The sequence below is a fragment of the Arabidopsis lyrata genome, assembly GCF_000004255.2.
Source record: "Arabidopsis lyrata subsp. lyrata unplaced genomic scaffold ARALYscaffold_2, whole genome shotgun sequence".
NCBI lineage: Eukaryota > Viridiplantae > Streptophyta > Magnoliopsida > Brassicales > Brassicaceae > Arabidopsis > Arabidopsis lyrata.
The window spans coordinates 2,372,026-2,623,042 of record NW_003302554.1 but is presented as its reverse complement, the minus strand read 5'-3'; the positions used below and the strand labels follow the sequence as shown (position 1 = coordinate 2,623,042).

At 34.9% G+C, this 251,017-nt stretch overlaps 46 protein-coding genes and 2 pseudogenes across 58 annotated transcripts; 21 read left to right on the top strand and 27 right to left on the bottom strand.

Annotated features, from left to right (window-relative positions):
* Positions 1-16,510: 16,510 nt before the first annotated feature.
* LOC110230730 (katanin p80 WD40 repeat-containing subunit B1 homolog) lies at positions 16,511-23,957 on the top strand. Of its 3 annotated transcripts, none has more exons than XM_021034372.1 (19): positions 16,512-16,866; positions 17,244-17,374; positions 17,465-17,582; positions 17,795-18,021; positions 18,117-18,219; positions 18,362-18,432; positions 18,765-18,839; positions 18,936-19,079; positions 19,189-19,351; positions 19,852-20,298; positions 20,394-20,651; positions 20,988-21,044; positions 21,136-22,232; positions 22,411-22,524; positions 22,602-22,676; positions 22,766-22,878; positions 23,081-23,197; positions 23,296-23,364; positions 23,494-23,957. In XM_021034372.1, exons 1-19 carry the CDS (start codon positions 16,842-16,844, stop codon positions 23,552-23,554), a joined length of 3,465 nt encoding a protein of 1,154 aa, XP_020890031.1. In that variant the 5' UTR covers positions 16,512-16,841; the 3' UTR covers positions 23,555-23,957. The 3 variants fall into 3 exon arrangements, with proteins under 3 accessions (XP_020890032.1, XP_020890031.1, XP_020890030.1); XM_021034371.1 differs by having other exon boundaries at positions 19,846-20,298; XM_021034373.1 differs by lacking the exon at positions 20,988-21,044 and having other exon boundaries at positions 16,511-16,866; positions 19,846-20,298.
* A 2,287-nt stretch (positions 23,958-26,244) lies between these two features.
* On the top strand, positions 26,245-29,199 carry LOC9324163. Its single transcript, XM_002888054.2, has 5 exons — positions 26,245-26,969; positions 27,442-27,491; positions 27,597-27,674; positions 27,793-28,381; positions 28,468-29,199. The coding sequence occupies exons 1-5, from the start codon at positions 26,811-26,813 to the stop codon at positions 29,020-29,022; spliced, it is 1,431 nt and encodes a 476-aa protein (XP_002888100.1). The 5' UTR covers positions 26,245-26,810; the 3' UTR covers positions 29,023-29,199.
* A 380-nt stretch (positions 29,200-29,579) lies between these two features.
* LOC9324162 (jacalin-related lectin 14) lies at positions 29,580-32,032 on the top strand. The gene is made up of 5 exons (XM_002888053.2): positions 29,580-30,019; positions 30,129-30,563; positions 30,654-31,085; positions 31,171-31,620; positions 31,712-32,032. The coding sequence occupies exons 1-5, from the start codon at positions 29,822-29,824 to the stop codon at positions 31,961-31,963; spliced, it is 1,767 nt and encodes a 588-aa protein (XP_002888099.1). The 5' UTR covers positions 29,580-29,821; the 3' UTR covers positions 31,964-32,032.
* A 2,634-nt stretch (positions 32,033-34,666) lies between these two features.
* On the top strand, positions 34,667-38,210 carry LOC9324160 (jacalin-related lectin 14). The gene is given in 6 exon segments (XM_021034485.1): positions 34,667-34,888; positions 35,329-36,923; positions 36,925-37,016; positions 37,173-37,200; positions 37,202-37,519; positions 37,582-38,210. Coding segments are annotated over 5 exon segments (1,254 nt in total). The 5' UTR covers positions 34,667-34,888; positions 35,329-36,600; the 3' UTR covers positions 38,075-38,210.
* Positions 38,211-39,475: 1,265 nt separating this feature from the next.
* LOC9324159 lies at positions 39,476-43,211 on the top strand. 3 transcript variants are annotated; one of them, XM_021034422.1, is made up of 17 exons: positions 39,476-39,704; positions 40,270-40,405; positions 40,489-40,575; positions 40,662-40,763; positions 40,860-40,895; positions 40,972-41,082; positions 41,172-41,255; positions 41,351-41,469; positions 41,560-41,661; positions 41,750-41,866; positions 41,954-42,019; positions 42,117-42,183; positions 42,273-42,326; positions 42,432-42,527; positions 42,614-42,640; positions 42,731-42,766; positions 42,858-43,211. In XM_021034422.1, the coding sequence occupies exons 3-17, from the start codon at positions 40,504-40,506 to the stop codon at positions 43,044-43,046; spliced, it is 1,278 nt and encodes a 425-aa protein (XP_020890081.1). In that variant the 5' UTR covers positions 39,476-39,704; positions 40,270-40,405; positions 40,489-40,503; the 3' UTR covers positions 43,047-43,211. The 3 variants fall into 3 exon arrangements, with proteins under 3 accessions (XP_020890081.1, XP_020890083.1, XP_020890082.1); XM_021034424.1 differs by lacking the exon at positions 39,476-39,704 and adding an exon at positions 40,003-40,085; XM_021034423.1 differs by lacking the exon at positions 39,476-39,704 and adding an exon at positions 40,032-40,116.
* Positions 43,212-43,902: 691 nt separating this feature from the next.
* On the top strand, positions 43,903-47,156 carry LOC9322622 (secretory carrier-associated membrane protein 3). Its single transcript, XM_002888049.2, has 12 exons — positions 43,903-44,234; positions 44,614-44,730; positions 44,842-44,904; positions 45,234-45,267; positions 45,399-45,521; positions 45,660-45,722; positions 45,823-45,916; positions 46,016-46,061; positions 46,147-46,214; positions 46,485-46,533; positions 46,634-46,699; positions 46,818-47,156. Exons 1-12 carry the CDS (start codon positions 44,175-44,177, stop codon positions 46,902-46,904), a joined length of 870 nt encoding a protein of 289 aa, XP_002888095.1. The 5' UTR covers positions 43,903-44,174; the 3' UTR covers positions 46,905-47,156.
* A 542-nt stretch (positions 47,157-47,698) lies between these two features.
* On the bottom strand, positions 47,699-48,354 carry LOC9322621. Its single transcript, XM_002886509.2, has one exon. It carries the CDS (start codon positions 48,205-48,207, stop codon positions 47,764-47,766), a length of 444 nt encoding a protein of 147 aa, XP_002886555.1. The 5' UTR covers positions 48,208-48,354; the 3' UTR covers positions 47,699-47,763.
* Positions 48,355-55,603: 7,249 nt separating this feature from the next.
* On the bottom strand, positions 55,604-56,626 carry LOC110230865. The gene has a single exon (XM_021035063.1). It carries the CDS (start codon positions 56,624-56,626, stop codon positions 55,604-55,606), a length of 1,023 nt encoding a protein of 340 aa, XP_020890722.1.
* Positions 56,627-57,028: 402 nt separating this feature from the next.
* Positions 57,029-58,929, bottom strand: LOC9322619. 2 transcript variants are annotated; one of them, XM_021034439.1, is made up of 3 exons: positions 58,050-58,929; positions 57,944-58,019; positions 57,029-57,760 (listed from the first exon to the last, which is right to left on the bottom strand). In XM_021034439.1, exons 1-3 carry the CDS (start codon positions 58,626-58,628, stop codon positions 57,387-57,389), a joined length of 1,029 nt encoding a protein of 342 aa, XP_020890098.1. In that variant the 5' UTR covers positions 58,629-58,929; the 3' UTR covers positions 57,029-57,386. The 2 variants fall into 2 exon arrangements, with proteins under 2 accessions (XP_020890098.1, XP_002886553.1); XM_002886507.2 differs by having other exon boundaries at positions 57,944-58,925.
* A 4,624-nt stretch (positions 58,930-63,553) lies between these two features.
* On the bottom strand, positions 63,554-66,576 carry LOC9324158 (lysine histidine transporter-like 3). Its single transcript, XM_002886506.2, has 8 exons — positions 66,164-66,576; positions 65,873-66,015; positions 65,408-65,797; positions 64,554-64,947; positions 64,368-64,473; positions 64,186-64,277; positions 64,047-64,115; positions 63,554-63,954 (listed from the first exon to the last, which is right to left on the bottom strand). Exons 1-8 carry the CDS (start codon positions 66,215-66,217, stop codon positions 63,835-63,837), a joined length of 1,368 nt encoding a protein of 455 aa, XP_002886552.1. The 5' UTR covers positions 66,218-66,576; the 3' UTR covers positions 63,554-63,834.
* Positions 66,577-66,750: 174 nt separating this feature from the next.
* On the top strand, positions 66,751-68,716 carry LOC9324157 (phosphatidylinositol N-acetylglucosaminyltransferase subunit P). 4 transcript variants are annotated; one of them, XM_021034469.1, is made up of 4 exons: positions 66,751-67,093; positions 67,201-67,551; positions 67,679-67,837; positions 68,383-68,711. In XM_021034469.1, exons 2-3 carry the CDS (start codon positions 67,218-67,220, stop codon positions 67,810-67,812), a joined length of 468 nt encoding a protein of 155 aa, XP_020890128.1. In that variant the 5' UTR covers positions 66,751-67,093; positions 67,201-67,217; the 3' UTR covers positions 67,813-67,837; positions 68,383-68,711. The 4 variants fall into 4 exon arrangements, with proteins under 4 accessions (XP_020890128.1, XP_002888094.1, XP_020890126.1 ...); XM_002888048.2 differs by having other exon boundaries at positions 68,196-68,711; XM_021034468.1 differs by having other exon boundaries at positions 66,753-67,093; positions 68,491-68,716.
* Positions 68,717-68,722: 6 nt separating this feature from the next.
* LOC9324156 (syntaxin-124) lies at positions 68,723-70,003 on the top strand. Its single transcript, XM_002888047.2, has 2 exons — positions 68,723-69,387; positions 69,494-70,003. The coding sequence occupies exons 1-2, from the start codon at positions 68,909-68,911 to the stop codon at positions 69,924-69,926; spliced, it is 912 nt and encodes a 303-aa protein (XP_002888093.1). The 5' UTR covers positions 68,723-68,908; the 3' UTR covers positions 69,927-70,003.
* Positions 70,004-72,343: 2,340 nt separating this feature from the next.
* On the top strand, positions 72,344-77,687 carry LOC9324155 (FBD-associated F-box protein At1g61320). Of its 2 annotated transcripts, XR_002333905.1 has the most exons (4): positions 72,344-72,559; positions 72,633-72,851; positions 73,070-73,525; positions 77,022-77,104. XR_002333905.1 is itself a non-coding variant. In XM_002888046.2 (3 exons), exons 1-3 carry the CDS (start codon positions 75,606-75,608, stop codon positions 77,557-77,559), a joined length of 1,338 nt encoding a protein of 445 aa, XP_002888092.1. In that variant the 5' UTR covers positions 75,361-75,605; the 3' UTR covers positions 77,560-77,687. The 2 variants fall into 2 exon arrangements, 1 of the variants encoding a protein (XP_002888092.1); XM_002888046.2 differs by lacking the exons at positions 72,344-72,559; positions 72,633-72,851; positions 73,070-73,525 and adding exons at positions 75,361-76,478; positions 77,266-77,687 and having other exon boundaries at positions 77,022-77,192.
* Positions 77,688-78,995: 1,308 nt separating this feature from the next.
* LOC9324154 (putative FBD-associated F-box protein At1g61330) lies at positions 78,996-80,752 on the top strand. Its single transcript, XM_002888045.2, has 3 exons — positions 78,996-79,923; positions 80,095-80,259; positions 80,334-80,752. Exons 1-3 carry the CDS (start codon positions 79,054-79,056, stop codon positions 80,634-80,636), a joined length of 1,338 nt encoding a protein of 445 aa, XP_002888091.1. The 5' UTR covers positions 78,996-79,053; the 3' UTR covers positions 80,637-80,752.
* A 3,954-nt stretch (positions 80,753-84,706) lies between these two features.
* Positions 84,707-86,501, top strand: LOC9324153 (F-box protein At1g61340). The gene is made up of 4 exons (XM_021034463.1): positions 84,707-84,841; positions 84,961-85,237; positions 85,826-85,900; positions 85,994-86,501. The coding sequence occupies exons 2-4, from the start codon at positions 84,971-84,973 to the stop codon at positions 86,210-86,212; spliced, it is 561 nt and encodes a 186-aa protein (XP_020890122.1). The 5' UTR covers positions 84,707-84,841; positions 84,961-84,970; the 3' UTR covers positions 86,213-86,501.
* Positions 86,502-90,593: 4,092 nt separating this feature from the next.
* On the top strand, positions 90,594-92,818 carry LOC9322618 (vacuolar protein 8). The gene has a single exon (XM_002888043.2). It carries the CDS (start codon positions 90,934-90,936, stop codon positions 92,650-92,652), a length of 1,719 nt encoding a protein of 572 aa, XP_002888089.1. The 5' UTR covers positions 90,594-90,933; the 3' UTR covers positions 92,653-92,818.
* Positions 92,819-95,993: 3,175 nt separating this feature from the next.
* LOC9322617 (G-type lectin S-receptor-like serine/threonine-protein kinase At1g61360) lies at positions 95,994-100,081 on the bottom strand. 2 transcript variants are annotated; one of them, XM_021034382.1, is made up of 9 exons: positions 99,721-100,081; positions 99,571-99,609; positions 97,930-99,129; positions 97,699-97,809; positions 97,434-97,603; positions 97,134-97,344; positions 96,796-97,033; positions 96,551-96,701; positions 95,994-96,474 (listed from the first exon to the last, which is right to left on the bottom strand). In XM_021034382.1, the coding sequence occupies exons 3-9, from the start codon at positions 98,750-98,752 to the stop codon at positions 96,157-96,159; spliced, it is 2,022 nt and encodes a 673-aa protein (XP_020890041.1). In that variant the 5' UTR covers positions 98,753-99,129; positions 99,571-99,609; positions 99,721-100,081; the 3' UTR covers positions 95,994-96,156. The 2 variants fall into 2 exon arrangements, with proteins under 2 accessions (XP_020890041.1, XP_020890040.1); XM_021034381.1 differs by lacking the exons at positions 99,571-99,609; positions 99,721-100,081 and having other exon boundaries at positions 97,930-99,528.
* A 136-nt stretch (positions 100,082-100,217) lies between these two features.
* LOC9322616 (G-type lectin S-receptor-like serine/threonine-protein kinase At1g61370) lies at positions 100,218-104,289 on the bottom strand. The gene is made up of 7 exons (XM_002886504.2): positions 102,063-104,289; positions 101,840-101,950; positions 101,551-101,711; positions 101,256-101,466; positions 100,907-101,144; positions 100,668-100,818; positions 100,218-100,590 (listed from the first exon to the last, which is right to left on the bottom strand). The coding sequence occupies exons 1-7, from the start codon at positions 103,339-103,341 to the stop codon at positions 100,297-100,299; spliced, it is 2,445 nt and encodes an 814-aa protein (XP_002886550.1). The 5' UTR covers positions 103,342-104,289; the 3' UTR covers positions 100,218-100,296.
* A 119-nt stretch (positions 104,290-104,408) lies between these two features.
* On the bottom strand, positions 104,409-107,958 carry LOC9322615 (G-type lectin S-receptor-like serine/threonine-protein kinase SD1-29). The gene is made up of 7 exons (XM_021034387.1): positions 106,486-107,958; positions 106,246-106,356; positions 105,838-105,974; positions 105,530-105,740; positions 105,187-105,424; positions 104,943-105,093; positions 104,409-104,851 (listed from the first exon to the last, which is right to left on the bottom strand). Exons 1-7 carry the CDS (start codon positions 107,747-107,749, stop codon positions 104,552-104,554), a joined length of 2,412 nt encoding a protein of 803 aa, XP_020890046.1. The 5' UTR covers positions 107,750-107,958; the 3' UTR covers positions 104,409-104,551.
* Positions 107,959-108,601: 643 nt separating this feature from the next.
* Positions 108,602-113,800, bottom strand: LOC9322614 (G-type lectin S-receptor-like serine/threonine-protein kinase At1g61390). The gene is given in 8 exon segments (XM_021034482.1): positions 108,602-109,043; positions 110,647-110,788; positions 110,880-111,069; positions 111,072-111,116; positions 111,221-111,428; positions 111,519-111,688; positions 111,995-112,105; positions 112,225-113,800. Coding segments are annotated over 8 exon segments (2,526 nt in total). The 5' UTR covers positions 113,591-113,800; the 3' UTR covers positions 108,602-108,749.
* Positions 113,801-114,400: 600 nt separating this feature from the next.
* On the bottom strand, positions 114,401-118,428 carry LOC9324152 (G-type lectin S-receptor-like serine/threonine-protein kinase At1g61440). Of its 3 annotated transcripts, none has more exons than XM_021034391.1 (7): positions 116,481-118,428; positions 116,245-116,355; positions 115,849-116,000; positions 115,561-115,771; positions 115,234-115,471; positions 114,999-115,149; positions 114,401-114,907 (listed from the first exon to the last, which is right to left on the bottom strand). In XM_021034391.1, exons 1-7 carry the CDS (start codon positions 117,712-117,714, stop codon positions 114,620-114,622), a joined length of 2,385 nt encoding a protein of 794 aa, XP_020890050.1. In that variant the 5' UTR covers positions 117,715-118,428; the 3' UTR covers positions 114,401-114,619. The 3 variants fall into 3 exon arrangements, with proteins under 3 accessions (XP_020890050.1, XP_020890051.1, XP_020890052.1); XM_021034392.1 differs by having other exon boundaries at positions 115,849-115,988; XM_021034393.1 differs by having other exon boundaries at positions 115,234-115,495; positions 116,481-117,731.
* Positions 118,429-118,461: 33 nt separating this feature from the next.
* LOC9322613 lies at positions 118,462-119,551 on the top strand. Its single transcript, XM_021034465.1, has 4 exons — positions 118,462-118,745; positions 118,829-118,991; positions 119,080-119,173; positions 119,259-119,551. Exons 1-4 carry the CDS (start codon positions 118,686-118,688, stop codon positions 119,443-119,445), a joined length of 504 nt encoding a protein of 167 aa, XP_020890124.1. The 5' UTR covers positions 118,462-118,685; the 3' UTR covers positions 119,446-119,551.
* A 165-nt stretch (positions 119,552-119,716) lies between these two features.
* LOC9322612 (G-type lectin S-receptor-like serine/threonine-protein kinase At1g61420) lies at positions 119,717-123,010 on the bottom strand. Its single transcript, XM_021034385.1, has 7 exons — positions 121,632-123,010; positions 121,390-121,500; positions 121,101-121,270; positions 120,805-121,015; positions 120,469-120,706; positions 120,219-120,369; positions 119,717-120,129 (listed from the first exon to the last, which is right to left on the bottom strand). The coding sequence occupies exons 1-7, from the start codon at positions 122,884-122,886 to the stop codon at positions 119,836-119,838; spliced, it is 2,430 nt and encodes an 809-aa protein (XP_020890044.1). The 5' UTR covers positions 122,887-123,010; the 3' UTR covers positions 119,717-119,835.
* Positions 123,011-129,318: 6,308 nt separating this feature from the next.
* On the bottom strand, positions 129,319-140,079 carry LOC110230741 (annotated as a pseudogene).
* Positions 140,080-140,232: 153 nt separating this feature from the next.
* On the top strand, positions 140,233-141,126 carry LOC9322610. Its single transcript, XM_002888040.2, has 4 exons — positions 140,233-140,340; positions 140,424-140,586; positions 140,698-140,791; positions 140,877-141,126. The coding sequence occupies exons 1-4, from the start codon at positions 140,281-140,283 to the stop codon at positions 141,064-141,066; spliced, it is 507 nt and encodes a 168-aa protein (XP_002888086.1). The 5' UTR covers positions 140,233-140,280; the 3' UTR covers positions 141,067-141,126.
* Positions 141,127-141,151: 25 nt separating this feature from the next.
* Positions 141,152-155,954, bottom strand: LOC9322607. Its single transcript, XM_002886495.2, has 15 exons — positions 154,193-155,954; positions 153,958-154,068; positions 153,541-153,692; positions 153,263-153,473; positions 152,928-153,165; positions 152,676-152,826; positions 152,287-152,575; positions 152,093-152,154; positions 150,092-151,355; positions 149,850-149,960; positions 149,567-149,745; positions 149,278-149,488; positions 148,944-149,181; positions 148,704-148,854; positions 141,152-141,564 (listed from the first exon to the last, which is right to left on the bottom strand). Exons 1-15 carry the CDS (start codon positions 155,448-155,450, stop codon positions 141,271-141,273), a joined length of 4,920 nt encoding a protein of 1,639 aa, XP_002886541.2. The 5' UTR covers positions 155,451-155,954; the 3' UTR covers positions 141,152-141,270.
* Positions 143,266-147,097, bottom strand: LOC110230736 (G-type lectin S-receptor-like serine/threonine-protein kinase At1g61420). The gene is made up of 2 exons (XM_021034452.1): positions 143,503-147,097; positions 143,266-143,377 (listed from the first exon to the last, which is right to left on the bottom strand). The coding sequence occupies exons 1-2, from the start codon at positions 144,339-144,341 to the stop codon at positions 143,365-143,367; spliced, it is 852 nt and encodes a 283-aa protein (XP_020890111.1). The 5' UTR covers positions 144,342-147,097; the 3' UTR covers positions 143,266-143,364.
* A 734-nt stretch (positions 155,955-156,688) lies between the features above and the next one.
* LOC110230864 (G-type lectin S-receptor-like serine/threonine-protein kinase At1g61500) lies at positions 156,689-157,862 on the bottom strand. The gene is made up of 4 exons (XM_021035062.1): positions 157,853-157,862; positions 157,459-157,696; positions 157,232-157,382; positions 156,689-157,116 (listed from the first exon to the last, which is right to left on the bottom strand). The coding sequence occupies exons 1-4, from the start codon at positions 157,860-157,862 to the stop codon at positions 157,066-157,068; spliced, it is 450 nt and encodes a 149-aa protein (XP_020890721.1). The 3' UTR covers positions 156,689-157,065.
* LOC9322606 (G-type lectin S-receptor-like serine/threonine-protein kinase At1g61430) lies at positions 157,776-161,475 on the bottom strand. The gene is made up of 7 exons (XM_021034390.1): positions 159,822-161,475; positions 159,580-159,693; positions 159,151-159,302; positions 158,860-159,070; positions 158,537-158,774; positions 158,285-158,435; positions 157,776-158,185 (listed from the first exon to the last, which is right to left on the bottom strand). Exons 1-7 carry the CDS (start codon positions 161,056-161,058, stop codon positions 157,892-157,894), a joined length of 2,397 nt encoding a protein of 798 aa, XP_020890049.1. The 5' UTR covers positions 161,059-161,475; the 3' UTR covers positions 157,776-157,891.
* Positions 161,476-161,643: 168 nt separating this feature from the next.
* On the bottom strand, positions 161,644-165,915 carry LOC110230740 (annotated as a pseudogene).
* A 736-nt stretch (positions 165,916-166,651) lies between these two features.
* Positions 166,652-170,949, bottom strand: LOC9324148 (G-type lectin S-receptor-like serine/threonine-protein kinase At1g61500). Its single transcript, XM_021034388.1, is given in 8 exon segments — positions 166,652-167,071; positions 167,200-167,350; positions 167,433-167,670; positions 167,757-167,967; positions 168,051-168,202; positions 168,444-168,554; positions 168,655-168,904; positions 168,906-170,949. Coding segments are annotated over 8 exon segments (2,412 nt in total). The 5' UTR covers positions 169,911-170,949; the 3' UTR covers positions 166,652-166,777.
* A 671-nt stretch (positions 170,950-171,620) lies between these two features.
* Positions 171,621-173,023, top strand: LOC9322604 (photosystem I chlorophyll a/b-binding protein 3-1, chloroplastic). The gene is made up of 3 exons (XM_002888038.2): positions 171,621-172,011; positions 172,097-172,158; positions 172,245-173,023. The coding sequence occupies exons 1-3, from the start codon at positions 171,868-171,870 to the stop codon at positions 172,858-172,860; spliced, it is 822 nt and encodes a 273-aa protein (XP_002888084.1). The 5' UTR covers positions 171,621-171,867; the 3' UTR covers positions 172,861-173,023.
* A 9,365-nt stretch (positions 173,024-182,388) lies between these two features.
* On the top strand, positions 182,389-184,261 carry LOC9322603 (putative F-box/kelch-repeat protein At1g61540). The gene is given in 2 exon segments (XM_021034417.1): positions 182,389-183,325; positions 183,328-184,261. Coding segments are annotated over 2 exon segments (1,332 nt in total). The 3' UTR covers positions 183,723-184,261.
* Positions 183,922-185,621, top strand: LOC110230863 (F-box/kelch-repeat protein At4g39590-like). The gene is made up of 2 exons (XM_021035061.1): positions 183,922-183,931; positions 184,171-185,621. Exons 1-2 carry the CDS (start codon positions 183,922-183,924, stop codon positions 185,424-185,426), a joined length of 1,266 nt encoding a protein of 421 aa, XP_020890720.1. The 3' UTR covers positions 185,427-185,621.
* Positions 185,622-185,877: 256 nt separating this feature from the next.
* On the bottom strand, positions 185,878-189,555 carry LOC110230732 (G-type lectin S-receptor-like serine/threonine-protein kinase At1g61500). Its single transcript, XM_021034389.1, has 8 exons — positions 189,524-189,555; positions 187,882-189,402; positions 187,666-187,776; positions 187,277-187,428; positions 186,999-187,209; positions 186,665-186,902; positions 186,424-186,574; positions 185,878-186,328 (listed from the first exon to the last, which is right to left on the bottom strand). Exons 2-8 carry the CDS (start codon positions 189,119-189,121, stop codon positions 186,032-186,034), a joined length of 2,400 nt encoding a protein of 799 aa, XP_020890048.1. The 5' UTR covers positions 189,122-189,402; positions 189,524-189,555; the 3' UTR covers positions 185,878-186,031.
* A 105-nt stretch (positions 189,556-189,660) lies between these two features.
* On the bottom strand, positions 189,661-193,245 carry LOC9322601 (G-type lectin S-receptor-like serine/threonine-protein kinase At1g61550). The gene is given in 9 exon segments (XM_021034398.1): positions 189,661-190,059; positions 190,143-190,293; positions 190,381-190,618; positions 190,693-190,903; positions 190,986-191,149; positions 191,286-191,396; positions 191,503-192,103; positions 192,105-192,609; positions 192,739-193,245. Coding segments are annotated over 9 exon segments (2,283 nt in total). The 5' UTR covers positions 192,747-193,245; the 3' UTR covers positions 189,661-189,765.
* A 103-nt stretch (positions 193,246-193,348) lies between these two features.
* On the bottom strand, positions 193,349-202,946 carry LOC9322600 (MLO-like protein 6). Its single transcript, XM_002886488.2, has 15 exons — positions 202,623-202,946; positions 202,319-202,376; positions 201,953-202,215; positions 201,758-201,874; positions 201,604-201,664; positions 201,361-201,524; positions 201,156-201,250; positions 201,022-201,071; positions 200,881-200,921; positions 200,616-200,789; positions 200,490-200,525; positions 200,327-200,394; positions 200,186-200,246; positions 200,010-200,021; positions 193,349-194,113 (listed from the first exon to the last, which is right to left on the bottom strand). Exons 1-15 carry the CDS (start codon positions 202,743-202,745, stop codon positions 193,514-193,516), a joined length of 1,923 nt encoding a protein of 640 aa, XP_002886534.2. The 5' UTR covers positions 202,746-202,946; the 3' UTR covers positions 193,349-193,513.
* On the bottom strand, positions 194,120-199,423 carry LOC110230731 (G-type lectin S-receptor-like serine/threonine-protein kinase At1g61550). The gene is made up of 8 exons (XM_021034380.1): positions 197,169-199,423; positions 196,952-197,062; positions 196,402-196,571; positions 196,111-196,321; positions 195,777-196,014; positions 195,538-195,688; positions 194,508-195,420; positions 194,120-194,365 (listed from the first exon to the last, which is right to left on the bottom strand). The coding sequence occupies exons 1-7, from the start codon at positions 198,571-198,573 to the stop codon at positions 195,127-195,129; spliced, it is 2,580 nt and encodes an 859-aa protein (XP_020890039.1). The 5' UTR covers positions 198,574-199,423; the 3' UTR covers positions 194,120-194,365; positions 194,508-195,126.
* A 3,594-nt stretch (positions 202,947-206,540) lies between the features above and the next one.
* On the bottom strand, positions 206,541-207,045 carry LOC9322599 (protein RALF-like 8). The gene has a single exon (XM_002886487.2). It carries the CDS (start codon positions 206,925-206,927, stop codon positions 206,688-206,690), a length of 240 nt encoding a protein of 79 aa, XP_002886533.1. The 5' UTR covers positions 206,928-207,045; the 3' UTR covers positions 206,541-206,687.
* Positions 207,046-208,155: 1,110 nt separating this feature from the next.
* LOC9322597 (protein RALF-like 9) lies at positions 208,156-208,649 on the bottom strand. Its single transcript, XM_002886485.2, has one exon. The coding sequence runs from the start codon at positions 208,543-208,545 to the stop codon at positions 208,303-208,305; it is 243 nt and encodes an 80-aa protein (XP_002886531.1). The 5' UTR covers positions 208,546-208,649; the 3' UTR covers positions 208,156-208,302.
* Positions 208,650-209,857: 1,208 nt separating this feature from the next.
* Positions 209,858-210,483, bottom strand: LOC9322596 (protein RALF-like 9). Its single transcript, XM_002886484.2, has one exon. The coding sequence runs from the start codon at positions 210,343-210,345 to the stop codon at positions 210,100-210,102; it is 246 nt and encodes an 81-aa protein (XP_002886530.1). The 5' UTR covers positions 210,346-210,483; the 3' UTR covers positions 209,858-210,099.
* Positions 210,484-211,761: 1,278 nt separating this feature from the next.
* Positions 211,762-212,709, bottom strand: LOC9322595 (mitochondrial import inner membrane translocase subunit TIM13). Its single transcript, XM_002886483.2, has 2 exons — positions 212,544-212,709; positions 211,762-212,262 (listed from the first exon to the last, which is right to left on the bottom strand). The coding sequence occupies exons 1-2, from the start codon at positions 212,655-212,657 to the stop codon at positions 212,116-212,118; spliced, it is 261 nt and encodes an 86-aa protein (XP_002886529.1). The 5' UTR covers positions 212,658-212,709; the 3' UTR covers positions 211,762-212,115.
* Positions 212,710-213,246: 537 nt separating this feature from the next.
* LOC9322594 (60S ribosomal protein L3-2) lies at positions 213,247-215,959 on the bottom strand. Its single transcript, XM_021034430.1, has 6 exons — positions 215,894-215,959; positions 215,024-215,109; positions 214,679-214,789; positions 214,281-214,585; positions 213,785-214,194; positions 213,247-213,693 (listed from the first exon to the last, which is right to left on the bottom strand). Exons 2-6 carry the CDS (start codon positions 215,106-215,108, stop codon positions 213,432-213,434), a joined length of 1,173 nt encoding a protein of 390 aa, XP_020890089.1. The 5' UTR covers position 215,109; positions 215,894-215,959; the 3' UTR covers positions 213,247-213,431.
* Positions 215,960-216,496: 537 nt separating this feature from the next.
* Positions 216,497-219,112, bottom strand: LOC9324146 (probable serine/threonine-protein kinase PBL15). Its single transcript, XM_021034425.1, has 5 exons — positions 218,498-219,112; positions 217,873-218,008; positions 217,612-217,748; positions 217,389-217,512; positions 216,497-217,140 (listed from the first exon to the last, which is right to left on the bottom strand). Exons 1-5 carry the CDS (start codon positions 218,939-218,941, stop codon positions 216,707-216,709), a joined length of 1,275 nt encoding a protein of 424 aa, XP_020890084.1. The 5' UTR covers positions 218,942-219,112; the 3' UTR covers positions 216,497-216,706.
* Positions 219,113-225,169: 6,057 nt separating this feature from the next.
* On the top strand, positions 225,170-226,969 carry LOC9324144. Its single transcript, XM_002888035.2, has 2 exons — positions 225,170-225,751; positions 225,897-226,969. Exons 1-2 carry the CDS (start codon positions 225,429-225,431, stop codon positions 226,816-226,818), a joined length of 1,245 nt encoding a protein of 414 aa, XP_002888081.1. The 5' UTR covers positions 225,170-225,428; the 3' UTR covers positions 226,819-226,969.
* A 6,701-nt stretch (positions 226,970-233,670) lies between these two features.
* Positions 233,671-237,015, top strand: LOC9324143 (putative G-type lectin S-receptor-like serine/threonine-protein kinase At1g61610). The gene is made up of 7 exons (XM_002888034.2): positions 233,671-235,093; positions 235,201-235,311; positions 235,387-235,604; positions 235,697-235,907; positions 235,991-236,228; positions 236,314-236,461; positions 236,604-237,015. Exons 1-7 carry the CDS (start codon positions 233,791-233,793, stop codon positions 236,910-236,912), a joined length of 2,538 nt encoding a protein of 845 aa, XP_002888080.1. The 5' UTR covers positions 233,671-233,790; the 3' UTR covers positions 236,913-237,015.
* Positions 237,016-238,386: 1,371 nt separating this feature from the next.
* LOC9324142 (nitric oxide synthase-interacting protein homolog) lies at positions 238,387-240,684 on the top strand. Its single transcript, XM_021034449.1, has 2 exons — positions 238,387-238,779; positions 239,831-240,684. Exons 1-2 carry the CDS (start codon positions 238,541-238,543, stop codon positions 240,522-240,524), a joined length of 933 nt encoding a protein of 310 aa, XP_020890108.1. The 5' UTR covers positions 238,387-238,540; the 3' UTR covers positions 240,525-240,684.
* A 5,768-nt stretch (positions 240,685-246,452) lies between these two features.
* On the top strand, positions 246,453-249,476 carry LOC9322593 (equilibrative nucleotide transporter 7). Its single transcript, XM_002888031.2, has 10 exons — positions 246,453-246,918; positions 247,303-247,371; positions 247,484-247,588; positions 247,694-247,849; positions 247,946-248,089; positions 248,173-248,278; positions 248,384-248,556; positions 248,643-248,806; positions 248,901-249,159; positions 249,247-249,476. The coding sequence occupies exons 2-10, from the start codon at positions 247,336-247,338 to the stop codon at positions 249,355-249,357; spliced, it is 1,254 nt and encodes a 417-aa protein (XP_002888077.1). The 5' UTR covers positions 246,453-246,918; positions 247,303-247,335; the 3' UTR covers positions 249,358-249,476.
* Positions 249,477-251,017: the final 1,541 nt, after the last annotated feature.

Below are 251,017 nucleotides of genomic sequence, written 5' to 3'. Positions count from 1 at the left end.
TAAAATTTTGTTTTATATTTCAAAATTTATGAAAATATTATAACAAAACTAAATCTTTAAATTTGTATTTGATTTTCTTATGAAATTTCAAATTCAATATTAAAATCCTCCATTGATAAATCTTTTAAGGCATAGTATTTTGAATTAAAATGATACTAATTTCTTTTTTTTTGATATAGAATAGTCTATTAGGATTGGTTTATATAAAATTTTAGTTGGATATCAAATCTTAGTTTTTCAATTCTCATTGGTTAAAAATTTTTTAGAAATTAATTTCAAATTTTCGTCCATAATTAATAAGAGAGAGAAAATTAGTTTACTTTTTTGGAAATTAATAATTATTTTAAAGAATTTAACTATTTTGTATTTAAATATATTAATTTTGTGATTACTATTGTACCCTTAATGAAGTTATTTAAAAACACTAAAAATCAATGGCATCTTTTGTAATATTTTACCCTTTATAAGGTTGTTTAATATGTAGTGATTTCCAATTAATAATATAGATTATCTAAAACCTGCAAATACGGTGAGAGGCTATTAACTTGTCCCAACTCACCAAAAGATTTATTTTCGTATTCCAATGTTTTTATATAAATCAATAAGCCAAAGAAAAAAGGTTTCTTGAAATGCTTCTAGAGTTCTAGTCAATATATCATCTCATGGTTGTTAATCGGTAATGAAACCTATAAACCTTGCAAGATTTTAAAAAATTAAAACAAAGAGTCATTAAAAACATGAGCTAAATCATAGAGAATCAACGGATATCACTTCAAGAACCAAAATGAAATGAAAACAGAAAATGAGAAAAATCGTCCAAAATTTTGATAAATTTTCTTCAGTAAAGATAACATAATAAAGAAAAAAGTTATATATCCCACAACATTCAAATCACTATATTTTTTTCCGGCAAATAAAATCTTATATAATATGAGAAGGTTTTCTTCTAACTTTTCCTACCATTGCGACATTTGGCACTCTCTTTCTCTCTTTTGGTGACATGTGTCCTCCTTCAATGCATCAATGTTTGTTTTAATTTATTTAAAATCTTTAGTTTTGAAAGTTTGTGCCTACAATTTAATTCCAAAAAATATATTTCTCTTATCCTATTGGTACATTTGACATGTATTTAAATTGAAATTGTATCTAATTTATTTTACCAAAATTATTATCTACTTAAAATCACCACTTATCCTATTGGTACAATAGTACAATTTTAAAACTTCTCATAATATTTGTACATTTTTATATAATATGACAAGGTTTCTTCAAAACAAGCTATAAGAATGTGACATTTGGCGTTCTACTCTTTTGACACATGTCATTTTCAGTTTATTTTTTAATTTGAGTGCAATTAATCTGTTTATTTGATTTTTGAGAACAAAAACCAAAATAGTCCTTAAATCAAATTATAAAATAAAATCAAAATTATTTGATGATAAAATAATTTAAGGATACTTTTGAATAAAGAGATATTTTCCTACATTTTCTCTTTTTCACATAATTTTTAGTAAAAAATAAAGATCAAATTATTAGGCGATTAAATAGTTTAAGTATATGCGATAATATGTTATATTTTTAATTTAATTTTATTTCTTACATATAGCATATTTCCTGATTGTTATTTTATGTTGTATATCTTACTAATCTCATGAGAATTGAATTTTTTTATAAAAAGATAATGAATATATTAATAAAATTGACTTTATCTATATCTTATTAAACCACAAATGTAATACATTTAATTCTTTAATCATATACATTAATCCACCTTTTAATACTTAATAGTAACCTAAATCATATAAATTGTGTATTAACTTTTTTTCTCAATATAATATTTTAATATCTCCTCATTTCCTCCCTTTTCTATCTTACATAATATTTTAATATCTCCATAAAATACATTTCTAATCTTTTCTAATTTGTCTTTTTTTTCTTTTAATTTTTATAACACCAATTTATTCTCACATTTACAACTCCAAGTTGGAGTATTTATTTACAATTTTTATTACACAATACATTTAATGTATTTATATACTATAATATAATTTACAGGAATTATTAAATTTAATATGTCATCCCATATATTAATTTATAAATGTCTCAGTAAATGAAATTCTAACTTATGTAACAGTCAATGTAATTTTATTAAAGAAATATAGTAACATGCATTATATTAATGTATTGCTCCATGTGTTACGCCTTTTCTCAAAATAAATGTGAAGAGTTTTCTTCTCCAGTAACGCTTTTCATGTGGCTTCTAATACCGAAATATATTAGTTTTTTTTTTTGTTCTGGAATTAGTTACCCAAAGTAAAACCAACAAATGAATTTATTAAAACATATGTAACGTCAAACAACTCTAAATTGATGCATTTGGCTAACTAGATAACCACAATAACTCCAATTAATTCAAAACATTAAATCCAATTAATTCTTGTATATATTACCCACATGTGAAGCTAAAAAAACTCTTGTAGAGTTTTTGCTTTTTCTAGTCCGTTCTTTTATTTTTATTGACTTTTAATTGCTTTCTCTTTATTTCAGGCTATCATCCACATAATAAAAATATCTACAAAAGTTTTCTCATTTGGTGTTCAAGTTAATTAGGTTTGTGATTTCATATGGTGTTCAAGTTAGCTTCACCAACACCATTAGTTCTACATAAAAGTGTTCTACTTTTAAGTTCTATTTTTAATTGTTTCTCTATTTTTCAACTCACCAATAAGATTGATATACATACATTGAGAAAATTTATATCTATTATTATGGTCAGTTAAAGTGTAATTATAAATTTAAGTATTTAGATAAATGGCAATACATTATATTTATTAAAAAAATTTACTCTTATGATCTATATGTATTCATAAATTTGAAAACCATAAGTTTGTTAAAAAAAGTTATGATATAAATTGAAAAACCATTTATGTAATTATTCTCAACATCACTTATCAAAAAGTTAAGAGTTTGTTTTTTTTTTTTTAATACGTAAAGTTGTTTCAAGATGATTTTGTTCTTGAATACGTAAAACTAATGGGACCATGAGTCAAAAAAAAATCAAATAGTTTATGCCATTCTTTATTTCTTTTACATAATTACTCAACGTTTTAGAGGGATCGACGTTTGAGTTTCGTATATCTCGAGTAATTAGTTTTCTGATTTTTAATATTGTATAGCATTTGACTTGATTATGTTTTGAATTCAATTTTTTTTAGTTAATCATACAAATTAAGTAAGAAATAAAGATCATATGAAAAAATATAAAATTTGTATTTATTTTTATCAAAGTTTCCATAAAACAAACCCAATGAAATTCAATTCCACCAAAGGTTTTTTTGTTTTTTATCTATGCTCATGGGATTTTTGAAAAGAATTATGTTTGATAAGGGTAATTGCATAGAATATCATAATTAACTTATTCAGTTATCTAACATGTCATTAAAGTATTTAGGTAAACGACATTACATTATATTTATTAAAGTTTTGTTCTCTTATGACCTACATATATATAAATATATATATATATATAAATATATATATATATATATATATATATATATTAAAACTGAACTAAATTTTTCTAATATAAACTTTCAAAAATAAAATTTTTATTATATCACCTAAAATCATTTTCCTAAATCAAATATGATTATAATTAAGTGTAACATATATTTTTTTTTGTGCAAAGGCTGATTCAATTTAACTTATGTTTGGGCCAGGTTCATTACAAGAGAAACCAGAGACTCTTCTGCCAATGAATCAGCATCAGAGTTCAGCAAACGGGGAATGAAACTAAACGAAATAACATCAAAGGTATAAGATAAATTCAGGATATCGAAGAGAATCCCATGAAGCTCCGATTTTAAAGCTTTGACTAGCTGTGCTAAGTCAGAAGCGAGAAAGAGATGTGAAAAACCCAGATTAACATATATAAAATATGTTTTTGCTCATTTCGACCACCTTGCTATTTTATGAAATTTAATCATTATCACAAATTATTTAAATTTCTCTTTAATTTTTAACATATATAGATAAAACTAAGCAAAAAAATTAATAAATATGAATATGTTTTACCTTTGATCTCCTAATTTTATTATGGATTATATGGATATAATATGTAAATCTTATTGTCGAGGGAAAGTCATGAGATTGGGAAGATCCACCTTCTCATGAGATCCAAGGAGGGAAAACGGCCGATATCAACCCCAATTATCAACTCGAACCCACATAAATTTTAAATAACAAACATGAACTATGTAATCGTTAGCCAATTTTAACATATACCTGTTATTAAATAATGTAACAAACCTGAATTATTTAACCTTTAGCCAATTGAATAAAAGGAATGATTCAGAACAAAAAACAGATAATTATGACTTTACAATTCTAATCGACATTAACAAATACAAAAAAAAACTATGTTGAAATTGGATAACAGTTAGATAGTTTAGGTTTGTTTTTTAAAAATAGTCTGAGTTCGGGTTGATAAGTGCTGGGGTCAGAGTTTGAGTTGAAAAAAACTGCAGAAAAATAGTTGGAGTTGATTTTGGCTGTTTTCTCGATCCAAGGATCGTGAATCAACAAACAAGAGACTCTATGATGAGGTATGATATATATATTTCCAGAATAAAATATTTTATGTAAATTAAAAAAAATTAGTGGCGTATATTTATGTCATACCACCATGAATAAAAAAGAACAAAATTTATTTTTTAGCAATTCACAAAAGTACTTCGAAAAAGAACATAAAAGTTAATATTTTAAAAATTCTTTTCAAAAAACTATATTAATAATCGAACATATTACTTTAATACAAAATTTATTTTTTTATTCAGAATTAATATTAAATATGTAACCCACGCATCGCGTGGGCAGCTTTCTAGTATATTATATCACAAAGAGTTTACAAAATATATAATTATTTTCAATACAACCGTTGACGCAAATAAAGAAAATTGAAACAATTTCTATGTAGAAGTGGAGGATAACCAAACTATTTTTAAACTTATAGGCTAACAATCAAATCACTATAACATAACCATTTTAATCACATTTTACGTTATGATCCGGTTATTGGTTCTACTCTAGAATCTCCATCTGCACCAAGATATATATTATCTATTGGTCCAAGAAATTTAAAGAAATATGATTTGTTTATATGAAATGTCGTTGTAATGAAGTGACTCATAAACTAACAAAGTTTGATTGTTTGAATTCCAATTTTTATTGATGTAGCTAATCCACTACTTTGGCTTGAACAACAATTGTATTTGAATTATTCAAGCTCAATATAATTCCATTTCGCCAAAAAAAAACACACACACACATTTTACGTCAATATTACCATTTGCATTTTCATAATTATCATCATATATCTTCCTCTTTTAAACGTCAGTTATCATCCATTATACATCTATGGATTGCCAAAATATCTTCCTCAAGCTGCCTGATCCTCAAGTTTTCCACATCTCACAGTACTACCAAAAATTTTAATACCTTCACTTGAATGGGCAACAGAGCCAGAAAAGGTGCTGGACATCAAGAATTCAAAAAATGGAGGAGGAGCAGAAGTTTTGGTCCAATGGGTTGAATTACCAGCTCTTGAGTCAACTTGGGAACCTCTCACAACATTGGTACAGCAGTTTCCAAACTTTGACCTTGAGGACAAGGTCAGTCTTCTAAGGGGGAGTATTGATAGACTCAGGGTTCCACTGGCTTGTATGAGGAAAGCTAAGGCTAAAGAGAAGTTCTTGAGGAAATTGCTTAAAGGTGGCTAAGTATGGGAAAGACTCTGTTGGTAAGGGAGACTTCACTTTTATTCAATAATGCGTTTAGCAAAGTGATGTCGTTTGGTTTAAGGGTTTGTATTTAAAGGAAGTTTCCCGATTAGGGCTTCCATATCTGATATCAATACAAACAACAATAATTTCTCATTCTTCTTATCTAAATCCTCTCCGCCATTAACGGCGCAATACTTCTCTCCCTCATATTTGAGTCCTTGTTCTTGTGAGGTAAGTCGTGAGCTTACCAAGGTGGTACGTTGACGAATTCAGGCAGTATAGATCCAAACTTATCAGAGCATTCTTTATGATATCTGTCATCCTCGCTGGCTCATCACAGGCTAATACAGGCCATATCTTGAAATCACCAACGAACCCATTCTCTCGTAGAAAATGTAGGATGCTCTGAATGAAATCCCCCACGTTAGTTGCATCAGCTAACTTCACTGATTCATAGTCCCAAGGTACGATCCATGAGCGCTGTAACAAAAAATTAGATATGGTCAAACTCTTATCTTATGAAAACAAAAAGATCTAAAAGATTTAAACACGAACTTATATTATTAACTTCGACTCCGCGATTCATGAAAGCTTAAGAAATCGTTTTAAGAAATAGAAAGAGAGTGGAGTAGTTGCAAAACCGCCGCCGTCTATCTAGGGTTCTCGGTGGAGTTGCAAAATAGAAAGATGAAGATTTTATATCCTTTATTAAAAATGAAGGGAAAAAAAAAAAAAGAAACAAAAAGGCCGAATTTGTAACTCAAACACGTGCCTTTAAGGCTGTTATAACCACTGAAACCACTGAAACGAATTTATTTTGCACAATGGCTCTCAATATAACTAATACACTAGGTCCGGACCCGCACGTACGTGCGGGATTTTATATTATAAGATATGTGTTGTATAACATATAATCAATACATTTGTGTTAATGTAGTATGTAGTAAATGTTTTTTTTGTTGTTGTTTCTTGTGTTAATTAGTTAATAGAATAGATACAATAATATTAGAAACTTAAATTGAAGATGTTTTTCTGTATTTAAAATAAAATTTGGTACATAACTTTTTTTTTTGTTTGATTTGTTTTAAAGTTTGAATAGAAAGATTAGTAAGAATGTAGTAATTTGTGTTTGGTGAATTATTTAGAAAGTTGTAAAATTGGTGTGTTTTATTTTGTAAGATTGAATTTTGTTTATGCTTTTTATTGAATATATTTTTTTATCACATTATAAAATTATTTATTTAGTGAAACAAAATTATTGTTTGTAATTTTGATGCAATGGTAATTTATGTAAACGATTGACCCAAAAGCAAAACTTTATCATGGGCCATGAATGAATCATGAATCTATTCTATTTGGGCTGGAATTATTGTAGGCCCATTTAAAAATAGTCTTGAAATCGATCCACGGTTTCGTTTGTTTTTTATATTTAACTAGATTTTAACCTGCGGTGTGCCGCGGGATGATTTAGTTGGTGTTATTCACTGATGGATTTTAATAGAATTGAAATCCAACACTAATCCAGTGTTATTCAACTAATGATTATAAATCTAACGTTAAAATCTGGTGTTATTAGATCTTATACTTCATTAGATTTTATAAGTTTGGTGTTATTCAATGGTGGAGTTAAAATCAATTCTTTAAGGTTTGTAAAATCCAGTGTTATCCAAAACTAAAAGACTTGTAAAATCTTTGTATACTAAGTCATTTCAAATGAAACCTCTTTGGAGTTTCATGAGTAAATTATTAGAATCAAAATCCAAGATATACTGCAGAGATTTGAAATCCACACAAACAAATTCTTAAAACCAATATCAGAAAACAAATCTAAACCTTAAAGAATTGACTTTAATTCCACCATTGAATAACACCCCCTTATTTTTAAAGTTAGTATAAAAATATTTTACAAATTGTATCTTCTTATAAAATATTTATTTATATTATAGTTTACAATTGTTATTAAGTAACGGTATACCACGAGTCCACGAAACAATTGTTAATAAACTAAGGATTTAACCCGTATTAAAGCGGCATGTTAATGATATTTATAAATATTGATTCAAATTCATCCGCCATATAAACCCGTTCCAAAATATAACCTGTTCCGTAATTTCTTAACCCGTCCCGTGATTTGTTTTTATTTTAAAATTTAATGATTATTTATTATATATAAAAGTTTACAAATCATATCATTCTCTAAGTCATTTATATTTTAATAAACTGAAGATTTAATCTGTATTAAAGCGGCATGGTAATGATATTTTAAAATTTTATAAATATTGATTCAAACTCGTCCAACATATAACTTCGTTCTGAAATATAACCCGTCCTGTATAAAAGTTTAAATCGAAATCTTTTTTAAAATTTAACCAGAAATATAACCCGAAATATAACCCGAAATCGTTTTTAAAATTTAACGATTATTTATTATATATAAAAGTTTGCAAATTGTATCATTTTCTAAGATATTTATATTTTATAGTTTACAATTGTTATTAAGTAACATTATACCACTAGACAATTTTTGGTTTTATACAATCTTTTCTAAATGAGATTCATTTAATATGTCTAATATTGTTGGTATTAAAAAAAAATTAAAAATTTAATCCGTATTGAAGCGGCGGATTAATGCTATTTTAATCTTTTTATTATTGTTGATTCAAAAACCCGTCCCGCCAAACCCATCCGGCGAAAAAACTCATTTATTTTATAAATGTTGATCTTATATATGATATGATTTTGAATCATTGTCTAAATATTTAAATCGATGTAGAACGTTGAACACACATTTTCGTCAATTGGATAATATATGTCCGTTTTTAAAATTTCGAATCACAGTATATGCAGAAAAAAATTGATTTTTTTTTTACTTTATGTATTATATGATGATTCAAAACAGTTAAAAAGAAATCAAACAAAGATGATAGGAGAATCATAATTCTAAATCTTAATCAAATCTTCAAAATATCTAAATTATTAAATATGGAATATCCGGTGTATGAGTTGGGTTAAATATAACCCAACCCAACAAACTTTTTATGACCAAAGTTTGTAAACGGGTCGGGTATCCAAAATATCCGAGAACAATTTTACCCACCCGACTCAAAAGTGACTGCAAAAATACTAGTATAGATATATTGATTTTTGGACAGATAATTGTCGAAGGAACAATATTTGTCTTATCGCCGAAAATATAACGAAACCCTATAAATCAGAAGATTATTCGATCTATGAATCAACAACAAAAATTGCCGATAATTTCCCTATTACATCTCCGTTTATCAAATTTCCATTTCATATTCGGAATTCTACAAAGAGATAAGGTTTTTAAAGATTCTTCTTCAATCAATCTATTTCTAAAAATTTTCCATTCGATTTACAATCTTTGAAATTCTGTGTTTGAACATATATCTTGGACAATGACTGTGAATAACCTGAACTTGCATGAGTAAGTATTGTCAATTATATTTTTTGTTTAGATCCGCGTCCCTGTTAGATAACGTTTGTCCATTTTACCCCTTGTATATATTTTTTCTTTAGTCGTGGAATAAAAAAATTGTAATGGCAATCCTTTGTAATTATTTGCCCTTTATAAGGTTATATTTTAGTCAATGCTTCCCAATTAATAGAATAGATATACGCAACAATAGATAGGTGTTTTTTTCACAAAAGCATATACTGTATATTCGACTTTTAGTTCAACGTTGTTGGATTTTGAGATGCTTAGATACATTTTTATTTGGACTTTGTCTTTAATTTTTTTTTGGTGAGATTGGACTTTGTCTTTATGAACATACAGTTATGTTAAAGCAAATTTCCATGTTTGCTAGATTTCCATTATAAATTTACTTTTATTCAACATATATAGTTTGTGTTACTTACTTCATTCTAAGTTTCAAACAAATAGTAATTATATATAAATACATATTTCTCAAGTTTTTTTATATTTTCTATTCACAATTTGAATGAAAAAGATAAATTAAAATCCCTTAACAAATTATTATTATTATTATTATTAAAACTTTAACAAATAATAATAATAAATAAGCAAAACATAAGAATAATATAAGCAAAAAAAAAAATTGAAACCCTTAAGAATAAAATTTATAGTATTACGATATAATATCACAAACTATTTGCCATCGCAAATAGAAATTACTTTTTCACTACAAATCAGTAATGAACTTTTTTTGGTAAAAATGTGAGAAATTTTAAAAGTGAAATAAAATTATTCACAGATTGATTACATATTCGCATATTTATTTTCATATTTTCAATCTAACGATTGAGTTTTTGTATTTGACATTTCTGGTAATTGGTTTATAAGAGGTAGGTGATTAACGACTATTGACTATCAATAATATTACTAATAGTTGACTGAATTGGTTCATATATAATAATGCTCTATATTCAGGGGCGGAGGGAGTGTAGACTCATAGGGGTCAATTGACCCCGGTGAAATTTAAAAAAATAGTTGAATTTTTATATAAAATAAATTATTGACCCAATCAAATAAAAATATTGACCCCTATAAAAAAAATTATGCTACAAACCCAATAATTACACTGTACTTATAGATAATATTTAGCCTAATAAAATTTATTTTAAGTAAATATACTACAATTAAACCCATTAATATAAACTAATATAATATTTTAACATTTATTTTGAGCTAATCTAAAAACGTTTTACCTTCTTCGTCTTTCTTCTTTCTTTTTTGTGTTTTTATAATCAATCTTCGATCGTGTGATGGTGGAGACAAGAAAACATATTTCACATCTTTTAGTATATCGACTTATGAAGCTATCTTTTATGCATCTTTTAGAAAAATTTTTTTTTTGATCCCGATGAATAGATTTTCTGGCTCTGCCACTTTATATATCATTAGAGACATATAAGTAAAATTAAACATTGGTTTTACATTTAGTGCTCGTTCTATATTTTTTTTTGCGTTCAGTGCAATTGGCCGAAGGAAACATTGATGTGAGATTCTAATTTTAAAATACTTGTAAAAATTCTAAAGTTTTAAGAAAAATTTATTCATAGTTTCTTAAGTTTGTTTATACGTAACTTCTATAGTTTGTTTAATTGTATTTATAATTTCTTAAGGTTGAACCAAAACAAAGTTGTAACCAAAGAAAGGGGACATTTAACTAAATATATATTTTTTAGAAAAAACATTATATAGCCTTTGAAATTTAATTAGAAAAGACTTTATATAGCCTATAAGTGTGAGTGTGCTTGGATTATTATTGATCTTGAGTTCTCCGTTGACCTTTAATTGTAATTAAGAAAATGAAATTAAAAAAAAGGAGAAATTAGGAGTCAACTTTACCTAAAAGAAAAGTAAAACTTATAAGAAGACCAATACTCTGGTCAACCAAAGAGAGATGTGTTGATTGCGCTTTGTGATTTATAGCGTGTCAAATGATTGTATTTTTTGGGTTTAAATTACTTTCCCAAAAGACAATTACAAGTTATTAAGTACTTTTTTCAACAGTCACCAGTTTCACATCTTTTAGCCAAATAAAAAATCATTACATGTTTATAAGTTCATGAACCATACCAATACTGTTCCATATGTATGTTATAATATCTGTAGTATGTCTACAAATAAATGGTTCATAATATATATTGTGGGTTAGTGCACTGAAAAAAAAAACTTACATTGAAGATATCTTATTAATTATAATATGTAAATAATTCTCTAATTTTCTCAGTCCCATAAATTTTCAGTTTTACCCAAGTATATGTAGTTCTATTGGTGTACTATGAGAGTTTCTAAAGTAGAGTGCATCAAGATCACAAATTCAAATTTGGATATAGGAAAAATGACTTGTTTACATATTTTTGAGTTTGGCGTCCAAGAATTATGTGTCAAGCTTATAAAATTTTAGGGTAGTCCTAAAAGAGGATGAATTTTTAGCATAGTACATTTTTCTCCCAAAAATATGATTTTTTTTACCATCATCAATTCATCGTTTTTGAAAAATATCTAGGTGAGATATGTATAAAGATTTAATTTTTTGGGTATCTCATTGGATTCTCTAGTATATACTAGACATTACCTTATAAGAGTGTGACCATACTAGACATTACCTTATAAGAGTGTGATCCATATCAAATTTAGCGCCGTTGTCGAAATCCTTGGGAATCACCATTAAATCCCACATTTTCCTTGCTATACAGCATGAAGGATCTGACTTGGCTATTGTTTGCTCCAAATCTTGTGTCCCTACAATTTCAATATTCAGATGAAGTGGAAGAAATTATAAACAAAGAGAAAGCAACCAATCTTACAGCTATTTCACCATTTCAGAAACTAGAAAGCTTATATTTGGTTTATTTGCCTAAGCTGGAGAGTATCTACTGGAGTCCTCTCCCCTTTCCATTATTGAAGCACATAACTGCATATCGCTGTCCAAAGCTGAGAAAGCTTCCCATAAATGCTACAAGTGATTTTGCTAAATCATGAAGATCCTGTACTCAGGTTCTCTAATATGAATCCCCTAAACTTAGTCTGAAGATACTAAAACTGTGATCTAATTCTCTAAGCTATGTCTAGTGGTGGCTTTTTTTTTTTTTTTTTTTTGGGCAACATTGGGCAACAAAAAGAGCCAATTTCACTTCACAAGAGAGAGTCTTTGTTGGATTTCTCACTTTCACCACCTTAACTTTCAGTTTCTCTCTCTGTTTTAACAAAGACAGAGAACATCAATCTCTCTTAACTCTCTTGTTCTTGTTTTGTTTCACTTCATAAAACACAAACGTTTAGTAACTAAGAGAGAAGAGAGAACTCCTTTAATCTTCTACATTGATAATATTGGATCACAAGGATGATTCTTACACAACACACATAATACATACATATAGTGGTTTATCTCCACTTGCTACTCTAGACACACTTAGACTCTAGACCATACTTCTAGGCATTATCACCCTAAGACTATAACCAAACTTACAAGCAAGGTTAATCAACTAGTTTACACTTCTTACAACCATCAACCACTCTTTAGCTACTCTAGCTTAGCTTAGTTATAAGCACAACACATAATCTGGGCTCAACTCTACTGATGGACCATTCACTAACCAAAAACACACAATTACTAAGTGGGCTTCGCTCCAGCCCAATAGCTTCCTCTTTGACTTTCTCTTCTCTTATGTTGACTCTTCTTCTTCGACAACTTTGGCGCTTTGCTCTGTTCTTCTATTCTTCATCTTCTTCTTCTTCTCACTTGAAGCTTTTCTCTTTTGCAGATTTAATCAAAGGTTCAAATCCAACAGTCTTCCTTATTTTCAGAGTTTCCACATTCCTTTCTCCTGCAACGTATCATTAAAACAAGAAATCCAAAAACAAATTCAGACACTTAATTTCGCTCAGTCATTCTTCTGTCTCGAACCTCAGTCCATCTATTTTCTCCAAAGACAATTTGACGTAGCTGCGAGTCCACACATGATCAATCTTGTTGAGTATTTGTGGTGAACTCCATCTTCTTTCCTTCTCTCTTTTGTCAAGCCTGGTTCGTTTTCTTTGCTATCCCATTCCCTTAAAAGCATCAGAACAAGGATTTGAATATGCCTCATCTTGTCTCGGAGAAGTGATCTAGGCATCTTTATGAGCCAGCACGAAACCATCCAAAACCCAATTTAAGCTCTCTTAACATTCAAAACGATTCAAGGTAGATCCGTCTTAGTAGAACGTAGATTGTATCAAAGATTCACCACAAACCCTCCGCAAAATCCCTGAAAAATGGAACGTTTCTTTTCTATAACTCACCATAAGATTCACCACTCACCATAAGATTTATTTTCTTATTCCAATGTTTTTCTATAAATCAATAAGCCAAAGAAAAAATGTTTTTTGAAATGCTTATAGTCAGTATATCATCTCATTGTTGTTAATCGTAATGAAACCCACAAACCTTGCAAGATTTAAGAAAATTACAACAAAAGAGTCATTAAAATAGTGATCTAAATCATAGAGAATCAACGGAAATCACTTCAAGGACCATAATTATGTAGATAATAATGGACTAACAACATATGTAGAAAAAATGTACTAGAACGTCGAAACGTTGCACTTCTTCTGTTTTGTGAAGCATGTTGAGATTCTTTCTTTGTGTCATTGTATGGAGATATCTACCGGTCCAAGAACTGTAAAGAAATATGATTTTGATTGCTCGAGTAATTACCCGATACACTTAACCGCAAGTTAGTATATACGGGGTCGATCCACAACAACCAATGGTACACTAAAGATTTCCGAGACTCGTTCTTAGCTAAAGTGAAAGGTTGTTTTGTTTGAGTTTTCAGATTTTAAAATAAAATGCAAATAAATTAAACGATTTAACTATCAAGATTTAAAGACATTGGGCCATAGGGTATTTCAGAGATCAATAAATAATGGAAACATGAGACAAGGAATTCAACAATTAAGTACCGTTCTTGAACATGAACACATTTAGACTAATTCTCTTTCAAGACATTAATCACTAAATTTGACTATTCGATTACTAAACTTTCGCATGTAATTTCCTAGTCAAATTCGCATTATCAAACAAGTTCATTAAGTTCACAATGCGTCCTAACGTCAACTTTTGTTGGCTAAGCATACATTGCTCAATTCACATTGGTTCAGGCATTCTATCGAACACTTTTGATGCATAGAAAAACCTAGAATCTACGACAGGGTGATCAATCCTATTCTAGCATTAAGAACATGTGAATCAAAGAACCTAAGGAATAAGAACTCCTAATAACAATCAATCCATTAATCCATTGAATCTCCTAATTAGAACCCTAAAACCCAATTCGAGAACTACTCACACATAGCAACAGAAACAAGACAAATAGATGAAGAAGACATAATTGAATTGCAATGAAAATAAGAAATATGGTTTAGAAATCTTCTCCAAATTGTCAAAGAGGATGAATCTCTAGAATCCCAAGGTTGCTTACAAGAGAAAAGTCTCAGAAAAATTGCAGAAAGAAAACGTCCTGAGAAAATTAGGTCTCTGGGGTTTTTATACCCAATTACAGAAAATAGGAAATAAAACTGGTTAAGAAAAACCAAACTGGGCGTCTGGGGTTGGATCGATCGATCCGGTGGGTGAATCGATCGATCCCGAGTCACTGGAAACTGCTTCTCGTCCGTCAGAGGAATGGGATCGATCGATCACCTATGGATCGATCGATCTGGATCTTCTGGTCTCCAACTCCACAACTGCTTCAAATGCTCGGCAGAATGACCTGTCTTCACTAATTCGGGTATAACTCTTTAATGCACCGTTAGACTTCCTTCAAACCACTTGTAAACTCAAGCTAACATCTGCATCTATCTTGTATCAAAAATTCAGAAAGATCTAAAGGTGGGAAGTATTCCATCTGAGGCCAAACGTCTGATACTTATAAACGAAACCGCATCTCCAAAAATGTTTTTATATCCCAAAACAGTTCGTTTTTCTCCAAAGCAACCTAAAACCTGTAGAGACTTGAAAAAGAACTAAAAACTCTAAAAACACACTTTGACTCTATAAAACATATGATCTAAGAAAGAAAACAAAGACTCAAAACCGATAAAAACACAACATATATTTGTTTATATGAAATGTCGTTGTAATGAAGTGACTCATAAACTAATAAAGATTTTTGTTTGTTTTTTTTTTTTTAAACTAATAAAGTTTGATTGTTTAAATTCCAGTTTTTATATTGATGTAGCTAATCCGCTACTTTGGCTTGAACAACAATTGTATTTGAATTATTCAAGCTCAATATAATTCTATTTCGCCAAAAAAAACACACATTTTTACGTCAATATTACCATAATTATAATCATATCTCTTCCTCTATTTTTAACGCCGGTTATCATCCATCATACACAGTGGCGGATCTAGGAATTAATTTTATCCGGGGCAATAATATTAAATAAAAAAAACTATAATTTTATTAACATAAATGAATCTTCTAAGTAAGTTAAAGCATTTGATTAATTTTTTCAAGTTAACAAAAGTGATTTAAAGTTATTTTATCATTGAAATATGAGCTTATTTACAAAGAAAACAAAAATAAAATTAGAATTTGTATTGTGTTTGAATTATATAGACTTTAAATTATAATATTATACAACACAAAACCTTTGTATAAGAAGAAAAGAGAATAATTGGGGGCATTAAACAAGTATTTAACAGGGGCATAATTAAAAATTAAAAATTCCTGTAAATTACACCAACTTTGAAAAATTTACCCGTGGCAAGTGCCCCCTTAATCGTAACGTACGTCCGCCCATGATCATACATGATACATCTATGGATTGCCTTGCAAAAATACTTTTAGAAATATACGTTTTTGAAATTACTTTGATTTATTTCTAAGGTTGAAAATGTCTTCAACAAACAAACAAAACCAAAGAGATGATGACGTGTTGCCTGACATATCAAATAATATTTTCGACAAAATTAACTAACAAATTATATGATGGAGTTGGAGAAAAAAACTGTACCAATGGAAGTCAATTGGAAGCAAGGGCGTTTCCGTAATTTCCACTCGAATTCAATGCCCGGACAAAAGGGTGTTTTCGTCAGAACCAAGAAGAACGAACAACGAAGAAACTAGAGGTCCACTGTCCAAGAAAAATGCTTAATTATTTTAAATTAAAAAAAACGACCGACCGATTAATAAATAAATAAAAATGTGAAAATTCTCAGAGAAATAAAAACTTTCTTCGCTTTATCAAATTTTCTTTCTTCTTCTTCTTCTCTGTTTCTTTCTTATTTCTCTTCTTCGTGTCACTATTTGAATCTGATTTTGTCTCGTTTCTTTCAATCTTCTTCCCGAATCTGATTCTTTCTCACGTTTTTGGATTTCAAATCTCAACGGGAAGCGATCTCTTCTCATATTTCTCCCTTTGAATCTCCCAAAAATCTCGAGCTCTGTCGTCTAGTGACAATTCGGATTTGTAGCTCCGATTCATCGTTTTTAAATCGATTCAGGAAGCTACAGATTCGATTCCAGATTCAGATTTCTATTCTTCCTCACGGATTTGCTTGAAAATCGAGTAGAAAAATGGCGAAACGTGGATATAAGCTACGTATCCTTATATTGACGATTTTGTTTGATTGAACAAACTCTGAATTATTTAGCTCCATTCTGAGAAATTGTGACAGTTTCTTTATCACTGAATCGTTAGGGTTTATTTCATAAACAAACTTTGGTTTATTAGCTTCTTCTTCAATTTGGTCAAAATGTTTCTATTATTGTCTGCTTAATTAAACTGAGAGCAAATTGATAGAAAAAGACACTGCAATTAATATGTTTTTATCTTGAAATTTTTCTGGATATGATTTGAATCCATTGTTGTTGACCTGTTTTATGTTTTCCTGTCTGGTTGCTTCAAAAGGTTGTTCATTTTGTTGATGTGTTCTTGTCTCTTGTTTGTTTGTAACTTAACTTGATTATGAAACTCAGAGGAGTTTTTGGCTCATTCTGCAAATGTGAATTGCTTAAGTATTGGAAAGAAGACATCGCGGCTTTTTATAACTGGCGGTGATGATTATAAAGTCAACCTTTGGGCGATCGGCAAGCCTACTTCTTTAATGGTTTGTTTCGCATTTGCTTTCTTCAGTATGTGTTTTTGTTTCTGTGAATGTATTGGATAGAAGAATGATGCTATATCCTTTTATTGGCAGAGTCTATGTGGACATACTAGTGCAGTGGATTCAGTAGCTTTTGACTCCGCAGAAGTTTTGGTGTTAGCTGGAGCTTCTTCGGGTGTGATAAAGCTGTGGGATGTAGAAGAAGCAAAGAGTTAGTTTATTGATTTTCTGCTTTCTTTTAGAATATTTGTTGCTCCTTATATGCGGAGGTAGTCTTGTTTAATGGGAACATATTGGATACTATTTGAGTTATCGGCTATGTGGATTATGGGTCTGGTTATTTGAGCAGTGTACCAGACTATATCTATCGTTTAGTTTAGATTTATGAGGTCTAACATTTTCACTCTTGCTCTTGAAGTGTAGTGGTTCGAGCTTTTACTGGACATAGATCCAATTGTTCTGCTGTTGAATTTCATCCCTTTGGTGAATTTTTGGCATCTGGATCAAATGACGCGAATCTAAAGATCTGGGACATCAGAAAGAAGGGATGCATACAGACGTACAAGGGTCATACTCGTGGCATCAACACTATCAGGTTTACTCCCGATGGTCGTTGGGTAGTGTCCGGAGGACTTGACAATGTTGTAAAGGTAAGAATAGCTTTTTTAACAAATGAGTCTTGTGCATAATTTTTTTTCAACCTATGATCTTAGAACGATACTACTATATATGTTGTATTTAATAGGTATGGGATTTGACTGCTGGAAAGCTTTTACATGAATTTAAGTTTCATGAAGGACCTATCCGTTCGTTAGAATTCCACCCACTTGAGTTCCTTCTAGCCACAGGTTAGTCTGTGATTCTTTGTTTTTCAGGCATTTTAGGGGTAACTTGGTGGCATTTTCAATTGGTTGATTAACTACCGACATCTCTTCAATCAAAATTGTGTATTGAAGTCTTGTAATTTCACTTTCCCCTATTCATATTCAGGTTCTGCTGACAGGACTGTAAAGTTCTGGGATTTGGAAACGTTTGAGTTGATTGGATCTACCCGACCAGAGGTACTGCCTGTGGTGTCACTAGATACTGTTTTTCCAGGAGACTCTATCACAAGTGTTTTTACCTTTATTTCCCTTTAGCGTGATCACCTTGAAGGGTCATATTAAAAATCAGAAATCTGCTTACTCTCAGTCTTGCTCTGAAGAGTGTGTTAGTCTGTTAGAGAAATGCCAAGATAAAATTTAGTTCTTAAAAATATGGAGAAGTAAATATAAGTGAATGGAGTCCAGAATGCAGCATCTGATGAAATATGTTTGGGCGTTGAGCTGGCTTTGTAGCCTTGTCTTGGAAGATGTTATTCACATAATTTCTGGTGTTTTCCTTGTTTTCACAGGCTACTGGAGTTCGTTCAATCAAATTTCATCCGGATGGGCGAACCCTATTTTGTGGTTTGGATGATAGCTTAAAGGTTTTTATTTGTCTTTGTGATGAGCTTTACCATATTAAGGGTTCTCCAGAGTCAAAAACATTCATTGATATCATAAGCTGAATGCTCATAATTCAGGTTTATTCATGGGAACCTGTGGTTTGCCATGATGGTGTTGATATGGGATGGTCAACGCTTGGTGACTTATGCATCAGCGAAGGGAAGCTCCTGGGTTGTTCATACTACCAAAATTCCGTAGGGATTTGGGTCTCAGATATATCAGTATGTGCTATCGTGATTGTCCATACCTTTAAAAAGTTATGTGGAGCTGGTAATTGATTGTTTCGAAGGCTCATGTTTTTGTTCTTTCTTTTATCCTTAATTAAAACAGCAAATTGAGCCATATGGCATTGGATCTGCGGATAAAAAGGAATGCGTGGAGAAAATACTCAGTGCTCTGGACGATCAGTCCTCCGATAAAATAAGGAGTAGCCCAAGGCGCAGCTCATCTCCAGATTATGAAACGAAAGAGATAAAAAACATATACATCGACTGTGAGTGAATATTAATTTTGTTTCGATGTTTGTGGATTCATTTTTCTCCTTTCAAGTAGGATATGGCAGGGTTTTGGTTAGGTCCTAAGAAGTCCCTGGACGGTAGCTTACTAGTTATTGTCACCTGTATCTAGAAATTGAGTCAACACTTAACGATTAATTGCGATGGACTATTAATAGAGATCAATAACTCTGGTTTTCTTGTATTAGTGATAGGAAAGCTACCTTATCTTTAGGCCTGCTTTAATCATATATTTTCTGTACATGTGTTTTTGTTTATTACTAAATTTTGTAGCTATTGAAATTGAGACTGAAATGGTGGTCTTCTTTTCTGAATGAATTAAATATCGCTAGCCATAACCATTGTGACCTGGACTGTTATTTTTAGTCTTTAATGTCAGTTTCTGTACTGCAACAGTGTAATTTTCGTTTGCCTCTCACTTCTGTATGCTTATCGTTTATATTTGGTTTAATATTCTCTCTTCTCTTCAAAGCTACAGGTGGAAATTCGGCTGTTGCACATAAGTCAGGATCTCTAAGTACTACGAAAGTCAAAGCAACTTCTACTGGACAAGCAGGGGATAATAAGTCTTTAGTAGTGCATAGTGTTGTGCCACGGGATAGTGATATTGGGAAAGACTCTTCTGATTCGGGAAAGGAATCTATCACTTTCTCAAAAACAAAGCCAGGCATGCTGTTGAGACCGGCTCATGTAAGAAAGACGCCAACAAAGTTTGATGAAACAAAGAAGCAGTCAGTGGCTGTTCAATCTGGATATTTAAAGAAAAGTGGATTGGACGGTGAGACGGAGCTAGATACTGAGACGGCGTTTGATTCAGAAATGAGTGGTAGGAAACCATATGATGCCGACGATTCTATCATCAAGAGTATAACCAACAAGTTTGAACAAGCTTTATTACCAGAATCACCGACTGATGAAGCGAAATGTAGGTTCTCCCAGTTCATACTTTAGTTTCATCAGATTTGAGCTTTCAGATGATCTAATCCTATCCTTTTGGAAATCTTGCAATCTTTGACTCAGGTATGTCGCTGAAACCGCCTCGTGTACAGAGGTCACCAAGTACTAAGTACAATGATGCAAGCTGGGCGACATCTGTTGATTCTGAAGCTTTAGACAGTAAAAAGAGTGGGTTAGAGTCCTCAAGAGACATGGACTTGCCAACAGGGCATAAGGATGACAGAGGTAGTAACCTGTGTGAGGAAGATATCGATAACAAGAGCATTTCAAGTAGGTCAGAAAGAGTTCTATCACCAGAGAAACCTGGTGATGAACTAAAAAGTAAGTTCTTGATTCAAAATTGACTAATTAATGGGGATTTTGCTCCTAAAGTCAATGCTAAAACTAGTGAAACGTTATGTGTTTGGATTCCTTTTGCCTTTTTAAACTGTTAATTAAGGATTGATTTACTGAATTAGAGACAGTCTACAAGAAAAATCAATCTGAAAGAATGAGCCGGCAGAAGAGTAATAATAGCATTAGCTTGTAGGTTGCTACATCTAAATCTTTAGCTACGTTTAGGACTTCCTTTACAGTTCCCTTGTCCGTTGTGGTCAAGTTACTTGGTCTTCAGGCAACAATCATTTTATAATTGGTTATAAATATTATGTCATGTAGGCCTTGAATCCCCTGGAGGTAGGAAAGAATCAAACTCTGTGAAGGTTGTTAGAGGAGGTTAGCCATTCAAAGTTTGCTGTTGTTGTTTTTCTTTGGTAGCATATAAGTCATCTGGTTATTGATTCTTTAAAAACTACTATGTTTGCAGTAAAAGTTGTTTCGGGAAGGACACGGTCATTGGTTGAGAGGTTTGAAAGAGGGGAAAAAATTACTCCTTCTGAAGATAAAGCAGCCAGTGCAACAATAGTTCAGAGCACTAATGCTGTAGAGGAAGAGCCCCTGACAGCATCGGTACAAGCAGTTAGCACGACGCCTACCCAGGTAATGCCAGTTAAACTTGATCAGGCAACTAACTCGACGACAGTTGAAGCTCCTGTGTTATCAACACGACGAACTAGGAGTACTCCAGTCAGAGTAATGCCTGTGGTACTCGGCCGGGACACTAGCATGGCAACTGATACGCCTCCTGGAACATCAACCCGACCTTATAGGACTTCGGCTACTAATTTGACATCTGATGTATCTGGTGTAACATCAACACGACAAACTAGGATTTCTCCAGCCCCAGTCATGCCTATGATACTCAATCAGACAACAAAAATGAAATCTGATGAGCCTCCTGTAACATCAACACAACCTCATAGGCCTTCAGCCACTAATTTGACATCTGATGAGTCTCCTGTAACATCAACACGACCTGATAGGCCTTCAGCTACTAATCTGACATCTGATGAGTCTCCTGTAACATCAACACGACAAGCTAAGACTTCTCCAGCCCCAGTTATGCCTGTGATACTCAGTCAGCGTCAAACAACTAACATGAAATCTGATGAGCCTGTAATATCAACAAGACCACTTAGGACTTCTTCGGCGCGAGTAATGCCTGTGATACTCAATCAAGCATCTAACACGTATGATGAGCGTCCTTTATCATCTTCACGATCAGCTAGAACTTCTCCAGCCCGTGTACTGCCTATGCAACTCAATCAAGCAGATAATATGCCATCGTATGAGCCTCCAGTTGCATTAACACGATCAGCTAGGAACTCTCCCGCCCGTGTAATTCCTGTGAAACTCAATCAAGCAATTAGTGTAACATCTGATGCATCTCATATAAGATCCAAGCAAAGATTTAGCCCAACTCAAACGCTGGCAACACCTGCAGTACTTGATCAGGTGACTGATTTGACACTAGATAAGACATATATTACACAAACTCAACAAGCTTCTGATATCTTGACCCAGGTAAGCTTCAATGATAAGTTTCGGAAACTGATAGACATCGTACTTTCTCCAACTTTGATATGTAGCTAGTTGTATAATTGAATGTAGTAGTCGCTGATGCTATACATAAAATATGAAATTGCAAGGATTACAAAGTTGGAAGAGCTCTGAATACATTTGATTTGTTTGACTTTTGCAGAAGGAAGAACCTCAGATATCTGGGAGGGAGAATGATGGTGACATTTGGGAGACTTTAATGCAAACTCATAATGAGGTCTTAAACACTCTTCAATCAAGGTTGACAAAATTACAGGTAAATTTTGTTTTTCTCTTTGTGTTTTTTCTGGTTTTGAGGGTAAACTAAATGGTTGATTTATCACAAACATGCAGATTGTAAGACATTTTTGGGAACGTAGTGATATAAAAGGCGCGATCATGGCCTTGAGAAAGCTGTCAGATCACTCTGTAAGTACCCCAATAGATATACTTTTGCCTGTCTTTTTTTGTTTATGCTTAGATGTTTGGAAAAAGCTGACTCGCTTAAACTGGAACAGGTTCAAGCAGATGTGATCAGTATCCTAACAGACAAAACAGAAATTTTAACATTGGATCTGTTTTCTCAATTAGCACCCGTCCTTACAGGCTTATTGGGCAGCAGGACTGAGAGGTAAATTATCTTATTCTATATTCAACCTTCTTTGGTTTGCTTTTAGTTTTAAGATATAATAAAGTCGTCTCCAACATTTGGCTTGTGAATGAGGGAATGTCAAGAAAATCCATTTGTTAATTGCAGTCTCTGTTTGTTTGTTAAAGTTATGAGCTTTTCGAGTTAACAGAGGAAAGCAACATGTGATTTTAATTTTGTATAGGCCTGTAAATGTCTCCTTGGAAATGCTCTTGAAGCTTGTAGCAGTGTTTGGTACAGTTATTCAATCAACTGTTTCAGCACGACGAGTTGTTGGCGTTGATCTTCACGCAGAAGAAAGGTACTTATACTTTCGGCTCCTCTTATATCTTCATGCCACACCTTTTGTCACACTTAATTCTCTTTTCCCAGAAAGTTAAAACAAATTGAGAAATGCAGGTTACAGATCTGCCAAAGCTGTTCTGCGGAATTGCAAAAGGTTCACAAGATTCTTCCACTACTGACAAGGTAAAAGAACTTTTTTTACAGATATTGTTCTGAACCATTGCAAGCATGACAGCTCTGGTTGATCGGTATTTGCTTTCGGTTGTGTAATTGTTTTTCCCTTTTGTTTTTGCCCTCTTCCATTAACTACAGAAGAGGTGGTCTCATAGCAAGAAAGGCTCAAGAACTAAACCTAGTTCTTCAAACACCATAGCTTTAGGTTCAGCTTCAAGACCAATCGTAATCACTTGCGAACCGTAACCCCTCCCGCTGAGTTTTCCAATCTGTACATTTTCAAGAATCGTTTTCATGTTCCTCCTGGTGATTTTGTATTGAAGATTCGCTGAAAAGTCGCAGGTTCTTGTGGCGGGTTTTGAGATAGAATTGCGCCAAGAGAACACGAAAAATCACTCCGGGAAAAATTTGGTATATGGCTGTAAATCGATCCGTCTCTGGGATTAAAGTTGTATGTGCTTCAGATTCTTGATTCACTGAATCTCAAATGTTTAGCTGAAATGTCAATTACAATGTCTCTCTCTCTCCATGTGAATGTAATGTGCAATCCTAATGAGAAGACACCATCAGTATATGAAAATTCATTTTGGTCGCTCGACATATATCCGAGTTTTGGAATTGGTCATGTGTCATGTAGAGTTTAAGAATATAGACTTATCAAAGAGTGTTCATCTACCAAACGTGATAATGACATATTTCAGATAGTATAGTTACAGTCGATGTTATATGAATATTTGGTCTTCGTCTATCCCAAAATTAGGAAATAGATTAACGAATATACGAAGAAATTTCTTGTCTTTAATTAAATAATGGGGGATAAACAAAAGAAGTAGCTAATTTGGATACAAGTTAATATTTCTAAAAAATAGTTGAAAAACATATAATTATGATCAAAAGTTTTTTAATATATATTTAACTTTTCAAATCTTAAATCAAGTGATTACTATTGATCATGATATTAGTTTGGTTACTGAAACATCCAAATTAGGCCATAGATTAACGAATGGACGAAAATATTCGTTTGCTTTTGTACGATATTAAACACAAATAAAATCTATATATATAATAGGAGAGTCTTCTCTCCATCTAAGCTATCCACATCATCTACCACCTAAGCATGCATTTAATTAAAAATTAAAAATTTAATTTATTTAAAATGTTCATTCAATACATATTTATTTTTAGTTATTGTTATTTATGATTAAAAATATTTAAGTTAAATACAAATAAATTAATATTATAAGTAAAAAACAAAGAAATATAAATTTATACATAATAATATAATTTAGTCTTCTCTCCATCTAGGCTATCAACATCATCATTCACCTAAGCATGCATTTAATTAAAAATTGAAAATATAATTTATTTTAAATGCTCATTCAATACATATTTATTTTTAGTTATTGTTATTTATGATTAAAAATATTTAAGTTAAATACAAATGAATTAATATTATAAGTAAAAAACAAAGAAATAGAAACTTATACATAATAATAGAAATTGAATTTTAGCGAGAAAATGTTTAAGATTGATCATATTTAAAATTTTATAAACATTTCCGTTTTAAAATTGATATATTAAAAATCAATATGATGGATATTTCAGTTTTAAAATTGATATATTCAAAATCAATATGATGGTTATTGCAAAAATTGTATGAAAGTTGAAAAATCATACATTTATTAGCTTTCAAAAAACAAATATAGTAATGAATCATGAAATACTTAAAAATCAATATGTTGGGTAATTCTAAAATTCTATGAAAGTTGAAAAGGCATACATTTTTAGTTTTTTTTAAAAAAACTATATAGTGAATTAGTGATGAATTTTATGACATATTACTAATTGAAACAATAGTTGATTAGTTTGTAAACTACAGTAAACAAAATGTTAAAATATAGCTAAATAGTATCGTGTATAATAATTTAAAACAAAACTAAAATATAATTATGTATACTTTTAATATTTTAGCTTTTTATAAATATAATATAAAATTTTATATAAGTAAATGTATAAATGCATTTGATAGTAATACAAATATTATGCACTTATTAAAAATATAAAAGTTTATTTTAAAAATATCAAAAAGAGATAGAAAGAGCACAATTGCAACATTGAATTTAATAAGATAGAAACAAAAAAGTAAAAAGAAAAATAATAGTGACAAAATTAGTCTCAGAAAGCTAAATTCCTAAAGAAAAAGCAAATATATAAAATGAGATATATATATATATATATAAGTATATTTTTTTTTCTTTTTTTCTTCTAAATATAATAGATATAAATTAGAAAAAATAAACCACATTTAAAATATCACATTTGAGTTTCTAGAATTATAAAAAAAAAATGGTATTCATAAGAATTCATGCATTGAAAGAGAATATATATAATGAACGCTCATAGGATACTAAGTCAAATACAAAAAAAAACGTTTAATATATGTAGCATATTATAAATAGACGTGTATATCTATACAATTATCACTTATAACATTTATATTATATTTATATAACCGCTTTTTACCAATAGAATTACATATATATTTTAAATAGTATTCTAATATATTTTTTTATAATAATGTAATTTACAAAACTAGAAAAGATTGAATATATATTATTAAACCCACGCAACGCGTGGGTCTATTTCTAGTCAAATGGAATGATGTATTGAATTTTGTTATATTGATCAAGGGGGCATAAAGACTATTAATTTAATAATGTCCGCTATATAATTCAATAATTAAAATTAGTTTGGATTTTGGGTATTATAAAAACACTATTGTCTAAAAATAATTATTCCAACAAGTTGTGGTAATGACGAAAAAATCGAATAAATAAAGAAAAGATAGAAAAATTCTGTTTAAATTAAAATTACTTTATTTAGACAAAAATAAGAAACAAAGGCACACAAATCTAGTCTAAGTCTTCTTCTTTGTTCAAAAACAAACCAATCTTCTTCTTGTATTTGCCATTTGAACAAAACAAGAAAAAACAAATAAAACAAACCACAACCATCAATTTCCAATTTCTTCCATTTCACAAACGTCGAACAAATCCAGACCCTTCGTCAACTCTTTCTCTCCCACCTCAGATTTTTTTTTTTTTTTTTCCTTCTTACTAATTTTGAATTTTCATTTAATTTTTCTCCCCCATTTTCTTGTCGGAAAACAGCTTTTCGTGTAATTTACCTCCGACACCAACCCACTCGTAACGGCTTTTTCTGGTTTCTTGTCTTATCATACCAGATTACAATATATATATTTTTTTAGGTTCTTGGTTTGTTGTCTCCGTCTCTGTTTTTTTTCGTTTTTTTTTTTTGAGAATTGAGTGGTCGGAGAAAGAAAGGGAAGGTTAGGTGAAAGGAGCTAACGTGCGCTAGGGGTGCGTAGTTTAACTTTGAGTTTTTTTTTTTCAAAATCGAGGAGCGCGTAACGCACACGCGTGATTTATTTTTTGATGGTTATGGTGATGATAACGACGACGATGGAGAGTGATTGGGGAACATGGGAGGAGCTTCTTCTCGGCGGCGCTGTTCTCCGTCATGGAACCGGTGATTGGACCGTCGTTGCCGACGAACTCCGTTCTCATTCTCTACCTGAGATTTTCACACCTGAGGTTTGTTCTCTCTCTCTCAATCTCCTCATTTCTCTTTAATTTTAAAATTCATTTCTAAATTTTCGATTAGGTTAATGTGTTAGAATCAAAAATAAAATCAGATCAGGTCATTTTATGCGAAATTTGTTATGTTACTGTGAAATTGATTTTTCAAATTTAAAAAAAAAAAAAAAGAAGTTAAAGCTTGAGGCAAAACACAGTGTTGTTGTCGGTGGATTTAGAAGCATAGATTCATCACTTGTGTGTCAAGAAAGGTTTAGGGTCATGTAAAAAAAAATGAATTTTCTTGTTCTTAACTTAAGACAATTGTAGATACTCTTTATACTTCTTCTCGAATTGGAAACTTATTCACATTGAATAATGCAAGAAATTAGAAAATGTCTTGTGGTTTGTGTGATATTGCAGGGCTGAGTTAACTCAATTCAGATATTGTCTATCTTTTGAATCTGCTAATTCCTACTCTTATTTGCAGATATGCAAGGCCAAGTACAAGGACTTGCGAAAACGTTATTTGGGATGCAAGTAAAGACTTGTTTTTGCTTGTTCTTCAACACTTTTTCTTGTCGGATACATGACTTTTGTGAATTAAAATTTACCGTGTTTCTTCATATGTTTATGTTCTTGTAGAGCTTGGTTTGAAGAGCTTAAGAAGAAACGAGTAGCTGAGCTTAAGGCAGCTTTACTTAAATCCGATGACTCGATTGGGTTAGCATTTGTTTTTTTTATATTTCTTTCTAATGGCTTAAACGTTTTCATGTCTTGGAATCAAAGGAAGAACCAGATTTTGAATGTTCAATTCTGTGCAATGAAATACTGTTTTCAGGTCTTTGGAATCAAAGCTTCAGAGTCTGAAGTCAGAAAGTAACGATGAATGTCATCAAAACAATTATGATTCTAGCCGAACGTTATCACTTGAACCCTCCCCGAAATCCGAGGGCGGAGGAGAATGCACGAGCAAAGATACATCCAAAGACTTGTCATCAGTTGGTAGTTTCACACAGCAAGAGCAGACCACAACAAACTGGTCACCGGAAGCTAAGTCAGAAGCTCCAGTAGTAATAGAGCAAGAGAAGACGAAAAACCTATTACACAGCGACATTTTTGAGTCAGTGTATGGGGGTGGAGGACAAGTGCTTCTGAGTATGAGGAAGAAACGAGGCAAGAGAAAACGGAAAGATTGCAGTGTCAGTGTTGGTAAAGAAGTGATGGAAGTTAGCGCTGTGGAAGAAAGCGATTTGTTGGATACTTCTGCGGATATTGCTAGCATTTCTAGGAGTAAAGAAGCTGCTTCTACTAGCAGCAGTCAAAGCCGAGGTCATGGTTTGGCTATACCAAAGGAGCTTATGAAGATATACAACACTATCGTACAGAACGAATGTGCACTCGTCTTCCGTAGACGGCTTGATAGCCAGGTGATGATCATATATAATACTCCTTTAGTCTTCGCTTGAAACCACTTTTTCGCTTATCTCTTTCTTTACTTTTTTGTGCTAAACAGAAAAGGGGGAGATACAAGAAATTGGTACAGAGGCATATGGATTTAGACACTATACAATCAAGAATCAACGGTTGTTCGATATCTTCAGCGAAAGAGCTTTTTAGGGACTTTCTTTTGGTGGCGAACAATGCAGCTATTTTTTACTCTAAGAACACTCGTGAATACAAATCCGCGGTGAGCCTTAGAGACATTGTTACAAAGTCTCTAAGACACTATTTGACAGAAGATCATCATCCTCATCGCAGCAGCATTACTGCAAGCACAAAGGTTGTGGTTCTTCCTCAGAAATCTACATCTCCTTCTGTCAGAACGAGTCTGGCAGCTAAAAAACCAAGAACCGGGGCGCACCCTCTCAAAACGGTTGTGCATGATATGGCAAAGACTTCAAGCAGGGGTAACAAAAGGTCTGTTACGGATTTACCAGTTGCTGCTGTGAAATCCTCAGCAGCGGGTAAGAAGGGAACAGCGGTAGAGAGAAGAAAGGACGGTAGACAAGCAAATCGTGGACTCGAATCTCCTGCATTGATGGGGAGAAAGCGGAACCGGGTTAGATGATTTTTATGAAGGGTTTGTTTCATATGTTGTTTGTAGTTAGGCAGAGAAAGCTTATTTGATGTAGAAGTTCATATTTCGGTTAATCTAATCTGCAGGCATAGACAGTGATGAATCATGATCATTGGAAACACTAATTGTTGAAAAAATGTACATTAATCTCATTGTTAGTTTCTCTCATTGTCACCTTTTAACTTATTTACTAATCATAGAAAAAATCGATAGAAGGTTGTACAATCGCACATAGCGATGAGCCTAAATTTTGACAGGGCTAATCAAACATTTCACCAAAGTAAAGTGCTAACAAAGCATTTGGATATGCTAGATCTCCATCTTTGGATTGAAATCAGTAATTTTGATTCTCTAAAGGTTCCAAGAGAAATCAAGTTGTTTGACATCTTAGAGGTTTGTGAGACCATTTCTATATAATATTGCCCCTAGGAATCGGTATGTAAGAAATATGCACTTGGTCGTTGAAATATAGAGTTGTGACCCAGTTGTATATTATTTATAAAGACAAATTCATCCATAATTTATAAATACATCCCTTTATGCATAACCATGTTTAATTGTTCTCCGAAGTAATCTCCGATCATCAAAGTCTTCTTGTCCTCAGCAAACCAAGGTCATTGCGGAGTTCTTTATTGTTTTAGCTCTAGAATCTTATATATTATTCTGGTGCAATTTTTTTTTTTTATGTAAACATCATGAGCGTATGTTTAAGAACTTGTACAAATACAGCATGAAATGATGCAATTCAATTGCTTATTAACAAATACTCTTCCTCCATGTTTGAAGATTGATGACACAAAGATTGGAAGCTATAGGTAGCAAAAAAGGCTTCACATTCGATGATGGTTCTGACCATGACGGTGTTTCCAAGATTTTTGTTGGAGGTGGTCTTCAAGGAATTCTGTACATGGAGTTTGAATATGTAAACAGTGGACTGCTGAAATTTGGAACACTTGTTGGTCGTCGACATAGAGGTTTCATAGAGACGGTATGTCTTTGATGTATACTAAACTAAAATCCATTTACCCTGTTTTATATATGTGGATCGTATTAACTGATTTATAATCTTTGTTTTCAACTCTTTCTTTTTTTTTTAGTTTGAGATTAACCATCTCAACAATGAATATCTCGAATCTATAGAGGGCTTCTACGACCATGAATCTGGTTACATTCAAGGACTTCAATTTAAAACAAATTTTAGGATTTCAGAACTAATTGGATATGATAAGGGTAACAAGTTTACACTTGCAGTCGAGGGAAAGAATATCATTGGGTTCCATGGCCATATGAGGAATAGAAATATTATCTCCCTTGGAGCATATTTCACTTGGAATCATCCTACAAGATTCAAAGCAAAAGGTAGCAAGGGAGGCCATAAGTGGGATGATGGAGCTGACCATGATGGTATAGCAAAGATTCATGTACGAGGTGGTTTTGAAGGCGTTCAATATATCAAATTTGATTATGTCAATAGTGGAAAAGCCCAAGAAGGATCAATCCATGGTTTCTCGGGTAGCGGTTTCACGCAAACGGTACGCATACAATGAAATTCCAAACGTTTTGTTATTGACTAAATTTATAATCCTTTTATGTTCACCAATTCTTTCTTTTTATTTTTGCAGTTTGAGATCAACTATCTTTACAATGAACATCTAGTATATGTTGAGGGTTACTACGACGTTGCATCTGGTGTTATCCAATCACTTCAATTTAAAACTAACTTCAGGACTTCGGAGATGCTAGGATATGAAAAGGGTAAGAAGTTTTTACTTGGAGACAAGGGGAAAAAAATTGTTGGCTTTCATGGATATGCTGACAAGTATCTCTACTCTCTTGGAGCATATTTCACAACGGTTCCCATTAGCAAATCAGAATGTCGCGGTGGTACTGGAGGCATATCTTGGGATGATGGTGTTTTCGAGAGCATAAGAACGGTGTATGTTAGTTATAATACCACTAACATAAAGAGTATAACATTTCACTACCACAACCGCACAGTTGTAGAGCGACAACACGGGTGGCAAAGTATACAAGACGAAGGAGAAGAAGAAGAGGTTAAAAATCCCTTAAAAATTGAAATATATTCATGGACTATAAGTTCTTTATTAGTCTCTTATGAGAAGCATGATTCTATTGCAGTTTGAGCTCGACTATCCAAACGAACTGATCACTTATGTGGAGGGGACATTCAAAACCTTTGGGCCTAGCGATACGAGGGTTACGTCATTGATTTTGAAATCATCCGAAGGGAGAACCTCTCCAACATTTGGAAATGTGTCTGGTACCAAATTTGTGTTGGAGAACAAAGGATGTGCTGTCGTTGGGTTCCATGGACGACACAATGATCGTGATCTCGTTGCTATTGGGGCATATTTTAGTCAGATACCTCCTCCCACTGCAGAGAAACTACGACCACAAGGTGGTTATCAAGGAGGTTCATGGGACGATGGTGTTTACGATAATGTTAGAAAGATATATGTAGGAAAATGCGAAAATGGTATCGCATTCCTCAAGATTGTGTACGATAAGGATACTCGAATGGTTATTGGAGATGATCATGGAAACAAAACACCATTAGATATCAAAGAGGTGATTAACTATCACTTAGAGTTATTATTATTTTTTTTGGATTTGGGATTTATTAATTAGGTCTACATATTACATTAATATTATTTTACAGTTTGAGGTCGAATATCCAAGTGAATACATTACGGCCGTGGATGGTTGTTACGACAGAGTAATTGGAAGTGAAGTCGAAGTTATAACTATGCTTAGGTTTAAGACGAACAAACGAACATCTATACCCGTTGGATTTGAATCTACCTCAAGCTTTCTACTCTACAAAGCAGGCTGCAAAATTGTTGGATTTCATGGAAAAGCAAGTAACATGATTAATCAACTCGGGGTCCATGTTGTGCCCTTCACCGAGTGATCATCTTCTAGTCTCCATTGTTGTCATAAGTATGCAATCTCTCATGTAATAACAATCACCTTCATGAGAACTATTTATAAAAATTAACTTACTACTTTTATATTTGTAATATTATTTTTTGTTTGGATTTTTCTTAATTAGTGTTGTAGCAATCCAAAATCGAGAATGTCTAAAACAAGTTAAAACGAGAGTTTGCTTAAGTTACTAATTCTTTTTTGTCTACTTCTGGTGGCGAGTTTGGTATAGTTCTGTAATGAGAAATTGCATTGTATAACCATAAAAAAAATTATAATTAAATAAGTAACCATAAAAAAAACTTGCTATAATATACCTTGTATAAACTATATATTGACCATCTTAACCTTGCCATTTGTTTTCATTTCTCCATCTGCCATCTGTCTCTATTTTCCATCTGCCATTGACATTAAAACATTAAACAATATTCTTTTTTTTTTTTCTCTTTCAATTTCAAGCATAGTTGAGTTCTTTTTAAATTGATGCCATTTTTACTCCTCATATTTCTTTCCATTTCTTAATTTAGTGTCAATTTCATTTTTATGGTTTCAAAATTACAAAATAAATATTAGTATAAGAGAGGTCTCCGTTCAGTGAATTGAATTTGGATTTTAGAGAAGTGTTTCACAGAAAAAAGATATATGTTCATCATGTACTCCTTTCCTGAAGAAGTCAGTTTTGTTGGAATGATAAACGTAACAACTTTTACTCGGATTTCAATCGAAGAATCCAATAGACTCGCATTCTTTTCCGATGTTTTTCACCTACCCAAAACCGTTCATTCAAAGTCCGGTTAAAATCGTGACTACACTCTCGGTGGCTACAACGAGTTTACAACGAACTCATCGCCACTCCCACCTACCTATTCACCATGGTGCTTCCAAATCAACTAAATAACATGAATGTACTATACTATATTGTCGTTATGGAATTAGTTGTGTGATCAATAGAAATTTATACCCACTTTGGTGTTTCTCCGTCTTTATTTTGATTTGGTTTCTTGGATTTGTTCTTACAACTAACAAATTTAACGCTAAATATGTAACTAAGATGATCACAAACTATACGGTTTAAGTTGATACTATACTATTATTTTTGATACTATACTATTTTAATTATCTATAAACAAGTTTACAAGAAATTTTCCATCGTTCTATATAGAACATAAATCACTCTATTCTTTAATTTTACCGGTAGATAATTTATGTTGATTTTACATATTATATTCTTTATGATATATGTTTTTTTACGTACGTTTAATTTGACCGCTTGGATTTCCTATATTGTATTTTTAGGGTATATCGTTCTTCTTTGGCGTACATTTAACTCAACAATTTGAATCTTTTTTATTGTATCATTCAGAGTAAAGTGGTACTTATTTGACTTGCGTTTAAATTTATCTTTTGGGTTCCCTATATAGTATCTCTTAGGGTATAGTTTTTTTTTCGGCGTGTATTTAACACATATTTCTCAAAAAGTCGACATACATATTCTTTTAAAGATAATTATAAAAATATATTTTTTTGATTTTGTGTTTATTCATAAGTTTTAAATTTTTTCCTTCAATTGGTTTATTTGATTTTTAAATTTGTTTTTGATTTTTAGTATGTTTATATAGAATGTTTTATGTTTTATACTATTTTCTTTTGTGTGTTTTGCATAGAATGAAACGTTTGATTTATAACCACTTTTTTATATTGTAAAACATTTATATCAATTTTAAAAAATTCAAAACACGATAATTCAGAATTTTTTTATGTTTCTTTAAATATAATCTGGAGTTCGAATCAGTTTGTTTTAATGAAATTACAGCAAAACAAAACTGAAGAGGGGTAAGTAAATAATTTATCCATAAAAGAGAAGATACATTTTAGGTGGCTCCTAGTCTCTTTCCTGACAGCTTTTCACACCAAATGAGGGCATTTTCGTCCTAAACGAAACGAAATGGTTACTTGTTTTGTTTCTCACTTTAACCTGCTATATTCTTAATTTCTTTTGTCATTTTGGTTATACAGCTAATTCACCCTTGTTTCTATATTTATCACATCATCTCCAATGTTTCAAAAATAACACAAATTTAATATAAAATATATATTTTTAATTTTGGAAAATATTTAAAAGAATGTCAAATCGTCTAAAAATAAAACATAAACCTTCAATACAATCTAAACCCAAAATTTGAAATTATAAACTCTTAAAATATATTTTTAGTGTTTGTGGTATTTTTGAACTAAAATGTTAGTAGTGGTATTTTTGAAACAAAAAAAATGAATGATATTACTTTTAAAACAAAAACTTAGTTTAATAGTATTATAGGGTATTTCTCTTAACTTTATTATTTCACAAGTAATAAAATAATAATATAATAATTATGTCAACTTATGCTATCTGTGAAAGTTTGTGGAGGATGTGTTATAATTGTTCACAAAACTTGTTTTAGTGATTTTAAGAGTATTTGTCTAAATTAATGTAATGAAACAACATGAAAAAGGAATTTCATTCAAAAAAATGTAACAAAAAACTTCATACAAAAAAAAAATAATAATGTAACAAACAACATTTAAAAAAAAAAAAAAAAAAAAAAAAAAAAAAAAAAAAAAAAAACTTTACACAAATTACAAAAAAAAATACATCAACCTTTCTTGCCTTGTTAAAAAAAAGTGCAGAAAACAAAAATAAAATAAAATAAACACATCGTTGTTAACGCCGTTTAGTGTATTTAACTACGTCGTTGTTCATTGACACGATGAAAGCACTGCTTTCCTTTATAGGACTCGCGACGTTCCCCGATCCAGATCATACGACGAATGCATCTCCTTGGCTTCGTCGACAACAGTGAAACTTATGGCTTCTTCGATTTTGGGATCATCGACTCGCAGGGACTTAGTTCGTAACTCGAACATACACGAGGTATTTTTGATTAAATCTGTTTTTGAGTTTTTTTCCAGTTGGTTGATTTTGGAACATAGTGATATTGGAAAGTGATACTTGTTTTGTCTTTTTGGTTAATTGGAAAGTGATATTTCTTTGATTTATGGAACTGTGTTAATGTCACAACCTTATTTCTGATTGAATTACATTTTCAACAATATGTTTATGATTGGAGAGCTGAATTCGATGAGCATCTAGACACTGCGGAAAATGTTATTATTCTGAATCTGAAATTACATGTAATTGTAATTAGCATATTTTGTAAACTTGTATAACAAGAAATTTATCCAAATGTTGCTGAATAAGAAACTTGATCTTCTTCTCTGTTTCCTTCAAATGATTTTAGTCCCTTCAAATGACCTAAAGGTTGATTTTGTTTTTGAAAATGATTAACACAAGAATCCTTTCTTTGTATGAAGATTCAAATCAGTTCATGGTGACATAAACTATTGCAAAAAGAGAGACCACAAGCGGGATGATGGATCCGACCATGATGGTGTTGCAGAAACTTATGTACGAGGTAGTTATCCAGGGGTCGAAACACCATCATGGTCAGATCCGTCATCCCACTTATGTTTTTTTAGGTCAACAAGGATATTGGACAATCGAAAAGTGGAGCTCTATTTATGACGGTATGTTTATGTATCTCTTGGAAGTATATACTTAATCAAACTCCCTTTATTTGAATTTTATGTGGATATTGGCAGTTTGAGATTAACCATCTCAATAACAAACATCTTGAATGTGTTGAGGTTGATCACGATGATGCCACGTCCGGTTTCATTCAGGGACTTCAATTCAGAACCAACTTCATGGTTTTTGAACTAATTGGATATGATAAATGGTACCAAGTTTTCACTTGCATTCAAGGGACATATATCATTGGGTTTTTACTTTTATGGATATATGACTATGACATACACGATTAGAAGCTAAAGGTTGCGGGAGGCAAGCAGTGGGATAATGATCTGCAAGTGGAACTTCTTACTTTTATCATATCCCATCAGCTCGAAAGTCTTGATGTTAGTTTTGAATTGAAGTGCTTGAATTAGACCAGATGAATAGTCAGTAGTCACAACCCTCTACATATATGAGATCTTCAGGCGTTGAGAAGATTAATCTCAAAACTGTAACAGAAAAGTTGGTGGAAAATTAAGTCAATAATCGCCAACTTGAGAGACCATGCACTGATACATCTTTATGTTGTCGACTATTGATATAATCGACCTTAGTACTAGAAACAAATATAGGGATGATGGGTTTTTCGGCAGCATAAAAAAAGTGTACATTCGCTTTGATAACCACTTAACTACCGTGTATCAAATTTAATTCAACAACAGTAACACAGTGGGAAAACATATGCACAAGGTAATTCGTTCAGACTCTATATGTATGATTATCTAAACTAGTTCACAATGATCGAAATGTTGGAAGCGATAGGCATACTGGGAGGTGGTGACATCGGTATTCAGACCATCCATTTTGAATATGTCAAACTTAAAAGTGGAGAACTCTTTGGTGTTTGGGATAGTGGTTTCACACAAACGGTATGTCTTTGAAATATATTAAGCTATAGCGTACCAAAAGTTATGTTGCACTCGTACGGTGTCCCAGTTCGAAACATAAATAAAACTTCTTTTATCCGTTTTCGCTGTATCAATGTTACTTAACAATATTTGTTTTCTTTTCTAATGCAGATTGAGATTGACCATCTTAACAATGAGCATCTTGAATCTGTTGAGGGTTATTACAACAATACATCCTGTAACATTTGAGCACTTCAATTTAAAACCAATTTCAAGGTTTTTAAACTGATTGGATATGGCAAGGGTGCCAATTTTATACTTCCAGTCAAGGGAAAGATTATCATTTGGTTTCATGGGTATATAAGAAGCCGGACTTGTCCACTAGTAAACTCCCTTGAAGCATATTTCACATGGATTCCTGCTAGTAAATTAGAAGCAAAAGGCAGCAAGGGAGGCACACAATGGGATGATGGAGCAGACCATGAAGATTATAAGAGGTGGTTTTGAAGGCATTCAATACATCAAGTTCGATTATGTCAAGAGTGGACAACCTAAAATTGGCTCAGTCCACGGTCTCTCGGGTAGAGGTTTCTCGCAGGCGGTATGGTATGTATTGGAATTTCCCATGTTCTCATTATTGACTTGATTTCTAACCTCTTTTTTTCCACCATTTTCTTTTTCTTATTGTTTTCAGTTTGAGATTGACCATCTCAACAATGAACATTTGGTATCTGTAGAGGGTTACTACGACGACGAGTCTAGAGCCATTCAAAACTAACAGAAAGACTTCTGAGCTGCTGGGATATGAAAAGGATAAGAAGTTTTCACTTGCACACAAGGGAAGGAAAATCATTGGATTTCATGGATATGCTGAGAAGAACCTCATTTCTCTTGGAGCATATTCCACAACAGTTTCTGTTAGTAAATCGGTATGTCACGGTAGTAAATTAAACGAGTATTGGGATGATGGTGTTTTCGACGGCATAAGAAAGGTGTATGTTAGTTATTCTATCAATCGTGTAGCGTGTATCACGTTGGACTACATCAGTAATCACACAGTTGCGAAGCGTCAGCACGGGAAGAAGTAGAAGAGGTCAGATTCCTTAATAGCTTATACTCTTGTTCTTGATTGGTATCTAAAATAAGAAGTTTAATTCTACTGTAGTTTGAGCTAGACTATCCAAATGAATTTATCACATCTGTGGATGGTACTTTCAAATATTCTAGCATTAGGAAAGTGAACTGCGTTACGTCTTTGGTTTTCAAAACATCAAAAGGGAAAATCTCTCCGACATTTGGAAGCGTGACTGGGACTAAATTCGTGTTGGAGACCAAAGGTTGTGCTCTAGTTGGGTTCCATGGATGGACTTTTCTTCCTTATCTTACTGCTATTGGGGCATATTTTTCTCCTCTGCCTCTTCCTCCTACTGCGGAGAAACTAGAATCACAAGGTTATGACCGAGGAGCTTTTTGGGATGATGGTGTTTACGATGGTGTTAGAAAGATATATGTAGGACAACGTGAAAATGGTATAGCATTTCTACTCGAGAAAGAAGGCTACAAAATCGCTGGGTTCCATGGAAAAGCAAGTAGCATGATTCGTCAACTTGGGGTTCATGTCATGCCCATCATCCACTGATCATCTATTCATCTTCATATATCTTCGATGTTTCAGTTCTCCAATTTCTCATATAATAAGAATCACCGTATTAAAGCAGTATTTCAATTTAGTATAAACTAGATTTTAACCCGCGGTACACCGCAGAATGATTTAATTTTAAAGTTAGTATAAAAATATTTTGTAAATTGTATCTCTTTATAACATATTTATTTATATTATAGTTTACAATTGTTATTAAGTAACGGTATACTACGAGTCCACGAGATAATTATTAATAAACTGAGGATTTAACCAGTATTAAAGCGGTATATAAATATTGATTCAAATTCGTCCGCCATATAAATCATTTCCGAAATATAACCCGTTCCGTAATTTCTTAACCCGTCCTGTGATTTGTATTAAAAAAATAAGGATTAAATCCGTATTGAAGCGGCGGATTAATGATATTTTAATCTTTTTATTATTGTTGATTCAAAAACCCGTCCCGCTAAACCCATCCCGCCAAAAAACTCATTTATTTTATTAATGTTCTTATTTATGATATGATTCTGAATCATTGTCTAAATATTTTAATCGATGTAGAACGTTGAACACACATTTTCGTCAATTGGATAATATATGTCCGTTTTTAAAATTTCGAATCACAGTATATGCAGAAAAAAATTGATTTTTTTTTTACTTTATGTATTATATGATGATTCAAAACAGTTAAAAACAAATCAAACAAAGATGATAGGAGAATCATAATTATAAATCTTAATCAAATCTTCTAAAAATCTAAATTATTAAATATGGAATATCTAGTGTATGAGTTGGGTTAAATATAACCCGACCCAACAAATTTTTGTGAAGGAATTTTTAAAATGGGTCGGATATCCGATATACCCGAAAGCTTTTTTACCCACCCGTTACAAAAAGTGCTGCAATTATACTAGTATAGATGTTTGACAAAAAAAAAAAAAAATACTAGTATAGATAAGCCAAGGGTGGTTTACTCCGGTTTAGGATTTAGCATCTTTGAGTCAACAAACTTTGGACAAATCTGAAAAACAAAAGCCAATCGGAATCAGTTAGTGCCAATAAGTCATGTAATAAGTCATGTTCTAGTTGAACAACCCGAGAAGTAGTAAAAAAACTTTTTGGTGCTTTGGATTTGGAGTTGCTTTAAGCACAAACCACACACACTTATGTTCGTTTTGTTATTGAAAGTTGTTGTAAACTAAAATAATTGAGGAAACGCAAAACATGGAAAATACTTTTTAAATTTTCGTTATAAATAAATACACCACACATTACTAAAATTTTTTTTAAAAAAAATTCTTCTAATTCTCGTATTTGGTCGCAGAATCTAACTTAATAAACAATTAAGTAAATTATATTTTTTCACGAAGAGAGAGAGAGAGAGATAGAGTCAGCAGATGACACGAATCACTCCACCAAAGCTTCTTCTCTCTTTTTTGTTTTCTTCTGATTAAGCGTAGAACATTTGTTGTTGGGTTTGGTTTGGTTTCGATCGATTCTTGAAATTGGTTTTGGTAAAAATCTCACCTTTAAAAGTGTAAACACTTTACTTTCTCTCTAAACGTATCTTCTTGCTTCATTACAGTGACTCCTACAATCTTAAAGCTTCAGATTTCTTCTCTTTAAGGTTTGTGTCTGTTTTTAATCTTTCTTCTTACTCTGTTTCTTGTATGTTGTCTAATGTTTTAATTAAAGATCACATCTTTGAAATTTATTGCACCGCCATTAATTTTGTTGAACAGTTCGTGACCAGATTTCTTCCTAAATATAACCTTAAATGACTAATTTTTTGTTGTTGTTGTTAATTAATGTCGTAATTAACCAAAGCAACTTTTTTTGTTTTTAATTTCATCATTAGTATTAAGAGTTTATTTACTTTCCCTAGATCTGGAGAAGAAGAAAAAATCCAATAATAAAAACTCTTTGTTTCTATTCGTTTATTTATACAAATCCTTAGCCGTTTCGCTTTCAACAGTGGCCCAGATTGTGTTCGTCTGTCTCTGGGAGAGTGAGTTAAAACTCTGAAAGAAGCCATCTTTGTGTGTTTCTTTAAGCTTTTTTTTTTATCTTCTCATTATTGTAGAAAATATCTCATTTTTGTTTGAAAGATTTATTAGTTACATGCTAAAAAAGTTTCGATTTTTATTTGCTGTGTTAATGTGGAGCCTCTGAATTTTGTGTTTCTCGTGTAGATTTTTTCAAAAAGATACATTCTTGTTGCATGTGCGTAGATCAGCCTTGTATAGAACTGAGATTTTGGTGAAGCTTTTGAATTTGGTTTCTTTGTTCTCTGTTCTTGTGAAGGGAACACAAAGACGGTGGCTTTCGGTGAGTTTTTCTGATTGATGAAAACTTTGGAATGTCTTTTGTATGGAAATTGATGAATTTTGGTTTGTGTGTGGTTTTTGTAGCTCGGTTAATAGATTATGGAACATGATTTACCGTCTATTAAATCATGGAAGTCACTTGTTAAGAGAAGAAACAATGCTCAAGAAGGGGTAAGTATAGCTTTTTCCTCTGTATCTCAGCGCGATTTTCCGGGTTAAGCGGTTGATTTTGATGTGGGAATGCTTGGAATCTGCAGGGTAAATCGTCGTGGAAAATGAAACCGGTTGTGGTGCTCATGTGTACAGTACTTTTGATCTTTTGGTATAAGACTACAAATATTCAGTATGAACAGACAGAGGTATTATGGACAAGACATAGCTTTTATGTTTAGATATAACGATGTGATTATTGATATGTAACTCTCTTTTGTTTGGTATATGCATTCATTAATCAGATAGAAGAAACAGATTATCCATTTGAGATGGCAAAGGTAACATATTGAATCTCTTTGTTTCTAATGTTGATGCATTACCGGTCTTGAGTTGATGTGTGGGGATCTTGTTCAGGAATCTGAACCGGTCAGTGAAAAGTTGAAAGGCTTGCCTTTTGGTATCATGCAACCTAGATCAGATTTGGAGTTAAAGCCACTTTGGTCAAGTAGTAGTTTGAGGTCAAAGGTTAGATTTTTATGTAAGCTTTAGATAGAGGAATCAGATATATTTGTTGCTATAGGAATTTTCTGATGTCTTTTGTTCTCTTACAACAGAGCGGCGAATTGACCAACCGTAACTTGTTGGCAATGCCGGTAGGACTTAAGCAAAAGGATAATGTTGATGCTGTTGTAAAGAAGGTAAGGATGCTTTGTCCATGTCAGTGAATTACTGAAATTTTTGAGGGTTGGAGAAAAGTTTCTGTTTCTAATGTAAGTTTGTTCGTTGAATTCAGTTTCTTCCTGCAAATTTCACTGTCATTCTATTTCATTATGATGGAAACATGGATCAATGGTGGGATCTAGAGTGGAGCTCAAAAGCCATACACATTGTTGCACATAACCAGACAAAATGGTATAATGATTTTACCAATATAAAAATCTATGATGATCAACTATATACATGGCTTGTAACAATGGTTTGTAAAAAATTGATATTACTCAGGTGGTTCGCAAAACGTTTTCTCCATCCGGATATTGTCTCCATTTACGATTATGTTTTTCTTTGGGATGAAGATCTTGGAGTGGAGAATTTCAACCCGGAAAAGTAAAATTCCTTTTACCACTTAACTTGTGAATTTACAACCTATAAAGGTCAAATCTTGGAGTGCCTTTTCTAAACAGTCTCTCTGCAGGTACCTGAGGATAGTTAAAACAGCGGGACTGGAGATATCTCAACCGGCCTTGCACCCAAACTCAACCGAAGTTCACCATAGAATTACAGTCCGGTCTAGAACGAAAATATTTCATAGGTGAGTTCCTTGTGAACCACTTGTTAAGGAGTTCTATTAATAATTTGTGTCTTTTATTACTTACACAAGATGGTTACAAAACCGTAGGCGAGTTTACGATAGTAGAGGCAATATGAAGTGTTCAAATGCTAGTGAAGGGCCTCCATGCACCGGGTAAAATTTCTTAAGTAGCATAACAATTTAAGACTTCTCTTATATACCAAAACACAAAAATTAATGTCATTGTTTGTGTATTTTTCTGTTTTTCTAGATTTGTTGAAGGAATGGCTCCAGTGTTTTCGAGATCTGCGTGGTTTTGCACTTGGAATCTAATACAAGTAATTTTTCAAAATGAACGCTTATAAACAATATATCTGCTCTGCTTTAAATGAAATTGCATCCAACTTCTTGTTGTTGCGGTTTGCAGAATGATCTGGTTCATGGCTGGGGAATGGATATGAAACTTGGATACTGTGCTCAGGTAAAGTCTTTTTTCTCTTTTTCTTCTTTAAGACTTGCCAACATCATTAGCATTGTTACCCGATTGCATTCTCTAGATGAATCGGTTTTGAAAATGTCGTTATAGGGTGACCGTAGCAAGAAAGTAGGCATTGTCGACAGTGAATATATCTTCCATCAAGGCATTCAAACTCTAGGTGGAAGCGGTTATCCCGATAAGAAGGTAAGATCCTTCCTCTACTTCCCTTCATATCCTTCTTGTATATACCGAAAACCGATAAACGAATATTCTCTTCCTAATTTCCACAGAACTCAGCTCGCAGCAGAGTGAATCGGGTAAGCTACATGAACTATCCAAATCCTCATTTTTTTACTGTAAAATAAACAGAAATTTCACAACTTTGGTCACTTTTTTCTTCTGTACAGAGACGCGGTTCTGCCACATTTGATTCAAGAACAGAGGTGAGTTATTATTGCCCGATGATGAATCTGCTTTAGGAACTTTCTTTTGTCTCTAGAGCAGTAGTGTAATGTGTGTGTATTTTGTAAGCAGATACGGAGACAATCAACGTGGGAGCTTCAAGCTTTTAAAGAACGGTGGAACCAAGCAGTTGCAGAAGACAAGAATTGGGCCGACCGATCTTCATCGACCCGGAACCGAATTGGCAATAACCGGAGATTAAAAAGAAGTAGTGTGATTCCAAGTTTAGTGCAGAGGAAAGCTGAAGAGACTACAACATAAACAGATACAGTTTTAATCAGATTAAATATAGAGAAAGTTTTTTTCTTTTTGGTCTCATTGTTATATATAAGTTAATAGTTAATCATTTTACTCTCTTTGATTAGTGTAGTTTTCATGGTCTTCTTTCGATATGGTTCAATCTATGATTAAATTCCAATTATATGAGCCTGTTTTTCTGGTGCCCAAAAAAAAATGAGCATGGTTTTTTTGAAAAAAAGGGTTCATATTAAAAATGGGGTGTTTCTATAAAATTTAGGGATAAAGTTCAAATCAATTTTCTCAATAAACTCTCTTTTTGTTTGTAGATATAAAGTTAAGATAATATCCCATTAAAGGTTTGCCCAAAAAAAAAATCCCATTAAAGGTTCTCTCCATCATTTTCATATTTAACAAGGTTTAAAAACATAGATCTTGTTATGAATTAAAGTTTTCTATGAATCTTGTGAAAGGCATGGAAAACAAAATTTAACAGTTTTCTAATATTTCTAAATTTCTGATCAAACTTGAGCAAGACTTTTTTTTTCCATATTTTCTCTGTAAATAAGAAGATAATATTAATATTGAATTTTTTAAAAAAAATTGTGCCGTATGTGATGGGTTACTTTTCAAATGTTCTTAGAAGCAGACAAAGATTATTGACCAAAAAAAATAATAATAATAATAAAAAAAATAATAATAAAAAAAAAATAAAAATAAAAGATTATTGACCAAAGAAGACAATTTCAATTTCCTCCTCTGTGTGTACTCATTGGAAAATTCAAATTATTTGAAACTTGAGTCATTGAATACTTTTAACTAAAAAAAGGCTAATATTTAATTTGTGATACAGACATTAATGTAATGAATCTATTAATTTTACAACTAATAAAATTTAAATATTTTAGTGTAAAGTACTAAAGAAGATTAAGAATAAATCAGATCAGATAAATGGTAATTAACAATATAATAAAAAAAACAATTATTTACTAATAAGACACGCTTTTGTGTATATATGTCTTGTCTTCAACGTTCGGCTTAATCCTTGGTCCGTGCTCAAGATCTTAGATCGATTTCTAAAGTCTTCTTCTCCGTCTTCGTCTGCTGATAACTAGCTTCTTGAATCTTCTGAAGCTTTAATTTTTCATAGCCATGGCTAATCGTTATGATCCAAATCCTTTCGCTGAGGAAGAAGAAGTCAATCCTTTCGCTGTAAGCTTTTTGACTTTTTGATTTAACTCGTAAAAACTTGAGATTTGATCTTTCTGCGAATTGGGTTTTTTCGAATTTTGGTTGATTCATTGAATCTTGTTAATCTTTGGGTTTTACTTAGGGTTTGATTTTATTTCTACTCGCTTGTACTTGTGGCTTAGAATCTGAATATGGGTTTAAAGGAATTTAAAATTATGAGAGATTTGTAATTCAAGGGTTGATAAAGATTCTACCTTTATGTTCCTAACTTTCGGTTTGTTCTTGGGTTTGTGATGCTTTGTCATGAATCTTGAAGATGTTTCTCACTGAATTCTGAAGCAATGAATTTTGTTTTTGTTAACTGATTTGTAATGGTTGTGAATGTAATTACGTTGTGTAGAATCCTAGAGGTGTTCCGCCTGCGTCGAATTCGAGACTTTCGCCTTTACCTCCAGAGCCTGTTGGTTTCGATTATGGTCGAACCGTGGACATTCCTCTTGAGAGACCTGGTGGACAGGTTGGTTAGAGATAATGGATTTGATTTTTTATTATATGTTTTTGTGATTAGGTGGATCTTGGAGTTACTTATGATAGCTTTTTGCGTCTTGTTTGATTGTTGGGAATCTAGGATTTGAAGAAGAAAGAGAAGGAACTCCAAGCCAAAGAAGCTGAGCTAAAACGACGAGAGCAGGTATTGGCTGCTACCTATTAGTTTAAGTAAAGCATGGACTTATGCACTATTGAGCCGTCTCCTTCATTTGATAATTTTGTGATTTACCGGACACGGTGGTTCCTTCTATTTTTCGGAGTTGGATTGTTTCTTAGGTTTTGTCTATTTTTAAGCTCTATAAGTTAAAAGGACTGGAGACTTTTGACTCTTGTTTGTAGATTTGCAGTCTTTAGATAGTTCTTTGCAATGGTTCGATGTTTTCTTGGTTATATGTTTAAACCTTTTGAAATTCGTATTACCTAGCAATGGTGTTGTTATTCATTGAATGTTTTTTTTTTGGTTCTATGTAGGAACTCAAACGAAAAGAAGATGCTGCTGCACGAGGTACTACAATATACTCTTTTCAAGCACTTGTTTCCAAGCTGTCTCCTAGATGATTCTATGTATGTCTCAATTGACTGGTCCCTTTTCGTCCTTTATTAAAATCTTCCATTTTGCCATTTACTCTTATGCAGCTGGAATCGTTATCGAAGTGAAAAACTGGCCGCCTTTCTTCCCGCTTATCCACCATGACATTGCAAACGAAATTCCGGTTCATCTCCAAAGACTACAGTATGTTACCTTCGCAACGTATTTGGGTACGTATTTTGTTGTCCTAAGTTAACAATTTCCATATGATACAAATACTTACTCTCTCCTGCATTGCAAGCATGAGATTTATCCTCGTTACTTTTTATTCATTTATTTGACACATAGATGTAATTCATTTTTGCCAGGTTTGGTTCTTTGTCTTTTCTGGAATATCATCGCCGTTACTACAGCTTGGATCAAAGGAGAAGGTTTGTTTCTTAAGTCTATTTCAAAGTTTGCTCGTTCTCCTCTAGGAGACCTTAACTGCATATTTAACATGACTTAAGAGTTTGGTTTTATGTTGTGCAGGAGTGACGATATGGCTTCTTGCCTTAATTTACTTCATAGCTGGTGTTCCAGGAGGCTATGTGTTATGGTATCGGCCACTCTACCGTGCCTTCAGGTTCTTACATGATTTTAGGAGTTTTCTACTTTCAAATCCCGGCTTCTTAAAAATAATATTATGTTACTGATTCTATCACATTTTTGTTGAATGTTGCAGAACTGATAGTGCATTGAGCTTTGGATGGTTTTTCTTGTTCTATATGGTGAGCAACGATTAGCTTCTATGGATTTTTTTCACATGTATGCTCCGTATAAAAACTCAGTTCTGAAATCTTGTTCTTGCTGCAGCTCCACATTGCTTTCTGCGTCTTTGCTGCAGTTGCTCCACCTGTCGTCTTCAAAGGAAAATCTCTTGCGTAAGTTTCTTTTTCACCTAACGTCTACACAATTGAAGTTGATTTTGTCACTGTGTTTGGTAATTTGAGTGTTGAGAAATTCCATTTGAATTGATCAAAGCAAACAACCACAAGTTTTTTGTTCCAAATGATAACAACCATTCTAGTACCTGTTACTGGCATACTTCACTAAATAATAGTTGCATAAGTAGTTGCTATCAACTTATCCATTGTTTGGAAAATTCTCTAACCTTTTTTTTTTTGTAATCGATTTTTTTCGCTCTGTTACAGTGGGATCTTACCTGCAATAGATGTCTTAAGCGGTCAAGCAATTGTTGGGGTAAGCTCTCTCACCCTTTGACGATCTTCGAGGATCTTAAAAACAATTCTAAGATATTCTAACATATGGATCATTGATCTGATATTTGTTCTGTTTACAGATATTCTACTTCATTGGGTTTGCGTTTTTCTGCCTCGAATCAGTGGTTAGCATCTGGGTTATTCAGGTCTCTCTCTTCAATTCCCATCACTATATTATCAGTCTTTGAACTTGTATAGTGTTATAATCTGTAAATCATTTTCTTGAACATTTGATTTTGATATGGGTTTGTTTTGTTTGAGCAGCAAGTGTATATGTACTTCCGAGGCAGCGGGAAACAAGATCAAATGAGACGGGAAGCGGCAAGAGGAGCCTTGAGAGCCGCTGTTTGAGAGGTTTCGTTGTAACATTCTGGTTTGTGTATGCAATCTTTACTGTTTCTTTCTTTTTTCTGATTTTCTTAAGTCTCTCTCTCTCTCTCTCTCTCCCTCTCTGCTCTATAAGCACAAAAAAAATTATTCAATTTTTCCTTTGTACCTTTATGTCATGTAAATTTGTTTGTTCAAAAATCAGAGTTCAGATTCATACGTATTTCGAAACCATTCAAAATTGTTAGTTTTTTATAAGAACTCATCTTACATCCACACCATTATTTCCTTGTTTGCGTTTGTGTTCTTGTATTATAATATTTTTAACGGCTACTTTTATGTGTTTCAGTTTTCAAATATAATTTTTAAGAAAAATTCTTACATTTAGGAATATATTAGTTTGCATACATTGTCACAAAAACTTCTATATCAAATAGTCACCATCATATGCAAAGACAAATAATACATGCTTGTAAGTTGTAACCATTGATAACAAATTTATGTTGCTCCAATGGTTGAAAAATTCATCCGATTTTTTTTTCACAGCTATGTCAATCTTGGTTGGTAGGAAAAAAACGGTAAAACTTTTGTAACGAAAAATTAGAGCAATAAGCAATAACATGGTACACAACTCAATGTCTCAATTAGTGAGACCACTTTTGGTATAAATAATTTTTACCGTTTAGTAACCATACTAACTTACCGTTCTCTTTTGGCTTGGGTTGCTCCATTAGCAATATTTTGTATAATAAATTAACCATATGATATATCATTTATTATAAGATAAAATCAAAACACACCAAAATCAAGAAAACAAAAATAAAAATCAAAGACTATATGCTATTATATTATATAAATAAACATTTCCCACAACATTCACATTTCAACAATAAGCCACACACTTCTTACAATCAATGGTGCAACCACCACCTCCACCACTACCAATGTATACTTTGACGTTCCGGCTTAAAGACTTGAAACACTTCGCCGGACAAGTCAGCTCCTTCTTGTAACAATGACCTTTCTCTTTACACACCACCGATAGTCTCACCGCACGTCCTTTGTTATTTTCGCCGCTTAGTTCGCTGTAACTACCACCAGGACCGGAACCCGGTAAAATAAAACCGGTTGCCAGTTCAGTTGTAAGGCCAGGGTATCCTCCTGGTCCATAGCCCTTGTCATTCTTGTTAAAGTTACCTTTAGAGTTTTTCTTGAGCTGATCCGAGTAGGATCCGGTTGATGATGATTCTGGTCGGCTGGGGCGTGAGTAAGAGTGTGTTAGTGTGAGAAGCAAAATCGTGAAGAGGAGATTTAGTTTTGTAGTCATACTTTTTGGTGAGAGTTGGATTTGTTTTTTTGGATTCAGTGGTTCGTGAAGAAAAGAGAATCGTTTATTTATAGAGAAAAGGTTTTAGATATAGAAACTACGAAAAGCATTTAATTGATTTGGAGGAGAAGTTGGTGATAGTTGAAAGTAAAGTCACTTGCCAAGATATACGAACCTAAATTTTGTTTGATTTTTGAATAGCGGTGTATACTAGGGTTTATGGTTTGGTTTGGTTTCGGTTCGAATTTTTTTTTTTTTTCGTTTAATTTATAGAAAAAATATTAAACTAATTGTTGTTGTTCGGTTTGGTTTTTGTTTGGATTCATTCCATTTTAGTAAAACTCAAATCATTCTTAAGAATAGAAAATACTCAAGAATATGGTTCTAACCATGAGGTCGGCAATTTTAATAAGAGACGAGGATGGAGATTTCATGAACTATGAGTTAGTGAAACTACTAAAACACATACTCTTACTAGAGATTGTATATAAAATATGATTTAGATTACACATAAGACATGAAATGTTAGATATGCAGAGGACTAATACCATGTAAATTTTGGGCTAGTAGTGTTACCTAAGTTTTCTAAGGGTTATGTTACTTAGTTCTCCAGTTCGATTCTCATCTGAGAGGAACTATCGTACTGTCGTACTGTCGATAGGGTGATATATGGGTCTCGGTTTAGAGTTCCTCAAATAACAAGAACAAAAAAAAAATAACTAAAACTAAAAGTGAGGAAAACAAAATTAAGCTTGTGAAATTCTACTGTTGTTATAGCATTTATGCATATTTGTTAATGAATGAGGTTTGTGGTGTAAAACTATCTTCTTCTTTCTTTCTTTTTTGAGCACCAAGTGTAAAAACTATCTTAAATTCATTTCTCAATTTTATTATGTATTGTGTTCTTTATAAAATTGATTAATAGTATATCAGATGGTTAAGAAAATATGTGAAAGGAATGGATTTTAAATATTTTAAAAATCATAATGTGGAGATTCATGAATCAGAATTTAAAGATTAATAACAAGGCAAAAATAAATATATACTTTAAAAAGATGAAAATATAAACAAAAGATATAAAATGATTTTCAAAATAGAGAAGGAAAAACAGGGAAAAAAGAATAAATGACTCATGTCTCTATCTAAAAGTCATACTCTCTACTGGTCGGTCCTTTCTCATGATGGTCTAATTACAATTTGGCAGTACAAACCCAAAACTGACTTTATTGCAGACAAGAGATGTGCGACAGATAATTTTCCCACTTCACGTAGAAGAAGAGAAAGTGCCATTAAGTTCCTCAACTATCATCTACTTTTATTTTTCTTAAACAAACATTTTTATTTATTTATAAGTACTTGAATTTTAATTCCCACTAATCTTCCAAATTATAATTAAAACCATTTAATTTATGCTAGAATCTGACCAACTAGTTTTCCATGTTTAGTGGTTGGGTATTCTTGTGCATGCATATATGATACCTATATATAACATATTATCTCTTATCATTTTGTTTTTAAATATATTTTTATGATAGTTGAATTTTGTTTTCAACGATATACGAACTTCTTGGGGACCCTTTGTTCTGTGTTTGTTTTCTAAGAAAAGTCTATTTGAGAAAGAAAATTCAATCACAAGAAAACCCCACCCCACCTGTCTACTAAAGTGTATTTGGTTCACCCACCGTATTCCATGAAAATGATTTTTCATATGCACTTCTCATAATTTTCTTTAAATTATGGTCGTTAAAATGCTTGTATATTTATGTATTTAAGAAGACACTGTCTAAATTATAAACAAGTAGAAATTTTTGAATATTCATTGTATATTTGTTTTCGAAAAATGTTGAATAGATGTGACTAGAAATATATATTATACTACATAGTTGGTAGGAGAATCTTCATCATAATGCTAGAAGGAATTCACTGAGCAATACATCAAATTTTTTTTTTTTTTTTTAAGGCTCAAGCTTCGATATTAATTCTATTATTTTCTTATCCTCAATTTACCAAAAACAGTGTAATTAATAATTCTCCTAACATAGTTATCGATAGCAGAGCAAACAGCAAACACAAAAAGTAAATTATGTGATAAGAAGTGGTTTTTAACTTGTTTAATGGTTAAACTAAGGAATTGAAGTTCCACAATTTCATAGACAAATTGTAGCTTGCGTTTAGAAATGGGGAGCTGAGCTAATGTGGAATCCTTGTAGGGGTAGCAGCATGTAAGACCACTTCAGCAGGGGCACCAATATTAATAGCTACTTCAGCATTCACATTCACATTAACAACACCATCGACATGATCATCATGCAGGTAATCATTTGCCAAAGAAGCAACTCCATGAATACACAGTCCAAGAGACTTGGTTACAGCTCTTGCTTGCATCTCCTCGGATGAGTTGGGATTTTCTCTCATTGAGTAGAGAGAGAGCGATAGGATTTTTGTTATCGGAGAAACTCATAATCTCTTCAACAAGTAAAGAGATATCAGTTTGACGAAAGCCTCAAATGTTGCTAAAGCCATCTGAAATCTTGTTCTGGAGCAAAATGGTGTTCATGCCCGAATCTACTTTAGATTTATCTCTATGATTTGCAAAACATTGCTTTTAAAAATTTGTTTTTTTCTAAATATTATAAGTAAAATGTATTTTTTTACCATAAAAACAGAGTGAATTCTGATGATTCAACCCTGAAACACAAGCTAATACCTTGCTTATTGCTATGTCTCTTTTTATTGATCAGTTTATTTCCATTAATCTTTCTAGCTTGCTTAGCATCCTAATTGTCCTGAAAATGTCCAAAGCTTTGTAAATATTTTTTTTTGTTAATCAATAAATTTAACATTCAACAAAGCAAAAAAACTAAAAAAAGGGTGAATTCTTTTATATATATATATATATATATATTTATTTATGTATATATATATATATATATTGTCAATTGAGTTCTTTTATATTCAAACTAAAAGAATAATAGAAAGAAAAAACAGTTAAATGGATAACAATGAGTAAAAACAATCATCTCTCTAATCAATCATATGATAATCAGTTAAATGCTATTATATATTTTTCGGTACTTTCATTGTTTTCTAGAAATTCAAGAATCAAGCAAGTGAACAACCTTCTCTCGATCCAATGATAAGTTTTTTTTTGGTTAAAAGGTATCAGAAGATGCTAAGTTATAGGCTATCGTTTTCATTGGATCGAAAGATGAGTATTCACTTGTTTGATTCTTTGATTCCTAGAAATCTAAGAAAGAAACAACCAGTCTCGCATGTTCAGCTGAAGTTGAATACCGATGTATAGCTTTTGAGTTTGTGAGATAGTGAGATCACACCATCTTTTTTCATATTTGCACATTTCATTATCTTTTCGAAAATAAATTTTATATGAGAACATGATTACAATTCAAATACATTAAAGTTGATTTGTCATATTGTTCGGAAAAAGTTTGTCCCAAAAAGGTTTGCATCTTTAAAACACATTGTGTATATGTATATGGTAACAAGATGGGAGTTTCATCTCTTTTCACTCTAACTTGAAAGGTAATTATTTATATATATATCGATGTAGCTATAAAAAAAGTAGTTATGAAATTTAGTTAGATAGGTACTTTTTTTTTTTGATAGGAATGTTAATATCATATAAATGAAGTTTTGAGGTTTTACAAAAGAGCTTAACCTAAGGTTGTAACCTTGCCAAAAAAGAATAAAAAACAAGAGTTACAAAAACAAATTGTTGTGTGTCAAACAACAAACTATCTAATCCAAAACGGCATCAGGTTCCTGAATTGCTTCCGGTTCTGTCTAGCTGTGATTGTGTTGCGCAGCTCCTTCTCGATGGTTTTAAAAACTACAGCAGGTGAAGCAGAAATCTGGTTGTGAATCAGATTGTTTCGATACTTCCAGATGTGGTAAACAGCGGCTTGGCTCGCCAATTTCCGGAGAATCGAAGGAGAGGAATCAGTTCTCAGCCGTGTCCAAGAAATCAGCGATGGCCAAGTGTAGAAAATGCAGAGAGGCAAATGCAGATGAGACTGAATCAAGCGCCAAACCTGCTGGCTGAACTGGCAAGTCAGAAAAAGATGTTCAAGAGTCTCATCGAAGTTCGAGCATAGGCAGCAAGTAGGGGTCACTTGTAGCCCCCAAGACACCATCCTGCTTCGGGTTGGGAGTCTATTCAGCTGGGCCATCCACATTGTAAAAGCATGCCGTGGGGTGGCTCCTTTGAACCAGATGGAGGGAGCCCAATCCTTGATAGAACTTCTCGGCCTAATAGAATCCCAAGTAGTAGCAGCAGGGAAATGATTGTAGCTAATACCATGAATTACCCAGCAATAGTTGTCCTCACCATCAGTAGAAGCAGGCGGATTGACTGTTGACAACAGAGAATGGAGGTTTCTTTCTTGCGTTGAACGAACAGGTGGGAGATTCCATCCAAAAGCATCACAAGCAGCAGAGACAAGAGAGTGGGCATGCAAGTGCATCTCTCTCGGGCCATTCTCACCATACCAATTGATTAGTGGGCCAAGAGAGGACCAAGAGTCGAACCAGAAACTTGCTTTATTACCATTTCCCAAGTTGCATTGTATAAACGGCTCAGCGAGGTTTCTTAGGTTCAATAAAGATTTCCAATTCCAAGAGTCAGTTGCAGCCGCTTTAAGGGACCAGAGGCTTCTGCCTTTCAAATGGTGATGGTTGTGCCAGGCCACCCAAAGAGAGCCACTCCCCGAGAAGAGAAGCCAAACAAGCTTCAGGCAGAGCATGGAGTTCCAGAATCCCAGGCGCCTAAGACCAAGACCCCCTTCCAGTTTTGGAAAGCAAACATCAGCCCAAGCTACCTTTATCCCTTTTATTTTTTCGATAGAACCCGACCACAAGAATCTGGCACAAAGAGCCTCCATTTTGTTGATGCACGTCTTAGGGAGGATAAAACTGGATATCCAGAAGATGATTTGGCCATAGATCACAGATTTTATGAGCTGCAGACGACCTGCATAAGACAAAAAATAAGTTGCCCAGCTTTTGAACCTCTTTGTCAGCTTTTCAATGAGGGGAGAATACTCTGAAACTCTAAGTTTCCTGCTCATCAAAGGCAGTCCAAGGTATCTTATGGGCAGGGAACCAGTAGCGAATCCTAAGTGCGTGATTTCTTGGGATTCACTAGGTTCCAAGCCAGCAGTAAAGATTTGTGTCTTCTCGCAGTTCATAGTGAGACCAGACCAAGCAGCAAAAATATCCAGAGCTTCAGCAATCCCATATAGCGACGAAGACGAACCATCAAAGAAGATCATTACATCATCAGCAAACATCAAGTGCGTAATATCTAGTTCCATTGTCTTTGGATGATAATTAATAAAACCAGCCGCGAAACTAGAATGCAAGAGCCTACTGAAAACCTCCATAGCAAGCACAAAAAGATAAGGAGAGATAGGGTCTCCCTGTCTTAAACCTCTTGAGCTGGAAAAATAACCCGATGTATTTCCGTTGACAGAAACAGAAAAGTGAGGCATTGAGATACATTGGCTGATCCAATTAATGAAGCGGTCTGGGAAGTGCATCGCTTTCATTGTTGCAGTTATAAAATTCCACTTTACTGAGTCAAAAGCCTTCGCAAATCAACTTTGAGCATCCCTCTCGGACCTATGTTTTTTCCACTGTAACCATTCACCAACTCAGTGGCCAGGAGCACATTTTCAGCGAGCAATCTACCCGGGAGAAAAGCAGACTGGGCGGTGGAGATGATTGATGGGAGAAGGGCATGCAGCCTACCAGCAAGTAATTTTGAGATTACCTTGTACACTGTATTGCACAAAGAGATTGGTCTGAAGTCAGTAGTAGAGGATGCATTAGGAATTTTAGGGATAAGAATAATGGTGGTAGCGTTCCACTGCTTTAACAACTGGCCAGATCTAAAGAATTTAGAAACTGCATCAACAACTTCAGGTCCAACAATATGCCAGCAATTCTTGAAAAACTCAGCAAAGTACCCATCAGGACCTGAAACTTTATTGCGCGGGAGAGAAAAGACTGCTGCCTTAATATCAGCTGGAGAGAAACCAGCAGCTAAACTGTCTTGTTGGGTCGCAGAACATCTGAAATTGAGCAAGCTTGAAAGGTCAGCAGGATCAAATTGGGGTAACTCCTCAGGACCACCCAACAAAGAAGCAAAATAGTCAACACAGTGCTCTTGAATTTTGTCCTGAGAGTCAATCTGATTTCCCGAGCTGTCCAGAAGATAATGGATGTGATTAACTGCAAGCCTTGCTGCAGTGATGCGGTGGAAGTAAGCTGTGTTCATGTCACCCTCACTGAGCCAAGTAATTCTGGATCGCTGACAAAGAAAAGATTCTTCCGCCTTTAGTAGAGTTTGCCACTTCTCAGTTGCCCTTCGCTCCAACAGAGATAGAGCATCACTTGGATTTGAAAGAAGCTGATTTTGAAGCTGAATCACAATAGCATGGGCTTCCTTCACTCTTTTCTCTAGATTGGAGTAATTTTCCTTACTAAATAGCCGGATAGAGGCCTTCAACGCTTTGAGCTTCTTGGACAATCTAAACATTGCAGATCCCACAAAATTGAAGGTGAACCAGTGATTTACAACAAGAGGCAGGAAATTGGGATTCTGAAACAGGAAGTTCTGAAACCGAAAAGCCTTCCTTTTTCGTTGCAGAGGCAGATTTAGTTGAATGCAGCAGGAAGCATGGTCTGAAAAATCTGGTGCACCAAAAAAACCAACGGAGCCAGGAAAAACCAGATTCCAGTCATCATTCACCAGAATTCTGTCTAACTTTTTAGCTATAGGGTTAATGCTCCTCTTATTCCACCAGGTAAAGGAGCATCCTCTGAAGTTGAGGTCTGAGATATCAGCATCCAACAAGCAATCGCGGAACAGCCTTGTGGGCAGATCAATATTTGGATTTAGGGAGGCGGAGTTATCAGAAGGGTTAAGAACCTGATTAAAGTCCCCCAGGACGCACCAAGCTTTTCCTGAAACCCGACTGTTTGAGGCAGTGCTAACTATCTCGGACCAAAGGTCCCTTCTAGCAGACTCCTCATTTGCTGCATAAACAAAAGATATGACAATCTCTGATTGTGAATTCGGCAGGAGAACTTCACAAGTCATCATCTGGAGGGATTTGGAGATGATTGACACCTTGACACTAGGATGCCACAAGATCCATATCTTCCTCAAATATGAAAAAGCATAGTTGTCTTCAAAAGCCCAGCCTGGTAAGATTGCAGATAAAAATTTCTTCTGCTTTGGCTGCTTGACGTGAGTCTCAATTAGACTCCCCAAAAGTGGCTGGTTAAGCTTGAAGCAGTCCTTAAAACCTCTACGATGGCTTAACTTATTAAAACCTCTAACATTCCAACAAAAAATGTCTGTATACATTGATCAGATTTGCTTGGGGGCCTTGCCCCGGGAACTCCTCTGTTGTCTCTGTGAGAACATCTTTAAAAACTGCCTTTCATCGACCTCTGGATCAACACCATCCTCAGAAGATTGCACATCTGAAGAGTCCGAAGCAAGACTCTTAGATTCCAAAAGCTCCTGCTCAGCTTGGATCATCTCGATTCCAGTGTCTATACTCAGGGAGCCTTCATGGTTCTGTAAGGCAGAAGTAACAGGAACAACAACCTGAGCCGGAATAGAGCGACTTCCTGAGGGCTTATCCACTACCCCAAGCTTCTTTGTAGACTTTGGCTTGACCTGGATCCACTGAGAGGAGGTAGCAGTTGACTCCTTTGACTTTTGAACCTGGACAACAGCACCTGATTGAACTGCTATCGCTTTACCTTTGTCATGGGCTGAGGCAGCGCCAGCAACCACAGGAGAGCAAGATGAGGTCACAGGGACGACAACTGCTTCCTTTTTCTTTGTAGATTTCTTTTTTGACTTGGCCTTGCCACGAGGGCATTCTTCAGCTGAGTGGCACGCGGAGCTGCAGGCAGAACAGACAATTGGAGCTAGCTTACAATGCTTAAGGTTGTGCCCCACCTCTTTACAGAAGGAGCAGACAGGAGGCATCCATGGGCTGGACACAAGGATGCGACAGATTTCTCCCGAGGCAAATTGAACATTAACTGCTTCCGGAAGAGGCTTGCGGGGATCAATAAGCGTGAAGACTTTTGCCACTTCAAGATTAGTCATATTTGCTGTTGAGGGGTGTAGCCCTTTGGGCTCTCCAACAAGACCTGCAATAAACTCAAAACCATCATGGTTGAAGAACTGGTAAGGTACATTTCTCAATTCAAGCCACACAGGGGCGGAAGAGAGCTCAGGTTTCTTCGGGGTAGGTCCTGGCTTCCATTTTGCTACAAACATGGTCTGGCCCTCAATTTGCCATAGACCTTGAGCAAGAATGCGGTTTCTTGTGGCAGAGTTTGGGACACGAAACAAGAAGGCGTTGCCTTCCATCTTGGTTACAGAGATATCTCGATGAAACCGGCTCCAAATACCATTTACAATAGATAGGTACTTGAAAGTTATTTTTATATAAACGATTCTAACTTACATAGTATGAAGTTATGAAACAAGAGTTTTGACTCTAGTTAACAAACTCTAATACTAGTTTACAAGAAAAATTATCACAAAATTTAAGTGGTACTAATACTAGTTTACAATATATATATTGGTATATATACAACCAATTAAATTCAAACTGAACTTAAAAATAAAAAAATACAAAATAGACACCCATTGACTTGAAAAAAAAAAAACTACCACACTTACTGATAATTTTTTTACTTCAACCTTTCAAAGTTATAAAACAAATTATGTTAAATATATGTAGTGTATTAAAACATTCACACACCTTCATAGAGTAAACTATTAAATTTGAACAATCATATCAATACTTGGTTTGGCATTATACAACAACCACAAGTGTATATATTCATTTACTATATCTAATTTTTTCTTGTAAAACCAACACATTAATATGTACAAACCAAACTATATCTGAGTAAAATTATACACACAACAACAAAGAAAAAAAAAACCTATGTACTTCAAAGCGTTAACAAAAAAAAAACCCCCCTTCAAGCTTCACAAATTAATAAAACAGATTTTTTTTCTTTTTCTTTTTAAGTTAAATCCACTGTGACTAATCTTGTTTTTTTTAATTTTTTTCTCTATAAAAAAAGCCAATGAAAAAATTTTAACGAGAAAAAAAAAACTAAACCCCACGGCTAGTTATCTCTTTGTACTGTCTCAGCGACTCCATCCTCTGCAACTTCATCTCCTCATTAAACTTCTTTATAAACGCTTCCACTCGCCGATTCAACTCGTCCTGACTCAGCGACGGCTCTTTCCTCACCTTCGCCGTCTCCGCCAACTGATAATAATTAGTCCTGTCCCTAAACGTATCCGATTTCTTGTAAACCGGTTTCACCTCGCCGTCAACTCCGCCGGAATCACCACGACCAAACGTATCAGATCTCCGGTATAACTGTCTATTCAACGGCGTTGACTTCCCTTCCGTAATCATCTTCCACGTATTCTCCAATGTCTCGTTCTTCTTCGGCTTCGTCACTCTCAAAGCTCTTCCACCTGAAAGAAGTAATGTTAAATTACTATTTTGCCCTTTGGTCCACCGACGCGTGTTTTCGACGCCAAATTTGAATTTTCAAAATAAAAATAATCGACCTAACCGTTTTTTTTTGTTAACATGACGTCATTTAATATCTAATTAAAAAATAATTTTTTAAAAAAAGTGAAGAATCAAATCAGTACCTTCTTGACTTGCTTTCATCAGTTTCCGGTGACCGAACCTTGAAGTAACAAGAGGCTTCTCAATCGGAGGAAGATTCTCTGACTCAATCATCATCGGCGGCAGATTATTCCGATCTGAAATTGGCGAAGATATGACATCGGATTCAACCAGATCTGAATTCTCCACCATAATCACACTCTTAAGCTCCTCTTCAATTTCATCTTCCTCCGCCGTCGCTACCGTATCTGTTATCTTCTCCTCCTCATCATCATACACAACCGCCGTAACCGCCTCTGATTCCAATTCCTCCGCCTCCGGATTCGCCACAACGAAACCAAAATGCGCACCAGTATCTAAATCCTTAACCTCCAGAATCCGCGGAGAAGCTTGATGTTGATTCACAATCGAATCCTCCGTATGGATCTTATAACCTCCACCACCGTATACAACGATCTCATCTTCTTCATCACGGTCATGGTGGCGTCGGTAATACTTAGAAGAAGCGACGATAGTGATGATAATTCCGTTGGTAACAACGTAAAGATACGGCGGTTTTAGCCATGACAACAAGGAACTCCAAAAGGTCGGAACTCGCGACACGGAGAAATCAACAGCTACCGGAACAGAGAGTTTAAGTAACAGAGCCATGGTTGCGACGCCGCTTGAGATTAGCACCGCCTTGACTGTCATCATCCACGAAACCATTTTTTCCGATTTAAGCTTTCTCTCTCTTTTTAACGATTGTGAGTGTTCGTATGGGGATGTGTGTACGGTACATGCTTCAGGATCAATTTTCTAATTTATATAGGGAGGGAATTAACCTTTGGTTTTATATTCACCGTTAGATCTACGCTTGATTAGATGGACGGGTAGGATTTATGGAGAGTGATGGCAAATGGGTCCGGGTTAAAAACCACCCCATTTTAAATTAGATTATCGGCAGACTAATTTAACGATGACCATGGAACTAATTATCTCTTACGTGTAAATATGTGTGTAATAAATACTGATGTATCCATGATTCATGTTTGATAATTCTCTAATTGAAAGTTACTGGTGGAAATTTTTAAGGATATTCTAATTCTAATGTATAGATTTTCAGATTATCAGATATATGATAACCACTTTAATATAATATCAACTAGAAAAGAATTATTGTTTATACAAGAACTAGCTATGAAAGTCAATCAAGAATTCTAGATTACATTTTGTTAATGAATAATTTACATTACTTTCCACGAACGCATCTCGCTAATCATACACATCATTAACATCACATACTGTAAAATATTATTTATTTATTAATTAGTTAATGATTGTCGTAAATTTTCTTTCATGTTAATTGTTATCGTTTGCTATACATGACTACATGTATGTAATCCTGTTTTACACTGAAACTCGTATTTTCTTGTATGTGACATGTATTACTTTACAGCATCTAAACAGATTTTTAATTTATTTTTTAAATTAAAAGGTACGTATAATGTAAAAAACAAAAGAGAAAAAGTTAAAATTAATTGTTTGGAGCAAGGAACATATATGAACGTAAACAAATCTAAGTTTTGGATAAAGAATTGTTCTAAAAAGGCTGTAGAAACTAAATTAATTAAGTTTCTCCAATACTAGGATGATGTTAATGAAATTAATATACATTATTTATTTAATTGTTATAAATTCATATTTTCTATAATAAATATATTAAAAAGTGATGTGAATTAATATAGATTTACACCAATTTTAATGAATTATGTTAAATGAAACAATAAACATATCAATTGATATTAAAATAAGTATTTTGTATCAATTAGTATAACTTTTTTTTTTACATACAAATTCAAATAAGTGGATGCAACAGATTTTTTTTTTTTTGTATGGCTAATCAATCATAGCAAAAAAAAAATATTTAATAAAAGAAATTACACCATTCATTACGATATCTTCACCATCATAGGAACGTAGATTCTGAAATCAAGTAGCGGACTAGCGGCCACTTGACTAGCACAGGAAACGAAGATTCTGAATTCAAGTAACAGCCACTTGATATATCAAAATACCAAACCAAGGGCATGAAAAGTATATAGTAAAGCAATGTGTTTTTTAATTAATTATTAAGCAACGGATTATTCAAATTAATAAAGCAATGGTTTTAACAGAGTTATACTAAAATTAATAACGACGTTTGTCAAATTTTAAATATTAACTCTTGAATTATGAGTGATAAAAAAATGTTGATTTATAGGGTGGCATTTTTACGTAAGTTATTGAATTAGAATTAATGATGGGCACATGCCACATATAACTAGATTAGTCTAGAGACCAATAAAGTGGTGTGTATTAATGACATGAGTGTGGGGGCAAAGTATATATACTTACTAAATACAGTAATATAAAATTAAACACGCACTTTTGATTGGAAGGACAAGAGTCTTGTCGAGAGGAAAAAGTGCAACTATAAGCTTATGCACTAAGTCTCTATATATATTTTAATATTAATTTGACCAAGAACACTTTCTTAAGTCTTTTAAATAGGAGTCGTAAGACATGATCTTCTTTTTTTTTTCCTTCTTTACCATACTAGTTAAACTGGTGATCACATCCAAAAAACTCAGGGAGCGTTAAACATTCCTAGAGTTCTATCATGAATTTTGAAGGTTCTGAAAATCGATATTAAGTGTGTGCAGAAAAAAAACTGGAGAGAAAAGGACTTAGAATGTAAGGTAAAATCAAAGGAGCTTTCAAAAGGTAATTATTTTTTACGAGATGAACAAATATAAGTTATTATATTAATTGTAGGTAACGTAACGGTCATATATATTGGACCGTTATAAAGGGGATAGGTAGTGCCGCATATGCCCCATTTGGGTCAGCACTTAGCAGCTGCAGCCTGCAGCCCCCACTGCTCATGTCCAGCTGTGCTCCAGCTCCAAAGTTTACTTCGCAAGTGGCGCCACAAAACTTTTCCACTTTTTATTTTTGCTATTTATTTAACACTATATATACGCCAGTTTTCCACAAAACTGTTATCGTCTAACATCCTAAACGCAGAACCTACATAATTAATTATCTCTTTAATATTGCTCCCAGGTCTTGCATTATCTGTTCTTCTGTGGTTTTATATTTTATTGACCCGTCTATAAATTAGAATACATTCTGCATATTTTTTTTTTGTTTTACATATGCATGTTGATAATATATAGTGGCTAAACTAGTTGATGTATAACAGTTTTGTTATGTGCTTTTAATCAGTTATTTGATAAACGTGGGAAATTCTGATTTATTTGATAAATTCCAAATTTTGTTTATATTTTTGAAAGTGTTTTCTTTTCACTCAGTATATATGCTCCTGGTCCTAAAAGGCATCCTTTATCTGGTAAGTTGAAGAAAGAAATGATTTAATTTAAACTAACCTGATTCTCCACCCACAATTTTTTTTAGATTCTTTTCTTTTTCCTTGTTATTAATGTTTTGGTGTTCTTCTTTTCTTATAAATGAAATGAAAATTGGAAAGTGCAAACGCGTGAAAAGCCGACCATATAACGCTCTTTTAAAATTTTATTTCTTAAGATTTGGTTGCTTTTACTATATCCGGGAGAGGATATATAAAGTTTGTTCTTTTGTCATCATTATGTATTTTATTTGTTTGGTTTCAAAAAAATTGTTGGTCGGTCTACTAAATCAGCTTGAGCTAGCTAGGGTTTTGTTCATTTGTACATCGATTTCAATATTTCCAGTTAAATCGGTTGTATATGATAAATTGATAAGGTACGAGGTGAATTTTTATTATTTTCGTGGCTCGATAATAGTGTGTATTACTTCCAATCACTCTCGATCGATCCAGTCTAGTCCAATTTTTGTTTTGTTAAAAAGTCTAATCCAATTCTTTAGTCAATCAAAACACATGTTTCTCTAACATGTAAGTGTAATTAGGATTTAAATAAGATCGATACTTCTGAGATAGATTCTGGCACAACAATGAAACGAGCTTTGTTAGCACTTATCTAGTAAACCACAAATATATAGTACTAATCTATTTACGTGTATGCATAAACGCGTAACCTTATAAGAGATATTATAGACACAAGTTGATGATACAACCACAGCATAAACTTGGGTTGGCTTTAGTGTGAAAAGCTGCAAATGGTTGCACCATAATCTAAGACATTACTGAATCAGAGTCTTTGGCTAGAAATTTCGTAGAAACTGCGAAAGAACAAAACGACAACGTTTTTTCAACTGTCAAGTTTGACAACTGTTTTCTAGCTAGTGATGGGTAACCCTCATTTTCGTCCAACGGAAATAGACTCTGTGAGTTTCTCAAGCTCCACGAATTTACGGACAAAACTCCACGCGTCGTTCACAAAGCTTATGTTTAGACGTTACGCGCTTGAGTTTGCGAGTGTGGATGATGCCATCTTGTTCCGGTAATTTCTCGAGTATCATCACAACGGTTTTAAGGAGAATCTATATGAAGATCCGTTACTTGTGCACCGGCCAGGGCTAATAAGATACGACACGTGTCGTTTTAAAAGACGTTGAAATTTTGGTCGACTCTCGGTTGTTCGACAAAGATAATGTGAATAAATTACGGGAATGGATAAAATCGGTATGTAAGGAGACAAATGTAATAAATGATGATACATACTAATCTTTGAGTCTTTGACTGTTCTATAACAAAGAAAGGAAATGAGAATTTATTAAGTAATTAACTAGAATATACGATAAGTAGATAGATTAACGTACCAACTAAATTATCCTCAATGTGTGTTTTGATAAGTCAAACACGCGTACGAGGTAGTTAATCAATTCTTTAATACTCTGCCCAAAAAGTACTTAATTAGCCTTTTTTTTTTTTTTCTATGATTGTAACTTGGCTGATTTCAATATGTAAAAAGATTAACGATTGTTCTAGTCTAGGTGAATGGGTTTTGTGTGTTGTGACAATGTTTACTACAAGACTAATGCCCTATATAAATAGTTTGGAATGGTCTAAGCGTGGTCACAATGGTCATTTGATGATGTATTTTGATTTTTATGTTAAATAATACAGTTTTACAGCGACGGTTAAACAAAGTCTTAACTAGTGATCCACTAGCAAACTCCAACAGGTCTTCATTATGTATGAGCCCATGACAAATTATTTATGAATGTCCAAAAGTCAAAGAAACAAGTTTGGAGGTAAAACTTCTAAGCATATTATTTAGATTGAATAACTAAACAAAAGGTGCTCATATATTCATTCTAAGTCTAACAAAGATCCAATTCCAAATGATATTTCATCGATATCAGACTAATAATACAAACTAAAACCAAATGCAAACGTTTTGACATATGAATGAACAAAGATGTAGAATCTTCTGGGCCTACCATTTGGGTTGAATAGCTTCCACCATAACCTTTAATCTAAAGATTGATACTGGACTGGGCTCAATTGGGTCTAGACTCAACCGAGCTATGAAAATAAAGGGTTACTGGGCCGAACTCCAACATAGATGGAGAAGGCGGTTCAAATAAACGAGTTTTTAAGGTTTCTTTTTAAGGATTTCTTAAGGACCTAAAACTTTGCTTTTTTTGACATAATAGAGTCATAGACTATCTTATCTCTGATGAAAAAAAAAAAAGACTATCTTATCTCTGACAGAGATACATGAATCAGAGATTTGTTGTAAAATATGAAAGTTGGATTCAAATGCAACAGCTTTCTCTATGACTGAACATTAACAATTACGACCTGTGAATCTCAAAAACCAAAGGCAAAACCGGACCGATTAACCAAACCGGGAGAAATCAGAATTATTTATTATGTTTCTTTTCCTTCGCATACATTTGTTTCATTACGCAACAGAATCACACTCGAGTTTGTTATAGTGAAGCCATGATTACACAATCCATCAAGCCATGATTACACAATCCATCAAACTAATCTTTTCCTTCGCATACAACTGGAGTCGGGATTCTTTAAAGTATGTATTAGTTTGGCGAGTCCCCCAATAGGTGCTATAATCATCACTAGAACCCCAAGAATGATGCAAATCTGACAAAAATAAATAACATGTATTATTATTAGCTATAACAAGATTACCATCAATTGACAATAATAATACCAAAGGGGGGAGTTCCACTTACCCAATTGATACACCATGACAGACCAAATCTCTTTGGTTTTTTCAATATCAACCATATGATGCAAGGGATCTGAAAGAGAACATCATTATATTTTGTTGAAGGCTTCATACTATGTTGATGATAGAGTTTAAGAGCTTACAAAGTATGTGGTCGGGGCAAATACGAATCCTCCAAAAAATGACAGCAAAGCACTGAAATATGGTAGAGCGACTGCTATCCCCATCGTGGCGGCTGCGATATATATACAAGTTAGATAGTCTTTCTTTGAAAAACATGTAATCTTGCCAAGATTATCTTGGTAAGAAAATCACAGAGACATACCCACAAAAGTCCAGCGGATGGTATACCGTAGAACTCTTGTTGGATTGAAGTGCCATTTCTTTATCATTACAGATTCGATCATATCAAACACGGGCATTGCGTACACCTAGGAAAAAAATGAAGGTTTTTATTTATTTTAGTAGTTACAAGTTATTTAATAAATAAGGCGTTTCTTGGTATGTATACCTGGTAGCTTCCCATGAGATGTATAACCACAAACATGTTGGCCACAATCATAAGTCCGGTGGGATCCCGGAGCGATTTGAGAATGTTGTCTGCAACGTTGTTTCCAAATATCCAAAACCCTACAAGAGCCACAGGGAAGTAACAGAAAGCTACAATAATGTAGGCTACGATGGCTCCCTTCCACATGGGTCGTTTTGATGGATTTTCTGGCGTTGATGGAATCGTTGCTTGAATTTCTAAAACAACGTTGTGACCTGCATATGCAAAAGCCATCTCCCCCAATGCACCTAAGAAGCCTAATTGCACTGAGGTATTGTTTTTCTTTTTATATCCGTATTCTACATTCTCCACGACACCCTTTGTCAGTGAAGCTATCCAAGCAATTGTGGAATAGCTGTGAGAAAGTAATAAAACATTTGTGAGAGATTTTTCATGTTATGTTTGCACAAGATGTTGTACAAATCTTATTATATAAAGTTGGGTATTCAAAGTTGCTAACTCATGTGATAGCGACATTTTGAAGTAACACACATAAGATTGTTGCCACATATCTAATTTAAATTTATTAATATATTTAAAGATATATTAGTGGTGTTTTGCTCTTTTCCTTTTAGTATTATTGGTTTTGAGAGTTTTCTTTTTCACGTTAGGTTTTAAGATTTTTTTTTTATGCAATGTATTGTGGTCTATATAAGGTCTATTCTTCTGAGAAAGGCTTGGGTTAAGAGGAAGTTTATAACTAATTGATTCTCTAGTTCTAAGGCTGGATTACTCACCACATGTTAGTTACTCGAGGTAAAGCTAAAGCACAAGCTCATATCAACATATAAACAAAGAGGAGGAGATTCACTTACCTCATAGACATGACGGCAGCTACCAAAGAGACACCAGAAATGGAGTTGAAATTTTCTAGAAGAGAAAGCACAAGTTGTGAAGAGGCAAAGATCAAAATGAAGTGTACGACTTTCAACTTTCTGCACTCGTGTTCTCCCACAGAAATTCGATGAATATTTTTCAACGATTCACCTCCTGTCACCATATAGACTATGCAAGCACTGATTTCAACAAGAAGTTGTAGCGGCACTATGATGTACAAACCAAGCTTTTCGCCAAAGGCTGCTTGGCCCAGCTCATGGTACCTATCAAACCGTTTCCCTTTAAACATTTCGTGCATCTCAATCATTTGCCAGAATGTGTACAACGTTATGACCCATGACAGGATCAACACCACAACTCCAGGTCCCCTAAAAACAAAAGAACCTTTTTATATCTCCAGACTCTTAAAATGTGTTTTTTTTTTCAGAATAAAAGATATATACCATCCAAGTTCTGACATGGCGTAAGGAAGACCAAGAACTCCAGCACCAACTATGGCAGTGACGTTGTGGAAAGCCGAATAGTACCAATTGGCATTTCGTGATGCGGTGATTGGAAGCCAATCTTCCAGCTCAAATGATTGATCCTGTAAGTAAGTCTCTAACAGTTTTATGTTTCCAAATTTCCGCACGCAAAATTATCATCGTACGACACATCAAGAATCAAGAGGGTAACAAACTCTTTCAAGAACAAAGTTTGTAAATTCATAAACATGATCATCACAAAGAGCATACCTCCACAAGATCTTGGTTTAGGATTTGGTTTGGTGAACTTGGATTTCCTCTCATTGTCAACTTTGGAATTTTGTGACTTGCGAGACAATCTTTCTAATTTTCTCGGTGGTTCCAAAAGTTGTGTGCACGAGAGACAGAGAGACAGAGAGAGAGGGAATAGAAGTTGACTTTTACCTCACTGAGGAAGATTATATTATTTGAAGTTTATTAGCTGGTTCTTATCACGATTTTAAAAGTCAACGGATTTTCATCTTACTATAAATTTCATTGACCTGTTCCTGATTTTTTTTTTTTTTTTAAATTACCTAAAATTTTGTTTGTTGTTCACCATTTTTTTATTCGCACTGAAATGTTCGTTGATTGGATACAATGTTCATAAATGTTCATCAATCTTGGGAATGATGTAAACTAGACTCATGTTTGTAAGAAAATTGAAATTGGGCCTTGAATTCACTATTGGGCTAGCTTTATTCAACGAGCCTCGTCATTGTAAGGAAATGTTTCTGTCCCACATCGGAACAATTACTAGTTTGAGACCTATCGAGACTACTATTAAGAGCGTGATGGACAACTACTGGAAAACTTGCCTTAAACTAATGAGTAAGGAAAACAAAGCGTCCGGTGAGAACCGGTCGCAGCGCTAATCGTAAAACACCAAAGTGGCGCAAGAATTTATGGAGGGGTTATAGGCTGGCCGATGTGTTGACGCTGCTTACTTTGCAGAACTCACCTCGTGCGGGCCTCCCTACACCCATCCCCCAATCATCCCTAGTTCCCAAAATTTTGTTGTAATCTTTTTATGGTCGATAATTGTATGATTGTTTTAAAAAGTTAGCGAATTTTTGAAGATTTTGAGGCAATTAGGAGATTTAGGGTTTCATAATCGGCAGGTTTAAGCCATCTTCCTGATTTCTGATAGATTCGCTTATTGTGAGTTTTCGAGTATTTGCAACTTTCGTCCTTAAAATTGTCCTTTTCTTGAGAAAACACACATCACTAATTATTTGTCTTGTTAAATTTTTCAATGATTGTTGCAGTGAATCTTCGTGTAAAAATGGAAGAAGAAGAAGATCAATTAGTGAACAGTCCGAGAAGAATCTTAAGCTTGAATCAAGAAGCTAGTGAAGTACACGGAACAAACCCTTGTGAGGTTTATGGATTTGTAGGATCCATTTCGATTGTTGTTGCCACTGTGGTCTTCTTGATTTGGGCTTATGTACCAGATAAGTTCTTAGAGTCTTTAGGCATTTATTACTACTACCCGAGCAAGTACTGGGCTATGGCGATGCCGATGTATTTGATGGTGACTCTGTTGTTAGCTTTGGTGTTTTACATTGGTCTCAACTTCATGTCTACTTCAACCACAACCTCTTTCAATACTCTGTTTGGTGAGTCACCGACTCATTTCACTTTTGTTGATAGACAAATTGTTTGAGATATAAGCTAGAAATGTTTAAATTTTCGGAGTTTGATTGCGATGATTGAATTGTTTGGTTATTTTGGTTGTTGTGGCAGATGAGTACAGCAGAGAAGATGTGGATTTTCTTTCTTTGATGAAGAATGGGGATGACAGGCCAATAGATCCAATCTCTGACATTGATATTACAAGAATCAACGATCTTATGTTCGATTCACACCTTGCCAAGTGAAGGCCTTTGTTCGAATTTCGCTGAGGTAAGTAAGAGGATCAAATTAGTGTTTAGGAAAAACCGGACCATTTGGTATTACTAAGTTGAGGATTTGATGGTTGTTTTTGTGTTTATGTCTCTATTTGTACATTTAGAGTGTTGTTGTGAAGTATAGATGGGATTTGTGTGCTAGTGATTCGGGCTTTAGAATTTTGTGGAGAGATACTGGTTTTGGTGTTTACATGAAAAAACATTGTTGCTACTTTTGAGTAGAAAACCAGGGAATGCGATTTTGAGTATCATTTAGGATAAGTTACTTTATTCTTGATTTTGTAAGCTATCTAGTATTTCCATTTTTCTATTTCCTTTTCTTACTTCTTAGAGTGCTATGCTTATATAAATAGGAATGAGACCTCATTTGTGAGACTCATCCATAAGAAGAGAGCTTTTTGGAGGTTTTCATCGGGCTAGGTCGAGGGAGACAACTTAGTTCCTTTGGGGTATTTTCAGTTTCTGTTGTTATTTTGATTTAGGTTTAAGAAAGAGGGTTTTGGTTTTTAATTCTTGTGTTGTGGTTCTTTGTTCTATCAGGATGACTTGAACTTTGCATCGTATATGAACTTTGAGAGTTGTATGTATTGGATCGAGCTGAGTATTTCGGGTAATATTTCCACACTGACTTGTGTCTGTTGGTTTCAGTTCACAGGGCATACCAACAACCTCGATAAAGCGAATCGATTCAAGTGAATGTTTCTACTTCATAGGGTTTTGGGTTTTTGGTGTGGCTTGTTTTGTTTTTTACAAACTATTCTTAGTAGATTTGCTAATTTGGTTAACAAATGTTGTCATTGGCTAATTTTGGGTAATTCCCAAAACTGGTCGTCTCTCTTCTCCAAACAAAACAAAACCAACTTTTCTAACAAAACTAGTTGCGAACCTCTTCCAAAAAAGGAAAAAAACCCTTCCCATCTTCTTCCTCCTCCACAGGCAGAGAGGATGATGATGATCTTGGTTAAGATCATCGTCTCTTGAACCCAAAATAATTTTCAGATAGAACTTGTTTCTGTATATAATTGCATAAAGATTTGTGAATCTTTTTAAAAGCAAAAAGGACAAAATGAATGATTTATTCTCTAGTTCGTTCAAGAAGTACACGGACCTGAAGCAACAGGCCCAAATGGATGATGTTGAGGCAGGTAAAGAGACGATGAACCTCGATAAATTCTTTGAGGATGTCGAAAATGTCAAAGATGACATGAAAGCCGTAGAGACTCTTTACAAAAGCCTTCAGGATTCGAACGAAGAATGCAAAACGGTACACAATGCCAAGAAAGTGAAGGAACTCCGAGCAAAGATGGATGGAGATGTCGCTCAGGTTCTCAAGAGAGTCAAGATCATCAAACAAAAGCTCGAGGCGCTTGAAAAAGCGAATGCTAATAGCCGTAATGTCCCTGGTTGTGGCCCTGGCTCTTCCACCGATAGGACCAGGACGTCTGTTGTTAGCGGACTCGGGAAAAAGCTTAAGGACTTGATGGATAGTTTTCAAGGTCTGCGTGCGCGGATGAATGCTGAGTATAAAGAAACCGTAGAACGCAGGTGAATAAGATCTTTCTCCATTTTCCTTGCTTCTTGATGGATACATTATTGCTCTGTTTTTTTTTCCTTGCTTCTTGTACTAAAAGATAAGTTTGATGTGTTGCAGATATTTCACGATAACCGGAGAACAGGCAGACGAACAGACGATTGAGAACTTGATTTCGAGCGGTGAAAGCGAGAATTTTCTCCAGAAAGCGATACAAGAACAAGGGAGAGGCCAAATATTAGACACCATATCAGAGATTCAAGAGAGGCACGACGCAGTGAAAGAGATAGAGAAGAATCTTATAGAGCTTCACCAAGTGTTCTTAGACATGGCGGCTCTGGTGGAAGCACAAGGTCAGCAACTAAATGACATAGAAAGCCACGTGTCAAAGGCGAGCTCGTTCGTGAGAAGAGGGACAGACCAGCTTCAAGATGCAAGAGAGTACCAAAAGAGCTCGAGGAAATGGACTTGTTATGCCATTCTTCTCTTCATAGTCGTTTTCGCTTTGCTTCTCATACCAGCCTTGCCTCATATCATGCTCATGTTGAAGTGATTTTTTTGGATAGAATCTTGTCTATAATTGTTTGTTCTCATCTTATTCTCAATGGTAAGTTTAGCTCTTTTTTTTTTGAACTTTTTAAGAGCGGTTTATTCTAAATATTTTTATAAGTTTGAACAAAAAGAAAAAAAAAAACTTAATAAGAATTCTATTTGAAAATAGGCAATTTGTGTAGTAGTGATTTGTGTATTTGAAGCGATTTGTGCATTTTAGATAGGGTATCTAAGAATAAAAAGATAAATAAAAAATTTAAAAAAAAAGAAAGAGGGTGAGATATTTTATAATATCTTTTATAACAGGCGTTTAATAACCTTGTCCTTAATCTTATTGGTTTATATTTTATATTTTAAATTAAAATATATATAATTAAAAAGTATTAAAATAGTAATATTTAAACGTTTAGGTACTAATTAAGATATGTTAACTGATAAAGATGCTCTTATATACGCTTACATTTATATATAGTTACTCCCTCCGTCCCACAAAGATGGATTTTTTGGAAAAAATGTTGTCCCACATAGATAGAAGTTTTATGTTTTCAATGTAAAATTTAAAACGATTTACCTATTTTACCCTTATTAAATAATAATAAATAATACACTTTTTAAAATGTGTTAAAGTGTTAAAAGTTTAAAATTGTCATTATACATTTATTCTTAAAGAATGTGAAATTTCTACAAAATCTATCTTTGTGGGACGGAGGAAGTATATACTAAGATATATAACTGCAGAATAAACAAAAAAAAAAGAGTTAATGACATATGTATATATATGGAAAAATGTTTAGCAAACAATTTCTATAGAAAAATATTAATTTTTTTGGTAAAAAAAGTAGCACAACATTTAATAGATAAGTAATTATGTGAGCAAAAAAAAAAGTATATATCCGTATACATTAATTAATTCACATAAGTAAACGTGATTTTATTTTCCCTCTAAAGGTAAACCAGCCTTTTTCTGAAAATTAACATCATATTAAAAAGTCTAGTAATTATTATTGTATTTTTTTAAAAGATAAAAGCAAAAAATACTAAATTTAAGTAAAACAAAAGAAATCATATATTGAAAAAAAGAAGAAGCAAATCATATGTATATGTTTTTGGTTTTAGTTTTTTCAAAAATCTACTTTATAGCCAATCAACATTACGAAAAAATTGGGTTTTTGTAAAAATAGGGAATCTAGATTTTTTTTGTCAATTTTCAAAGAAAATCTAAAATCTATGTACGTAACCTGACTCTTTTTTTCATTTTCAGTTTTTGAAATATTTTTAATACTAAATCTGAAACCCATAAACCAAAAAGTATAGTTTATCATAATAATATGTATATATAATATATCCGTAAACACACTCATCATTGTTCTATTTGTTCGCAAAACACACAATGGAGAATCATAAACATATACGAGGTTGGATCTTTTATCTTATTTGGCAGACAATAAAAACATTAAAAAAGTTGCATAAGTAATATGCCCATAAAAAGATGAATAAAAGATATGTGGAGAAAAAAATAAATGGATTAATGGTAAAAGCCTCCTAGGTTTATGGAGAGAGTAGAGAGAAAGAAGGAAAATTGGGATAAATAAAAGAGAACAAATAAAAAAAAAATGATGAAGGCTGGAGTTTGGGAATCGAAAAAGGAGAGAGAAAGAGGGAGGATATAGATAAAGGAAAGAGAGGGTAGTTCGGTCTTTTGATTTTGATGTTGTGGCAATTGGAAAAATGGCAAACACAATATGAGATATCTGATAAGTTTTTGAATAGTATGAGACATTCTTCTTAATTTTCTCTATCATAAACATCAATAAGAATATCTTTTATTTCACCAACATGATCCATCCAATGCCACTAATTCGATCATGTCCGGTTCGTAAACCATTTAATTGGCAATGGAACGGATGGGCTGGGCTTGGCTTATATACCCACAACAACATGTTTATTGATAGCTATACAACGCATAGCCATGAGCAATCCAAAAAGCTCTTCGTTTAGTAGGTTAGTTATTCTTATGTTTGAGTTTCTTTATAATTTGTTTATATAGTTTTTGTATAATCTATGTAATAAATCTTTTAATTGAAGTAAGATGTTGTCAAATTAAAAAAAAATTAAAAAGTCGAATACACATCTTAAATAAGAAAAAGGAGAAAATTAGCACTACCAAAACCGTAGTTAATTCATTGTTGAAGTACGTAAATATTAATCATGAACTTCTATAACTGAGAAATCATTAGAAATAGAGATCATTGTGAATGGTGAAGAAGTCAATGTATTAGAAAATGGCTAAGATGAAAAAAAGATTTTAAGAAAATGTGTAAAAGCGGCCCATTTGTTTTTCTTGTTCCGGCCTTTTAAAGCTAGGGGTTTAACCGTAATTAGTTTTGACCTAGAATCTTCAGTATCCTCCATATATATACGTGTATTTGTTTGTGTCAAAAATCATACAATTTAGATTCGTATGATAGTTTTCGGAAACCTAAAATACCTACACAAATTTTTTCTTTTCAAAACCCTCGACTCTTTTTTTTTTATTTCTTCTTCTCTGGCCGCCAACTTTTCTTTTTTTCTTCTCCGATTTCCCCCTGTCAGTGAAACAATCACCACTGCCTTATTACGCTATCTCTCTAAGAGGTAACCACATCAATTGATGAATGGTAGTGATTAGATCGTTCAGTATCGTAAATTTTGCAGTATTATTTTGTAGATCTAGAATTGGGAAGCTCTCGTGATGGCCAAATCTGAAGAGGGCTTGGGGCCAAAGTTTTCTCTTAAAAAGCAGAGATAACGATTGAACCAAATTTTAAAGAAGATCTTATTCAAAATTCTTTAGAAACGATTCAAGAAGAAGTCGATCTTTTTCCCATGTTTTTCTTTTTTCATGAGGATTGGGAGGGCCTAGAAGAAACAAGCAGTGATTTCAAAGGTATGAATGACACCAAAAATTTGAATAAAGGTTTTTGCTTTTACTTTGGAAAGAGAGAGAATATTTTGCTGAAATCAAGGTTGAGAGATCGTGTTGGTTAATAATGGTTTGGATTGTGATAACAACATCTTGTTAACCGAAAATGTTTCGATGATATCAAGGTCGAGAGATAGTATCTCTATGTGCTTGAAGATTTTGGACAACACACTTTTTTGTAGAAAAGATCGGATGGAAAGAAACGATGAGACACATACCACCAAGGAGTTTCACCTACTTATCTGAGGATTCTGACAACTTTGATATTTGCTTTGGATGCGATATTGATTGTGGACAAAATAGACTCTTCACTAGTAAGTATTTATGATTAAGCAATTAAAAAATCAATTGATATCTGATCTTTTTGTGTTAGTTGCATATATTGTACTGTCATTTTGCAGATCCAGATTTGAGATGCTCTCGCGATAACCAAATCTGAAGTAGGTTCGATGGCCTAGATTTTATTTGGGATGACAGACAATGCGACATAACCATATTTCAAATAAAATCTTAATTATATGTGGTTCCTTGAAGACGATTCGAGGAGAAGTCGATCTTTATCGCATAGTTTTTTTTATGAGAACGAGATGACCTAAGAAATACAATAGTGGTGATTCCGACGTTGTCCCAAAAATCAGGTATTTTTTTAAGTTGATTAAAAAAAAAATGTCAATCTTTTTTTATAATTTCAATTTATAGCTATATGCATCATCGAAAAACTTTTTAACTAGCATAAATAATCAGAGATCAACTATTTTTTTTTTAAATCATATCAACGTGGAGAAGAATACAATATGTTGCATTCAAAAGGATGTGCGAGATAATTTTACCATCCATGCCTATATAACTGAGAAATTTTAGAGAAAAAGTATAATTGATTTTTGGTCCTTTGTGCTAATTGAAAAATGTTTTCGGTAATATACGTAGAGTTTAGTTATTAACGTTTATAACGTTTTTGTGGCCAGATGTATTATTTTATTTATTTATTACAATTGAAAGTAATTAATTTTATTGGTAAAGGGATAGTTACTTTCAATTGTAACATTTTGCATGTTTGCTAATGTAAAGTCTTCCATATTTTATCATCTATAGTTTGGCACATTATAGTGCAACATACGTGGTTTTATTAATGGTTGTACATATAGAGATCTAGCGGAGATGTGCCTTTAGTCAAGTGGTTAAGTCCATTTGACTCCGCCTTCCCCACCGGAGTTCGACTCCAATAAGTCGCGTTACCCCGCGTAGTAGGGATTGGCTATGGATCGGGCCTTGTCAATCCAAAAAAAAAAAAAAAAAAAGAGATCTAGCAAATAACAAAAACGACATGTCTTTTTCCAATTAATGATTTGTTTAGGCTATGTGGAATCACTTATATAACATATTGATATTTTGTTTATTCAATTCTATATATTGAGTCACTCACTTAGTTCCTCATACCGTATTATATATGTTTTATGTATTCTTTTTGTTGCACAAAAATATATTTTCTACCTTTTCAATGCATTTTTTGTTAATTAATATTCAAAATTATAAAGGTCATAAAAATATAAATTAGAAAGATTTGAATTTACTTAATTTTTAATGGTTAGTATTTATGGGAAAGTTTTTTTTTGTGGAAAATTAATATATGCATAATTAAACATAATTATTTTTTTAATATGTCTGAAATCTTTTTTTTTTCAAATATTTTGAAGGAACAAAGGGAGAAGTATTTATAAGTAAATGGAAAAAATCTAGATTTTGTTTTATTCTATGTATTTTTAACACGTTGAATTTTTTATATATTCTATTTACGACAGATAATTTTGCTACATTTTAGGAATACTTTTCATTTGAAGGAGACACAGGTTGGTTTAGTCTGTTATTAACCTTTCATAGAAACTCACTGCATACTTGTTAAAAGTGTTTTTAAGGATTTCTTTCCATTTAAAATGTTTATAAATATTTTTTTCCATTTAAATGTTTGATTATTTATGTGTACAGTGTTTTTCAAGACTAAGATTTTTTTCCATTTAAATATAAATATTACTCTCTATGTCCCTTATATATCAAATATTAAAATAGAAAAAAATCTTAGTCTTGAAAAAAAACTTTCTATGTAAATAATCAAACATTTAAATGGAAAAGAATCTTAGAAAACATTTTAGATAGAAAAAATTCTTGAAAACACTTTATATGTAAATGGAAAAAAATCTGAATTAAAAAAAAATACTTTATATGCATAAGTAAATATTATGATTTTTTTCACACATATTAAAAAATAATCAATTTTTAGTAATCATATTTTAATTTTCCACGAAAAAAAAACACTTTCCCATAAATACTAACCAATACAAAATAAGTAAATTCATATTTTTTAATTAATATTTCTTGAACTTCGCAATTTTTAACATTAATTAACAAAAAGTGCATTGAAAAGGTATAAAATCTTTCCTTATGTAATAAGAAAAAAGGCTTAATATGTTTCAAGTTTCAACAGGTAATTCCATGTGATTATTGTTTAATGCTACTTTTATATTTTTTATGTGTGTAACTCAGCAGAACAACAATAAAAATAAATTTATACAAAAGGTTAAACCAAATCATTGTCTCCATTAATCGAAAAGACACATACTTAAAAATAGGAAACCCTTATTTTTTTCCATCTATATATATAAGAGTTACAAGTAAAGAGTCAATTGTGTGAAAAAATCATATCTCCTCCCAAAAATATAAAAAATGTCAGAATCCTCAAACAAGCAGATAAAACTCCTTCACAATCTTCCTGAAGAACTTGTGTTGCGGGCCTCATCGTTTCTTCCCATCCAATCACTTTTACAAAACCGTGTTGTGTCCAAACTATTTAGACACACAGAGATACGGTCTCTCGACCTTGATTTTAGCGAAATATTTTCTGTAAGGCATAGTCAACTAGAGGCTATTAACATCATCCAAAATGTCTTCAACAAACACGAAGGATCAGAGATAAACCGATTTGTTTTGTGTCTCAAAGATATCGGCGGGGAGGAAGCGGTAACCTCATGGATCAAAATCTGCATTGCCAAAAAAATCCAAGAGCTAGTATTGGATTTCTCCAAAACCAAGGATATTATGGAGACCGCAATCGATTTCTCGGCTATCGAAACACTTAAAGCCTTGCATCTACGATGGTGTAAGTTTGAGATACCGGATAATTCTCCCAAAGGCCTGAAGCTCTTGAAGACTCTCTTGCTTATGCGGACTGAGGTGACGAAAGAGATGATAGATGCAGTTTTCAGAAACTGCATTAACCTTGAATCGCTTGAGCTAATTCAATGTAGTATGCACGGGCTATTGAGCATACTCGCTAATAACCATAAGAAGTTCAAGTCACTGGCTGTGACTTATATGCCAAATCTCATGGACATCGTTTCGTATGCACCCACTCTTGAATGCTTCAAGTTTGATGGATATGTCATGAATGTTATCTTTTCAAGAACAGATTCACTTAAAGAGACAAATCTCCAATATAACAGGAGTCGCCGTAACTATGATTCATCTAACATGGTGGTTGCTAACATGAAACACTATACAAAAGTTTATGTCCTGGCAACGACAAACATCTTTCTTGAGGTAATTTTCTTTTTTTGAATTTAATACATGTTTTTAAAATTTTATATCTTCGCAAGTTTATTAAAATTATTTTCAATTAGTTTTGAATTTTATAAGTTTATATATATGATTTTTGCGCGCAAATTATTAAGGTTGTTATATCTTACATGGTATTACTATCTAGATAAATTATTTCCCAAAAGGTATTTAATCAATAAAAATGAGATTTGCTTCAAGATACATAAGACATGACAACGCGTCATAATCTTATACCGTCGACCAATTTATTTAACAAGGTATTTGATGGATAAAGTTTACTAAAATATGATATCTTATTCCTTAGAGCTTTAGATACTTTTTTCTTACATGCATTATTCTTCAAGTAGAAGTAGTTGGATGTTAGAGCATAATTTGCACAAACTCTTTGATGATCATCATTTATAGATCTAGTATGCAATTTGCACAATTGTTTTCCTATTATTATCTCCATTTTCTTTTGTTCATAATCTAATCTTTTTTGTTTAGAGCGAGTTTTTGATGGTGTTTTTTTCACATATTTCTTAGGCTTTCACAAAGAGATACGTAGGAGGAGGAAGAATGGAAAAAAGGAGTACTTTCAAGTTTGAAAACTTAAGAGAATTCAAGATTTTCTTTAAAGTTCCAACGGTTTGCACTCTTTTTGACATTGCTGAATTCCTCAAAGAGTGCCCTCAACTCGAACATGTTGTGATCGATGTACGTCTCTCTCTCTCTCTCTCTACCATTGGTCTACATACGTTCGTTAATACTTTTTGCTTGTTATGTGCAGATTCAAAATTTCACATTTGCACCTCGATTGGAGTTTTGGGAGATTCATCATAAGGAGGAGATTAAGAAGAACAACTACCTTTTGAAGTCTCTCACTGAAGTCAAGATCATTGGCTATAAAGGCCACTGGCATGAGCTTGATATATTAGAGTTCTTTGTGAAGAACGCACCATCTCTAGTGAAGTTGGAATTGGTGATGCCCAAAAACGCAAAAACCAAAGCTCACGCACCAGATTATGCAAGGATAAATTTCATAAAAAGCATATTTCCCGGGATTAAAGTTAAGGAAGTTTAAATTCATGTTGAGCCAAGCATGCCAAACTATAATTTGATGTGTTTGAAACATCAGAACTCATCTCAGATTTTATGTTCTTTTTTTTTTTGTTTTAAAGTTTTTATGATCTTATCTCAGTTTTAAATTCCTTATTTCTGTGTTTTGTTATTTTAAAATTAATTTGAACTCGTTTCTAATTTAATTATTAATTACAAAAATTGCTAACAGCAAATCAAATACTAGAGAAAGAGGAGACAAAGAGGCATTTAAAAATAGATATGTTGAAATAAACGAACATAGCCTAAATTAAGGCCTACATATATTGTAAGTTCCATCTCCACTGCAGCTCCTCCCGGACGTTGTCCAATGAAGATATACGGGTGGATGTGAGATTGTTAGCCGGTGTATAGTCACATTGGTGACGTCTCCCATTGCGGTCACGGCATAGGTGGTACACTTACCAATTTTTTTTTGTTTTTGTTATTTCAACTTTTTAAATCTCTATGTTTCTATCTTTCCCTTCTTTTTTATCTTTCTTTAAAACTGACATGTGCTTTCTCTATAATGTGTCAAAGCTCTAAAAGACATTCAAAAATTTACCAAAGAAGACAATTATTTTTACTGGTAAATAGTAAATAATATGACATGTTAGTCCCCAACGCATAATTAAATTCTATTAATTTAAATATAATTTTGTTAGTCAAAATGGGAAATAATCTGACATATTTGGCAGGAAATCATAATTTAATACAAAAAGAGAAGTAAATCTACTATTTTATCAAGTTTTGAAAAATGTTAATAAAGAAACAGAGATTTAAAAAGTTGTGACTAAATAATTAATGATAATAAAATTAATATCTAATGTTTAATTTTACCAGTAAACATATTTTTTAAAAAATCTTAACTTTCTTTATATTATAATTTCTTTCAGTGCCACTAAATTAAATTTGGAAAACTTTTCTTCAGATGTTATAAGATTTTTTGACAAAATTGTCAAAATATTTATTCATTTTGACTCTTATTGAAATAGATGTAAGTAATAAAAGGGACATGTGTTGTTGTATAATCAATAATGTATTGAACTCTAAATGATAAATATGAAGAAATTATTTGCAAGCCTGCAAAAGTTATTAATATCATTGGTAAAGAATAGTAAATGATATAAGTAAATAACATATTTGATCACAAAACATAAAATATAGATTAAATTAAATATCTGTTTTTGGAGAAAAACATTTACCTTACATAGCCAGATATTTTCTTCTTAATTAAAAATTTAATACTTTTCAAAATATATCTACATCTAAACAACCCAAAACAACAATTAATTAATATAAATAAGTTTGATAAGACTGTCTAGCTTCAGAAGGTAAAAGACAGACCAACACACCTGTTTTCTATAATACAAAGCAACAAATTCATATTTTGTAAGAAAAATACATATATACATAGTGAAGTAATCTATATATAAATCAGGACTAGTGAGGAATCCATTGCTTCTCCGAAGAGATCAAAATGTCAGAATCCTCAAATAAGCAGATGAAACTCATCAAAAGAATTCCTGATGATTTGGTGGAGTGCATCTTGTCATTTCTTCCAATCCAATCTCTTTTACAAAACCGTGTTTTGTCGAAGAGATTTAGGGACACATGGAAACAATCTCGCGACCTCGACTTTGGCGAAATGTTTTCTGTCAGACATAGTCAACTAGAGGCTGTACGCATAATCGAAAACATTTTTAATCAGCACAAAGGACCAGAGATTAACCGATTTGTTTTGTCTCTCAACCATATCGGTGTGGAGGATAAGATACTTTCGTGGATCAGTACGTGTCTTCGTAAAAACATCAAAGAGCTTGTGCTAGATTTCTCGAGATCCAAGAAAGTTATGGTGATCCCAGTCGATTTCTCGTCCATCGAGACACTAACAGTTTTGAAACTGCAATGGTGTAAATTTGAAATACCGGATAATCTTCCAAAAGGTCTAAGGCTCTTGAGAACACTTTCGCTCATGCAGACCGAGCTGACTAAAGAGATGATAGATGCGATTTTCAACAACTGTATCCACCTCGAGTCGCTTGCACTAGTCAAATGCCAAATGTACGGGATATTGAGCATATACGCTCATGATCATAAGAAGTTCAAGTCGTTGGTTGTGTCTTCAATGCCAAATCTTTTGTGCATCGTTTTGCATGCACCCACTCTTGAAAGTTACAAGTATGATGGATATGCCAGGACAATCCAGGTTTTGAGAGTGAATGCACTTAAGGAGGGAGAATTTCATTATAATCGAAGTAAGAGTAGGCATTCGTCTGCCATGGTGGTTGGTACTATGCGAGCCTATACAGCAGTTCATGTCCTCACAACGACAAACATCTTGCTTGAGGTACAAGTTTTTTGAAGTGTGACAATACGTAGTTACAACAATCACACGTTTGTTTTTCACTATGTTTTTTTCTACTTTGTTTTTCACTATGTTTTTTCACTATGTTTATTTCATACTCTTTCATTCTTAGTAAGAGTTAGTCTGATTGTGTTTTCACATATATTTAAATAGGCTCTCACGTATAGATATCCAGGAGGGAAACTGGAAAAGCCGCTTTTCAAGTTTGAGAATTTAAGAGAATTCAAGATTTTCCTTAAAGCTCCAACGTTTTGCACTCTTTTTGACATCGCTGAATTCCTTAAAGAGTGCCCTAAACTCGAACATGTTATCATCGATGTAAGTCTCTCTCTCTCCCTCCATCCCTCCCTCCCTAAGTTCACTAGGTAAAACTTTTCGTTTGTTATTTGCAGATTCGTAATTTCACATTTGAGCCTCAATTGTATTTCTGGGAGACGCATCACAAGGCGCAGATTCAGAATAACTCGAATAACAACTACCTTTTGAAGTGTCTCACGGACGTCAAGATCATTGGCTATAAAGGCCATTGGCATGAGCTTGATATGGTAGAGTTCTTTGTCAAGAACGCACCATCTCTAAAGAGGTTGGAGTTAGAGATGCCTAAGAACGCTAAGAACATTGCTCACACCCCAGATTATGCAAGGATTAAGTTCATAAAAAACATATTTCCAGGGATTAAAGTTACCGAAGTTTAAGCTCAAGCATGCCAAACTATAATAGCTCTTTTGATGTGTTTGAAACATCACAGCGAGTGAAACATATGTCTTTTTTTCCTTTCTTTTTGCTCTTTACACTACAAGAAAACAAGGCTCTTTTCAAGAAAACATTCAGATTTGTACTCTCTTATTTCTGTCTTTGGTTTATCTTAGATTTGAGCTCTTTTTGTATTTTAATTTATTTCAGATGTGAACTTATTTGGGATCATTGGTATTATAATGCTTATAGCCATTTAGAAAATGGTAACATATTTACATGCTCCTGCAACTACTAAAAGAAAAGTCATTTAGCGTCACTTATAAAATGTAGGAAAAACAATTGATACTACTAATTAATAAATAGTACAGTATTAAGTTAACACAATTATTACAACAATAATTACAAGAAGCTATATTAGTATTTTGTTTACATCCGTTGTTTAAAATCGACCCTAATCAATCTCAGTTTACATAAGTCACTATTATCAGCATGTTGTTGAAATCTTCAACAAGTCATTTGACACCTTTCTTGGAAATTTGTTGCATGTAAACACCGTGTAATCAGAGCAAGCCCTGAATAATGGGCCACGAAAAAAAAAGATTGGGCTGATTAATAAATAAATTTGATTTTTTTTTTTTTTTTTTTTTTTGTAATTTGTAGTAGAAAGGATCAAACCTTAAACTCTTTAGCACCACATTAATAATGACAAAGGCAAACTTGGCCACTAAGGTTTTCTTTTTAAAAAAGCCGTTCAAATATAGTATTTTCAGGGCCGCAAGATGGTTTGATACAGAGAATGTCTAGCCATGCAATACAAGTATAAATGATCAAGAGTGGAGAAACGTCATTGTTTTTAACTAATCAATAAGCGAATCTCGAGATGCGCAAGGTAGAGGAGGTTACTTGTATTGCTCATACTTGTATATTTTATATTTACGAAGATGGCTAGTTAATTTAGTTATTTCGTTTGTTTGTAGTTGTAGTATGTTCGAGAATATAAAATTAGCACAAATATAGATTTCAATCATAGTAATCCAAAATTATGAATGTCTTGTTGATCCCTTAGAAATACCGCCTCTAAATGTCCTCTTAAGGTTGTCTACTTGTCTTAATAATCTATAATAATTTTTTTTTTTGATAATAATCTCATATTTGATCATTAATATGGCTTTATTAGCATTCGAGAAACACGAGTAGAATTAATGTGGTTATCTATGAAGAAAGTGTCTTTATAAGATTGAATCAAACTTGATCAGTCCAAGATATCATAAAATGAAACAAAAATCTGGTGCTATACAAATTCCTGTAGACACGAGTCACGAACTCTGATACCATGATAGATTTGGGCTTTAACATGGGCTTCCAACTCAAAACCAATTGGCAATGAGTGGATTGGCCCTAACCCTTTATATATCACTTGATAATTTCTCCAACTTCCGATGTGGAACTTTCTCTCATTAACACCCTCCCTCACGCTCAGACATCGTTGGCTCTGAAGCGTGGGTATATGTGGGAGCAACATCCACGGGGTGGCCCGATATGGGACTTCAATAACACCCTTCCTCACGCTCAGGCATGAACATCTGAAGCGTGGGCATATGTGGGAACAACATCCACAGGGTGGCCCAACGATCGGGTGGCTCTGATACCATGTAGATTTAGTGAATATGTTCTGTTATTGATCTTAAACGTGTGTACAAAGTATATATAGACAAGAGGATGTAGAGAATGTCGAGCTAAACCTAACCGACTATACTCGTTTAATATACAAAGCCCATATAGTATAACTTAGCCCAATAATTCCCCTAAACTAAGTTATGTGTCGCAAAATGTTTCGTTTAAACTAAGTTACACATAGCGGCAGCGCTAAGAAATTCATCTAATCCTAAGTGAAAGTTTTAATCAAAACTTTTTTTTTGTCGGCCATTTCATTTCATATTTTTAAAAAGCTCATTACACTAAGTACAGAAGAACATGAGCCTATTAAAGGCCCATTACAAATTACAACCAACTCGAATTAAGACTATACATTACACGTCTTAACACATGTACTTAACAAACTAAATTGCATATATCACAATTAGGCACACAACTCAATATAATCTATATATACATTTTTGGATCACAATTAACAAATAAATCTTGAAATTGAGAAGTATTTACAATGGCATGCCATTAACATTAATTATTTAGATTTGTTTTATTTAAGTAAAAATTTTTAAATGAAATTCATTTATCATATATTTAGCAAAAGTCTCTACAAAATCTTTCCTTATCTATTTAAGTAAAGATTTTGAAATCAAATATGTTTTCAACAATTTACCAAAAATCTCTACACAATCTTTTTAAAAATCTCGACTTAGTTAAGTTCTGATTTTTATCTGCAAAAAAAAAAATTAATAGTAACGAGTGATGTAAAAATCGGGAATGTTGATACTACAATTTCTTCTACTTTTTTTTTCATATAATGAAAATTATTTTTAGGGATATTTTCTCAAAACCTCTAAATAAAACAAAGGGTTTCAAAAGATAGCTTCTCTTTTGGCGGGTCGACTCGCAAACCCGCAACTCTCTACGGGCTTATCCGCATGAATCTGCGACCCGTAGTGGATAAAAATATTCTTCAAAAAAAAATAACAAATGATGTTTAATTTTACGGGACGGGGTTATATGGTGCAACGGGTTTGGATCGATATTAATATTAAACAATATACTATGGATGAAATCCTAGAATTATAAATCAAAATTTAATTATAAAATCAGAAACACTAAACAAAATAAAAAATATTAACAAAACAAATACAACTTAAAATTTTGCTAAATAATTTTTTAGTTATAAAAAAATCGACCCGCGGTGTACCGCATGGTAAAATCTAGTATATCTACATAATTTGATTTAATTAATTTATCAACTTAATCAATATAATATCTGTATATGTTAATGATTAATTACTGTTTTATTGAAAAATAACATTGACCAATTTTTTTACTATCCAATCAGTCATATGCCAATTAAGAAATTCCAATAATTATAAGTTGTTAACAAAAAAAATCCTAATAATTAATTAATAAGTTACCAAAATTCTTAACAAATTTCCAATAATTAATTTTTATTTGGCAAACCCAATATATAATTAATTAATAAGTTACCAATATTCTTAACAAATGGCATGCAAATCTTTTTTCTTCAATAATATTTTATTTACTTCAATATAATTGTGGAAACAAAAATAGAAAAATATAACAATGATGCATGCATATCATATCTTTTTTTTTTTGTTAAAAGCTTTGGATCTTGATAATGACATACAATAAACTCAATTGCATATACCATAATAAAATGTCAAAAAGACTAAATAATAATGCATTAAAATGAAGAGTTATCAAATAATAACTAAATATTAACAAATGTCATGCAAATCTTAAATTAATCAATAGTATTGTACTTTCTTCAATAAGATTGTGGAAATAAAAATAGAAAAACATAACAAGGATGCACACTTATCATATCTTTGGATCTTGATAATACAAAAATTGACATAAAAATTGCATATACCATAATTAAATGTCACAAAAACTCAATAATAATGGATTAAAATGAAAGAGTAATCAATAAAAATTAAAACTTAATCATCTAATCTTTTGGTCGGTGATGACTGATAAGTGTTAGATTATTAAAGACGGTGTGTCAGAGAGTCTCAAAGATCTTTTGTTGTTTTAACTTTTGGGAATCCTAAGAACAAAACCGTGTGAGACGACTAAACCGTCAAACGAACAACTTGTCGCCACGTCATCACATGAACCACCCACGTTTGTTCCTTCTTCGGCTCAGAGTTCGCCACGTGTATTATCCCAACGGCTAGTTTTTTTTAAGCCGTCTTTTGCTTACTACGGAGGAGGGAGAATAACAAAATTTAAAAAATTAAAGATATTTTTGCCTTAGGAAATTTCCAGCGTTTTCTACTTTACTCGTTTTTATTAAAAAAAATAAATAAATTAACTTAAAAAAGAAAAAGAAAAGAAAAAATAATTTATCTACTATAAGTAGAGAGTAGTAGTAGTTCATCTTCTTTGGTCATAAATTTTAAACCAAAAAAGAAAAATTACTCATTTTTCTCAGCTTTTGTTCATTTCCCGCAAACATACTTGAAGAATACATAAACAAATCTCTGAAATCTTTTGGGAAAATCTCATTAATTTATAGGTTAGTAGTTTCTTGCTCTTAGATTCACTTTTCCTTTGTTCTTTAATTCAAATCCTCTGTTTTTGGATTCTCTGAAATTCAAAAAAAGATCTGATTTTTTGGTACTTTTGCTGATGCAGATTGATAAAAATGGCATTGGGGAAGAAGAGAATCGTTACCCAGAAGTCGAATTTGAGGCAACGTCGAAATGTGGATGATGGAGGATTAGGGTTAGGGTTAGAGTTTGTACAGTACAAGAGAGGATTTGGGAGAAAGAGGATTCTCATTTCATCAGGTGATGAGATTGAGGAGGATTCGATTTTCGCTTCACCTGTTGGAAAAAAGCTCTGCGATAAGACTACTTCGGTTGCTGATGGTCAAAGTCGAGAGCTTGAAGATCTTCCGCTAGATATTCTGGTTCGTTTCTTCACTAACTCTTTCTTAAATCTCTTTCTGGTTTCTGGGTTTTGTTAATTTGCAAAGTATCAATCAGATTGAGCTGAAAGTTGAATCCTTTTTCTTTTTTAAATCTGAGATTCAAAATCCTTTTGGAAAGGGAAAGTGTTCAAATTTTGTTTTTGTTAACTCATTTTTATCTGTTTCTAATTTCTGGGTTCTGTTAATTAGTTGAGATTTTTTATTATTTTAGGGGGTATTAATCAGATTTGAGCTGAAATTTCAATTTTTTTTTTGTTTTTCCTTTGAGATTCGAAAATCGAAATGGAAAATCGAAATGTTGAAATTTCGGTTAATTTCATCACAAATTCATTTTTATCGTTTTCAGATTTTTGGGTCAGTGTATTAGTTGAGATTTCATAGTTAATTAATCAGATTGAGCTAAAATGTTTGTTTTTTTTGGCAAAGAAAATTGAGCTAAAATGTTCTTATTGGAAATGAAAAAATGTTCAAATTTTCCATATCTGGAAAACTTTTGTCATTGTGCATAAGATTGTTTGACATTTCATAGACATTTATTGATAGATCTTGTGATTTATATTATTACAGGTGAGGATTATCTGTGGGGTCGACCATGAAGATTTGAAACAATTGTTTCATGTTTCAAAGACAATAAGAGAAGCTGTAAGTAAAATTTGGCAGCATTAGTTGATTTGATTTTGATGATCCACCATTAGTTAGATTTTGAATCTAATTGTGCTTTGTTTTTATTTGCAGACATTGATCGCAAAGCAGTCACATTTCGCGTATAATACACCTCGGAAAACCTCGGTTTTCCACCATGGCGGATTTGGTTGGGATAAACCGTTTGATGTAGAGGATGATGATGAAGAGATTGAAGCTCCAGGAGCTCCATTGCAGAAAAGGTACCGCCTTTCGAGGATAAACCGCAACAAGGACGACGATTCTGGAGTCTCGGTGGCTCTGTTCAACTGAATCAAACAACTTGGTTTGAGGCTAATAACTATGAACTTGGTTTCTTCAAGATGCTTAATTGAAGATGAGGGTTTTAAGTTATGTATTTGGGTTTTTTGGTTTGGGTTAAGTCTCTGTAAATTGTTGTTAGATACAAAAAGAAAGATAGGGTTTTGGAAAGGCTAGCTTGTTTAGAAGAAACTCTTTGGGAGGGTTCTAAATCTTTTTGTATGTTGTGTAGTGTGAATATAGTTTATTTGGTTTTTACAAAGTGATTAATAATAATAAGAGATGCATATTTATTTCATTATTTTTAGCCTCTTGATTTCAATTTAAAGTTAAACCCACAATCAGCATTTCTCATTCTAGAGAGTAGAATCAGAGAGTAGACAGAATCACACTATTTGGGCATAAATGGGCTGGGTCGTTTGGGGCCTTAATAAGTAGCCCAGCTTCATATATTCTCATATTTTTGGCTTTTATTTTCATCTCAGACAGTATCGATCCTTTGTTTTCTTCTCTATTTTGTAACGAGTTTATTAATTCATCTCTTTCTCCGAATTCTTTGCGACTTATTTTTGTTTAGGTTGATATATAAAACTTAAATCATATCAGATACAATTTCATACAAACAAGTAATTGTTGATTTAGAATCTTCTTGATCAAATTTATCTTAATATACAAACTTGATCTAAGTTATTGTAAGTTGGATTAAGTAACATATGTATACTTGGTACTTTGGTAGAGATTTAGGTTGCTAAATTTAGATTGAATGACTAGATAATTATGTCAAAATTAAGTTTAGATGATTTACTAACCTAGCTATATGGGTGGTTATGACTTATCCAACAAAAATTATGTTCATTTTATTATTTTATGTTCAATGTAACAAGATGATTCCAAATTAAAAATAAAAATAATGTTTGTCCTTGGTAGGAGTAAAACCACATGTCAAAGATATTCTTAAATACTAAACTGACTCTTGCACTAGAAGTTATCACATATTTGACAAAAATAATTATCAAAACTAATATAGTTTACAACTTGAATTCTCACATAAATAATTTGTGTTCATCTATATTTTTAGTTTTTCTTTCTATATTTAAACTTAAGATATATGTTAGGTATTATAATCATAAAAATGCAAAATTTTATTTACAAAGTTGTTTCAAAGTCTTAAGAATCCCAACTCTAAATAAGATGAGATAATTGAGACCATTCATTCACTGTTAATTACCTTTGAGATAAAATATCATCGATTTGATGACAATTTAATGCTAATTATAACGAAATTTTATTTTCATATACACAACATTGTATCATCTTCAACTCATTTCATTACCATATCATTTGTTTGAATACTAAGAAGTGAATCGGAATGATTAAATAAATTATAATATGGTTAGCTGAAATTTATGTGTTGAAGCTTAAGACAAGGCTTCTCCTTTAGTTATTATCAACCCCTATTAGCCTAGCTTGGAGCAAATTTGCATGTGGACCTTTTTATGTCGTGCACACTAAATTACAACATGTCTTCGTCAAGCGATCTCAAGTTATAATCACTTGTCCTTCACGAGTTTATAAATAATTACTTTTCCTTTTTTTCTAGTTTTACATGACACATAATCTTGAATTGGTCTAGTTTTTCAGTGATTTTCGGATCAATGATTTGATTAAGTTATAATCCTTCCGTTTCATTTTAGTTGTCGTTTAAGGTTTTTTCACACAAAACATTAAATTTTCTGTTTTGCCCTTTATTAATATATTTTATAAAAAATTTCATTGGCCAAAACATTAAAACAGTAGGGATAAAACTGAAATTTTTACCAAACATTTGCATTGAAAACCTAAAACGACAACTATTATGAAACAAAATTTAAATCCTAAAACGACAACTAAATTGAAACGGAGGGAGTATAGAAAACATTTGGGTAACATAATAGTTACATGTCTAACATCCAAAGTCCAAACTTTGGAAAAGATAGTGATATCCGAAAATGACAAAAAAAATTTATTGATTTTTTAATTTTATTTTGTTATTGTTTCACCAATTAAGTGACTTCTCTATTGCAAGAACATTATATTGTGGTCTTCACGGGATCTCTATTTCCTCGACAATATCGTTGTAAGAAATATTTACGATTTGATTGTTTAAATGCTTGAGTTCCTATTTAAAATTATAAAATTTCAATTTTTTTATCAGATATTTTATGTTATAAATGTAAATATTAACATATAGTATGTTTGATTTAAAATAAGACCGTTTAATTTTTTTTCAAAATAGTCTTTGAAATCTACAACTATGATACACAATCAACTATGGTACCAAATTACCAATACACAATCACTTGATGAAATAAAATATAAATAACAAATTTTAGGGTTTTATATAATATCTTTTTGTTATTGAATAATAATTAGATATTTTGATTATTATAATTTTCGTGAAAACTAAGGAATAGGTTGTAATGCGTTTGCACATATGAATATCTCCCTTCTCAACTACTCAAACGTCGATATCATGGATCACTTTCTTTGCTTGTTTTTTTGTCTTTCCACACCTAACTTTTGTTTTTTTAGCATTACACTTAGTTTATTTACGGCTCTTTAATTGCATAATCTACCTTGTAAAAAGTACACTAATTAGTGTGTCTTGTTTTCCATCCATTAAAGTACCATATATAAACAAATACCACATGCATGCGGTTTTATACATGACAAAAACATCTTAACCACACTCTTGCATAGATAATTAGTCTCTATATATAATATTTTCGTGATTTATAGGACCGTTCAAACAAAACATCAAATTGATATTTTCGTGATAGATAATCAGACGTGTGTTTGATAAACAAGTAGTGATAATTAACTTAGCATCTTCTTGATCAAATTTATCTTAATATACAAATTTGTATCATCTTGATCCATATTCCATATAACTTCACCTATCTAGATACTTATATGGGTAGCTGAATAGCCTATCTTCGAACATACTATCATTTTTTTTTATAATGAAAATGCTCAAAATTCCAATGCTTATATGTGTAGCTAGGTTTGTTCAATCTACGAGTCGCATTAAATTTGAAATATCAGAAAGTCAATAAAATTTCATGTGATTGATATCAATAGTAGCATTAATGATGATATCAATAGTCAAATAAGTTCTTCGATGGATGAACATTTCGGATCGGAAAAAAACACACACACACACACTGAGACACATGGAGCTAGATGTGTGCTATATAAAACTTCGGTTGAACAATAAAATCAAATTTGAAAGTTTTGTTAAGATGGAGAAATTTGTATAAAATCAAATACAATCTAAATCTGGAATCATGTGAGAGCCAATCCATTTGCTTTACATTCAATTTTGCCATATTTTTGGCTCTTCATGTTTCGTCACGGACCATTTCTTGTTTCCTTTAATATACGTAAGTTGAGTCAACTATTATATATTATACATATATTTATAAGTTTCGATTGTTTGAAAATTTATAGTCTTTACACATATAATATACGTATATATCCTATAATTTAATACCAAAGTAGATGAATGAAAAAGCTTGTACATCTTATTCAGTTTAATATATTTGCCAATGTATTACGTGAAAATATCCTCCTTGTTGTAAACCACGTAATGGATGGACTCCATAACCGTTGCCCATGTCCATGTTCTAGAAAGCCCATGTCTAGCTTCTAGAAGACTCGCCCAACCGACCAAGGCCAAAGACGGTTTATGTTAGTTTTAGTGGACTTTAGTGTTTTCTAGTCCAATTGGGATTTGTCTCCCCTATTGTGTATATATATAAGTTGTAACCTCATTCATTAATCAATAAGAATACACGAGATTCATAACACTCCACCTTTTTTACAATAGTAACTTGTACTATTTGCCTACAATGTCATTTAGATTATAACAAAATGTAATAAGAAATTAGGATGAGTAATATATATATATATATATATATATATATATATATATATATATATGTCTACCAGCTTCACCGTCCATAACTATTTCTATTTCCGGCTTTCTCGTGCTCGTGCAGATAATTGGTTGGTCCTTTAGCTAAGCTTCTAACTAATATTATGAAAACCAAAAACTATCTAATAGAATCGATTTTTCTATGAGTGAATCTCAAGTTCTCTGCTTGAAATATTTTCACGTATAATAAAATAATAATTAAAATCCACAAATTATGCAGAAGGTTTATGAGATTGTAATTATGCGGAAAGTTTATGAAAGTTGTTATCGAATTGTCCAACTTCACATTAAAGAATTCGCATAATCGTTTCCGAATAACAACAATAAAACGATAAATGTGAAATTGGAAAAAAGAAGAGAAAAAGAATCGAATTCTCGAGGTCCTCGTGCTCGTCACCAAAACCATTTTATACCAAATACGCTTTTTCGTCTAACCCCCAAAAATAAAATAAAAAGTAAGTTAAAAATGACCATTATACCCTCACCTTCATCTTCCTCGACATGTCACTGCCTCCTCTCCAACCCCACCGAGAAACGCCAGCTCCGTCAAATATTACCAAACTCTCTCTCTTTCTCTTCTCTCCTCAAAACCCATTAATCATTACAGATAACCCAACGAGATTACCTGTGAAAGTCTTCGTCTTCCCATCATTTTCTCTCTAACATCAAACCAAATTCGTCACTTTCTGAAAGAGGATGGGTTCTCTTTAAAACCACTTTGAGAAGAAGAAGAAAGAAGAAGACTTTATCAACCAAAATGGGTGAAGAAACTTGTGAGGAATCGAAAGCAAGTATAGAGAAAGCAATCGAAGCAATATCTTCATTGATTTCACTCTCTCACTCAATCAAATCCTTCAACATCAAATGGCAACTCATAAGAACCAAACTCGAAGAGCTTTACTCTGGTCTCTCTGCTCTCGAGAATCTCAATTCTGGATTCGACCCATCTCTCTCAAGCTTAATCTCCGCCATTCTTATCTCTCTCAAAGACACTTACGATCTCGCTACTCGTTGCGTTAACGTTTCCTTCAGTGGTAAGCTTCTTATGCAGAGCGATTTAGATGTTATGGCGGGGAAATTCGATCGACACACGAGGAATCTATCTCGGATTTACTCAGCTGGGATTCTAAGTCATGGATTTGCGATCGTTGTGTTGAAGCCTAATGGTAATGCTTGTAAAGATGATATGAGGTTTTACATTAGGGATTTGTTAACGAGGATGAAGATTGGAGATCTGGAGATGAAGAAACAAGCTTTGGTTAAGCTTAATGAAGCTATGGAAGAAGATGATAGATATGTTAAGATTGTGATTGAGATTAGTGATATGGTTAATATCCTTGTTGGGTTTCTTGATTCTGAGATGGGGGTTCAAGAAGAATCTGCCAAAGCTGTGTTTTTTATATCTGGGTTTGGTTCTTATAGGGGTGTTTTGATCAGATCAGGTGTGATTGGTCCTTTGGTTAGGGTTCTTGAGAATGGAAATGGTGTTGGTAGAGAAGCGTCTGCAAGGTGTTTGATGAAATTAACGGAGAATTCGGAGAATGCTTGGTCTGTTTCTGCTCATGGAGGTGTTTCAGCACTGTTGAAGATATGCTCTTGTAGTGATTTTGGAGGTGAATTGATTGGTACTTCGTGTGGAGTGTTGAGAAATCTTGTTGGTGTTGAAGAGATCAAGAGGTATATGATTGAAGAAGATGATACTGTAGCGAATTTCATCAAGCTTATTGGATCAAAGGAAGAGATTGTTCAGGTAAATTCCATTGATATACTGTTGAGTATGTGTTGTAAAGATGAACAAACTCGGGAAATCTTGGTTAGGGAAGGAGGAATTCAGGAGCTGGTGAGTGTATTATCCGATCCCAATTCGTTGTCCTCTTCGAAATCTAAGGAGATAGCATTAAGGGCAATTGATAACTTATGTTTTGGATCTGCGGGTTGTTTGAATGCATTGATGAGTTGCAAATTCTTGGATCATTTGCTGAATCTGCTAAGGAATGGGGAGATTTCTGTTCAAGAATCAGCCTTGAAGGTCACATCTAGGCTGTGTAGTTTACAAGAAGAAATTAAGAGGATAATGGGAGATGCGGGTTTTATGCCTGAGCTAGTTAAATTTCTTGACGCCAAATCGTTAGATGTAAGAGAAATGGCGAGTGTGGCACTCTACTGTTTGATCTCGGTTCCAAGGAACAGGAAGAAGTTTGCGCAAGATGACTTTAACATTAGCTACATTCTCCAGTTGCTAGACCATGAAGATGGGAGCAATGTGAGCAGCGATTCAGGTAACACGAAGTTTTTGATATCGATATTGATGTCTTTAACGAGCTGCAATAGCGCAAGAAGAAAGATTGCGACTTCAGGGTATTTGAAAAGCATAGAGAAGCTAGCAGAAACTGAAGGTTCAGATGCTAAGAAACTTGTGAAGAAGCTATCTAGGAACAGATTCCGCAGCATACTCAGTGGTATTTGGCATTCCTAATTTTATTTTGTTTTCTTATAGTTTTTGTGAATTTTTCTTGAGTGTATATTTTTTACAAAGGTGTTTTTGTTAGTTCTCTTCCCACTAATCTCAATTCCAATCCCATGTGACCTCCAAATTCAACTACAAGAATATTAATATAGCTTTAGAATATCTCTTTTTCTTCTTTCTTTTTTTCCTTCTCTTATATTATTCTCTCTTTTTAATTTGGTGAAATGCAAACAAAAAGAGGGTTTTTTTTTCAGTGGGTATCTTAAAAAAAGAAGTTTTCTTTAAGTCTTTAATATAGACTAAAGAGATTCTTCTTAGAAGCTGCAATGTTAGCACTTTTGCTATAAACATAATTTTTTTTATGGATTTCAATGATTAAATCAAACATTTCCTTACATTGATCCATTTTATAGCTTTTTTGGCCGAATATACATTAGATAAAAGTCGATCTTGAATGGCAAAACTTCTAAATAAGATATAAGACATACATTAGGATCCAAGCTAATTAAAGATTTGATTAGAAAAATGAAACTAATGCATGTAATCTTGGAAGTGTATGGGTGAATAGTTTTGTATAAATGCATGTAATCTTGGAAGTATATGGGAAAATGGGGAAGCACATGGAATCAAGTGATAAAGAAGCATGTGAGGTTGTGTAGAGAGATAGAGTGATATCTCGCATCTACCACAATTCAATTATATGGAGAGAGATATAAGTGAGAGTGATCGATCAAATGAGAATTAAAAATTGTGTCTTCTTGTTACTTAAACTTATAGTGTTGTGAGTAAGATTTTGGGGGCCATGTGCGCTTGGTGACAAACGAATATGTTTGTGCTAACTCTAGTTTGGCAAAGGACAGCTTCGTAACTCCTAGAAACGATGGTCCCAAGTAGAGGTGGCTAATTCGATTTCCGGTTCGGTTTGTTAGGGTTTTGCTTATTCATTTTGGAGAAAGTATGGTATGAAATCTTTGTTAAAAAAAGAAAGTATGATATGAAGTAAAACTGAATTTCTTCAGTTTGGTTTGGAATTTAGTTAGTTTGATTCTTAGGAATACTATTAAACTGCTTTATCATTTTCTTTTCACTTATATCAATTTGGCTATGTTGGCTTAAGTTTTGTTTGGTCAGGAATCATTATATTTGTCATTTCATAAGATATAACTAGTTCAGTTTTCAATATTGGTCAGGTTTGGTGTAGTTCCAATAAGATGAACTTTTCAGGATTGTGTTTATATCACATATTCACATATTCACATATCAACACAACAATTTATTTTTGATTTTAGTTGCAATAATAGTTAAAATTAATTTATTATGATTTAACAAAACTTTTCCTCAAGTTGCAAAAAGCCATTTACTTAAATATCAAATTATATTTGGTTCAATTAGAATTTGATGAACTTTTAGGCTACATCAGCCTTTTATATCACATTTTTTAAATAAATAAAACAATTTTGACTTTTGATGTTGTTGCCATAATATCCATGCAAATTTAGAACCAAGAACACTAATGTAAAACATGTATGAAAACCTCACTAAACCTCGTAATTGGATCAAACATATAACTTGAAATACCCCAAAAAAAAAAAGACTTGAAATATAAACGACACATACACACGTCAGTCTTCATCATCTGAAGCTCCCTCACGCAGATGACAACAGAAAATTAGACAAATTATTTTGGTGTACGAATTTGACAAAGATTTGTGTAGCCAATCATATTGAGAGCTTATCCTTTGTCCAACAAATAACGTCAAATCTGTTAGAAGTTGAAGACAAATCCATGGACCAGTTTCTTCTTGTGTTTGTTTCTGGTCAAAACCTTCTCTTCTATTTAAACTATAGAGTTTTGTTTTGTTTTGTTGGTAATATGATAAATTTTTCATCTTTCATTTGTCAAACCAACATTTTTAAAAATTAATTGGTAGAGCAAAAACTCTTTCATCTTTCATTTGCAATATTTTTAATATCATGTTATACTATTTACATATATAATCATGTTATATCCTAAAACATGTTATTAAATGTTTTAATAACATTTTGCTAAATGGATTGAGTATTTTATGTCCGTTTTATGTGAATACCATGCTATATTCCATGACGAATGTATAACACGTATTACCATGTAAAAATATATATTATGATATGATAACATTTATATATACATTTTTGGAGACATTTATGAAATAAATTCTGGAGTTCCACCTTATTTACGAGCCCATGCCATTAACATTTATTATTTATTTTTACAAAATTTAAATAAAAGATATTAACCAAATAATATCTTGCCTAATTTGCTTATAAAAATCTCTACACAATCTTTCCATATATCTTTAAAAAATTTTTTATAGCAAATATTTATATTAACATTTTGCATAGCAATAAAAATACTAATTTATAATAATCAAAATATTCACATAGAAAAATCATATACACATACAAGAAAAAGAACTATATCTATCATCATTTAAGCCGTTGTTTTATTTAAATAAAATAAAAACACAAAAACATGAAATCATATTTTTTATATGATAAATTTAAAATATACATTAGTAGTATAAATTTAAAATCATTCAAAGAACGGTATACCACGGGTGAGATCATAAAATTATTGGATTTTATAACAATAATAATTTATTTTCTTGGAGTTTATAACACTAATAATTTTGCTAACGGGATAATATAGACGGGTTTATATGGAATGACGGGTTTGGATCGATATTAATAAATAACGGTATATCACGGATGAAATTCTAAAATTAACAATCAAAATACAATTATACACAATCTTAAACAAAAAACAAAAGAAACAATATTAACAAAATAAATACAACTTAAAATTGAAAATTTTTAGTTATAGAAAAACCGACCCACGGTATACTGCAGAGTAAAATATTCGAAATTTTAAAATCCACCATACATCGTTACTTAAAAAAATGTATGTTTTCATATCTATACTTCAAAAATTGAAATCTAAACAATAGTAATCATACACTAAATAATACATAGATAGATATTTACATTTAAAAATACAAATTTATATGATATATCTTCAGTTAACCTTTTAAAAAAATAACATTCTACTTTTTTTTTAAAATATAGCCCCGCCGTGTACCGCGGGTTAAATTCTAGTGTATGCTACATTTCTGAAAATGAGTCAAGCAATTTGTATCAATTTTTAAAATTTAAATCACAATATAGTGATATACTGTCTGCAGGGAAAAAATGTTTTTTTTTTCTTCATATTAATGATGAAATGATTAAATTTTTAGGAACAGATCTAATCAAACATATTCAGTCTAAATAGATCTAATCAAACAAAATCTAGTCTAAATAAATCCAAGTAATTTATGGTCTAAAAATTACCTACAACGAGTTAAAAAGGTTTATAACAGGAGAGTAAATGTAAATTTACAGATTATGAGGCCAATTTACATAATTGATTTATTCCAAAATTGACAATTTGTAAAAAACAATGCAAGTCCACGTGAAAGAATCCGATTGGAACATTCATGAGGAGGCATTTAGCTCCTTAGAAGATTTGTTTTCATCAACAGAGGAGAGATCATTGGAGCGTTGAGACAGAGAAGAATCCTCATCGCTTGTGTCCAAGACAAACATTGGTTGTGTTGGCTTAGGAAGATCCGTTGTTGAAGTCAGCATTGACATAACTTGTTTGATGTTTGGTCTATCAATAGCTTGATGCTGAACACAGAGCAGACCAATATGAACACATCTTCCGGCTTCAACTGAATTAACTAAATCAGAATCAGCAAGATCTTGGTCCAGTAGATTCACTGCCCCGGTTTCGCTCCAAGAGTCCCATGCCTGTTACAACAAATAAAAAACCGTAAGAATTTAGAATCAAATTTAGACCTTGCAAGTGATTAAGATAGATTCTTACATATGAAAGAAGGTTTTTGTTATCTTTTCCATAGCTGAAACTTGAAATCTCCTTGCCGGTGATGATTTCGAGCATCAGAACTCCGAAGCTGTAAATGTCGGATTTTTCAGAGAACGTCCCAGTCCAAGCATACTCGGGAGACATGTATCCTCTGTTCATATCATACAGTAGTTAGTCAAGTTGATTCTAATAAACATGAAAGACTTTTAGTTGAGCATGTGATAAGAATGGTACTGGTTACTTACAAAGTGCCTACGACACTGCCAGTGCTGTCTTGATGTTGATTTCCATGAAACATCCGAGCCAATCCAAAATCCGATATTTTTGGGTTCATTTTCTCATCCAAAAGAATATTGCTGACCTTCAGATCGCGGTGTACAACTCTGAGGAATGAGTCACGATGGAGATAGAGAAGTCCACGAGCAATTCCTTGAATGATATTGAATCTCATATGCCAATCAATCTCAAGCTTTTTCTTCAAATCTGTTGGCAAAAAGTATCACACACAGAGAGTATAGCAGAAACCGATCAGTATAAAGAACTCTCTATATTCATGATAGGAGAAAAGCAAGAAGGGACTTACCAAATATAAAAATATCAAGGCTTTTGTTCACCACATATTCGTAGACCAATAGCTTCTCTTCTCCATCGATGCAGCATCCCAAAAGCCGAAGCAAGTTTCTGTGTTGTAATTTCGAGATGAGTTTTATCTCGTTCATGAACTCCTCTGTGCCCTGTACAGAGCTGCTAGAAAGACGTTTTACTGCTATTTCCTTTCCGTCCTGAAGCTTCCCCTGAATGCATCATAGTTGCAAACAGTTATATAAAGAACAATGAATATCAGAATGGAGAAGAGAAAAATAAAAGGAACCATATCTCTTACCTTATAAACTGTCCCGAACCCACCCTGACCAAGTTTATTTAACACGCTGAACTTATTCGTGGCAGTTTGGAGGTCATGAATCTCAAAGAAATTTAAACCTGAGACATCTTGTGACTGCAAATCACTCTTCCAAGAGCCTTCTACATTATCTTTGGATACAAGAATAGAACCTACGAGTTACAAGTATCCATGTGTTAGTTTAGAATTTCTAAAAGTTGATGCATTGAGCTAAGCTTAGATAGACATCAGCGATTTGGGCTCTCACTAGTTTGTTTTACTCTGTATTTCCAACACCCATATGAAACAAGCACCAAAATCAAGCAAACAGAGAGGCTGAGAGTGCCAATAGTGATAATCTTGATTCGCTTTCTTCCAGCTGAAAAGGTCACAAAAACCTAAACTGTAAACCACACTGTTACCCAAAAAGAACATTGTAAAAATTTAAGAAATTATATGATGTGAGTAAAAATAAGAAAAGCTCTTTGTGATGGCTTACTCAATTCAGAATGTGCAAGACGAAGGGAAAGAGTCTCTCCTCCGGCAATAAATTTCACCGTGTCCAATAGCTCCCGGTTCCACACCAAACATCCTATTCCACTGACATAGGAAAAGGCTGTGCAAGAACAGTTCCTGAGACAGCCTTGGTGGCATTCTTCTTCATTGCTAAAGCTTGCTAATTCGTAAGAATCCGGAGGCTTTATGTTGGATACATGATAGAAGACGTCTCTGTCCTTGCCCTGCGTTTCTACAGAAGAATTTCCTTGACAAGATAAGTTTGTGCGTCTCACACATCCACGACTCCAATTCCCACTTCTCCACTCCTCATCTGATTTTGGTTCGAACCCTTTTAAGCATTGGCACATTGGAGTACCGGATCTCACACACAAGCCATAAGGTCCACATCTACCATAGAGATCACACGAGCTTAGCGGACCCTCAAAGTGCTTGATCCAGTCAGTTCCATTATTCCGTTGAATCCTCAATGATCCCTGTGAGGTTAACTTGATGTACGACAAATTGAAATTTCTTAAAACACAAAAAGCGAAAACTCCTGTGCCGTTGACTACATCTTGGACCATTCCCAATGGATTCACATATGATTCATCCATTTCTGGTATCCCAGTGAACCTTGTTCCCGCCCATGGACCGCTTCTCCAATAGGGTGACGAGCCTTTCCTTATAACGCCTTGCGAGGGTACTTGTGGTGTAATCTCAGCTACAAACTCCCCAGGCGATGGATCAGTCTCACTTTTCCAAGAGGTCAGCACACGTTTCTTGTTGTTAGGAATATCATACATCAGAGATGTAAGAGGTAGCATAGTATCACCAAGATGCTCAGAACTTTGCCACAAATAATTTCCAGTAACATTATCTACGACGACAAGATCTCCGGTGTCTAAAAGCTCGGCACGACACTTATTAGATGTGGGATCTCCTCCAGCTGACCACACAGGATCTTGTTTGCCATCAAGCAAGATAAGACTTCCATTGCTGCTGATTGTGAGATTCGCCGTGGGGCTCGAGACTGGTTTTTCTCTGTTAGCCACCCAAACAATAACCCGAGGAGCGACTTTCTTGAACCAGATTCCAACATACTGATTTCCAGAATTGTTAGAACTGAAGAAGCCAAGCTCATATGCTCCACCAGGAGAGCTCAGAGTTTGTCCTACAGACAAAGGACTTGATGTGGTTATAGCTGCATAGCAACAACTTGAAAATATAGTTGTTATCAAGAGGAAGCATGCAACAATAAGCATCTTGAGATTTCAGTGTAAGAACAAAAAAAAAAAAATTGGTGAACTAAAAGAATATAGTTTCATGTATAAACGGTAAAAACTAATGGGGTTTGCTTCTACTTAAGACACCTAAAGTTGACCAAGCTTCAAGATCACAATACTTGACTTATTCAAAGTTCAGCTCTCTCTCTCTCTCTCTATCTATCTGGTGCAATAATGCAATATGCTCCTTTCTAATATTAAACAGAATAAACAATAATACTTTGAAACATTCCAATTGCATTAAGTCTAAAAAGAAGTCAACTTTTTCTCCAACTCTGAAAAATATTTTGAAGCTTTCACACTTGTCATTTTCCATGAAAGAGATTAACACAAAATCAGGACCCATTTGCAGAAGTTACCTGGATGTTACATAAGCTTTCCATTTCTCGAATAATCTCCTAAGAATGATTATGACAAAACCACCTTCAGATAAACCAGCTTGAATAACACAGTACAAAAAATTTAGTTTGCCTACAATTCTCTCAATTAAGAGATTTCAATGTACCTACTTTCTCGAGTCGCTTCAATATGTCTCTTTGGTAAATCTGTTGGAAAAAAAAAAAACCGCACGAAGTCAAAATATGGGAAAGTTAAATCTCAGTCAGTCATTTCGTCGAACACATTCAGTGCATATCTTATTGTAGTAGCGGTCAAACCTTGATTAGTGAAGACTAATCAAACTCTTAAAACTAATTGTGATTGATCATGCTGAGATCATTTGGGTATAAGCGATTCGATCCAAAGTCGCCGACTTTAGCTGAGAAACACACAATCTTTGATGACGCAAACAAAAGACAACAACTTTAGAGAGAACATATTTCAAAGGCCGTGAGAAACAAGCCACATTCTCGATACAACGAGTCAAAGTCTCGTGCCCTAGGACTTTGTGCCGTACTATTGAAGTAATATCTCTGTCTCTATCCCTCGTGCATAAAAAATTAAATGCTTTTTGTTTTGCTCTTCTACTGAAAACAAGATCACTTTTCTTGAATATTAAAACCTCAAAAATGTCCAAAAAAAATGACTTTATATTAGTACCAAATATCACAACAATTTACATTAATTTCATCTGGTGATTATTGCTTTTATCGACCAACTATAGCAGTTTGTGTTATATTATTCACAGAATATATAGTCTTAGACTCTGAATCACTCTCTTGGACCTGCATTGCGAATACCGGCTGTTTTGGTTTCGGAAGATCCATTGTGGTAGTAAGCATTGACATTACTTGTCCAATGTTGGGTCTATTCCCAGCTTGTTGTTGAATACAGAGCAAACTAATCTGAACACATCTCGCTACTTCGGATTCAGAACCCGAGCTAGAAATTTCTTGATCCAATAGATCCGCTCCACCGCTTTCGCACCAAGAATCCCATGCCTTGAAATTCGATGAACACAATCCTATTAGAAATTCATACTCAAATTCAAGGAGGATAGAGAGGGAAATTGGCTTACATATTCAAGAAGAGTTTTGCCTTCCTCTCCAATGGTGAAACTTGAAATCCTCTTGCCGGTTATGATTTCCAGTAGCAGAACTCCAAATGCATAGATGTCTGATTTCTCAGAGAACATGCCTGTCCATGCATACTCTGGAGACATGTATCCTCTGTTCATTTTAACAAAAGTTCCTCAGGTTAACTATATAAGCAAGTAAAGGTTTGTTATGTATGTACAGAGGAGGTAGAGATACATACAGCGTTCCAACAACCCTTCGCGTGTTGGCTTGATGTTGGGTTCCTTGAAACATCCGCGCCAATCCAAAATCTGATATTTTTGGGTTCATTTCCTCGTCTAAAAGGATGTTGCTGACCTTCATATCTCGGTGTACAACCCTGAGACATGAGTCGCGGTGAAGATAAAGAAGTCCACAAGCAATACCTTGAATGATTTCAAACCGCTTGGGCCAATCAAGCTCAAGCTTTTTCGTCGAATCTAGTCAAATTAAAACAGATTGGTCAGCTAAACAGATAAACAAGGTTACAAGAGTTCCACATGATGAAAATAATTGGAAAGAGTTAGAGAAAGGCACAATAAGGGACAGACCGAAGATAAAGGTATTCAGGCTTTTGTTCGCCATAAACTCATAAATCAATAGCTTTTCTTCTCCTTCAATGCAACATCCCAAAAGGCGGACCAAGTTTCTGTGTTGGAGTTTCGAGATGAGTATTATTTCATTCATGAACTCCTCTAGACCCTGTCCAGAGGTGCTCGAAAGGCGTTTTATGGCTATTTCCTTCCCATCTTGTAGCTTTCCCTGGATACACAGTTGGAGATAGACATATGGTGAACAAGGAGGATGAGAAAAGAAAAAGAGCAGATAAAGCACGATAAATTTTACCTTATACACTGGACCGAAGCCACCTTGACCTAGCTTATTTTCGATGCTAAAGTTATTGGTGATAGTTAATATGGTTTGCATATCAAAGAAATTTACATCTTGTGGTTTCAGTTGTTCCTTCCATGCATCTTGTGAAGTCTCCACCGGTATAGGAGTTGAATCTATGATTTACAAGTATCCAAGAGTCAGTACTAAATTTTAAGAAAATTAGCATTCCAAGGCTAAACTAAAGAAGTTGAAAGACAGGAAAACAGAGAAAGAAGGGCTACTAAGCATTTCAGTGTGTCACCATTTTGTTTCGCTTTGTATCTCCAAAACCAACAAGAGGCAAAAACCAAGATCATGAAGACAGAAATGCTGACAGTGCTAGCAACAATAATCTTCGTTCGATTGCTTCCAGCTGAGAGATGCACCAGAAAATTAAACTGTAAACCAAGCTGCAGCAAACTAGAACATCACAAAGAAACTCGAAAAAAAATTAGAAGTACTTAATGCTCAGTTTCATGCCGTACCTAACTCAGAACGTGCAAGACGAATTGAAAGTGTTTCTCCTCCAGCAACAAACTGCGTTACATCCATAAGCTCTTGATTCCACACTAAGCATCCAATTTGTTCAATATAGGCAAATGCCGTGCAAGAACAGTTTCCAAGACAACGCTGTTGGCAATCCTCTTCATTGATCAAACTTACATATTCATAAAAGTCTGGAGGCTTTACATTTGCAACAATGTCGAAGACGTCTCCATTATTGGCTTGTGTTGTTGCAGAAGAGTTCACATTACAAGATAAGTTTGTTCTTCTCATACAACCACCGGTCCAGTTCCTTCTATTCCACTCCTCATCTGATTTTGGAACAAAGCCTTTCAAGCATTCACACTTTGGGGGATTAGATCTCACACACAACCCAAAAGGTCCGCATGTATTATAAACATCACATGAGCTTACAGGGGCCTCCAAGTCAGTAACCCAACCAGAGCCATTATTCCAAATGATCTTTAACGATCCCGCTGATGTGAGCGTAGTGTATGACAGGTTCGAATTTCTTCGTTCTAATGAATAAGTCAAAAATCCTGTGCCGGCTGCAACATCTTGGGAAATGTCGAATTTGCTTACATGTAATCCATCCATTTCTGGTATGCCAGTGAACCTTACCCTTGCCCATGGACCGCCTCTCCAGTAAGGCCTGGATCCTCTCATTATAAAGCCTTGCGGAGGTACTTGTGTCGTAAGCTCAGCTACGAATTCTCCAGGTGAAGGATCGGTGGGACTTTTCCAAGAAGATAAGACACGTTTCTTGTTATTCGGAACATCATACATCACAGATGATTCAAGTAACATAGTATCACCAAGATGCTCAAAACTGTGCCATAAGTTTCTTTCTGAAACTCCATCAATGAGAACAAGATTTCCGTTTTCTAAAAGCTCAGCACGAATCTCGTTAGAAGGGAAAGTTTCTCCTATTGACCAAACAAGATCTTGTTCTCCCTCAACCAAGATAAGGCTCCCATTGCTGTTGATAGTCAGATTCGCCGCGTTGTTTGTCACTGGCTTATCTCTGTTAGCCACCCAGACAACGACCCGAGGGGTGATGTTCTTGAACCAGACCCCAACATACTGATTCCGAGAGTTGTTTGGACTGAAGAACCCTAACTCATAAGTTCCATTAGGGGAGCTCAGAGTTTGTCCTATTGACAAAGGACTTGCTCTGGTTATAGCTGCAAAGGCACAACTTGGGAATATGATTAGCAAGAAGAGCAACAAAGCAAAGAAAACAATACCAATCTTTCCCATACGATATGCAAGAGCTCTTCTAAAGATTTGAATGTATGAATCTTTATAAAGTCAAATGCAATAATAACAGAAGAAACAAAATATAAAACCTCTTGGCTGGTATATCTATGGAGAGGGACTACTAATTTATATTATTATTATAACTAGTAAGCCATCGTGACCGCAATATAAAATAGAAAAATCATAGACCTCGTTGACCACTAGAGTCACATTCTCTCCCTCCATTCACATGGTGACACCAAATTACAAGTCAAAAAACAAAATATTTTACTAGTTGTATATTCCATGTCGCTTCAGCAGATAACTTTGAATATTCCCATCTCTGGGCCTTAACCATAAATAAAGCCAACAACTTTTTCTCATAACCAATCCACATTTTCTAGGAAAGTAACAGAAAGACAAAAACAAAACATTTTACTTGCAGCTAAAACTTTCTCCATTTTCTAGAAAAGTAACAAGAGCACAAGAACGTTTTTGCAACATTTTACTTGCAGCTAAAACTTCTATTTCCTATGAAATTAATCAAATTTGGAAGAAAAAAAAACCAACACAAGGACTTTTCAATTGATTGGCAAAGAAATTACCCTGATATGAAATCGAAAGAAGCAACAGACTTTGGATTTAAGACAAGCTTACCTGAAGAAGAGAGCAAAGTTCTAGATCCGATTTCCTATAGTGGAGGTATGACTTTTCATGGGCGGCTTCAAATATTGGCCCCCACTGCCCAAACTTTGAATTTTAAATTCTCGTTCACGCATTTCACCGAACACATTTAGTGCATAACCTAAACGTTCCATCGTTTAAAGTAACAGCGATTTCGACTACCAAGAAAAAAATATAGCGGATAATCCAAATCTAACCATCTGGGCATCGACGCTTGTAACCAAAGTCGAAGACTTTCCATCTATATGACCTTAAAAAATGCGGAGAAGAGAATGCCAGAGAAGACGACAGACACAATCAACTTAATAACAATATTATAGCGAATATTATTATTATGACGAGCTTGTGTCAACGAAATCTTTGGGGATTTATGAGATCACATGCTTAAGAAAAATAAAGTGAGATATCAAAATCTTAAGCTTTAAATGTTCATGAATTTACAAGTATATACTACTTCTGTACTGAGATATCAAAATCTTAAGCTTTAAATGTTCATGAATTTACAAGTATATACTACTTCTGTACTGAGATAACAAGATCCTTAGGCTTATCTTCCTTGGATCATAGATTGTGTTATCTCATTTCCAGATAAGAAATCTTGAGATTTAGACATTGGCATATCGTTTAGAGTATGCACTGCAAATATTGGCTGCTTTGGTACCGGAAGATCTGTTGTTGAAGTAATCATCGATAGTACTTGAAGAGTGTTGGGTCTGTCAACGGCTTCGTGTTGAACACAGAGCAGACCAATCTGAACACATCTCGCAACTTCGAATGCTTGACATGTATCAGTAAGATCTCTGTCCAGAAGATTTGATCCCCCGGTCTCGCACCAAGAATCCCATGTCTAAAGAATAAGAAGTGTTTAGAAACGGAGATGGAGAAGTGTATGCATTTGATGAGAATTAGATTGTTATAACAGTAAATGTTTCACTTACATATGCAAGAAGGCCTTTGCTTTCATCACCATAGATGAACCGTGAAATTCTCTTTCCGCTGATGATTTCCAACATCAGAACACCGAAGCTATAGATATCAGACTTCTCAGAGAACAACCCTGCCCATGCATACTCGGGAGACATATATCCTCTGTTCAAATATCAAATAGTTTCACCAAAATGTTAATATATAAGACTATACAATAAATCCTTTTTAAGAATGTTGTTGAGGACAGATTCTTACAGAGTTCCTACAACTCTGCGAGTGTTGTCTTGATATTGGGTTCCCTGAAACATCCGAGCCAATCCAAAATCCGATATTTTTGGGATCATTTTCTCGTCCAGAAGAATGTTGCTGACCTTCAGGTCTCGGTGAATTACCCTGAGGCGTGAGTCACGGTGGAGATAGAGAAGTCCACGCGCAATACCTTGAATGATATTAAATCTCTTTGGCCAATCAAGCTCGAACTTTAGAGTTGAATCTAGCCGATAAAATAGAACAGATTAGTGCCCGCAACACATAAAAAATATCTCATAAGATGGAAGGAAAAGGAAAAACGAGAGATTATATGGAATAAAGAACATACCAAATATAAAAATATCGAGACTTTTGTTCACCATGAACTCATAAATCAATAGCTTCTCTTCTCCGTCGATGCAGTATCCCAAAAGCCGAACCAAGTTTCTATGTTGTAATTTTGAGATCAGTGTTATTTCATTCATGAACTCCTCTGTACCCTGACCGGAGCTACTAGCAAGGCGTTTAACAGCTATTTCCTTCCCATCTACCAACTCTCCCTAAATAAAAAGTTGCATATAGTTAGATATCTAAAAACAAAACAAAAAAGTACATGATAGAAAAGAAAAGAAGCAAATAAAACAGACTGTCACACACCTTGTAAACTGGACCAAATCCACCTTGACCAAGTTTATTTGAAGGACTGAAGTTATTGGTGGCAGTTCGTATGGTATGCATCGCAAAGAAGTTTACGCCTGAGACATCTTGTGGTTCCATATCATTCTTCCATGCATCTTGTGAAGTGTCAAAGACAACAAAAGTTAGTTCTACGAGTAAGATATGTGCATGTAGTATTGCTTGATTTGTAGCGGTTTAACATCCAAAGGCTTAACGTCAAGATTTGACAGATCATAGACCAATTAGTATAAAATTGATTAAGACGAAAGTATGTATATATAGAAGTTCTTTTACTACGGTTTGGTTACAGAGTTATGGAAAATAGTGACAAGAAGAGAAAGTAACAAAGAGAGAGAGATAAAGCTGCTAAGTTTTTCAGTCTCTTACCATTTTGTTTCGCTCTGTATCTCCACAACATAATTGCAGCAAATACCAAGATAAAAAAAATGGAAAGGCTGACAGTAGTGCCTACAATAATCTTCCTTCGACTGCTTCCAGCTGAGATATACACCAGAAAATGAAAACTTCAAAACCATGATGCTACAGAACAGTATAAAGAAAGTTGAAATATCAAATGTAACAAGAAAATTATGCTGAGAGGTGAGAAGAAATGTGTTTAATCCTTACCCAATTCTGAACTTGCAAGACGAACGAAGAGAATCTCTCCGCTAGACAAAAATTGAACTGTGTCTACCAGCTCCCCTTTCCATACCAAGCATCCAATTCCACTAATATAGGCAAAGGCTGTGCAAGAGCAGTTGCCTAGACAACCCTGGTAGCACTGTTCTGCATTGAGAAAGCTTGCAAATTGATGCAGATCCGGAGTCTTTACATCGGTCATACGATAGAAGATGTCTGTGTCTTTGCCTTCTGCTTTCATAGAAGAGCTTGCCTGGCAAGATAATTTTGTACGCCTCACACACCCACTTGTCCAGTTTTGTTTTCCCCACTCCTCATTAGACTTTGGTACAAACCCTTTCAAGCATTCACACTTTGGGGGATTAGATCTCACACACAAACCATAAGGCCCACATCTACCATATAGATCGCATGGGTTCTCTGGGAGAGACAAGTGAAGCTTCCAGTTTTTTCCATCATCCCAGAGGATCTTCATTTGCCCATCTGGTGTTAGCGTAACATACGACAGATTATAGTTTCTTAAAGTGGAATAAGAGAACGATCCTGTGCCGGCTGCTAGATCCTGGACAACACTGAATGGACTTACATATGATGCATCAATACCAGATATCCCAGAGAATCTTGTTTTTGCCCATGGACCACATCTCCAGTAAGGTAGTGAGCCTCTTCTTATAAGGCCTTGTGCGGGGATTTGTGGTGTAATCTCCAACGAGAACTCCCCAGGCGACGGATCGCTGTAACTTTTCCATGTAGTCAACACACGCTTCTTGCCATTAGAAGTATCGTACATCAACGATGACTGAGGCAGCATAGTATTACCAAGATGCTCGAAGCTTTGCCATAATATATTCCCTGAAACATCATCAATTACAACAAAATTTCCCGTGTCTAAGAGCTCCGCATGACATTTGCTGGATGTGAAAGCTTTTCCTGTTGACCAAATAACATCTTGTTTCCCATCAAGCAAGATCAGACTCCCATTGCTGCTGATAGTGAGATTTGCTGCAGAGCTTGTAACTGGCGTTTCTCTGTTAGCCACCCACACAATTACCCGAGGAACAATCTTCTTGAACCAGATGCCAACATACTGATTCCTGGTATTATTAGGACTGAAGAAGCCTAACTCATAAAATCCACCAGGAGAACTCAGAGTTTGTCCTATTGACAAAGGACTTGATGTGTTTATAGCTGCAAAGCCACAAGTTGGGAATATGATTAGTAAAAGCAAGAAAGCAAATAAAACCATACCCATTTTTCTCCTATCTCTCTGCAATATAACTTGAGTATGAGCAAAACTTCATGGGGATAAAGTGAGCATTGAGACCAAGAGAAAAACAATAAGTACTTCCGTTAAACGTATCATGAGATAATAAATATATAGATCTTGGTTCACACTACTTCTTTGAATATTAAGTACTAAAATTATACCCTATTGACCAGCAAAAGAGAGAGAAACAAAAAAAGTAAAATAATAGACGACCTTGACGAAGAATCTCCCAATCTTACTGTCCACAGAAAATAACGTGTGGTACTCATAAGTCAACTTTCTAGTTTCTACTACGCCAAGAAGTTTTGAGCTTTTGCATTCTTCGAGAAGGACAATACAAAACTGAAAATTACTGACAAACGTTTCGCAAGTTGCAAAGTTAAGATCCAAAAACCTAGAAAACCAACAAAAACCAAAAGACCAACAACGAATAGAACGATAAAACAAATTTAAATTCTCGTTCAGGCATTTCATCGAACATATTCAGTGCATAATCCAGACGAGCCAGATTCAAAGTAAACTTCCAATATCGCAGGACTTTGTAGAAACGGAGACAGAGACAGTGACGACGACGACTCAGAAAAATATGTGCTTGTAGCCAAAAGTTGCAAACTTTGACCAGAAGAAGCATAAATGACCTAGAACGCAAGCGATAACGAAACCAATACCTCAAAAATTCAAATTCATCGATTTTAAATTCCACTGTTAAATAAATTAGTAGTATCAAATCAATATAACAGACAACGAAACATTGGAGACTCATGACCGACCACATGGACAACAAAGCACAAACTCTTTTATTAATAAGTGTTCACAAAAAAAAAAAAAAAAAAAAAAAAAAAAACACTAATAAAAAAGTAAGAGAAAATATTTTTAAAAAGGTGTTGAATATGATGAAACCAGATTGCAAAGTTGATCACTTTAATTTTACAGGAACAGAACCCACACTTCAATTTCGAACAAATTTTGATCACACATAGTTTCTTTAACGCCCTTGGATCACAGATTGTGTCATCTCATTGACGGTGATCAAATCATTAGACGTAGAGTCGTCATCTCTAGAGTGCACTGCAAACGTGGGTTGTTTTGGTAATGGAAGATCTGCTGTTGTGGTGAGCATAGACATCAACTCAAGTGTGTTTGGTCTGTCTGCAGGTTGGTGTTGTACACAGAGAAGACCAATTTGCACACATCTCCCAACTTCGGCTGGAAGAGAAGAATCGGAGAGAGCTTGATCAAGAAGATCAACTCCTTTGGTTTCACACCAAGATTCCCATGCCTATTGTTTAGTTTCATATCTTAAGAATATATATATATTTTTTTTGAATGTAATGTTAAATTATATTCAAGAAAAAAATAACAGTTTTTGGGTACATAGTTATGCAAATGTGTGCTGAAAAGCTTAAAAACTAGGGATACATGGATTTGGACTTAGTGTCTTGATGCAAACCAAGCTTGTAGGCTTGAGTTGAATCTTTGATCGCCCGCCGCCCGAATTGCAGAGAGTTTGTTACGAATCTGTTTCTCAATCCAGATTGCAAGTTGTGTCGCTGAAGTCGGATGCTCGCCATGCCTCCTCCCATTGCGCTCTCTCCATATAGAGTGGATTGCTATTTGAAAACTGTAACGTACGAAAAAGGTGTGAATCTTGTCCAGCGGAGGCTTTGAGATGCAGGTGACTATTTCCCGCCAATCCGTAGAGAAGTGACGTTGAAGTAGGGGCTGCATAAGCATTCTCCAGATTTCTGACGAGTAGCTACACGTAAAGAACAGGTGATCCCTTGTCTCCAAGTGGTTTTGGCATAAAACACAAGTAGACATTGAACCCGGGCTCCAAGTCTGCACTCGGTCGCCTGTTATTAAACGATTCTTCATAGCAAGCCAAGTGCAAAAGGAGTATTTTGGTGTCGCATGAGTGAATCATACTCCTTTGTACCAAGCCACTGTGTTTGATATTGTCCGAGTGTGGTTCCACGTATCCTTAGTAGAGAAGGAGGCTTTGTAGGAATCGCCTTTCCCTTTCCACAAGAATATGTCATCCACTGATAAATCTCTTCCTTGCCATTTCGACTCCAAGGCCTGTTCAATTAGGTTCAGATTGTCCACACGATGTCTTCTTCTTCTCCGATTTCTCCACGCCTCAGCTAAGGTGGCAGTCCTTTGAATACCCATATCTATGAGACCTCGCAAGCCCGTCATATCCATCAAACACCCTAGGTTAGACCAGTTGTCGTACCAGAATGAGATCAAGGAACCATTACGAACTTCACATTTACAAAAATTTTTAGCCACTGCTCTGTATTTCAAGAGTTTTCTCCATATCCACGACCCTGCACTCGTAGTCTCTCGGATGGACCAGAACGATTCCCGACGCAGCAAATAAGTTGTGACCCATTTGACCCACAGTGATGGACCATTTGAGATTATTCTCCATATAAGTTTCAGACAACAAACATCATTTGCTTCCTTTAAAGATTTCAGACCTAAACCTCCTTCTTGCTTCGGTTTACAAACGTCCTCCCATGAGACTTTGGCTTTATTTGTGTTCAGTTCGGGTCCCGACCAAAGGAAAGCAGAGCAGAGCTTATCGATGTCTCTAATACATTCTCGTGGCAATCGAAAGGCTGCCAACCAAAAGTTTGCTGTACTCCATAAAACCGAACTTATCAGATTCAGCCTACCCGCATAAGATAGACTCTTTGATGTCCATGTGCTAATTCGCTTTTTTTTATCTTTTCCAGCAGAGGCTGGTAATCTGCTTTGGAAAGCCTCTTGGTGACTAGAGGAAGACCCAAGTATCTCACCGGGAGAGTGCATATCTTAAGAATATTAGAGCAAGAAGCTTTTTGAGACCTTAGGAAAACCATAAGTGTTTAACTTACATATGCAAGAACAGTTTTTCCCTCTTCGCTGATTGAGATCTTCTCTCCGATGATGATTTCTAACAGTAGAACTCCAAAACTGTAGATGTCTGATTTCTCAGAGAACACCCCAGTCCATGCATACTCGGGAGCCATATATCCTCTGTGCAAACATCAAAAATAATTTCACCTATATGAATTATCATGACTATGAATCTTGTAGAGAATGTTTTCGTTCGAAGAATGGTTCTTACAGAGTTCCTACAACGCTGCGAGTGTTGTCCTGATATTGGGTTCCCTGATACATCCGAGCCAATCCGAAATCTGATATTTTTGGGATCATTTTCTCGTCCAGTAGAATGTTGCTGACCTTCAGGTCTCGGTGAATTACCCTGAGGCGTGAGTCACGGTGGAGATAGAGAAGTCCACGCGCAACACCTTGATAATGTTGAACCTCTTTGGCCAATCAATCTCAAACTTTAGAGTTGAATCTAGCCAATAAGATAGGGCAGATTAGTGATAGTAATGACAAGGACACATTCTATATTTCTCATATGATGGAAGAACGAAGAGCTCAATGGAATAGAGGACTGACCAAACAGGAAAACGTCGAGGCTTTTGTTCACCAAATACTCATAAATTAGTTTCTCTTCTCCTTTGATGCAGCATCTCAAAAGCCGAACCAAGTTTTTATGTTGCAGTTTGGATATTAGTCTTATTTCATTCATGAACTCATCTGTACCCTGTCCAGAGCTGCTAGAAAGGCGTTTAACGGCGATTTCCTTCCCATCTACCAACTTTCCCTGGAAGAATAGTTTCACATAGTCATCTATAGAAGAAAAAAATACAGAATAGGAAAAAAAAAAGGTAAATAGAACATAATTATACATTACCTTATATACTGGACCAAATCCACCTTGTCCAAGTTTATTTGAGGAATTGAAGTTATTGGTGGAAGTACGTATGGTATGCATATCAAAGAAATTTACGCCTGAGACATCTTGTGGTTCCATATCCTTCGCCCATGCATCTTGTGAACTGTGGATGAACATAGGATTTGGTTCTACGAGTAACAAGTGGTCATGTATTAGTGCTTAATTTGTAGCAGTTTAGCATCCAAGTATTGACTTTCAATATAAGTGAACATATTAACCCTTAGGACATCTTAAACAGACCAATAGACTTTCCAAATGAACTGTCTACCTGAGAGGCTGACACTGTACCTTGGGTCACAACTTAAGAATTCTAGAAATGTGGTATGTATCAGATGAAGAGGAAGAGATTCATTTGCTTCGGATTTGGTTACAGAGTTAGATGAAAAAAGAGACAATGAAAGAGAGTGAGATACACCAAAATGCATGTGTCTCACCTTTTTGTTTTGTTCTGTATTTGCAGAACTTATATGCGGCAAAGACCAATATCACGAAAATGGAAAGGCTCACAGTAGTACCTACAATAATCTTTGTTCGACTGCTTCCAGCTGGTATAATCACAGAAAACAAAAAGTTTAAACCATGCTGCTAGAGAGAAAAAAAAAAACCATCACATATAGAGAAAGTTGAAAGTTCAAATGTAATAAGTAAACAATAATCATTATACCCAATTCTGAACTTGCAAGACGAAGGGAGAGAGATTCCCCATCAGACAAAAATTGAACTGTGTCTACCAGCTCCCGGTTTCATACCAAGCATCCACTAATATAAGCAAAGGCTGTGCAGGAGCAGTTGCCTAGACAATTTTGGTAGCACTGTTCTGCATTGAGAAAGCCTGCTAATTGGTACAGATCTGGAGTCTTAACGCGGGTTATATGGTAGAAGCTGTCAGTGTCTTTGCCTTGTGTTTTTGTAGAAGAATTCATCTGGCAAGATAATTGTGTACGTCTCACACACCCACTTGTCCAATTCCCTTTTTTCCACTCGTCATCTGACTTTGGTACAAACCCTTTCAAGCATATGCACTTTGGGTTTCTGGATCTCACACACAAACCAAAAGGACCACAAGCACGATATAGATCACATGAGCTTGTTGGAGCCTCAAAGTGAAGCTTCCAACTTTTCCCATCATTCCAGAGGATCTTCATTTTTCCCTCTGATGTTAGCGTTACATACGATAATTTATAGTTCCTTAACATGGAATAAGAAAAGGATGCTGTGCCCTTTGCTACATCTTGGACAACAGTGAATGGACTTACATATGATGCATCAATTCCAGGTATCCCAGAGAATCTTGTTTTTGCCCATGGACCACTTCTCCAGTAGGGCGATGAGCCTCTCCTTATAAGGCCTTGTGGGGGGACTTGTGGCGTAAACTCCAGTGAGAATTCCCCAGGCGATGGATCGCTGTTACTTCTCCATGAGGTCAACACACGATTCAGTCCACGGGGAATATCATAAGCCACCGAAGACTGAGGCATCATAGTATTACCAAGATTTTCAAAGCTTTTCCATAAAGTTTTTCCGGAAATATCGTCAATTACAACAAGATTTCCGGTGTCTAAAAGCTCAGCATGACACTTGTTGGATGTGAAAGCCTCTCCTGTTGACCAAATCACATCTTGTTTACCATCGAGCAAGATCAGACTCCCATTGCTGCTGATAGTTAGATTCGCCGCAGTTTTTGTGACTGGCTTATCTCTGTTAGCCACCCAGACAACGACCTGAGGAATGATGTTCTTGAACCAGATCCCAACATACTGATTCCGAGAATTATTAGGAGTGAAGAAGCCTAACTCATAAACTCCATCAGGGGAGCTCAGAGTTTGTCCTATTGACAAAGGACTTGATGTGTTTATATCTGCATTGCCACAAGTTGGAAATATAATTAGCAAGAGCGAACAAGCAAATAAAACCATACCCATGTTTACTTCTAATTGTCTGCAAAATTCTTTGTGGAAGTTTGAACATATGAGCAAAACGTTACGTAGATGAACAGAGATACATGAGACCAAAGGCATAAAGACCTTCATGTTATCCTCTATATCTTAAGCATTCCACTATTTTGATTATATTTTCTTCTGTCAAAGAGAATAATTATAACAATAATCTAAACATAAGTATTAAACTAGTATGTATTGACAGCCTTGACCGAGAAGTTCCATGTTACTCTTCCTTAAAGACAGAATCTAGTAAATGAGTTTTGTTTTTTCTTCATGTTGGTCTCTCATAAGTCAAACCAACACAGCAATTAAGTTTGCAGCTTTTTCATGTTCCAAAAGACATAACAAATTTAGAAATTGCTTTCAAAAGTTTAAGCTTTATTTAAAATGAAAACTGTAAAATGAAGATCTAAAGACCTAGAAAGATGCTCACCTGAAACACTGTTCGTGTTTAAACATAACACCAACTCCTAGTGGCCAGCGTTTGAAACTTTGTGTGTCGTTCAGGCATTTCATCGAACATGTAGAGTGCGTATCCAAAGCATATCTTGGCATGTAACGCATGTTGCCCGGACCTAAACTCTTGAGACAGATAGTTACACGCGAAAGTACCGATTAATGCAACTCCCACAATCTGAGCTTAACTACATGTAGTCAAAGTAGCCGACTTTAATAGTGAACATAAATGTAGATAATCGCAAGAACAAGACAATTCATTATTGAGATCATATGTATTACTGATTTGTACCTTTGTACATTTCAATTAGGCATTTCATCGAACACTTAATGGTGCGTAATCCTAACAATGCAAGACATAAGATTCAAAGGCTTGCTAATGTCACAGTTCTTCAAGTCTCGACCTGGGTTTAACTACTTCTAGTCAAAGTTGCCGACTTTAACTGAAACAAAACACCAATACGGCCAAATAGATTCCAAGCTCAAGAACACACTCAAGTGAATGATGTACATAGTCTCAACGAAGAAGAGATTCACAAGACATGTTTAGAAAACTCTTTAAACATGCCTTTTGCATAATTTTGAATGTAATTTTCTCAATTTACATGATGACATCATCTAAGAAAATAATCCCTTCTACAATTTCCATCACACATTTGTTGTTCAACGTCCTTGGATTACAGACTCTGTCATCTCATTGACAGAATCATTATACGGTGATTCGTCATTTCTAGTGTGCACTACAAATGTGGGTTGTTTTGGCAGAGGAAGATCTGATGTTGTGGTAAGCATAGACAGCAGCTCAAGTGTGTTTGGTCTGTCTGCAGGCTCGTGTTGAACACAAAGCAAACCAATCTGGACACACCTTCCAACTTCAGATGGGTGACAAGAATCAGCAAGAGCTTGGTCCAAAAGATTAACTCCTCGGGTTTCACACCAACATTCCCATGCCTGTTATTTAGTTTCAGATCTTAAGAATACAAGAGGAACAAACCTTTTGCAACCTCTGCAAATGCATGAAAACATAAAGAGTCTTACTTACATATGCAAGAAGTGCTTTTCCTTCCTCGCCATAGCTGAACCTTGAGATCTTCTCTCCGCTGATGATTTCTAGCAGTAGAACTCCGAAGCTATAGATGTCTGATTTCTCAGAGAATACGCCAGTCCATGCATACTCAGGAGACATATATCCTCTGTTCAAAAATCAAATAGTTTCACCCAGTTTAGTATATGACTATCAATCTAGGTTTAATATGTTATCAAAGAATGGTTCTTACAGAGTTCCGACAACCCTGCGAGTTTTGTCCTGATATTGGGTTCCCTGAAACATCCGAGCCAACCCAAAATCTGATATTTTCGGGTTCATTTTCTCGTCCAGAAGAATGTTGCTGACCTTCAGGTCTCTGTGAATTACTCTGAGGCGCGAGTCACGATGGAGATAGAGAAGTCCACGCGCAATACCTTGAATGATATCAAATCTCTTTGGCCAATCTATCTTAAGCCTTTTTCTTGAATCTAAGAAAAAACACCGTGTAAAAACTATCAAACAAGCAGTTCCACATAGAGAGAGGAAAGCTACAAGAAAGAGGCAAGATGTGACCCACCAAAGACAATAGTATCAAGGCTTTTGTTTTTCATAAACTCATAAATCAATAGCTTTTCTATTCCTTCGACGCAGCATCCCAAAACCCGGACTAAGTTTCTGTGTTGGAGTTTTGAGATAAGTACTATTTCATTCATGAACTCCTGTTTGCCCTGCCCAGAGCTGCTAGAAAGGCGTTTTACCGCAATTTCCCTTCCATCTTGCAGTTTTCCCTGAAACAAGATGCAAATGTCATCTTGAGAGTTGAGAAAAGACAGAAAAAGAGTGAAGAGGATAAAACGTTTCTCGCCTTGTAAACGGAACCAAATCCACCATGTCCGAGTTTGTTTGATAGACTGAAATTATTGGTGGCAGTTTGTATGGTATTCATCTCAAAAAATTCTAAACCTGGGACGTCTTGTGATTGCAGATCATTCCTCCATGCATCCTCTGATATATGAGCTGATATTTGGGTTAGACTTTGTGAGTTAGTGCCAAGTGAGCATATTAAGAGTTTTTAAAACAAGCCCAAACCAATGTACCGAAGAGAACATATATAAGTCCATCAGTTTAGTGTAGGTTTGTTGTAGTTGAAAAAAAACACATTTTTATCTTACGATAATCACAAACGTGAAAGAGCAATTTTATTGACAATCAAATGAATAGATGAACAATGAGAGAGTGTTCGATAGCATCAATATGTTACCGTGATGTTTTACTCTGCATCTCCAGAAACCAAACGCAGCAAAGCCCAAGATCACAAAGAGGGTAAGGCTCACTGTACTAGCAACAATGGTCAGCTTGTGCTTATTTACATCTGAGGAATTTAGGACAAGAATTAAACAATAAGACATGCTTCTATCGAAAACATCAATATCAGTGAAGTAGAAGATATAATTGAAAAAGATACAGAAGTTCGTTGAATTATCTTCTAAGACATACCTAGCTCAGAATGTGCAAGACGAATGGAAAGAAGTTCTCCTCCTGTAGAAAATTGCATTGTGTCCATTAGGTCCTTGCTCCACATTAAGCACCCTATTCCAGGAATGTAAGCGAAGGCCAAGCAAGAACAATTGTGCAGGCAACTTTGGTGGCATCCTTCAGCATCCACAGAATTTGTATATTCGTAAAAGTCTGGAGGTTTTAGGTTGGGAACAGTATGGAAGACGTTTGCATCTTTGCCAGTAGAGTTTCCTTGACAATGTAGTTCAGTACGCCTCGCACAACCACTAGTCCAGTTTCCTCTTTTCCAATCCTCAATCGATTTAGGAACAAAACCTTTGAAGCATTTACACTTTGGAGGATCTGAGATAACACAAAAACCAAAAGGTCCACATACACCATAAATATCACATGAATTGGCTGGACCCTCGTAGCTTGATTTCCAGTCCATTCCATTATACCGTAACACCTTCATTGCTCCCTCTGATGTTAAAGTTATACGTGAAAGTTTGTAGTCTCTTTCAAAATACGAAAAGTATCCAGACCCATTTACATCCTGATGTAGGCTGAATGGACTTGTGTATGATTCATCCATTTGTGGTATCCCGGTGAACCTTGTTTTAGCCCATGGACCGGTTCTATAATAAGGGACCGACCCTCTCATAACAAACCCCTGTGATGGCACTTGAGGTGTGATCTGAACCCAAAAGTCACCAGGCGATGGATCAGTATAACTTTTCCAAGACCTTAACCCTCGCTTCTCACCAGTGGCAAGATTATACATCATAGTTGACGTAGGGAGCAGAGTGTTACCAAGATGCTCGAAGCTTTCCCATTGAGTTCTTCCCGAAACTTTGTCTTTGACAATTAGATTTCCATAGTCTGAAAGCTCTGCACGAGACCCGTTAGATGCAATAGTTTGTCCGCTGGACCAAACAACACCATGTTTGCCATTAATTAATAGAAGACTTCCATTGCTGCTGATAACTAGATTTGCCGCAGAGTCTGTAACAGGCTTTTCTCTATTGGCCACCCACACAACAACCCTGGGAATGACACCCTTGAACCAGATTCCGACATACTGATTTTGGGAGTTACTAAAACTGAAGAATCCCAGTTCATAAACTCCATTAGAGGAGCTGAGAGTTTGTCCTATTGACAAAGGACTCTCTTTTGTTATCTCTGCATAGCTAAAACTTACAAATAAGAGCAACACGATCCTTTTCTTCCCCATGTGTTTTCCCTTTTCTCTCTAATAACTAAAAAGCGAACATACACAAGACCAAGAAAGCCAAGGGAAAAAGAAAAAAAAAAACTCAAGGACTTTTCTTTTGATAAAGATGTGTTTTTTTCTTTCTTCCAGGGACTTGTGAGAAGTATTTTCAAGAACCTATAAACAATGTTGACCTGACCGCACTAATGTTCCAAAATTCTGCATGATCAACTTAAACCTCATTTGTCAAGGGTAACGTAATTGCCACAAACAAAGTCCAACTTTTTACCCAGTCAATAACGCAACATTATCATTTTCATGACGAGAACCAGTGAAAGATAGGCACCTACACTCTCCACCAATCAAAAGATGAGAATATTTTTCAAGTCAGAACGCATTGCTTGACCATGATCTTGCCAGCTCTTTGAATCCAGTACACTCTTGCATCAATAGAAAGATTCGCCGGAAGAGCTTTCTTTTCTTGAACTGGAGACTACGTGAATTCTCGTTCAGGCATTTCATCGAACAGTTGTAATGCATAATCAGAACGTTCTAATCTACCGTAATGACGTTTGACCCTTATGCCCAATCTACACATTGGAAGAATGTATGGTCATCTCCAACGCCAAACTGTTTTTTGTCCAAAATAGCTGACTTCAACAGTCAACATTGGTGTGCAAGTGTCACCAGAGGGAAGACGATCCATTCTACAATTTCGGATTGCAAACCAAACTCGATTCTGAATCGAACCAAAAATAAAATTAAAAACCAAACCAAACAAGATCCGAAGTTAAAAATTCGGTTCGTTCGTATTTCCCAATATTGAAAGATCCGAAATCCGAATGGCCACGAAATACTAGGTCTCACTGGGCCGATTTGAGTTAAAAGCCCATACAGCCCAGTATAAAATCTTATCTTCCCCAAACTCTTTCAACGATTTTGATTTTGAATTTGAAAAGAAGCGGAAGCGAGAGCAAGAGCGAGATTTAGAGATGGAGGATTCAGGTGCGATTCTATGTCAGATCTCCATTTTCAAGGACATGCTTGATCAGGTTTCCCTCTTCTTCTTCCTCTTCACTGGTTTGGTTTGGTTTCTTGTCTTTAGCTTAATTTGAGCTGTGATCGAATGAAACAGGTCAATCGGGAAATCGAAGCGAACATTCAAGTGACGCGAGAGATCGAATCACATATCGGAAATTGTTCTGAGATGGAATCTTCTCTATCTGTTAAAGAAGCTGAGCTTACTAAATCGTTCATTGCTTCTCAGTTCGAGATCAGCGGTTTGATCTCTGTAACAGGTTTTTGAATTTGATTTATGATTATGTGTTGTTAAAATTCACATTCACATGTTAAATCTCGATCACTATGTTTTTTTTTTTCTTAAAGCTGATTCAAGAAACTCTCTGAAGCTACTGGAGGATGATATTTGTCGCCTGAGAAATGAGCACAGTGAGCTAATTACAAGGCTAACCGAGAAGCGGTAATCATCGATTGCATTGTAAACAAGCATTTGTGTTCTAGAGCATTTATTTAATAAAAATTTGATAATGGAATTGTGTACACAGGGAAGGGTTTGTGAAGATGTGTTTTGGATTCCAAAGGGAGATTGAAGACAGTGAATTTAGGAGTTTATTGTCGGAGAAGGAGTTTCTAGAAAACGAAGTTCGGATTTTGGAGAAGAAAAACATGGATGTGAAGAACTCTATTTCGGCTTACATGGAAGATGAAATGAGGAATCTATTATCTGATTAGTGTTTCTGGAATATGATACTTTTTAGCGACTGGATTGGAATGTAAGTACTACTACTAGTGTCACTTGATCTTTAACCAAACAAAGAAGAAAAGTTCTTTTGGCTCAGGTTGAAAACATCGCAAGACTGGTTTGAGACTAAACAGTATGAACAAGTCGGATTAATCGACATGATCATTGGGGCACCTGATCTTTAACCATGGTAAATTCTACAGTAATACATTGGGTTGGGGCACCAAAATGGAGGTTCATCTGTTGGAATATACCATCATATATCGAAAAAATCTTTTACTAAACGAATAAAAGGTGAAGTTATAACCATACAAAAATTGATCCCTTTCCACAACAATTAAACATACATCAATTCTAAAGTTTTAATCAAACATCAATTCTCAACGCCCTAAGAACACAGATTTTGTCAACTCATTCACAGTGATCAAATCCTTAGACGATGATTCATCATCTCTAGTGTGCACTACAAATGTGGGTTGTTTTGGTGATGGAAGATCTGATGTTGTGGAGAGCATAGACAGCAACTCAATTGTGTTTGGTCTATCAGCAGGTTGGTGTTGAACACAGAGCAAACCAATCTGAACACATCTCTCAACTTCTAATGGGTGACATGAATCAGCCACATCTTTATCCAAAAGATCAACTCCTCCAGTTTCACACCAAGATTCCCACGCCTGTTGTTCAGTTTCAGATCTTAAGAATATAAAAGCAAGAAACGTTTTGACACATTTGCAACTGTATGAATACCTAAAAAGGTACTTACATATGCAATAAGGTTTTTTTCTTCTTTGCCATAGCTGAACCTTGAGATCTTCTCCCCGCTAATGATTTCTAACATTAGAACTCCGAAGCTATAGATGTCGGACTTTTCAGAGAACATCCCAGTCCATGCATACTCAGGAGCCATATATCCTCTGTGCAAACATCAAAAAGTTTCACACAAAGTTTAATAAACGATTATGAGTTTATGAATATGAATCTTGTTAAACATGTTTTTGAAAATCGAGTCTTACAGAGTTCCTACAACCCTGCGAGTATTGTCCTGATATTCGGTTCCCTGATACATCCGAGCCAATCCAAAATCTGATATCTTTGGATTCATTTTCTCATCCAGAAGAATATTGCTGACCTTCAGATCTCGGTGAATAACCTTGAGATGTGAGTCACGATGGAGATAGTGAATTCCACGCGCAATACCTTGAATGATATCAAATCTCTTTGGCCAGTCAATCTCAAGTCTTTTTCTTGAATCTAAGCAACAATACAGCATAAAAACAATCAGATAAGACAGTAGTTCCATATAGAGAAAAGCTGCTGATAGTAAAGGAATGAGGCAAGAAGGAACCCACCGAAGAGAAAAGTATCAAGGCTTTTGTTCAACATAAACTCATAAATCAATAGCTTCTCTTCTCCTTCAATGCAACATCCCAAAATCCGAACTAAGTTTTTATGTTGTAGTTTTGAGATGAGTACTATTTCATTCATGAACTCTTCATTGCCCTGGCCCGAGCTACTAGAAAGCCGTTTGACAGCAATTTCTTTCCCATCTGGCAGCTTTCCCTGAAACTCTTTGCATAAGGTCATCTGGAGAGCATAAGCAAAGAATAGAAGAGAGCAAAGAGGTTAAAAATAGAAAATCTCTGACCTTGTAAACTGAACCAAATCCACCTTGTCCGAGTTTGTTTGATATACTGAAATTATTGGTGGCAGTTTGAATGGTATTCATCTCAAAGAAATTTAAACCTGAGACATCTTGTGGTTTCAGATCATTCCTACATGCAACTTGTGAAGCATCCTTTGTTATATCAGCTGAAACTAGAGTTTCAATTATAGATAATATAGGTCATCAGTGTCTTACCGATATAGCAAGAAAATGAATACTGTAAATAAACAAAAGAAATCAATACAGAGGGAGTAAGAACATCAGTTTGTACCGTTATGTTTCACTCTATATCTCCAGAAACCAAACGCAGCAGACGCAATTATCACAAAAAGAGAAAGGCTCACGATACTAGCAGTAATGGTCTTCTTGCGCTTATTCCCACCTGAGATATATAAGACAAAAAACAAATTAAACAATACGCCATGCTGCTTCCGGCAAGAAGAGTATCAATAGAGTTGTAGATAAAGTTGTAATTGACGAAGTAGTTCTTTCGTGTTATCATTTGAGGCATACCTAGTTCAGAACGTGCCAGACGAATGGAGAGAAGTTCTCCCCCTGCAGAAAATTGCACTGCGTCCATTAGGTCTTGGTTCCACATTAAGCACCCTATTCCATTGATATAAGCAAAGGCCAAGCAAGAACAATTGTGGAGGCAACTTTTCTGGCATTCTTCAACATTCACAAAACTTGCAAATTCGTAAAAGTCTGGAGGCTTTATCCTGGCAACATGATGGAAGACGTTTACATCTTTGCCAGTAGAGTTTCCTTGACAATGTAGTTCGGTACGCCTCACACAACCACCAGTCCAGTTTCCTCTTTTCCACTCCTCGATGACTTTAGGAACAAACCCTTTGAAACACTTGCATTTTGGAGGAACGGACTTCACACATAACCCAAAAGGTCCACATACACCGTAGTGATCACATGAGTGTGCTGGAGCCACAAAGTTCAATACCCAGTCTGTCCCATTATGCCAAGAAAGCTCCTGTGAGCCCTTTGATGTTAGCATTGTGCGTTGACGTTTGAAGTTTCCGTTTAAATAAGTGAGAGATCCTGACCCATTTGTATCCTGCTGAAGGCTGACTGGACCTGTATATGTGTCATCCATTAGCGGTATCCCCGTGAACCTTGTTTTCGCCCATGGACCGCTTCTATAGTAAGGCGTTGATCCTCTCATAACAAGCACCTGTGTTGGCACTTGCGGTGTAATCTGAAGCACAAAGTCGCCAAGCGATGGATCAGTGTAACTTTTCCAAGACCTCAACACCTGCTTCTCGCCAGTGGCGAGGTTATACTTCAGAGTTGAGAGAGGGAGCATAGTATCACCAAGATGGTCAAAGCTTTGCCATAGAGTTCTTCCTGAAAAATTGTCTATGACAATAAGATTTCCGGTGTCTGTAAGCTCTGCACGAGACCCGTTAGAAGCAAGAGCTTCTCCACTGGACCATGCAACACCATCTTTGCCATTAAATAACAGAAGATTTCCATTGCTGCTGATAGCGAGATTTGCCGTGGAATCTGTAACAGGATTTTCTCTATTGGCCACCCACACAACCACCCGGGGAATGATACCCTTGAACCAGATTCCGACATACTGATTTTGGGAGTTATTAGGACTGAAGAATCCCAGTTCATAAACACCATTAGAAGAGCTGAGAGTTTGTCCTATTGACAAAGGACTCCCTTTCGTTATCCCTGCAGAGCTAAAACTTATAAAGATGGTGCATAAGAGCAAATAAGCAAAGAACACGATCCTCTTCTTCCCCATATTTGTTATACATAAAGCAAGAAAGCCGGAAAAAAACACTATGGAGTTTTTTTTTTTTGGACAACTCAGGGATTGACTTGTGAGAACTACTTTACTTATGTTTCAATGCATTATTTAATAATACAGAACAAAATTGTCAATGCATAAGTCCTTACCCAATCAGAAACGCAACGTTGTCTTTGTTCAAGTCCTTATTAGCTTGTTAGGCCGAGAACGTACAACTCTGCATCAATCGACAATCAGATCATTTGAATTAGTTTCCGAAATCCTTGCTTTTCCATTACAACACATTAACTTTTTTGAATTGCAGGCTATGGTTTAGACATTTCCTCGAACACTTGCAGTGCATACCAAAAAATTCGGAGACTCGCTCATGTCGTAATGACCCCAATCGATGGATTCCAACTCCAACCATATGGGCTTAACTGATTCTGTCCAAAATAGCCGAAGAATTCAACAGTCAACATTGGTGTGCCAGTGTATGACTCGTGTCGTAAAGCCACAGGCCAGAGAAGAATCTTCCGCGAAGACTTTGGGGGGTATTGGACGAAGGAAATTGATAGAATTAAATAGAATTTGAATTGTTATTCATTTTGACTTTTTGTAGATTCTATTAAATTCTTGTGTTATTGAGATAAGTATTTGTAACCATTCTTTTGAAATATTTTTAATTCTTGTGTTATTGAGATAAGTATTTGTAACCATTCTTTTGAAATATTTTTAATTCTAGTGTTATTCAATTTGTTGAATTCTTAATTCTATTAAATTCAAGTGTTATTCAATGTTATGTAAAATTCTATGACACCATTATTTGACAAGAAATTAATAGAAACATTAGTGTAAAATGTATTGAACAAATTCTGAGCCTTTACGTTGTGATTTCGGTGGGAAAAAAAAAGGACGTACGGACTTCAAATGGGTCTTCTTCTCATTGGCATCTCTTCTGGAGCCAAGACCTCATCAAAATTTCCCTCAAATGATTCGTCTTCCCATTGACATCTCTTCTGGAGCAACCAAGAGCCTCATGTGCAAACCATTAGCTATGAACTCATGTGCAACATATCTTCTTTTCCACCTTTGATCTGCTCCAAGCTTGATCCTTGACCACCATCGAGAGTTTCCACGACCATGACATGTGCTAATAGAGCCACCAGTGATTTCCACCACCTGTGCGACTTCTCCAACTCTCTCCTCTTCTTCATGGCTCTCTCTCTCTCCTCTTCTCCCTTTCTCTCTTTTTTGTGTTAACGAGATTACTGCCTCTTTCATCACATTTCCACATGAGACCTCACTTCTCCTGTTTTCTCGTAACCTCCAGAGATGCCATGTGACCATGTCTTAGCCGTGTCTCTCTTTCTATCTGACGGGGTTGATCGAGAATCAACCACGGTGACTCAAAATGAAACAACGCCAAACGACGGCAACGACACAACAACTTCGGATTGATCTCCTTATCCTCGTGAACACAAGCTAAGATGACAATGACACGCTTGCTTTGGTAGCTGCGACATCTGCAAGGTTTCGGGTGTGCTCGTGAGTTGTGAATCGTGATGCTCTGTTTTTGTTAACGTGAGAACAACAAAATATGTTTGTTATTGGACGAACAATAACGTGAGAACAATAACGTGAGAAAAATTATATGATACACATCAGTGCTGAAGCATGTTTATTCTTTATGGATATGCTCCAATTTTATTAGATAAGAATATTGTTGCTAGATTTTCTATACTTTTAAAATTTATTAAATTATTGTTTATTATAAAATCTATCAACCATATATCTTAAAATCCCCAAAAAATAGTATTAGTTACACTTACTTCTCCTATATATAATATTGGTGATCATTTCCTCACTTCTCTAAAAAAAAAACAACGATCATCTCCTAAAACCAGTTTGAAGAAAAACCACAATCATCCTTCGTAAGTTTCTCTAATCCATTTTTATATAATAATCTACACTACAGTTTCTCTTGATCCATATGAAAGATTTCTTTGTGTTTTTTACTTTCCTTTTTTTTTTAGAATGGAATCAGGAGACCAGGCAGAGGCAGGAGAGACGTCAAAAAAGAAAAAGAAAGGCCCATATATGTCATGGTCAGATCAAGAATGTTATGAGTTAATGGCTATATTAGTTGATGCTATCAAACGGGGCTGGCGTGAAAAAAAAGGTACCATAAGCAAAACTACGGTAGAGAAAAAGATACTACCTCTTCTAAATAAAAAGCTTAATAAAATAAAGTAGCGTCGACGATTTTTTAGTCTCTTTTTTTTTTTTTTTTTTTTTTTTGAGCAAAGTCTTTTGTCAGTTTCGTGTGTTTCGGGATGGGTAAATGATCCAAAATACGTATACAATAGATCATCACCCGTACTATATATATATATATATATATATATATATATATATATATATATATATTAGAACTAAGTTTTAATATATTATAATAGTAAGTAAAAAAATATTAATTTTTTTTTGTCAGTCCCAATATACAATATTAGAATAAAAAAAAAAAAATTTCTATAATACTCAATTATGGATAATTTTTTTTTAAAGATATTAAAACGGAAAATAATTTTATTTTTAAAAAAGTAATATTTTTTGAACAATAAGTTAATTTATGTTAACAACCACAAAATAGGATTGCATATATTTCAATTATATCAAAAATTCAAATATCATAAATGAATCACATATAAAACATATATTATTTTGAATTAATTAAGAAAATTAGCTATTATTTTGAATTAATTTACAAAATTCTTTTTCAATTTATAATTCTTTGGTTGTTGAAATAAAGATTTTTTTGAGCTAATCTAATTACAGAATTTGTTTGAGATTTATAATTACGGAATTTACCAATTATTCGCATAATCGAATATGTTATAAACATATATTTAGTATATAATAATACCAAAATCAGCCCGTGCATGAAGTCTATATTTTTATTTTAGAATCTTAATATTTCATTTTAAAATATTGCGTACACAATCTATTATTCGTTAATTCTAAAATTTCTTGCGGAATCAAATTTTCAAATATTTAGAGGTGTCAAACCATATTTAAATGTTCTACACTATTTTTAAATATTCCAAATTAAAATCTTTAATTTTTTTTTGTAGTTTATAAAATTATGAATTTCAAAAAACAAATTATATGAAATTAAATATAACTATTCAAATAGTTATAAGGATCAAAACTCATTTCATCATATAATATATTATATTTAACCCGCTACCTATTATAAATATTTTTAAAAATAATCAAATTAGAGTATTTATAATTTTTAACGTTTTAAGTATTGATGATATTCTCTAAAAATATCAAGTAAAACTTATTTTAAATGTTGCAAATTAAATATTTAAATTTTTATTGTAGTATATAAAATTATACATTTCAAAAAAATAAATGTATGAAATCGAATATAAATATTCAAATTCTGACTCGTTTCTCAGTCGGAATTTTTGTTGACTTTATTTTGTGTAAAAGAAATATATTACTCAAGTCTGAATTTTTGACCCGTTTAATTGTTTCCTTTATAGATTGAACAATTTATATGCGTTTTTAAAAATTCAAATCTTGGCATATGCAGAAAAAAAAATTACTTTTTTTTTATTATGTAAATGATATGATGATTTATTTGTTTCATATTAATATAATCATATAAAGATGAGAGGTGAAGTTTAATGATTAATAACAAATTAATATGGTAAGTTAGATATCAAAACTTATATGTTCATTTTGATTGGTCATTTAAAAAAAAAAATAACAGATTTTCGTTTTATGATTTAATTAAGGGAGACTCACAAAAATGCCCATTTTTCAATACCCCTTTTCAAAAATACCCTATTTGGCTATCCATTTTAAAAAATACCCTTTTTATGTACAAATTGACTAAATTACCCTTCTTTTAATAAAAGATATCACAAATATATAAGGAAAACATGAGAATGTGCACACATCAAAATTACAAATTTGATTTTGTTAAAACTTGTAAAACCTTTAAAATACCTTGTAAAATTTTCCCGTAAAAATTTTTCCCGCGTAAAATTTTTTTTTGCGGGAAAAGTGATTCCGCAATTTTTTTGGCGGGAAAAATTTACAAGGTATTTTAAAGGTTTTTTACAGGGTATTTATAAGGTTTTACAATGTATTTTAAAAGGTTTTACACGTATTTATAAGGTATTTATAAGATATTATAAGATTTTACAAGCTATTTTATAAGGTTTTACAAGTTATAAGGTTTTACAAGTTTTTTATAAGGTTTACAAGTTATAAATACCTTATAAAACCTTATAAGTACCTTGTAAAACCTTTTAAAATACATTGTAAAACCTTACAAAACACTTGTAAATACTCTGTAAAACCTTTAAAATACCTTGTAAATTTTTCCCGCCAAAAAAATTGCGCAATCACTTTTCCCGCAAAAAAGTTTTTTGGTGGGAAAATTTTTTACGGGAAAATTGTACAAGGTATTTTAAAGGTTTTACAAGTTTTTACAAGTGTTTTGGCGGGAAAATTGCGGGATCACTTTTCCCGGCAAAAAATATTTTGTATTTTGTGGATCTAATTTTGTTTCAAATAAGGGTAAAATGGTCACTAAAAATTAAAAGAGGGTAAACTTAAAAATGGACTCTCAAAGGGGGCATTTTGAAAAGGGGTATTGAAAAATGGGCATTTTTAACAATTTCTCTTTAATTAAATTAATTAAATGACATAAATTAGTATTTTACTTCTTTATCCTTAATAAATTGAATGAAATTTGTTATAAAAGAAGATTTTTGTAATGGCATTCTTAAGTAAACTAGATTTTAACCCGCGGTACACCGCGGGGCTATATTTTCTTAAAAAAATCAAAATGTAATTTGTTTGATAGATTATTTTGATTGTTAATTTTAGGATTTCACCTGTGGTATACGATCTTTTATAAATATCAACCCAAACCCGTCCCATCATATTACCCGTCCCGTGAAATTAAACATTATTTAGTTATTTTTCTTTTTAATAATACTTTTATTTAAAAGCTATATAATTCAAGTCAATTTAAAAATTTCTTTTAAATGGTTCCCATAAGATATATATACATATATATTAAATTTGTATAGAGTTGAAATAATATTAATATTACAAATTTTTCATATAATTTAAATATTATAAATATTTTTAAAAATATGTAATATATATTTTTTGTTATTGAATAAGAGGATATTATGTGTAAGAAATATAGAAAATAAGAGTTTAATATTTTTATTATGGAGTCGCAAAAAAAATCTTTTATTTCTATACATGTTATTCATTTATTAATAATAAAAGAAAACAAATCCTTTAAATTAGATATTAACTAAAATAAACGCACCATAATTACTTATTAAGTAACAACCAATAAATTTCACCAAAAAATAGGTAACAACCAATAAATTCTAAACGCAGTAATTAAAGAATGAGATATTAAAAAAAAATATCAAATAAGATATAAGAATCTTAAAATAATTGAACATCTAAATAATTTAATTGTTAGTGTCGATTTTAATGCCTTCATTAATGTGGATTTTTTTTTTTTACAGAGAAATATTTCCTAAAGATTATCACATTAATGACTCAGAAAATTAAGGAAGATATGAATTTATGATTCTCGAAATCGTATTGGTAATATCTTTAATTAATATTTTTCAAATTTAAATAATTAATGCCAATGGCATTCATCCGTAAATAAGGTCCAACTCCAGGATTTATTTGCTAAAAGTCATCCAAAAATGTATATATAGATTCTTACAAAAAGGAAGGTTAGTTAAGGGTATCTTATAAAGTGTACTCCCAAATAATAGTATAGGATTATTCGGGGTTAGTTGCAAGTGGAATCATGTAATGATGATATCAAGGCCTTGAATGGTTAATGGTTTTTAAGTGGTTTTTGGTTTTTGTTTATGGAAAAATCTAATTTTTCACCATTCAAGTTTTTAAAAAATTAGATTCCCTAAAATTTAGGAAAACTAGTTTTTGAGTGGTTTTTCCAAATTTCAAAGAGAAACCAAAAACCATAATTTTGAGGTTTTTGTAGAAAACTTCTTTTTTCAATGTGATTATGTTTCATTTTTAATTTTTTAATTTTTTATTTATTAATTTTTATTTTTATAGCAAAAAAACCAAAAACCAAAAACCAAAAATTTAAAAACCATAATCCAAAATCTAAAATCTAAAAACCAAAATCCACTTAAAAACTAGTAAACATTCGAGGCACAAATCTTTTTGGCCAATCAATCTCCAGCCTTTTTCTTGAATATAAGGCATAAAACTATCAGACAAACAGTTTCCACATGGATAAAAAGTTTCTGAATAATAAAGGAAGAATGCAAGAAGGGAACAACCAAAGAGAAAGGCTGGAGATTGATTGGCCAAGAAGGGATGTAATTTTCTCAACATTAGAAATTTTGATCCTCGTGGAGAATAATTCACATTCTACAGTTTCAACGTCCTTGGATCACAGACTGTCATCTCATTGTCAGTGATCATCGAATCATTTGACGGTGTCGTATTTTCTAGTGTGCACTACAAATGTAGGTTGTTTTGGCAGAGGAAGATCTGACGTTGTGGTAAGCGTAGACAGCAACTCAAGTGTGTTTAGTCTGTCTGCAGGGTGGTATTGAACACAAAACAAACCAATCTGGACACACCTTCCAACTTCAGATGGGTGACAAGATTCAGCAAGAGCTTGGTCCAAAAAATTAACTCCTCGGTTTTCACACCAACATTCCCATGCCTGTTTTTTAGTTTCAGATCTTAAGAATATCAAAGCAACAAACCTTTTGCAACCTCTGCAAATGCATGAAAACATAAAGAGTCTTATTTACATATGCAAGAAGTGCTTTTCCTTCCTCGCCATAGCTGAAATTTGAGTTCTTCTCCCCGCTGATGATTTCTAGCAGTAGAACTCCGAAGCTGTAGATGTCTGATTTCTCAGAGAATACACCAGTCCATGCATACTCAGGAGACATATATCCTCTGTTCAAAAATCAAATAGTTTCACCCAGTTTAGTATATGACTATCATGACAACGGAATTAGGTTATCATGTTATCGAAGAACTGTTCTCACAGAGTTCCGACAACCCTGCGAGTTTTGTCCTGATACTGGGTTCCCTGAAACATCCAAGCCAACCCAAAATTTGATATTTTCGGGTTCATCTTCTCGTCCAGAAGAATGTTGCTGACCTTCAGGTCTCTGTGAATTACTCTGAGGCGTGAGTCACGGTGGAGATAGAGAAGTCCACGTGCAATACCTTGAATGATATCAAATCTCTTTGGCCAATCCATCTCGAGCCTTTTTCTTGAATCTAAGCGATAATACCATGTAAAAACTAAAGTTATTTTCACGTTTAGTAAGGAATTGAATTTTTCTTTCACCATTTGACAAAGTCAAGTTGGGCTTTCACCATTTAACAATTTGTGTTTTTTCGGACCAAAATGCCCCTAACTATAAACTATTATCATTTAGTTACGTTTGTACTTTTTTTTTTTTTGTTTCATTATAAGTGAGAAAAAAAAATTATTGAAAGAAACAGAAAGAGTAAAAGAATTCAAAAATCTCAACTTTTTCATCTTCAAAAATCTCAGTGATAATCGTTTTCTTAAGATCTGAATAGTCTCTCATTCATCTTCGATTCAGAGTTTTTGAGTCGAGGAGGTGGAAATAAATTTCATATTTCCGGCGACGAGCCAAATGCAACAAATTTCCGGAGACTCAACTTTACCTTTTCAAACTTAAAATATGCTAGATTTACAAGATTTATAAGTAAAAAAGCATTCAAAACGTAAAGAAAACAAGATTATGAGATAACTGTTAACGATGGCAAAAAAATTAGGGTTGCAGAAAAATATACTCAGGTTGAAGATGACTGAAAAATTACAGTTATACCCTTTATAGAATTTCTTCTCTGTACGTATATGCAATTTACGGTGTACGTACACGAAAGTTTCTTAGTGGAACGTATATGGTATAATATGGGAAAACGGTCTATTTCCCCACGAGAAGTATCACATCACGACAGATAGAGCCCAATCTATGACTACGTGCTAGATATCCCCGAAATAATAGTTTTCAATCTATAACCCCCCGAATCCATAGTTCGAAATCTATATCTCTCCAAAATAATAGTTTTCATCTAATTATCCATAAATTTTGATTTTACTCGGTTTACTGTTTTCTTAACCAACTAATAAAGATATTTAACCGGATTAAACCTAAGCTAAACCAATTACAACCCAATTACAACTAATTGCCCGACCCAAGAAAAACACCCAACCCAACGTTCTCTCTCACCCACCTACTGTATTTCTTCGTTTTCTTCTTGTTATGTAGCTTTTATCTAATTCCAAATCAAATCATCAAACGATTAAATATTAAAACTATTTTTTTTATATCTCTATGTCTATCTATGGGATCACAACTATCAGTTTCTCCAATGCATTAATTGAACTTTACCCGACTCCATGGTTAAGAAGAAGAGGAAGAAGAAGAAGAGGAAGAAGAAGAAGACAATTGGACAGTTGTTGGTTCCAAATGTTTCCTTCTGTATCAAAGATACTGTTGTTGTTGGTTTTGGTAGTAGGACACCGAAATTGCAGGACGTGTTTTAATTTCAATGTGAAATTTGATTGATTTTACACTTTCTTAGATCAAAATCTTCATAAAATGAATTTCTTCACCTCTTTCTTTGTATGTTTTTTTGAGAAGCTTCATCGTTTCACTGTACACTAGACACAAGTTTGAACATTCGAATTGTGTATGGAAGGAGGAGCAAGAACGATGATGAACATGGGAGATTTTAGGGTTCTTAGATTTGAGAATTTGGGGATTTTTAAGAAAATTTGGGGATTTAGATCGGGTCGGGTTTAAAATGTCAATTGGGTTTTAAATTTGGTTTCATATCGGGTTTAAGTGGTTTTATATCGGTTTAGTTCATAAACCGATTAAATCCAGATTTATGGAAAAATAGCTTTCGAACTATGAATTTGGGGGATTATAGGTTGAAAACTATTATTTTGGGGATATCTAGCACGTGGTCATAGATTGGGCTCTATCTGTCGTGATGTGATACTTCTCGTGGGGAAATAGACCGTTTTTCCGTATAATATTAAAGTGGTTGTAATAAATCTCTAACCACCCTCTTCAAAAAAAATTAAAAATTATAGGATTTGACTCCAAAATTAAGCCATTTTGTTACTTCTTCATATATCTCAATAAAATACATGCATATATAATAATTAAAAAAATATATAGTCAAAGAATATTTGTTCTTCATATTTCTGAAAAACTTATGTACGTACACGTATAATAATGAACATACACCTTTGTCGATAAATTAGATTTGTTAAGATAAATTTATTGATAAAATAATAAACCAATATTGGCGATGGCGGGGATGTATTCTATGACGCTCCTACTAGATATGATGCCATTGTTATTTGATTTTTTTTTTCTAAATACACTCCCAACATACAATGTCTCTCTTGTCGTACTAATTTATATTTTTGTCTCATCAACTCGGGCATTTACTAAATCATCGAAGACTAGAGCAAAATCTACACAATTACCATTCACTTTACATATATCATGCCAATTTGCATTTGTGTACGTCAAACATTTACCGTCAGATACTTTCTCGTGTACATAGTTAGTAATGTACGTACATTCTTCCAAAAATCATGTCTTACCTCCTGGTTATGACTCACAAATGGTTGAATGTCATCATTTTTCCAAAATGATCGACATTTTATCAATTACGTACATGTTAATTAGTATACGTACACATTTCTAATAATCAATTGAATTTTTCATGTTAGCCTCATAGTAAGTTGAGTGTCATCAACATTTCTGACATGTCTTATCCCATATTTCTCAACACCAAAATCAGTCCACTCGTTGTAATGTAGTCTTCGGCACTACCACTACCGTATACGTAACAAATTTACCTTCGCATCATGTGTCTCGTACACATTCTCTAGTGTACGTACATTGGAGCAATCCATGTTGACATGTCCGGGTTGAATTCATAGTTAGCTGAGTGTCACCCAAATTCGCACTGGTTTCTCATGTACGTACACGTTGACTTGTGGTCGTACACTCTGCCAATATACGACTGTATTCCTCTGCCGGTTCCAGTCGGTGGAATGTCACAGACGTCCTCCTCAACATGGCCAACTCCATATTCTTCTACAATCAAATCATTCCACTTGTTGAAATCGTAATCTTCATCCTCCTCCTCATCTTCTTCATCCTCATCTGTTTTATCGTCTTCAATGTCGTCTTGCTCATCTACGGCCTCATTATTTCCATCTACATTTGAAGCCGCTACGATGGGATTTGGTGTCATTGCACTCCCACACACACGGTAACTCTCACCATCGTCACCATCGGTCCTAGGGACAGTATTCCCGAGTTTCTTGACGGTTGTAATGAAAGAGACAAACAAGGTGACACTAGGATCCCCACCACGAATCAAAAAGAAGGTATCCAGGCTCATTTGATTGTCAATGTAGACAGGAGGACGTTTACTTTCTATCATCACTGACATCTTTCCCGGCATCCAGTAACTAATTATTGGATTGCGTTCGGTGGACTTCAAACTGAAAACCTCGCATAATGTAAGTACAAATTCCGTGTACGTCATGTTTTCCTTAACACGTACACAACGACCAAACCAGCCTTCCCATGGTTCAAATTTTCATTCTTCTTCTTTGCATCTCCACTCACCCACCATAGTAAATACGGGAATATCCATTACCTACTTGCATCATAAATTCAGCAGAACCCCATTAAATGCAAATGAAAGCATGATTATATCTACAAAAAACAAAAAGAATTCCCAACTACACACTTATATACATAAATCTATCCTCATTCAGCATTTTCAACTAAAAAAATTGGAAATAAAAATATTCTGGGTTTTTATATAAAAACAATGTTGATTTCGAACACAATCAAGACCCTAGTGTGTTATAACAAAAAACTTCTTAACCAATTTCATTACTTACAAGATCAATGCTTGTCTTGGCTCCAAACTTTGTAAATCAAGAAGATCAAAACTTCTCCAGCATCACATTCATTCAGAATAATTTGTTTGTTTGATGGATTATGTTTATCTCTTACAACTCCTTCAGCAAATAGCTCAGCTAGTCCATCAACATGTTTGATGTCCGCATCATACGATCTCTCCAAACAGTTACATCCTAAAAATGCCTAAATCACATAAGTCTTATACTATGTACGTACACAAAAATATTTATTGGAGCGTACATGGTACAACATTAATTTAATTTTTTGACATCAAAATTAAGTTATTATGTCAGTTATTTGTATGACTGTATTTTTTTCATATGTTGTTCATACATGATTTGAATGTTTTGTTTTTATAGTCAAAAAATATTTGAAACGTAAATATACAAATTATTTAGATATTTACGTACATATATACACACACATTACTACCGTGTACGTACACATTATTACCGTGTACGTATATATTATTACCGTTACGCACATATGTGTATATGATATTGCTAATCGTGAATAGTCTTCGATAATAATAAATAAAATATTATTTAAAATAGAAATAAAAATATGAAAATGGGTCTGATAGAAAAAAAAAGAATTTTAACTAAAAATATAAAAACAATAAATATTTATAAAATGGAAAAGCGAATCATCTACTGACAAGTGTTTAAGATTTTCAAACCACACACGGCTCTGTGTCACGTTAAAACATACTCTTCCTCAATGTTTTTCTTTAGTTGTGAGGTTTGTTTCTACTGCTTCTCGTATTTGACATATGATTATGTAAATTGCGTAACAGAGCTGGAGTTTTGTGAGTCTCATTAGAGTCAATTTGTGTGTTGATCATAGTTGATTTCAATTATTTACTGAAAACAAATTATTAATATTTTTTTAATTGAGTTCGTAGAAAACTTGTATGAAATTGGTAAGATATTTTTGGTAGAAATATGTCCTTATTTGAGTTTTTTCTATTTACGTGTATGTAGTTTACGGTATACACAGTATTGATTATAAAATGGATATGTACTTCAGTTATATCATGTACTATTGTGGAGACGGTGTACGTAATATTTATAGAGTTTGTATTTTAGTTTTTCGACTTCAAAATATGCTAATATAAACTAGATTTACAAAATCAATAAATAAATTAAATGTAAAAAAACAAAAGATTATAAGAAAATTGTGAACAGTTAATCGCATAACTGAACCGCATAACTGAACCGCATAACTGAACCGTACAGTGAACAGTACATCGCATAACTGAACTGCATAACTAAACCGGAACAGTGTACATAACTGAACCGCATAACTGAACCGTACAGTGAACAGTACATCGGTACGCTGGCAGGGGTAAAATGGTCAGATTTTGGCTAAATTGTCAAAACTTGAAAGCCCATTCTCACTTTGCCAAAACATGAAATTAAAACTTGGTCAACTGCCATAACATGCAATTTACCCAAAAAACTATAAGATAACCAGTTCCAGTCTTCCAGATATAAAGGGGAAAGCTACAGGAAAGAGGAAAGATATGACCCACCAAAGACAAAAGTATCAAGGCTTTTGTTTTTCATAAACTCATAAATCAATAGCTGCTCTTTTCCTTCGACGCAAACTCCCAAAGCCCGGACTAAGTTTCTGTGTTGGAGTTTTGATATCAGGACTATTTCATTCATGAACTCTTGTTTGCCCTGCCCAGAGCTGCTAGAAAGGCATTTTACCGCAATTTCTCTTCCATCTTGCAGTTTTCCCTGAAACAAGTTGCAGATGTCATCTCGAGAAAAGGCAGAAAAAGAAAAGAGCAAAGAGAATAAAAAGTTTCTCGCCTTGTAAACGGAACCAAAGCCACCATGTCTGAGTTTGTTTGATAGACTAAAATTCTTGGTGGCAGTTTGTATAGTATCCATCTCAAAAAATTCTAAACCAGGGACGTCTTGTGATTGCAGATCATTCCTCCATGCACCGTTTGATATATGAGCTGGGTTAAAATTTGTGTGTCAGTGCCAAGTGAGTATATTCAGAGTTTTTAAAACAAGCTAAAATTTGGGTTAGAATTTGTGTGTCAGTACCAAAAAGAACATTGTATATATAAGTCCGTCAATTTAGTGTAGGTTTGATGTAGTGGAAAAACGCCTTTTTATTTCACGATATTTCGTAACAAATGTAACAGAGCAATTTTGTTGACAACCAAATAAATAGATTAACAGTGAGAGATTGTTCGATAGTAAAGTCATCAATGTGTTACCATTATGTTCCACTCTGCATCTCCAGAAACCAAACGCAGCGAAGCCCAAGATCACAAATAGGATAAGGCTCACTGTACTAGCAACAATGGTCTTCTTCCGCTTATTTACATCTGAGGAATTTAGCACAAGATAAACAATAAGTCATGCTTCTATCGAAAGCATCAATATCAATGCAGTAGAAGATATAATTGCAAAAGATAAAGAAGGTCCTTGAATTCTATTCTAAGTCATACCTAGCTCAGAACGTGCAAGACGAATGGAAAGAAGTTCTCCTCCTGCAGAAAATTGCATTGTGTCCATTAGGTCCGTGCTCCACATTAAGCACCCTATTCCAGGAATATAAGCAAAGGCCAAGCAAGAACAATTGTGGAGGCATTCTTCAGCATTCTGAGAATTTGCATATTCGTAAAAGTCTGGAGGCTTTATGTTGGGAACAGTATGGAAGACGTTTGCATCTTTGCCAGTAGAGTTTCCTTGACAATGTAGTTCGGTACGCCTCGCACAACCACTAGTCCAGTTTCCTCTTTTCCACTCCTCAATCGATTTAGGAACAAAACCTTTGAAGCATTTAAACTTTGGAGGATCTGAGATAACACAAAACCCAAAAGGTCCACATACACCGTATATATCACATGAATTGGCTGGACCCTCGTAGCTTGATTCCCAGTCCATTACATTATGCTGTAACACCTTCATTGATCCTTCTGATGTTAAAATCATGCACTACAAACGTAGGTTGTTTCGGCTGAGGAAGATCTGATGTTGTGGTAAGCATAGACAGCAACTCAAGTGTGTTTGGTCTGTCTGCAGGGTGGTATTGAACACAAAGCAAACCAATCTGGACACACCTTCCAACTTCAGATGGGTGACAAGATTCAGCAAGAGCTTGGTCCAAAAAATTAACTCCTCGGGTTTCACACCAACATTCCCATGCCTGTTTTTTAGTTTCAGATCTTAAGAATATCAAAGCAACAAACCTTTTGCATTTGCAACCTCTGCAAATGCATGAAAACATAAGAAAATCTTACTTACATATGCAAGAAGTGCTTTTCCTTCCTCACCATAGCTGAACCTTGAGATATTCTCTCCGCTGATGATTTCTAACAGTAGAACTCCGAAGCTATAAATGTCTGATTTCTCGGAGAATACTCCAGTCCATGCATACTCAGGAGACATATTGTTGGTGTTGTGAAGACCGAGTTTTAGAAGCTGCTGAGATCTTTGTTTCAAGGTTGAGAGAGAGTTTGGAGATCATCAAAGTAATAATTGAAGTTAATGATGTGTGAAGCTTGGATTATAAAACTCACTAAGAAAGGGAGAGATTGTTGATGTATTCTTAATAAGTTTTATATCAAGATGAAGAGAAACAGAAAGCGGCATTTATAGAAGGCAAATAATAAAGATGAAGCTGTTGAAGCAGTCGTTGTACTAGTTCAGAGTACTTCAAGAAGTAGTTCAGGGGAACAGAGCAACGTGAAGCGAGCATATGGAAATTGGTAAAGTCGGTCTATGGCGGTTGGCTGTGGATACTAGAAGCTTGGAGAAGATTCTAGAAGACTGAAGAGTTTCTTTTTCATAGGAGGAAAAGGAAACATGAAGAGAAAGGACAATTTCCTAATCCTTAAAGAAAAAGGAAATTGTCTATTCCTATTAGTGTTAGAATAGGAAATCGGCTTGTTGTATAGCCACGACCTATTTAGTATAAATAGGGTGCTTAGGCTTTAGAAAAGGGGAGCACATGAGAGAAAGAGAATTCTTAGACATTAAGGTTATGTGGTTTCTTGTGAGAAAGCATAATGCTTAAGGGGACTAAGGGATTTGTCTTGAGAGAGTTCTTGATCGGGTTGTGATCTAAGAACGAGAGATTGAGAGAATAGAAAATAGTCTAAGGAAGACCTTGTAAACGTATTTTCTATTAATCAAAAGAGTTTTAAGAAGAAATCCTTGTCTCAGCTTGTGACTCAGTTCCTGACTCAGTTTCTGTCTTAAATCGTGAGCTAGTTCTCAAGTACTTAATAGCTCTTGCACTTTCACATATATCCTCTGTTCAAAGGTCAAACAGTTTCACCCAGTTTAATATATGATTATCAATCTAGTTTAATACGTTATCAAAGAATGGTTCTTACAGAGCTCCGACAACCCTGCGAGTTTTGTCCTGATATTGGGTTCCCTCAAACATCCGAGCCAACCCAAAATCTGATATTTTCGGGTTCATTTTCTCGTCCAGAAGAATGTTGCTGACCTTCAGGTCTCGGTGAATAACTCTGAGGCGAGAGTCACGGTGGAGATAGAGAAGTCCACGTGCAATACCTTGAATGATGTCAAATCTCTTTGGCCAATCCATCTCGAGCCTTTTTCTTGAATCTAAGCAATAATACCATGTCAAAACTATAAGATAACCAGTTCCAGATATAAAGGGGAAAGCTACAGGAAAGAGGAAAGATGTGACCCACCAAAGACAAAAGTATCAAGGCTTTTGTTTTTCATAAACTCATAAATCAATAGCTGCTCTTTCCCTTCGACGCAAACTCCCAAAACCCGGACTAAGTTTCTGTGTTGGAGTTTTGATATCAGGACTGTTTCATTCATGAACTCCTGTTTGCCCTGCCCAGAGCTGCTAGAAAGGCGCTTTACCGCAATTTCTCTTCCATCTTGCAGTTTTCCCTGAAACAAGTTGCAAATGTAATCTCGAGAAAAGATAGAAAAGAAAAAGAGTGAAGAGGATAAAACGTTTCTCGCCTTGTAAACGGAACCAAATCCACCATGTCCAAGTTTGTTCGATAGACTGAAATCATTGGTGGCAGTTTGTATGGTATTCATCTCAAAGAATTCTAAACCTGGGACGTCTTGTGATTGCAGATCATTCCTCCATGCATCTCAAGAAGTCAATCCTCGCTTCTCACCAGTGACGAGATTATACATCATAGTTGACGTAGGGAGCAGAGTATTACCAAGATGCTCAAAGCTTTGCCATAGAGTCCTTCCCGAGGCTTTGTCTATGAAAACAAGATTTCCATAGTCTGTAAGCTCTGCACGAGACCCATTAGATGCAAAAATATCTCCGGTAGACCACACAACGCCATGTTTGCCATTAGATAACAGAAGACTTCCATTGCTGCTGATACCGAAATTTGCAGTGGAGTCGGTAACAGGCTTTTCTCTATTTGCCACCCAGACAACCACCCGAGGAATGATACCCTTGAACCAGATTCCGACATACTGATTTCGTGAGTTATTAGGACTGAAGAACCCCAATTCATAAACACCATTAGAGGAGCTGGGAGTTTGTCCAAATGACAAAGGACTCGCTTTGGTTATCCCTGCAAAGCTTAAACTTATAAAGATGGTGCATAAGAGCAAATAAGCAAAGAACACGATCCTCTTCTTCCCCATGTGGTTTTTTCCCTCTCCAAAAAACTAGATCTTCTTCAGACTAAGAAAGCCAAAAAAAAAAAAAACTCAGGGACTGAAATTTCTTGGTGTTCCCATGTTCTTGCCGCCAGCTCTTAGTATCCAGAATCTGGGAATGATAAACATCAACACTCTTGCATCATCTGAAAGATGAGTAAATCAGAGGAAGACGATCTGTTACTGGATTCATTGGAACAGCTTTCTTGAATTGGAGACTACGTTAAATTTCGTTCAGGCATTTTAACGAACACTTGTAATGCATTAATCAGAATACTTTCAGAGCTCCACTAATGCCCCATTTCAATCTCCAGCCATCTGGGCGTAACTGGTTTTCTCCAAAATAGCCGAAGAATTCAACAGTCAATCAACATTGGTGTGCCAGTTTCACCGGAGAGAAGACGACTTCAACAGTCATTTCTACGACTACAATTTCGAACACAAGTTTTCTCCAAAAGCCGAATTCAAACCAAAACCGGACCAAAAAAACTACAAACCGAACCAAACTGATTCCGAATCGGTTCGTATTTCCGAATATTGAAAGATCCAAAATATGAATGCACATTAGGTCTCACTGGGCCGATTTTATTTTAAAAGCCCATCAGGCCCAGTATAACCTTATCTTCCCTCTAACTCAACGGTTTTGATTTTGAATTTGAAAACAAGCGTAAGCAAGAGAGCTGAGAGAGAGCGCTTTGGAGATGGAGGATTCAGGTGCGATTCTATGTCAGATCTCCATTTTCAAGGACATGCTTGATCAGGTTTCCCTCTTCTTCTTCCTCTTCACTGGTTTGGTTTCTCGTCTTTAGCTTAATTTGATTTGAGCTGTGATCGAATGAAACAGGTCAATCGGGAAATCGAAGCGAACATTCAGGTGTCGCGAGAGATCGAATCAGAGATCGGAGCGTGTTCTGATATGGGATCGACTCTATCCGTTAAAGAAGCTGAGCTTACTAGATCGTTCCTTGCTTCTCAGTTCGAGATCAGCGGTTTGATCTCCGTTACAGGTTACTGAATTTGAGTTGCTTTTGGTTTCTAAAATTCCCTAATGATTTTGTGTTCTTAAAATTCACATTCGAATGTTAAATTTCTATCACTATGTTTTGTTTTCTTAAAAGCCGATTCAAGAAACTCTCTGAAGCTATTGGAGGATGAGATTCATCGCCTGAGAAGTGACCACAGTGAGCTAATTACAAGGCTAACCGAAAAGCGGTAATCATTGATTGCGTTTTAAACAAGAATGTTTATTCTAGAGTCTTAGATCAAGAAAGCATTGATTGTGGAATTTTGTATCCAGGGCAGGGTTTGTGAATATGTGTTTTCGATTCCAGAAGGAGATTGAGGATAGTGAATCAAGGAATTTATTGTCGGAGAGGGAGTTTCTGGAAAACGAAGTTTGGATTATGGAGATGAAGAACATTGATGTGAAGAACTCGATTTTGGCTTACATGGAAGATGAAATGATGAATCTATTATCTGAACTTTAGCCATTGGATTGGAATGTAAGTACTACTACTGCTGATAACTTGATCTTTAGCCATGGCCAATTCTTACTCTACTGTTAATAATGGGTGCACCAAAAACTATTTTACAAAAAGAATTAAAGGTGAAGTTATCAACATTCAAAAGTTGATCCTTTCGACAACAATTAAACACACATCAATTCTAAAGTTCCAAACAAACATCGTTTCTCAACGCCCTAAGATCACAGACTTTGTCATCTCATTCACAGTGATCAAATCCTTAGACGATGATCCGTCATCTCTCGTGTGCACTACAAATGTGGGTTGTTTTGGTGATGGAAGATCTGATGTTGTGGTGAGCATAGACAACAACTCAATTGTGTTGGGTCTATCAGCAGGTTGGTGTTGAACACAGAGCAAACCAATCTGAACACATCTCTCAACTTCTAATGGGTGACATGAATCAGCCACATCTTTATCCAAAAGATCAACTCCTCCAGTTTCACACCAAGATTCCCACGCCTGTTGTTCAGTTTCAGATCTTAAGAATATAAAAGCAAGAAACGTTTTGACACATTTGCAACTGTATGAATACCTAAAAAGGTACTTACATATGCAATAAGGTTTTTTTCTTCTTTGCCATAGCTGAACCTTGAGATCTTCTCCCCGCTAATGATTTCTAACATTAGAACTCCGAAGCTATAGATGTCGGACTTTTCAGAGAACATCCCAGTCCATGCATACTCAGGAGCCATATATCCTCTGTGCAAACATCAAATAGTTTCACACAAAGTTTAATAAACGATTTATGAGTATGAATCTTGTTAACCATGTTTTTGAAAATAGTCTTACAGAGTTCCTACAACCCTGAGAGTGTTGTCCTGATATTCGGTTCCCTGATACATCCGAGCTAATCCAAAATCTGATATCTTTGGATTCATCTTCTCGTCCAGAAGAATATTGCTGACCTTCAGATCTCTGTGAATTACCTTGAGGCGTGAGTCACGATGGAGATAGTGAATTCCACGCGCAATACCTTGAAGGATATCAAATCTCTTTGGCCAGTCAATCTCAATCCTTTTTGTTGAATCTAAGCAACAATACAGTGTATATACAATCAGATAAGAAAGATCCATGTAGAGAAAAAGCTGCTAATAGTAAGGAACGAAGCAAGAAAGGACCCACCAAAGAGAAAAGTATCAAGGCTTTTGTTCAACATGAACTCATAAATCAATAGCTTCTCTTCTCCTTCAATGCAACATCCCAAAATCCGAACTAAGTTTTTATGTTGTAGTTTTGAGATGAGTACTATTTCATTCATGAACTCCTCTTTGCCCTGCCCCGAGCTGCTAGAAAGCCTTTTCACAGCAATTTCTTTCCCATCTTGCAGCTTTCCCTGAAACAGATTGCTGAAAGTCATCTTGAGAACATATACGGAAAATATAAAAAATCAAAAAAATTAAAAATTATCCGACCTTATAGACCGAACCAAATCCACCTTGTCCGAGTTTATTTGAGAGACTGAAATTATTGGTGGCAGTTTCAATGGTGTTCATCTCAAAACAATATAAACCTGAGACATCTTGTGGTTCCAAATTTTTCCTCCGTGCATCTTGTGGAGCTAATAAAGTTCAGGAATAGATAGAGAGATAATAATAAGGCCATCAATATGTATTAAAAAAAAAACAGGAGACAGATATAGAGATAGTACGATCAACAGAGCGTTACCATTACGTTTTACTCTGTATTTCCAGAAACCAAACGCAGTAGAACTCAATAATAGAAAAAGGGAAAGGCTGACAATACTAGCAGTAATGGTCTTTTTGCGCTTATTCCCACCTGAGATATATAAGAAAAATAAGCCATGTTGCTACCAGAAAGAAGTGGCTCTTTCGTGATATCTTTTAAGCCTTACCTAGTTCAGAACGTGCAAGGCGAATGGAAAGAATCTCTCCTCCTGCAGAAAACTGCACTGTGTCCACGAAGTCTTGGTTCCACATTAAGCACCCAATTCCATGAATATAAGAAAAGGCCAGGCAAGAACAATTGTGGAGGCAACTTTTATAGCATCCTTCAGCATCTACCGCACTTGCAAATTCGTAAAAGTCTGGAGGCTTTATGTTGGCAACTGGATGGAAGATGTTTGCATCTTTTTCAGTTGAGTTTTCCTGACAATGTAGTTCGGTACGCCTCACACAACCACCAGTCCAGTTTCCTCTTTTCCACTCCTCGATAAGTTTAGGAACAAACCCTTTGAAACACTTGCATTTTGGAGGAGCGGACTTCACACATAACCCAAAAGGTCCACATGCACCGTAATAATCACATGAGTGCGCTGGAGCCACAAAGTTCAATACCCAGTCAGTCCCACTATGCCGAGAAATCTCCAGTGAGCCCTTAGATGTTATCACTATACGTGGAAGTTTGAAGTTTCTGTTTAAATAAGTGAGGGATCCTGACCCGTTTGCATCTTGCTGAAGGCTTAATGGATTTGTAAATGAATCATCCATTAGTGGTACCCCGGTGAACCTTGTTTTTGCCCATGGACCGCTTCTCCAATAAGGCCTCGAGTCTCTCATAGTTAACGCTTGTGTTGGCACTTGTGGTGTAATCTGAACCACAAAGTCGCCAAGCGATGGATCAGTGTAACTTTTCCAAGAAGTCAACACCTGCTTCTCGCCAGTGGCGAGGTTATACTTCAGGGTTGAGAAAGGGAGCATAGTATCACCAAGATGGTCAAAGCTTTGCCATAGAGTTCTTCCTGAAAAATTGTCTATGACAATAAGATTTCCAGTGTCTGAAAGCTCTGCACGAGACCCGTTAGAAGCAAGAGCTTCTCCACTGGACCATGCAACGCCATGTTTGCCGTTAAATAACAGAAGACTTCCATTGCTGCTGATAGCGAGATTTGCCGTGGAATCTGTAACAGGCTTTTCTCTATTGGCCACCCACACAACCACCAGGGGAATGATACCCTTGAACCAGATTCCGACATACTGATTGTGGGAGTTATTAGGACTGAAGAACCCCAGTTCATAAACACCATTAGAAGAGCTGAGAGTTTGTCCTATTGACAAGGGACTCTCTTTCGTTATCCCTGCAAAGCTAAAACTTATGAAGATGGTAAATAAGAGCAAATAAGCAAAGAACATGATCTTCTTCTTCCCCATATTTTTTCCTTCTCTCCGATATCTATCTGTTTTTGGATTAGTGTATGAAGCAAGAAAGCCGGAAAAAAAAAAAAAAACACTGAGAGAGTTGTGTGAACTAGTTTTACTTATGTTCCAAAAATTATGCATTATTTAATAAATACAGAATAAATTTGTCAATGCATACATGATACATTGACACGAAGAAGTCTTTACCGAATCAGATACGCAACGTTGTCTTTGTTCAAGTCCTTATTAGCTTGTTAGGCCGAGAACCTATAACTTTCTTTAACTGCAGACTATGAATTATCTCGTTTAGGCATTTTCTCGAACACTTGCAGTGCATAACAAAAAGTTCGGAGACCCTAATCGACTGATTCCAACTCCGACCCTCTGGGCTTAACTGTTTTTATCCAAAATAGTTGAAGAATCCAAAAGTCAAGATTGATAAAAAGTTGCTTGACTTGTGTCGTAAAGGCCACGAGGCCAGAGAAGAACCTTCCGGGAAGACTTAAAAGAAAAGTCGAGTCAGTCAACCTTTTGTTTGTCTTTCGTGTATTTCGGGATGGGAAATTATACATTATAGCCTTTATAGGGATGGAAAAAATATTTAGAGTTTCTTTTTTTTTTTTTTGTCGTCTAGAGTTTTATATTATACATCGTAGAAACATACAAAGTTGAAGAACATAAGTTCTCGGAGTCAAAAGCCGGTAGAAAACAAGTATTCCCCAGAGACAAAGCCCTATGAAAGGGAGACAGTAAACGTAGTACAACTTAACCCAGAAAAGCTATAGCCAAAATATGAAACTACAACGTCTTTAAACAATCCTAACTTGCTTGAAAGAAACTCAAGGATCAAACTAACAAGGAACTAATAGAAAGAGGAAATCTAGCAGAAAATTCCAAAAGAAAATAAGATACTAAGGGGGGAAGAACTGAATCTCTCACTTAACTCTCGTCCCAGGAACCTTTACACTTAACGCGCGACGTGGCGAAGCCATGAGTGCAATCCAATCAACCCGAAACTTCTGCAAGAGCCTCAACCACGAGATCCCAAAGCTTGAAGGAAAAGTAATCACTTCGATGACCCGCTTCTCAAACCCAAATCTAAATTACGCAGAGGAGATAACCATGTAGAATCTGCGAAATTACCTAACAGGGAAACACCAACCACTTCGAGGAGGGCAGCCACTAGAAGAACGACTCCCTGTAATTTTTGCCTCAAAGAAAACAATCGAACCAGCTCTGGAGCGCTTCCACGAGCAAGAGAAGAGAAGAACAGCCGAATAATCACAATTCACACCACAAACGAAAGCAAGCCAAAGATCGAGAAAAAAAAAAAAAAACCCCAACTAAGGCCAAAGAAAGCCTAATCGGGAACTTGGAAGAAACAACATGGGGTTTATTGCATAATAGGCCCATGAAACTTCTAGTTTTTTCGAACAAAGTATTTAAGTACAAACTAATTGAAAAACAAAAAGATAAAGGAGCAGCTCACAAAGCATCATTAAGTCCACGTGTCACCAGTTTCATTCACCTCAGGTAAGCGCTGCAAGATGACCACCACGTGTACTCATCTTGACCGTATGACGATGATAGCCGGAGCGGAGATGAGCTCTTCGAAACATCGCCGGAACGATCATGAAAGCCACCGGAAGCCCAGAGAAAGCCGCCTAAGACGTACCACGAACATGAACTCCACTTTGTTCACTAAACGGACAAAGCCGAAGCACCCAATCAATCCAACAACTTTGCTTTACCTAACTCCTAAATCAAAAGATCCCTTCGTCTCAGATCCGATGATTCTAAGCTAATCCTATCCACCAGAAGATGGTGAATCTTAATCTCTAATCCATCGGAAACAAAAACAAAATTAGAAGAACAGAAGATAGATTTCTCATCTCTCATGAGCCTCTGTCAAAACAGAGAAGAGCTAAGGTAATCCACTTCCCATCAACAAACATCGCCAACAAAGGCGACGACAAAGCCAGACATCACCGGAAGCAAAAGCCGGAACTCACCGGAAACCAAAGCCGGAACACACCGGAAGCAAAGATCGAAAGAGTTTTCTCTCCCTCTGAAGAATTTTAGAGAGAGAAGAGAGAGAGAAAAACTCTTTTTGGATAAATATTTAGGGTTTCAATACTGGCTAATTTATTTAATGTTTTTATTTTTCTATTTAATATTTATTTGAATTTACTATTTGAATTTTATACAGAGAGTTAAAGTGAACTTCTACCCATTGAATTTGTTTTTTTTCGAGCCGTACGAGGCCAAAACCTCTTATACGTTTCTAAGGGGGTATTATTCATAGTGGAAAAGTGGAAACATGTAAAATAATGACCATAAGGTGTCACTGGGCCGATTTTAGATAGAAGCCCACACGGCCCAGTAAATAATCTCTTCTCGGAACTTCCGAATTTTGAAAAGAAGCGGAAGCAAGAGTGAGAGCGAGAGCGAGAGAGAGAGATTTTGGAGATGGAGGATTCTGGTGCGATCACCTCTTCTTCTTCACTGGTTTTTGTTTCTCTTCTTTAGCTTAATTTGAGCTGTGATCGTATGAAACTGATAAAGGAAACAAAGTATTGAGTTTATTGATAACGATAAATGGATACAACGTTCGCAAGTAACGCAGCACCACTTCTCATCAGCAAGAGTTCATGATGAAACTCCGGCGACGATGAGGAACAATTCTCAGAGAGAATCCAAAAGAAACGATAAACAACAAAATCCAGAATTTTCTTATTATTCTCTGCAAATGATCTTCATTTGCTATATATCTCTGCTTCTCGATTCTTCCTCTAACAACTTCCATCGACCAATCTTCTCTTGCCACGTCTCATAGCTACTGTCTCCACTCATCTACTGCCACGTGTCTCTATCATATATCAATGCCTTGTTTCCTATATCAGAAACAGGTCAGTCGGCTCTCTCTATCAAAGAAGCTGAGCTAACTAGATCGTTCCTTGCTTTTCACTTCGAGATCAGTGGTTTGATCTCCGTTACAGGTTTCTGAATTTTTCCTAATGATTTGTTAAAATTTACATTCGAATGCTAAAATTTTGATCACTATGTCTTGTTTCCTTAAAAGCTGATTCAAGAAACTCTCTGAAGCTATTGGATGATGAGATTTGTCGCTCGAGAAGTGAGCACAGTGAGCTAATTACTAGGCTAACCGAGAAGCGGTAATCATCGATTGCGTTGTTCAATTACTTTATCCGCTTTGTGTAGTTGATTTTGTCTAAACTACAACACAAATTAATGAGCATGGATTTTGTAACATGGAAGGGTTTGTGAAGATGATAAGCTTAGGTAAGTCTACGTGACACGTACGAGTGAGGAGACACGTGAGAAGGAAGATTAAAATGATGAAGAAGATATTTTAGTGTGGAAAGTATCTGCAACAAACTCGTTCTTAGATAAATACAGTCTCTCATTGTTTAGAGATCTTTTATGTTGAATGTTGTAAGATTTCTCCTGCGTGAGATCTAAGGGTAGTGAGCTAGAGAAGATGATGCTCTAGTCTCTGCTTTGTATGACATTCATCGTTAAGCAATCAGAGAATACGTATTCAGTGCTTAACAGAAGATGTGTTTTCGATTCCAGAAGGAGATTGGTGTTGGTGAAGACAATGAATTGGGAAGTTTATTGTTGAAAAGGGAGTTTTTCAAAAACGAAGTTCGGATGTTGGAGGAGAAGAACTTAGGTGTGAAGAACTCAATTTTGGCTTACATGGAGTATGAAATGAGGAATCTATTATCTGAATAGTTTCTGGAATATGATGAAAATGTTAGCCGTGGATTGCAATGTAAGTACTACCACTAGTCACTTGATCTTTAACCAAAAAAGAAGAAAAGTTATTTTGGCTCATGTTAAGAACGTCGCAAGATTGGTTCGAGTCTCTGAACCGTCTGAACAAGTCGGATTAATCGACATGACCATTGTTGCAGATGAAACTTGAGTAACTTCATTAGATGTTTTCTTCCACTGAATTGTGCTGGTTATTACTTATTAGGAACTTCTTTATTTGTTGGTTTGTGATTTTCTTTTTTATCATCAACGTTCAAAAGTTGATTCCTTTCGTGAACAATCAAACATATCGATTTTACAGTTTTCTTCACATAATTCCTCACCGCCCTAGGATCACAGACTCTGTCATCTCATTGACAGTGTTCAAACTCTTAGACGGTGATTCGTCATCTATCGTGTGCAATACAAATGTAGGTTGTTTTGGTGATGGAAGTTCTGATGTTGTGGTGAGCATAGACAGCAACTCAAGTGTGTTTGGTCTGTCTGCAGGTCGGTGTTGGACACAGAGAAGACCAATCTGCACACATCTCTCAACTTCTAATGGGCGACATGAATCAGCAACATCTTGGTCCAAAAGATCAACTCCTCCAGTTCCAGACCAAGATTCCCATGCCTGTTGTTCAATTTCAGATCTTAAGAATATAAAGGCAAGAAACGCTTTGAGACATTTGCAAATGAGTGAAAATCTAAAGTCTAACTTACATATGCAATAAGGTTTTTTCCTTCTTCGCCATAGCTGAATCTTGAGATCTTCTCTCCGCTGATAATTTCTAATAGCAGAACTCCAAAGCTGTAGATGTCGGACTTCTCAGAGAACATCCCAGTCCATGCATACTCGGGAGCCATATATCCTCTGTGCAAATATTAAAAAGTTTCACCCAAGTTTGATATATGATTATGACTATAATTTTGCTAAGCATGTTTTTGAAAATAGATTCTTACAGAGTTCCTGCAATCCTACGAGTGTTGTCCTGATATTCGGTTCCCTGATACATCCGAGCCAGTCCAAAATCTGATATTTTTGGGTTCATCTTCTCATCCAGAAGAATATTGCTAACCTTAAGATCACGGTGAATGACCCTGAGGCATGAGTCGCGGTGGAGATAGTGAAGTCCACGCGCAATACCTTGAATTATATCAAATCTCTTTGGCCAGTCAATCTCAAGCCTTTTTCTTGAATCTAAGCAACAATATAGCATATAAAAAATCAGATAAGACACTTCCATGTAGAGAAAAAGTTGCTGATAGTAAAGGAATGAGGCAAGAAGGAACCCACCGAAGAGAAAAGTATCAAGGCTTTTGTTCAACATGAACTCATATATCAACAGCCTCTCTTCTCCTTCAATACAACATCCCAAAATCCGAACTAAGTTTTTATGTTGTAGTTTTGAGATGAGTACTATTTCATTCATGAACTCCTCTTTGCCCTGGCCCGAGCTGCTAGAAAGCCGCTTTACAGCAATTTCTTTCCCATCTTGCAAATTTCCCTGAACAGATTCAAGAAATTCATCTCGAGAACATAAAGTATAATACAAAAGAACAAAGAAAATTAAATATTCTCCGACCTTGTAAACTGAGCCGAATCCACCTTGTCCTAGTTTATTTGAGAAACTGAAATGATTTGTGGCAGTTTGAATGGTATTCATCTCAAAGAACTTTAAACCTGAGACATCTTGTGGCTCCAGATCATTTTTCCATGCCTCTTTTGAAGCAATCTTTGATGTCTTAGCTGAAACTAGACTTTCTATAATAGATAATACGGTCATCAGTGTGTTAACATTAGCAAGAAAATAAATAAAATAATAAACATGAAATCGATAGAAAGATAGTAAGATCATCGGTGTGTACCGTTATGTTTCACTCTGTATCTCCAGAAACAAAACGCAGCAAAAGCCAGTATCACAAAAAGAGAGAGGCTCACAATACTAGCAACAATGATTTTGTTGCGCTTATTTCCAGCTGAGATATTTAAGACGAAAAAAAAAGTAAAAAACATAGCCATGATTCTACTAAAGATAACAGTACCAATGGAGTGGAAGATAAAGCTGTAATGACGAAGTAGCTCTTTCGTGTTATGTTTTAAGCTGTACCTAGTTCAGAACTTGCAAGGCGAATGTAGAGAATTTCTCCTCCTGCAGAAAATTGCACTGCGTCCATTAGGTCTTGATTCCACATTAAGCACCCTATTCCATTGATATAAGAAAAGGCCAAGCAAGAACAATTGTGGAGGCAAATTTGGTAGCATCCTTCAGCATCCACAAAACTTGCAAATTCGTAAAAGTCTGGAGGCTTTATGTTGGCGATATGATAGAAATCGTTTACATTTTTGCCAGTAGAGTTTCCTTGACAATGTAGTTCAGTACGCCTCACACAACCATCAGTCCAATTTCCTCTTTTCCACTCCTCAATGGATTTTGGTACAAACCCTTTGAAGCATTTACACTTTGAAGGTACTGACTTATTAACACAAACTCCAAAAGGTCCACATAAGCCGTAAATATCGCATGAATTTTCTGGAGCCTCAAAGTTTAATTCCCAGTCCCTTCCATTATGCTGAAAAATCTTCAGTGAACCCTCTGATGTTATCATTATATGAGAAAGTTTGAAGTTTCTTTCAAAATAAGTGAAGGATCCTGACCCGTTTGCATCTTGCTGAAGGCTGAATGGACTTGTATATGTGTCATCCATTACCGGTATCCCTGTGAACCTTGTTTTAGCCCATGGACCGCTTCTCCAATAAGTCGTCGAGCCTCTCATAGTACACGCCTGAGATGGCACTTGCGGTGTAATCTGAAACGTAAAGTCACCAGGCGATGGATCAGTGTGACTTTTCCAAGAAGTCAACACCCGCTTCTCACCGGTGGCAAGATTATACATCATGGTTGAGAAAGGTAGCATAGTATCACCAAAATGCTCAAAGCTTTCCCATAGAGTTCTTCCCAAAGCATTGTCTATGACAACTAAATTTCCGTTGTCTGTAAGCTCTGCGCGAGACCCGTTAGATGCAAAAGTTTCTCCAATGGACCATACAACGGTATGTTTTTCATTAAATAACAGAAGACTCCCACTGCTGCTGATAGTCAGATTTGCCGTGGAACTTGTAACAGGCTTTTCTCTATTTGCCACCCACACAACCACCCGAGGAATGATACCCTTGAACCAGATTCCAACATACTGATTTTGGGAGTTATTAGGACTGAAGAACCCCAATTCATAAACTCCATTAGATGAGCTGAGAGTTTGGCCTATTGATAAAGGAGTTTCAGCCGTTATCCCTGCATAGCTAAAACTTAAAAAGATGGTAAAGAAGAGCAACGAAGCAAAGAACATGATCCTCTTCTTCCCCATGTGTATCTACAAGAGCTAACTTCTTTGGATCAATTTAAGAAACAAACATGCTAACAAGAGAAAGTAAACGAAGTCACGAACTTGTAAAAACTATATTCTCTAAAACAATGTTGACCACACCACACTTAAGTTCCAAAATTCTGCATTACTTTAATATAGTAATACAAAATAAATCTAATACTTATGTAATTGCCAGGAAAAAGTCCAACGTTTTTACCCAATCTGTTTCTCCCATAGCAACATTGTCATTTTCATGTTCTTGTCAAAAGATAAGCATATATACACTTGAATCAATCCAATGGTCAGTCTGACTTTAAGAATCAAACAATTTACCCAATCAATCACGCATCGACTGACCTTACATTTAAAATATTGTGTTGTTAATGTCCTCGCCAGCTCTTCGAGTAGCCAGTGAAAGATACATCAATGTTGATTAATCAGATCTTTCTTAGACAATAATCAAGCAGTGATGACTCATCTAAAGACTGCTTTAAGCACCTCTAAACAAAGTTCACTAGTTGGACCCAAAGAATTGAATCCTTAGAGTCAACCTAAGCTTGAAACACTGTGTCAACCTCATAAAAAGAAAAAAAAAATGACTTTCTTTTTCTGGTAAATAGACTGCAGATTTGAAGCTTTCATTTCGTTTAGGCATTTCACTGAACACTTAGCGTGCGTGATCCAAACGTCCGAAGGCATTCCTTTCAAATCCTTGTTAAATTTTTGAATCCAGACAGAAATACTGAGACCATTAAGTTGCTGATTTCGAAAGACAATTTGTAATGTTTTTCTAACACTTTTAGGTCTGAAACAAAAGAGCAATAAAATGGTTTCTTTAAAAAAAGGTTAAAGAACGAAATCAATTTTGAAGATCCCAACATTGATAAGTTGACTTCTTAACATCAAGTACAATTTCCAATACACGTGGTTTCTTAACGCCCAAGGATCATAGATTGTGTAATTTCATTGACGGAAATCAAATCCTTAGACAGAGATTTATCATCTGTAGAGTGCACTGCAAATGTGGGTTGTTTTGGTAATGGAAGATCTGATGTTGTGGTGAGCATAGACAACAACTCAAGTGTGTTTGGTCTGTCTGCGGGTTGGTGTTGTACACAGAGCAGACCAATCTGGACGCACCTTCCAACTTCAGATGTGTGACAAGAATCAGCAAGATCTTGGTCCAAAAGATCAATTCCTTTGGTTTCACACCAAGATTCCCATACCTGTTGTTTAGACGTTTAGTTCCATATCTCAAGAGTATCAAAGCAAGAACCACTTTTGAAATCCTCTGCAAATGTATGAAAACCTTAAGAATTAACTTACATATGCAAGAAGTGTTATTCCTTCTTCGCCACAGCTGAACCTCGAGATCTTCTCCCCGCTGATGATTTCTAGTAGTAGAACTCCGAAGCTATAGATGTCTGATTTCTCAGAGAATACTCCAGTCCAAGCATACTCAGGAGACATATATCCTCTGTTCAAATATCAAATGGTATTTATCATATCACCCAGTTTAATATTTGACTAATATGAGAATGAATCTTATCAAGCATGTTATTAAAGACAGGTTCTTACAGAGTTCCTACAACCCTGCGAGTTTTGTCCTGATATTGGGTTCCCTGATACATCCGAGCCAATCCAAAATCTGATATTTTCGGGTTCATTTTCTCATCCAGAAGAATGTTGCTGACCTTCAGGTCTCGGTGAATTACCTTGAGGCGTGAGTCACGGTGAAGATATAGAAGTCCACGCGCAATACCTTGAATGATATCAAATCTCTTTGGCCAATCAAGCTCGAGCTTTTTTCTTGCATCTAAGCAATAATACCATATACAAGCTATCAGATAAGAAATTCCGGTATAGACAGAAAAAGCTGCAAATAAAAAAGAAAGACGCAAGAAGTGACCCACCAAAGACAAAAGTATCAAGGCTTTTGTTCAACATAAACTCATAAACCAATAGCTTCTCTTCTCCTTCGATGCAACATCCCAAAACCCGGACTAAGTTTCTGTGTTGGAGTTTTGAGATGAGTACTATCTCATTCATGAACTCCTCCTTGCCCTGTCCAGAGCTGCTAGAAAGCCGTTTTACTGCTACTTCTTTTCCATCTTGCAGTTTTCCCTGAAACAAGTTTCAAATGTCACCTCAAGAAAATAGAAAAAAAAAAAGAGAATAAGAAGTTTCTGACCTTGTAAACTGAACCAAATCCACCTTGTCCGAGTTTGTTTGATAGACTGAAATTATTGGTGGCAGTTAGTATGGTATTCATCTCAAAAAATTCTAAACCTGGGACCTCCTTTGATTTCAGATCATTCCTCCATGCATCCTTTGACATAGAAGCTGAATATTGAGTTAGAACTCGTGTGTTAGGTCATAATATCTTCAGAAATTTTGAAGCAAAAAGAACATATACTAGTTCAAAGAACATAGAGTGCGTCGATTTAGTGTATGTTTGACGTAGTGGGAAAAACTCCTCTTTTTCCAATTTAAGTTTACATTAATTTGTAACAAATGTTGCAGGCCCTACGATCGTTTTGATGGCAAGCAAAGAAATAAACAAACAACAAGACCACAACAGAGAGATACTAAGTTAATCAGTGTGTACCATTATGTTTCACTCTGTATCTCCAGAAACCAAACGCAGCAGAAACCAGTATCACAAAAAGAGAAAGGCTCACAATACTAGCAACAATGATTTTGTTGCGCTTATTTCCACCTGAGATATTTAAGATAAATTAAACAATAAACCATATCGCTATCAAAGAGAACAATGTCAATAGAGTGGAATACAAAGTTATAATTAACAGAGTAGATCTTCCATGTTATCTTTTAAGCCGTACCTAGTTCAGAGTGTGCGAGACGAATGGACAGAATTTCTCCTCCAGCAGAAAATTGCACTGCGTCCATTAGGTCCTGGTTCCACATTAAGCACCCTATTCCATGGATATAAGCATAGGCCAAGCAAGAACAATTGTGGAGGCAATTTTGGCGGCATTCTTCAGCATCTACAGAACTTTCATATTCGTATAAGTCTGGAAGCTTTATGTTGGCAACATGATGGAAGATATTTACATCTTTGCCAGTAGAGTTTCCTTGACAATGTAGTTCCGTACGCCTCACACAACCACCAGTCCAGTTTCCCCTTTTCCACTCCTCAATGGATTTCGGTACAAACCCTTTGAAGCATTTACACTTTAAAGGTACTGACACTACACACAACCCAAATGGTCCACATACACCGTAAATATCGCATGAATTGGCTGGAGCCTCGTAGTTTAATTCCCAGTCCGTTCCATTATGCCGAAACCTCTTCATTGACCCTTCTGATGTTAAAATTATACGTGAACGTTTGAAACTTCTATCAAAATAAGTAAACAATCCTGACCCGTTTGCATCTTGCTGAAGGCTGAATGGACTTGCATATGTGTCATCCATTAGTGGTATCCCCGTGAACCGTGTTTTAGCCCATGGACCAGTTCTATAATACGGCGTTGATCCTCTCATAATAAGCACCTGTGATGGGACTTGTCTTGTAATCTGACCCACAAATTTGCCAGGCGATGGATCGGTGGAACCTTTCCAAGAAGTCAACACCCGCTTCTCACCGGTGGCGAGATTATACATCAGGGCTGAGAAAGGGAGCATAGTATCACCGAGATGCTCAAAGCTTTGCCATAAAGTTCTTCCAGAAACATTGTCTATGACAACTAAATTTCCGTTGTCTGTAAGCTCTGCACGAGACCCATTAGATGCAAAACTTTCTCCAGTGGACCACACAACGCCATGTCTTCCATTAAATAACAGAAGAATTCCATTGCTGCTGATAGCGAGCTTTGACGTGGTGTCTGTAATAGGTTTTTCTCTGTTTGCGACCCACACAACGACCTGGGGAATGACACCCTTAAACCAGATCCCGACATACTGATTCTGAGAGTTATTAGGACTGAAGAACCCTAGTTCATAAACACCATTAGAGGAGCTGAGAGTTTGTCCTACTGACAAAGGACTTTTTGGTGTTATCCCTGCATAGCTAAAACTTAACAGGATGGTAAACAATAGTAAACAAGCAAAGAACGTTTTCCTCCTCTTCTTCCCCATGTGTCTCCAAGAACTATCTTCTTTAAAGAAACAAACTATTCTATAGTAAACAAGAAGGTAATTAAGTCACGATAACAAAGTCAGGTGCTTGTGAGGACTATAATCAAGCACCTAAAAACAATGCTGACCACACCGCCGTTATGTTCCAAAATTCTGCATTACTTCATCCACAATCAACTTATACTTATATGATAATAATATAAATTGTCATAGCCAGTTTTCCACGGAGAAGTCTTATTAGCTTTTAACCCAAACAACCATTCAAGTTGACCTTAGAACCAATGAAAGATAGACATCTATACTCTGCGATGAGAGAAAATGAATCTATCAGATTTTTCAACATTAAGAAGTGAAGTGAGAAAGAAAACCAGAAAAAGCAAAAACTCAGGACTTGTGGGACCTGTAAGCACTGTTGACCACAAGAGATGAGCATAAAGGTCTGCAATATAGAGAGTTTTCACATATTGACTGATTCAAAGCTGCAATTTCTCTTCAAAAAACAGTCTAGGTTTCCGACTTAGCATTTTGAGTAATTTCCACGAAACTTTACTAAACCTTATCTAATGATACCAAATAAATTTCAATAATTTCCAAGAAGTCTAACCTTTTACCCAATCAACATTTGACCTCGCATTGCAACATTTTTCATGTCCTTGTTAGGCCAGAACCAGTGAATGTTAGACATCTATACCCTGCATTAGTCAAAAGATGAGAATTTTTAGCCTGGCTTGAAGAATCCAATCGATTGACTTCAGATTGAAATATTGTGTTGTTTCCATGTCCTTGCCAGGTCTTGGAGTCCAGAACCAAATCTACACACCCTGCAACAATTGAAAGATGAATATATGATTCGTCATCTGTCGTTTGAAATGCAAATGTGGGTTGTTTCGGATGATGAGAATATTAATCAACAAGATATTTCTCAATGTTTTCTGAAGTAGTAAGTTAAAACACAGTTTAAGATGTTAACTAGATTCACCGGAAGAAGTTTTTGTACTGCAGACTACGGTAAATCTCGTTCAAGCATTTTATCGAACACGTCCAGTGCATGATCAAAACATTCAGAGCATCGCTAAATTCGTTGGACACTAATTCCCCAAATCGAGACCAATACTACACATGGAACTATGGAAGTTTGGCTGATTCCAACTCCCATCCATAATCTGGGCTTAAGTGCTTCTGCCACAAATCTAACATTGGTTTCACCAGCGAGAGCATAAATTGTGAGACGACAGACGTTAGACCCGGTGAAATAAGTTGACGTATTCATCGATTCTCTACAAGATAGTGATATGTCCCATTAACAATGTTTAAGTTATTAACACTGAAGAATGAACCCTTTAAAGGGAATATTTATGACACCCTACAATTGTACAATTTCCATCACACAAGGTTTCTTAACGCGCAAGGATCAAAGATTGTGTCATCGCATTGACGGTACTCAAATCCTTAGACGATGATCCGTCATCTCTCGTGTGCAGAGAAAATGTGGGTTGTTTTGGTGATGGAAGATCTGATGTTGTGGTAAGCATGGACAGCAACTCATGTGTGTTGGGTCTATTGGCAGGTTGGTGTTGAACACACAGTAGACCAATCTGAACACATCTCCCAACTTCTAACGGGCGGCATGAATCAGCAAGATCTTGGTCCAGTAGATCAATTCCTCCTTTTTCAGACCAAGCGAGTGTAATGAGCAAGAAACAACGGATAGTGAAATCTCTGCACTTGTTGGGCAATCAAATACTAGATTCTAGTGTGTCAATAGCTAATGTCTTACTTACATATGCAAGAAGGGTTTTTCCGTCTTCGCCATAGATGAATCTTGAGATCTTCTCTCCGCTGATGATTTCTAACAGCAAAACTCCGAAGCTGTAGATGTCTAATTTCTCAGAGAATACACCAGTCCATGCATACTCAGTAGACATATATCCGCTGCACATATATCAAATTTGTTATGACTACAACTATGAATCCTAGTTAATCATGTTTTTAGAAGACAGATTCTTACAGCGTTCCAACAACCCTGTGAGTGTTGTCCTGATATTGGGTTCCCTGATACATCCGAGCCAATCCAAAATCTGATATTTTTGGGTTCATTTTCTCGTCCAGAAGAATGTTGCTGACCTTCAGGTCCCGGTGAATTACCCTGAGACGTGAATCACGGTGAAGATAGAGAAGTCCACGAGCAATACCTTGAATGATATCAAATCTTTTTGACCAATCAATCTCGTGCCTTTTACTTGAATCTAAGCAATAATAAATTTTTTGCTAATTTCGAAAGACAATTTATAATGTTTTTCTAACACTTTTAAGTCTGAAACAAAAGAGCAATAAAATGGTTTCTTTAAAAAAAGGTTAAAGAACGAAATCAATTTTGAAGATCCCAACATTGATAAGTTGACTTCTTAACATCAAGTACAATTTCCAATACACGTGGTTTCTTAACGCCCAAGGATCATAGATTGTGTAATTTCATTGACGGAAATCAAATCCTTAGACAGAGATTTATCATCTGTAGAATGCACTGCAAATGTGGGTTGTTTTGGTAATGGAAGATCTGATGTTGTGGTGAGCATAGACAACAACTCAAGTGTGTTTGGTCTGCCTGCGGGTTGGTGTTGTACACAGAGCAGACCAATCTGGACGCACCTTCCAACTTCAGATGTGTGACAAGAATCAGCAAGATCTTGGTCCAAAAGATCAATTCCTTTGGTTTCACACCAAGATTCCCATGCCTGTTGTTTAGACGTTTAGTTTCATATCTTAAGAGTATCAGAGCAAGAACCACTTTGAAATCCTCTGCAAATGTATGAAAACCTTAAGAATTAACTTACATATGCAAGAAGTGTTTTTCCATCTTCGCCGTAGCTGAACCTCGAGATCTTCTCTCCGCTGATGATTTCTAGCAGTAGAACTCCGAAGCTATAGATGTCTGATTTCTCAGAGAATAATCCAGTCCATGCATACTCAGGAGACATATATCCTCTGTTCAAATATCAAATAGTATTTATCATATCACCCAGTTTAATATTTGACTAATATAAGAATGAATCTTGTCAATCATGTTATTAAAGACAGGTTCTTACAGAGTTCCTACAACCCTTCGAGTTTTGTCCTGATATTGGGTTCCCTGGTAGATCCGAGCCAATCCGAAATCTGATATTTTTGGGATCATATTCTCGTCCAGAAGAATGTTGCTGACCTTCAGGTCTCGGTGAATAACTCTGAGGCGTGAGTCACGGTGGAGATAGAGAAGTCCACGTGCAATACCTTGAATGATCTCAATTCTTTTTGGCCAATCAATCTCCAGTCTTTTTCTTGAATCTAAGACATAAAAATTATCAGACAAAAAGTTCCACATAAATAAAAAGTTGCTGATACGAAAAGAAGAATGTAAAAAGGAACCAACCAAAGACAAAAGTATCAAGGCTTTTGTTCACCATAAACTCATAAATCAATAGCTTCTCTTCTCCTTCGACGCAGCATCCCAAAACCCGGACTAAATTTCTGTGTTGAAGTTTTGAGATGAGTACTATTTCATTCATGAACTCCTCTTTGCCCTGTCCAGAGCTGCGAGAAAGCCGTTTTACCGCAATTTCTTTTCCATCTTGCAGTTTTCCCTGAAACAAGGTTCAAATGTGTAATCTCAAGAAAATAGAGAAACGAAAAAAGAGAAAAGAGAGAAAAAAAAGTTACTTACCTTGTAAACGGAACCAAATCCACCATGTCCGAGTTTGTTTGATATACTGAAACTATTGGTGGCAGTGTGTATGGTGTTCATCTCAAAAAACACTAAACCTGGGACATCTTGTGATTTCAGATCATTCCTCCAGGCATCCTTTGATATATGAGCTGAAATTTGAGTTAGAACGCGTGTGTTAGTTCTTAACATCTTCTAATCTAGCCAAGGGAGCATATTCAGATCTTTTGAAGCAAGCCAAAACCAAGGTACAAAAAAAGAACATGTACTGGCCTAAAGAACATAAATAACTGCGTTGATTTAGGGTAGGTTTGACGTAGTGGAAAAACTCTTCTTTTCTAACAAATTTAGCAGACCCACGTCGCTTTGTTGGCAAGAAAATGAATAAACAAACGACAAGAAACCGATAGACAGATCATAAGCGTTTACCATTATTTTTCACTCTGTATCTCCAGAAACCAAACGCAGCAGAAGAAGCCAATATCACACAAAGAGAAAGGCTCACAATACTAGCAACAACGATTTTGTTGCGCTCATTTCCAGCTGAGATATTTAGGAAAAAAATAAATTAAACAATGAGCCATACTGCTACAAAGAGAACACTATCAATGGAGTTGAAAACAAAGTTATAATGACGAAGTAGAATTTTCTTGTTATCTTTTAAGTTGTACCTAGTTCAGAGCGTGCAAGACGAATGGAAAGAATTTCTCCTCCTGTAGAAAATTGCACTGCATCCATTAGCTCTTGGTTCCACATTAAGCACCCTATTCCAGGAATATAAGCGAAGGCCATACAAGAACAATTGTGGAGGCAAATTTCATAGCATTCTTCCGCATCTAGAGAATTTGCGTATTCGTAAAAGTCTGGAGGCTTTATGTTGGGAACAGTATGGAAGACGTTTGCATCTTTGCTACTAGAGTTTCCTTGACAATGTAGTTCGGTACGCCTCACACAACCACCAGTCCAGTTTCCTTTTTTCCACTCCTCAGTGGATTTAGGAACAAAACCTTTGAAGCATTTACACTTCGGAGGAACTGAGATAGCACAAAAACCATAAAGTCCACATACACCGTAAATCTCACATGAATTGGCTGGACCCTCGTAGGTTGATTCCCAGTCCATTCCATTATACCGTAACACCTTCATTGATCCCTCTGATGTTAAAATCATGCGTGCAAGTTTGTAGTCTCTTTCAACATATGAAAAGTATCCTGACCCATTTATATCCTGTTGTAAGCTGTATGGACTTGTGTATGATTCATCCATTTGCGGTGACCCGGTGAACCTTGTTTTAGCCCATGGACCGGTTCTAAAATAAAGAACCGAGCCTCTCATAATAATCCCCTGTGATGGCACTTGCGGTGTAATCTGACCCACAAATTCGCCAGGCGATGGATCGGTGTAACTTTTCCAAGAAGTCAATCCTCGCTTCTCACCAGTGATGAGATTATACATCATAGTTGACGTAGGGAGCAGAGTATTACCAAGATTCTCAAAGCTTTGCCATCGAGTCCTTCCCGAAACTTTGTCTATGAGAACAAGATTTCCATTGTCTGTAAGCTCTGCACGAGACCCATTAGATGCGAAAACATCTCCGGTAGACCACACAACGCCATGTTTGCCATTAGATAACAGAAGACTTCCATTGCTGCTGATACCGAGATTTGCCGCGGAGTCTGTAACAGGCTTTTCTCTATTAGCCACCCACACAACCACCTGGGGAATGATACCCTTGAACCAGATTCCGACATACTGATTCTGGGAATTATTAGGACTGAAGAACCCCAATTCATAAATACCATTAGAGGAGCTGAGAGTTTGTCCTATTGACAAAGGACTCTCTTTTATTATCTCTGCATAGCTAAAACTTAAAAGGATGGTAATCAAGAGCATACAAGCAAAGAACATGATTCTCTTTTTCCTTATGTGTCTCCAAGAACTATCTTCTTGAGATTAATTTAAGTAACAAACTTTTCTTAAGTTAGCAAGAAAGTATGGCACGAAAACAAAGTCAAGGGACTTGTGAGGACTATAATCAAGCACCTATAAACAACGCTGACCACACTATGTCACAAAATTCTGCATGACTTCATTCACAATCACAATCAACTTAAACCTTATCTGATAATAATATTAATTGTAACACTTATGTTACCACGGAGAAGTCTAACCTTTTAACTAACCAATCATGCAAATTGACCCCAGAACCAATGAAAGATAGACATCTTCCCTCTGCGGTCAATCAAATGATGAGAATAAGAATCAATTAGATTTGAACAAGAGAAAGTAAGCCAAGAAAAATTAACTCAGGGACTTGTGGGAATTATTTTCTGGGACCTATAAGCAATGTGACCACAAAAGATGAGCATAAGGTCAGCAATATAGAGTCTTGAGTCTTGACATATAGACTGATTCAAAGCTGACTCTGCAAAAATTGCAATTTATACAGTCCATGGAAATAGCTCAAAATGTCAAGTGGGGCACCTAGACGAGAACGCAAACGTTTCTTTTTCATGGGGTTTCAGAAACAAACCATTGACCTCACATAGCAACATTGCCATTTATGTTACCGTGTTAGGCCAAGAACAAGTGAAATAGACATCTATACTCTGCATCAATCAAAAGATGAGAATTTTCACAGACGTCAACTACGCATTGATTGACCTCAGATTGCAATATCCTTGAGTCATTGCCTACGAAAAGTCAGATGTTGAGGATATTAATCAAACAAATCTTTCTTATTGGTTTTACGCTTAAAGCATAGTTTAAATGTTGACTAGATTCACGGGAACAACGGTTTAAATTTCTTTCAAGCATTTCATCGAACACTTACAGTGCATAATTAAAACGTCCAGTGCTTCGCTAATGTCGTTGGACACTAACGCCCCAAATCGATTCCAACTCCCACAATCTGGTTCGATCGTGCTTCTCCACCAAATTTAACACTGGTGTCACATTGGAACCGATTGAAGAAACCCCAGAAGAGAGGATGGGTCGAGAACCAGTGAATTAGGTTGCCTTCAATCTCCTCCAAGTTTGTGAGAGCATCGCCTCAAAATGTTGTAAGAACCTAACCTTTTTATTTGGATATTTCCCATTAAACAATGCTGGAGAAGTTATTAACACTGAAAAATGAACTCTTTAAAGAGAACAATTTTTTGTTTTAACACACTACAAGGTTTCTTAACGCCCAAGGATCACAGATTGTGTTATCTCATTGACGGTGATCAAATCGTTAGACGGTGATTCGTCATCTATCGTGTGCAATACAAATGTAGGTTGTTTTGGTGATGGAAGATCTGATGTTGTGGTGAGCATAGACAGCAACTCAAGTGTGTTTGGTCTATCCGCAGGATTGTGTTGTACACAAAGCAGACCAATCCGAACACATCTTACTACTTCTACTGGGCGGCATGAAGATCAATTCCTCCGTTTCCAGACCAAGATTCCCACGCCTGTTTCAGTTTCAGAAACGTTTAAACGGATAGTGAAATCTCTGCACTTGATGGGGAATCAAATACAAGTTTATAGAAAAGTTCTACTTACATATGCAAGAAGGGTTTTCCGTCTTTGCCAAAGCTGAATCTTGAGATCTTTTTGCCGCTGATGATTTCTAACAGCAGAACTCCAAAGCTATAGATATCGGATTTCCCAGTCCATACATACTCTGGAGACATATATCCTCTGCACATATATCAAATATTTTCTACCAAGTTAATATCTAGTTATAACTATGAATCTTAGTTATATCATGTTTTTTGAAGATAGATTCTTACAAAGTTCCTACAACCCTGCGAATGTTGTCCTGATATTCGGTTCCTTGATACATCCGAGCTAATCCAAAATCTGATATCTTTGGATTCATCTTCTCGTCCAAAAGAATATTGCTAACCTTAAGATCACGGTGAATGACCCTGAGGCATGAGTCACGGTGGAGATAGTGAAGTCTTCACGCAATACCTTTAATGATATAAAATCTCTTTGCCCAATCAAGCTCGAGCCTTTTTCTTGAATCTAAGCAATAAAACCGTGTAAACATTATCAGATATGAAGTTCCACATAGAGAGAAAAATATTCTAAATCGAGAGGGAAATAGGCAAGAAGAGATCAACGAAACACAAAAGTATCAAGGCTTTTGTTCAGCATGAATTCATAAATCAATAGCTTCTCTTCTCCTTTGACGCAGCATCCCAAAACCCGGACTAAGTTTCTGTGTTGAAGTTTTGAGATGAGTACTAAGTTTCATTCATGAACTCCTCTTTGCCTTGTCTTGAGCTGCTAGAAAGCCGTTTTACCGCAATTTCTTTTCCATCTTGTAGTTTTCCCTGAAACAAGTTGCAAATGTAATCTCAAGAAAATAGAGACAAGAGAATAACAAAGAGGATAAAAAGTTCCTCACCTTGTAAACAGGACCAAATCCACCTTGTCCAAGTTTGTTTGATAGACTGAAATTATTAGTGGCAGTTTGTATTGTAGTCATCTCAAAAAATTCTAAACCTGGGACCTCCTTTGATTTCAGATCATTCCTCCAGGCATCCTTTGATATATAAGCTGAAAATTTGAGTTAGAACTCGTGCGTTAGTGCTTAACATCTAGTTTATCTAGCAAAGTGTGGCAAAACCAAGGTACCACAAGAATATATGCTGGTTTAAAAAGCATAACTGAGTGCATCTTTTTTTTCTATTGTAGTTTTCGATAATTTGTAACAGAGGTAGCAGACCCTATGATTAATTTGCTTGCAAGTAAAAGAATAAACAAACAACAAGAAACAATGGATAGATAGTAAGTCATCAATGTGTACCATTATGTTTCATTCTGTATCTCCAGAAACCAAAAGCAGCAGAAGCCAATATCACACAAAGAGAAAGGCTCCCAATAGAAGCTATGGTTTTTTTGCGCTGATAACCACCTGAGGTATTTGAGACAGAAACAAATTAAACAATAACACATGTAGCTACTGAAAAGAACAATATATATGGAGATTTAGATAAAGATGTAAAAGACGAAGTAGATTTTTTGTGTTATCTTTTAATCCGTACCTAGTTCAGAACGTGCAAGACGAATGGAAAGAGGCTCTCCTCCCATAGAAAATTTCACTGTGTCTATAAGGTCCTGGTTCCACACTAAGCACCCTATTCCATGAATATAAGCAAAGGCCAAGCACGAACAATTATGGAGGCAACTTTGATAAGATTCTCCAGCATTAGCACTTGTCAATTCGTAAAAGTCTGGAGGTTTTATGTTGGCAACATGATGGAAGATGTTTACATCTTTGCTAGTAGAGTTCCCTTGACAATGTAGTTCGGTACGCCTCATACAACCATTAGTCCAATTTCCTCTTTCCCCCTCCTCAGTGGATTTAGGAACAAACCTTTGAAGCATTTACACTTTGGAGGAACTGACATAACACATAACCCAAAAGGTCCACATTTACCGTAAGAAAAACATGAAATGACTGGACCGTCGAATTTTAATTCCCAGTCGGTCCCATTATGCCAAGCAAGCTTCAGCGAGCCCTCTCATGTTATCAGTATACGTGAAATTTTTCTTTCAAGATAAGTGAAGGCTCCTGGCCCATTTGCATCCTGCTGAAGGCTGAATGGACTTGCATATGTGTCATCCATTAGCGGTATTCCGGCGCACCTGGATTTAGCCCATGGACCGCTTCTCCAATAACGTGTTGACCCTCTCATCGTACAGAGTTGTGATGGCATTTGCGTTGTAATCTGAACCATTAAGTAACTTTTCCAAGAAGTCAACACCCGCTTCACACTGGTGGCGAGATTATACATCAGGGGTGAGAAAGGGAGCACTGTATCAGTTAGATGCGCAAAGCTTTCCCATAGAGTTCTTCCCAAAACTTTGTCTATGACAATAAGATTTCCAGTGTCTGAAAGCTCTGCACGAGATCCGTTAGAAGCAAGAGTTTCTCCAGTGGACCACACAACGCCATGTTTGCCATTAAATAACAGAAGACTTCCATTGCTGCTGATAGCGAGATTTGCCGTGGAGTCTCTAACAGGTTTTTCTCTATTGGCCACCCACACAACCACCAGGGGAATGATACCCTTGAACCAGATTCCAACATACTGATTTTGGGAGTTATTAGGAATGAAGAACCCCAATTCATAAACTCCATTAGAGGAGCTGAGAGTTTGTCCTACTGACAAAGGAGTATCTGTCGTTATCCCTGCATAGCTATAACTTAATAGGATGGTAAAGAAGAGAGTTAGAGAGAATAAGGAAAGAACACGATCCTATTCTTTCCCATGTATCTCCAAGAACTATCTTCTTCAGATTAAGTAACTAAACAAATTATTCTTTAGCTAACAAGAAAGTAAGTCATGAAAATAAAGAGTCAGGGGTTTGTGAGGACTATAATCAAGCACCTAAAATATTACTTATGTTTGCCAGTTTTCCACGGAGAAGTCTAACCTTTTAACCCCATCAACAATTCAAGTTGATCTTAGAACCAATGAAAGGTAGACATCTATACTCTGCGATGAGATGTTGACCACAGGAGATGAGCATAAGGTCTGAAATATAGAGTCTTCACATATTGACTGATTCAAAGCTGCAATTTCTCTGCAAAAACTAACTCAAACTACCAAATGGGGCATGTAGAGTACCTTTCAGTATCAATACTTATGTAATTACCACGAAGAAGTCCAACCTTTTACCCAATAAACATTTGACCTCACAGCAACATTTTTCTTGTTCCTCGTTAGCTTGTTGGGCCAGAACCAATGAAAGCTAGGCATCTATACTCTGTATTAATCAAAGGATAGGAATTTTCAGCCTGACTTGAAGAATCCAAAGATTGACGTCAGATTGAAATATTGTGTTCCTTCCATGTCATTGCAACAAAGAACTTTATGCAAGAAATCATACTTTATCTATATATCCATTTACTGAGTCTTGACCGGTTTTCTGGTTAGAGCATATGATTTGTAGAAAAATCATATATATCTGCCATGGCATTTCCTTACTTAGTCAAACTTAACTCCTTACTCCTTAGGAGTTATAATTGAAAGGTTTACACTTGTTGATTGTCATTTACCTAAGACATTGAGCAGCAATATAGTCTGAAGCAGACACTAACCGGAAAAATCGCAAAGCTGGTAAGAGTACCAGAAGTTAATTTTGAATTTTTTTTCCTGCAATGGAAGACAATGAAGGGAATGGTTAGAGCAAATTTCTCATTAGTTTCAGGTGATACAAATCAAACACAAAAGAAGTAGAAGCGTTTAGAGTCGTCACACTAAGGAATAAGAGAACACAATGTTGCAGACCCGATCGATAAAACATGAGCTGCACGCATCTCTTCCAGTTCAAGAACCACTATTCCCACTACCTTAAATGGTTGAAACAATACATTAATGAGAGAAACCTATTGAAATAATCAGTTTACTTTGCAACCATGATCGTTTGGTAGGAGCTTAAGAATACCTTCTCAATTTTGTCAGAGATGTCACTTAATCAACACCAATAAACAATTGAATGGATGAAAACAACGCAGTAATTCCCATTGGCATTTACATTTTGAAGTTACCAACATTGAAAAGTTGACTACTTTACTGTTCAAACAACACACTTCAATTGTACAATTTCCATCACATATTGTTTCTTAACGCGCAAGGATCAAAGATTGTGTCATCTCATTGACGGTACTCAAATCCCTAAACTGGGGTTCGTCATCTCTCGCGTGCAATGCAAATGTGGGTTGTTTTGGTGATGGAAGATCTGATGTTGTGGTGAGCATAGACAGCAACTCAAGTGTGTTTGGTCTATCTGCAGGATTGTGTTGTACACAAAGCAGACCAATCTGAACACATCTCCCAACTTCTAATGGGTGACATGAATCAGCAACATCTTTATTCAAAAGATCAATTCCTCCATTTTCAGACCAAGATTCCCACGCCTGTTGTAGTTTCAGAACAAGCAAATGTAAGAGCAAGAAAAGTTTTCAAACGGACAGCAAGATCTATGCACTTGATGGGAATCAAATACAAGATTCTAGTGTGCGTTAACGCCTAAAATCTTACTTACATATGCAAGAAGGGTTTTTCCGTCTTCGCCATAGCTGAATCTTGAGATCTTCTTTCCGCTGATGATTTCTAACAGCAGAACTCCGAAGCTGTAGATGTCCGATTTCTCAGAGAACATCCCAGTCCATGCATACTCTGGAGACATATATCCTCTGCACATATATCAAATAGTTTCTCCCAAGTTAATATCTAGCTGTAGCTTTGAATCCTAGTTAATCATAGATAGATTCTTACAGAGTTCCTACAACCCTGCGAGTGTTGTCTTGATATTCGGTTCCTTGATACATCCGAGCCAATCCAAAATCTGATATTTTTGGGTTCATTTTTTCATCCAGAAGAATATTGCTGACCTTCAGGTCTCTGTGAATTACCCTGAGGCGTGAGTCACGGTGGAGATAGAGAAGTCCACGTGCAATACCTTGAATGATATCAAATCTTTTTGGCCAATCAATCTCCAGCCTTTTTCTTGAATCTACACAATAAAACAGTATAGAAACTTTCAGATAAGACAGTATAAAAGCTGCTAATAGAAAGGGAAATAGGCAAGAAGGAACCCACCAAAGATAAAAGTATCAAGGCTCTTGTTCACCATAAACTCATAAATCAATAGCCGTTCGTCTCCTTCAATGCAACATCCCAAAACCCGAACCAAGTTTCTGTGTTGGAGTTTTGAGATGAGTAGTATTTCATTCTTGAACTCCTCTTTTCCCTGTCCGGAGCTGCTAGAAAGCCGTTTTACTGCAATTTCTTTCCCATCTTGCAGCTTTCCCTGAAAACAGATTGTAGAAGGTCATCTCGGGAGCATAATGAAACAGCGAATATAAAAGAGCAAAGTGGAATAAATTCTCTGACCTTATAAACTGAACCAAATCCACCTTGTCCGAGTTTGTTTGATAAACTGAAATTATTTGTGGCGTTTTGAATGGTATTCATATCAAAGAAATCTAAACCTGGGACATCTTGTGGTTTCAGATCATTCCTCCAAGCATCCTTTGATATATGAGCTGAAATTCAAGTTATATCGTGTCTTAGCATATTAAGATTTTTTGATAAATGCCGAAATCAATGTACCAAAAGAACATAGTCGTTTAAAGAACATGTATGAGTGCGTCGATTTGGTGGAAAACTCCCTTTTATTCTATTTTAGTAACACATGTAATAGAACCTACGACCTTCTTTTTGTTTTGCAAGCAAATGAATTGAAGAACAACAATGTGTTAGATAGTAAAGTCATCAATGTGTTACCGTTATGTTCCACTCTGCATCTCCAGACACCAAACGCAGTGAAGCCCAAGATCACAAATAGGGTCAGGCTCACTGTACTAGCAACAATGGTCTTCTTGCGCTTATTTCCATCTGAGAAATGTAAGACAACAAATTAAACTATAAGTCATGCTCCTATTGAAAGAAAAAAATCAAAGAAGGTCTTTTATTTTAACTTCTAAGCCATATATACCTAGCTCAGAACGTGCAAGACGAATGGAAAGAAGTTCTCCTGTTGCAGAAAATTGCACTGCGTCCATTAGGTCCTGGTTCCACACTAGACACCCTATTCCCTTAATATAAGCAAATGCCAAGCAAGAACAATTGTGGAGGCAACGTTGGTGGCATTCTTCAGCATTCACAGAACTTGCAAATTCATAAAAGTCTGGAGGCTTTATGTTGGCAATTGGATGAAAGACGTCTGTATCTTTGCCAGTAGAGTTTACTAGAACAATCTAGTACGGTACGCCTCACACAAGCACCAGTCCAGTTTCCCATTTTCCACTCCTCAATGGATTTTGGTACAAACCCTTTAAAGCATTTACACTTTGGAGGAACTGACATGACACACAATCCAAATGGTCCACACGCACCATAAAAATCGCATGAATTTTTTGGAGCCTCATAGTATAGTTCCCAGCCCATTCCATTATCCCGAAACATCTTTACTGATCCCTCTGATGTTAAAGTTATACGTGAAAGTTTGTAGTTTTTTTGAAAATAAGTCAAGTATCCTGACCCGTTTACATCCTGGTGAAGGGTGAATGGACCCGTGTACGATTCATCCATAAACGGTATCCCAGTGAACCTTGTTTTAGCCCATGGACCGCTTCTCCAATAAGGCGTCGAGCCTCTCATAATAAACCCCTGTGATGGAACTTGTGGTGTAATCTGGCCCAGAAAGTCGCCAGGTGATGGATCGGTGTAACTTTTCCATGAATTCAACACCTGCTTCTCAGCGGTGGCGAGGTTATATGTCAGGGATGCGGTATGTAACAGAGTATCACCTAGATGCTCAAAGCTTTGCCACATAAATCTTCCCGAAACAATATCTATGACAACTAGATTTTCGCTGTCTAAAAGCTCTGCACGACACCTGCTAGAAGCAAAAGATACTCCACTTGACCACACAATGCCATGTTTGCCATTAAATAACAGAAGACTTCCATTGCTGCTTATAGCTAGATTTGCCGTGGAGTCTGTAATGGGCTTCTCTCTATTGGCCACCCACACAACGACCCGAGGTATGGTATCCTTGAACCAGACTCCAACATACTGGTCTTGTGTGTTATTAGGACTGAAGAACCCCAATTCATAAACCTCATTAGCGGAGCTGAGAGTTTGTCCCATTGACAAAGGACTCTCTGTCGTTATAACTGCATAACTTGAACTAGAGAGCATGGTAAACAAGAGCATGGTAAAGAGGTGCAAACAAGCAAACCTCGTCATCCCGTGTGCTCCTTATGTCTCCAAGAACAATCTTCTTCAGATTAGTGTAATAAGAGAACATGTATGCAAGGAAAAGTAATCCACGAAAACAAACTCAAGTACTTAATAGACAATTATCTTCTAAACAACGTTGACCACACGCCCATCTTCCAAGATTCTGCATTACTTTATTCACAACCAACTTAAACCTTGTTTATAAAACAAAATGAACTTTAATACAAGTTGAAGTCAATGAATTGAATCTTAAAAATTCCAACTTTCTACTGAATAAACCATGCAACAACGGTTGGCCTCATATTGAAACATTGTGTCACTTTCATGTCCTTGCTACAACCAATTACAGATAGTCATCAACACTATGAACCAATCAAAATATGAGAATTTGTAGCTCTTACGTTTCATAGTCTGAACCAAGAACTCCAACCTTTTACCCATTCAACCACGCACAATTGACCACAATCAGTTCGAGGTAGACGTGTTCACTCTGAAATCAATTAAAAAGATGGAACTGGGATTCGTCATCTCTCGTGCAAGAACTCAAATATGGACCAAAGACCATTTAAAAAAGAAACAACTGGAGAGTTTATTAGTTTGACCTATACAACCTTTTATATATGCGACATTCTCTGTTCTATCTGATCTGCAAGCGACAATTACAGACTACTTATATCTCCTGATATTAAAATAGCGTAGCTTTGAAGCCTTGCAATTTCGTTCAGGCATTTCACCGAACACTTACGGTGCGTAATCCAAACGTTGAAGAGCACAGGTCAATGACTTGCTAATGTCGCCGGGCTTAAAATCTGGAACGAGATATATAGTACACGCAAAAGAGTGGCCGATTCATCCAATTCCCACCATCTGGGTTTTAACTATATCTAGGAAAAAATCGCCACTTTAATAGTGAACAATGGTGTCTCTCAGCTAGAACATACTGCTGCAACCATTTCAGTAGCTAATTTCAAAAACAATGGATTAAACAATTTATAGTGCGCCTTTTACGCTAATTGAAACCAAAAAGAAAACCAAAATTAGTAAAATTAAGTAGCCAAAAAAATAAAATTAAAATACATTTACAGCAAAACAACTTCAATTAACAAACTTTTTAATAGAACAACCAAAAAAAAAAACTCTTACAAATTAATTAATTAACTAGCCAACTTAATAAAATAAATTAATGAGAAAATGATTCCAAACAGAAATAATTTAATCAAAAATTATAATATATATTTTAAAAAAAAAAACTGAAAATATGATAGTTTTTTTTTGTCAACGTTAATAACTTTAGTTTTATTTTTACAATTTCCATCACTAATTGTTTCTTAATGCCCAAGGATGAAGGATCACATAGTTAATGAGTACTGTTTCGTTCATGAACTTCTCTTTGCCCTATCCAGAGCTGCTAAAACTATGTTTTACATACCGAGATTTTCTTTCCAATCGTGCAGTTTTCCCTGGAACATGTTGTAAACTGAACTAATCCAAATTGTCTGAGTTTGTTTGACAGATTTTTAACCGTATCAAAAATGCCTCTCCAACGTTCCAAGATTTTTAAACTGAACATGTTGTCAACTGAAATAATCAATAGTTGAATTTTTTTTTTTTTTTTTTTTTTTTTTACCACAAGTACATATTCGTTCCAAGTTCTAATCAATAAAACATATGATATGTATTTTTTGTATCCAATAGGCTTCTATGTAAAGATTTTTTTGTTCTTGTGTGGCGGATAAGCAAAAGCAGAATAACATAATCTCTTATCCAACTTATATTGCCACGTGGACAGATATAGTTGGTGAAGCAGATACTAATCTAATCTGAGCAAAACCAGTTGTGCTATTTGAAAACCACAAGTATTGGACCTTTGTTTCTTCTACCCTAACATAGCTCCTGCAGACCATAACTAAACAATCATCATTTTCTCTTGGTGACAGAAGAGAAGAGTTGAGGAACAGAGAAAATGGCAGCACAAGCACTTGTGTCTTCTTCACTTACCTCCTCTGTTCAGACAGCTAGACAGATATTTGGCTCAAAACCAGTTGCGTCTGCCTCACAGAAGAAGAGTTCCTTTGTTGTTAAGGCTACAGCAACTCCACCTGTCAAGGTACATGACACTCTCTAGTCTTTCACAGATCTCTCTCTATATGAAATGAATAATCTGATCTTGATTTTGTGTTTTGGTTTTTCAGCAAGGAGCAAACAGACCATTGTGGTTTGCATCATCGCAGAGTCTCTCTTACTTGGATGGCAGGTAATGTTCAAACATCTGTTGGATTTGATTCATTTGGAGAACTTCATGATGTTCAAAATTTGGACATGTTGTGATTCTTCTTGCAGCTTACCTGGAGACTATGGATTTGACCCACTTGGTCTTTCAGACCCAGAGGGAACTGGAGGGTTCATTGAGCCAAGATGGCTAGCATACGGAGAGATCATCAACGGACGGTTTGCCATGTTGGGTGCAGCTGGAGCTATTGCTCCTGAGATTCTAGGAAAGGCTGGTCTGATTCCACCAGAGACTGCTCTTCCTTGGTTCCAAACCGGTGTGATTCCACCAGCAGGGACATACACTTACTGGGCAGACAATTACACTCTCTTTGTTCTCGAGATGGCTCTGATGGGATTCGCTGAGCACCGGAGGTTACAAGACTGGTACAACCCAGGATCTATGGGAAAACAGTACTTCTTGGGGTTAGAGAAGGGTTTGGCCGGTTCAGGTAACCCGGCTTACCCCGGTGGACCTTTCTTCAACCCTCTAGGGTTTGGGAAAGATGAGAAGTCCTTGAAGGAGTTGAAACTCAAGGAGGTCAAGAACGGTAGACTGGCTATGCTCGCCATCCTCGGTTACTTTATCCAAGGACTAGTGACCGGTGTGGGACCTTACCAGAACCTGCTCGATCACTTGGCTGATCCCGTCAACAACAACGTCTTGACCAGCCTCAAGTTCCACTGAGGTGATCATCATCCTATGTGTTTTATGTCTCTTGTATCGTACAAATCTTTCTATCTTTCGCTACCATTGGCTTCTTCGTATTGTAACACCCTGTGTAAACATATTCGTGTTTTGTAAGAAATGACAATGTCAATGGCCAAACGAAAAACTTTTAGGATTAACAGTTGGTATTTGCAAGAATCAAGCAAACCGGTTTAGATATTTAAACACTGTTATGGAATTCTTTACTTGTGATGCTTTAAAGAGGTCTCATCTCAAAGAAATCTAAATGTGAGACATCTTATGGTTACAAACTTACAGATCACTCCCTTATGCATCATTTAGTGAACATATCTTGAGTTTTTAAAGCTAGCAGAAACCAAGGTATCAAAAAGAAACATATGATGGTTTTGAAGAACATATTGGAGTAAGTCGATTAGTGTAGGTTTGATGTAATGGAAAAACTCATTTCGCTTAAATTATATATTAGTTATCAATCATTAGAAAACATACGGTCTAGGGGACTTTTTGAATTACTGGTTATGTTAGCAAGTATAAATGAATAGTAAGTTAAGGTCATAAGTGTGTTACCATTATGTTTCAGTTAGTATCTCAAGATACCAAACACAGCAGAACCCAAAAGGTCCACGTACACCATCACAATCATATGAGTTCGCTGGAGCGTCAAAGTTCAATTCCCATTCGGAACAATCTTGGCGGCTCTTCTATCAACTCCCTGGAGGCATTCACAAGATCCAAACAGCTAACAGAACATCACCTCAACTCTTTGTAACCGTAGACTCTCATTCAGGCATTTCATCGAACAGTTCATGTGCATAAACCACAAGCGATAAGAGTACAAAATTTACTGTTTTTTAAAACTGTACTAGACTCTCATTCAGGCATTTAATTTGTTTAGTAGATTAAAAATATATATGATTTAATGTTTTTTATTTTTTAAATGTACAATTCTTATATCATAATATTTTTAGTGTATAATTACTATGTTTAATTTTTACTGTTTAAAAATATAGAAACAATAACATACAGTTCATTAAGTTAAAATCTAGATTATAACTATATAATTTAAATTTTAATTATATTTATTTTGTTAAAATTGTTTGTTTTGTTTAGTATTTAAGATAGTATAATTGTATTTTGATTGTTATATCTAGGATTTTACCCGTAGTATACAGTCTCGTATTACTATCGACCCAAACCTGTCCTACCATCTAATACCGTTCTGTGAAATTAAACATATCTAATGGATTTCACCCGTGGTATACCGTCTCGTATTACTATCGACCCAAACCCGTCCTACCATCTAACCCCGTTCAGTGAAATTAAACATTATTTTATTATTTTTGTTTTAATAATACTTTAATTTAAAAGATATATAATTCATATCAATTTAAAAGTTTTCTTTCAAATGGTTATTTAATTGTTGTAAATTTCATATATTATAATATTATAAATCCGTCGTATCATCTAATCCTGTTCGGTGAAATTAAACATTATTTTTTGTTTGAATAATACTTTTATTAAAACATTTATAATTCAAATCAATTTAAAGTTTTCTTTCAAATAATTATTTAATTTTTATAGATTTCACATATTATATATATATTCTAAACATTTTTTCCGTTAAATATTATAAATGTTTAATAAACTTTAAATAACTATAATATTTATCTTTCAATAAAATATAGTATTAACAATGTCCTAAGATTTCTCTTTTTCTTAAGTAATTAGAATTGATGGAAATATCTTATTATATAAAGTATGGTTTTCAAAGTTAATAACTCACGAGATCGTGACACGTGTCAAATTTTTCGATTTGAGATTTTGACATGTGTCAAATAAAATTTTCCTTTTAAAAAAAAAAAGAAAAATAAAAGGATAATTATAAATTTAAACAGTTTTAAATTGTAAAAATGCTAATTATAAGGAAATTGTACATATATTTCCATAAGAGTTTTTGCAATCTAGAAAACTATACATATATATAGAGAACTAGGGGAGGTCCCCGCGCCCAGCGCGGGGTTGTATGTTGATTAAGACCAGAATTAATAATTAATATTTAGGGTTATCAAGTTAGGGATATTTATTGAATTAATTTTGTCAAGAGTCTAATTTTTATAACGACATTAATATAGAATTATGGTAAAACGCTATAACTTTTGATATATATTATTAGTAATCAACAATTAATAATGTTTTTGAATCACAAACAATTATTAGTGTTTATATCTTGATATATATAATAGAATTAAATATAAAAAATCTATATATTTAAACCAACAATATATTAGCAACGCCCCGACCGCCACTGTCCATGGGTTCCCACGTCCAGTCTCGGTCTTTAGGCCCATCTTCTTTGTTTTGTCGTACTCTTGATTTTATGACATATTCATGCTTACTCGTTTCTTTCATATTAGCAACGCCCCGACCGCCACTGTCCGTGGGCTCCCCACGTCCAGTTTCGGTCTTTAGGCCCATCTTCTTTGTTTTGTCGTACTCTTGATTTTATGACATATTCATGCTTACTCGTTTCTTTCATATTTGTAATGCCACGACCGCCACTGTCTGTGGGTTCCCACGTCCAGTTTCGTTCTTTGAGCACATCTTCTTGGTTTTGTAGTACTCTTGGTTTTATGACATATTCACGCTTCCTCGTTTCTTTCATATTTGTAATGCTCCGACCGCCACTGTCTGTGGGTTCCCCACGTCCAGTTTCGGACTTTAATTTGGGCCCATCTTCCTGGTTTTTGTTGTATTCTTGATTTTATGACATATTCATGCTTTTAGATTGTATGTCACTGGAGTTTTTCGTAGTTGGAAACAAATAATTGAAAAATATAATCTCTTACCATATCTCTTACCTATCAAGTAAGTCATCTTGCTCTTTGAAGTAGTTATGTACGTAAAATTTCAATGGTATAGAAACAGGCATCTCTTTTGTATATATCGTGTCATATTTATCGTCCCTATTGTAGTATCTTTGTCTCTACCTTCGCCATTGGTCGCTGCGTAACCCTTCAGTTGATCTCTTGTTTATAAAACCCATATAAAAAGTTGTAAGAGAAATATCATTTTCTTAACTGTATCGTATATGTATTTGTAGTATATTGATCTGAGATTGCAAAGATGTATGCCTATCAAGAAGCTCTTAGCAAAGTAAACACTGAAGATAGGTACTAAAAATGAGAGGATTACAGAGAGCAAGTATCTATCCCTTAGAAACCACTATGTGCAACTGAGAATAATTCATATATGTACATACATACACATGTATACAACGTATTGAAGCTTTTAAATTTAAATATCGAATGCTACAAAACTGGAAAATTGCTTGTGGAGAGAGCAATATGAACATGGCCACATATATAACAAATAACCGATTATGCTTGTCGTAGATCATTCTCTTTCAAACCAAAAGTTTTACCTAAACAACATATCAAGTGACTCACAAGAGATACATAAGAGCCATATCCTAAAAATATCCGGCAAAGCAAAAACGCTCCAGGTTCGAGAAGGAAGTCATTGGAAAATTTGAGTATATACCAAACTGGAGAGTAATTCGGCTACAAAGAGAGATGTGTTGGCTTTGAAGAAAAAGCTATGTGATGTTCTACCTTTTATTTATGAATTTTATGCTATGAATATATGTTTTTGTTAGGGTTCAACTTCAGTCTCCGGATTAGAGACTTATATTCATCCGACAAACAATTCGATGTCACAATCAACGCTACAAAATTGGTGGGTTCTCTCTATTAACAAACAAAAAAAAATTCTGGGGTATATATATTTTTTTTGTTTTGTTAGATCCATACGACGAAGAACATGACGAAGAACACCAAAAATTCTCATCAATCCGGTACGTTTGATCTTATTTTTATTAGTTTAACAATTACGGTTATGTCCGAATCTGAAATAACCATGGCTCCAGACTCCTTCACACCATGGCCACATATCACCGGAGTGGAGACGATTTCAAATTCGGAGCTTCTCTTCGCATATAAAATCATACATATGGTCTCTTTGTTTCGGGTTCCCTCTACAATAATTAGTACATATTTCAAACTGAGCTACAAAAGAGCACATTGGATTTTGGTAAACATCAAGATTGCTTCCTACCTTCCAAGAAACATGATAGACTAATTCACATCCAAGACCAAACATTAGCCACATAAAGCCTGAATCAAATTAAACGATCTTAGGATGCTCTTCATAATCCGTAAGTTAAAAAGACTTGCATTAATATTGCAAATTAGACTCTAGAGGTGCACAATGGTTAATCAGAGTGTATCAAAGACGACGAATAAAGCATGAATTAGAATATCAGCAGAGGAAGCACACAAATATTCAATAAACATAATCAATCACTGAGAATATCATGGACCCAACTTTTGAAAGATTCATAAAAAAGGAAGATTTTTCCTATGCAACAATATTCAAACAATGAGAAGATCAATGATTGATGACTAACCATACAACCGAAGCAAAGCCATAAACAGAAACGAAAGTACTAAAGAGCCACAACAGCAGTGATACGACATTTGCTTCCTCGCACTGGAAACAATGACGTGCTTCCATAAATCCTATCTAGTTTTTATGGAAAACAAACCTGCATTCATAATAAACACTACTATTAATTATTATTTTTTATGCAAGAATTAAATGGCAGTATAAAAAATTCAATGGTTAGTGCCGAAAAAAAAAGCAAGGATTAGTTATGATATCAAATCAAAATTAAATATCAAGCAAGGTATTTACATAAAATTAAGGCAGTGGAGGATCTAAGAATTTTTTTATATGACAATATCTACAACTAAACAAAGAAAATTTATATATTTTTAAAACAGAATCATTATTTGTTTTTTGGTAAGATTAAAACCGAATCATTATCATATTAGTAAAATTATCATTTATTTATTATTATCCACGTTAATTTAAAAGTTTAAGAGAATATCTGCTTTTTTCTCATAAAAGGATGGGATAATAACATAACTCTTTTAGATTTATAACTATATTTGACATTATCATATTAAATCTATTAAGATAAATATATTTCTTTTTGAAAAATATAAATAAAATGATAATATAATTATTATAGATTTACAATTATATTATTATCCATGTCAAAATTTTAAAACATTTTACTTTTTTCTCACATAGGAAGATAGAACAATAACGTAACAGTTTAAGATTTACAACATAAAAATAATATCAGAATTGGAACGCCAAATCATAATCAACACAATTAACACAACTCTAATGGGAAATTAGAGTTATCTTGTGATTAAAATACTAAACAAACAAAACTAACCGAAACAAAACAAAAGTCTTCCTTTCAAAATCATTAACGTGACGGATTGCTGACTGATTAAGTTGAATTTTAGGCATTTAAAGATCTAGAAAGATGATTAAGGTTAAACATTTTTATTTATTTTAAACAACGTTTGAATGTTGACAAAAAAAGAAGAAGAGAGTGTTGGGACCATCGGGAGAGACAACGTTGAGCAGCTGCGAAAGAAGCCAACGTTGTCTAATATGTTCCTCACAGTGTTTGATTTGACTTTTGATGACATTACACTCCGGTCCACTTGTTGTCTCGAAAGTTCATGCAATGGAAAATTATTAAACAAAACAATTTACTTTTATGTATAAATCCTAGGGAAGAACCGATCAAGCTAAGATCAATGGTTGTGGTTTTAGTACCGTATACTTCTCAAATATACCCGTTGAATAACGGAAATCCGCAAGACGGGGAGGAGACGAAGTCAACCTAGCTGGCAAAGGAGCTAACCCAGCTCCTTTGGTCTTATTTATGGTCATATGTATTTAGCAAAATATGGTATACAAACCGAACCAATCAACAACAAAACCTGGTTTTAAATTGTTGTATATTTCTCAAAAGTCAAAACCTATAATAACCAATGGAACAGAAGAAGCTAATGCAGAGCATACTTACGCTTGGAGTAAAAAGTGATGCAAGCTTCCATTGGCACACCCGAAAACGCATCAGAGCATGGAAAGAAACCTAAAAACCAATAAATTAAACAATAATTAAATCTTAGTGCATGGAAAACGAATCCTATACATACCAAAGTCCGAATCTCAGTGCCTTAGAATGACCTCGATACCAAAAACTTTAAGTTACTACTTCCATATATGTAATATATTAGTTTGGGGAGAGAGATTGGCAACGAAGAGTAATTCCTGAATTTAACAGCCAAGTTTGTTATCCCTAATCTAAAGAGAGGAATACTTAAATTGTATTAACGACAAAAATTAGCCTCCTCTGAAGATTCATCCCTGAAATAAGTCATCTTTCTGACTTTGTGACAACTGTGTTATCAAAAGTTGAGTGTTTCTTCTGAGAAAAGACATATTTGAAAATAATAAGAACATGTACCTCAACAAAATCGGGAGGTACCTCATCTTTTTACAACAAAAAGAAACATACCAAACCATCGATGATTACCTTCTCAAAAGTTGAAACCAAACTTTTTGATTATAAAAATTGATTAGTGGTGAAAATAGTGAAACCATAAATACAAAAAAAAAAAAAAAAATCAAATTTGTACATATAAACTATAAGATCACCTGTTTATTCATTGAATTAGGTCCAAATTTTCCATACACCAGTTCACATCGTCCCCTCCATACATCCACCCTACAATAAAAAGAAAAATTAAAATTAGGTAGAAGCAAAAAAAAGTTTGAAAAAAAAGAACAAAAAAACAAAGGTTAGTTATGATCTGAAATTGAATACCATGAGCAAGGTATTTATATTGAATAGGAGGCGGTGCATGATTTAGAGTTTCTAAATTTTTCGACGATAAATACAAAAAAAGAAAAGAAAATTTACATATTTTAATAAGCAAATCACTATCATAATAATAAATATTTGTAAAACTGCCATTTATTCATTGTTATCCATGTTTATTTAAAATAATATTTACTTTTTTCGGTAAAAATATAGAATAATAACAACTATTTTAGATTTACTACTATATCTGATACTATCTTATAAAATATATTAAAATTTAAGGAAAAATTCCTTTCTGTTTCAAAAATAAGGCGGAACAATAATATAATTTTTGATTTACAAAAGATAGACATGCATGGTATCCATATGCGTCATGTCACGCTGATCCATATTTTTTTCCAAAACTCGATCTAATTGCTATTATGTGCAAAAATCACCACCGTTCACGTTCATGTTCACGTTAGCACTCCATACCTTAATTCACATGTAAACCTCTCTGCCTATCTCTGACTTCAGCTCTCTCATCTTCGAGTCTCCCCAAGAAAGTTTTGACACCACACCAACATTTCATTCGTCAAAATTAAATCGAGTTTGCACAAGGTTACAACCGATTAATAGGTGGTCTTCTACCTTCTATTTACGATTTTATGCTATGAATATATGTTTTTGTCAGGGTTCAAGTCAATCTCCGGATTAGAGACTTATAATCATCCGACGAACAATACGATGGCGTGATAACCGTTTCTAAATTGGTGGGTTCTCTTTCATTGATCTACATATTATTTTTTTTGTTTGTTTTTTTTTCCAAATATTTAGATTGAAACGACGACGACGAACACGACGATCATACCAAAAATTTCATCTATTCTACATATTATTTTTTTTGTTCGTTTTTTTTTTCCAAATATTTAGATTGAAACGACGACGACGAACACGACGATCATACCAAAAATTTCATCTATTCCGGTACGTTTGATCTTTATTTTAATTAGTTTAACAATTAATAGCCGTTTACGATAAGGTTTCTTCGTCAACTCTGTATCCAAGGTAATAAATATTTGTTCTTTTCATTGGTTAGAATTATAGAGTGCAGGATAGTATTGACGTCTTAAAGACATAACATGGGCAAGATACTATGAGAAGCTTGACTATTCTGCTTCGACAGATCAACAGGTGAAATTTTATCACTAAATTATTAGATCTCTGTTATTGCTATGAATATATGTTTTATGTTAGGATTTCAAGTTTTGCCTTCGTTTAGAAGAATTATATTCACACGACGAAGAACACGATGAATTCAATTAAAGCTTCCTAACTGGTACTTCGTTGTTCCTTTTTTTTTTTTGGTTAATTATCATGTTTATTGTTTCCAAAATTATTTTTTCCTGGTTAATTCCGAAATTCAATTTAATTTTTCCAAAATTAATTAGATTTCATTAAAGATAATTAAGTAATTACGTAAAATCAATGACTCAACAAGAGCCGAGAGTCCGACACGTCAGCAAAAACACTTCTCAAATATTATTATATATAGATTTATATGTATATTTCCATAAAAATCGAAATTATAAAATTATGCTAAACGTTTTATTTATAAGTTACTACCTGTACAAGAAAAAAATTTAAAATTAGAAAAAAAATTGTCTCATATTTTCTCATTAAGCAAACTAATTTCTTAACGATATTATATCATATCAATTATAAAAAAATACTGATAAAGGTTCAAGCTTGGTGGTGGTGCTGGTGTTGATGATGGGGGTTCAAGCTTGGTGGTGGTGGCGGCGGTAAATATTGATAAAGGTGGTGAGTCGGAATTAGCGAGATTCGGTATTGATGGTGGTGGTAATTGTGATAGTAGTGAGATTTAGTTGTGGTGGTGGGTTAGAGTAGTGAGACTCGGTAGTGATGTCCGACGAATGCGAGAAATTGAGATAGAGATAAAAAAAAAAAATAAAGATATGGTGGTGAAGAAATTCGACAAGAGGGAGAGAAGGTCAATGATCATTAAATTATATAATTTTATAAATAGGTCAATATTTATATTAGATCATTTAATAATTATTATAACATAACTATAAATAATATTTTATAGAATTTTAGTTAAACTTACAAAAATAAAATAAAATATTAAGAATGATAATCTCGACCGGCAACCCGTGCAACGCACGGGTCCATATCTAGTACTCCCTCCGTTTTCGAATAGTTGTCGTTATAGAGAAATTTTTTTGTTTTTAATTAGTTGTCGTTTTCAGTTTTCAATGCAAAATTTATTACTTTTTTATTTTTTTATATTTATTTTTATTATGCAACTTGATTTACTATTGGTTAAATTATGTTTAGGTAGATAATTAATGATATTTTTATATTGAAAAACTAAGAACATTAATAATTTCTTAATTTGTGTGCATATAGTTAAAACGACAACTATTCGAAAACGGAGGGAGTATTAGATAAAGAAAAGCTAGTAATTAAGAATCTTAATTAATTGATAATAATTAATATCAATGATATTCTTTGTAAATAAATTACAACTTGAAGATTTATTTCATAAAGTGTTGCAAAAATGTATATATATACATAGATATTGAGCCATTCAAAAAAATTTCCATTGGGCCCATTATTTACGTGCTAAGTTTGGGCCTATAGGCCTAAATAATGGTTGATTTTTCTGAATACGTAAAGCTCACGTGTCCGATAACTCTGGAATCATGGGAAATCCTAAAATTCCTTTTATTCTTCTCCTGTGATATTTTATTTCAGTAAGTTTTGCCCTAATGTCGTCCAAAGCCAGATCTTCAGCCCCCGTGAAGGGAGAGACACGAGTCCGTAAAAGAAAGAAGAAGATGCCATCTCCGTCTCCGTCTCCGGTGACAGAAGAACCATCATCGATCATGTCACTTCCTTATGACTTGTTGTTCAACTGCTTTGCACGCGTCTCTAGATTGTACTATCCAACTCTCTCCCTCGTTTCCAAAACTTTCCGATCCATTGTTTATTCATCGGAGCTTTACGAGACCCGATCACGCTTAAGCCGTACGGAGAAGTGTCTCTATCTTTGCTTACACTTCCCTTCCGACACTAACACTTATTGGGTCACTCTGTACCGGAAACCTAATGGAAACGTAGCTGACAAGTCAAGTGGCTATCTTCTGGTCCAAGTTCCATCTCCCAATTGTTTGCTTCCTGCACAGTCGTCGAGTGTCATAGCCGTTGGTTCTAATATCTACAAAATCGGCGGCGCTAAATCTTATAGATACAAATTCTGGAAGACGCGCTATTCTTCTTCTGTCTCAGTCCTGGATTGTCGGAGTCACAGGTGGCGTCATGCTCCAGGTATGCGAGTGGCCCGGAGCTCTTCCTCCACAGTATGCGAAGTTGATGGGAAGATATATGTAGCAGGAGGCTGTAAAGACGACATCTGTTCCTTGTACTGGATGGAAGTGTTTGATCCAAAGACTCAAACTTGGGGCACTTTGAAGAACCCAAGCATCGAGTATCAAAATGATATTGGATATACAAGTGTAGTCAAAAGCTTAGGTCTTGATGGAAAATTATACATGTTTGGAAGTGAGTTTGTGGTTTACAATTTTGAGGAAGATAGATGGTACGATATAGGCCGCATGGATAAGTATAATCTGTATCGTGCAATAGACTCTAGGTCTCCCATAAACTCTAGTTCTTGCGTGGTAGACAACGTCTTGTTGATTTGGGATAAGGGGTGTTCAAATGGTATGACTTTAAGGTAAGTTTATGGAAGGAACTGAACGGTGTTGAAGGGTTGCCTGATTTACGCGACCGTGAGTATGTTAAAATGGTAGATCTTGGTGGAAAGATAGCTGTTTTGTGGGAAGTGTGTCTGACCGATAAGGAAATTAATAGGATTTGGTGTGCTGAGATTAGCCTTGAAAGACGCGATGGAGATGAGATTTGGGGGAAGGTTGAGTGGTTTGATCTTGTTCCTTGCTCTATGCAGATGCTATTTCCGCTGTTGTTTGATGTAATGGGCTACTCTCATGATATTAGGCTCGAACGGCTTATGCGGATATTTTCATTTTGTTTTGAATATTTGCTTTTTCTTTTTGTGTGTTTCTTTTCTTTTAGTATATGACTATGATGAAGGATTTTTCATGGTATTTTAGTGAAATGCAATTTTGCATTTTTTAAAACTTCTAAACATATGCGTTTACTTAGACGAGCTAACTTATTTTTTGACTAAATGTCCTTTGATAACACTTTTGTTGTGTTGCATAAATTAAAGGGTACGGTTCTTGTGACATGATTCTCCAGCATAACTAAAACAAGACAACATGGTTAAGTGTTAGTGAGTCACTTAGTCTATAGTATAGTCCATTGGACATTGTCGTGTAGCGAACCAACAAAGAAATTGTCACTAAAACAATTTGAAGATCCTCTATTTCATTACCAAAATTATGCATTTTAACTCGTTTGAATCAATCACACCATAACTATAAATACAAGTAAAAAGTTCGAAAATCCAATTAAATTTTTTCACAAATAAAGAAAGCCCATCACGGATCTTCTATAATCTATAGCAGTGGATAAAAGCCCAAGCTTTGGTTTTGAGCACCCGACCCGACCGACCCGACCCGATCGACCCGAACCGACCCAACCCGGCGCCCATTTAAGTCTTTTGCAGCAAATTCCCCACACAACATTGTCGTCCAGAACAAGATTTTCCGCCTCCACGAACGCCTTGCGTAAGAAGAAACCGTCTCCGTCTCCGGAGACAGAACCTACCTCGATGCTTTTATCACTTCCTTACGATCTCCTATTAAATTGCTTAGCACGAGTTTCCAAATTACATTACCCAACTCTCTCCCTCGTCTCCAAAACATTCAAATCCGTCATTGCTTCACCGGAGCTTTACGAGACACGTTCACTCATAAATCGTACAGAGAGTTGTCTCTATCTCTGCTTACGTTTCCCTTTAGACCCAAACACATATTGGTTCACTCTTTGTCGAACACCAAACCGTGGCAATCTTTTAGTCCCAATCCCATCTCCACATTTGCCTCCTACAGAATCTTCGTGTCTCGTAGCTGTTGGTTCGGAAATATACAAACTTGGTGGTGATAGAGTCTCTTCTTGTAGAGTCTCTGTTCTTGATTGTAAGTCGAATAAGTGGCGTCAAGCTCCAAGTATGCGAGTGGACCGGAGTTATTCTTTGACAGCGAGCTCACTTGATGGGAAGATATATGTAGCAGGAGGTTGTGAAGATGTCAATTTCTCTAATTGGGTCGAAGTTTTTGATCCAAAGACTCAAACTTGGGGGTCTGTTATGAATCCTGGTATCGATAAACGCCATGGAGGTGAGATCAAAAGCTTAGGACTTGATGGGAAGTTTTATCTGTTTGGGGATGATGAGTTTGTGGTTTATGATCCTAAGGAAGGTAGATGTAACACAATAGGATTAGATAGTGATATGGCTTGTGCAGTATCCTTTAGTGACAGTGTGGTAGATGAAGTTTTGTTCTTTTGGGATGATGGGGTGTTTAAATGGTATGATTCTAAGGCAAGGTTATGGAAGAAACTGAATGGTGTTGAAGGATTGCCTGATTTTTGTCATTGTTTAATGGTGGATGTTGGTGGGAAGATGATGGTTTTGTGGGATGAGTTTGTGTATTATTCCACTAGACTTCAGGAGAATGTGATTTGGTGTGCGGAGATTTCGCTTGAAAGAAGAGGTGATGGAGATGAGATTTGGGGGAAAGTTGAGTGGTTTGATGCTGTGCTTCCAGTCCATAAATCTTGTCACTTGGTGTATGCGGCTGGTCTCTCTGCTACTCTTTGATGGAAGATATGGCTTATATAGTTAATGCGGGTAGTGTCATTTTGTTTCTATTAGTATGTGACTATGATGAATGTTTTGGTTTATGTTTTTAGAGAACGCAATTGGCATTGTTTCACTTCCATGCATATGCTCTCACAAAATGTCTTTGAAAACACCTTTTTCTGTTGCATAAATTATAAGATACGGTTCTCTTTACATTCATGAGAAAAGCTAAAACAAGATAAACTGTTAGTGTTTGTCTGTCTATTGTACATTAGGTTGGGTTTTCTCATTGATGCGATGATCAAAGTTGCAGAAACAAGTGGGGTTTCACTGTTACGGTAAAGCTTATTTGAGGATCTCTGTTTCATTTTCAAATGGTATTAGCTAATTTGAAATGATACGAGTAATATAAACGGGTATAATTGGTCTCAGTATCGTTATCACCAGCGGGGACATAAATGCCAAGACGCAAGAGAAGACGACATTAGTAGTCAGTCCTTTGGGCATTAACAGAAGCACTTTAATTTTTTAACAACTCTGTTTGAAAATGTAAATGAAGAATGTATTAGATGATGAAGCTACCAACATAATTTGATCACTTTAATTTGGATTAGCGGTTGTTCTTAACGCCCTAAGATACCTGATTGTGTCATCCCATTAATAGTAGTAATCAAATCCTTAGACGGTGACTCGTCATCTCTTCTGTGTACTACAAATGTGGGTTGTTTTGGTGACGGAAGATCTAATGTTGTGGTGAGCATAGACAGCAACTCAAGTGTGTTGGGTCTATCAGCAGGTTGGTGCTGAACACAGAGCAGACCAATCTGAACACATCTTCCAACTTCAGCCGGGTGACAAGAATCAGCAAGAACTTGGTCCAAAAGATCAACTCCTCCATTTTCACACCAAGACTCCCACGCCTATTGTGGTTTCAAAATAAGAGCAGGAAACGTTAAAAAACTTAGTAGTAAAATCTCTGCACTTGGTAAAGAATTTTAGAAACGTTTTTACTTACATAGGCAAGAAGGGTTTTTCCTTCTTCGCCATAGCTGAATCTTGAAATCTTCTCTCCGCTTATGATTTCTAACAGCAAAACTCCGAAGCTGTAGATGTCGGACTTCTCAGAGAACATCCCAGTCCAAGCATACTCAGGAGCCATATATCCTCTGCACATATCAAGTAGTTTCCCTCCAGATTCAATGTATCATTATAATTATGAAACCTTGTTAAGCATGTATATGAAGACAAATTCTTACAGCGTTCCAACAACCCTGCAAGTGTTTTCTTGATATTGGGTTCCTTGATATATCCGAGCCAACCCAAAATCTGATATTTTAGGGTCCATTTTCTCGTCTAACAGAACATTGCTGACCTTCAGATCTCGGTGAATAACTCTGAGGCGGGAGTCCCGGTGGAGATATAGAATTCCACGCGCAATACCTTGAATGATGTAAAATCTCTGTGGCCAATCAATCTCAAGCTTCTTTCTTGAATCTGCACAATAATATAGTGTAAACACTTTCAGATCAGTAATTCCCAATAGAGAGAAAAGATACTATTCGAAAACGAAAGAGGCAGGAAGGAACTGACCAAAGATAAAGTTATCAAGGCTTTTGTTCACCATGAACTCATAAATTAATAGCTTCTCTTCTCCTTCAATGCAACATCCCAAAATCCGGACTAAGTTTCTGTGTTGGAGTTTTGAGATGAGTACTAATTCATTCATGAACTCCTCTTTGCCCTGTCTGGAGCTGCTAGAAAGCCGTTTTACTGCAATTTCTCTCCCATCTTGCAGCTTTCCCTGAAATAAGTAGCAAATGTTGTCTCGAGAACATGATTGGAGAAAATAAAGGATAAAATTTGCTGACCTTGTAAACTGAACCAAATCCACCTTGTCCGAGTTTGTTTGATAGACCGAAATTATTGGTGGCAGTTTGAATGGTATTCATCTCATAGAAATCTAAGCCTGATACATCTTGTGGTTTCAGATCATTCCTCCATGCATCCTTTGATATATGAGCTGAAATCTGTGTTAATGCTTAACATATAGTAACTTAGCCAAGTGAGCATATCACGATTTTTTAAAGCAAACCGAAACCAAGGTACCAACAAGAATATATGGTGATTAAAAGAACAATATATGTGTGTCTCTACTTAGTGTAGTAGGTTTGATGTAGTGAATGAACTAGTTATCTATAATTCGTAACATATGTAGCAGAAACCAAACGCAGATATCGTAAAGTCAACAGAGTTTTACCATTATGTTTCACTCTGTATCTCCAGAAACCAAACGCAGCAGAACTCAATATAACAAAAAGAGAAAGGCTCACAATACTAGCAGCAATGGTCTTTTTGCGGTTATTTCCATCTGAGATTTATAAACAAAAATAAACAATAAGCCATGCTACTACTAAAGAGAACACTATCATTGGAGTGGAAGAAAGGCTGTAATTGACGAGCTTTTTTGCCACACCTAGTTCAGAATGTGCAAGACGAATGGAAAGAAGTTCTCCTCCGGCAGGAAATTGCACTGTGTCCATTAAATCCTGGTTCCACACTAAGCACCCTATTCCATGAATATAAGAAAAGGCCAAGCAGGAACAATTGTGGAGGCAACTTTGGTAACATTCTTCAGTATCCACAGAATCTGTAAATTCGTAAAAGTCTGGAGGCTTTATGTTGGCAACAGGATAGAAGACGTCTTTGCTAGTAGAGTTTCCTTGACAATGTGATTCAGTACGCCTCACGCAACCACTAGTCCAGTTTCCTCTTTTCCACTCCTCAATGGATTTAGGAACAAACCCTTTGAAGCATTTACACTTTGGAGGTACTGACGCAACACACAGCCCGAATAGTCCACATACACCGTAAATATCGCATGAATTCGCCGGAACTTCAAAGTAAGGTTCCCAGTCCTTTCCATTATGCCGAAAAATCTTAATTGATCCCTCTGATGTTAAAATTAATCGTGTAAGTCTGTAGTTTCTTTGAAAATAAGACAAGTATCCTGACCCGTTTACATCCTGGTGTAGGCTGAATGGATCTGTGAATGATCCATCCATTACAGGTAGGCCAGTGAACCTTGTTTTAGCCCATGGACCGCTTCTCCAGTAAGGCGTCGAGCCTCTCCTAATAAACCCCTGTGATGGCACCTGCGATGTAATCTCACCCACAAAGTCGCCAGCTGATGGATCAGTGTAACTTTTCCAAGAAGTCAACACCCGCTTCTCATTGGTGGCAAGGTTATACATCAGGGATGAGGAATGTAGCATAGTATCACCAAGATGCTCAAAGCTTTGCCATAGAGTTCTTCCCGAAACAATATCTATGACAACTAGATTTCCGCTGTCTAAAATCTCTGCACGACACCCGCTAGAAGCAAAAGCTACTCCACTGGACCACACAATGCCATGCTTCCCATTAAATAACAGAAGACTTCCATTTCTGCTTATAGCTAGATTTGCCGTGGAGTCTGTAACGGGCTTCTCTCTATTGGCCACCCACACAACGACCCGAGGAATGGTATCCTTGAACCAGATTCCAACATACTGATTATGGGACTTATTAGGACTGAAGAACCCCAATTCATAAACCTCATTAGAGGAGCTGAGAGTTTGTCCTAATGACAAAGGATTCATTGGCGTTATAGCTGCATAGCTAAAACTTAAGAGCAAGGTAAACAAGAGAAAACAAGCAAACCTCGTCATCCCCATGTGCTCTCTTCGGTCTCCAAGAACAATCTCCTTCAGATTATTGTAGCAAGAGAAAGTAAGCTAAGAAAACAAAATCAAGTACTTAATTGAAATTTATTCTCAAGCGCTTCTAACCAATGTTGACCACAGAGCACCCATTTTCCATGATTCTGCATTACATTATTCATGATCAACTTAAACCTTGTTTTATAATACAGATTTAAGTAAAATGAAATACTTATGTTTCAAGTTGGCTCCAAAGAATTCCAGCCTTTTACGCAATCAACCATGCAACGGTTGACCTATTATTGAAGCATTGTGTTATTTTCAGGTCCTTCTCAACTCGTTGAGCCCATAACCAATGAAAACAAAATATGCATCACCACTCTGATTCATTTAAAATATGAGAATAGTACCACTTACCTTTCACAGTCTGACCCCAGTTTTAAAGCAGTGGTGTGTGTCAATGTCAAGACGCAAAGAAGATGACATTAAGTAAGGCCTAAAGGCGTAGATTCAACAATATATAGTCCTTTAGGCATTAAAAGAAAAGTAAAAAGGATACTAACTAAAACACTTTATTTGAAATGAATTAATATGAAGTTGAAGTTACAACATTGAAAATTTTATCAGTTTAGTTGAGATGAGATAACGTGTCATCGTTCTTAACGCCCAAGCACCACAGATTGTGTCACCTCATTGACGGTAATCAAATCACTAGTGCGGGATCCGTCATTGCTAGTATGCACTGCAAATGTGGGTTCTTTTGGTGTTGGAAGATCTGATGTTGTGGTGAGCATAGACAACAACTCAAGTGTGTTGGGTCTCTCTACAGGTTGGTGTTGAACACAAAGCAGACCAATTTGAACACACCTTCCAACTTCAGATGGGTGACATGAATCAGCAACATCTTTATCCAAAAAATCAACTCCTCCATTTTCGCACCATGATTCCCACGCCTGTTGTGGATTCAGAACAAGAAAATATAAGGTAGTGAAATCTCTGCATAAGTCCGAGATTCTAAACCTAAAGTTTTACTCACATATGCAAGAAGGCTTTTGCACTCTTTATCATAACTGAATCTTGAGATCTTCTCTCCGCTGATAACTTCTAACAAAACAACTCCAAAGCTGTAGGTGTCGGACTTCTCAGAGAAAACTCCAGTCCATGCATACTCAGGAGACATATATCCTCTGCACATATATTAAATAGTTCCCGAGTTAATATATCAATATAACTATGAATCCTACTTAAGCATGTTTTCGAAAAATGGTTCTTACAGAGTTCCTACAATCCTGCGAGTGTTGTCCTGATATTTGGTTCCTTCATACATCCGAGCCAATCCAAAATCTGATATTTTCGGGTTCATTTTTTCGTCAAGAAGAATATTGCTAACCTTCACATCTCGGTGAATTACTCTGAGACGTGAGTCACGGTGAAGGTAAAGAAGTCCACGCGCAATCCCTTGAATAATACTGAATCTCTTAGGCCAATCAATCTCAAGCCTTTTTCTTGAATCTATAGATTGTAAACACTATCAAAAAACAGTTCTATAGAGAAAAGCTGCTAATAGAAAAGGAAAAATAACACACCAAAGATAAAAGTATCAAGGCTTTTGTTCACCATGAACTCATAAATCAATAGCCGCTCTTCTCCTTCAATGCAACATCCTAAAATCCGAACCAAGTTTATGTGTTGTAACTTGGAGATGAGTACTATTTCATTCATGAACTCCTCTTTGCCCTGTCCGGAGCTGCTAGAAAGACGTTTTACAGCAATTTCTTTCCCATCTTGTAGCTTTCCCTGAGACAGATTGCACAAGGTAAAGAGATTGCTATAAATTTCTTGAGATAAAATGAATAAAGAGAATAAAAAATTATCTGACCTTGTAAACTGGACCAAATCCACCTTGTCCGAGTTTGTTTACGAGACTGAAATTATTGGTGGCAATTTCAATGGTCTTCATCTCAAAGAAATATAAACCTGAGACATCTTCTGATTTCAAATCATTCCTCCATACACCTTGTAAAGAAACCTTTGATGCAATTGCTGAAATTAGAGTTTCAAGAATTCATGTGTTAATGCTTAACATTTAGGTATTTAACCATCAAGCAAAAGCTCAAAGTGAGCATACTATTATAACAGTATGTTTGATATAGAGATAGTAAAGTCATCAATGTGTTACCATTATGTTTCAATCTGTATCTCCAGAAACCAAACGCAGCAGAAGCCAATGTCACAAAAACAGAAATGCTAACAATACTAGCAGTAATGGTCTTCTTGCGCTTGTTTCCACCTGAGATATATAAGAAAAAAGAAACAAACAAGCCACGCTGATCAGTGAATATGAAGACAAAGTTGTAAATGACAAAGCTCTTGGATGTTATTTTTTCAAGGCATACCCATTTCAGAACGTGCAAGACGAATGAAAAGAAGCTCTCCTCCCGCAGAGAATTGCACTACATCCATTAGTTCCTGGCTCCACATTAAGCAGCCTATTCCATGAATATAAGATACAGCCAAGCACGAACAATTGTGGAGGCAACTTTGGTAGCATTCTTCTGCACTCCCAGAGGACACAAATTCGTAAAAGTCTGGAGGTTTTATGTTGGCAACAGGATGGAAGACGTTTACATGTTTCCCAGTAGAGTTTCCTTGACAATGTAGTTCAGTACGCCTCACACAACCACCAGTCCAATTCTCTCTTTTCCATTCCTCACTGAATTGTGGTACAAAACCTTTAAAGCATTTACACTTTGGAGGAATGGACATTACACACAATCCAAAAGGTCCACATGCACCGTAAAAATCACATGTGTTAGCTGGAACATCAATGTTCAATACCCAGTCTGTGCCATTATGATGAGTAACCTTCAGTGACCCCTCTGATGTTAATACTAAAAATGAACGTTTGAAGTTTCTTTGTAAATGAGAGAAGTATACTGACCCGTTTGCATCCTGCTGAACGCTAAATGGATGGATGTGTGTATGATTCATCCGTTAGTGGTACGCCAGTAAACCTTGTTTTAGCCCATGGACCGCTTCTCCAATAAGGCTTCGAGCCTCTCATAATAAACCCTTGTGGTGGCACTTGCGTTGTAATATGATCTACAAACTCACCAGGCGATGGATCGGTGTAACTTTTCCAGGAAGACAATACCCGCTTCTCACCAGTGGCAGGGTTATACATCAGGGAGGAGTAAGGTAGCATAGTATTACCAAGATGCTCAAAGCTTTGCCATAGAGTTATTCCCGAAACTTTTTCTATGATTAAAAGATTTCCGCTGTCTGAAAGCTCTGCACGAGACCCGTTAGATGCAAAAATTTCTCCAATGGACCAGACAATGCCATGTTTGCCATCAAATAAGAGAAGACTTCCATTGCTACTGATAGCTAGATTCGCCGTGGAGTCTGTAACAGGATTTTCTCTATTGGCCACCCACACAACTGTCCGGGGAAGGATACCCTTGAACCAGATTCCAACATACAAGTTCTGAGAGTTATTAGGACTGAAAAACCCCAGTTCAAAAACTCCATTAGGGGAGCTGAGAGTTTGTCCAGTTGACAAAGGACTTGTTGGCGTTATAGCTGCATAGCTAAAACTTAAGAGCAAGGTAAACAAGAGAAAGCAAGCAAACCTCGTCATCCCCAATGTCCAAGAACAATCTCCTCAGATTATTGTAGGAAGAGAACATGAATACAAGAGAAAAGTAAGCAAATAAAACAAAGTCAAGTGCTGAATAGAAAATGAAACCACCTCTAACCAATGTTGACTACACAACACCCATTTTCCAAGATTATGTATTACTTTATTCACGATCAACTTAAAACCTAGTTTTATAATACAGATTCTAGAAAAGTGAAATGCTTATGTTTACTCAATCAACCATGCAACGGTTGACCTATTACTTTCAGGTCCTTCTCAACTCATTGAGGCCACAACCAATGAAAAATAGTCATCACCACTACCATTCATTTTCAAACACGAGAATTGTACCACTGACCTTTTTTTACCCCAATACAACGTATCTGCCATCTGGTATTCCACACTACAACGGTCCTGGCTAGGCCACCAGGTCTTGGTCACCTGCGTAAGCACAGGGATGCAAAGCACCAATTATCTGGCTTTCAACCCTTTGTCCGGCATACAGTTACGAATTCCGTCAATCATCGAACCCCATGAATAACATTCCACCAAAGAGCTGTCTAGCAAATTGCAAAGGCATTCACAAGAGAACCCTAATCACCTTGTCAATACTAAAAAAACAATGGTGATAAAACCAGTCTTCAGATTCTACAAACCATACTCGCCAATCCAAACTATCATTATACCCAGAAACAAGTGTATTTCAGGAAACCAAGTCTAACTCAGGCATTTTATCAAACACCTTGCATGCTTTCTCCATCTGGCAGCTAACACATCTTCCGCAAACTCTCAAACCCAGACATGGCGAACAAACCCAAAGACAAGAACCCACACTTCAACAACTTCCCATGAATCTCCATAGTCTTAGAATCCAAAATCTCCATAGTTTTACATTGAGAAAATAATGCTTCAGGGCTCAAGTCTCTTATAGAGAAGTGAACCAAAGCAGCATCATTAATAAATCTGAAAATATTTAACTCATGTTGTGTTCGTATTTGTCCAGATCCTGGAGGAAGTTCCACTGATGATGAAGAAACAAACTTTTTCTCCGATTTTTCTTCTCCAAACCTAGAACGATGATTCGAAGTCTCGGCAGTTTCGTGTTGAGATTCAGGATCCCATGAATCGAAATCAGAGTTTCTTGGTGACATCGAATTCGCAAAGCTTTCGTCGACGCTTCTGCTTCGTTTGTGAGGGGCATTTCGGAGAAGATGAATCGGAGAAGAACCATGTGTTGGTGTTGTTGGTCGGATAGAGAAAGGTGTTGTTGATTCTGAAGTTCTTCCATGTTTGATCTGTTTCTTAGCTGTGTGATGCCAACTCTTTAACGCTGTTGCTACTCTCTCGTTGAACACTGTTGGTTTCATCTTCGCCAAAAATTGAATCAAGATTTAAAAATGTTTGATTTTGAAATTGAAAAGTTTCAATCTTATGTGTTTGTGTGTGTGTGTCAGTGTGTGTGTGTCATCTTTGAACCAAACTTGACTAAAAGTTCAACAAGATTCAAAAAAATCAGATTTTGAAATTGAAAGTTTCAATCTTTTATGTGTTTTTGTGTGTGAGTAACAAGAGCATATAGAGGAAGAGTAACGTAGCCGCAAAGAATCTGGACTATAAGTCTGCAAGATCAACAAAAAGGTTGTGACTTTGTTAGTTTTGAAGGGATGATGTCTCAACTACTATAAATGGTCAAGATTGTTTTCTAGTACAAAAATAAGAGTTGGACAGTATCCAACTAGGATGCCATAAGCTTGCATGTACCTGCTGCTGGTTATAAGTGTCTGTCATCGAAGAATTTTCTGATGCTAAGGATTCTGCCAGTGCATGTGAAGCATCAAGATCCCTTTGCAGCGAAAACTTTTCTTGTGTTAAATCCTCAATATGCTACAAATGAAAAAAATGAAACTGTAGCTCAGAAAATTCACAGGGAAAAGGGTGTACAAAGAGGAGAAGTGTTAGCTAACATCCTAAAGCAAAATCAAAGAGCAATTCAAGACAAAGTAAAAAGATTATGATTCAGCTTCTCAAGAGAATTATAAATCTACTTGGACTTGGAAAGAGCTGGGATTCTTGGATTTTCCAGCCTTTGAAACCTTAAGTCTTGTGCATGCATTTCACTGAACACTTACATCGCGTGCTTCTACTCAAAATCGCCAATTTAAACAGAAACGTTTGGCTGTGTCAGTGCCACCAGCGAGAGCATAAATGCCAAGACCCAATAGAAGACAGACATAAAGTAAAGCCTCAAAACCAGAACTCAACAATATACAGTCCCTTTAGGCATTAACAGAAACAAAAGATTTAATTGAAAATGAATGTATGTACAAGTTACAACACATTGAACGATTTTGATCATTTTAATTAAGGTAAAGCGTTGTTCTTAACGCCCTAGCACCACAGATTGTGTCACCTCATTGACGGTAATCAAATCATTAGCACGGGATCCGTCATCGCTAGTATGGACTGCAAATGTGGGTTCTTTTGGTGGTGGAAGATCTGATGTTGTGGTGAGCATAGACAACAACTCAAGTGTGTTGGGTCTCTCTACAGGTTGGTGTTGAACACAAAGCAGACCAATTTGAACACACCTTCCAACTTCAGATGGGTTACATGAATCAGCCACATTTTTATCCAAAAAATCAACTCCTCCATTTCCGCACCAAGATTCCCACGCCTGTTTTGGATCCAGAACAAGAAAATATAAGACCAAGAAACATTGTAAAACGGGCAGTGAAATCTCTGCACTTGATGGAGATCAAGTACAAGTTTCTATATCTAAAGTCTTACTTACATATGCAAGAAGGCTTTTGCACTCTTCATCATCGCTAAACCTTGAGATCTTCTCTCCACTGATAATTTCTAACAAAAGAACTCCGAAGCTATAGGTGTCAGACTTCTCAGAGAAAACTCCAGTCCATGCATACTCAGGAGACATATATCCTCTGCACATATATTAGATAGTTTCCCAAGTTAATATATCACTATAACTATAAATCCTAGATAAGCATGTTTTCGAAGAATGGTTCTTACAGAGTTCCTACAACCCTGCGAGTTTTGTCCAGATATTGGGTTCCTTGATACATCCGAGCCAATCCAAAGTCTGATATTTTCGGGTTCATTTTTTCATCGAGAAGAATATTGCTAACCTTCAGATCTCGGTGAATAACCCTGAGGCGTGAGTCACGGTGGAGATAGAGAAGTCCACGCGCAATACCTTGAATGATATTGAATCTCTTAGGCCAATCAATCTCAAGCCTTTTTCTTGAATCTACACAAAAAAACAGTGTAGAAACTTTCAGATAAGACAGTTCCATGTAGTATTAAAGCTGCTAATAAAAAGGGAAATAGGCAAGAAGGAACCCACCAAAGATAAAAGTATCAAGGCTCTTGTTCACCATGAATTCATAAATCAATAGCCGTTCGTCTCCTTCAATGCAACATCCCAAAATCCGAACCAAGTTTCTGTGTTGGAGTTTTGAGATGAGTACTATTTCATTCATGAACTCCTCTTTGCCCTGTCTGGAGCTGCTAGAAAGACGTTTTACAGCAATATCTTTCCCATCTTGCAGCTTTCCCTGAGATAGATTGCACAAGGTAAAGAAATTGATGTAACATTCTCGAGATGAAAAGAGCAAAGAGAATAAAATTTCCTGACCTTGTAAACTGAACCAAATCCACCTTGTCCGAGTTTGTTTAAGAGACTGAAATTATTGGTGGCAACTTCAATGGTCTTCATCTCAAAGAAATATAAACCTGGGATATCTTCTGGTTTCAGATCATTCCTCAATGCACCTTGTGAAACAACCTTTGATATATTAGCTGAAACTAGAGTTTCAAGAATTCATGTGTTAGTGCTTAACATCTAGTTATTTAACCATCAAGCCAAATCTCAAAATGAGCATAATTTTCTCAAGCAAGCCGGAAACCAAGGTACAGAAAGAATAGATCATGGTCTCTAGGACATGTTTGCATTAGTCTATTTAGTGGAATTCCACCAAATGATAACGATACCACAACTCAAGATAAGACTACAAGAATTGATGCATATATAAAGATGTCGTGGAAAAACTCTTTTGCTTTTATGTTGCATATCAATAATTCGAAGCGCTTTGGGGGTCTTTCTAATTAGTCATTCGGTTACCAAGAAAATGAAAAGATAACAACAAAAGATTGATGTAGAAATAGTAAGGTCATCAATGAGTTACCATTATGTTTCAATCTGTATCTCCAGAAACCAAACGCAGAAGAACCCAGTATCACAAAAAGAGAAAGGCTGACAATACTAGCAGTAATGGTCTTCTTGCGCGAGTTTCCACCTGAGATATATAAGAAAAAAGAAACAAACAAGCCACGCTGATCAGTGAATATGAAGACAAAGTTGTAAATGACAAAGCTCTTGGATGTTATTTTTTCAAGGCATACCCATTTCAGAACGTGCAAGACGAATGAAAAGAAGCTCTCCTCCCGCAGAGAATTGCACTACATCCATTAGTTCCTGGCTCCACATTAAGCAGCCTATTCCATGAATATAAGATACAGCCAAGCACGAACAATTGTGGAGGCAACTTTGGTAGCATTCTTCTGCACTCCCTGAGTACACAAATTCGTAAAAGTCTGGAGGCTTTATGTTGGCAACAGGATATAAGACGTTTACATCTTTGCTAGTAGAGTTTCCTTGACAATGGAGTTCAGTACGCCTCATACAGCCACCAGTCCAGTTTCCTCTTTTCCATTCCTCACTGTATTGAGGTACAAAACCTTTAAAACATTTACACTTTGGAGGAATGGACATTACACACAACCCAAAAGGTCCACATATACCGTAAAAATCGCAGGAGTTAGCTGGAACCTCAAAGCTCAATACCCAGTCCGTGCCATTATGCTGAGTAAGCTTCAGTGATCCCTCTGATGTTAATACTACAAATGGACGATTGTAGTTTCTTTGTAAATGAGAAAAGTATCCTGACCCGTTTGCATCCTGCTGAAGGCTAAATGGATTTCTGTATGATTCATCCGTTAGTGGTAGGCCAGTGAACCTTGTTTTAGCCCATGGACCGCTTCTCCAATAAGGCTTCGAGCCTCTCATAATAAACCCCTGTGATGGCACTTGCGGTGTAATCTGACCCACAAATTCACCAGGTGATGGATCAGTGTAACTTTTCCAAGAAGTCAACACCCGCTTCTCACCAGTGGCTAGGTTATACATCAATGAGGAGTAAGGTAGCATAGTATCACCAAGATGCTCAAAGCTTTGCCATAGAGTTCTCCTTGAAGCATTGTCTATGAGGAAAAGATCTCCGCTGTCTGAAAGCTCTGCACGAGACCCGTTAGATGCAAAAGTTTCTCCAATGGACCAGATAACGCCATGTTTGCCATTAGATAAGAGAAGACTTCCATTGCTGCCGATAGCTAGATTTGCCGTAGAGTCTGTAACAGGATTTTCTCTATTGGCCACCCACACAACCACCCGAGGAATGATACCCTTGAACCAGATTCCAACATACAAACTCTGGGAGTTATTAGGACTGAAGAACCCCAATTCATAAACATTATTAGAAGAGCTGAGAGTTTGTCCTATTGACAAAGGACTTTCTGTTGTTATAGCTGCGTAGGTAAAACTTAAGAGCATGGTAAACAAGAGCAAACACGCAAAGAAAAACCTCATCTTTCCCATGTTTGTTCTTGTGTCTCCAAAAACAATCTCTTTCAGATTAGTATAAGAAAGGAACATGTAAACACGAGAAAGTGAGCCAAGAAAACAAGCTCCAGAACTTATGAGAAAGATTCTCAAGCACCTCTGAACAATGTTGACCACAGGCTCACCCATCTTCCAAGATACTGCATCACTTAATTCACGGTCAACTTAGACCTTGTTTTATAATACAGAATTAAGTAAACGAAATGCTTCTGTTTACCAGTTGGCTCCAAAGAATTCCAACCTTTTACCCAATCAACCATGCAACGGTTGACCTCATATTGAAACATTTGTGTCATTTTCAGGTCCTCAACTTGTTGATCCCATAACCAATGAAAATATGCATCAAAATATGTAACGAACAGACTATTTTCATTTGTTGATCCCATAACCAATGAAAATGTATCTAATTTTAAATATCATTGTGTCCAAGATACAAGGGTCCTGGCCACCAGGTCCTGGTCGTTGACGTAAGCACAAAGGATGCAAACCATAAAGTTACAAAATTGCATCTTTAGAATTCTCCTTCTGCACATACCCCGTCAATCATCGAACCCCATGAATAGCATACCATTAAAGAGCTGTCTAGCAAATCCTTGAAGGCATTGACAAGAGATCCCTAATCACCTTGTCACTCAAAGCAACAATGGTGATAACACCAGGCTTCAGATTCTACAAACCATGTCTAATACCATCCTCGCCAATCCAATCTATCTTTATACCCAGAAACCACTGTGTTTCAGGAAACCAATTCTCACTCAGGCATTTTATCAAACACCTTGCATGCTTTCTACTTCTGATATCACATCTTTCACAGACTCTCAAACTCAGCCATGGCAAACAAATCTATCAAGAAGGACCCACTCTTCCCCAACTACCCATGAATCTGCATAGACTTTTTAACAGATACCTCAAGGCTCAAATTATAAACAATATGCAGGCTCTACATTGAGAATGAGAAATTAGGTTTCAGAGTCTCATAGAGAAGTGATCAACAAATATGTAAAATGAAAAGAATATGTATAAAGCTGAAATTTTTATTACCACAAAAAGTAATATTTATGTATAATGTTGAAAATGTACAACAACTGTTTTCGTATTAACAAATCATCAATTAAGGAAATATAAAATCATCGTTTAAACGAAAAATCTCTTAAGCTTATAGTACTAATCTCATGCTGTGTTCGTATTTGTCCAGGTCCTGGAGGAAGTTCCACAGATGATGAAGAAACAAACTTTTTCTCCGACTCTTCTTCTCTAACCCTAGAACAATGATTTGAATTCGAAGTCTCAGCTGCTTCGTGTTGAGATTCAGGATCCCATGAATCGAAATCAGAGTTTCTTGGAGACATCGAATTCGCGAAGCTTTCGTCGACGCTTCTGCTTCGTTTGTGAGGGGCATTGCGGAGAAGATGAATCGGAGAAGAACCATGTGTTGGTGTTGTTGGTCGGCTAGAGAAAGGTGTTGTTGATTCTGAAGTTCTTCCATGTTTAATCTGTTTCTTAGCTGTGTGATGCCAACTCTTTAATGCTGTTGCTACTCTCTCGTTGAATACTGTTGGCTTCATCTTTGAACCCATCTTCACCAAAATTAAATCAAAACTCAAAAATGTCAGATTTTGAAATTAAAAAGTTTCAATCTTTATGTGTTTTGTGTGTGTGTGTGTCATCTAAGATTCAAAAAAATCAGATTTTGAAATTGGAAAGTTTCAATCTTTATGTGTTTTTGTGTGTGGGGTCTTACTTGAGTAACAAGAGCATATAAAGGAAGAGTAACGTAGCTGCAAAGAATCTGGACTATAAGTCTGCAAGATCAAGAAAATGTTGAGACTTTGTTAGTTTTGAAGGGATGATTTCTCAGTTTCTATGATTGGTTTTTACTTACCCGATTGAGATTCTGATGATCACATCTACTCTGCTTTCATGGAAACAGTTCTTTAGACCGAATTCATACTGAAGAGATAAAAGCAAATGGTTTTGATGAAATGATGATTGAATTGGTATTATTACGTTTTAAGTCTGTGGAGAATGCAGAATTGCTTGCTTACCGTACTCCAAGCAAAGAAAGCGAGTTGAAACGCGTTCTACAGATGGCGAAAAGGTATGGTTAAATTTCAGGTGTTTTTCGCGGTTGTTGTAAGGAGAGAGAGCAGAAAGTAAAGATGAATGTATACCGTGAAGAGGACTAAGTGAATGAGGAAGAGAATGAAACGTGGACGACCGAACCAGAAGAAATGATCACCGGGCTGAACTAGCGGTGTGCCTTTCACTACGTCACCTTTCTCTTGGATTCGTAGTCCCAGTTTTGTTATTATCACTTGAAGTTTTGTCCCAACAATAAGAATCACCTGCAGTTTGTTTATACATTCGTTCTTGTTACAGAGTCGAAACCGAAACAAAACAAATAGGTTTCTTTTAAAGGGTTTGTTTGTTGCTTACGACGAATGGAATGAACGGTAACCAGAGGTAAGAATTCAATCCTGTTCATTAGAAAAGCAGAAAATTTTTTATTAGTTTTGGATTGTTGAAGGTTTTTACAAAGATATCGATGTAGCGACGTTTTGAAATGAGTGTATGTACCGTGTGTGTTTGTCAGTAGGAATAACACGGCGATGAACCAGATCACAGGACTGAAGGTATAAGCACATTTGAAACATCAGATTAAGTAGTAATTAGTGAGCTGATGGAGTTTGTAATCGTAATTAGTTCCATACTTGATCTCGACAATGGTTTTGAAGTCTTCCTCTAATGATCTCTGAATATACTTTCGGAAATCGAATCTTGCGTCGCTCCCGGGAGCCAAATGGGCCTGAAATAGAAGAAAGCGAAGAAGCATTCGTGCAATGCTGTAAGATCTTTGCCTTGAGAGATAAGTTTTAATACAACAAAAATTTAAAGATCGAAAGATTTGACTTATACCATGATGAAACCATGTCTCAGTGTTAAGTAATCAACTTTGGTTACAGATCTAAAGAACTGTCTGAAGAAACATACAATCCACAGCGTAATAGTCGATTTGCTCCAGAAGTTTAGATGTCTACGCCCGAAAGATGTATCCCTCGCAAACCTAAACCTCTCGGGATCTACATTATTCGCAACATTCCTCGTTAACACTTCACACTCAAGTTTTAAATGTATCAATTCAAAGTTTGTAATATATACCGTGTGAATACTGATATTCGATTGTCTTCGTCTCCTCTTCCCACCTCTTCCACCTTCTCATCTTCCATAAGATAGAAAAATTCCAATCTTCAGCGAAACGAAGCAAAATCTCAACCGGTGTGATCACAAAGCGGATGTATATAAAAGAACTTACCTTGGTCTTGCCCAAAGCATAAGTAACAATGCAGTAGATCACATGACAAACCGCAAGAACAAAGATGAATATATGCAGCTGATGCATACCATAAGCCGATACAAAAGCGACTTTTCCCTGGAAATAAACATTAGAAAAGGGTCACACTAGTGGCTCTTACAAAGAAAGATTTCTATATATAGTTAGAGAATTTACCTTCTCTGCACACTTGTCATAACCTTTGGTAGCCAAACTCCTTCGAGGAATAAGAGAATCAACTAACTGTAGAAGCTTTCGACGCGAGTTTTCTCCATCTTCTCCGTCTTTCTTTGCAGCATCTTTCTTACCGTACTTTCTCGCCTCTTCGGATGCACTACAAGGGTGCATCGATGCTGCGATGTTCTTAGGTATGCAAATATTTGAGATATATCCTTGTCCAATTGTGAGCAGTAGTGATATGAATCCCATCAGCATAAGCTCTGCAAATTAACATTTAATTAACCAAAAACTAAAGATGATTAAAATAATCTTTAAGAAATTTGTTTCTTTTTATAATAGATTTTAAATTAATAATAAATTTACCTGCTTTCACTTTTTCAAGTGCTTCATATAGAGCTTTTTTGTTCTTACTCTTAAACCACTGTAAGAAGAAACACACAAACAGAGTTTTGTTTAGTATTAGAAACAGAGGATATTACGAAACCGACACAAATACAAAGAAAAAAACTGTAAAACCCTTTTGGGTTTTGGTAGTTTCAAAACATAAACTGATGTAAGTTTGTGAGATCAATCCAGTTTAATTTTTGGGAAGAACTAAACAGATACAGAAACAGAGCAAGAAACAGAGAATCTTGAAGGAGGAGAAGAAGTTAAGAAAGAGACTTACGGATCCAAGTTTATGAATAAGTTTCTCAATAACAATCGAAATCAAAAGCAAGACGAAGCAAACCACCGCAACGGCCCATGTAGAAGTTTCCTCTAATGTCTTTTCTTTAACTTGATCCGCCATTAGAGCTCCACAGAACAATTCCAAGCAAAGAGCTTTCCTTTTGTAGTTTTCTCTCTTATTAAATAGAGTACTTTCCACAGAATTCTAAAGAAGAGATAAATAATTTTCTTTCTTTTTTTTTTTTGGTTTTTTGCAATCATCGAATACGTATCTCTGTTCTTATATAAACAGAGAGACGAAGCTGAAAGAAGAAGACCGGCGAGTAGGCGAACCTTGAAATGTTCAAACTTTCAAAGTCAAAGACTTTGAAACCAATATATGAACTATTTTTTCTGAAAACATGCTGTGTTATGGAATATGGACTTTGGTGAGTTTTTATTTATTTTATCGACGTATTTATTTATTTAATTATTTACAATTTAATATTTCTGTGTAAACTTTTCCTCCTACAGGAATCTTTTATATGGTAATACATTTTTCCTTTTTTCTAAAATAATATTATATGTTAATATTTTTTTCTTAAGATAAAAGACTAAGTTTTATAGTTAGTCTGTTCGTTTCGTCGCCGCAGGCGGCAGCAAACATTATCGTAAGTTATTGTTCGTTTTGTCGCCTTAGGCAGCTCGGCAGCGATAACCACAGTTTTTAATCGTTTGACGCTGACTTTAATTAGCGTCCAAAATTTTTAGCCGCAGAACACAGCGTTATGCCGCAGATACCTGCGGTGACCAAACGAACAACCTCACCTGCTTCTACCGCTAAATACTATTTTCATTTATTATAGACGTTAAAAAGAAATATGGGAAGCGAAAAAGACTGAAAAACTACAATACAGATAAAAAAAAATAGAATATAATAAGTAACAACGAAAAGAACGGAGAGACGAAATGAAATTACCACCGAAAAACGAAAATTGCAGAGTGCAACATAAACTCAAAATTGCCCTCCGTGACCAAAGGCAGTTTTCAAAACCTCACACTAACAATATATGTATGCTAATATTTCTGTATAAACTAATTACAAAATAGCGATATAAGAGAGTCGAATTATCTAAAAATCGATATTTGAAGCTCTAGCAGTCTTAAATAATTTATTTAATTTTTGTTCTAAACGCAAACAGACTCCTTCCATTCTGATGTGTAATTTACAAAGATATTTTTTGAAAATATGTGAATGTTTAATATTTAAGAAATATAGTATTTTCTTAAACTTTGGTTTACATGTATACACGAAAACTCAGAAATGGTCGTTTGAAACAATCCAGATCATAAGCAACATCATAAAATGAGAGTTTCAGATCGAGATACAGTACTAAAGCGAATCCTAGCTATATCCAATATTGGATCCCAATTCCCTCATATTTTTCTCACTATTATAAATACAAATTCATTGAGCTGCCAGCTTTTGTTTGTCAAGATCGTCAATGATATTTAAAGTCCAAGAGATCGATACAACCTATAATAATAAATCTGTATCATACAAAACTCGTTTAGAGCCGTGTGTTTAAAAAAAAAAAAAATTGGGTAACAAAAAAATAATTTGGTAAAAAGAAAATATTTGGTAGAAATATGTTTTCATTCCACACATAGTTCTATGTGTTCTTAAGAACTTGGTTTTTTTTCAAAAAAAAGGTTTCAGCCTCTAAAGTCATCTTGTGATTTTGTCAATCATCACCCTCTTTAGTTTTCAAATTATTATATTTGACTCAGCCGCAAGCTCTTCAGAACAAATATTTAAATATATATTTCCAACTGATATATCGAAAGGATATTTTCAGATTAGCAATTCTTCATAAAGTAATAATAACGGTCGTGCTAACTAACAATTATTTGTAGATGTGATCGATGCCAAAAAAGTCGAGGTGATTAAATAACCATATGAAAAATAAAAACAACATTGTTGAATATCGGTTGGGTGCGTTAAAGAGATTGATAGCTACATCGAGTGTTGATTACATATTATTATATGACTATTTTGGCTATGCATCCAGTGAAGGTTTAATTAACTTTTAATTTAATACAACATAATTGCATCATTTGGGCAATTAGTTTATTTAGAGTAATTATATGAGGGAGTTATATACCTACTTCTAATGCTATAAAAAGTCAACACTTTCACATGATATTACTACTATATTTTACTATATGCAGTCAAGGTTTAAGAACCAGCATTTTTTTTTATTATTATATTTTGGAAATTTTACAGAAAATTTTTGGTGAAATATTTCTAATTCATGTTTACTTAAATTTTGGTTTTATTATAAATATGGTGTTGTAGTTTGTATATAATGGTAAACAATTTGTAATTGGTGTCATAGTTTCAAACGGATTTGGACATATAACCAGTGTTCAAGAAAGCGTTAGGCGCTAAGCGGGCGGTGACCCAGTGCCTAGCGACTAGAACGCTTAATCGGGACCTAGGCAATTTTTAGGCGGTTTAGACGTTTATAACATAAAACATTATAAATATGATATTATATATAAAAGTTATATAAAATATCTATATAAAACTAAAAAATATGAAATTATAAACAAAAACTAGACAAAACATTTATTTATATTTATATTAAACAATATATAAATATTTATAACTATATATATAAATAAAATTCTAATTAAAATTGAAAAAATACATTAAACAAGATCTATGTAATTTTAGGCGGTCAAGGCGGTTATCTAGGCGTCGCATGAGAGCCTAGCGCCTAGTCGGGGCCTAGGCGACCGCCTAGACCGCTTTTTAGAACACTGCATATAACTAATCAAATCAAGTATTTATATATTTTGGCAAACCCTAGTCATAACATGTCTTGTAAACATGTGTCATAGCATTACATTTTTCAATGCAATGTAGACATGGCTCTACTCTACAACGACTAATTTGCATTATAACAAACCTAAAACTAATATTGATATAACCATGCACATGGTACTATATATACGTTGGTACATCTATAATTTTATGCATTGACGTCTATACTGAATACTACTCTGGTAAGAAAATATTGTAACAAACGACAATACATACATGTCTACTACAAATGATGTAATGTCGTGATAACATTTATTAATGACGAATAGCAATTCAGTATGTGTATTACCCCCGGTCGTACTTACCTTACAAAACTCTAACATGCTTTTAATCTCACCAGTCCCTGTGGGCTGTGATCTCAACGTCAATCTTACAAATTGCAAACGTGCATGGTTAATTAGCTACTGCAAATCGCGAAAACAAAAAATGTTTCCTGCTTGGAAGAAATTTCTGCATACAATTTTTTTTTTCCTTGAAGAGTGCAAACAAGCTCAATTGTAAATGAATTGTGTACTTTGTTACTTGTTATTAGATGTTAAGACATTTGTTGTACTCACTTAACACTTTTTCCTATCCTAGCTAACATCTTTTGGTATTTTTTTGATTATCCATTTTTGTTTCCTATTGGCACCAATGTCCGGGTCAAGCCCTATTAATCTAGAGGTGAGCAAGTCTTTCGACAAGAGCTTTTTGGCAGACCCACTTCGGATAAAAACATTTGGGTCGTCAAAGCTCAAAAGTTCATGTGGCCACACACGCATTTGTTGAAAGTGAAATCAAAAAGTGAAACCTCTTCGAGTTTATTATGCTATGAAACCCAAATCATCAACCGCCTTACTTACCACACCACACATGAGTTAATAAAAGAATTTAGTTAGTTATCGATTTACGAAACCTCTTCGTTGTGTTCTTCCTTTGAGAAAAAAAAAAGTATGATAATCGCTCAAATGTATAAAAGAAATTGAAAAATAGCTCGAAATATTGTTAAAATATATATATATATATATATATATATATATATATATATATATATATATATATATATGATTGATGATAACACAATGTGATTACAATCAATTACAAAGCCAAATTAACAAATGAATATGGGGATGTAAAGTGTGTATACAGATATATAACCAAGGTACTCCAATGAGAAACATGTCAACACGATGAATATTGGGTGGCTTAACTGATTCATTTTCTACCAGTTTCACGATGGCAACCTTCGAGCACTCCGCATCCTCTCCTGTAAGGATTTGCTTCTTTCTTCCAACAGGTGTGAGGGTGGGCTTTGTCACAATGTGGAGCATGATCTCCAGTATTAATACTAGGATAAGATATGTATCTTGTGGCCTCAACCTTGGTTGTTGCAAGGGCCAAGAACACTACAAGAGCAAGAGATAGGATAACCTTGATACTTTTAGACATCCCCATATTATTATCGTTCTTTTTCCGGAATAAATAAATAATAAATTTATAAAAAGAACTCCAATTAGGAGTTCAGTTTATGTTATTTATATATCTAATATTGTATCGGAAATTGGCTCTGTGGGATTATGAACAAGTGCTAGCTAGTTGGTGTTTATATAGTAGAGAACAGATGGATTTCAAACTTAGTTATATTTGGATGATGATTAGTAACCACATATATTTTAGTAAATGAATGTTGTTTTTAGTAGAAATAAAGATACGTCTGTTTAAAACAGAAAAGACAAAAAAAATAGGTTTCTAGAAAACTATTTATAGAATTTGCATATGTTTGAAAGAAATTAATTTAGTTTAGGGATTTGTATCTTTATAAAATAACTATTTAGATTGACAATATGTCTATAGTTTGACTAGCTTGGTTGTCGCTGCCTCTATCCATCATTCCTAAGCCACAGATGGATGATGCATTGTAGATGCTGGGCCTGGGCGCGCTGTGCTTCACATTTGTTTGCTCGATGTCTTTAGCTTTTGTTGCTCTCGGCGCCATCATATCCAATCCTATACCCTTTTTTGCTCGTACATTCTCTTGCTATCTTCCTTTGGATTACCAGTATAATTAAAAAACAAAAAAATAAAAACAAAGTGGGCACAGAGGAATAACTTATTTGATTTTAAAATTTGCAATAACTAATATTCAATTGTTTTTTTATTTTTTCTATAACATGTCATTTATCTATATCAAAATTTAATTTTCTCATTATCCCTATATATACTCATCATGTTAGTCAAATTCACCAAACTTGAATATTATTGGTTATTTGTAAAGTTCTCTCTCAATTAATTAAGTCATACATTTATTAAAGTATTCTTTGGCAATTAATTTAAGCTTACAATTAAAAATATGTCATCAATACATAACATATTAGAACAATGGTTTGCACAAATCTAGTAAACTGAATAAAATTGATCATGTAATAATAGACCAACGTCTAGGCAGCCGCGCGTTTCAAAAAATTGCAGTGTGTTTTACTAAGAGTTTTTACTATGTATGAGAATCTAGAACATGAAACAAACTATGTAATTTTAGTCTCGGGTTTACTTTTTTATATTCCACCCTTGTATGTTCTTATAATTCTTGACATATTATTGTGCCAAAAAGCATGATAATCGCTCAAATGTATGCAAGGAACTGAAGAAAGTAAAAATAGCTCGAAAGATTAGTTAAAACATCGGATAATAACTAAAGTATATTTATATATGATTGATCATAACATCATCTGGTTACATCAATTACAAAGCCAATAATAGACTATAAATAATCTCATTAAAAATGAATATGAGGATGTCAAGTGTGTATATAAATAATGTATTGATGTATATTTTATGCTCTTGGGGTGGATCCACCACGGCAACGTTCGAGTATTTCGCATCCTCTTTTGTAAGGATTTGCTTCTTTCTTCTTGCACGTGTTAGGGTGGGCTTTATCACAATGTGTAGCATGATCTCCATGATTTATACTAGGATAAGTTATGTATCTTGTGGCCTCAACCTTGATTGATGCAAGGGCCAAAAACACGACGAGAGCAAGAGATAGAATAACCTTGATACTTTTAGACATCCCCATATTTTATTCTTCTTCTTCCACAATAAATAAATAATAAATTTATAAAAAGAACTCCGATTAGGAATTCAGTTTGTATTATTTATATATTTAATATTGTATCAGAAATTGGCTCTATGGTATGAACAAACACTAGTTGATGTTTTTATAGTAGAGAACAGATAATTTTAAACTTGGTTGTATTTGGATGATGATTAGTAACCACATATATTTTAGTAAACGAATGTTGATTTTAAAGAGTTCCATAATGTTTATATTGACGTGAGTTACACGAACTATATTTGAACAAAGACTCGTCAATTTAAAATAGAAAATCATTTTTAAGAAAAAAGTTTCTAGAATTATAGTAAAAATTTGTGTACATATAAAAGAATTTTTTTGCATTCAACATTTCCTACTACCCTACTGAAGCAAAAAGCTCCTCGATTGGAGTTTGCTCTTTAGCATACTTTGAAGGGTTTTTGGAGAGGTTCTTTTGTAAGAATGTACAGATACTTAATTAATTGTCTTGCTAGATGACCAAATATTGAATCCAAAAATACAAGAGTCTAACACTAGAATCTTCTTCTTCTTTTCTTTTTTTGTTAAATTGTAAATAATTCATAGATAATGAAAAATAGTTTAGGTCACAATCTAAAGATTAGAAACCTACACACATGGTTCCATTGTAAAAAAGATAAAAACATTGAAGCTTAAGACGGTAATTAAACCAAAACTTCCTAGAGATGACTAATCATTGTATATTCCCATAAGACGCTAGGATAATTGTTAGAACGAATTCATTTTCCTTATACATATTGAAAGAAAAACGTCCTCTATCTATATCAAAATATACAATTGTTTCTAAAATTTTCTACAACATGTCATTGATTTGTATCAAAATTATATACATTAATTATCCCAATATTTACTCATGTTAGTCAAATCCTCCAAACTTGAATATTCTTGGTTATTTCTAAAGTTCTCTCTCATTATTTAAGTCATATACTTGTTTACTGTTTTTTTTAGGCAGTTTTTTCTTAAATTTGTCATAAATAAGTAATATTTTAGAACAGTGGTTTGCACAAATTGTAGTAAACTGAATACAATTGATCGTCTAATATGTTTTACTTAAAGTTTTTATTTTATATGAGAATTTAGAACATGAAACAAACTATGTAGTTTAAGACTTGGGTTTACTTTTTTGAATTCCATCGTAGAGATGAATAATCATTGTATATTCCATAATTCTTGACATGTTATATTGTGCCAAAAAGTATGATAATCGCTCAAATGTGTATAAGAAAGTGAATAATAGCTCGTAAGATTGTTAAAATACCGGATAATAACTGAAATATATTTATATATGATCGATCATAACATCTGGTTACAATCAATTACAAAGCCCAAAAAATATACTATAAATAATCTCATTAACATATAAATATGAGGATGTATTGTATGTGTGTATACAGATAACCAAGAGTGGTACTCGAATCAGAAGCCTGTCAACACATTCTTAATAAATAGGAAACTAGTATTGATGTATATTTTGTGTGCTTGGATTGGTTGGTTGATTTAACGCTTTGGGTTGTCTGGAGTGCCACCACGGCAATGTAGGGTCGTTTCGCATCCTCTCCTGTAAGGATTCGCTTCTTGCTTCTTGCATGAGGCAGGGTTCGCTCGATCACAATTCCTACTGTGATCACCGCGAGAAAGACCACGGTAATCTATGACTTTTGCCTCAGTCTTGGTCGCTGCAAGAGCCAAGAACACTACAAGAACGAGTGATAGAATAATCTTGACACTTTTAGACATCCCCATGTTATTACTAAATATTATATGTTGTTTTCCAAGTAGATTAAACAAATAAATAAATTTTAAAAGAAACCCCGATTAGGAGCTCAATTTATTTATTTATGTATTTAATTGTATTTGGAATTGGCTCTGTGGGATTATGAAGAAACTCTTATTGGTGTTTATATAGTAGAGAAGAGATGGATTTCAAATGTTGTTATTTTTGGATTATGATTAGTTACCGCATAGTTTTTAGTAAACAATGATGCTTTTAGTAAAAAAATTGATAATGTTTTCTTAAAATTTAGGCTCCTCAAAATAATACAAAATGCTATCTTGCAGTGACTATAATTAGCTTCTTACCCTCAAAGATTGAAGCTGTAAATTAAGGCTAAAATAAGCCGAAGTCGAATTTACTATTCCAAGCGACTTAGTCATCGATAGAACGACGATATAAGCAGAAGCCAAAAAGTAGTAATACAGTCTTGACACTTGACTAAGGATTGTGGTAATGAAGTTTTAACTGGTTTGCTTCGTCTTCGCATTTTCTCGAATCAGTTATGATGTAAATAAGGCCACTATATATCATGAGGCTGCAAAGATATAAGTGTATTGAAATATATATCCCATGTTCCAATCTAATGTTACATATTTCGAAGGATCTAATAATTTCTCTTCGAGATAAAATGACTAAAGTTTTGTGAAGACTTGTGTATTTAGCAAAGACACTTTTAAAACATGAAATTTGGAGAGCCTGGAATCAAAATTAAAAACCTTACAACAACAAATTCGAAGAGATGCGAGAAATGTCGGAATTTGAACGGATGTCGAAAAAGATCATCTACAGCTTGAAAGAGTGATAGAGATCAAGCCTTCAAGGTTATTCGGAGTTTTAAAACAGAGGAGATATGAGAGTATGACACAGAGCTTCAACGAGTGATGGGAAGGTTGATGTAGCTCGAACATTGGCTGAGATGGAGTCACAACGTGAAAAATAGATAGATTTTAGTGAAAAAAAATTCCTACAATTTTGAAACTGATGGATGCTTTAAAGTTCATAATTTGGGTGACTTATCTCTAAAACAAAGAACGATTGGTTTTGTTTGGTAGCCTTTAATCTGATTGTCAATAGCAATTTATTAATTCTAGTCATCTTGCCTTTTCAAGAGAGAACTTAGATTGAATCAACCAAAAAAAGCCCGTCCTCGCAAGGACGTTGGAAGAACCACACACAGTTAAACCTATAACAAAGGATACTAACTTTGCTTAATGATCATGTTCAAGTTATATGTCGAATGATCTAAAGATGGCGATTGGATTAACATCGGAATTCATAGATGTTCCATCCGAGTACACCTTAATGTGTGCCAAAACAATTAATCAAAAACAAGATCAGCAACAATTTCTAGTGTGCTTCTATAATTTTCTATAGTGTAGACTAAGGATCATGAACGGATCATACATTACATAGATAGAGCTAAGATTATTGGCACAGAACTCAACTGTCAAGGAAACTTACACACAGAGTTATACTCTTATGCATAAATCTGCATTCCAACGAGCTTACCGACATTATAGTTCCGATGCTAATACTAAGCATATACTAGAAAAACAATATGACCCAAGTCAATGAAACTCGTACTAAAACAAGTTTGAACCACATAACAACATAGAAACATAACCATTCTCGAATGCAAGTTGATAGCTGTAAATCTTCAACCTTAAACCAATGTAATTTTGTTTTTTAATCTGAATAAAACCAACCACGATCATTAGAACATAAGAGGTAGTATTGATTCAACGTTGGGTGAAAAGTGAACGACTTATGATTCCAGTAGCTTCAATGTAACGATCAAAGCATCTCGAAATACAGCTACTCTCACTCCCACCGAGGCTTGATCCTGGCTTCGTTATGCACTTATCAAAACATTTTACTCTCACAGTCTGCACAACAACAACAAAAAACCAAACTTTAATACAACAACATTGAGAATCCATGGAAACAAGGTTGGTTCATAACAGAAAACTACTAAAATCACATTGGATTGGTCGAAAAAAGTTAACTTTGTGTACAAAAAGAGAGTCAAATTGGTCGAAGATTTCAAAGATTGGAACTTTAATTCAGAATCCTTGGAGATATTAAAGAACTACTGATTCACAGACAAACTTCGAGATTGGTAGGCGAATTCAAAGATTTTCAGAGGAATTAGGAAAAAGATTTAGACCTCGATGAACTCTTCGGCGTAAGCTTGAGCGAGTTGTGTCTTGACCTGCTCCATCAGTACTTCGGGCGAAGGCGAAGCACCACCTCCCACCGGCGGCGAAGAGTATGAATCCATTTTTTTTTTTCTCTCAAAGTCGAGTTTCTGCGATGAATAAAACCCTAAAACCTCTTCCACCTCCTAAAATAGCTTAGAGAAAACATCATCGGACTAGGTTTTGAGATATTGGGCCTTGAAGCCTTTTTATTTAATTTATTAATGGGCCTGCTTATTGGTATCCACATTTCAATTCAACATCAATAAACTTCAAGCATCCCCACATGACTCATTTTTACTTCTTGGAAAAGCATTACAGGACCTTCACTAGGAAATTATTCATTTTGCCTTATTCCTCTACCTTTCCCAGAGATTTCAATCAAGAAAAACAGAGTTCATCCGTGGCGAACCAGGAACGGTCAGGCTTTTATAGTCGTTCTTGATAACGAATTGCCTACTTGTTCCGCTTATAACGTCTGCCAAGGAATGGTGTTAGTCACCTATACCGAGAAACCGAGATCATTCTATGTATCACTTTACTTTGGGGTATGAAGGAGTTGTATATCATAAAGAGTGGAATTACAATGATGAGCAAAACTTGAATTAGGATATAATGGATGTTTAAAGCTCACTATGGTCTGATCGAAATGGTAGTTGAGGCCATACCATAAAGAAAATGAAATCTATGTTTGAGCAACTGTTAAACCATAGAACTTATAGATAAAATCCAAAATAAAGGAAGAGACATAACAACTGTCAGAAGAACTCCGACCAAACAACAAAGAAAGAAACTAGAAAAACAACAATTACTTAGAAGACAAAACAATGTTTTAAAGGGATTTGAAAAATAAAAACCTAAGCTTTGATCGCTTTATTATAGAACTTGGCCTTCTCTTGAGAAGTCTGGAAACGACCGTGCCCAAATTTGGAAGACATGTCAATGAACTTAATATTGATCTCTTCCGTAGCAACCCTAGACGTCTGCTTCAACAAAGTCTGTCTTAAAGTCACCACACGTTTCTTAGGCCCCACGCAACCTCCCTTGATCATCAAATAATCTTCCTTCACTATCCCATAGTGTGGAAATCCCCCCATTGGTGTGATATCCTTCTCGGTTCTGTTCAAAAGAAAACAGGAAACAGCACATGAACACATGCACACTTCCTACACAGATGACTGAAACATACCAAGATCGTTAGTTTTATTACCTGTCATACTCGGTCATGGCTGAGTGAGTCTCTTGGCCAACTTTCCCAACCCGATAAACCTTCTTGTTCATCTCAGTACGGTGGTGGTACCCGTTTTGCCCAGCTCTAGCCACTGTGTAGGAGACTCTAGCTGGATGCCAAGCACCAATGCAGGCCACCTTTCGGAGTCCTCGATGAGTCTTCCTTGGAAGACGGGTCACACCCCATCTTGTTACCACACCTTCATACCCTTTTCCTTTGGTGACACCAATGATATCGATCATTTCATCTTTCTGGAAGATAGCATCTACAGGAACTTGCTTCTCAAATAAACTGCAGGCATAGTCAACCTTCTTTGCTATATCTCCACCATTGATCTGAATCTCATTCAGATGTGCCTTCTTCTGCTTTAGCCCTTTCATTTTCCTGATCTGATGCATATCCAAAGGAATCAGAAACAAATCAAACAAAATGAAACTAAAAAAATTATTGTCCATTTTAAGAATGATGGAAATACCTGAGTGTGAGCAAGAACTCTGATGACAGTGCAGTACTTTTTCATCTTCTCCAATTGACTTTGAATGTCTTTTTTACCTTCATCAGTTTCATGTTTCTTTGAGTATTTAGTGAAAGCCTTCTTCTTAGACTTGGCCCAGTTCTTGTAAAACCTCCTCCTCACTTCTTCACTCAGATGCTGAGCCCACACAGTACTTAGAGAACGCAGACCACGAGGTGTCTTCACATACCCAACCACACCAACAACCACCATTGGAGGTGTCTCAATTATAGTCACAGCTTCACATGTTTCCTTCTTGTGGAGCTCTGGCAATAAAGTAGATAAAGATCAGCACAAAAGTCACATATATCATTAGTATAAGGTCAGTGAATCAATAAGTTAAGAGAATGAGAACATACTTGATCCAGGCTTTTCAACCTCTCTCACAATGTGAGTCATCCCAGCTTTATATCCCAAGAAGGAGGTGAGTCTGCAAGGCTTAGTTGGATCATCCTTAGGGAAGGCCTTCACTGGAAACACAATCAAAACATATCGGATCAGAACTTCACAAGCAATATGAAATTAAGATGCTTTGAAAACAATTTGTGAGACATAACACAAGTTATAATTTCTGCTAACAGTATAGACAGAACAGCAGACAGCTTCAAAAACAAAATAATATAGAAAAGATACAGAAACTGCACGAAATTGTTGAATGAATGCAAATAGCATATGCTTATAATAACAATCTTTAGCACAATTACCTTTTCCACGGTGTCGGTTAGCTCTTTTCCTTGGAAGGAAACCCAAAGAACCATGTCTTGGATGCTCAAACTTTCTGTGAGACATTCTTTAAACCAGAAACAAACATTAGAACATAAGATATAATTATATACCAAAAGAACAACATCAAATCAAATGACATAACCAAACAGTCACAATCTGAACAAAAAGGTGACAAGAACGGTCCAATATACATACGCAAAAACTCATATCAATGAACACCAATTATTACCAGATTACATAAACATGAGACAACATCCAAAATCCAATCCTATTGACATAATCAAGCAAAAGCAGAAAAATTACAGCGATACACACCATGTACTACCAGATATCAAATCTGTACCAATAAATAAATAAACCTATTTCAATTTAAGATCAACAATCAAATCAGCTAAGTACAAGTAAAAATCAGGACTTTACAGAGAAATCATTACAAGATAAGATAAACTCTTAAAGAATTCTGGAAAAATGAAACGAAATGTTCCCTCGATCAAAGGCCGATGGCATCATTTAAGATAGCCAAATCTCAAGCTCTATAAGAGTGTTTCTCACTTAAAAACCAGATAAATCTGGATTCCAGCAAAAAGAGCAGATCAGAGACTCCGGCCTTGATTTTATTAAGTATCTCCGAGGGTTTTCATTTTGAATCACAAACCAGAACAACTTGAGAGCATATCATAACCAAAAAGATCACATTTTTACAACGTACAACAAAACCTAAGCAGCTAGAGAATGTGAAACTAAGATCAACGTAGACAATTTACGAAAGGTAAGAGATAAACCAATGTCACGAAGCAAGATCAAAAGAACTCTAAACGCAAATTCAAATCAAGAGAAGCTTTGTGTACCTTAAGACTCGAGTCGGCGATACGAGGAGAGAAATTTAGGTTTGTGGTAAAATGTGTAGTGGAAATAAGGTATTTATACTTTTGGGGACACCTAGGGTTTCTGAATTATGGGCTTACGCCAATATATTATGGGCTTGGTTTGTGGTTTGGTTCAAGTAGACCGGCCCATTCGTATTAATTTGATTAGCATAATATCCAAAATATTGCATTAAACTTTTGTAGTTTCATCTAGAAGAACCTCAATCTATCAAACTACGGAAACAAAAGTTTAACAAGCTATCCTTAATAATTTTTATTTGGAACATTAAACATAATCGTTTCTATCACAATCATTAGAACATAGTCTAACCATAACAAATGACTATCAAGTTCAATGGAGATGTTCTTAGTTTATCAAGTTTTCAAATAGACCGAAGCCCAACCCATGCTTCCAAAAGTAAAAGAGAAGATTCAAATTTACGCCATGTTCTAAGAAAAAGTCTACCAGCCGACTACTTACCGTTACGCAGACATATATATGTTAGATGATATGATATTTACTAGATCCAATCAAGTAATACTATAGACCATGAATGATCTACGGGTGTGAAAATGGCAAAAACATATCAAAGCCAATTGGATTAAATATTTTATACAAAAACATGTGCGATCCTAATCTACTATAGTTTTTTTATGTTCATAGCATTGTTTTTCGTAGTGGGAGTCATATTTCTCTCACTATGTCACACACTTTAGATACGTATGACCATATACACACATACACACACCACATGTTATTATAAAAAAAAAAAAGTTCATTCAACCCTATTTAGTTCACGATCTTAACGAACCCGGAGCTGATTTCCTACCACTCCGATTATCCCCTCGAACCTTCGCCGAAACCTTTCCGCCTTGAGATTTAGGAGAAAGTGGCCAGTGACCCGAAGAAACCGCCATGTCCTTATGATGCATGAGACTCTCTAGAACTTCCACTACGGCAAGCATCTTGGGCCGGTCTTTAGGGTTAGGGCTCACACATTGTAATGCGAGAAGAGCTGTATCTTTAGCCGCCTTGACTGAGTATTGCCCGGCGAGTCTTGGGTCCATAACACATCGGAGACGGCGGCTGCTCGTTAGGTAAGGCTTTGACCAGTCGATGATGTTCTGCTGGTTTTTTGGTCGTGCCTTTTCTGTGGCTCTTCTTCCCGTTAGGAGCTCGAGTAAAACGACGCCATAACTATACACGTCACTCTTTGTCGTTAAATGCCCTGAAAATATTGCTCCCATGCATGCGTTAGATAATTAATCAAATATAATTTATTGATAATCCCATAAGATTAAATGTTCACTCATTCAGATTTATGTGTTTTACTTATTGTAATTATGTTCTGTTGAACTTAAATTAATATATGCTTAAATTTAATTGTTGAAAAAGTTGACCAAAAAGAATTGTTGAAAAAGTTGACCAAAAAGAATTGTTGAAAGACAGCAAGATAGAAAATGATTGTGTATAAACCTGTTGAAACATATTCAGGAGCAGCATAACCATAAGTACCCATGACTCGAGTTGTGACATGAGATTTGGATCCTTCTGGCCCCATTGTTGCCAAACCAAAATCTGAGAGTTTTGCAGTAAAATCCTGAAAAACCCCATGTAAAAATAAGAAATATTTTTAAAAAATATATTTATTATCATTTGTAAGCTGAAAAAAAAAATCAAACTAAATTTAGTAAATTACCGAATCAAGTAGTATATTAGAAGTTTTGAAATCACGGTAAATGATTGGACTCTCCAAATCATGCAAAAACGCCAAACCCTTAGCAGCTGCGACCGCGATCTTCAGCCGCGTCGCCCACGGCAACGATAGTGATATCCCTGACAATTTCATTACGTCAATATGAATGCAAAATGAAATACTGATCACTTAATACAATAAAATTACTCTTTAGTTAATCATTAAATAAAATGGGACTACTTAATCATTAAAAATGTGTCTTACGTCTGAAGAGGTGATTTTCTAGGCTACCACGTGACATAAACTCGTAGATGAGTACTCGTTCCTCTTCTTCGCAGCAGTAGCCAATAAGTTTGACTAAATTCGGGTGCTTTAATTGTCCAAGAAGTATGACCTCAGACTGCATATGAACCATAAACATATATAATAATTATGAATCAAATGTTACTGATCATATTCTTAAGAGAGTAAATTAAGAAGATACGTGTATAATAGTATATCAAAGTGGTCTCACCAACTATTGTATCATGCTAACAAGAAAAAGATTCTCTTACTATGTACGTGACACCAAAAAAAGAAACGACAAGATCATATATATGCGTACTTAATTAATCCATATTATGACCAAACACATTTTTTAATATAGTTTCTTACCCTAAAGTATTTAAAGATAAATGAGCCCAAAGGATATTTGACTTAGAAATATAAAAATCATGAGGAGTGGTTTGTTTCTCTAGAATTCTATTTGGGATGTCCTATAACTTAAAACATATGCATATGCGTATCAATTATGTCATAACTAAATAAATAATCACGGAACATTAACATTGTGCAAAGGAAAAAACCTCGATAATGAATTTGATATGCAATTATTGATATACGTTCTTACAAGCCATTCACGATGTCCTTGAAGCCCTTCAATGTCCAATAACTTGACAGCAACAGGCTGAGCCTTGAGGCTTTGTCGGAGATTCTCATGAACATAACCTTTATACACTTTACCAAACCCACCTTCTCCTAGAAGATAGTTCCCGGAGAAACTCTGAGTGATCATCTTCAGTTCACACATCTGAAAATCCACTAAATCAGCTCCGAGAGTCTGTGCCAGATCTTCGTTGATCCTAGCCGACGAAGACCGGCTTAGATCAGTGAAAGAGAGCCGGCGGAAAGAAGGAAGTGGTCCGAGATGGTTCTTGGAGAATTCTGATCTCGAAGGTCGGCAACGGCTGAAATTGCCAAAGATGGTTTGGTCGTCAACGGAACAACAGTTTGAGGCAAAGGGTTTCCATAACGGTGAGGATTTGGTGGATGCAGTTGTTGAAGAGTCTCTCATTGGAAAAGAGGGTTTTTAACTAAATGTTTTTGTGTTGTACGTTTTTAAGTAGGAGGCAAAACAATGATGGGTGGGTTGGGTCTTATTTATACATTTGAGATAAGGGATCGATTATGCGTGCATAAATATAATGTGTAAAATATTATATAGATTAATTACAACGTATGTAATACATAGGGTTATTGGTTAGTTTATGACATTCAAAACGTATATTAGAGGATGCTTTTTTTTTGTTATGACATAAAGTATTTGAATTCGGATACTTAATGGTTTTTTTTTTTTTTTTTGATAACCCAGGTATCCGGGCCGAAGCCCGACTAGCACCAAGGCTTGAGGCCGGTTTCCTTTCAGGCCGTCCGAGCCCAACGCTTAGTGTGTTTCCTGGAGGCCTGCAGCCGCCATGTAAATACCGCAGTGGCCAACGCTAGCCCTCGAACTGCGGACACCATATTGGAATTACCTCCTCAAGTGCCACTAGCCCAACCCACGTTGGTTACTTAATGGTTTTTTCGTTGGTTATAGAACATTTTTAGATATAAATGCTATTTAAAATCAATAAACTAAAATTAAAGGTCCATTTTATGTAGTGATAAAAATGCTTCCCAAATACATTACATTGCTTTATTAATTAATTTAATTTCCATCAAAACAAGAAAAATATAAATTCAATCAATAAGTTTGCTAGCCATCTTGTGTATTCACAATATTATTTGAATAGTAGTAAAAATGTGAACTAGCGGTTTTGTTTTCTAGCTTTCAATTAAGGATAAGCTAATATATAAAAGATGAAGAGGAAAGAGTAGGGACGTTCTTTCATCAACTGCCCTAACCACTCTACTCAAAACTTGGGGTTTTGCGTCATGATGTCTTCTCTTTTGACTCCATTGTAAAGATACATACATGTGTGTATGTCACATTTGACTAGAAAAGAAAAACTATGGTAAATTTTAAGATACAATATTGTTAGAGACTTATTAGAGTAACCGATTTAAAAATCACGAACTAGTTTGGAGTTATTTAATAATAAGCAGGGCCGGCGCATAGGGCAAGCCACCGAAGCCACCGATTAGGGCCTCAAAATTTGAAGGCCTTTTTACCTAAAAATTTGTTAAGTTTTCTTATATACAATAATTTTTGTAGGGCCTTTTAAAAATATTGTTGGCTTTTAGAGACAACTACAACATTCTTTTTAATGATAAAAATCTAATTTAAAAGAATTTTTTTTTATGGCTTTAATTTTGCTTAGGGCACCCAAATTTACCGGGCCGGCACTGATAATAAGTGTAATGGATTTGTTATATTAGTCAACAAGTTGGAGATAGATATCTTCGGGAAGCATTTTTATCACTACATAATTCACTTATGGCTCAATTAAGATTTTTAACTAAGTTTTGGCTATAAAGTCCCAGTTACAAGAGAAAGGAGAGCTTGCGAGAAATTATACAATCGTAATCAAAGAACTTTTTTTAATAAAAATTTCTAAGTTTTTGGCTTTGCAACTTGTCGTCGTTAGGAAAAACACCATTTGTCATTTTCATTATAAAAATACAACATGCCAAAACGTTAATAACTATATGAAATATATAAAGTAACATGGTATTTTCTCTGCATTCTTTTTTTTTGCTAAATTGTAAATATTTCATAGAAAATGAAAAAGTTTAGGTTACAAACATAGATTTGAAAACCTATGCATATGGATCCATGACAAAAAGAATAAAAACATGGAAACATAACATACAGTTAATTAAAACCAAGTTTTCGGTCCATCTTCTCAACCCCATAAATAAAGCTATGAAGCAAAGGGAAAAGATGAAGCGATTACGTTCTGATCTATCCTTCCCGAATGAAAGTGCAAAGTAGAAGGGCTTTTGCTTAAAGTGGAAAACCTTAAAGTGACCGACCAAGAGCTTCAGAAGCCTTTCGCAGGAGACCCGAGACCGAGCCGTCAACGGTTTGAACACTCCAAATCAACGATCACTTACTCTCCCTGCTTCAAGTGAGATCGATTCTTCAATTCAATCCATGAGCTTTCCTAGAAACGGGACCTCACACGCCAAAAACCAGAGATGCAAGCTCCCTCTAACTAAGTTCCTCCTCGAAGTCAGCAGCGCAGAGCAAGATAAGAAAAATCACCACTGCATCAGAAGTCTTTAGCCCTACTAGCTCCTCTAAAGCTCAATCCAAAACACAAAGAAAAACGCACGGAAAGCAAGCTAACTTCAAAACAAAAGCACTGTTAAAAGGAAGCCATATGAAAGAACAAGTCTTGAACAAAACCAAAGAGCCGAAATGCAAACGGAGATCTCAAAAGTAGTAGGTAACAAGCTACCACCGATAGCTAACGCCACAACTTGAAAACACCATTGCAGCTGCACAAAGGAGGCAAAGAGCATCCAAATCGTCGACAAAGCTTAACAAGCCACAAGAACCATGCTCCTAAAAATTCTGCTATGTGGAGGAGAAACAGAAAAGAGAGGTTGAGGCATCAGAAGCAACAGCGGGCCAACGGAGAACACTGACCAAAGCTGGAGAACTAGGCACTGCGCTAAAGAAAGCCTCTCAGTTCAAACTCCAACACACGAAATCGACACGCACGGAGCGGACAGAGGTTTCAAGCGAGCGGGGGCAAGCTGTCCTCAAGGCGAACTCCCGACTCAGAGAAACCCGAGACCCCGGTAGACACGAGCCAAAACGCGGTGGTTAGACCAAGAGAGATCTTGGAAAAAATGACTCCGAGCCAGGAAGAGAGACGCCACCACGACGAAGCCAAGGGAAGCACGCTCGACCAACGGAAATCACCAGGAAGAAGGAGATCTAGAGCAGATCTACAAACAAAAGCTTGCTCTGCCGAAGAGAAGCGAGACACTTGGACCGGAGATGAGAGCCTCTACCATTGTCCAGCACCGTCTACAGGCAGTGGAGGGAGAGGGCAGGAGAAACCAGTCACCGGAAAACCGGCCGTCGCGCACGGAGAACCTTCAACACACACCACGAAAACCAAAGAAAAAACGACCCTCCAGAACCTTCAAGAGCACATGTGAAGAAGAGAGCAAGTAACCAAGAGCCCTCTCACAGTGTCGGTCGGAACCAAACACCGGAGAGGCAAGGGCGGCGGAGATTAGGGTTGTCGCAGAAAAATAGCTTTGGGGGAGAAGATTTGGGGACGCGTGGATGAGACGCACTTGAAGGCTATTTTGTGTGCTCCAGCTTTATCAGATTCCTCTGCATTCTCACAAAACTTATTTACCATAATCAAGATATATTTTTCTTCTGATTTAATTATTTTCTTTATTCAGTTCTTCTCATTCAATTTAACATTTGAATTATTTACTAAAAATATTGGGTTACATTTATTTAGTAATTAAGATCCACAGTTTGATCATTGACCTAATCAACCCAACAGTACAAGCACACATATGTCAGATATTCGTAGTGAAATATTCCTATTTCGTGGGTTTATAATTTTTACAAGGAATTTCCTCAACGGATGATTTTGGTTTTTCAGTTTTATGTTCTTCTTAATTAATTTCTGAAACTAGGATCGGACCCGCGGTCTACCGCGGGAGAATATTGATTTACATACTAACGAATCGTGTAGTGTACTTATAAATATTCCTAATAACAAATTGTAAAGAAAATATTAAATTGTTTATAATTAAACCAATCATATTAATTATGATTTACAAAATGGAATTTTGTGTTTTAGAATTCAAAAATTAGGCGAATCATGGGAATCAAAGCAGTCAAAATAGGTCAAAAACCGCGGGTCGAGCCCAAATCATCTCACTATTGAGCAGATTTGGGAAAATATATTAAACCCGCAAATAAGCGGACCACATGGATTGATTCGCAGTGGGTCATCGGTTTTCATCCGCGAGTTAGCAGATCAACCCGCATGATAGTATTTGTTGATAAAAATATAATTTATTCAACATGTGGTAGTTTAAAAAACTTTTAATAAATAAAATTATAATATTTATAAATATAATGATATATAAGATTATAATCTCTAAATTTTTTCTAATTTATTTATTTTAGTAGAATTTTAAATTTTGGTTACTCTAAAATTATTTAAACAAAATCCACGGATAACCCCGCAAATCAGCATACATTCGCGCGACGGGTTTGTGTTTCATATATGCTACCCACGGATCATGCGGACAGACTAACTACATGCCAAAATATATTTTGCCTATTGCAAAACAGGCTTAACGGGATGAATCAACTCGTTTTGACAGCTAATAGAAATATTATTTAGTAATACAACACAATGGAGTTTGGACATAGGAATAATAGAATATGTATCTTATTTGTTAGATGAGAGATTGAAAGGTGAAATATAATGATTAAAAAATAATTAATATTTTTCATGATTCACAAAATTTAATAAATATTTATCATCTTGTTGAATAATTCTAAAAATCATATTCAAGAAATCTTTATAATTTGAAAATTAAACTTTTTGGTAAGCTATAAGTATGAAAATACCATAATTTCGATTTAATCTAATTAAATTAAAATTAGTTACATAGATTTCATATCTATTTAATTTACATGACCAAAATAAAAAAATATATATTTAATTTATAAAATAGATGGGCTAGTTGTGATAAATTTTCTAGAAATCTCTAGAAGCAAGTAAAATATCTTTTAGTTAATGATAACTGGTTAAAATAAGCAAAATTAATGAGAAAAATGTTGATTATTATGGAATTAGTTCCAAAAGTATATGAACAAATATATTATACGTAATTAGTGTATAATATTGTTCGGAATATGATTTTATAATTAGTTACCATAAGTACAATCAAATTTTATTTGATTTCCATAAACATTTGATTTTAGTTTGATTTTTAATTATTAATTCGAATTTGTATTCTAAAAAAATTTCAAAGATCCGATTTCAGAATTTCGGGTCAATTTTCTGATTTTGACCCGACCCATTTACATTTGTACTTCTCTTTTAATAATATAGAGATTATTTCATGTGAAATATCATAGGAGCAGTTAATGTGAGATAACGGATGATGTATGCAAAAATATTGTCTACTAAATAATAAAACTTTATCATTTCTATTACGCTTCTTCCTGCTCCACCTTTTCAAAACTATTGGCTTATTCTATTCCGGCTTATTAAAATATATTTCAGGCATTGGATAACACAAAAAACTCAGACGGGGATAACCTAAAAAATCTATATTAAGTTTACAATTTAATTGATAGATAATGTTGGTATTAGGAAAAAAAGAAGTTAGTATTAGATGTGGTGTTTTAAAAATATCTTTTTTCTTCTAGCACATAAACAATCTCAAATTCCGTAACATATCTGCATAATTTCATGGTTAGATATGGTTCATAATTGTGTCTTATGATTAAGGTATAGCCATATATATAGGTATGGTATATATATATATATATATATGGTAAAAATTATGAAGGCGTAGAACAAACGAAAGTAATGGGATATGATAAGATAACAAGTGTTTGTAACAAGGACTGAATATGATAGATTGATAGTAATCATATGTTATCGAATGTCAAGATGAATGCTTCCATAAACCATCTAGTGATCTAGAAAACGCACGAGAGTATGTATTTGTCCTCATCTCTTGAATATTTTGTAGGAGCATATAGTATGTGCAGTTGATGGCTTAAGTGTGTGAGAGCTAGGAGGTTAGACCAATGAACTTTATGGAATAGTTTTTAGAAAGACGGTCTTGGTTATCAAATATGATTTTTAGTTTATAAGGTTAGACCAAAGTAGACGTGTGTATTGTAAAATGTAAAACATCATCTGTATTTTAAATTTACGCTAAGAATATCGTAGGGAAAATTTGGTTCACTTTTTACACCTTAAATTGTTTGTCTTATCCAAAATATTTTAAATCTACTATCTTATATGCTCATAAGAACTTTCTTTATTTATTAAGACAAATTTCTTTTATATAGCTTTATTCCTTTCTTTCTTTATTCCTCTTTTTATCATCTCTTTCGTTCTCCACTATGTCAAAAGCTATGCACATGAGTGGCTACAGGCTACAGGTATCTCCACAATTTTATTTGCTTAGCATAATTGTTTTTAAATTAAAATAATTTATTTTAACCGATAATTAAACATAAACCATCAATAAATGAGAGACAAAATCCCAAATAAATCTGAAATATTTGAAAAGAAAAGAAAATCTTAGCCGTAAAGTTTATATAGTAGAAAATTAACTTAGAATTGAGAGTGGAATGTGACTGTTATAGCTTTATCTTTTTATATTTTCTTTTATAAAACAAAGTTAAAGACTTGCCAATCAGCAAACACTTAAATTACACAACTTTACCCTCCATTATAAAAAGTTACATTGAGCCACCCAACTACTTTATAATCTCGTCATTTACACCCCCAAAATTGTTAAAATTCTTTAATAAAATCCCTCACATTGATACTAAAACCTTATCATAACTCACTCTAATTCTCTAACAACTCAAGAACAAAAAAATGTACGTGACAAGGACATTGTCGCAGTTCAGAAAATATCAGAAGACGCTCTCGGAGGAGTCACCGGAAGGTCCGTTTTCCGGTGTTCTAGTTATAACAGATGAAGAAGCCGAAACAGAGGACACGTTCTGTTTCGGGATGTGTACGAGGACAAAAATCGAGAAGCTTCCGTTACCTCAAGACAAGATCTTATCAGTTGTTCACTTAGACAGTTCTGGTAACAGAGAGACTTCGGTTAAGAAGGTCTTGTTCATACCGGCTCTCGATCAACCATTGTCTTCAAATCGGTACTACGTCGTTCACGCTAGAGGCAGATACAAAGGGTAAGATCCCAAAAAACACGAGAGATTATAAGTTATAAGGCTTTATTTAAGATTTGATCAGGTGTGTCTTTAGTGTTTTAGTGATTAAAAAAGGAAGAAGATTAAGGAATTAGTGTTGAGAACTCTTCTCTGTTTTTCTTTGCAGGAAAGTTTCCGTGTGTTCTAGGGAGATAGAGAAAGGGGTATGTTGTTTTCCAGATATCTTGCATGACAAGAAACCTAAACCTTTGGATCCAAGAAACATATATCAGACGGTTAAGATCAACCGGCATCACGACCGGACGTTCTTTGGGAAATCAGTGGCACCAGATGGTACACCGCCTTCATTTCTCAAGAAGAAAGGATGGGAGCTGCGAACCTCGAGGAGCCTACATCCGAGGAGACCTAGAGAAGCTCTAGGCCTAGACGATGAGCTAAGAGCCCGTCTCCCTGCATTCGGATTCCCAGTCTCTACAATTCGGTCAGGGAGCGTGATAGTAGGAGAATGGTATTGCCCGTTTATGTTTGTGAAGGAGAATTGTAGTTTAAGTTACCAAATGAGGAAGTCAATGTTCTATAGGATCACACTATCCCAATACTGGGAACGGATCTATCATTGTGAAAACAATGACGCCCACAACAATATTGACGAAAACAATGATGACAACGAAGAAGAAGTGGTGAGCGTAGAGGCGAACGTCGTGAGAGAGGCCAACTATGTGAAGGGTATGGAGGCGGTTAAGGGGGAGAAAGAAGGGCATGGAGGATTTCATTGGTATAGGCAAGTTCAAGGTCCACGGGGACCGGGGGAGAGGAGGAGGAAAAGGGGTGTAAGTTCTCCGGTGGGGCTGAGTTTTGTGGTGGTAGAAAGGATGAGAAGAGTAATGGAGGAAGGAGGGTGGGTGGGTGGAGGAAGGAAGGTGGTGAGAGTGGAGAGAGATGAACCAATTAGGATTTCTAGAAGAGATTGGAGGAGATTTGGGTGTTATGTGTTGGTGGAGAGTTTTGGGCTGAGAAGAGCAGATGGAGTTTTGTTGGTTAAATGTGTATTTAGACATACTAATAGACTTAGATGTAACTGGGAGTAACTATAACTCTTCCTCTATGTAATTAAAGTCCTAAGCCTGGGACCTGCTTATGGATTATGTTTTACAAAATGTAGTACTTCTTCCTAAATCTTTACTCTATAGTGTGATGATGGAAACAAAAAAGAAACTCGGCCAACAGATTATAACTCTACTTTATAACTTATGAAAAGAGACTCTCAAGCCGAAATAACAATCTGTTTATTAAAATATGAACAATTCTTGGGTTCACCATTGTATTCACCCGCTTTAGTTTTAACCAATCATTATGCCATGTCATATATCATTTAGATAGAAATTAAAAACTAAACAAACAAATAAAATAAATTAAAAAAATAAAATTAAACAAACAAATAAAAAACTTAGGTTACGGCTCTCTTCATTTGAGATTCATTATGCATCATCAATGCAATATGAACAAACAGAACATCATATCAATATCCAGAAAACATTACTTCATATGAATAGAGGGAGTAAAGAGTGTTGCAGGATTCATGTAAGTTCCTATTAGCATTTCATGTGAAACACTATCATAATCTAAAACAATACATGTCATAATACACACATCAAGATTTTCCCCTTTTTATATTTAAGACTTAACTCCAAAAAGAACACATGATAAATAGCTTACATCACTCTTGAAGTCTTGCTGATCGTCCTTTTTATCATCTTGACAAAGGAAAAAATTGTGATTCTCATTATATACAAGACATTTGAAATTTGGTTCAAGATTTGTCAAATTATGCCAAAGGTAAGGCTGTGATTTAGTCTCTTAACTTCCTAACCCAACTACTCAAGTAAGACGAAGAAAGCAGATGGAACTCAAATGCCAACAAACTTCAAGTGTATAAGAGAGCCTAACAGAACTAGAAAACCAAGCGGGCAAGCAATGGCAGATATGTACAGAATTAACAGAAACTGAAATTTATCAATCTATAGAAACCTCCATTAGCTAGTGCACGTAACCTTTATGACCAACACAACAACCTTCATAAATAACATACGAACTCTACACGACTACACCTAATCGACTTATAGACCAAAACCTCTCTAATTCGTTTCCGATCATTTCCGAATCCAACCGAACATAACCATCGTCCCGTTCGAAATGAATGTCTTCACGTTTTCTCTTCCGAATCCAACAAGAGGAAGAACCACGGTCGTCACTTTCCCTGTCTTCACTTTTTCTCAAAGGTGATTCCGTAACCTAATTTTTTTTGTTAATGATTTTATTTCTTAATTTATTTTATTTGTTTGTTTAATTTTTAATTTCTATTTAAATGATATATGACATGGCATAATGATTGGTTAAAACCAAAATAGGTGAATACAAGGGTTTACTCCTAGGGGTGAACCCAAGAATTGTTCTTAAAATATCATACATGTATGACAGAGGGGTGAACCCAAGAATTGTTCTTAAAATATCATACATGTATAACAGACATATTGACATTCACAAAATACCATTTGTGAATGCCATTGTTGGAGTTTTAATTTCATACTTAAAACTCTTATTCTCTCTTTTGGATGGACCAAAACGATACTTAAAATTTACTCGTCTTTTTAACAAATATCATGTTATTTTAACCAATCTCACACTGTTTGATATGAAATCACATTATTTGTTTAAATCAAATGCAAAAAACACACAATTTATTTAAGGTTTAGCCACCATATTTTTACCAAATTTGCTGAAATATTATTAAAAATAAAAATAAAAATAAGCAACTGATAAAGCCATGTTTAAAATGGGTTTGTACCAAACTCGGACTTAGAGGAGTAATAAGTGGTGTGGGGCAATTCTCCGAAAGTCATGCGTTCGCCAGTGTTATGTCACTGTCGGAAAATATAATTTGCTTCCTCATACTCGTGTGAATGAGTGAATCTGCGCAAGCGGAACTTGTGCTTCGTTTGAATAGAATTTACTTACATAAAACGTAAGATTTATGTAAGATTCAACATAATATTTGAATTATGCATATTTCCATACTTGCGTTTTGTAAGGTGAAACGTAACTCTATTAGAATTTACATTTTTTCTTCACCAATAGTTTTATGGACTCATACAAAAAAGAAATTGTTCTGTCGTGCCCCAGTATTGATTCTCATTCTAATTTCTACATCAGTATTTTTATCAGTGTTTTCACGTCCGAACCGAACCGCCCGGTCCGACCCGTTAACCTACGACCCATACACTTTTCCGGTTTGGGTTTAGTGCTAATATCCGCCAATTTCAAAACCGCAAAAACCCACAAAAATCCGCTATTAACCCGCGACCCAGTGAACCGGTTGAACCGGCTGGGTATAGGTTTTAAAAATATCATTTGATTTTGTAATAAAATATAGAATTTTAGACTCTATTTAGTTATTTTTAGAATTTTTTTTTAATTTTTAAACTCATTTGATGTTTTAGATTTGGGATGACGATGTATTCCCCCCATAACTTTCGTATAGCACCACTTCCACCCAAAGTTTCACTCTCTCTCTCTCTCTCTCTCCCCAGAATCAAAGTTCTAAAATTATTTCTCCCCAAATCTAAAATTCGATACATATCTTCACATAATGGTTGGTTTACTGGGTTGACGACGTAAACCCGATACGAAACCAAAAAACCCATAGGTGTCACAAGCGAAGACAATAAAGGAAGAGAAGAATCTCCCAAAATGTAACGAGGAACCAATACTCCATTCCCAAGTTTGGTCGGAGCTCCATTGAGAATTAAACCCGAATCTGTGAACAAGAGACTTGTAAAAAGCATCGTGAGCGAGACAGAACATTGTGACCAAGTTTGAAGAAATGGATGGTTGTTATTATTCTATGTTGTAAGATCTTGATTGGTTAATAAAATGCTTGGTTGATTCGATTGTGATCTAATGATGTTACTGAAAAAAATGCATTCAACAGAAAAAAAAAAAAAAGAGAAAATGGAAGTTAAAATTGCATTCAATATGCATATTTTGTCTCAGACCAATAACATAACAAAGAATAGTTGAGAAGAATGAAAAATAGACCCTTAAAACAGACCAAAAGCTTTTACAAAAAAATAGACCAAAAGCTTCTTCTACCCTCCCTCCAAGCTCAGTTCAAGCTCATTTCCTGCGTGACAGTTCCTTGAGAAGGTTCACCATGAGGAACCTGTAGTAACAACACAAATAAAATAAGTTAAACAAAGCATATAAAACATAGTATATAGACACATTAGATAATGAAACACAAACCTCTTTCTTCTTCTTATGAAACCTAGAGTTGTGATTAGCCGCACCACATACCCCACAATGCATAACTCGTTTCAGAAGCTTTGGTTGCTTCTTTAAAGGAGACTCATTTTTTCCTTTCTTTCTTTTCACCTTCTTACTCTTTTTTTTCCTACCAGGCTGTGGAGGCTCAGGAGGTGGATGCACTAGAGGAGCTGTTCCAACAGGCCAAAACCTTGCACCTCTTAATGGAACTAGACCCTCTGTGTAGTTCCTCTTCCACTGGGCTGTACGAAACCAGTGGCAGACGTAATCCTCGGCTTTAAGTTTCAACTTAAGGATAACACCATATGCATGTACACATGGGATTCCTGTGATCTCCCATTTCCTACAGCTACAAGTCCTCTGATTCAAACTCACACGGTAAGAACAACCAGACAACATAGCTAAAAACATTTTATTTATACTTCTGTGAACCTTAACTTCTACAGCATCTTCAAGCTCTTTTGCAAGATATGCTTCCACATATGGTGTACATAAACCCTTGTGATCATGAGATTTAACACTTCTTTTGGCAATACGTACCATTGCAAGTCGAGCAATCATTTCTAACATAGGCACCAGTGGCTTCTCTCTTGCTTTGACTATCGTATTGTTAAATGATTCTGTGGAGTTGTTCTCAACATCTTCAACATAGTGGCCAATTTTGTAGAAAGCTCTACACCAACTCATTGGGTTCGACTTCATCACATCCTCATAAACACCCATATCATATTGCTTCAATTTCTCTAGGTTTTCTCTATACTCAGCCTCATTGTAACTCCATGCTAGATTCCAGATAAAAGGCTTCATCTGTGATTTCTTACCATGATTTGCCTTTAAATTTCCATATATGTGTCTCACACACATCCTATGTTCAATCTGGGGTAACTCTATCTCCACAGCTCTAATCAATCCCTGTAACAGAACCACAAGTTAAAGCAGAGAAAACATAGTAGAAAACAAAGTAGTAATTAATACAAACATTCACACCTTTTGACGATCCGAGACCAATATGTATCCTTCACCATCTTTTAATCCTAAATCATCTTTAATCTTGTTCACAAACCACAACCAATTAGGGCCATTCTCCACTTGGACAACACCCCATGCCACTGGATATATAGCGTTGTCCGCATCTCGCCCTAAAGCTACCAACAACTGACCTTTGGTTTTTCCTCTCAAGAAACAGCCATCTACTCCTAATATTGGCCTACATGTTTCCTTCCATGTTCTTCTAAGACTGTCAAAACACACATAGAATCTATTGAATTCATTCTCACCATTCTCATTTGTCAGCGTATCAATTTCCACCGTAGAACCAGGATTTGATTCTTCTATCTCAGCACCAAAATCTCTAATCCGTGCAAATTGCTCATCATATTCTTTATCAATCCATTTCAAAGCTTTAAGCCTAGCATCTTGGCATTGAGGCCTTGATACACTAATCTTCCATTTTTCCATTATCAGTTCTTCAATCTTCATTGGCATAAAGTAAACAGGTTCATCCCGGATCTTGTCAAGAAACAATCTTGCAATCACTGGCACTCTAATCATCTCACATTCCCCATTAACGGTACAACTATGCTTTTCAATAAATCTTGTAACTTGCCACTTATCAGACTTAGAACTAACAGAGCAATAAATACGCCATCCGCAACCATCAACATTACAACGATACCCAAGCTTTGTTTTATCATACCTGTACTGCCTGATATTCCTACCTGATCGAAGAGCGTAGTCGAGGACAGCTTCTTTAAACGCAATTTTATTGTAGAACACTTGGTCCATGTACAAATTTCCATCACCACGTCTGATCTCGTTACGATCTCTCCGACGTTCAACATCATCGTCTTCATCACTGTCACTGTCGGGAATGACATCGTGACGAATACACGGTCATCAATGAATTCGATTACTGCTTGCTCGATGTTGAAATCATTTCGTGCGGTTTGGTCTTCTAGATTTTCATCATCGGGTTCCTCATCAATAGAAACATCGTTCATCTCGCTCTCTAGAACTGACATCGACGAAGATCAATGAACTTGCAGGTTTTGGTTTCGTGAGGAAGGGTTTTTGATATGGGGACATTTATAAGTTGAGGGAGTTTATGATTTGGGTATTTAATCGGGTTTGGGTTTCGAGTTAAATTTGTTTAGGTTTGGTTTAAGTTTGTTTATGTTGGTTAAAACAAGATTAGTCTACAGTAAACCAACATCAACCCAACTTTATGTGAAAATTAGTTTTGAACTTTCATTTTATGTTGAAATAGGTTTTTAACTTTATATCTAGGGAGAAATAATTGTAGAACTATGATTCTGGGGAAAAATAGAGAGAGTGTGAAACTTTGAGTGGAAGTGATGTTATACGAAAGTTTTGGGGGGGAATTACCTTGTCGTTCCTTTAGATTTTGATGAAACTTCACTGTACCGTCTAAGAAGAAATAACCGAGATTAGTTCAGGGCCGGCCCAATAGATATTGTTGCCCAAAGCAAAACCAAAGTCCTTGCCCATTTATTTTAAAAAAAAATAAAAAAATGACAGTTTTGAGGATTGAACTAGGCACAAGAGGAACAATTAATAAAGCGTCAACCACTGCACTACCAGTTATCTTAAGAAATTGATGCCCTCTCAATCTATATATATGTTTTAGCGCCTAAAGCAAGGGCTTTACTAGCTTTAGCCCAGGGTCGGCCCTGTTAGTTGTTTTGAATTCGCGATGGTATATTAGTTTATTTCCGTCATTGACGATCTCCTACTATATTAATATTTGTTACGGTTTTAGACTTTTACTTGGATTTAAAAATTTAATTTGAATCACTTTATTATTATTGTTAGACTACATATTTTGTAAATATAGTTTGAATATTTTATTTTTATATTTATAAAAACTATATAATATCTTTAAATATTAAATATATTTTAATCAATTGACCCGTGGTCGAACCCAGTTGACCCAGTAACCCGGTGACCCAGAAGGTAGTCCGGTTCACTATCTGGGTCGGATTTAAAAACACTGATTTTTATGTATTGCAAATATCCTTAATATAGAAAATAATTTTAAAATCAATTCGAAATTTATTTTTAATTTAATATTTCAAATATATAGCTAATTATTTTTAATTTTTTATTTGGAATATATAGCTATCTATTTTTTTTCTTTTTTTTTTAACGGATGCAAATCCATATCAAAAACTCATGGATATCACAGTTTTAGACGGATCTGCATACATGTATAGTTACTCCATGGATCCAAACACCATATGTCTATCTCCAGTAGTATTGTACTATAAACTATAAAGACTTCAGAAAAAAAAAAAAAAAAAAAGGAAATGTTCTCAGCCACCCAAATGAAGAAGGTCGTATTCTCAATAAGAGATAACAAAACCAATTGATATCATATATCCATGTCTTGCCTTACTAGTCACAATTTTGCATTATATAATCAAAAGTCTAAATAAAACGTGAAAAATTCATGTTCTTGTCACTTGTCAACATGAATTCGCCGGTTGTCTTTTTCTGTCGTTGGTATATTTTTGGAGATAATTTCCACTAATTTCCTCAATTTAAAAGAAGACTTTTCTCCTTTTATGTATATTTATATGTAAAAAGGAATATAGAAGTCGTTAAATTGAGAAAGACCAACTAGTCTACATGAAAATTCAACAGCCACTTTTTTTGTTCTTTTCTTTATTTTCCTTCTCGTCGTTTAAAGATCTCTGAAGATCCAAATCATCTCAAATATGGCAGAATTTTACAGAAACCTTACTTTGGTGACGACCCTTTTGATTTTGCTTCAACTATGTACCAACGTATCTTGCTCCACAAGCAACTCAATCACCAGAAACCACACGATACGAGATGGAGACTCACTTGTCAGCGAGGATGAAAGCTTCGAGCTTGGATTCTTCAGCCCCAAAGATTCTACTTTCAGGTATGTCGGAATATGGTACAAGAACATCGAACCTCGAACAGTTGTCTGGGTTGCGAATCGAGAGAAGCCATTGTTGGATCACAAGGGAGCTTTGAAGATTGCAGATGATGGGAATTTGGTGGTCGTCAATGGGCAAAACGACACCATTTGGTCTACAAATGCTAAGCCCGAGTCAAACAACACTGTTGCTGTTCTGTTGAAAACAGGGGATTTGGTTCTGTTTTCAGACTCAGATAGAGGCAAATGGTATTGGGAGAGTTTTAACAATCCAACCGACACTTTCTTGCCCGGTATGAGGGTTCGGGTGAATCCTTCGCATGGAGAAAATCGGGCTTTTACCCCGTGGAAATCCGAGAATGATCCTTCACCAGGAAAGTATTCAATGGGCATCGATCCTGTTGGAGCACTAGAGATTGTGATTTGGGAAGGGGAAAAGAGGAAATGGCGTAGCGGACCGTGGAATTCAGCTATCTTTACGGGTATACCGGATATGTTCCGTTTCACGAATTATATTTACGGGTTTAAGCTCTCTCCTCCGGATCGAGATGGTAGCGTGTACTTCACGTATGTTGCCTCAGATAGTTCCGATTTCTTGAGGTTTTGGATTAGGTTTGATGGCGTAGAAGAGCAGTATAGATGGAATAAGGATGCCAAGAACTGGACATTGCTTCAATGGAAACCGAGCACGGAATGTGAGAAGTATAACCGTTGTGGTAATTATAGTGTATGTGATGATAGCAAGGAGTTTGATTCCGGTAAATGCAGTTGCATTGATGGGTTTGAGCCTGTTCATCAGGATCAATGGAACAACAAGGATTTCTCAGGTGGCTGCAAGAGAAGAGTTCAGTTGAACTGTAATCAGAGTGTGGTTGCGGATCAAGAAGATGGGTTTAAGGTACTTAAGGGAATTAAGGTGCCTGATTTTGGATCAGTTGTTTTACATAACAACTCAGAGACCTGTAAAGATGTATGCGCAAGAAACTGTTCGTGTAAGGCTTATGCGGTTGTATTAGGGATCGGATGCATGATTTGGACCCATGATTTGATCGATATGGAGCATTTTAAACGCGGTGGAAACTTTATCAACATCCGGCTAGCGGGTTCTGAACTAGGTTTGTAAAAATATTTGAGCTATCATGAAACATTTTAAGAGATTTAGAAATATCTAATCTGAAATCTGTATCTTTAACTGTTTTGGTTTCTTTTGTTGTGTATACAGGAGGTGGAAAAGAAAAATCAAAACTTTGGATAATTATTTTCAGTGTTATAGGTGCATTCTTACTAGGATTATGCATTTGGATCTTATGGAAGTTCAAGAAAAGTCTCAAAGGTAAAGTCTCTATTAGCATATAGTATAGTTTCAAAGAATTAACTGCTGAGACTGTCAATTACTTCATATCTGCAGCTTTCTTTTGGAAGAAGAAAGATCTTCCAGTTTCTGATATCAGAGAGAGCAGTGATTACTCGGTGAAGTCCTCAAGCTCGCCGATCAAACTTCTAGTAGGGGATCAAGTTGACACACCCGATTTGCCAATTTTCAGTTACGACAGCGTAGCCTTAGCAACAGGAGATTTCGCTGAAGAAAACAAACTAGGACATGGCGGATTCGGTACTGTATATAAGGTAAATCAATTGAAAATGAATTTTCTTGACAATAATATTGGATAACAAAAATTTGCTCTGTCTGCAAAAACTTATGTTTTATGTCTGGACAGGGAAACTTTTCAGAAGGAAGAGAGATTGCGGTGAAGAGACTATCCGGGAAATCTAAGCAAGGGCTAGAGGAATTCAAGAACGAGATCTTACTAATCGCGAAACTTCAGCATCGAAATCTTGTTAGATTACTGGGATGTTGCATTGAAGACAACGAGAAAATGCTTCTCTATGAATACTTACCAAACAAGAGTTTGGATCGCTTCCTTTTTGGTATTGGTTCTTTTACTAAACAATTTCGATAAACATGTTCTGAAATTTTGCGGTTTGAGTATAAAATAGATGTCTCTACACAGATGAGAGTAAACGAGGAAGTTTGGACTGGAGAAAACGATGGGAGATCATTGGAGGAATTGCGAGGGGATTACTTTACTTACATAGAGACTCAAGACTAAAGATCATTCACCGTGACCTAAAAGCTAGCAATATCTTGCTAGACACGGAAATGAATCCAAAGATTTCAGATTTCGGTATGGCTAGGATCTTCAACTACCGACAAGACCAGGCCAACACGATCCGAGTCGTCGGCACATAGTAACTAAACAAACCTCTTTCTCTCTTGTATAAACAATATGAAACAGTTTCAGTTTATAATGATTTTGATGTTGAACATGTGAAGTGGTTATATGGCTCCGGAGTATGCAATGGAAGGGATATTCTCTGAGAAATCAGATGTGTATAGCTTTGGAGTGTTGATATTGGAGATTGTGAGTGGAAGAAAAAACCTTAGCTTTCGAGGGTCTGAACATGGAAGTCTCATCGGTTATGTAAGTATATTTTCTTTAACCGGAAATTTTCTGGTCTAATTGAAATTCATAGGTGTGAGATCAACCTAATTTATGATTTGTTAACGGTTCTGATTTTTTTGTTTTTATGTTACTAATGTTCCAAACGGAAAATCAAACTCAGGCGTGGCATTTATGGAGCCAAGGAAAGACAAAAGAGCTGATAGATCCAACTGTGAAGGACACTAGAGACGTAACGGAAGCGATGAGATGCATCCACGTAGGGATGTTGTGTACACAAGACTCGGTCATTCACCGACCAAACATTGGTTCTGTTTTATTGATGTTGGAGAGTAGAACCAGTGAACTTCCACGTCCGAGACAACCGACCTTCCACTCGTTCTTGAACTCCGGTGAGATTGAACTCAACTTGGACGGTCATGATGTTGCATCGGTCAACGATGTTACTTTCACAACAATTGTTGGTAGATGACTCATTGACCATAAGTTATTAATCTTCCCCTACGCTCTTTGACTATTCATTTTGTCTCGAAGTCTTTCCTCCATAGTTTTCACTTTTCAACATTTTTACATAACTTTGACAAAAAAAAAAAAAAAAAACATTTTTACATAACTAAAATCTTCGTTAAAAATATTATAATACATACTGACACAATCGGATTTGTACATTAATTGACGATAAAAAACAAATCGGATTTGTACACTAGTTGTTTTTTTTTTGTTTGGGTCACATTTCTAACTAAAATTAAGGAGGACGTGGCGATTGGCGATTGGCTATTTGAGAGTACCAAGTAATGGAAAAAAGCTAGTACAAATCTTTTCCTTATTTGTATATTTGAAAGAATTAATCGTAGGAAGGTAGCACAAAATTAAATAAAAAATCTTGGGGTTTCTAAACCTTATTTACAAATCATATTTCTATAATCAATTCATGTTCATAGAACATACATGTTCCCATGTAAATTGTTGTTCTTTCGAGCACGCAGACTTGCTAAAAGGTTTGGTTCTAAACTAAATCTCATGAAACAAGAGTTTTAGGTTGATCTATACAATAATTTTTTAAAAAATTATTGCAATAGGGTAGTTTCCCCTTTAAAAGTACCAACTTTGAGCCTATACACTCCAATATTTTGTTAATTATTTTAATGAGTTTTTATGATGGACCAAAAAAATGTTTTGCTTCATAATATAAATTGGGCAACTAATCTTCAGCCCCGGCCCAATATATTTGGGAGCCTTAGGGCAAACAATTTTTTTTTTTGCCTATTATTATATATAAATAAAAAATTTATAGATTTTTATAGTGAAAATTTTTATTTTAAAAATTTTGGGCTTTTTTATACATTTTCTTATAAAGAATTAGACTTCTTGAAATATAATTCTCATATTAATAATATTTTTAAAAAATATTTAGGCTTTTTTTACATGAAATTTTTTTTTTTAAAAAAGAAAGCCCCAGACCGTCGCACCTCCACCCCACCCCTCTAAGTCGGGGCTGCTAACCTTATTAAGATCCTTAAATCTATCAATGTCGCTGTAATAGAATTGTCTTGACGTGAGTTAATATGATTAAGTGAATATATATAACAATAATTTAACAAGCATAACTTTTCTTTTACATTGATTATTAAAATAAGCCAACCCAACCAATAAAATTATTTGTAAATATTTCCCAACTCCATGATTTATTTACTAAAAGTGTTCCAAAAATGTATATATAGATTTAATATATTTAGAGTAAATTTTTTTTGAGAAGTAATCCAAATATATTTTGAAATTTATTGTTTATCAATGTTCTCATAACAAAATGTAAATCTTTTTTTTTTTTGGTAAGAACAATATGTAAATTTCTTAAACAATGATTTTTTTTGTTATCATATCATTCCCTAGTCCAAAAAAACATAACAAAAAGTGGTAATAATTAGAGAACCGTTAGATTAGATTCATATCGGACGGTAAAGGATGTGATAACATAGCCGACTTACATGAGAGCGAAACACTGGAAAACCCAATTCCCCAAATTCTCCAATCTGAGAAAAATAGGGTTTCCGATTCAGACATCTGATTCGTCTTCTACCCAATTCAATCTTCGTCGCCAATATGCCGCAGAGACACTCGAAGAACAACAATGATCTTGCCTATTTCACTTACGACGAGAAGAAGAAGTTAGGTTATGGAACTCAGAGAGAGAGATTGGGGAAAGACTCGATTAAGCCCTTTGATGCTTGTTCTCTCTGCTTGAAGCCTTTCATCGATCCGATGTGTTGCCATAAAGGTCATGTCTTTTGCAGAGAGTGTATCCTCGAATGTTTCCTTGCTCAGAAGAAAGATATCCAAAGGTATAAACTTTTTGGAGTTTTTCTTTCAAAGTTTGCAACTTTTAAGTTCCTTTGTTATGTATTTATGAAAATATCAACACTTTGGATTGTCATTGAAGTTTCTAGCTTTGAATTCCTCATGTATCTGTTGTGAATTGGATGATTGAGGTTCTTAGACCAAGTCATGGATTAGATCAAGTCTCTTAAGCATTACTTTGATAACAAGTTGTTCTTCAAAGATCTGATTTTAATTTAATGCTTGAGTAGGGTTTGTTTAGTAAGACTTAGACTTTTGAGTATACCTTAAGGAGTACTGGTTTTGTTACTACTAGTCCCACTCCAATAGCTTTTGAGAAGGAGAAGATGATGACTTTACTTGAGTTTTAGCATGAAGTTTCTAGCTTTAGGATCTAGATAGGATTACATCTTGTGTGGATTAGATGATTGAAGTTTTTAGATCAAGTCATGGATTAGATCAGGTCTCTACTTGCTTGGATTAGATTCGTTGGATTTCATTGTAGTCATTGTCTGAAACGACATCGTAAACATTACTCTGATAACAAGTTGTCCTTGAAAGATCTGAGTTTTAATTTAATGCTTGAGTAGGGGTTGTTTGGTAAGAGTTAAGACTTTTGAGTATACCTTAAGGAGTACTGGTTTTTACACTACTAGTCTCACAGTTTTAGTCCCACAGTTTTTGAGAAGGAGAAGCTAATAACTTTACTTGAGTTGTAGCATGAAAGCTTGGATAAACCTATGGAGTGATAACTAAAGTAATGTTCAAATTGATTTTGATGCTCAGATCATGTCTCTATCTCTACTTGCTTAGATTGGATTCGTTGGGTTAAATGAGTACGGGTCTCAGGGTTAGCATATGGTTGCATGTGATTGTTTGAGCTTGTATATCAATAACTGCTGGAGTAGAAACTTTTGGATCCGACTCTCCTCACTTGTTAGGACTTAGGACTTGTTGGGATTTTCAAGATTGCGTTTTTTTTAAACGATTTTGTGTCTGATTTATCTTTGTTCTGTATGTTTAAGATACTGATATGTAGTACTGAGATGTTTTTAGGAGGCTTGCTGCACATACGTCTCAAAAGAAGCAAGATAAGGATGAAGAAGAAGAGAGGCTAATGTTACAAAAGGCGAGAGAGCTCGATGAATTTGATCAGCAAAACCATAGTGCAATGCCTCGAAACAGTGATAAGAACCACAATGACGACAAGAATGGTTTTCATGGGGCGAACAGTGTGAAGACAACTTCCTTTGAAGAAGAAGCGCTTAAAACGATGAAAGCCTTCTGGCTCCCATCAGCTACACCAGCAGCTTCAGTCAGAGTAGATGCTCCAGAAACTCACACAGTCTGTCCAGAGGGCAAAGAGAAGCTCAAGCTTAAGAACCTCTTTGCAATTCGTTTCACAGAAGACAACAGCGAAGAAGAAGAGAACAAGCCGAAATCAGCATCTTCAAGCTCTTATGATAAATCCTACATCTGCCCGAGCTGCAAAGTCACTCTCACCAACACAATGTCCCTCGTGGCACTTAGCTCATGCGGACATGTTTTCTGCAAGAAGTGTGCTGAAAAGTTTATGCCCGTCGACAAAGTCTGTCTTGTGTGTGACAAGCCTTGCAAGGACAGGAACTTGGTTGGGTTAAAGAAAGGAGGCACAGGTTTCGCTGAGCACGACGATCATCTTGAGGCTAAGGAGTACAAGCATTTGGGTAGTGGCTCTGGTTTGGGGCTTGTGAGGCCGGTTAAGACATGATGTAACCACAACAAATGTTCTATTCCAATTACAGAAAAGTATCCTTGATTTTGTATACATTTCACTCCTTATGGCCTGTATCCTTTGCTACAACTAAAAGACACTACTTTCTCTATTTTGGCTCTTGATTTCGTCCTTTTGATTAGATCCTATTTGACAATATCTGTGTCCCTTCCCTATACAGAGAAAAGTCAAGTGCTTTTAACTGATATATCAATTCAAATATTCTTCTTTTAGGCTATGGACAGGCTCTCTGTTTTGTTATCCTTCTCTGATTTTTTTATCTCCTAGTTCGAGTCTCTTAGGAGACTTAGTTAGTTGAGACTTGAGACTCAAACTTTTTGTTTTGTAAAAGATAGTTGAGAGTCAAAACTTCTGTCGAATGTTTTAAATTTGTTTCGTGGTCTTCCAAAATTTACATTCTAAGGTTTGGTAAAAATTTATTTCAAATTCAGGGGGATATAAAATTGCAAAGATACAAAAACTCCATGAGCTGTCCAAAATGTTAGCCAATAATTTATCTGAAACACAAAACAGCTTGTAATGATCTCATTTTATAGTTTCTTAGGCACGTATTAATATTTGTTTAATTTCATTTGTACGTGTGGCAGAGACGTTTAGTAAAACATATGATCACACTTTTACTAGATTTTTTGTTTAAAGTTTCCATAATGACCCACATAGATAGTGATCGAACTCCACTAAGTCGCGTTACCCCGCGTAGTAGGGATTGGCTATGGATCGGGCTTTGTCGATCCAAAGATGTCAAAAAAAAAAAAGATAGTGATCGAACCATGCCTTTGACCATGCATCATGCAATCATGCATGTTCATTTGTACAATTAAATGTTACTTTCTTTCCATTTTTTTTTCATTTTAAATGGCTAAAAATTCCTAACATATTCTTAGATATTGATTTTTTTTCTTCTTTTCTAGAGATCCTGTTTCAAATTTTTTCTTGCTTCCTTTTTTAAAAAATTGTTCTTAACATATATATTTTTTGAAAAAGTCAAGATGAACACAATATACTATATTTTGATTAAAAAAAAAAAAAAACAATATGAGAATAAAGTGTCCCTAATACAACTAAAAATAAGAATGATGAACTACAAATATTTTTTCTTTGGAAAGTGGAGCATTCTATATATATATATATGTGTGTGTGTTTAATATTAAGAAAACTAGATTATATGGGTTCGTTTTAGGTAAAAAAAATCAAATGTTCTTGATAATTACTTCAAATATATCATTTAACAAAAATAATTAAATATATATGACCTTTGTAAACAAAAATTTTGGCTCTACCATTGATTATTATCAGTTATACGATTTTATTTATCGGCGCTCTTTTTTAGTTTATTGTGAGTAATTTTTCTATATGTATGTAATTCATTTGAAAGACCTTCTTTAGATAAATTATATAAATCTGACTAAAAAAAAGATAAATTATACACATACATAGAGTTATCTATATATGTAATTTCCCCTTAATTTTGTAGTTAGACTTGGCAACCTAAGGAGCATGAGAGTTTTCCGCATACATGGTGTTATGTTTGATTGTTGCATGTTTTGCGATAGCAAATGCTCATGTAGAAGGTGCCATAGTTGAAGAGCTATCTTTCATGTGCTTTGAATTTATTCAGGTTTTCGTACTTCTTCTTATAATAAATTTGATAACACCAAAAAGTTTCATTTATACTATTTTTAACTAAGATTTATAATTTTTTCTTAAGTCATTTATTGTGGGTCTAGGCATAGCCGAGGCTATAATATCTTCATTGAGGCTTATTACCAAAGCGTTATTCGATAGATCTCCAAACTCTCTTCGAAAAGACGCTTATATATTAATCTATGTACTTATTTATTTAACTTGCCAGCGCGCTTTTTTTTCTTGAAATTAGTTATACTATTTTAAATAATTTAAGATCAACTGCAATGCTATTCTTGGCATTTTCGAAGTTGATCGAGTTCATTTGCATTTTTCTCAACATACATATTCTTCAAAAGCTACCACTGGTGAAGTATTATCGAGATCATTTGCATGCTCATATAAGCCTCATTAAAAACTATCTAACTGTTTGTCTTCTTGCAGTTACTCCTAAAAGCAACTACAATGTAAATTGTTCTATGTAAACTTGTAGATGTAACTATTCATGTTTTTTTTAATAGTTTGGCACAAAGATTGTACTTATAGTGATGCAATGATTTCGTTTGTTAATGTCATGATGATTCTCTTCAATTTTAGGTTTGAATTTTCTTATTTAGTTCAATAATTTGTTTTTTTTAATTAAAAGGTTTATTTCAATAATTTATTAATTAATTTACATCTACTTTCATTTCTAAAATTAGAGTAAATCTCTTAATTATAAATAAAAAATGCTCCTCTTTAATTCTAGGTAATTTTCTCATTAATTAAATAAATAAATTTTAAATGCATGTTTACTATCCAATCTAAGTTTTTGAAGATTTTATTTCCTTAAATCTAGAGAATCCAGTATGTATGTTACATTTTCCTTTTTTGTTTAAATGGAGAATCCAAATACTATTTTAGTGATAATTTTATTTTATATATATATATATATATATATATATATATAAAATGGGACATTTTGAAAACCATCCTAATTATGAGTTTTAGTTTGAAAAATATCTTCTTCTTTTTTTAATTTTAAATAAAAACTACATTTTTATATATGTAATATGATATTTTTTCCAGATTTATGTTAGAATCTATATTTTTAATAAATCAAAACTAAATTTGAAATTTGGAGATTAAGATAAACTGAATTCGGAAAAAATATTAATTATGATATATTTATTTTAATAGAAGGATGGTTTATTAAAAATTATTAAGATAATATCTAAAAATATGATAAAGTTTATAGCTTAATATTTATCATGTTATATAAAGCAAAAAAAATCCAAAACTCTAAACATATGAACTCAATTGCAAGGTAAAGGTTTAAACTATTTACCTAAATAGGCACAAGTTCGGGTAACTTTTCATGTGATAGAATATTCACTTTTAAATATTAGAATATTTATTATTAATTTTTTAAGAAATATTTAGGATAACATATCCTTAAAAAATATTAAAATAACAATTTCTTAAAAATAAAACATTTATTTAGTATTAAAAATCGTTATATATCAAAAATTGATTTTATATTTAAACATTTATTTTATATTTTATATTTTTTGATGCGGTGATTGTCGTTCATTCACAACAATGATAATTTTCAGTTGTTTCTTTTTCTTTTTTCCAACCTTACATTAAATTAATATTTTTTTGGAGATCCGTTTTAATTTCTAGATTTACTGTATAATATCTTTGATTAAAAATGAAAAGTAATTCGTGATTTTCTTCAATGTTTTTTTGGTTTCTTATTTTCTTTGTTTAAGTTAATTTCTTAATTAATTGATCCGGCTTAATTTCTAGAATTAAGGTATGATTAAAAAATGAAAATGATGTGCTTAAATTCTAGATAATTTTATTATTAATTAAAATGTAATTAAAATAAGAAGATAGAAATTGATGTTTATTACCCAATAAAGTTTTGAGATTTCCTAATATCTAGGGTATTCAGTTTTTGTATTGAATCTAAAAATATTTTAATGATACTTTTTTCCAAAAAAATATTTCAAATTTTAAAACTAGCGCAAACAAAGAATGGAAACTAACTTTAGTTTATCTCCACCAATTTCCTTAAAGATCTATTGTTATTTGACCTAATGTTATTGGGTAATCTATTTCACCACGAAAACATATATCGGGCCTAGTTTGGGTCGTAATATGGCCCAAAACGAATTACATCTTCTATATATCTCACTTTCATGTCTCTCTCTAAACCTATTGTTTACTTTTGACGAAACGATGAAGCCAGAATCCAAAAGACATTCCGAAAAAAGAAGAATTAAGATCAACGATGATGGAGGTTCTTCTTTTGATCTAAGTTCCCTCAAAGAAGCTATCAACAACGCAAGCGACAAGGCTCTTCTTGTGAAGACTAATGTCCCGACAAAGAAAAAAAGTGCATTCGATCTAACTTCGATGTCACAAGCATTATCTTCTGTGGATCGTTTTAATAATCGGAAACTTTATATCAAGACAGTTTTAGCGATGAATAGGCATGTCAAAGCAGTAGCGGAGAGGGAAGCAATGAAGCAGCGATTACTAACCCTACTTACGATATGCGACAAATATTCATGTAAAAATTAATTAGGGTTTTATTGATTTAGGTTAATCTCTTTTTTAGTTGTTTTGTTTGTTGCTATGATGCGGCGATTGTTTGTTTGTTCTAATCACAATGATTCTCTTTTCCTTTTAGGTTTGGGGTTTGTGTTAAACTTTTGGTTGATCCGTTTTAATTTCTAGGATTAAATGATTTAAATCATTAAAGTATATATCTTGATTAAAAATATCCCAAAAAGAAACTTTGCTTAAATTCTTGATAATTTTTCCATTCACTAAACAAAAAGTAATTAAAATATATATTTAGTTAAGAACTAAAAACGTGAACAACAGAACTCTAGAGTTTAATGGAAAATGCTTCAGATACCATGGGACAATTGAGGCTATAGATGCTTTGAACTTCAATGGAATTTTCGTCCCTAAGTTTTGGTTCATCACAAATACGATTTTATGTTGACTGAGATAAATCTGTTCATTATCATATTGTTTTTAGTATTTTTATGATGAACGGCTGAATTCATCAATCAAATATTTTGTTTTAATACTTTTCTTAAATTGAACCTTCTTTTGTATTTGCATCACCTCCGTAACTTAACCAACACTAATAAAAAAGATATGGTTCTAATAAATTTTAGTTTGCTTATTATTTTTTGTATAATATAGTTAGACTATTATTTTTCTTATTAGATCAATCATTGAAACAATTGGAACACCATTCATAAGAGTTGCATGCTCTCACAATTGGAGGTAAGCCTTTTACCCTCTCCGCAAGAGATCTACTCATGAATTTTACTTGCTTTAATGTAGTTAATATAGAGCCAAGAAAAGTACTATACATTTTAGTTGATTTATGAATAGTACTAGTGGTCGTCGATGTTTAATTGTGAACTTGTTGCTCTCAAAGTTTCTCTAGCTCCATAAGCTTATAAATATTCCTTAAGTTTAAAATGCAGTCTTATCGTACTACAATGCCGATCCATATCTAAATCCCAGCAAACTGGTGCTTTACACATCTAAATAAATTTTAGTTGTTAGGGACATCAAATTCGTGTAAAAATCTTATAGTCTAGTTGTCATTGTCTTAATTATCCTTATAAGGTGGCGAGTTCAATCCCTGCTTTGCCAAACTTTGTAACAATTTCTATATATTAATTTGTAAATGATCAAGTAGATTTTTTTGACTTTAGACATTAAAAACCTTTGGACCGGCCCGGCCATACGATATAATACGATGTTTTATTACCAAGATATTAAGAAACCAAGAATCACCAAAACAAATTTGCCTAGTTTAGTTTGGTTTGAACATAAAGTTGTTGGGTTTAGTTAAAAAAACTTAACCCAACAACTCTTTATAAAAGTAATAGTTTCATATGGGATTAAAACAGAGAAAATTGGGTCTAGTCTAGACATGTGACTACGAATGTAATATACAGTATACGTTTACATATAAATTACATTTCTCATAACAGCTAGATGAAAACTAAAATCATTAAAGTAAACTCATTAATGACTTAGGTAACTTTCTTCATTGCTACTAGGTGCAGTTACTAGATTACTTTTTGCAATTTTTTTTTGGTGGGCACTTTTTGCAATTGCTAACAAATTGATTTGAAAACCAAAAGAAATCAATCAAATTTAATAGTTATATTTATTAGGATCATATTCTTTTTTTTTTTGTCTTAAATAACATATAATCTTAAGAAATATATTAATATAGTAGGTAAATTAATAGAAAATTTAACTGAAAATCCTAAAACAAGTAGAAATCTTCAACCACAGTTGAACAAAAAAAACAAAGCAATCTTCAACCATAAGAATCTAATTTCTAATTTCTTTCAAACAAACAAATATTTATAATTATATATAATATTTCATTAATCACACGCATTTAGCGGAGTAAAACCAAATCTTCTATAATTAAATTAAAGATATATTCCCTTCTTTATCAGATTTATTTTATTTTTGAGCCGAAATTTCTTAATTACACCATTACTTATGAATCTTTTTTCCAATTTTTGTTTCTCGCTTGTTTTTGTTAACGAATCATTTTCGGATGAAATTTGTTACGATTCACTAATCAGATAAATCCAATGATTTCGGAAATCAAGAATCTTTTTATAAAATATCTCATGTTCATAGCCTCATAGGTTTTTGGGGTTTTCTTACATCGTTCCCTGCCAACTTTGAAGAAGGTTTCCTTAAGGTTAGCTTTTTTTTTTCTTATTCGTAGACTTTTCTTTATCTTTGATCAATGATCTTAACCTTCAATTTCTTAAAGCATCATGTGTTCGTTCCATAATTATAATCCAACTTACTCAAGTTCTATCTCTTAGTAAACTTTTTTTTTCTTTGAACTTCTAATCGTCGAACGAATATTTACTGGGGAATCAAAAGGAATTATGAATATCGGGAGTTTTTTTTTTTTTTTTTGTGAAATACTCAAAATTGTGAAGAAATTGATTCAGAAAGTTAGAGTTTATACATAGGTAAGAAACCCTAAGAAGTTGAAATGTTAGTACTTTCAATAATGGACGAAATTATTTTTCTAGTAAGTATAAAATGTATATATTCTACTATTGTTTTGAAGATTTTCAAGGTTTAGAGGATTTGTGATTGCCCGATGAGTAATCCAGAGGATATCCCTAGCAGGCTCGAGGTTAGTGTACACCTTCATATTAACCAATCATTCATAAAGTCTATATTACATATTAATTATCATGTATAGTGTATATATATGCAACTTCTGAAATAAATTTGATAATGAACAGGGCAAGAATGCAGCACGACTTGTGTGTTGTTTCCTTGGAGTAGGGTCTCTCGTGGCATGGAATGCAATGCTGACCATCACTGATTACTATTATCAAATTTTCCCGGTATGACTCTAAGCAATTTTTCGGTATTAAGATAAATCGTTTCAGTCGATATATATATCAGTTTAATTCGATATGTGTTCTTTTGCTTTTCTTGGTTAACAACAGAAATATCATCCTTCGAGGGTGCTAACAATAGTTTACCAATTGGTTGCGAATGTGTTTATAATAACACTTGCTACTAAAGAAGCTAAGCTCAATACTCGACTTCGTAACATTTTGGGGTACAGCATTTATACCGTTAGTACCTTTTGTCTCATCATTGTAAGTACTCTCAATTGTCTTATTAATTCTTTCTTTTGTAACGTCGGTTTTATAAATATAAAGTTGTGATTTTTATTTTGATTTGGGTTGGTGAAGTTGGATCTTGCTTCGCATGGCAGTGGAAGCGTAGTAGCATATGTGGTGTTATGTTTGATAGTTGCTCTTTTCGGGCTCGCTGATGCTTTTGTACAAGGTGCAATGGTTGGAGATTTGTCCTTCATGTGCCCCGACTTCATCCAGGTTAAAACTTGTTATTTTTTGCAATAGTAATATCCATCTAACTTTATGTTGTTACTTGCTAAAATGTTTGATTATTTTATCAGGCGTTCATGGCTGGTTTAGGCATAGCTGGAGCTCTAACATCTGGATTAAGGCTTATTACGAAAGCAATCTTCGACAAATCGCCTGATGGTCTTCGAAAAGGCGCTTGTAATGTCTCTCCAACAAATTCTTAAATTTTAACTTTTGTTACATATATATTATACAATTTAATTAAGCTAAATTTAACCATCATGTGTGTTTTTTTTTCCGCAGTGTTGTTCATAGGAATAGCAACATTGATTGAGTTAGCCTGTGTCTTTTTATATACATTAGTCTTTGCTAAACTCCCTATCGTGAAATACTACCGCACCAAAGCTGCGAAAGAAGGAGCCAAAACCGTTTCTGCGGATCTGGCCGCAGCTGGCCTCCAAGAGCAAGCTGAACAGGTACCTTCCGGTTATATTTTATATCCGATACGGTTTTTTTTATTTCACTAATTCAGCTCTCTCTTTAATTTTGATCCTCATAAAAGGTTCACCAAATGGACGAGTCCAAGATCCAAAAACTAACCAAGAAGCAGTTACTTCGGCAAAACATAGATCTTGGAATAAATCTATCCTTGATTTACGTGGTGACACTATCGATCTTCCCAGGATTTCTTTACGAGAACACAGGAGAACATCGATTGGGCGATTGGTATGCAACATTAACATAAACAAACCACTCCATTCTCATATTTGTTAGTTACATAAAAATATTACTATTTATGTTTTGATGTGTTGAACTTAAGGTATGCACCGGTTCTAGTAGCCATGTATAACGGGTGGGATGCGATCTCAAGGTTCATTCCCTCGATCAAAGGATTAGCACTAGAGTCGAGGAAATGGATCACGGTCTGCGTTGTGGCACGTTTCTTGCTCGTCCCGGCCTTTTACTTTACCGCTAAATACGCAGATCAAGGATGGATGCTTTTCCTCACCTCTTTCTTGGGATTGAGTAACGGTTATTTAACCGTTTGTATCTTCAGCACTGCACCAAAGGGTTACAATGTAAGTTACTTACAATAGTCAATCTCGGTTCGATTTGGTTTTATATTACCGGTTATGTTGATTTGTGGTTCAATCAAATTTGTATAGGGACCCGAAGCAAATGCGTTAGGGAATTTGATGTGTGTGTTTCTATTGGGAGGGATCTTCGCTGGAGTTTGTTTGGGTTGGCTCTGGCTCATTGGCAACGATTCTTTTTAAAGATATAACTATTATTTATTTTTTGCTGCTTAGTGCAAAATTATTAAATTCAACTCATTACGTTTAACGGTTTAATGTGTGTTTTTTTTTTACCGTCTAGATTTATTATTAATTACAAATTATGAAAACTGTTACATAGACGATTCTACAACTGACAATTTCTGCCGATCCTTAGTAGATCCACAACAGACTACACTTCTTTCTTCATGATCTTGATGAATACTTTCAATGATCCACGACCTAGCGACACTTCCTTCTCTGCGTAGAATCCTGGCGCACAGCTATAATTGTACATCGCTGGAGATCTCCTGCACACTTGCCTCAATTAATCTGCAAATTTGTTAATAAATCGCAATATCTGGGACTCGAACCCCAGAACTCTTAGTGCAGAAGCATTAATCAACCTTTGGTCAACCAATGGGCCAAGGGGACTTCCACTGGTTTAATGTGTTTTTAAGAAATTAATTCTTCAGGCTTTGTCTAAAATTTACTTTTATTTCAAATGTAACTAGTGGGTGTAACAAGTTATGTTCAGTTGGATCATTTCAACTAGTTGCATTGAGTATATTTTTCTCAATCAAATAAATTATAAAAATATGTAATATTGAGGTTGGAGGATACATATTGAAAAAATTACAAGATCTACCACATTTTCCCTATTTGTTTCAAGATCTACCACATTCTTCTCCATCTTTCAACTCATACCACATTTGTCTGTGAATTGTCAATTTTGCCCTCACAGACAGTTCCCGCCTGCGCCTGGCAACGAGTTGACATTCGCACCTTCTCGTTTCCCTATTAACCCTCGAGACCCGTGCAAAATTACACCCCACAAACTTCTCTCCCCTGCGAGAAGTGTAACCGCTTTCGTCTCTCATTCACTTTCCCTTTCTCTTTCTTCTCCTTCTCCTCTCATCGGAAGTTAGTTACGGTAAACCATTTTCGGCAGATTCTTTGAATGTAACTGACACTCGATTTTGTCCCTCATACTTGATTAATCACAAGTTAGTTTGTAGTCATCTAATTATTGGTTCGTAGTCATCTAATTTGACTTAATCGTGTCGTCCCCAATTTCTAGGGTTTCTGTCCATCTGCATGCTCCTTTTCCACTGTTCGATTTTCAAAGAAATTCTTAATTTTTTCTTCTGTTTTCTCTCCTCCGCCGCAGATGAAGTCCTCCTCCAGTAAATTGAAACAAAAGTCTCCGCTTGGAAGTTCCAGGCGCCCGGTTTCCTTTGAAGACGACGACGACCCTTTTGTCTCCGCCAAGTCAACCGCGACCCACTCAAATTCTCCATATCAGCCGCGACCGGAGATCCCGGTAGTAATTAGGGACAAACTTCCGAAAAGGCTCTACGCCACTGACTGCTATCCGCCTCTCGGACGTATTAATGCTTATTCAAAGCCGGAGTATCTGCTCGATCTCGTCGAAATCCTAGAAGGGACGAAAGAGTTAAATTATCTCCGCGCCTCATGCTTTGGCCCGCTGTTTCAGCTTCCTGTCCGCAAATGTTCGTTTTCCGGCAAATTAGTACATCAGATGTTGTGTAGAGGCGTCTACACAAGGAAAAAACACGAGCTATGGTTTATTTTTGCCGGTCAGCCATTCCGTTTTTCGTTAAGAGAATTTGCCATTCTCACTGGTCTGGATTGTCGGCCG

Excerpts from the sequence above, each read along its gene's own strand:
- LOC110230730 (XM_021034371.1), top strand. The coding sequence starts at position 16,842 with ATGGCGAAACGTGGATATAAGCTAC. Across the intron at positions 19,352-19,845 it reads AAAAAACATATACATCGACT|CTACAGGTGGAAATTCGGCT; the intron begins GTGAGTGAATAT and ends TTCTCTTCAAAG. Across the intron at positions 22,677-22,765 it reads GAAAGCTGTCAGATCACTCT|GTTCAAGCAGATGTGATCAG; the intron begins GTAAGTACCCCA and ends AAACTGGAACAG.
- LOC9324152 (XM_021034393.1), bottom strand. The coding sequence starts at position 117,714 with ATGGGGAAGAAAAGGATCGTGTTGCTCTTATTTGTAAGTTTTAGCTAT. Across the intron at positions 115,772-115,848 it reads GATTTGGTTCCGTTTACAAG|GGAAAACTGCAAGATGGAAG; the intron begins GCGAGAAACGTT and ends ATCTTGTTTCAG. Across the intron at positions 115,150-115,233 it reads CGCAGGGTTGTCGGAACTCT|AGGATATATGTCTCCTGAGT; the intron begins GTAAGAACCATT and ends ATTTTTGAACAG.
- LOC9322604 (XM_002888038.2), top strand. The coding sequence starts at position 171,868 with ATGGCAGCACAAGCACTTGTGTCTTCTTCACTTACCTCCTCTGTTCAG. Across the intron at positions 172,012-172,096 it reads CAGCAACTCCACCTGTCAAG|CAAGGAGCAAACAGACCATT; the intron begins GTACATGACACT and ends TTGGTTTTTCAG. Across the intron at positions 172,159-172,244 it reads CTCTCTTACTTGGATGGCAG|CTTACCTGGAGACTATGGAT; the intron begins GTAATGTTCAAA and ends TTCTTCTTGCAG.
- LOC9324143 (XM_002888034.2), top strand. The coding sequence starts at position 233,791 with ATGGCAGAATTTTACAGAAACCTTACTTTGGTGACGACCCTTTTGATT. Across the intron at positions 235,605-235,696 it reads GATTCGGTACTGTATATAAG|GGAAACTTTTCAGAAGGAAG; the intron begins GTAAATCAATTG and ends ATGTCTGGACAG. Across the intron at positions 236,462-236,603 it reads ATGGAAGTCTCATCGGTTAT|GCGTGGCATTTATGGAGCCA; the intron begins GTAAGTATATTT and ends AATCAAACTCAG.
- LOC9322618 (XM_002888043.2), top strand. The coding sequence starts at position 90,934 with ATGGGTGAAGAAACTTGTGAGGAATCGAAAGCAAGTATAGAGAAAGCA.
- LOC110230736 (XM_021034452.1), bottom strand. The coding sequence starts at position 144,341 with ATGCATAATTTTTGGAACATAAGTAAAACTAGTTCACACAACTCTCTC.
- LOC9324153 (XM_021034463.1), top strand. The coding sequence starts at position 84,971 with ATGGCATTGGGGAAGAAGAGAATCGTTACCCAGAAGTCGAATTTGAGG. Across the intron at positions 85,238-85,825 it reads ATCTTCCGCTAGATATTCTG|GTGAGGATTATCTGTGGGGT; the intron begins GTTCGTTTCTTC and ends ATATTATTACAG. Across the intron at positions 85,901-85,993 it reads CAAAGACAATAAGAGAAGCT|ACATTGATCGCAAAGCAGTC; the intron begins GTAAGTAAAATT and ends TTTTATTTGCAG.
- LOC110230865 (XM_021035063.1), bottom strand. The coding sequence starts at position 56,626 with ATGGAAGGCAACGCCTTCTTGTTTCGTGTCCCAAACTCTGCCACAAGA.
- LOC110230732 (XM_021034389.1), bottom strand. The coding sequence starts at position 189,121 with ATGGGGATGACGAGGTTTGCTTGTTTTCTCTTGTTTACCTTGCTCTTA. Across the intron at positions 187,777-187,881 it reads TCTTGCACATTCTGAACTAG|ATGGAAATAACCGCAAAAAG; the intron begins GTGTGGCAAAAA and ends TATAAATCTCAG. Across the intron at positions 186,329-186,423 it reads GAAAAACCCTTCTTGCCTAT|GCGTGGGAGTCTTGGTGTGA; the intron begins GTAAGTAAAAAC and ends AAACCACAATAG.
- LOC9324155 (XM_002888046.2), top strand. The coding sequence starts at position 75,606 with ATGTCAGAATCCTCAAACAAGCAGATAAAACTCCTTCACAATCTTCCT. Across the intron at positions 76,479-77,021 it reads CGACAAACATCTTTCTTGAG|GCTTTCACAAAGAGATACGT; the intron begins GTAATTTTCTTT and ends CATATTTCTTAG. Across the intron at positions 77,193-77,265 it reads TCGAACATGTTGTGATCGAT|ATTCAAAATTTCACATTTGC; the intron begins GTACGTCTCTCT and ends TGTTATGTGCAG.
- LOC9324156 (XM_002888047.2), top strand. The coding sequence starts at position 68,909 with ATGAATGATTTATTCTCTAGTTCGTTCAAGAAGTACACGGACCTGAAG. Across the intron at positions 69,388-69,493 it reads AAAGAAACCGTAGAACGCAG|ATATTTCACGATAACCGGAG; the intron begins GTGAATAAGATC and ends GATGTGTTGCAG.
- LOC9322595 (XM_002886483.2), bottom strand. The coding sequence starts at position 212,657 with ATGGATTCATACTCTTCGCCGCCGGTGGGAGGTGGTGCTTCGCCTTCG. Across the intron at positions 212,263-212,543 it reads ACGCCGAAGAGTTCATCGAG|ACTGTGAGAGTAAAATGTTT; the intron begins GTCTAAATCTTT and ends GTTGTTGTGCAG.
- LOC9322599 (XM_002886487.2), bottom strand. The coding sequence starts at position 206,927 with ATGGGGATGTCTAAAAGTATCAAGGTTATCCTATCTCTTGCTCTTGTA.
- LOC9322610 (XM_002888040.2), top strand. The coding sequence starts at position 140,281 with ATGGAGGATTCAGGTGCGATTCTATGTCAGATCTCCATTTTCAAGGAC. Across the intron at positions 140,341-140,423 it reads TCAAGGACATGCTTGATCAG|GTCAATCGGGAAATCGAAGC; the intron begins GTTTCCCTCTTC and ends CGAATGAAACAG. Across the intron at positions 140,792-140,876 it reads ACAAGGCTAACCGAAAAGCG|GGCAGGGTTTGTGAATATGT; the intron begins GTAATCATTGAT and ends TTTTGTATCCAG.
- LOC9322621 (XM_002886509.2), bottom strand. The coding sequence starts at position 48,207 with ATGACTACAAAACTAAATCTCCTCTTCACGATTTTGCTTCTCACACTA.
- LOC9322619 (XM_002886507.2), bottom strand. The coding sequence starts at position 58,628 with ATGGTTTCGTGGATGATGACAGTCAAGGCGGTGCTAATCTCAAGCGGC. Across the intron at positions 57,761-57,943 it reads GATGAAAGCAAGTCAAGAAG|GTGGAAGAGCTTTGAGAGTG; the intron begins GTACTGATTTGA and ends TACTTCTTTCAG.
- LOC9324163 (XM_002888054.2), top strand. The coding sequence starts at position 26,811 with ATGGTTATGGTGATGATAACGACGACGATGGAGAGTGATTGGGGAACA. Across the intron at positions 26,970-27,441 it reads CTGAGATTTTCACACCTGAG|ATATGCAAGGCCAAGTACAA; the intron begins GTTTGTTCTCTC and ends TCTTATTTGCAG. Across the intron at positions 28,382-28,467 it reads GTAGACGGCTTGATAGCCAG|AAAAGGGGGAGATACAAGAA; the intron begins GTGATGATCATA and ends TGTGCTAAACAG.
- LOC9324146 (XM_021034425.1), bottom strand. The coding sequence starts at position 218,941 with ATGAGAGACTCTTCAACAACTGCATCCACCAAATCCTCACCGTTATGG. Across the intron at positions 217,513-217,611 it reads CTAATATACTACTTGATTCG|GATTTTACTGCAAAACTCTC; the intron begins GTAATTTACTAA and ends GGGGTTTTTCAG. Across the intron at positions 217,141-217,388 it reads TCCTGAATATGTTTCAACAG|GGCATTTAACGACAAAGAGT; the intron begins GTTTATACACAA and ends CAATATTTTCAG.
- LOC110230731 (XM_021034380.1), bottom strand. The coding sequence starts at position 198,573 with ATGGGTGAGCCTGTGGTCAACATTGTTCAGAGGTGCTTGAGAATCTTT. Across the intron at positions 196,572-196,951 it reads ATACAGATTGAAACATAATG|TTTCAGCTAATATATCAAAG; the intron begins GTAACTCATTGA and ends TTGAAACTCTAG. Across the intron at positions 196,015-196,110 it reads CCTTGATACTTTTATCTTTG|ATTCAAGAAAAAGGCTTGAG; the intron begins GTGGGTTCCTTC and ends TTTTTTGTGTAG.
- LOC9322622 (XM_002888049.2), top strand. The coding sequence starts at position 44,175 with ATGGCTAATCGTTATGATCCAAATCCTTTCGCTGAGGAAGAAGAAGTC. Across the intron at positions 44,235-44,613 it reads AAGAAGTCAATCCTTTCGCT|AATCCTAGAGGTGTTCCGCC; the intron begins GTAAGCTTTTTG and ends TACGTTGTGTAG. Across the intron at positions 46,534-46,633 it reads GCGGTCAAGCAATTGTTGGG|ATATTCTACTTCATTGGGTT; the intron begins GTAAGCTCTCTC and ends TTCTGTTTACAG.
- LOC9322597 (XM_002886485.2), bottom strand. The coding sequence starts at position 208,545 with ATGGGGATGTCTAAAAGTATCAAGGTTATTCTATCTCTTGCTCTCGTC.
- LOC9324157 (XM_021034468.1), top strand. The coding sequence starts at position 67,218 with ATGGAAGAAGAAGAAGATCAATTAGTGAACAGTCCGAGAAGAATCTTA. Across the intron at positions 67,552-67,678 it reads CTCTTTCAATACTCTGTTTG|ATGAGTACAGCAGAGAAGAT; the intron begins GTGAGTCACCGA and ends TTGTTGTGGCAG.
- LOC9322613 (XM_021034465.1), top strand. The coding sequence starts at position 118,686 with ATGGAGGATTCAGGTGCGATTCTATGTCAGATCTCCATTTTCAAGGAC. Across the intron at positions 118,746-118,828 it reads TCAAGGACATGCTTGATCAG|GTCAATCGGGAAATCGAAGC; the intron begins GTTTCCCTCTTC and ends CGAATGAAACAG. Across the intron at positions 119,174-119,258 it reads ACAAGGCTAACCGAGAAGCG|GGAAGGGTTTGTGAAGATGT; the intron begins GTAATCATCGAT and ends TTGTGTACACAG.
- LOC9324158 (XM_002886506.2), bottom strand. The coding sequence starts at position 66,217 with ATGAGAGGAAATCCAAGTTCACCAAACCAAATCCTAAACCAAGATCTT. Across the intron at positions 65,798-65,872 it reads GCCATGTCAGAACTTGGATG|GGGACCTGGAGTTGTGGTGT; the intron begins GTATATATCTTT and ends TTTTGTTTTTAG. Across the intron at positions 64,116-64,185 it reads TTGCCCCGACCACATACTTT|ATCCCTTGCATCATATGGTT; the intron begins GTAAGCTCTTAA and ends GTTCTCTTTCAG.
- LOC9322594 (XM_021034430.1), bottom strand. The coding sequence starts at position 215,108 with ATGTCTCACAGAAAGTTTGAGCATCCAAGACATGGTTCTTTGGGTTTC. Across the intron at positions 214,790-215,023 it reads TAACCGACACCGTGGAAAAG|TGAAGGCCTTCCCTAAGGAT; the intron begins GTAATTGTGCTA and ends TTGTGTTTCCAG. Across the intron at positions 213,694-213,784 it reads GCCATGACCGAGTATGACAG|AACCGAGAAGGATATCACAC; the intron begins GTAATAAAACTA and ends TCTTTTGAACAG.
- LOC9324154 (XM_002888045.2), top strand. The coding sequence starts at position 79,054 with ATGTCAGAATCCTCAAATAAGCAGATGAAACTCATCAAAAGAATTCCT. Across the intron at positions 79,924-80,094 it reads CGACAAACATCTTGCTTGAG|GCTCTCACGTATAGATATCC; the intron begins GTACAAGTTTTT and ends ATATTTAAATAG. Across the intron at positions 80,260-80,333 it reads TCGAACATGTTATCATCGAT|ATTCGTAATTTCACATTTGA; the intron begins GTAAGTCTCTCT and ends TGTTATTTGCAG.
- LOC9324162 (XM_002888053.2), top strand. The coding sequence starts at position 29,822 with ATGACACAAAGATTGGAAGCTATAGGTAGCAAAAAAGGCTTCACATTC. Across the intron at positions 30,564-30,653 it reads GTAGCGGTTTCACGCAAACG|TTTGAGATCAACTATCTTTA; the intron begins GTACGCATACAA and ends TTATTTTTGCAG. Across the intron at positions 31,086-31,170 it reads ACGAAGGAGAAGAAGAAGAG|TTTGAGCTCGACTATCCAAA; the intron begins GTTAAAAATCCC and ends ATTCTATTGCAG.
- LOC9322600 (XM_002886488.2), bottom strand. The coding sequence starts at position 202,745 with ATGGCGGATCAAGTTAAAGAAAAGACATTAGAGGAAACTTCTACATGG. Across the intron at positions 201,665-201,757 it reads ATGCTTTGGGCAAGACCAAG|ATGAGAAGGTGGAAGAGGTG; the intron begins GTAAGTTCTTTT and ends ATCTTATGGAAG. Across the intron at positions 201,525-201,603 it reads CGAATATCAGTATTCACACG|ATCCCGAGAGGTTTAGGTTT; the intron begins GTATATATTACA and ends CGAATAATGTAG.
- LOC9322615 (XM_021034387.1), bottom strand. The coding sequence starts at position 107,749 with ATGGGTATGGTTTTATTTGCTTTCTTGCTTTTACTAATCATATTCCCA. Across the intron at positions 105,975-106,245 it reads ATACAGAGCGAAACAAAATG|ATGCATGGAAGAATGATATG; the intron begins GTAAGAGACTGA and ends ACACTTCACAAG. Across the intron at positions 105,425-105,529 it reads TCTCGATATTTTTATATTTG|ATTCAACTCTAAAGTTCGAG; the intron begins GTATGTTCTTTA and ends TTTATCGGCTAG.
- LOC9324142 (XM_021034449.1), top strand. The coding sequence starts at position 238,541 with ATGCCGCAGAGACACTCGAAGAACAACAATGATCTTGCCTATTTCACT. Across the intron at positions 238,780-239,830 it reads CAGAAGAAAGATATCCAAAG|GAGGCTTGCTGCACATACGT; the intron begins GTATAAACTTTT and ends AGATGTTTTTAG.
- LOC9322596 (XM_002886484.2), bottom strand. The coding sequence starts at position 210,345 with ATGGGGATGTCTAAAAGTGTCAAGATTATTCTATCACTCGTTCTTGTA.
- LOC9322617 (XM_021034381.1), bottom strand. The coding sequence starts at position 99,190 with ATGCTTATTGTTGCATGCTTCCTCTTGATAACAACTATATTTTCAAGT. Across the intron at positions 97,604-97,698 it reads ATACAGAGTAAAACAAACTA|GTTCTATTCTTGTATCCAAA; the intron begins GTGAGAGCCCAA and ends TGTAACTCGTAG. Across the intron at positions 97,345-97,433 it reads GGTTCGGGACAGTTTATAAG|GGGAAGCTTCAGGACGGAAA; the intron begins GTAAGAGATATG and ends TGATGCATTCAG.
- LOC9322593 (XM_002888031.2), top strand. The coding sequence starts at position 247,336 with ATGAGTAATCCAGAGGATATCCCTAGCAGGCTCGAG. Across the intron at positions 247,372-247,483 it reads ATATCCCTAGCAGGCTCGAG|GGCAAGAATGCAGCACGACT; the intron begins GTTAGTGTACAC and ends GATAATGAACAG. Across the intron at positions 248,807-248,900 it reads GAACATCGATTGGGCGATTG|GTATGCACCGGTTCTAGTAG; the intron begins GTATGCAACATT and ends GTTGAACTTAAG.
- LOC9322616 (XM_002886504.2), bottom strand. The coding sequence starts at position 103,341 with ATGGGAAAGATTGGTATTGTTTTCTTTGCTTTGTTGCTCTTCTTGCTA. Across the intron at positions 101,712-101,839 it reads ATACAAAGCGAAACAAAATG|ATTCAACTCCTATACCGGTG; the intron begins GTGACACACTGA and ends TGTAAATCATAG. Across the intron at positions 101,145-101,255 it reads CCTGAATACCTTTATCTTCG|ATTCGACGAAAAAGCTTGAG; the intron begins GTCTGTCCCTTA and ends TAATTTGACTAG.
- LOC9322612 (XM_021034385.1), bottom strand. The coding sequence starts at position 122,886 with ATGGGGAAGAAGAGGATCGTGTTCTTTGCTTATTTGCTCTTATGCACC. Across the intron at positions 121,501-121,631 it reads TCTGGCACGTTCTGAACTAG|GTGGGAATAAGCGCAAGAAG; the intron begins GTATGCCTCAAA and ends TATATATCTCAG. Across the intron at positions 120,130-120,218 it reads AAAAAAACCTTATTGCATAT|GCGTGGGAATCTTGGTGTGA; the intron begins GTAAGTACCTTT and ends ACTGAACAACAG.
- LOC9322606 (XM_021034390.1), bottom strand. The coding sequence starts at position 161,058 with ATGTTCTTTGCTTGTATGCTCTTGATTACCATCCTTTTAAGTTTTAGC. Across the intron at positions 159,694-159,821 it reads TCTTGCACGCTCTGAACTAG|CTGGAAATGAGCGCAACAAA; the intron begins GTACAACTTAAA and ends TAAATATCTCAG. Across the intron at positions 159,303-159,579 it reads ATACAGAGTGAAAAATAATG|CTCATATATCAAAGGATGCC; the intron begins GTAAACGCTTAT and ends CTCAAATTTCAG.
- LOC9324159 (XM_021034422.1), top strand. The coding sequence starts at position 40,504 with ATGGAACATGATTTACCGTCTATTAAATCATGGAAGTCACTTGTTAAG. Across the intron at positions 41,256-41,350 it reads TTGATGCTGTTGTAAAGAAG|TTTCTTCCTGCAAATTTCAC; the intron begins GTAAGGATGCTT and ends CGTTGAATTCAG. Across the intron at positions 42,767-42,857 it reads CATTTGATTCAAGAACAGAG|ATACGGAGACAATCAACGTG; the intron begins GTGAGTTATTAT and ends TTTTGTAAGCAG.
- LOC9324144 (XM_002888035.2), top strand. The coding sequence starts at position 225,429 with ATGTACGTGACAAGGACATTGTCGCAGTTCAGAAAATATCAGAAGACG. Across the intron at positions 225,752-225,896 it reads GCTAGAGGCAGATACAAAGG|GAAAGTTTCCGTGTGTTCTA; the intron begins GTAAGATCCCAA and ends TTTTCTTTGCAG.
- LOC9322607 (XM_002886495.2), bottom strand. The coding sequence starts at position 155,450 with ATGGGGAAGAAGAGGAGGAAAACGTTCTTTGCTTGTTTACTATTGTTT. Across the intron at positions 153,693-153,957 it reads ATACAGAGTGAAACATAATG|CTTCTATGTCAAAGGATGCA; the intron begins GTACACACTGAT and ends CTCAATATTCAG. Across the intron at positions 149,182-149,277 it reads CCTTGATACTTTTCTCTTCG|ATTCAAGAAAAAGGCTTGAG; the intron begins GTGGGTTCCTTC and ends ATTGTTGCTTAG.
- LOC110230864 (XM_021035062.1), bottom strand. Across the intron at positions 157,383-157,458 it reads CACAGGGTTGTTGGAACGCT|CGGATATATGTCTACTGAGT; the intron begins GTAAGAATCTGT and ends ATATATGTGCAG. Across the intron at positions 157,117-157,231 it reads GAAAAACCCTTCTTGCATAT|GAGGAATTGATCTACTGGAC; the intron begins GTAAGTAAGACA and ends GGTCTGAAAAAG.